This window comes from Bufo gargarizans, chromosome 5 (assembly GCF_014858855.1).
Source record: "Bufo gargarizans isolate SCDJY-AF-19 chromosome 5, ASM1485885v1, whole genome shotgun sequence".
Taxonomy (NCBI): domain Eukaryota; kingdom Metazoa; phylum Chordata; class Amphibia; order Anura; family Bufonidae; genus Bufo; species Bufo gargarizans.
The window spans coordinates 447,724,633-448,012,990 of NC_058084.1; the positions used below are offsets into that span (position 1 = coordinate 447,724,633).

General features: G+C 44.6%; 1 protein-coding gene across 1 annotated transcript; it reads left to right on the forward strand.

The window, feature by feature from the left end:
• Positions 1-63,894: 63,894 nt before the first annotated feature.
• On the forward strand, positions 63,895-213,184 carry LOC122939508 (highly reducing polyketide synthase PKS6-like). Its single transcript, XM_044295575.1, is given in 15 exon segments — positions 63,895-64,261; positions 64,594-64,742; positions 107,466-107,753; positions 107,937-108,123; positions 176,256-176,409; positions 177,916-178,076; positions 197,494-197,697; positions 203,839-204,020; positions 207,701-209,186; positions 209,189-209,293; positions 209,296-209,504; positions 209,507-209,968; positions 209,970-210,677; positions 210,778-210,816; positions 210,818-213,184. Coding segments are annotated over 15 exon segments (7,068 nt in total).
• The last annotated feature ends 75,174 nt before the right edge of the window (positions 213,185-288,358 follow it).

Genomic DNA, 288,358 nt, shown 5'->3' on the forward strand with positions numbered 1-288,358 from the left:
AACGCCAATCAGCGCAGAAGACGGTCACATCGTCCATGTACAGCGAGCACTTGACCTCATAGTGTCCTGGTCCTGGTGCGGTGATCCCTCTGATCTCTCTATTCTGCCGGAAAGGTACATCAGGTTAACAAACAAGCAGAACCTCCTGCCCAGACCTAGCTTGCGCAAAGCCCTGCCCATGAATTTATGAGACACTCGGTCAAAGGCCTTCTCCCGATCAAGGCTAACCAAGGCCGCGTGTACACGGCGGTCTTTGATGTATTGTATCGCGTCTCTCATGAGAGCGAGGCTGTCTGCGATCAGCGCCCAGGAATGCTGTAGGTCTGATCTGGGTGGACGATTCTGCCAATGACCACCTTCAGCCGGTTGGCTAGGACCTTGGCGAGGATCTTGTAGTCCACGTTCAGGAGAGAGATGGGACGCCAGTTTTTCAAGTCACATTTCTCCCCCTACCCCCCACTTCCTACTTCCCTGTTGCCATCCTTGTCTCGAAGTTCGTACAGGGGCATGTGGCTGGCGTGTAGTTTCCTGAAAAAGAACTAGTTACACTTCTCTAGGTTCTCTACTTTAGAGCGGAAGATGATTTGCTTGGATTTCTCCTCAAAGTGTCTTTTCAGGCTCCTTTTGGTCTCCTCCAGCTCCTCTCTAACGCTCCGGCCGCACCAGTGAAGGTCTTGCAGGGACCGCAGCTCATGCTGCAGCTCTCTGAAGGCCCTCTTCTTCTCACACGCCTGTTGTTGTTTGGCCTGAAAGAAACAACGAAACTAGAATTTAACATACTCCCACCAGTCACTAGTCCGTTAAAACAAGCATTTGTCATTCTGCGAAGCTACGTAGACCTCTCTAAGCCCCGCAAGCACATCCTCCCGATTCAACAGAGCGCAGTTCAGTTTCCAGGATCGAGAGCCGGGGGGAAACCCGTTCCCTAGGATGCACTGGATCTGAATGGCTCTGTGATCGGAGAAGAAGCAGGCGATCATAGAGTGCCCACACTGCCTGACTACCCAAGAGGTAAACACAAAGTTTATCCGAGAACAGTTAGCATTTGATTAGAAACAGGAGTGGGTCCAAAACAGAGATAAAATGTGATGGAAATATATTTAAATGTGATGGGAGTATGTTTTGGACCCACTCCTACTTTTGAATTTAAAATCATGATCAAATCCTGATGCAAAATACTGACTGTGTGATAGCGGCCTTATGACGTTCCAATGACAGGACAGATTTTTTGTTTTCTGTTCTTTTGACAGATCAGAAGAACAGAAAAATAAACAGTGATGTTAACACAATCAAACAGGGACACTAGTGGCCCTGTAAAATACTGCTGAGGGTGGCAACGGCATGTAGAGCAACAGCCTAAAGAGTCACAATAGTGCCCCATAACAGAGTGATGAGGGTGGCAATAGCCTAAAGAGTCACAATAGTGGCCCCAGAAAAGAGTGGTGAGGGTGTAAAAAGCATGAAGAGTCACAATAGTGGCCCCAGAACGGAGTGGGGAGAGGGGGGACAACAGCAGTGGCAGTAACAGCCCAAGATGGTGGCAAATCACAATAGGAGCAGATGGCTGTAGAGGCAACAAGCATGTGGCATTAGGCAGGGGGCAGCATCAGAATAGTGGCAGCCGCATGTGGGCAGAAGTAACGGGCCATTTGTCACAATGTTCCGGTGTGGCAGCACACTACAGTCAGATCATTACTGCCAAAATGATCCAGTTTGTTAATCCTGTGATAATAATTAATGAAGCAGCCGCCGGAAGTAGAAGCACTGTGCGCAGTGAGAGACTGCTGCTTCATGAATTATCACAGGGATCGCAGGTCAGTGAATGTAACAGAGCATTAGATTGCATAGAAATGGGGAATATAAATGTAATTTTAACTCCTAAGACTCCTGTGCCCAGCCTTCTGTCTCTCAGGGAAGCACGAGGCAGAAGCACAGCGTCTGCACAGCCCATCTCTCCTTTTCTAATCTGAGACGGACGGCCCTTTGCAACTCTCTTTTGAAGAGTGCTGCTAAGGGCCATTTCAGCCCCAGTTTTCTAACAAAAATAAACGTTTTGGCTAAATAAAGTCTATTGCAAAATTGTTACCTATCACTTGCCCTACACTTTAGCAAAAAATAAAAAGAAATATGACAGTTATCCTTTAGGTTTCTGTTGAAGGAGCTGGTGCTGCTCCTGTCCTTCCCCCCTTCAGCAGTCATGGCAGTGGAGAGTGAGCTCAGAGGGTCCTCTCGATAAGACCTTTGTGATGATGGGCAATGGCACATGTAGGCAGTGACCAACTGACTACAAAGGATGTCTTGACAGTAGATTAGTTTTCATCCCTCTCAGAAGGTGCAAAAAAGTCCAGATTTTGGACTGGTAGCGAGGGTCTAACTTTGTGGAGAGCCAGTAGTAACCCCTCTGCCAAATGGTAATAATGCGTCTGTCACTACGCAAGCAACTCAGCATGCATCTGCACAAGGGCCATTTGCACAAGGGACTCAGAGGAACTCCCTTTCTCCATCTCCACTGCATACTGCCACAGTCTGTTGGGGTCATCTGCGTCATCTTTGTTGTCGCCCTCTAGATCCTCTTGCTCCTCTCCTGTTGATTGGGCAGATAAGCCACCTAGTTCTGTACAGAATTCCTGGTTGTTTATGTCCTTAGCCTCCATAGGGCTTAGGTGGCTGTGAGATGTAGGAGCATTTGTCTTCTGTCCCCTCGCCAGTCAGATTTATCAGCATCCACTCCAGGATGTGAAGGAGTGTAATGACATCATTCATCCTGTAGTCCTGACAATTGACAAATAAAGTGGCCTCCTCAAAGGGCCTGAGCAAACAGCAGGTGTTACACATGAGCTGCCACTGACTAACACCGAAGTTACACCAGGGAGTAGTCCTGTCTGTCTGCATCATCAAGAAATTGGTCATGGGATTCCTGTACTTATACAGTCGGTTCAACATGTGGAGCGTGGAGTTCTAACGTGTGGAAATGTCACATATGAGGCAGAAGAATACCCTTGCAGATCAAGGAGGGTGTGTTTTGCATGATAAAAGTGGCTGAAGTCCATGCACAGTTTTCTGGACATCTTTAACAGCTCTCGTACTTCAGTGAAAGACTTAAGGAATTGGATGACAACAAGATTGAAAATGTGCGCTATGCAGGACGCATGGGTCAGCCCTCCCTGCAGCACAGACAGAATGTTCTTTCTGTTATCGGTGACCATAGTTCCTATCTCCAGTTGGCAAGGAGACAGCCAAGATTAAATTTCTTGATGACATGAAGCAGTTATTCCCTGGTGTGACTCAGTTTGCCCAGGCTGACCATCTGCAGAACCTCGTGACAACGTTGTGCTTTGCATTGGTGGTATGCAGGAGGACCACTCTGAACTGTGCCTACAGTGGAGGCTAAAGTCTAGGTATAGGATGAGGAGTAGTGATGAGCGAAGTATTGAAAAATTACTTCGTCACAAAGCCCATTTCTTTGTAAGTAGGGGGTGCAATGACAGGGAACTGTGATTGCGCCGCTCTCCGTCATTGTACCACTCAGATGCCACATTCATTGCTAATCATTTGACATTAATATTGAAGTGTAAAATAAAAAAATAATTAATTAAATCATACTTACTTCATCGATTTGATCGCGAAGAACCGGCCGCCGCCATCTTGATTGAAGATCCAGCGCAAAATCTCGTGTGGCCTGTGATGACATCGCCACGTTGGCTAGTGTGGTGATGTCATACGTTACCGAGCATGGGATTTTCCGTGGGATCTTCAAACGGATGAGGTAAGTATGATTTTTTTTTTTTTGCCGTCGCTTATGTCACCCTCACCAGTCTCATGGCCATGTCTCTGACCGCTTGCAACACATGATCCCACTCAACTGTCATCATCTGTTGTTGCACACCTAAAAGAGGAAGTAGCTACCACAACTCTTCTTCTGTTTCTACTTGTGCCGCTATAGCAGGCATGCTCAACCTGCGGCCCTCCATCTGTTGCAAAACTACAATTCCCAGCATTCCTGAACAGCCTACAGCTATCATCCTACAGCAGGGCATTGTGGGAGTTTTAGTTTTACAACAGCTGGAGGGCCGCAGGTTGAGCATGCCTACGCTACAGCAACATTTTTGCCACTACCCATTTCTTTTGAGGCCAACACAATTAAAAGTCTCTTATACGTTGCCTGTCACTTTTGCACTGCAGGTCCTAAAGTGAAGTGGGTAGGTTCGCACAGTCAGTCTTGGCGTTTATCGGACCGCGCTGCTTTAAATCCTCAGGAAGTGTTCCATTTTAGGTTAGGGCCATCTGCACCTTCAGGCATAGGAAAACATCGATATCCACACCAATCGATATCCACACCAATCGATATCCACACCTCCTTCTCAGTGAGCCACTCTGTGAATCATCAAAGAGGTTGCACCTATAGTGAAGTACCATCAACAAGGGTCAAATCGTAAAAATGTATTATACTCACAGATGTAATCAAATTTAAAAAAACTTATCATAAAGGGGTTCGCCCCTGACAAAGCGTGAGCGAAACCCAGGTTAGGCAGGAACACGAGGGTTATCCAGTGCTTTATGATATGTTTTAAATTTGATTACGTCTATGAGTGTAATAAATTTTTATGATTTGACCCTTGTTGATGGTACTTCACTATCAGTGCGACCTCTGATGATTCACAGAGTGGCTCACTGAGAAGGAGAGCGATTGGTGTGGATATCGATGTTTTCTTAGTCTGAAGGTGCAGATGGCCTTAAACTAAAAAGGAACACTTCCTGAGGATTTAAAGCAGCGCGGTCCGATAAACGCCAAGACATTCCTTTTGATGGCCCAGGCAACTGTCTGTTGGCCCCAGTTTACAGTAATTGAATCAGTAATGTAACTGTATAACCAAGTATGAATGGCGCAGCTGGTGAAATAGATAAACACACCAATATATTAAACTGCCTGTAGACGCTGAATCTGATGCACAGTAAGTCTATGTATAACAGAACAGATTAAGTTTAAATGGCGCAGCAGGTGAACTAGATAAACACACCTAGATAAAAAACATTACCCTGTCCTCCTTCTCCTTGACCTGTCCTCTGCCTTCGACACTGTTGACCAGTCCCTTCTGTTGCAAACCCTCTCATCTCTTGGCATCACTGACCTGGCCCTCTCCTGGATCACATCATACCTCACAGACCGGACATTTAGAGTCTCGCACCACCTCCTCGTCCATTCCCTCTCTGTTGGTGTCCCGCAAGGCTCCATCTTAGGACCTCTACACTTTTGGCCTGGGACATCTCATAGAGTCCCATGGCTTTTAGTATCACCCTTATGCTGATGATTAGAGTTGAGCGGACACCTGGATGTTCGGGTTCGACGGGTTTCGGTCGAACTTCACAAAAAAGTTCACGCCCGGGACCCGAACTTGACCCAAACTTGACCTCGAACCTCATTGAAGTCAATGGGGACCTGAACTTTTGAACACTAAAATGGCTCTAAAAATGTCATGGAAAGGGCTAGAGGGCTGCAAATGGCATCAAAATGTGGTTAAGAGCATGGCAAGTGCTCTGCAAACAAATGTGGATAGGGAAATGACTTTAAATAACATAAAATATATACAAATAAAAAATTATAATCTTGAGCTAGGAGGACGAGGTCCATATGGAGTAGGAGGTTGAGATTGCAGTGGGTGGGGCGGTGTAGGTTGAAGCAGCGGTGGAGGAGGTAGCCTACACTGCTTTTTGGTTTTACATTTATTTATATTTTTTTAAATTATGGTACACCCCAAAACATTGGGAAATATAACCTGTGATAACCCCCTCCAGTCGTGCTAAACACACGTTTAGACAATACACTGGCTGCAGGGCAGGCCAGCACCTCCAAGACGTAAAGGGCAAGCTCAGGGCATGTGCCCAATTTGGAGACCCAGAAGTTGCAGGGGGCAGACCTATCAGTCAGTTCGTATAGGCGTGTGCACACATACTGCCCCACCATATCGCACGTCCCCGTGATGCTCACGATCCAATTAGATATACGATATGCTCTATCAACTTTCAATGTTCTTTTCTGCGCCTACCATGTTGATCACGGTTAGCGGCGAATCAGGGTTGGAGAGGGAGCGTGAGAAAGGGATACTATATCCAAGGGAGGTCAATGGATGAAATTCAATGTGATCTAGCGGAAATGTGTGACAAAGTATTGAAGCAAAAGCTTCTAAGTTAAGGCGGGGGAGCGCGGCAATTACCCACTCCCGACTCGGGGAGGTAGTGACGATAAATAACAATACAGGACTCTTAAGATGCCCTGTTATTGGAATGATTAATAAAAAATTATAGGGAATATCACTGGGGCATTTTGGATTTAGAAACGTTAGACAGGAGAGGCCCTGCTGCCGCTTTGTTGACTCTAGATAACTTCTGCCTGATCACACGTCCCCGTGACGTCCACGATCCATTTGGATATGTTCTCTATCAACTTTTGATGTTCTTTTCTGAGCCTATCATGATGATCACGGTTATTGGAGAATCAGGGTTCCACGCCGGAGAGCGTGAGAAAGGGATACCACATCCAAGGGAGGTCAATGGCTGCAATGTGATCGAGGTGAAATGTGGGACAAGTTATTAAAGCAGAAGGATCGAATGAAAGGGCCAATTAAAGACAAATTTTGCAAATTTAATTCCCTGTCACCTATGCAGAGCAGGGATTTTTCATCGCCAGGAATGGGTTAATGTCACCCACCAATGGAACAGATGATTTTAAAAAATTTCGGTCCCTGTCACCTATGCAGAGCAGGGGTTTATTCATGGCAAAAATGGTAAAATCTCACCCTACTAGGTAGAGCAGGGGTATATCACAGCCCAAATTTGGTCAATTTCACCCAAATATTTAACAGACAAATTAATCATATTTTTTTACCTGTCTACTAGGTATAGCAGTGGTATATCACACTCGAAAATTGGTGAACTTCACCCGAAAATGTAACAGACAAATTAGTGAAATGTTTCCTGTCTACTAGGTACAGCTGGGGTATATCACACTAAAAATTGGTGAATTTCACCCGAATATGTAAAAGCCAAATTAATGATTTTTTTTACCTGTCTACTAGGTATAGCAGTGGTATATCACACCCACAAATTGGTGAATTACACCCGAATATGTAACAGACAAATTAATGATTTTTTTTTACTTGTCTACTAGCTATAACAGTGGTATATCACAGCCAAAAATTGGTGAATTTCACCCAAATATGTAACAGACAAATTAATGTTTTTTTTTTACCTGTCTACTAGGTACAGTCAGGGTATATCACACCCAAATAGTGGTGAATATCACCAGAAAATGTAACAGACAAATTAGTGAAATGACATAAAATTAAATATGTACAATTTAAAAAAAAATAAACTTGATTTATGAGGTGGAGGTTCATATGGAGTAAGAGTTTGAGGAGGTGGTGGACGTAGCGGTGTAGGTGTAAGCAGCGGTGGAGGAGGATGAGGTAGCCAACACTGGTTTTTGGTTTAATTTTTTTTTTTTCATTATGGTACACTCCAAAAGAGTGTGAAATATCCAAAATACAACAATGAGCAATTGCGCTGTAGTATAACATTGGATGGTTAAGGCCGGTATACATGTCTATTCTGCACAAGGTAGGGATCCATGCCTGGTTCATTTTAATAAACGTGAGCTTGTCCACATTGGCTGTGGATAGGCGGCTGCGCTTGTCTGTGATGACACCCCCTGCCGTGCTAAACACATATTAAGACAATACTCTGGCTGCAGGGCAAGCCAGCACCTCCAAGGCGTAAAGGGCAAGCTCAGGCCATGTGCCCAATTTGGATACCCAGAAGTTGAAGGGGGCAGACCCATCATTCAGTACGTGTAGGCGTGAGCACAGCGTGCTGCCTCCTGCTAAGACATTCCATATCAGCTGGTGGTGCTGGTTGTTGTGGCATGCTGACAAAGATTTTCCACATTGCGGCCATGCTAACCCTGCCTTCTGAGGTGCTGGTGGTGCTCCAGCTGCGTTGGCGACCTCTTCCTCATCCTCTGCCTTCGCCTTGTGCTTCCACTGTGACAGAATTAAGGATGGTACATTGTCCTTGTAACAGGGATCCAGCAGTGTGGCCACCCAGTAATCAGCACAAGTTAGAATGTGGGCAACTCGGCGGTCGTTGCGGAGACACTGCAGCATGTAATCGCTCATGTGTGCCAGGCTGCCCAGAGGCAACGAAAAGCTGTCCTCTATGAGAGGTGTATCATCTGTGTCCTCTGTATCCCCCCAGCCACGCACCGGTGATGGCCATGAGCTGGTTTGGGTGCCACCCTGCTGTGAACACGGTTCCTCCTCCTCCATCTCCTCATCCTCCACCTCGTCATCCTCCAGAACTGTGCCCTGGCTGGACAATTGTGTACCTGCCGCTTGTGGGTGCAGGAAACCACCCTCGGAGCCACTTGTGAATGACTGGCCGGAAACCCTATGAAATGATCCCTCTTCCTCCTCCTCCTCTTGTGCCACATCCTCTTCCATCATCGCCAGCAGCGTTTTTTCAAGGAGGCATAGAAGTGGAATAGTAACGCTGAGAACGGCTTTATCGGCACTGGCCATGTTGGTGGAGTACTCGAAACAGCGCAACAAGGAACACAGGTCTCGCATGGAGGCCCAGTCATTGGTGGTGAAGTGGTGCTGTTCTGCAGAGCGACTCACCCGTGCGTGCTGGAGCTGAAACTCCACTATCACCTGCTGCTGCTCGCACAATCTGGCCAGCATGTGCAAGGTGGAGTTCCACCTTGTGGGCACGTCGCATATGAGGCGGTGAGCGGGAAGACCGAAGTTACGCTGCAGTGCTGACAGGCGAGCAGCAGCAGGGTGAGAACGCCGAAAGCGCGGACAGACGACCCGCACTTTATGCAGCAGCTCTGACATATTGGGGCAGAGAAGGGATGGCATGCCTGGAAAAGTTGTGGCGGCTGGGCACAACATACTGTGGGACAGCCACCGCCATAAGTCTTTTAAAACTCTCTGTCTCCACCAGATGGAATGACAGCATTTCAAAGGACAGTAATTTTGAAATGCTGGCATTCAGGGCCAGGGATGGCGGGTGGGTAGGGGGGTACTTCCTCTTCCGCTCCAGTGTTTGGGAGATGGAGAGCTTAACACTTCCGTGGGACATTGTGGAGATGCTTTGTGACCCAGGTGGTGGTGTTGCTGGCAGATCCTCTGTTTGCAGGGTGGCAGGGGGCACTGACACTCCAAAGGTGGATGAAGAGGCCGAGACTGCAGCAGAAGAGGAAGCAGGAGGAGCCAAAGACCTTTCTTGGTTTTTGAGGTGTCTACTCCACTGCATTTCTTGCTTTGCACTTCGATGCCTGGTCATGCAGGTTGTGCTCAGGTTGAGAACGTTTATGCCTTGCTTCAGGCTCTGATTGCACAGCGTGCAAATAACTTGTGTCTTGTCATCAGCACATTGTCTGAAGAACTGCCACGCCAGGTAACTCAGGCGTACTGTCTAGGGGACGGCAGCTCCGCTTTTGCACCCTGCTCCCTCTTCTGCTGTGCTGGTGGCTCTGTGCGACCACCGCCTCCGAACTACACAGGTCACTCGCACGACCTTGATTCCATGTGGGGTCGAGGACCTCATTGTCCTCTACATTATCTTCCACCCAGTCTTCACCCCTGCCCTCCTTGTCGGTCTGCACACTTTCAAAAGCCTCAGCAGTTGGCACTTGTGTTTCGTCATCGTGTTTGGGCATCAGTGCACTTAATCTCTTCCACTTCTGGGGCAGGGCTAGGTGGATGGCCCTGGGAAACCCTGCTAGCAGAATCATCAAAAAGCAGAAGAGACTGCTGCATTACTTGGGGCTCAGACTGCTTGGCTGATCTGCAAGGGGGTGAGGTGAAAGACTGATGGACATCGGCTGCAGGTGCCAACTCTGATCTTTCAGCAGGAGACTGGGTGGGAGACAATGTAAAGGAACTGTAGGCACTGTCAGCAAACCAATCTACTATCGCCTGTACTTGTTCTGGCCTCACCATTCGTAGAGCCGCATTAGGCCCGACCGAATACCGCTGAAGGTTCTGTCGCCTACTCGCACCTGAGGATGGTGTTTCACTTGTGCGTGTAGCTGGCACAGATCGACCATGTCATCTCCCTGCACCAGGAGCTCCACCAGCAGCACCACGACTGGGGCCACGTCCCTTAATTGACGCTCTCCTCAAATTTCTCTAATTTAGATTTTTGCCCTAAATGGGTGTTTTTTTAATACCAGAATAGCACAGCAGTATCTATAGCGTGTATCTCACACGTACAGATGCAGCCAAGGCCGAAAATTAAGATTTTTGCCCAAAATGGGTGTTTTTTAATACCAGAATAGCACAGCAGTATCTAAAGAGTGTATCTCACACGTACAGATGCAGACAATCCCAGAAATTAAGTATTTTGCCCAAAATGAGTGTTTTTAAAACCCAGAAAATTATTGAAGTATTTTAAGCTTGTTTTAACAATAACAGATGCAGCAAATGCTGCAATATTAAGCACTTTGCCCAAAAACTGTGTTTTTTTAATAACAGAATTTGACAGCACTATATAACGCTTGAATTTCACAAGTACAGATGCAGACAAGGCCGAAAATTAAGTATTTTGCCCAAAATGGGTCGTTTTTTTAATACCAGAATATGACAGCAGTATATAACACTTGAATTTCACACGTACAGATGCAGACAAGGCTGCAAATTTAGTAGGGATGAGCGAACTCGAACTGTATAGTTCGGGTTCGTACCGAATTTTGGGGTGTCCGTGACACGGACCCGAACCCGGACATTTTCGTAAAAGTCCGGGTTCGGGTTCGGTGTTCGTCGCTTTCTTGGCGCTTTTGTGACGCTTTCTTGGCGCTTTTTGAAAGGCTGCAAAGCAGCCAATCAACAAGCGTCATACTACTTGCCCCAAGAGGCTGTCACAGCCATGCCTACTATTGGCATGGCTGTGATTGGCCAGAGCACCATGTGACCCAGCCTCTATTTAAGCTGGAGTCACATAGCGCCGCCCGTCACTCTGCTCTGATTAGCGTAGGGAGAGGTTGCGGCTGCGACAGTAGGGCGAGATTAGGCAGATTAACTCCTCCAAAGGACTTGATTAATCAATCAATCTGCAGCTGTGCATCATTGAGCTGCTGAAATTCAATTGCTCACTGTTTTTAGGCTGCCCAGACCGTTTGTCAGTCACTTTTTTCTGGGGTGATCGGCGGCCATTTTGTGTCTTGTGGTGCGCCAGCACAAGCTGCTAAAGCCTACATCAGGGTGAAGCTGTCACACCAAGTGCATTTAACCAGCAATAGTCTGTTTATTTTTTGGCCATATACTACATCAGGGGCAAGCTGCGCCTGTCACCAAGTGCATTTAACCCTCAATGGTGTGGTTGTTTTTTGGCTAAAGCCTACATCAGGGTGAAGCTGTCACACCAAGTGCATTTAACCAGCAATAGTCTGTTTATTTTTTGGAAATATACTACATCAGGGGCAAGCTGCGCCTGTCACCAAGTGCATTTAACCCTCAATGGTGTGGTTGTTTTTTGGCTAAAGCCTACATCAGGGTGAAGCTGTCACACCAAGTGCATTTAACCAGCAATAGTCTGTTCATTTTTTGGCCATATACTACATCAGGGGCAAGCTGCGCCTGTCACCAAGTGCATTTAACCCTCAGTAGTGTGGTTGGTCAAGCTGTCACACCAAGTGCATTTAACCAGCAATAGTGTGGTTATTTTTTGGCCATATCCCAGTCTAATTCTGTCAGTAAATCCATACCGGTCACCCAGCGCCTAAATACTAGGCCTCAAATTTATATCCCGCTACATCTGTCGTTACCGCTGTACTGTTCTGGCTGGGCAAGTTATTTAGTGTCCGTCAAAGCACATTTTTTGTTCTGGGTTGAAATACAATTCCCAATTTAGCAATTTCATAATTTAGTGGTTTCTGCTATATCAGAGCTATTTGAAATCTATCCCTAAAAGGGTATATAATATTCAAGGTGCACATAGGGTCATTCAGAATAACTTCACACACACGCTACTGTGCATTTCCAAGTTTAATTCTGTCAGTAAATCCATACCGGTCACCCAGCGCCTAAATACTAGGCCTCAAATTTATTTCCCGCTAAATCTGTCGTTACCGCTGTACTGTTCAGGCTGGGCAAGTTATTTAGTGTCCGTCAAAGCACATTTTTTGTTCTGGGTTGAAATACAATTCCCAATTTAGCAATTTCATAATTTAGTGGTTTCTGCTATATCAGAGCTATTTGAAATCTATCCCTAAAAGGGTATATAATATTCAAGGTGCACATAGGGTCATTCAGAATAACTTCACACACACGCTACTGTGCATTTCCAAGTTTAATTCTGTCAGTAAATCCATACCGGTCACCCAGCGCCTAAATACTAGGCCTCAAATTTATTTCCCGCTAAATCTGTCGTTACCGCTGTACTGTTCTGGCTGGGCAAGTTATTTAGTGTCCGTCAAAGCACATTTTTTGTTCTGGGTTGAAATACAATTCCCAATTTAGCAATTTCATAATTTAGTGGTTTCTGCTATATCAGAGCTATTTGAAATCTATCCCTAAAAGGGTATATAATATTCAAGGTGCACATAGGGTCATTCAGAATAACTTCACACACACGCTACTGTGCATTTCCAAGTTTAATTCTGTCAGTAAATCCATACCGGTCACCCAGCGCCTAAATACTAGGCCTCAAATTTATTTCCCGCTAAATCTGTCGTTACCGCTGTACTGTTCTGGCTGGGCAAGTTATTTAGTGTCCGTCAAAGCACATTTTTTGTTCTGGGTTGAAATACAATTCCCAATTTAGCAATTTCATAATTTAGTGGTTTCTGCTATATCAGAGCTATTTGAAATCTATCCCTAAAAGGGTATATAATATTCAAGGTGCACATAGGGTCATTCAGAATAACTTCACACACACGCTACTGTGCATTTCCAAGTTTAATTCTGTCAGTAAATCCATACCGGTCACCCAGCGCCTAAATACTAGGCCTCAAATTTATTTCCCGCTAAATCTGTCGTTACCGCTGTACTGTTCAGGCTGGGCAAGTTATTTAGTGTCCGTCAAAGCACATTTTTTGTTCTGGGTTGAAATACAATTCCCAATTTAGCAATTTCATAATTTAGTGGTTACTGCTATATCAGAGCTATTTGAAATCTATCCCTAAAAGGGTATATAATATTCAAGGTGCACATAGGGTCATTCAGAATAACTTCACACACACGCTACTGTGCATTTCCAAGTTTAATTCTGTCAGTAAATCCATACCGGTCACCCAGCGCCTAAATACTAGGCCTCAAATTTATTTCCCGCTAAATCTGTCGTTACCGCTGTACTGTTCTGGCTGGGCAAGTTATTTAGTGTCCGTCAAAGCACATTTTTTGTTCTGGGTTGAAATACAATTCCCAATTTAGCAATTTCATAATTTAGTGGTTTCTGCTATATCAGAGCTATTTGAAATCTATCCCTAAAAGGGTATATAATATTCAAGGTGCACATAGGGTCATTCAGAATAACTTCACACACACGCTTCTGTGCATTTCCAAGTTTAATTCTGTCAGTAAATCCATACCGGTCACCCAGCGCCTAAATACTAGGCCTCAAATTTATTCCCGCTAAATCTGTCGTTACCGCTGTACTGTTCTGGCTGGGCAAGTTATTTAGTGTCCGTCAAAGCACATTTTTTGTTCTGGGTTGAAATACAATTCCCAATTTAGCAATTTCATAATTTAGTGGTTTCTGCTATATCAGAGCTATTTGAAATCTATCCCTAAAAGGGTATATAATATTCAAGGTGCACATAGGGTCATTCAGAATAACTTCACACACACGCTACTGTGCATTTCCAAGTTTAATTCTGTCAGTAAATCCATACCGGTCACCCAGCGCCTAAATACTAGGCCTCAAATTTATTTCCCGCTAAATCTGTCGTTACCGCTGTACTGTTCTGGCTGGGCAAGTTATTTAGTGTCCGTCAAAGCACATTTTTTGTTCTGGGTTGAAATACAATTCCCAATTTAGCAATTTCATAATTTAGTGGTTTCTGCTATATCAGAGCTATTTGAAATCTATCCCTAAAAGGGTATATAATATTCAAGGTGCACATAGGGTCATTCAGAATAACTTCACACACACGCTACTGTGCATTTCCAAGTTTAATTCTGTCAGTAAATCCATACCGGTCACCCAGCGCCTAAATACTAGGCCTCAAATTTATATCCCGCTAAATCTGTCGTTACCGCTGTACTGTTCTGGCTGGGCAAGTTATTTAGTGTCCGTCAAAGCACATTTTTTGTTCTGGGTTGAAATACAATTCCCAATTTAGCAATTTCATAATTTAGTGGTTTCTGCTATATCAGAGCTATTTGAAATCTATCCCTAAAAGGGTATATAATATTCAAGGTGCACATAGGGTCATTCAGAATAACTTCACACACACGCTACTGTGCATTTCCAAGTCTAATTCTGTCAGTAAATCTATACCGGTCACCCAGCGCCTAAATACTAGGCCTCAAATTTATATTCAGCTGAATTTGAATACAATACATTGGGCCAAATAATATTTTTGTTGTTGTGGTGAACGATAACAATGAGGAAAACATCTAGTAAGGGACGCGGACGTGGACATGGTCGTGGTGGTGTTAGTGGACCCTCTGGTGCTGGGAGAGGACGTGGCCGTTCTGCCACATCCACACGTCCTAGTGTACCAACTACCTCAGGTCCCAGTAGCCGCCAGAATTTACAGCGATATATGGTGGGGCCCAATGCCGTTCTAAGGATGGTAAGGCCTGAGCAGGTACAGGCATTAGTCAATTGGGTGGCCGACAGTGGATCCAGCACGTTCACATTATCTCCCACCCAGTCTTCTGCAGAAAGCGCACAGATGGCGCCTGAAAACCAACCCCATCAGTCTGTCACATCACCCCCATGCATACCAGGGAAACTGTCTGAGCCTCAAGTTATGCAGCAGTCTCTTATGCTGTTTGAAGACTCCGCTGGCAGGGTTTCCCAAGGGCATCCACCTAGCCCTTCCCCAGCGGTGAAAGACATAGAATGCACTGACGCACAACCACTTATGTTTCCTGATGATGAGGACATGGGAATACCACCTCAGCATGTCTCTGATGATGACGAAACACAGGTGCCAACTGCTGCGTCTTTCTGCAGTGTGCAGACTGAACAGGAGGTCAGGGATCAAGACTGGGTGGAAGACGATGCAGGGGACGATGAGGTCCTAGACCCCACATGGAATGAAGGTCGTGCCACTGACTTTCACAGTTCGGAGGAAGAGGCAGTGGTGAGACCGAGCCAACAGCGTAGCAAAAGAGGGAGCAGTGGGCAAAAGCAGAACACCCGCCGCCAAGAGACTCCGCCTGCTACTGACCGCCGCCATCTGGGACCGAGCACCCCAAAGGCAGCTTCAAGGAGTTCCCTGGCATGGCACTTCTTCAAACAATGTGCTGACGACAAGACCCGAGTGGTTTGCACTCTGTGCCATCAGAGCCTGAAGCGAGGCATTAACGTTCTGAACCTGAGCACAACCTGCATGACCAGGCACCTGCATGCAAAGCATGAACTGCAGTGGAGTAAACACCTTAAAACCAAGGAAGTCACTCAGGCTCCCCCTGCTACCTCTTCTGCTGCTGCCGCCTCGGCCTCTTCTGCTGCTGCCGCCTCGGCCTCTTCCTCCGCCTCTGGAGGAACGTTGGCACCTGCCGCCCAGCAAACAGGGGATGTACCACCAACACCACCACCACCTCCGTCACCAAGCATCTCAACCATGTCACACGGCAGCGTTCAGCTCTCCATCTCACAAACATTTGAGAGAAAGCGTAAATTCCCACCTAGCCACCCTCGATCCCTGGCCCTGAATGCCAGCATTTCTAAACTACTGGCCTATGAAATGCTGTCATTTAGGCTGGTGGACACAGACAGCTTCAAACAGCTCATGTCGCTTGCTGTCCCACAGTATGTTGTTCCCAGCCGCCACTACTTCTCCAAGAGAGCCGTGCCTTCCCTGCACAACCAAGTATCCGATAAAATCAAGTGTGCACTGCGCAACGCCATCTGTGGCAAGGTCCACCTAACCACAGATACGTGGACCAGTAAGCACGGCCAGGGACGCTATATCTCCCTAACTGCACACTGGGTAAATGTAGTGGCAGCTGGGCCCCAGGCGGAGAGCTGTTTGGCGCACGTCCTTCCGCCGCCAAGGATCGCAGGGCAACATTCTTTGCCTCCTGTTGCCACCTCCTCCTACTCGACTTCCTCCTCCTCTTCTTCCACCTGCTCATCTAGTCAGCCACACACCTTCACCACCAACTTCAGCACAGCCCGGGGTAAACGTCAGCAGGCCATTCTGAAACTCATATGTTTGGGGGACAGGCCCCACACCGCACAGGAGTTGTGGCAGGGTATAGAACAACAGACCGACGAGTGGTTGCTGCCGGTGAGCCTCAAGCCCGGCCTGGTGGTGTGTGATAATGGGCGAAATCTCGTTGCAGCTCTGGGACTAGCCAGTTTGACGCACATCCCTTGCTTGGCGCATGTGCTGAATTTGGTGGTGCAGAAGTTCATTCACAACTACCCCGACATGTCAGAGCTGCTGCATAAAGTGCGGGCCGTCTGTTCGCGCTTCCGGCGTTCACATCCTGCTGCTGCTCGCCTGTCTGCGCTACAGCGTAACTTCGGCCTTCCCGCTCACCGCCTCATATGCGACGTGCCCACCAGGTGGAACTCCACCTTGCACATGCTGGACAGACTGTGCGAGCAGCAGCAGGCCATAGTGGAGTTTCAGCTGCAGCACGCACGGGTCAGTCGCACTACAGAACAGCACCACTTCACCACCAATGACTGGGCCTCCATGCGAGACCTGTGTGCCCTGTTGCGCTGTTTCGAGTACTCCACCAACATGGCCAGTGGCGATGACGCCGTTATCAGCGTTACAATACCACTTCTATGTCTCCTTGAGAAAACACTTAGGGCGATGATGGAAGAGGAGGTGGCCCAGGAGGAGGAGGAGGAGGAGGAAGAGGGGTCATTTTTAGCACTTTCAGGCCAGTCTCTTCGAAGTGACTCAGAGGGAGGTTTTTGGCAACAGCAGAGGCCAGGTACAAATGTGGCCAGCCAGGGCCCACTACTGGAGGACGAGGAGGACGAGGATGAGGAGGAGGTGGAGGAGGATGAGGATGAAGCATGGTCACAGCGGGGTGGCACCCAACGCAGCTCGGGTCCATCACTGGTGCGTGGCTGGGGGGAAAGGCAGGACGATGACGATACGCCTCCCACAGAGGACAGCTTGTCCTTACCCCTGGGCAGCCTGGCACACATGAGCGACTACATGCTGCAGTGCCTGCGCAACGACAGCAGAGTTGCCCACATTTTAACGTGTGCGGACTACTGGGTTGCCACCCTGCTGGATCCACGCTACAAAGACAATGTGCCCACCTTACTTCCTGCACTGGAGCGTGATAGGAAGATGCGCGAGTACAAGCGCACGTTGGTAGACGCGCTACTGAGAGCATTCCCAAATGTCACAGGGGAACAAGTGGAAGCCCAAGGCCAAGGCAGAGGAGGAGCAAGAGGTCGCCAAGGCAGCTGTGTCACGGCCAGCTCCTCTGAGGGCAGGGTTAGCATGGCAGAGATGTGGAAAAGTTTTGTCAACACGCCACAGCTAACTGCACCACCACCTGATACGCAACGTGTTAGCAGGAGGCAACATTTCACTAACATGGTGGAACAGTACGTGTGCACACCCCTCCACGTACTGACTGATGGTTCGGCCCCATTCAACTACTGGGTCTCTAAATTGTCCACGTGGCCAGAGCTAGCCTTTTATGCCTTGGAGGTGCTGGCCTGCCCGGCGGCCAGCGTTTTGTCTGAACGTGTATTCAGCACGGCAGGGGGTGTCATTACAGACAAACGCAGCCGCCTGTCTACAGCCAATGTGGACAAGCTGACGTTCATAAAAATGAACCAGGCATGGATCCCACAGGACCTGTCCGTCCCTTGTCCAGATTAGACATTAACTACCTCCCCTTAACCATATATTATTGTACTCCAGGGCACTTCCTCATTCAATCCTATTTTTATTTTCATTTTACCATTATATTGCGAGGCTACCCAAATTTGAATGAACCTCTCCTCTGTCTGGGTGCCGGGGCCTAAATATATGCCAATGGACTGTTCCAATGTTGGGTGACGTGAAGCCTGATTCTCTGCTATGATATGAAGACTGATTCTCTGCTGACATGAAGCCAGATTGTCTGTTACGGGACCTCTCTCCTCTGCCTGGGTGCTGGGCCTAAATTTATGAAAATGGACTCTTACAGTGGTGGGTGACGTGAAGCCTGATTCTCTGCTATGATATGAAGACTGATTCTCTGCTGACATGAAGCCAGATTGTCTGTTACGGGACCTCTCTCCTCTGCCTGGGTGCTTGGCCTAAATTTATGACAATGGACTGTTGCAGTGGTGGCTGACGTGAAGCCTGATTCTCTGCTATGACATGCAGACTGATTCTCTGCTGACATGAAGCCAGATTGTCTGTTACGGGACCTCTCTCCTTTGCCTGGGTTCTGGGCCTAAATTTATGACAATGGACTGTTGCATTGGTGGCTGACGTGAAGCCTGATTGTCTGTTACGGGACCTCTCTCCTCTGCCTGGGTGCTGGGCCTAAATATCTGACAATGGACTGTTGCATTGGTGGCTGACGTGAAGCCTGATTCTCTGCTATGATATGAAGACTGATTCTCTGCTGTCATAAAGCCAGATTGTCTGTTACGGGACCTCTCTCCTCTGCCTGGGTGCTGGGCCTAAATTTATGAAAATGGACTGTTGCAGTGGTGGCTGACGTGAAGCCTGATTCTCTGCTATGACATGCAGACTGATTCTCTGCTGACATGAAGCCAGATTGTCTGTTACGGGACCTCTCTCCTCTGCCTGGGTGCTGGGCCTAAATTTATGACAATGGACTGTTGCAGTGGTGGCTGACGTGAAGCCTGATTCTCTGCTATGACATGAAGACTGATTCTCTGCTGACATGAAGCCAGATTGTCTGTTACGGGACCTCTCTCCTCTGCTTGGGTGCTGGGCCTAAATTTATGAAAATGGACTCTTACAGTGGTGGGTGACGTGAAGCCTGATTCTCTGCTATGACATGCAGACTGATTCTCTGCTGACATGAAGCCAGATTCTCTGTTAAGGGACCTCTCTCCTCTGCCTGGGTGCTGGGCCTAAATATATGCCAATGGACTGTTGCACTGGTGGCTGACGTGAAGCCTGATTGTCTGTTACGGGACCTCTCTCCTCTGCCTGGGTGCTGGGCCTAAATATCTGACAATGGACTGTTGCATTGGTGGCTGACGTGAAGCCTGATTCTCTGCTATGATATGAAGACTGATTCTCTGCTGACATGAAGCCAGATTGTCTGTTACGGGACCTCTCTCCTCTGCCTGGGTGTTTGGCCTAAATTTATGACAATGGACTGTTGCATTGGTGGCTGACGTGAAGCCTGATTCTCTGCTATGACATGCAGACTGATTCTCTGCTGACATGAAGCCAGATTGTCTGTTACGGGACCTCTCTCCTCTGCCTGGGTGCTGGGCCTAAATATCTGACAATGGACTGTTGCATTGGTGGCTGACGTGAAGCCTGATTCTCTGCTATGATATGAAGACTGATTCTCTGCTGACATGAAGCCAGATTGTCTGTTACGGGACCTCTCTCCTCTGCCTGGGTGCTGGGCCTAAATTTATGACAATGGACTGTTGCAGTAGTGGCTGACGTGAAGCCTGATTCTCTGCTATGACATGAAGACTGATTCTCTGCTGACATGAAGCCAGATTCTCTGTTACGGGACCTCTCTCCTCTGCCTGGGTGCTGGGCCTAAATTTATGAAAATGGACTCTTACAGTGGTGGGTGACGTGAAGCCTGATTCTCTGCTATGATATGAAGACTGATTCCTTGCTAACATGAAGCCAGATTGTCTGTTACGGGACCTCTCTCCTCTGCCTGGGTGCTTGGCCTAAATTTATGAAAATGGACTGTTACAGTGGTGGGTGACGTGAAGCCTGATTCTCTGCTATGACATGAAGACTGATTCTCTGCTGACATGAAGCCAGATTGTCTGTTACGGGACCTCTCTCCTCTGCCTGGGTGCTGGGCCTAAATTTATGACAATGGACTGTTGCAGTAGTGGCTGACGTGAAGCCTGATTCTCTGCTATGACATGCAGACTGATTCTCTGCTGACATGAAGACAGATTCTCTGTTACGGGACCTCTCTACTCTGCCTGGGTGCCGGGGCCTAAATATCTGAGAATGGACTGTTCCAGTGGTGGGTGACGTGAAGCCAGATTCTCTGCTATGGGACCTCTCTCCAATTGATTTTGGTTAATTTTTATTTATTTAATTTTTATTTTAATTCATTTCCCTATCCACATTTGTTTGCAGGGGATTTACCTACATGTTGCTGCCTTTTGCAGCCCTCTAGCCCTTTCCTGGGCTGTTTTACAGCCTTTTTAGTACCGAAAAGTTTGGGTCCCCATTGACTTCAATGGGGTTCGGGTTCGGGAAGAAGTTCGGATCGGGTTCGGATCCCGAACCCGAACATTTCCGGGAAGTTCGGCCGAACTTCTCGAACCCGAACATCCAGGTGTTCGCTCAACTCTAAAATTTAGTATTTTGCCCAAAATGTTTTTTTTTTTTAAAACACAGAAAATCATAGCTGTATTTATAGCTTAAATTGCACACTAATGTGGCAAAGGCCCCAGATGGGGGGAATTGCAAAAAATTTGTGTTTTTTAAAACCCAGAAAATTATTGAAGTATTTCAAGCTTGTTTTAACAATAACAGATGCAGCAAAGGGAGAACCCCAGAAACCCCCTGCTCGGAAGACAATAGGGTGTCTGGTTCATAAAAAAAAGTTAGAAATTGATGGAAGCCCCATCAAAATGTAATATTCTAAAAAACAAATATATAGCAATATAGCGAAAATATGTCATAATTATGTAGTAAGTCAGTGATAATATCTGACACTGGTAATGCTGGGCAATAACTCAGTGTAGATCGTGAGTTATTACCCAGCTTTCTTAGTGTCAGATTTTATCACTGAGTTATTACCCAGCTTTCCCAGTGTTACATATCATCCTAATGTAGATCGCGAATATTGTAATCGTGAATTTTTATCGCAAATTTTCCATTCAAAAGGCTAAACTAATAAGCTCGTCATAAGACTCAGTCTACTATTCTTGTCAGAAGTCTATGAAACCAATAGATGGAGCTATTGAGTTATGAACAGCGCCCTCTATTGTTTTCACAGTCTTCTGACAAGAATATTAGTTTTGTCATAAGACTGTGAAACCAATAGAGGGCGCTGTTCATAACTCAATAGCGCCATCTATTGGTTTTCATAGTCTTATGAGAGCTGAAAAACAGGCAGATTCTGCTCATTTGCATGTGTTTCCCATATGCCCATGTTTATGCAAATTAGTTTTGACATGACAAAACTGTATAGAAAGGTTATTGAATATTATGTTAGAAGAATCTGAAAACTTTTTGTCGTCCTAATGATATTGATCTAGGTGTGCAGGTCCACCCAAGCCATCCAACAGATACAAAATAACTTTAAGGTTTACTGGTTCTCAGTCAGATGAGAGCTGGTTTGGAATATCTCATAGTGCACAAGGCTGCCATTGTAAGGTATGCTGGCTGTTATCTGTCTCCTGAATAGATTGATGGCTTGCACATAACTGGCTTTTGGCATATAGCCTTTGTGTGGTTGTCTATTGTATGTCGTACATAATATGAGTCTAAGAAGCATCCAGCCATCCTCTTAATGTTTCCAAACAATTTTGATGGGTTTTCCATCGATATCTAACCTTTTTTATGAACCAAACACCTTCTTCTCTTCCAAGCAGGGGGTGCCTGGAGTTCTCCCATTGACTTCCATTGTGCTTGGTAGAACATATGAGCATTAGTGATGAGCGGCAGGTGCCATATTCGATTTCGACGAAATTCGCGAATATTCGATAGAATATTCGTTTTATATTCGTCGAAATCGAATATTCGTCATTATTCTTGTTATCGCGATTAATATGCGATTTTAACTTAAAGGCTACTCTCCTATTGAAATAGCAATGCGATTAATTCAAGTTATAAAAATCGAATTTCGATTTTAACTTAGCACTGCTATATTCTATATTAGGCTAGAATTAACGAATATGGAATATAGCAGTGCTAAGTTAAAATCGAAATTCGATTATTATAACTTGAATTAATCGAATTGCGATTTCAACTTGGACCTGGTTTACTATGGTTGGCTTGGTAGAATTAGCGAATATGACGAATATATTCGTTATATTCCACAAAACGAATATAACGAATGTATTCGTCATATTCCACAAAACGAAGATAACGAATGTATTCTGCATCTTTGTTTTAGCTACCTATTCGTCAACTTCGCTAATTCTAGCAATCATATAGGAAAGTTTACTATAGAGACCAGCTAAGTTTAATTCGCTATGCGAATATATGACTGCTTTTTTTTAAATAAATAGTATAATTATAATAATTATCAGGTATTATAATTATTCTATTTATTTAAAAAAAAAGCTAAGTAATATAATCGCATAGCGAATTAAACTTAGCTGTCTCTATAGTCAACTTTCCTATATGATTGCTAAAATTAGCGAAGTTGACGAATAGGTAGCTAAAACGAAGATGCAGAATACTTTGTTATCTTCGTTTTGTGGAATATAACGAATATATTCGTCATATTCGCTAATTCTACCAAGCCATTGAAGCCAACCATATAGTAAACCAGGTCCAAGTTGAATTCGCCATGCGATTAATATAACTCGAAGTAATCGCATGGCGATTTTAACTTAGTAATGCTATATTCCATGCTCATGGAGCGTCCCCATCACCATGGGAACGACTCCATATACTAGAATGTACTGTCGGATTTGAGAATTACGTTGAAATCGCAATTCGATTATTTCAAGTTATAATAATCGAATTTCGATTTTAACTTAAAGGCTACTCTCCTATTGAAATAGCAATGCGATTAATTCAAGTTATAAAAATCGAATTTCGATTTTAACTTAGCACTGCTATATTCCATATTCGCTAATTCTAGCCTAATATAGAATATAGCAGTGCTAAGTTAAAATCAAAATTCGATTTTTATAACTTGAATTATTCGCATTGCTATTTCAATAGGAGAGTAGCCTTTAACCACTTCAACCCCGCTAGCTGAAACCCCCTTCATGACCAGAGCACTTTTTACACTTCTGCACTACACTACTTTAACCGTTTATCGCTCGGTTATGCAACTTACCACCCAAATGAATTTTACCTCCTTTTCTTCTCACTAATAGAGCTTTCATTTGGTGGTATTTCATTGCTGCTGGTATTTTTACTTTTTTTGTTATTAATAAAAATGTAACGATTTTTTTGCAAAACAATTAAATTTTTCATTTTCAGCTGTAAAATTTTGCAAAAAAAACGACATCCATATATAATTTTTTTGCCAAATTTATTGTTCTACATGTCTTTGATAAAAAAAAAATGTTTGGGCAAAAAAATAAAATGGTTTGGGTAAAAGTTATAGCGTTTACACACTATGGTACAAAAATTTGAATTTCCGCTTTTTAAAACAGCTCTGACTTTCTGAGCACCTGTCATGATTCCTGAGGTTCTACAATGCCCAAACAGTAGAAAAACCCCACAAATGACCCCATTTCGGAAAGTAGACACCCTAAGGTATTCGCTGATGGGCATAGTGAGTTCATAGAACTTTTTATTTTTTGTCACAAGTTAGCGGAAAATGATGATAATTTTTTATTTTATTTTTCTTACAAAGTCTCATATTCCACTAACTTGCAACAAAAAATAAAAAATTCTAGGAACTCACCAGAATACCTTGGGGTGTCTTCTTTCCAAAATGGGGTCACTTTTGGCGTAGTTATACTGCCCTGGCAATTTAGGGGCCCATATGTGTGAGAAGTACTTTGCAATCAAAATCTGTAAAAAATGACCGGTGAAATCCGAAAGGTGCACTTTGGAATGTGGGTCCCTTTGCCCACCTAGGCTGCAATAAAGTGTCACACATCTGGTATCGCCGTACTCAGGAGAAGTTGGGGATGTGTTTTGGGGTGTCATTTTACATATACCCATGCTGGGTGAGAGAAATATCTTGGCAAAAGACAACTTTTCCCATTTTTTTATACAAAAGTTGGCATTTGACCAAGATATTTTTCTCACCCAGCATGGGTATATGTAAAATGACACCCCAAAACACATTCCCCAACTTCTCCTGAGTACGGCGATACCAGATGTGTCACACTTTTTTGCTGCCAAGGTGGGCAAAGGGGCACATATTCCAAAGTGCACCTTTCGGATTTCACCGGTCATTTTTTACAGATTTTGATTGCAAAGTACTTCTCACACATATGGGCCCCTAAATTGCAAGGGCAGTATAACTACGCCACAAGTGACCCCATTTTGGAAAGAAGACACCCCAAGGTATTCCGTGAGGGGCACGGCGAGTTCCTAGAATTGTTTTTTTTTTTGTCACAAGTTAGCGGAATATTATGATTTTTTTTTTCTCTTTTTTCCTTACAAAGTCTCATATTCCACTAACTTGCGACAAAAAATAAAAAATTCTAGGAACTCGCCATGCCCCTCACGGAATACCTTGGGGTGTCTTCTTTCCAAAATGGGGTCACTTGTGGCGTAGTTATACTGCCCTGGCAATTTAGGGGCCCATATGTGTGAGTACTTTGCAATCAAAATCTGTAAAAAATGACCGGTGAAATCCGAAAGGTGCACTTTGGAATATGTGCCCCTTTGCCCACCTAGGCAGCAAAAAAGTGTCACACATCTGGTATCGCCGTACTCAGGAGAAGTTAGGGAATGTGTTTTGGGGTGTTATTTTACATATACCCATGCTGGGTGAGAGAAATATCCTGGCAAAAGACAACTTTTCCAATTTTTTTATACAAAGTTGGCATTTGTAAATCACAAAAGAAATGCACCAAACGGATATGCCACTGACTATACTGGCTAGTCATAAATGCAGATATTAAAAGCTGAGACTTTTGCCAATATATTCCTGTCAGGAAGATATCGGAGCCCACATGCACCACGTCACGGCTCTCAGCATGGCAAGGGGTCCTACCACTACGCTACCTATGGTGTGAACAAGGTCTGAAGGTGATGTAATCCAGCTCACAGCCAAGCTTCCACACAACCGCCTAGCAGGACAACTAGTGCAATGTGAACAAAGCCAGACTGTAAGCCACACCCATATCAGACCATGTGATGGAGGCTACCAGGTGCAAAGGAGAGTGTTTAAATGCCAGGTAAAGGCACATACACTCCATATAAAACAAGACACAGAAATATAGTGGCAAATCTGGGGGAGCTGCTCAACCCCTAACACTGTAGCGTGTTTTTCATTGGGGGAGCAGCCCCACCGCATGTGGACCGCAGCAAACGACTATCCCCAGCAAAAAATATTTTGCATACGGTGGAGGATGTCGGCGCGGTCCACATGCACCACAAAGGCATCCTACACAAAACGGAGCATTGTGCGGATGAAAATATAATCATAAATCACAAAAGAAATGCACCAAACAGATATGCCACTGACTATACTGGCTAGTCATAAATGCAGATATTAAAAGCTGAGACTTTTGCCAATATATTCCTGTCAGGAAGATATCGGAGCCCACATGCACCACGTCACGGCTCTCAGCATGGCAAGGGGTCCTACCACTACGCTACCTATGGTGTGAACAAGGTCTGAAGGTGATGTAATCCAGCTCACAGCCAAGCTTCCACACAACCGCCTAGCAGGACAACTAGTGCAATGTGAACAAAGCCAGACTGTAAGCCACACCCATATCAGACCATGTGATGGAGGCTACCAGGTGCAAAGGAGAGTGTTTAAATGCCAGGTAAAGGCACATACACTCCATATAAAACAAGACACAGAAATATAGTGGCAAATCTGGGGGAGCTGCTCAACCCCTAACACTGTAGCGTGTTTTTCATTGGGGGAGCAGCCCCACCGCATGTGGACCGCAGCAAACGACTATCCCCAGCAAAAAATATTTTGCATACGGTGGAGGATGTCGGCGCGGTCCACATGCACCACAAAGGCATCCTACACAAAACGGAGCATTTATGACTAGCCAGTATAGTCAGTGGCATATCCGTTTGGTTATCTGCATTTATGACTAGCCAGTATAGTCAGTGGCATATCCGTTTGGTGCATTTCTTTTGTGATTTATGATTATATTTTCATCCGCACAATGCTCCGTTTTGTGTAGGATGCCTTTGTGGTGCATGTGGACCGCGCCGACATCCTCCACCGTATGCAAAATATTTTTTGCTGGGGATAGTCGTTTGCTGCGGTCCACATGCGGTGGGGCTGCTCCCCCAATGAAAAACACGCTACAGTGTTAGGGGTTGAGCAGCTCCCCCAGATTTGCCACTATATTTCTGTGTCTTGTTTTATATGGAGTGTATGTGCCTTTACCTGGCATTTAAACACTCTCCTTTGCACCTGTTAGCCTCCATCACATGGTCTGATATGGGTGTGGCTTACAGTCTGGCTTTGTTCACATTGCACTAGTTGTCCTGCTAGGCGGTTGTGTGGAAGCTTGGCTGTGAGCTGGATTACATCACCTTCAGACCTTGTTCACACCATAGGTAGCGTAGTGGTAGGACCCCTTGCCATGCTGAGAGCCGTGACGTGGTGCATGTGGGCTCCGATATCTTCCTGACAGGAATATATTGGCAAAAGTCTCAGCTTTTAATATCTGCATTTATGACTAGCCAGTATAGTCAGTGGCATATCCGTTTGGTGCATTTCTTTTGTGATTTATGATTATATTTTCATCCGCACAATGCTCCGTTTTGTGTAGGATGCCTTTGTGGTGCATGTGGACCGCGCCGACATCCTCCACCGTATGCAAAATATTTTTTGCTGGGGATAGTCGTTTGCTGCGGTCCACATGCGGTGGGGCTGCTCCCCCAATGAAAAACACGCTACAGTGTTAGGGGTTGAGCAGCTCCCCCAGATTTGCCACTATATTTCTGTGTAAAGTTGGCATTTGACCAAGATATTTATCTCACCCAGCATGGGTATATGTAAAATGACACCCCAAAACACATTCCCCAACTTCTCCTGAGTATGGCGATACCAGATGTGTGACACTTTTTTGCAGCCTAGATGTGCAAAGGTGCCCAAATTCCTTTTAGGAGGGCATTTTTAGAGATTTGGATCCCAGACTTCTTCTCACGCTTTAGGGCCCCTAAAAAGCCAGGGCAGTATAAATACCCCACTTTGGAAAGAAGACACCCCAAGGTATCCAATGAGGGGCCTGGCAAGTTCATAGAATTTTTTTTTTCTCACAAAGTCTCACTTTCCGCTAACTTGGGACAAAAATGTAAATCTTTCATGGACTCAATATGCCCCTCAGCGAATACCTTGGGGTGTCTTCTTTCCGAAATGGGGTCAGTTGTGGGGTGTTTGTACTGCCCTGGCATTTGAGGGTCTCCGCAATCATTACATGTATGGCCAGCATTAGGAGTTTCTGCTATTCTCCTTATATTGAGCATACAGGTAATGAGATTCTTTTTTTCCGTTCAGCCTCTGGGCTGAAAGAAAAAAATGAACGGCACAGATTTCTTCATTCGCATCGATCAATGTGGATGAAAAAATCTCTGCCAAAAAAAAAAAAGGAGGGGAAAGGCGTCTGCCAGGACATAGGAGCTCCGCCCAACATCCATAACCACTTAGCTCATATGCCCTGGCAAACCAGATTTCTACATTCACATCAATCGATGAATAAATCATTGCCGGGATTTTTATTTATTTTTTTACATACAAAGTGTTTGCCAAAGCATAGGAACGCCGCCTCCTCCTCAGCTCGTATGCTTCGGCAAACGTATCTGTTACTGCAGAGTAGAAATCTCGTCTTGCAGCGCCGCATACACCGACTTGCGTGTAATCTGACAGCAGCGCAATGCTTCTGTCAGAATGCACATCGGTGCTGCAGCTAGTCGATCGGTTGGTCCACCTGGAAGGTAAAAAAAAAAAAAAAGAAAAAACCAGGCCGCAACGCAATAATTTTATTAACTTTGCAACAGAACATATAAACTTAAACTTTTTGAACTAAACATTAACCTTTTTGCTTACTGGTGTTTTTTTGTTTTTTTTTTACCTTTATAGAACAAACCTCTCCTTCCCCATGGGTCAATGTGCAAAGCGCAAATCGCCCAAAGATGTGGCGAAGTGCGTTATGCACTTTGTCCCAGGTGAAAGGAGACGTTTGCAGCAGCTGTGTGAGTGAATGGGCCCTAATAGCCCTGTGTGCCTGTCCTGGTGAGATGATCCCTATGCTAATAGTGTACCTGTGAGTGGTACTTCCGGAAACACTCCCCTAAGCATAGGGCAGGGTGGTCAGGACAGTCAGGACAGAAATAGCGGGTGTCACGCCTTATTCCACTCCTGCTACAGACACGACATCTTTTTCGGGGTGACTGTTGGGTTGAGGTACCAGGAACGACATTGGGGAAATGTCGCTCGTGTAGACGGCATACTACACTGGTGGATGGGGCCACGGAACCTCCTGGGTGCAGGAGGTTCTCGATGATCTCTTCCTGAAATTTGAGGAAGGATCCAGTTCTTCCAGCCTTACTGTAGAGAACAAAACTATTATACAGAGCCAATTGAATCAAATATACAGACACCTTATTATACCAGCGTCTGGTTCTGCGGGAAACTAAATACGGAGACAACATCTGGTCATTGAAGTCCACCCCTCCCATGAGCAAATTATAGTCGTGGACTGAGAGGGGCTTTTCAATGACACGGGTTGCTCGCTCAATTTGTATTGTCGTGTCTGCGTGAATGGAGGAGAGCATGTAAACGTCACGCTTGTCTCTCCATTTCACTGCGAGCAGTTCTTCGTTACACAGTGCGGCCCTCTGCCCCCTTGCAAGACGGGTGGTAACGAGCCGTTGGGGGAAGCCCGCGCGAACTAGTCAATCCGTTCTAGAAACAAATGCCTAAAGAGGGCCACACTTGTGTAAAAATTGTCCACATAAAGATGGTACCCCTTGCCGAATAAGGGTGACACCAAGTCCCAAACTGTCTTCCCAATGCTCCCCAGGTAGTCAGGGCAACCGACCGGCTCCAGGGTCTGATCTTTTCCCTCATAGATCCGAAATTTGTGGGTATAGCCTGTGGCCCTTTCACAGAGCTTATACAATTTGACCCCATACCGGGCGCGCTTGCTTGGGATGTATTGTTTGAAGCCAAGGCGCCCGGTAAAATGTATCAGGGACTCGTCTACGCAGATGTTTTGCTCTGGGGTATACAAATCTGCAAATTTCAGGTTGAAATGGTCTATGAGGGGCCGAATTTTGTGGAGCCGGTCAAAAGCAGGGTGGCCTCTGGGACGGGAGGCGGTGTTGTCACTAAAGTGCAGGAAACGCAGGATGGCCTCAAAACGTGCCCTGGACATAGCAGCAGAGAACATGGGCATGTGATGAATTGGGTTCGTGGACCAATATGACCGCAATTCATGCTTTTTAGTTAGACCCATGTTGAGGAGGAGGCCCAGAAAAGTTTTAATTTCGGAAACTTGGACTGGTTTCCACCGGAAAGGCTGGGTATAATAGCTTCCCGGGTTGGCGGTTATAAATTGAGTGGCATACCGATTTGTTTCTGCCACAACTAAGTCTAAGAGCTCCGCAGTCAAGAACAGCTCAAAAAATCCCAGGGCCGAACCGATCTGAGCTGTCTCAACCCGAACTCCAGACTAGGCGGTGAAAGGGAAAACTACAGGTGCGGCTGAAGTTGGGGACTGCCAATCAGGGTTTGCCAGCACCTCAGGGACTCTAGGGGCTCTACGGGCACGTCTTTGCGGTGGCTGCGACGGGGTCACTACTGCACGTGCCACCGTACCAGCTTCAACTGCCCTTCTGGTGCTCGCTACTTCACCATGTTCTACGGCAGTGCTGGTACTAGGTCCAGGGAGGGCTGGGCTGCTGGTGTATGCCTCACCACGTAATCCGACAGCACCAGCCCCACTCTGCTGCTCTTGAAGCGGATCCTGCGCAACCTGCGGTCTAGCGACACGGGGCCGGGTACGCCTGGTGGTATCAGGGACCTCAGCCTCCTCGTCCGAACTTTGGGTCAGAGAGCCACTGCTTTCTACAGGTTCGTATTCTGACCCGCTGGATTCATCAGATGAGGGTTCCCATTCCTCATCCGACTGGGTCAGAGGCCTGTAGGCCTCTTCAGAAGAATACCCCCTGTTTGACATTTTGGGCAACTAAATTTAGGGGTATTCCCTGAGACTACCCAAGAAAAAAAAGCAAGCCTGTCTTACAAAGGGGAGGCTAGCGAAGTACCGGAGGCCGCTGCGGTTGATAAAAAATATCAAAACTGTTTTTTTTTATCGCCGCAGTGCGTGTAAAGTGATTGTGCAGTGATCACGTGTGGGCGACCGATCAGGTCTGATCGGGCAAACACTGCGTTTTGGGTGGAGGGCGAACTAAAGTGACACTAATACAATTATAGATCTGACCGTGATCAGTTTTGATCACTTCCAGATACTATAAAAGTACAAATGCTGATTAGCGATACGCTAATCAGCGAATAACGGACTGCGGTGCGGTGGGCTGGGCGCTAACTGATCCCTAAACTACCTAACCAAGGGGCCTAAACTATACCTAAAACCTAACGGTCAATACCAGTGAAAAAAAAAAGTGACAGTTTGCACTGATCACTTTTTTCCTTTCACTTGTGATTGACAGGGGCGATCAAAGGGGTGATCAAAAGGTTAATTGGGGTGCAGGGGGGTGATCTGGGGCTAAAGTGTGATGTTTGGTGTACTCACTGTAAAGCCTGCTCCTCTGCTGGATCCAACCGACGAAAAGAACCAGCAGAGGAGCAGGCAGCCATATAACAGATCATATTTACAAATATGATCTGCTATCTGGCACTCTGATTGGATTTTTAAAAAATCAGCAACCTGCCAGCCGCGATCATTGGCTGGCAGGTTGCTGACGAAATACTTCTCGACAAAATGCCGGCCCGAACTGCGCATGCGCGGGCCGGCAAAGCGTGTCATCTCGCGTCTCGCGAGATGACGCGTATATGCGTGACTGTGCGCAGCGCTGCCGCCTCCGGACCGCACATCTGCGTTAGGCGGTCCGGAGGCGGTTAAGTTAAAATCGAAATTCGATTATTATAACTTGAAATAATCGAATTGCGATTTCAACGTAATTCTCAAATCCGACAGTACATTCTAGTATATGGAGTCATTCCCATGGTGATGGGGACGCTCCATGAGCATGGAATATAGCATTACTAAGTTAAAATCGCCATGCGATTACTTCGAGTTATATTAATCGCATGGCGATTTCAACTTGACCTGGTTTACTATATGGTTGGCTTCAATGGCTTGGTAGAATTAGCGAATATGACGAATATATTCGTTATATTCCACATAACGAAGATAACGAAGTATTCTGCATCTTCGTTTTAGCTACCTATTCGTCAACTTCGCTAATTCTAGCAATCATATAGGAAAGTTGACTATAGAGACAGCTAAGTTTAATTCGCTATGCGATTATATTACTTTGCTTTTTTAAAAAATAAATAGAATAATTATAATACCTGATAATTATTATAATTATACTATTTATAAAAAAAAAACAGTCATATATTCGCATAGCGAATAAAACTTAGCTGTCTCTATAGTAAACTTTCCTATATGATTGCTAGAATTAGCGAAGTTGACGAATAGGTAGCTAAAACGAAGATGCAGAATACATTCGTTATCTTCGTTTTGTGGAATATGACGAATACATTCGTTATATTCGTTTTGTGGAATATAACGAATATATTCGTCATATTCGCTAATTCTACCAAGCCAACCATAGTAAACCAGGTCCAAGTTGAAATCGCAATTCGATTAATTCAAGTTATAATAATCGAATTTCGATTGAAATGTGTTCAATGTGCTGCCCATTGTGTTGGATTGTCAATGCAACCCTCTTCTCCCACTCTTCACATACTGATGATGTGTTTCCCTCTTTATGCACTGAAGTTGGCACGTTCCCTGAGTTTTTCCAGCAAGATGGTGCACCACCACATTATGGGTGTCAGGTCCGAGCATTCCTAGATGAACAGTTTCCTGGAAAGTGGATTGGTCATCGTGGGCAAGTTGAATGGCCCCCAAGGTCTCCCGATCTGACCCCCTTAGACTTTTAACTTTGGGGTCATCTGAAGGCAATTGTCTATGCTGTGAAGATAAGAGATGTGCAGCACCTGAAACTACGGATACTGGAAGCCTGTGCTAGCATTTCTCCAGCGGTGTTGCTATCAGTGTGTGAAGAGCGGGAGAAGAGGGTTCCATTGACAATCCAACACAATGGGTAGCACATTGAACACATTTAATAAGTGGTAAGAAACTTGTAAATAACTGATGAAAGAATAACGTTAAAACCAAGCACACCGTTGTTTTTCTTGTGAAATTCCCAATAAGTTTGATGTGTCACATGACCCTCTTCCTATTGAAAAAACAAAAGTTGGATTCAAAATGGCCAACTTCAAAATGGCCACCATGGTCACCACCCATCTTGAAAAGTTTCCCTCCTCACATATACTAATGTGCCACAAACAGGAAGTTAATATCCCCAACCATTCCCATTTTAGTAAGGTGTATCCATATAAATGGCCCACCCTGTAGATCCGTACACTTCATGCAATATTTTCAAGGGTCACTGTAATAAATATTCAGTGGCTCCGGAATATCGTATGGAGCTGTTAAAATTGTGGTTACCGACACACCTTAACCAAAGGTATGAGGTAACGGGGAGGACGCAACCCACGAATGTCCAGTTTCATGATAAGGAGGAACGCCTCTGCATACTCACAAGACTGGCCACGGGTCATTGGGACGTCACTCCAGAGGTCCTGTCAAAGTTCAAGCCTACTATCCATGATGAACCTTTGTCATTGTGTAGTCGGTTTGAAGCGATATACAGAAGGGTTACTAAGGATCAGGGCGTTGAGATTCCACAAGGCATGGTGCGCATGTTTGTGGAAAAGTTCCCATACCTGGATACTGTAATCCGGCTGAGTGCAGCTAGGGAGTCATCCCTCACAGATGCGGCCATGACTATTGAGCAGTGTAGACAGGATATACTGTACAATAAAAAGTCTGTTAAAGTGAGGGAGTGTGCGCCTGTAAACGTTAGATCACAAGATGAACGGGTACAGCACATAAGGTCTGCATCAACCGTTCGCCCCACGGCCCCGCCATGGGAAAAGCCAGGAAGCATTTGTTGTTTCCTGTGTTTACAATACAGGCACATTAGAAGGAATTGGCCACAAAATAACTGGACAAACCCGGAAAAGACTGGCAATAATAATGGTTTTAGAATAAAACCTAATTTTGCCAAGTTAGTGGGGGAATACGTTGTTAAGAATCTGGGACATTCACCAGGCCAATCTCCAAAACGCTTGGCTGTCGTAAATGTCCCAGGGGGGATGGAATCAAAAGATTTCACACCAAATACTCAGGGTGAAAGGGCACAAGTGCCAGTATGTACCTCACAGGTACCTACTGGGAGTCTGGTGGACATCGACTGAGGGTTAGGGGTCCCTCAAGAATTGGCACCAATATGTCCCATCTTACTGGACTCTTCAGGGAGACCCCACATAAAAGCTACTATAAAAGAACAGGAAACGAAAATCATGCTTGACACAGGTGCGGAAATTTCCATCACTAATGTCAAGCACGATTTACACCCCAACAGCCCCCAATGTGTGGTGATCGGATTTGATCACCAATAGAGTTGAGCGAACACCTGTATGTTCGCGTTCGAGAAGTTCGGCCGAACTTCCCAGAAATGTTCGGGTTCGGGATGCGAACTCGACCCAAACTTTGCCCCGAACCCCATTGAAGTCAATGGTGACCCAAACTTTGCGGCACTAAAAAGGCTGTAAAACAGCACAGGAAAGGGCTAGAGGGTTGCAAAAGGAGCAAAATGTAGGTAAATTCCCTGCAAACAAATGTGGATAGGGAAATGAATAAAAATAAAAATAAAATAAATAAAAATTAACCAATATCAATTGGAGAGAGGTCCCATAGAAGAGAATCAGGCTTCATGTCACCCACCACTGGAACAGGCCATTGTCAGATATTTAGGCCCCGGCACCCAGACAGAGGAGAGCGGTCCCATTGCAGAGAATCAAGCTTCATGTCACCCACCACTGGAACAGGCCACTGTCAGATATTTAGGCCCCGGCACCCAGACAGAGGAGAGAGGTCCCATTGCAGAGAATCAGGCTTCATGTCACCCACCACTGGAACAGGCCACTGTCAGATATTTAGGCCCCGTCACCCAGACAGAGGAGAGAGGTCCCATAGCAGAGAATCAGGCTTCATGTCATAGCAGAGAATCAGGCTTCACGTCACCCACCACTGGAACAGGCCATTGTCAGGTATTTAGGCCCCGGCACCCAGACAGAGGAGAGAGGTCCCATAGCAGAGACTCAGGCTTCATGTCATAGCAGAGAATCAGGCATTTATGTCACCCACCACTGGAACAGGCCACTGTCAGATATTTAGGCCCCGGCACCCAGACAGAAGAGAGAGGTCCCATAGCAGAGAATCAGGCTTCATGTCATAGCAGAGAATCAGGCTTCATGTCATAGCAGAGAATCAGGCTTCATGTCATAGCAGAGAATCAGGCTTCACGTCACCCACCACTGGAACAGGCCATTGTCAGATATTTAGGCCCCGGCCCCCAGACAGAGGAGAGAGGTCCCATTGCAGAGAATCAGGCTTCATGTCACCCACCACTGGAACAGGCCACTGTCAGATATTTAGGCCCCGGCACCCAGACAGAGGAGAGAGGTCCCATAGCAGAGAATCAGGCTTCATGTCATAGCAGAGAATCAGGCTTCATGTCACCCACCACTGGAACAGGCCACTGTCAGATATTTAGGCCCCGGCACCCAGACAGAGGAGAGAGGTCCCATAGCAGAGATTCAGGCTTGGGTGTGTCTGGTGTCTGCAGCTGAGGTGGAAGGGTGTGTCTGCTGCAGCTCCTGAACCTCAACCTCGTTAAGGCCCCAGGGAGATTTTTCAACACCTTAATCCCCTGGGAGGGACCAGGCTTGTGGGGAGATATTCCACCTTTCTCCCCAGCCCAGGCCCTGCCTCTCCCTAGGGAGCTGGTAAGGGCCTGGGACATGTGCTCAGGCAAGGCCCAGGATCCTGCTTCCCGGGGTAGGCCAGCGGGGAGTAGGGGAGGTGAGTTACCGGCCTCTGCTACATCTCCCGCCCGGGGGTCAGAAGATCCAGCAGGGGTCATGTGGATGTGTCCCCTGTGGCCCCCAGGGGCGAAGCCTTGAAGATCGGCGGCAAGTCCAGGAGAATGGAGCCTCCAAAAGGTACGCGGGGTGCTCCTGGAGGTGGGTTGGGAGTGGTGGAGGCCGACTAGGGCTGCATGGGGCCCAGGGAGCCTGTCGCCATACAGTCATGTGAAAAAATTAGGACACCCTTTGAAAGCATGTGGTTTTTTGTAACATTTTTAATAAAAGGTTATTTCATCTCCGTTTCAACAATACAGAGAGATTAAAGTAATCCGACTAAACAAAGAAAACTGAAGAAAAGTCTTTTCAAGATCTTCTGTAAATGTCATTCTACAAAAATGCCTATTCTAACTGAGGAAAAAGATAGGACACCCTTGCCCCTAATAGCGAGTGTTACCTCCTTTGGCTGAAATAACTGCAGTGAGACGGTTCTTGTAGCCATCTACCAGTCTTCGACATCGGTCTGAGGAAATTTTACCCCACTCCTCAATGCAGAACTTTTTCAGCTGTGAGATGTTTGAGGGGTTTCTTGCACGTACAGCCCTTTTCAAGTCACCCCACAGCATCTCAATGGGATTCAAATCTGGACTTTGACTTGGCCATTCCAGGACTCTCCATTTCTTCTTTTTCAGCCAATCTTTGGTTGATTTACTAGTATGTTTTGGGTCATTGTCATGTTGCATGGTCCAGTTCCGCTTCAGCTTTAATTTTCTAACTGATGGTCTCACATGTTCTTCAAGCACCTTCTGATACACAGTAGAATTCATCGTGGATTCTATGATGGCGAGCTGACCAGGTCCTGCTGCAGCAAAGCAGCCCCAAACCATGACACTTCCACCTCCATGCTTCACAGTTGGTATGAGGTTCTTTTCTTGGAATGCTGTGTTTGGTTTACGCCAAACATGTCCTCTGCTGTTGTTTCCAAATAATTCAATTTTGGACTCATCTGTCCAAAGAACATTATTCCAGAAGTCCTGGTCTTTGTCAACTTTATCTCTGGCAAATGTCAGTCTGGCCTCGATGTTTCTCTTGGAAAGCAAAGGTTTCCTCCTTGCACACCTCCCATGCAAGTTAAACTTGTACAGTCTCTTTCTGATTGTAGAGGCATGTACTTCTACATCAACAGTAGCCAGAGCCTGCTGTAGTTCTCGAGATGACACTTTAGGGTTTTTGGAGACCTCTTTTAGCATCTTGCGGTCTGCTCTTGGGGTGAACTTGCTGGGGCGACCAGTCCTGGGCATGTTGGCAGTTGTTTTGAAAGCCCTCCACTTGTAGACTATCTTCCGGACAGTGGAATGGCTGATTTCAAAATCTTTTGAGATCTTTTTAAATCCCTTCCCAGACTCATAGGCTGCTACAATCTTTTTTCTGAAGTCCTCTGACAGCTCTTTTGCTCTCACCATGGTGCTCACTCTCACTTCAACAGTCAGGAGCACACCAAACTAAATGTCTGAGGTTTAAATAGGGCAAGCCTCATTCAACATGCAGAGTAACGATCTACTAATTATGTGCACCTGGTGTGATATACCTGTGTGAGATCTGAGCCAATTTAAGAGGGAATACATGTGAGGGTGTCCTATCTTTTTCCTCAGTTAGAATAGGCATTTTTGTAGAATGACATTTACAGAAGATCTTGAAAAGACTTTTTTTCAGTTTTCTTTGTTTAGTTGGATTACTTTAATCTCTCTGTATTGTTGAAACGGAGATGAAATAACCTTTTATTAAAAATGTTACAAAAAACCACATGCTTTCAAAGGGTGTCCTAATTTTTTCACATGACTGTATATAGCTCCCGTATAGCAGCCTACCTCCAGGAGTACGAGGAGGCTGGAAAAGTCTTAAAGAGGCTCAGAGGCGAGCTAAAGTATGAAAGGCGGAAAGCGGACAGAGCCTCTAAGGCGACGAGGCCAGAAATATCGGCTAAGATTAGAGCCCTAAAAGAGGAGATACGTATATTGGAGGACAAGAAGGCCGCTATCCTCAAGAATAGTGGTCCTTTTGAGGAAAAACTGAAAAACAAGAAAAGGTTTAAAGGAGAACTGGAGGAGGAGAAAGTATTGGACCCCTCAGATGATGAGGAAAGGTCTGTGGTGAGCCTGGGGGGCCAGTCTGCAGGACCTGCGGACTCAGGGATCCGGCCTGAGCAGGTCTGTCTCCCCCCCACGAGCTCAGAGGAGGAGGAGGATAGTGAGAGCAGTGGGGTAGGGGGGCAATTAATGGAGCAGATACGCCACCTAGAATCCCCCCGGGCTCACCTTGAAGACTTTGTTTTCCGGAATGAGCTCCTGGAGGACGAGCCTGCAGGAAAAAAGAAGAGGAAAAAGGCAAAGAGACAAGAACAGAACAAAGAAATGAAATTGGTTTATGTTTCTCACCCACTGCCCTCTGGACTGGTTGCAAAGTCAGTCCAGGGGACTAAAACCCCACTACCCCCCAGCCCGGTTTCTGAGGTGAGACCTGAGCGTGGGAGTGGGGAGAATATAACTATTAAAAAGATGGCGCAGGACGCCGCCCTTGTTTGTAGTAACAAGGGCGGTTTGATGTTTATGGGTGGAGCGGCTGAAAAGCTGAACAGTGAGGAGTCAATGGCGGGGGGGCGTGGCTACATCCGGTGTGGCTCCGCCCACCGTCACATCAGCTATAGCACTGGAAAAGTGCTTGGTTAAATTGCGGCGGTGTGGTGGGGTTACCTCCAGGAAATGTCTCTTTATGAGGATTAAGCCTTTCCTTTTTTCAAGCCGGCAGGTGGTTTTTGGTGGGGACTTTAATACTGTCACAAGGCCCCAAGACAGGGGAGGCACCAGAAACCGGCTGACTTATGATAGTATTTTTCTGAATAGAGTAGCTAGTGAGGCTCGTCTGGAGGATGTCCACATTAGGCATACCCCAGGCCACGGGGGGTTTCACTTTCTATAGAGGTAGTTAGGTCAGGTCTAGAATAGATAGGTTTTATTTGAAGGAGGAGGCTACCTTTTCGCCCTTAAGGGTTGTAGAGGTGGAATTCTCCGATCACTGTTTGATTATGTTTTCTCTGAATATTTCAGAATCCCCCCAAATGGGAAGAGGTTATTGGAAGCTGAATTCGGGTGTCTTGGAGGAAGCAGAGGTGAGACAATCCTTTGAGGACTTCCTTCAGAGTCAGGTACCTTTACTGGATCTCTGTGATACTAAGTCAGAGTGGTGGGAGATATTCAAAGATTGGGCTGCAAAGTTCTTCCGCCGGCTCTCGAGACTCAGGTCCCTGGATAGGTACCGCCTGTATCAGGGTCTGAGGAGGAAACTCGAGCATCTGGTCTCGACTGGTGGTAGCCGCGAGGATATCTCCAGGGTGAAATCTTTGCTCAAGAGGTGCCAGTATGATAGGCACACATCTTTAGTTTTTGAGAGGGACTTCGGGAGGTACCGCTCGCCCGACCCCTACAGAAATTGTAAGATGTCAGTGAAGAGTAAGTTAATAACAGGACTGGTCGATAGTACGGGGTCTCTGAACAGGTCCAGATCAGGGATCCTGGAAGTCGTTAGATCCTTTTACTCGTGCCTCTTGGGGAGGAGGGATCTGGATCGGGACATGATGTCGGCTTTCCTGGCTGGGGTCACCCCTGAGTCAGGAGCTCACCTCTCTTTTGACAGTTTGGTAGAAGAGATCAGGAAGGAGGAAGTTATCCTGGCGGTGGAAGGGTTAGCTCTGAAGAAGTCGCCAGGCCCAGATGGCTTAACATCCGAGTTTTATAAGACCTTTAAGGACTCTTTATTTCCCCTCTTGACTGAGGTATTCAATGAGTGTTTATCCTCAGGCACTCTGCCTCGGTCAATGAGGAGATCAGCTCTGATCCTTCTATCAAAGAGTAAAGATCCGAGCCGTATTGAGAACTGGCGTCCCATAGCACTTCTTAATACGGACAGAAAGATTCTGGCCAAGATACTTTTTAATAGGCTGGTAAAATTTTCACCCCAACTCCCTTCGGTGGCTCAGCATTGCTCGGTTCCAGGCCGCAGCACTTTTAGTGCTGTACTCGGTGTCCGAGAGGCAGTGGAGCAGAGTAGAGCAGGCTACTGGAGGGGGTACATGCTGTCCTTAGATCAAGCAAAGGCGTTTGTCCAGCATGTGCAAGGTGGAGTTCCGTGGCATATGAGGCGGTGAGCGGGAAGGCCGAAGGTACGCTGTAGTGCAGACAGGCAAGCAGCGGCAGGATGTGAACGCCGGAAGCGCGCACAGACGGCCCGCACTTTATGCAGCAGCTCTGACATGTCGAGGTAGTTGTGAATGAACTTCTACACCACCAAATTCAGCACATGCGCCAGGCAAGGGATGTGCGTCAAACCGGCTAGTCCTCCAGGCCGGGTTTGAGGCTCACCGGCAGAAACCACTCGTTGGTCTGTTGTTCAATACCCCGCCACAACTCCTGCGCGGTGTTGCCCTGCGATCCTTGGCGGCAGAAGGACAAACAGCTCTCCGTCTGGGGCCCAGCCGCCACTACATTTACCCAGTGTGCAGTTAGGGAGATATAGCGTCCCTGGCTGTGCTTACTGGTCCACGTATCTGTGGTTAGGTGGACCTTGCCACAGATGGCAATACGCAGTGCACACTTTTTTTTTTTTATCGGATACTTGGTTGTGCTGGGAAGGCACGGCTCTCTTGGAGAAGTAGTGGTGGCTGGGAACAACATACTGTGGGACAGCAAGCGACATGAGCTGTTTGAAGCTGTCTGTGTCCACCAGCCTGAATGACAGCATTTTATAGGCCAGTAGTTTAGAAATGCTGGCCTAAGGGCTAGGGATCGAGGGTGGCTAGGTGGAAATTTACGCTTTCTCTCAAAAGTTTGTGAGATGGAGAGCTGAACGCTGCCGTGTGACATGGTGGAGATGCTTGGTGACGGAGGTGGTGGTGTTGGTGGTACATCCTCTGTTTGCTGGGCGGCAGGTGCCAACATTCCTCCAGAGGTGGAGGAAGAGGTTGAGGCAGCAGCAGAAGAGGTAGCAGGGGGAGCCTGAGTGAGTTCCTTGCTTTTAAGGTGTTTACTCCACTGCAGTTTATGCTTTGCATGCAGGTGCCTGGTCATGCAGGTTGTGCTAAGGTTCAGAACGTTAATGCCTCGCTTCAGGCTCTGATGGCACAGCGTGCAAACCACTCGGGTCTTGTCGTCAGCACATTGTTTGAAGAACTGCCACGCCAGGGAACTCCTTGAAGCTGCCTTTGGGGTGCTCGGTCCCAGATGGAGGTGGCCAGTAGCAGGTGGAGTCTCTTGGCGGCGGGTGTTCTGCTTTTGCCCACTGCTCCCTCTTTTGCTACGCTGTTGGCTTGGTCTCACCACTGCCTCTTCCTCCGAACTCTGAAAGTCAGTGGCACGACCTTCATTCCATGTGGGGTCTAGGACCTCATCGTCCCCTGCATCGTCTTCCACCCAGTCTTACTCCCTGACCTCCTGTTCAGTCTGCACACTGCAGAAATACGCAGCAGTTGGCACCTGTGTTTCATCATCAGAGACGTGCTGAGGTGGTATTCTCATGTCCTCATCATCAGGAAACATAAGTGGTTGTGCGTCAGTGCAGTCTATGTCTTCCACCGCTGGGGAAGGGCTAGGTGGATGCCCTTGGGAAACCCTGCCAGCAGAGTCTTCAAACAGCATAAGAGACTGCTGCATAACTTGAGGCTCAGACAGTTTCCCTGATATGCATGGGGTTGATGTGACAGATTGATGGGCTTGGTTTTCAGGCGCCATCTGTGTGCTTTCTGCAGAAGACTGGGTGGGAGATAATGTGAACGTGCTGGATCAACTGTCGGCCACCCAATTGACTAATGCCTGTACCTGCTCAGGCCTTACCATCCTTAGAACTGCATTGGGCCCCACCAAATATCGCTGAAAATTCTGGCGTCTACTGGGACCTGAGGTAGTTGGTACACTAGGACGTGTGGCTGTGGCAGAACGGCCACGTCATCTCCCAGCACCAGAGGGTCCACTAACACCACCACGACCATGTCCGCGTCCGCGTCCCTTACTAGATGTTTTCCTCATTGTTACCATTCACCACAATAAGAAAAAAAATATTTGGCCCAATGTATTGAATTCAAATTCAGGCTTTTTTTACAGGCACCTAACACTATCTACTTAGGTACCGTATTACACTAATACAGGCACAGCAGTAACCACAGATTTAGTTGAATATAAATTGTAGGCCTAGTATTTAGGCGCTGGGTGACAGGTATACGTTTATGGACAGAATTAGACTTGGAAATGTACGGTAGTGTATGAAGTTATTGAGGATGACCCTATCAGCACCTTCAATCTAATATACCCTTTTATGGATAGATTTAAACTTGGCCTGCTACAGCAGAAACCACTGATTTAGGGAATTGCTAATTTGGGAATTGTATTTCAACCCAAAAAAAAAATATATCGTTTGCCAGACAGCAGACAGTATTACAATTGGCTAGCCACAGCTGAAACACCAGATTTAGGGTACTGCTATTTTGGCAATTGTATTTCACCGCTCAATAAAATAGCAAGCACAGCCAAGCCCCTGATGTAGGGTATAGCAAAATAAAAACACACTATTGATGGTTAAATGTACTTGGTGGCAGCTTGTGCTGGCGCACCACAAGACTCAAAATGGCCGCCGATCATCCCAGAAAAAAGTGACAGAAAAACGCTCTCGGCAGCCTAAAAACAGTGAGCAATTGAATAGCAGAGGTTGAATGATTCACAGCTGTAGATCGATCACTTCATTAAGTGTTTTTGAAGAGTAAATCACTGCCTAATCTGTCCCTAACAGCAGCAGCTGCATCCTATCCCTACACTGATCAGAGTAGAGTGACGTGCGGCGCTACGTGACTCCAGCTTAAATAGAGGCTGGGTCACATGCTGCACTGGCCAATCACAGCCATGCCAATAGTAGGCATGGCTGTGATGGCCTCTTGGGGCAAGTAGTATGACGTTTGTTGATTGGCTGCTTTGCAGCCTTTCAAAAAGTGCCAAGAAAGCGCTGAACCCGGACTTTTACGAATGTTCGGGTTCGGGTCCGTGTCACGAACACCCCAAAATTCGGTACGAACCCAAACTATACAGTTCGGGTTCGCTCATCCCTAATCACCAACAAGGGGGGTGAAGAGGTAATCGTCCAGATTACCGGGTGCACTACCCTCATGATGCCCATGTGGTATTACCCCGGTTCTGATATCATTATCGGAACCGATGTAATGACACAAAATGGGTGGATCCTGGATCTGGCAAATTGCATTGTGTGGAAGGGTCCCAGGCGAGCTAAGGTGTTTGTCATCAAACGCCAGTGTCTGGGACCACCTTTGCAAGCAGTAGAAAAATCTACTGACATGCTCGAACACAAGTGGCCTGAGGTCTCACACAATCTAGACATGGATCCTATTGTGTACGAGCATCCCGAACTGTGGGCCCAGAGCAAAAAAGACTGTGGCAGACTGATTGGTGTTCAGGTGGACATTCAGGGACCTGACCCTCCACCTCAACGCCAATACCGATTTCCACCAGAGGCCACCCATTCAATTATGGACACGGTCCAGGAATTGAAGACTAGGGGTGTGGTTATTGAGGGCAATTCAAAATGCAACAATGCCCTCTGGCCAGTCAAGAAAAAGGACACTAGTGCATGGAGGCTCACCATAGACCTCCGGATCCTCAATAAATACACCCCAATGGTGAGTGAAATTTGACCGGCACTCAAAACACCCAGAGAAATATGGATCCAAACTTATTTATTTAAGTACAATAAAATAAATCGAGTGTGCATATTGGCATCAAAAATACAATTTTATCGATAGAATATCGATTATAAAAAATCGACTACAATGAATCGATCCAATAAAATCGAATAGGTTAAAATACATACATAAAAATACAAATAAAATGCAATATCCTTAATCGATAGATACTCGATTTTTCTGGAGACCTAAGTTTTTTTCTCAGTTGAGTCCCAGTGGAAATAATCAAAGCTGTGTCCCAGTGGAAATAATCAAAGCTGTGTCCTCAGAGCTTTATATAAGGAACATGGTTTTGCCTTTTCAGGCCTGCATAGTTAATAAATGCAACCAGCTTTCACGATAAAACGTATATTTTTAGTTACTCACAACCTTTGGCACTGATTGAGAGGTTCTTTGTATGGGAATTATTTCAGGTGGCATCCCACCGTTCACATCCCAGTCCAGCAGTGTTAGTTTCCCTCTGCAGCAGCTCTCAGGATCTCGTCACAGAATATCAAAGGACTTGGTCCATCTGTAGGTTTTCGTGAGTCAAACAGAATCTTTTTCTTGTGCAGTTTGTTTCAGTACATGGCCATGTAGGAATAGAACTCGAGTTCACACACAGATACTCCGCCCAGACGCGTTTCGAGATAGCTTATCTCTTCCTCAGTGAGTAACCTGTGGTCTGAGAACCTCGACTTTTAAACTCTCCACATCATCCCTTAATTGTCCACACTGGATTTCAACAGGTGTTAGTGATTGGATTGGGTGGTTACAATACCTAGTTGTTTCAAAACAAGGGTCTCTGAATTTTCTGAAAAAATCTGATCTATTCTTATTGATTTTCTGTACAAACATTTTGCCAGAATTATCGAGTATAAAGAAGAATGTATCACATATAATAGAAAAGAAAAGCAAAGCAAGATACATTCATATATACAGGTCCTTCTAAAAAAATTAGCATATTGTGATAAAGTTCATTATTTTCTGTAATGTACTGATAAACATTGGACTTTCATATATTTTAAGATTCATTACACACAACTGAAGTAGTTCAAGCCTTTTATTGTTTTAATATTGATGATTTTGGCATACAGCTCATGAAAACACCAAATTCCTATCTAAAAAAATTAGCATATTTCATCCGACCAATAAAAGAAAAGAGTTTTTAATACAAAAAAAGTCAACCTTCAAATAATTATGTTCAGTTCTGCACTCAATTTTTGGTCGGGAATCCTTTTGCAGAAATTACTGCTTCAATGCGGCGTGTCATGGAGGCAATCAGCCTGTGGCACTGCTGAGGTGTTATGGAGGCCCAGGATGCTTCGATAGCGGCCTTAAGCTCATCCAGAGTGTTGGGTCTTGCATCTCTCAACTTTCTCTTCCCAATATCCCACAGATTCTCTATGGGGTTCAGGTCAGGAGAGTTGGCAGGCCAATTGAGCACAGTAATACCATGGTCAGTAAACCATTTACCAGTGGTTTTGGCACTGTGAGCAGGTGCCAGGTCGTGCTGAAAAATGACATCTTCATCTCCATAAAGCTTTTCAGCAGATGGAAGCATGAAGTGCTCCAAAATCTCCTGATAGCTAGCTGCATTGACCCTGCCCTTGATAAAACACAGTGGACCAACACCAGCATCTGACATGGCACCGCAGACCATCACTGACTGTGGGTACTTGACACTGGACTTCAGGCATTTTGGCATTTCCCTCTCCCCAGTCTCCCTCCAGACTCTGGCACCTTGATTTCCGAATGACATGCAAAATTTGCTTTCATCCGAAAAAAGTACTTTGGACCACTGAGCAACAGTCCAGTGCTGCTTCTCTGTAGCCCAGGTCAGGCGCTTCTGCCGCTGTTTCTGGTTCAAAAGTGGCTTGACCTGGGGAATGCGGCACCTGTAGCCCATTTCCTGCACACGCCTGTACACGGTGGCTCTGGATGTTTCTACTCCAGACTCAGTCCACTGCTTCCGCAGGTCCCCCAAGGTCTGGAATCGGTCCTTCTCCACAATCTTCCTCAGGGTCCGGTCACCTCTTCTCGTTGTGCAGCGTTTTCTGCCACACTTTTTCCTTCCCACAGACTTCCCACTGAGGTGCCTTGATACAGCACTCTGGGAACAGCCTATTCGTTCAGAAATTTCTTTCTGTGTCTTACCCTCTTGCTTGAGGGTGTCAATGATGGCCTTCTGGACAGCAGTCAGGTCGCCAGTCTTACCCATGATTGCGGTTTTGAGTAATGAACCAGGCTGGGAGTTTTTAAAAGCCTCAGGAATCTTTTGCAGGTGTTTAGAGTTAATTAGTTGATTCAGATGATTAGGTTAATAGCTCGTTTAGAGAACCTTTTCATGATATGCTAATTATTTTAGATAGGAATTTGGGGTTTTCATGAGCTGTATGCCAAAATCATCAATATTAAAACAATAAAAGGCTTGAACTACTTCAGTTGTGTGTAATGAATCTAAAATATATGAAAGTCTAATGTTTATCAGTACATTACAGAAAATAATGAACTTTATCCCAATATGCTAATTTTTTTTGAAGGACCTGTATATATATATATATATATATATATATATAAATCCAGAAAAACGAGCGGCACTCCAACGGATACAAATAAGTGAACCTTTATTCACCCAGGAGGTGCAACGTTTCGGTTCTACACTTGAGCCTTTTTCAAGCAAAGATTCAACTCAAATCACAGCATTATATACAGATGAATCAATTTGCATATCCAACATGTGATCACACTCCACCCAGTGGGTGTGTTACAGATCGTGACAATCATGTGTTAAAACAATGTAAACATGTCATATTAATAAGTAATAAAAGTGCAGATCAAATAAGAAAAACCCATGTATAATACATGTCATATATGATGTGACTGTAATGAAGGTGTCGGTTAGAACCGCCAAACTGATCGATCAGTGCGCTTTAATCTAGTATACCTTACAGGGGGAAGGAGCAGAGAGGAGGGGTGATCAAGTAGACATACCTAAAAAGCAAGGTGATTCGTATCATGACGCTACTTGGCTTTGTTTACTGTTCATTGCGCAGGCGTAGCGCAGCACCAGTCAGGGATGTGGATGAAGGAGGCGTCCGGTGTCGTCAGACCAAACCGGCGCTCAGACATAGCTTCAGCGTCATCTTACCGAGCCTAGATGTCTATCTCCAGGCGCATGCTCAGTAGATAGACGTCTAGGCTCGGTAAGATGATGCTGAAGCTATGTCTGAGCGCCGGTTTGGTCTGACGACACCGGACGCCTCCTTCATCCACATCCCTGACTGGTGCTGCGCTACGCCTGCGCAATGAACAGTAAACAACGCCAAGTATCACCTTGCTTTTTAGGTATGTCTGCTTGATTACCCCTCCTCTCTGCTCCTTCCCCCTGTAAGGTATACTAGATTAAAGCGCACTGATCGATCAGTTTGGCGGTTCTAACCGACACCTTCATTACAGTCACATCATATATGACATGTATTATACATGGGTTTTTCTTATTTGATCTGCACTTTTATTACTTATTAATATGGCATGTTTACATTTTTTTTAACACATGATTGTCACGATCTGTAACACACCCACTGGGTGGAGTGTGATCACATGTTGGATATGCAAATTGATTCACCTGTATATAATGCTGTGATTTGAGTTGTATCTTTGCTTGAAAAAGGCTCAAGTGTAGAGCCGAAACGTTGCACCACCTGGGTGAATCAAGGTTCACTTATTTTTATCCGTTGGAGTGCCGCTCGTTTTTCTGGATTTACACATTGGGGTAAGAAGCCTATTCCCCCAGGGACGTGCACCCTAATTTCGTTTTTGTTTGCACCAGTGCCGCCATTTTCCTTGAACTATATATACAGGGAGTGCAGAATTATTAGGCAAATTGTATTTTTGAGGATTAATGTTATTATTGAACAACAACCATGTTCTCAATGAACCCAAAAAACTCATTAATATCAAAGCTGAATATTTTTGGAAGTAGTTTTTAGTTTGTTTTTAGTTTTAGCTATTTTAGGGGGATTTCTGTGTGTGCAGGTGACTATTACTGTGCATAATTATTAGGCAACTTAACAAAAAACTAATATATACCCATTTCAATTATTTATTTTTACCAGTGAAACCAATATAACATCTCAACATTCACAAATATACATTTCTGACATTCAAAAACAAAACAAAAACAAATCAGTGACCAATATAGCCACCTTTCTTTGCAAGGACACTCAAAAGCCTGCCATCCATGGATTCTGTCAGTGTTTTGATCTGTTCACCATCAACATTGCGTGCAGCAGCAACCACAGCCTCCCAGACACTGTTCAGAGAGGTGTACTGTTTTCCCTCCTTGTAAATCTCACATTTGATGATGGACCACAGGTTCTCAATGGGGTTCAGATCAGGTGAACAAGGAGGCCATGTCATTAGTTTTTCTTCTTTTATACCCTTTCTTGCCAGCCACGCTGTGGAGTACTTGGACGCGTGTGATGGAGCATTGTCCTGCATGAAAATCATGTTTTCTTGAAGGATGCAGACTTCTTCCTGTACCACTGCTTGAAGAAGGTGTCTTCCAGAAACTGGCAGTAGGACTGGGAGTTGAGCTTGACTCCATCCTCAACCCGAAAAGGCCCCACAAGCTCATCTTTGATGATACCAGCCCAAACCAGTACTCCACCTCCACCTTGCTGGCGTCTGAGTCGGACTGGAGCTCTCTGCCCTTTACCAATCCAGCCACGGGCCCATCCATCTGGCCCATCAAGACTCACTCTCATTTCATCAGTCCATAAAACCTTTGAAAAATCAGTCTTGAGATATTTCTTGGCCCAGTCTTGACGTTTCAGCTTGTGTGTCTTGTTCAGTGGTGGTCGTCTTTCAGCCTTTCTTACCTTGCCCATGTCTCTGAGTATTGCACACCTTGTGCTTTTGGGCACTCCAGTGATGTTGCAGCTCTGAAATATGGCCAAACTGGTGGCAAGTGGCATCTTGGCAGCTGCACGCTTGACTTTTCTCAGTTCATGGGCAGTTATTTTGCGCCTTGGTTTTTCCACACGCTTCTTGCGACCCTGTTGACTATTTTGAATGAAACGCTTGATTGTTCAATGATCATGCTTCAGAAGCTTTGCAATTTTAAGAGTGCTGCATCCCTCTGCAAGATATCTCACTATTTTTGCCTTTTCTGAGCCTGTCAAGTCCTTCTTTTGACCCATTTTGCCAAAGGAAAGGAAGTTGCCTAATAATTATGCACACCTGATATAGGGTGTTGATGTCATTAGACCACACCCCTTCTCATTACAGAGATGCACATCACCTAATATGCTTAATTGGTAGTAGGCTTTCGAGCCTATACAGCTTGGAGTAAGACAACATGCATAAAGAGGATGATGTGGTCAAAATACTCATTTGCCTAATAATTCTGCACTCCCTGTATATATACAGTACAGACCAAAAGTTTGGACACACCTTCTCATTCAAAGAGTTTTCTTTATTTTCATGACTATGAAAATTGTAGATTCACACTGAAGGCATCAAAACTATGAATTAACACATATGGAATTATATACATAACAAAAAAGTGTGAAACAACTGAAAATATGTCATATTTTAGGTTCTTCAAAGTAGCCACCTTTTGCTTTGCTTTACTGCTTTGCACACTCTTGGCATTCTCTTGATGAGCTTCAAGAGGTAGTCACCTGAAATGGTCTTCCAACAGTCTTGAAGGAGTTCCCAGAGATACTTAGCACTTGTTGGCCCTATTGCCTTCACTCTGTGGTCCAGCTCACCCCAAACCATCTTGATTGGGTTCAGGTCCAGTGACTGTGGAGGCCAGGTCATCTGGCACAGCACCCCATCACTCTCCTTCATGGTAAAATAGCCCTTACACAGCCTGGAGGTGTGTTTGGGGTCATTGTCCTGTTGAAAAATAAATGATGGTCCAACTAAACGCAAAACGGATGGAATAGCATGCCGCTGCAAGATGCTGTGGTAGCCATGCTGGTTCAGTATGCCTTCAATTTTGAATAAATCCCCAACAGTGTCACCAGCAAAGCACCCCTACACCATCACACCTCCTCCTCCATGCTTCACGGTGGGAACCAGGCATGTAGAGTCCATGCGTTCACCTTTTCTGCATCGCACAAAGACACGGTGGTTGGAACCAAAGATCTCAAATTTGGACTCATCAGACCAAAGCACAGATTTCCACTGGTCTAATGTCCATTCCTTGTGTTCTTTAGCCCAAACAAGTCTCTTCTGCTTGTTGCCTGTCCTTAGCTGTGGTCTCCTAGCAGATATTCTACCATGAAGGCCTGATTCACACAGTCTCCTCTTAACAGTTGTTCTAGAGATGTGTCTGCTGCTAAAACTCTGTGTGGAATTGACCTGGTCTCTAATCTGAGCTGCTGTTAACCTGCGATTTCTGAGGCTGGTGACTCGGATGAACTTATCCTCCGCAGCAGAGGTGACTCTTGTGAGCCAGTTTCTTTGTAGCGCTTGATGGTTTTTGTGACTGCACTTGGGGACACTTTCAAAGTTTTCCCAATTTTTTGGACTAACTGACCTTCATTTCTTAAAGTAATGATGGCCACTCGTTTTTCTTTACTTAGCCGCTTTTTTCTTGCCATAATACAAATTCTAACAGTCTATTCAGTAGGACTATCAGCTGTCTATCCACCTGACTTCTCCACAACGCAACTGATGGTCCCAACCCCATTTATAAGGCAAGAAACACCTGTGAAGTGAAAACCATTTCAGGTGACTACCTCTTGAAGCTCATCAAGAGAATGCCAAGAGTGTGCAAAGCAGCAATCAAAGCAAAAGGTGGCTACTTTGAAGAACCTAGAATATGACACATTTTCAGTTGTTTCACACTTTTTTGTTATGTATATAATTCCACATGTGTTAATTCATAGTTTTGATGCCTTCAGTGTGAATCTACAATTTTCATAGTCTTGAAAATAAAGAAAATGAATGAGAAGGTGCGTCCAAACTTTTGGTCTGTACTGTGTATATATATATATATATATATATATATCTTGAGGATTATAATCACACATTGAATGCTACAGCATCAAGCTCTTCATTACAATATTCTCTATTTTATTTACAAATCAGTCCCTACTTGATCGATATTTCATTAATTCGAACCCGATTTTTTCATTTTCTGACTTATTTGATTTTTTCATTTTCTAACTCATAGTGTGTAGGTGCGTTTTTGGTGCGTTTTTTCGGATATATGTGCGTTTTTTATGCTATATGTGCAAAAACTTATGTTTGCTGTTCTATATGCGGGATTTTGTCAAAAAGGCTTTATAAGTACATTTATCCAGTTTTAAGCAAATAAAAATGTGCTCTTTTCAATTATAAATAAAAATGATTATTATTCTATGTGCTTAACAGTGTATCGTGGAATGCTGTGATTACCTTATCCCTATATTGTGAAAAAGTATGAGTATTTTCTAAAGTATGGGTCCAATTTTTAGTTTTACCCAAAAATCTCTAAGTCAGAGTTCAAGCCTGCTGGGAGGAGGCTGCCAAAGTCATAGATTCTCCTATACTCAGCCCGCGACATTTTCATGATATGATTACCTCCCCTCCAGTGTACGTCCACCTTCTCCAGCGCCACCTAGGAGATACCCCTGAAGTCGCTATTGTGTACAGTCTTAAAATGCTTTGATAGCGAATGGTTCTCAAAGCCCTTTTTTCATGTTGTTGAGATGCTCTGAAATCCTCACCTTCAGAACATAAGAGGGAGATACGCCATGGGACCACATGGCCAGGGAAGAGCTAGGCATCCTCTGAACAGGATACGTCTCCAGCTTGTGACACTTCGTCCGGGGCTCTACATAGGTAAGTGCCGGTGTCTATTTATGCACCTGAGCAAGTGCTTCCATGTCAGGAATTAATCCTATCATGTCCGGCAAACCACCTTATCAGGTCATTAACAAAGGCAATGATCCCATATTATTTCAAAGTATCCCACATAACAGTGAAGGTACATACATATATAAAACACATATAAAAAACATCTATATAAAAGTTCATAAATACATTCATAATAATACATCACTTCTATAAAAACCTTAGCATATAAAATTCCATATCCAACATAAAAAAGAGTAAAATATTCATGCAAAGACATTCTCATGGTAATCACAAACACAAAAAAATCAGAAGCACAAGAAAAAAACCGCCGCCGCAATCCCGCTATAATCGCCGTCATCACGGCTCCACTGCAAAAGTGCTCTCATGCAGGGGACGCAGAAAACATCCCGCGGCAAAGGGAAGACTAGATTGCTGACTACACCCGCTCCATTTTAGACAATACCGGAGATCTTCAGGTCTACGCGCCAATCCATCATGGCGGACCAGGCCGCGTTCCCGGCAAGCCCTGCTTCCTCCACTGATAGTGGACAACGACCAGCTCCAGAAGAGGTTCAGCCAGACCCGACTGACCTCTATAACAATATCGCAGCTCTTTTCCGAACCGAGTTGTCGCAAGCGGTGGCTGAATTTACACGGCAGATACAAGACCTGGGCAACAGGAGTCTAGAGCCGATGAATTGGCAGACGCCATTGGAGCAGACAGAGCGGACATCGATTCGCATACGGCCCAGCTGCAGGAACTCGAACTTAAAATTGAGGACCTAGAAAATAGGTCCAGAAGAGGTAACCTTAGAGTTCGAGGCCTACCTGAACTTTATCAAGATTTGCCTGCGACAATGGGGTCCCTGTTTGCGGAGTTATTGCCGGACACTGATTCAGACCAACTGAAGATGGACAGAGTCCATAGGTCCTTGGGGAAACCAAGAATACCAGACATGCCAAGGGACGTGGTTCTCCGTATGCACCACCCCGAGATGAGGGATAAAATTCTGAATGCCGCACAGAACCTGACCAACTTACCTGGTCTTCCCTCCTCGGTACATCTCTACGCGGATTTGGCTCCGTCCACGCTACGGAAACGTAGGGAGATGAGACCTGTGACACAGGCCCTTCAGCAAGCGCGGGTGAAGTATCGATGGGGATTCCCTTTTGCCCTCTCCTTTTAGCTGAACACACGCAGCCATACCATTCGCATGCCGGCTGAAGGGATTGAGCTTTTGCAGAAGGCCGGCAACGAATTAGACCGTCCAGAGGGCCCCTCCGTGCGCCGTAGGCCCCAACGCCCGGCGAGGGAATGGACAAAGGTCGTCTCGACTGCACCTTCAGGAACCAGATCATCGATGACCTGAACGTTACACCTTAGATAGGCGCTGATGCGCCGGATCAACAGAGACTAGTTGAATCTGGGTAACTCGCGACCTCTCCTCTTATTTTTGTTTTTGTTCCTCGCACTAATATTCCCCTTCATGGTACACACGTTTATTTGAAGGGACGTGGTGGATCGGACATGCTTGTTGCACGTCCTTATGGGACAATTGTTTATTGTGGAGTCAGGATTGTTTTTTATCCTCCTGATGACCACAATTCACCCATTTAGACTGTATTCTGTTGCACTTCATAGTGCATTAGTTCTTATAACCGTTATGACTTTTTTTATTTTTGTTGGAGATCCTACTTCGAGCCAAGTGAGATATATGATACTGCACACTATGACCTATCTTAACCATACCCTGTTTTATGTTAGGACATGTGCAAGGTTCTAACACACAATGTTCGGGGTTTTAACTCCCCGAGGAAACGTAAAACAGCTTTTTTGTCCTATTGTAGAAATAAACCTGATATTATTTGTCTTCAGGAGACCCATTTCACAGCAACCTCCCACCCTAAGTACTTCCATCCTCAGTACACTAGATTCTATTCTTCCACTTTTCAATCCAAATGCAGAGGGACCATGATCCTGCTTAAGAATAACTTCCCAGTACAGGTTACCCGTTCCATAGTGGATCAGGATGGGCGTTATGTCATACTACTGGGTGATTTTTGCGGTGAGGTGTGATGTCGTCTAGTCAATATGTATGCCCCTAATGTTGAGTCAATTATGTTCTTCTCTCATATGCGGCACAAACTTGAGTCTCTTACCTATGACAAAATAATTTGGTGCGGGGATTTTAACTTTGTGATGCACCCTGTATTGGACCATACTGCTCCACCCACTATATCACGTACGGCCTCATGTAAGGTTGCCATCAGGAAAGTTTTGGAGTCCCTTTCAGTGGCGAATTCGTGGAGGGAACATAATGGTAGGCAAAGGGGATATACTTATTATTCCCTGGCTCATGGTGTATACTCCCGTATTGACCTCATATTGCTGTCTATCTCTATGCTCCCCTTTCTGGCATATAGCAGGCATATTGTGTCCTCCTGGTCCGATCATGACATGGTACTGATTGAGATGACTCCAAACACACCTACAAACCGTTTATTCTCTTGGAGACTTAACAAGTCACTATTGACAAGACCAGCCGTTCGTGATAGGCTTCAGGAGGACATGAAGTGTTTTTTTGCAGAAAATGTACACCCGGATATAGATCCTATGCTAACATGGCTTACACACAAGGCTTACATGCGGGGTAGGCTGATTAAGGAAGCTTCTCAACTAAAGAGGGGAAGACAGGCGGCCCTCCTGGCGCTTGAATCTAAATTGAGTAGACTAGTACAGGCGCATAAGAGGTCACCCTCATTATACTTACTTAAGGCAGTCAAGGATACCAAAATGCAAATAAACTTAATATTGTCAAACTATATGGAAAAATCCCTACGATGGACTGCGTCGTATTTCTACAGATACGCTAATATACCTGATAAAATGTTAGCTCGTCAACTGAAGGCCAAACAGAAAATCAACAAGGTTTTCCAAATCCGCTCACGCTCAGGCCATATAACCTCTAACCCTAAAACCATCTACGATACGTTTCACGCTTTTTACCAACAGCTTTATAAAGGATCGGATGATGGACATGTCTCAGCTAGAGATGACTTTCTGTTGTCAATACCACTCCCCCAGGTGAGCTCCGAAGCATTACATGATCTGAGTAGAGCTGTCAGTTCCGAGTAGGTAGCCTATGCAATTAACTCATTGAAACTGGGGAAGGCTCCGGGCCCAGATGGGTTGTCAGCTATGTACTACAAAACTACTCCTCAATCTTAGTTCCACATACTGTACAGTTCTGCAACCATTTATTGTCTGTCCATACCCCCCATCCTGATTTCCTTTTTGCTAACATCACTGTACTGCCCAAACCTAAAAAAGACCCCTTATCTCCTACTAACTACAGACCGATATCCCTGTTAAATTTGGACACTAAACTATTCACATCTATATTAGCAAGACGCCTTAATATTCTTCTCCCTGGTCTTATACATAAAGACCAGGTGGGATTCATCCCCGACAGAGAAGCACCAGATAACATCAGAAAGGTGCTTAATGTGATTCAGGTAGCTAACACAAGAAAGATCCCCCTGGCCATTTTAGCACTGGATATAGAAAAGGCCTTTGACTCTGTTAACTGGGAATACTTGTATAAAGTGTTGCTCAATATGGGCATCAAAGGCCCTTTCCTGCAGGCGGTACAGGCTATATATTCAGCACCTGTCGCATACCTTAAACTCCCAACAACTCATCCCTCACCAATTCAAATTCTCAGAGGCACTCAACAAGGTTGTCCCCTTTCCCCCGCTTTATTCGCCCTGGCCATGGAACCCCTCGCTATCTCTATTAGGAACGATCCCAAGATAGGAAACACTGATTGTAAACTGAGTTTGTTTGCTGATGATCTCCTTTTATCCCTAACCAACCTTCTTATCTTGCTTCCAAACTTACTACAGCTGCTAAACACCTTTTCCTTAGCCTCAGGGCTCAAAATTAACCACAAGAAGTCTGAACTTATGTTGTGTAACTCCCCCCATCCCTTCAATCTTCACTTTCTCAAAATTTCCCCTTCCCCCAACTAACTACCCTTATTCAATATCTAGGAACTTCAATACCTGCGAGGTTGTCCTCAACTTACAAACTCAATTACCTCCCGCTTTACCGTAGGATTAGAGAAGACTACAAAACTTGGGGCACACTACCAATCTCATGGATAGGGAGAATACATATTGTTAGGATGGTGGTCCTGCCCCGCATCCTCTATTTATTTCGGACCCTTCCGGTTCAGGTCCCCATCAATGATCTCCGAAGTTTTCAGGCAGATACCATGAAATTTATATGGGCTGGCAAGCGGGCCAGGATCTCCAGGTCCACAATGTGTAGACACAAATCTCAGGGAGGTCTCTCTGTTCTAGATTTCATCAAGTATTACAAATCAGCAGGTTTGGCTCAATTATTCTGACCCACTTAAAACCCGAGGTCATCCCCTTGTGGGTGTCTCTGGAACAAACCCTTTGTGCACCCTGGACCTGGAGATCCTTGCTCTGGAATACCACTCCCTTGCCATCGGCCATACGAACAGCTTCACCATTGTCACATCATTCACTGATTCTATGGCGGTCTGTTAGATTTAAAGCAGGCTTACAATCCAAAAATACGCTGCTTTTTCACTTAATTGGTAACCCACTGTTCCCCCCTGGCCTCCAGGTAGGGACATTTCGGTGGTGGACTTCCAATAACTTTACCACTCTTTATAGGTTTTTGATTAGGGGGAAACTGATGCCCATAGCCGACTTTAAGAACAAATACGATCTACCAGATTGCGAGTCATTTAATGTCTTGCAAATCTTTTCATGCCTTCAATCCCTGAAGATTAGCAACATGAAACTGGATTTCACACCCTTTGAGAGATGTGTTACTTACTCATTGTATAAGCAGGGGTTGCTTTCTAGGATTTATGGTTTGTTAAATACCTTGCCGGAGGGACTTAAAGGGGTTATCCCATCATAATGATCACTGTTAAATCTGTTAATGATTTGACAGTGATCATTTTTGTAAATATACTTTATTAACAAATCCCCACCGATTAGGATAAAATTCATCCCCACTTACCTGATTGTTGTGACTCGGTCTCCCCTGGTTACGACCTCCGCTCTTCTCCAAAAGCCGGAAGGTCGCGCTTGCCCAGAAGACTCCTTCTTTTCTCCCGGCCGGTCCGCTCGCTGTTCTGAACGCGCACGCTGCCGCGCATGCGCGATGGTGACTTCTTCCCGGCCAGAATAGTACAGAGCTGCGAACGCGCACGCCGGCTCTGTAGGAATAAGTCACCATTGCGCATGCGCGGCGGCGTGCGCATTCAGTCCAGCTCACGGCACGGCCGGGTGAAGACTTCAATCAAGATGAAGCCCGCCCCCAGCCAGAATCCAGGAAGTGAACGCGCGGTGGCAGCAGGTAAGTAGAAAAACGCTAAGTGGGATAACCCCTTTAAGTTGCCATATATGTTAGAGTGGGAGGGGGACATCCATGAAGACCTTACTATAGCAAAATGGCATCAATCTTCGCAGACACTGACTAAGACCTCTTGGCAAATTACTCTAGCGGAAACCTCAATCAAGGTTCTTCATAGGACATACTTAGTCCCATATAGACTTCATCGCATCTATCCGGAAGTCTCTCCTTTGTGTTTCAGGGGATGCGGGGTGGACGGCACGGTCTACCACATTTGGTGGTCTTGTCCAGTTGTGCAGAGATTTTGGAGTAAGATCCGTGACCTGATCTCCTCTGTGCTGGATTGTGCCTTCCCTCTGTTACTCACCTTGTGCCCCCTTGGCGAAAAATCTTCAAGGATGTCGTTTTCCAAATTTAAATTGTCTCAGCACATGTTATTAGCAGCCAGGATTCATATTGCGTATAAATGGCGATCGGCGGATCTTAGCTTTCAAGCAGTAGTTGATAGAATTAACAAAATATTGCTCTATGAGAGACTAAACGCTATCCGCCAAGACACATATGAAGCCTTTGAGAAGCTATGAGAACCCTGGATGTCCTCCCCATATTCAATGGCTATACAACGTAACTTGACTTATTAATGATTGCGAATCTTAGGGCACATATCTTGACAGTACCTGTCTGAGGGTTATTGTGTGTCTTTAAATGTGTTTAGGCAATAAATTTGTCTACTTTGGCTTCCAGGTGTGATCTCCACATCTTACTGTTGCGTTTTTATTTTATTTATTTTATTTTTTGTTTTATTCATTATCTGTACTCTATCATACTCTGTATGGATATAATGGTATTTACTCTGCATATATGATCTGATTTCCGTGAAGCATATTATTTCCGTACCATTTTAGATGTTCACGATTTCTACCATTGTGAATAAATAAAATACTTTAAAACTAAAAAAGGAGCCCCAAAAAATCCCTGGAATACTATCATAGACACCAAAAAAAAAAAAAAAAAAAGCTACATCTCTGCCCTAATATCCCACTCTATATTAAGCCCCTTGGGCTGGAGACAATATATAAATATATCTCGATTCCAAGGCTTACATCCCTATGATAAAAGGCACTCTTTGTTTATGGAAGAGATATATCGATGATTGCCTGTGTATTTGGCAAGGGGATGAGTCATCTATAAAAGATTTTTTGTCTTATATAAATTATAACAGCTGGAACATTGTTTTCACGGAAAATATCAGTAAAGACAAAGTCCAGTTTTTAGATCTTGAGATTTCCCTGAATAAAGATAAGATCCACACTATCACATATTTTAAACCCACTGATAGAAACAGTTATATAGATAAAAGTAGCTGCCATTATGATCCATGGTTCAATAACATCCCTAAGGGTCAATTCCAACGGATTAGACGTAATTGCACTGATATAAAGGATTATGAAGAGCAAAGTAATATAATATTGAGTACATTTATAGAAAAAGGCTATATTCCTGAGGTATTAGAAAAACAGAGAGAAGAGGTTAAGGTTAATAAAAGTATCAAAGATGTCAGTAGGATAAAAAAATAAAACAGAGGTTAAGGAAGATAAATATAAATTTGCTTTCATGACCACTTATTCAATTTTTTGCCCACAAATAAAAAAAGTTATCCAAAAAAATTGGGATATATTAAAAAATGATCCCGTAATTGGTGATTCTGTACCTTGTCACCCCCCTTTCACTTTTAGAAAAGCACCTAGTTTGAGGAATAAAATGGTGCACAGCTATATTGGAAAACAGTCCAAACCCAGTGTTGCTACAGACCGGTTCACATGGTGCGGTTTTTGCAGTAGGTGTAAGAATAGAACTAGTGTGGATAAAAAGACCAGGAATGCCAATAAAGTTATAGTGGGGACAGATAAAAATGAGTTCAGAATTAAAGGGAATAAGTCCTGTGAAACAGCGGGGATCATATATGTTCTGGAGTGTCCCTGTGGCTTATATTATGTGGGGAGGACCCTGCGTAAATAAAAAATTAGGATTGGTGAACATATTAGAAATATTAAAAAAGGTTTAGAAACTCATAGTGTTTCTGCACATTTTAAAAATGTTCACCAAAAGAATCCGACAGGTCTAAAATTTTTAGGGGTGGAAAAAGTGACAAGATTCTGGAGAGGAGGCGATCCAGTCAAACAGATTAATTAAAAAGAGGCACAATGGATTTTTGACATTGATTGTCTCCAGCCCAAGGGGCTTAATATAGAGTGGGATATTAGGGCAGAGATGTAGCTTATTTTTTTTTTTTTTTGGTGTCTATGATAGTATTCCAGGGATTTTTTGTGGCTCCTTTTTTTAATGTATGCAATTGTTTATATATTAGATATCCAGTTTTTTTCTTGTGCTTGTGATTTTTTTTATGTTTGTGATTTTCCATGTTTGTGATTACCATGAGAATGTCTTTGCATGATTATTATACTCTTTTTTATGTTGGATATGGAATTTTATATGCTAAGGTTTTTATAGAAATGATGTATTATTATGAATGTATTTATGAACTTTTATATAGATGTTTTTTATATGTGTTTTATATATGTATGTACCTTCACTGTTATGTACCTTCACTATTATGCAGGACATGATAGGGTTAATTCCTGACATGGAAGCACTTGCTCAGGTGCATAAATAGACACCGGCACTTACCTATGTAGAGCCCCTGACGAAGCCTCTGGGCGAAACCCGGGTCGGGCATTGATATTTCAGATGATTTTATATGCTGATTTCTAGCGGTGCTGTTGTGAGTATAATAAAACCTTTAATCTTTGATATATTCACAGGTACTGCACTATGTTGCTGATCTTTTGAAGGTTCATCGCTGTCCTGTGGTACCTTTTCTGGGACTGGTTTCTCTGGGATGCCAGAGGAAGAGAGATTCTCTTCTGCCTTATCCTCCATCTGGAGGAGGATTCAAGGGAATTTGGAGAAGATGGGTGAGAGGTATAAACAAATGGCTGACAAGAGACGTGTGACTGCTCCGGACCTGTGGGGAAGTTTCAGCGTGGGATACGATTTAAACTGGGCTTTCCTTTAATAAGGCGTTTTCTAAACTATATCTCCTTTGAAGCGCGGACCTGGACTCTGGTTTATTGACGGGGACACATCATACCTACCACCAAGGTTTGCATGTGGGCTGAGCAGTGCAGGGAGAGAGGTCAGGGATTAGCTAGGAGGTGACCCTTCCCCTGCCTCTTGCCTAGAGCCTGGTTAGTGGTTTATCTGTGAGTCTGAGTGCACGTCTGCCGTGACATTATAATCTGCCCTAACTTTGACTGTCATTGCTCAGCGGTTTTGTGATGGCGTTAATTGAAGCGTTAGTTGACCGCATGCAGGGGCTATCCCTAGAGGTTGCGGAGCTACGTGGTTCGGTCACACGGTGTCAGAATGCTCTGGCATCTGGTGCAGGTCAAATTTGTGTGAAGCCTAAAGTGGCTCTTCCTGATCGATTTTCAGGGGGTACCGATGACTTTATCCGTTTTAGAGAGTCCTGCAAATTGTACTTTTGGCTGCGTCAATTGTGGTCAGAGGATAGGAATAATTATTTCTCTGCTTAAAGGGGACGCGCAATCCTGGGCCTTTTCTCTGCCACCTGGTTCTCGGGCCCTCCGGTCGGTGTAGGAATTTTTTAAGGCTCTGGGATTAATCTACGATGACCCAGATCGGGTCTCGATGGCAGAGTCGAGATTACGTAATTTGTTTCAGGGGGAACATACTGCAGAGGCTTACTGTGTTGAGTTTAGGAGATCGGCTACTGAATCAGAGTGGAATGATCCCGCGTTACGTAGTCAGTTTTGTCAGGGGTTATCTGAAAGATGAAGGATGCCCTTGCTTTTCATGAATACCCAGACTCTTTGGAGAACGCCATGTCTTTAGCAGTACGGCTAGATAGACATATCAGAGAGAGGTGTAGGGATCCCTTCTGTGAGTGGTTTCATCTCTACTGCGTCCCCTGGTAATGTTACAGGTAACTCTGGGGTAGCGGAGGAACCCATGCAGTTGGGTCAGGTTTCTTGCCATTCTGATAGTAGAGACTTTAGGAAATTGCGCAAACTATGTTACTATTGTGGAAAGAGTGGTCATTTAATTTTTGCTTGTCCTTATGTTAAACCGCAGGTGGAAGAGAAAAAGAAAAAAAAAAAAAACTTCCCTGACACTTGGTAGCATAAAATGGTGTGGTGGAGCAGGTAGGTATGCAAGCTCTCTGCAGCTCCCGTTTTCTCCTTCCAGCTATGGTGGCGCTAGAGTCAAGAATTTTTTGTTGTTGAAGTATTCCTTGATTGTGGTGCTGGGGTAAACCTAATTGACTTTATTTTCCTTCAAAATTTAGGACTAAGCACTTGCACTTTAGAGAATAAGATTCGTGTTTTTGCAATTAATTCTTCCCCTCTTTCTCAAAGGAACCTTACTCACATTGTTCATGGTATTCACTTAAGGGTGGGTGATTCACTTGTTGAAATTATTTATTGTTTTGTCATGAAGGATTTGCCAGCTCCTATAGTTTTGGGGTTGCCATGGTTTACTAAACATAACCCAATTATAGACTGGCAAGCAAGACAAATCATTGGTTGGAGTGAGTTTTGTTCGGATAATTGTCTTGGCACATCTATCTCTGGTGTGTCCATTACAACTTTACCTCAGTATCTCTCAGATTTTGCGGATGTCTTTTCGGAGGGTGGGGCTCAGGAATTGCCCCCTCATCGAGACTATGATTGTCCAGTTAATCTCAGTTGCCAAAGTCTCGGCTTTACAACCTCTCTCAACCCGAAAGAGAGGTCATGCGAAAGTATGTCGCCGAGAGTTTGGCAAAAGGTCATATTAGACCATCTAAGTCTCCAGTGGCAGTAGGTTTGTTTTATTTGTGAAGAAAAAGGATGGATCACTGAGACCGTGTTTGGATTTCTGGGAATTGAACCGTATTACAGTCCGGGATCCATATCCCCTGCCTTTGATCTCTGATCTTTTTGATCAGATTGTTGGAGCCAAGGTGTTCTCCAAGTTGGATTTGAGAGGGGCCTACAATCTGATCAGAATCAAGGAGGGGGATGAGTGGAAAACGGCCTTCAATACGCACAAGGGTCATTTTGAGAACCTGGATATGCCTTTTGGGTTGACGACCGCGCCAGCAGTATTTCAGCGATTCGTCAATGACATCTTTCATCATTTGGTGGGGAGGTTTGTACTAGTTTACCTGGATGACATTTTAATTTATTCTCCTGATCTGAAGACCCATCAGGATCATGTGAGACAGGTTTTGACGATCCTTCGGGAGAATAAATTATATGCCAAATTGGAGAAAGGTTTGTTTGCGGTGCAAGAGCTTCTGTTCTTGGGATACCTGCTTTCTGATTCTGGTTTTCGTATGGACCCCGAAAAGGTCCGGGTGGTTCTGGAATGGGACCGACTAGAGAATCTGAAAGCTTTGATGCGGTTCTTGGGGTTTACGAATCATTATAGAATTTTTTTTTTTAACTATTCTACCATAGTAAAACCTCTCACTGATATGACCAAGAAGGGCGCCGACGTCTCTGTCTGGTCGGATGAGGCATTGCAGGCCTTTTCGGCTATTAAGGAGCGTTTTGCGTCTGCTCCCATTCTGGTGCTGCCGGATGTGTCTCAGCCATTCGTAGTGGAGGTTGATGCATCAGAGGTGGGGGTTGTAGCGGTGCTGTCACAGGGTTCATCACCTGGTAAGTGGGTCCCGTGTGCCTTTTTCTCCAAGAAGCTCTCGGTCGCCGAGAGGAATTATGATGTTGGAGATAGAGAGTTGTTGGCTATCAAGTTGGCCTTTGAGAAATGGCGTCACTGGTTAGAGGGGGCGTCTCACCCCGTTACGGTATATACAGACCATAAGAATTTGGCTTACCTTACAATCTGCCAAGCGTCTGAACCCTAGGCAGGCCAGATGGTCACTGTTTTTTACTAGGTTCAATTTTGTGGTTACCTTTCACCCAGGGGTCAAGAACGTCAAGGCAGATGCCTTGTCTCGCAGCTTTCCTGGGGGAGGTGATTCAGAGGATCCTGCGCAGATTTTAGCGGATGGGGTGGTGGTCTCCGCTCTGTACCCTGAATTGGAGATGGAGGTGTTGGGAGCCCAGGAGGGGGCTCCTGGTTCTTGTCCCCCAGGGAGGTTGTTTGTTCCTGAGGGCCTGCGATACAAAGTGTTCAAGGAACATCACGATACTGTCCTTGCTGGACATCCTGGTGGTAAGTCCACCTGTGATCTGGTGCCCCAGAGGTTCTGGTGGCCAGGGTTACGTAAGAGCATTGAGAATTACGTGACAGCTTGTGAAACCTGCGCTCGGTCAAAGGTTGCTCATACTCGACCGGCTGGTTCACTTCTTCCATTGTCTATTCCGCAATCGTGCTTGGACGCACTTGTCTATGGACTTTATTACGGATCTGCCGAGTTCCTCCGGGAGAACAGTGATTTTGGTGGTAGTTGACCGTTTTAGTAAAATGGCTCACTTTATATCACTAACTAGTCTGCCTAATGCTAAGACTCTTGTGCAGATTTTTGTGGATAATATTGTGAAATTGCATGGTATTCCTTCGGATCTGGTCTTTGATAGGGGCACGCAGTTTGTCTCCAGGTTTTGGAGGGCGTTCTGCTCTCGGCTTGGCATTCAACTTTCATTCTCTTCGGCTTTTCATCCGCAGTCGAATGGTCAGACGGAGCGTACTAATCAAAACCTGGAGACCTACTTGAGGTGCTTTGTGGCTGAGAATCAGGAGGACTGGTCCTCATTCTTGTCCCTAGCAGAATTTGCGTTGAATAACCGTAGGCAGGAGTCCACGGGTAAGTCGCCATTTTTTGGCGCATACGGTTTTCATCCTCAGTTTGGTACCTTTTCTGGGACTGGTTCCTCTGGGATGCCAGAGGAAGAGAGATTCTCTTCTGCCTTATCCTCCATCTGGAGGAGGATTCAAAGGAATTTGGAGAAGATGGGTGAGAGGTATAAACGAATGGCTGACAAGAGACATGTGACTGCTCCGGACCTGTGTGTGAGTGATCTGGTGTGGTTGTCCACAAAAAATATCAAATTGAGAATGCCATCTTGGAAACTGGGTCCAAGATTTATTGGTCCATATAAAATTTCTGCGGTGATCAATCCTGTAGCGTTTTGGCTGGATCTTCCGCAGACTTGGAGGATCCATGATGTGTTCCACAGGTCTTTACTAAAAAAATATGTGAAACCGGTTGAACCATCGCCATTGCCTCCTCCTCCTGTTCTAGTCGAGGGAAACTTGGAGTTCGAGATCTCCAGGATTCTCGACTCTAGAATTCTTCGGGGTTCCCTTCAGTACCTGGTGCACTGGAGGGGATATGGCCCTGAGGAGAGGATGTGGGTTCTGGCGCTGGATGTCAACGCATGAGGGATTCCCAGATGATTATCACCAGGGAATCAAGTTATGTTCAGGGACATGTGTCCACTGATTACTTACGAACTAGTATAATGATGTTAAAGTTAAACTGCAGTGACTCTGGTCAGGCCATCTGGAACGATCAGAGTGGTCCGGTGAAACTAGAAGGTTTCTATCGAGCCACAGTTTTAAAGGTATGGACCGATGCCAAGGACCCTAGGTATGTTCAGTTAAAGGGATCTCCATCCATACAGTCTTTCATGATCACGATCATGAGAGACAACTGTGTTCCTGAGGTGACAGGGTACTATTTTGTCACCTATGCCAACTGGGAGCAAGAAACCCAGATGGTGATGTTGGACACTAATCCCTGGAGGTGGGATTTGGTGTGCAATGGGGTAGATACCCCTACGGTGGATATTTGGATGGATGGTACTCCTATGACTGAAGAATACCGGGGTAGGTATGTGTCTTCCGATTGGAAAGACCCCAGTGGAAAGACCCCAGCAGAGTGATTAACTTTGACATCAATATAGATGGTTCGTTTAAGTGGCCTTTTTGTGAAGCAGCAGACAAAGGATGCTGGACCTTTACTCAGTTGGTCTATCTGTCCCAAACCAAACCTGTAGGGAAGCTAGTGTTACAGGCTGGAGAAAACGATCAGTGGTATCCGTTCAAATGAAGGGGGCAGATCTGTGCAACAGTGGTGAGGGTCCCCTACGATACAGAAGATCTCCAACCGGTAAAACCACATTCAGACTCTTGCACTGCCCCTATCCATCAATTGGCAGATCCTGTAGCTCCTCAACTGTCATTCCCCTGTAAGATCATCACGGAAGCCAAATTCATCCTGTTTACCTGGAGAATTACCGCAGATGACTTCCGAGTTGACCATTGGGATCACAGATGTGAGGAGTTTGTTAGGAACCAAATTGACATGGTAAGAGGCTGGATAGAGGCGGGGCAAGAGGTAAGAAAAGACGACTCCTGACATAGGAAGAACAGGGGGAGAAGAGATCTAGTGGCTATGGGACTTGGCGGAGGTGCTTTGGGAGTGGGTGTGCCCTCAACACGATGGATATGAAAGTCCTGAGAAGTAAGCTTAGGGAGGTTGCGCGACACGCTGGGGAAGGATTCAAGACCCAGCTTGATGTAAACAACGTCTTAGAGGGTTTACAGCATTCGCACATAGATGCCACTACCTCTCTATCTTCTGCTATACGTGAGAAGTTTAGGAGGTTAGTTGTGGGTCTCTTGGAGGAGCAGGATCGGGCTCAGCGTGCTCTGGCGTGTACACAGGTCCAAAGCGAACTCTCGGACAATCTTAAAGTATAACTGTCATATTTTTTTGGGGGGGAGTATTGGATTGTGGTGATTAAAGAGGACCTTTCACCAGAAAAAAAGTATCTAAACTGACTATACAGACGTGTAGAGCGGCGCCCAGGGATCCCCCTGCACTTACTGTTATCCCCGGGCGCAGCTCCGTTCTCCCCTCCCCTCCTGTTGATTGACAGGGCCAGCAATGATCTCCTCCTCCGGCTGTCAGCATTTCAAAAATCGCGCGCCTGTGTTGATTCGGCGCAGGCACCGTGAGATAAGGAGGCTCGCCTCCTCAGCACTCCCTCAGTGCGCCTGCGCCGATGACGTCTTCTCTTTCGGTGACGTCATCAGTGCAGGCGCACTGAGGGAGTGCTGAGGAGGCGAGCCTCCTTATCTCAGAGCGCCTGCGCCGAATTAACACAGGCGTGCGATTTTTGAAATACTGACAGGGCCAGCCGGAGGAGGAGATCGCGGCTGGCCCTGTCAATCAACAGGAGGAGAGGGCGGTTTTCTGCGGCTGCTACCAGCAAGTAGATGCCCTACTTGCTGGTAGACAGGTAATTAGCATATCATATAAGTACGTTTTTTGGCATATCTACTGAATTAAAATTATTAATAACATAATGTATAGCAATATTGCAGGATAGGGATTATAATAAGTACACAAAAAAAGTGTAGTGGGGTGACAGAAGCCCTTTAAACATATTGTCTCAACGTTACACAACGGCCACTTCCCATTCAACCTCCGTCAGCAAATAAGTCCACTGATGTATCCATGCATGATAGAAGGAAGGGAGAAACCTCCCCTCCCTCTATTCTGCGCATTCTGGCAGCGCGATTACCATCACGCTGCTTTGAATGCAAAATGCTACAGGCGGGAGATCAAAGGCTTCTCCGGCCTGTTAGCAAATGGTGCGGCCCAGATGTGCTCGTTCTGGGACGCGCGGGCTGGCGCAGTGACGCCATCTCACTGCGCCGGCCCACGTGTCCCTGATGGTGGCACATACACGCGCCACTGTGTGGGCGGTATGGCAGTGCGGGCCGCCGGACATAAATATCCGGCAGCCCCTGCACTGGAGGAGAAGAAGCCCCCCACTGAAGAGGATCCCCCTGGACAACGAGCAGACCTGGAGGGCTGAGTACCGCTATCCCACCAATGATTAACCCTTTATTCTATCCCTACCAACCACCCCATACCACTATCCCACCAACGATTACCAACTACCCCCTACTACTATCCCACCAACGATTAACCCTTTATTCTATTCCTACCAACCACCCCATACCACTATCCCACCAACGATTAACCCTTTCTTTACCACTATCCCACCAACGATTCTATTCCTACCAACCACCCCCTACCACTATCCCACCAACGATTTACCCTGCCTTTAGCCTATTCCCTGATACCATATACCCCCACTATTCCCCTACCCATTACCTACCCACTACCTACCTATATTCACCCCCTCTCTGTACCCCTCACTTGCACTGTATTAACCCTTGCACTGCTGTATCCCAACCCTTACCACCTTCCCCCTGCCCATACCCCGCAGTAACATCCCTGCTCCATATTCACCCCTGTATTTACTCTCACCAATCACCCTCGTTGTTCCCTTAGGGCATGGATGTCAAACTCATGGCCCTCCAGATGTTGCAAAACTACAACTCCCAGCATTCTCTGATAGCTGTAGGATGCCCAGGCATGATGGGAGTTGTAGTTTTGCAACAGCAGGAGGGCCACGAGTTTGACATCCCTGCCTTAGGGATAGGACTATTACCAGGTGGGGTGGGCTGTTAATATATGTGTGTGTGTACTGTATTAGATAGCTTTGTGGGTGGAATTTGGGACCCGTGTAGTGTAGTTTAGCACTATATTTATAGTGCTGTATTGTTAGTGTATTGCGTGCGTAGTGTACTAGGTATTAATAAATATCTTGTTTTACTTGTAACTATCTGTGTAACGTGTGGTTATTAGCGATAGTTAGTTCAGTAAGGCGCATGCAGCTAGTTTAGTGATTAGTGTAAGGCAAAGTATAGTGAAAGTATTGTATTATTAATATAAAGGTATAAATAGGCGGAGCCATCGGTAGACGAATCCTCCTATTTATGAATATTAATTATTTATATTTGCATAAATATTGGTGATTAATATTCCCCCTTTACAGATAGGCTTAATGTTAATGTCCAGTATCTCAAGGACACGTACTTAGTTCTGCAGTTCTGCAATTTGCTATATATGGATATAAAAGTGTGCAGATTATGTTATCCTATTGCATACAAGCTTTATACTCATGTACGTAATGTACTTGTATAAAAAAAAGCAAGCATGTGATTATTTGGTAATTGCAAGACTGAAAAATGGGAAGTAGGGGAGAAGAGGGAGGGGAGACAGACAGGAGGGAGACAAGAGGGAGACAAATCAAGAATACATTCTGATTCTGTCACATCGATTCCATAATTCCATAACATTTTGGGGATCTGTGGATGACACACTGTTATGGAGGATCTGTGGATGACACACTGTTATGGGGGATCTGTGGATGACACTGTTATGGAGGAGCTGTGGATGACACTGTTATGGAGGATCTGTGGATGATACTGTTATGGAGATCTGTGGATGACACTGTTATGGGCATCAGTGGGTGACACTGTTATGGGTATCTGTGGATGACACTGTTATGGGCATCAGTGGATGACACTGTTATGGGGGATCTGTGGATGACACACTGTTATGGGCATCTGTGGATGACCCACTCTTATGGGGATCTGTGGATGACACACTGTTATGGGCATCTGTGGATGACACTGTTATGGGGATCTGTGGATGACACTGTTATGGGCATCTGTGGATGACACACTGTTATGGGGATTTGTGGATGACAAACTATTATGGTTATCTGAGGATGACACTGTTATGGGGATCTGTGGATGACATTGTTATGGGCATCAGTGGATGACACTGTTATGGTCATCTGTGTATGACACTTTTATGGGCATCTGTGTATGACACTGTTATGGGCATTTGTGGATGACACACTGTTATGGGCATCAGTGGATGACACACTGTTATAGAGGATCTGTGGATGACACTGTTATGGGCATTTGTGGATGACACGCTGTTATGGGCATTTGTGGATGACAAACTATTATGGGTATCTGAGGATGACACTGTATTGGGGATCTGTGGATGACATTGTTATGGGCATCAGTGGATGACACTGTTATGGTCATCTGTGTATGACACTTTTATGGGCATCTGTGTATGACACTGTTATGGGCATTTGTGGATGACACTGTTATGGTCATCTGTGTATGACACTTTTATGGGCATCTGTGTATGACACTGTTATGGGCATCAGTGGATGACACACTGTTATAGAGGATCACACTGTTATAGAGGATCTGTGGATGACACTGTTATGGGCATTTGTGGATGACACTGTTATGGGGATATGTGGATGACACTGTTATGGGCATTTGTGGATGACACTGTTATGCGCATCTGTGGATGACACTGTTATGGGCATCTGTGGATGACACTGTTATGGGTATCAGTGGATGACACTGTTATGGGGGATCTGTGGGTGACACTGTTATGGGCATCTGTGGATGACACTGTTATGGGCATCTGTGGATGACACTGTTATGGGGGATCTGTGGGTGACACACTGTTATGGGCATCTGTGGATGACACACTGTTATGGGGATCTGTGGATGACACACTGTTGTGTGTGTACTGTATTAGATAGCTTTGTGGGTGGAATTTGGGACCCGTGTAGTGTAGTTGAGTACTATATTTATAGTGCTGTATTGTTAGTGTATTGCGTGCGTAGTGTACTAGGTATTAATAAATATCTTGTTTTACTTGTAACTATCTGTGTAACGTGTGGTTATTAGCGATAGTTAGTTCAGTAAGGCGCATGCAGCTAGTTTAGTGATTAGCGTAAGGCAAAGTATAGTGAAAGTATTGTATTATTAATATAAAGGTATAAATAGGCGGAGTCATCGGTAGACGAATTCTCCTATTTATGAATATTAATTATTTATATTTGCATAAATATTGGTGATTAATATTCCCCCTTTACAGATAGGCTTAATGTTAATGTCCAGTATCTCAAGGACACGTACTTAGTTCTGCAGTTCTGCAATTTGCTATATATGGATATAAAAGTGCGCAGATTATATGTTATCCTATTGCATACAAGCTTTATACTCATGTACGTAATGTACTTGTATAAAAAAAAAGCAAGCATGTGATTATTTGGTAATTGCAAGACTGAAAAATGGGAAGTAGGGGAGAAGAGGGAGGGGAGACAGACAGGGGGGAGACAAGAGGGAGACAAATCAAGAATACATTCTGATTCTGTCACATCGATTCCATAATTCCATAACATTTTGGGGATCTGTGGATGACACACTGTTATGGAGGATCTGTGGATGACACACTGTTATGGGGGATCTGTGGATGACACTGTTATGGAGGATCTGTGGATGACACTGTTATGGAGGATCTGTGGATGATACTGTTATGGGGATCTGTGGATGACACTGTTATGGGCATCAGTGGATGACACTGTTATGGGTATCTGTGGATGACACGCTGTTATGAGCATTTGTGGATGACACTCTATTATGTGTATCTGTGGATGACACTGTTATGGGGATCTGTGGATGACACTGTTATGGGCATCTGTGTATGACACTGTTATGGGCATCTGTGTATGACACACTGTTATGGGCATCTGTGGATGACACACTGTTATGGGCATCTGTAGATGACACTGTTATGGGTATCAGTGGATGACACTGTTTTGGGGGATCTGCGGGTGACACACTGTTATGGGCATCTGTGGATGACACACTGTTATGGGGATCTGTGGATGACACACTGTTATGAGGGATCTGTGGATGACACACTGTTATGGGGGATCTGTGGATGACACACTGTTATGGGGGATCTGTGAATGACACTGTTATGGAGGATCTGTGGCTAACACTGTTATTGGGATCTGTGGATGACACTGTTATGGGCATCAGTGGATGACACTGTTATGGGGATCTGCGGATGATACTGTTATGGGCATCTGTGGATGACACACTGTTATGGGGTTCTGTTGATGATACGCTGTTATGGGCATTTGTGGATGACACACTATTATGTGTATCTGTGGATGACACTGTTGTGGGGATCTGTGGATGATACTGTTATGGGGATCTGTGGATGACACACTGTTATGGAGATCTGTGGATGACACGCTGTTATGAGCATTTGTGGATGACACTCTATTATGTGTATCTGTGGATGACACTGTTATGGGGATCTGTGTATGACACTGTTATGGGCATCTGTGTATGACACTGTTATGGGCATCTGTGTATGACACTGTTATGGGCATTTGTGGATGACACACTGTTATGGGCATCAGTGGATGACACACTGTTATGGAGGATCTGTGGATGACACTGTTATGGGCATCTGTGGATGACACACTGTTATGGGCATCTGTGGATGACACTGTTATGGGGATCTGTGGATGACACTGTTATGGGCATATGTGGCTGACACTGTTATGGGGGATCTGTGGATGACACTGTTATGGGGATCTGTGGATGACACTGCTATGGGCATCAGTGGATAACACTGTTATGGGTATATGTGGATGACACTATTATGGGCATCTGTGGATGACACTGTTATGGGCATCTGTGGATGACACTGTTATAGGGATCTGTGGATGACACTGTTATGGGGATCTGTGGATGACACTGTTATGGGCATCTGTGGCTGACACTGTTATGGGCATCTGTGGATGACACATTGTTATGGGCATCTGTGGATGACACACTGTTATGGGCATCTGTGGATGACATTCAACCACAGCCACACTCAAACCCAACTGGTCAAACTTGTTAAATGGCTCCCAAACACAATATGCACAATAACACCCCCCCTCCAAAACTCAAAATCCAGTTCCTTACCACAAAGCACAAGGAAATTCGGCTTTGCGGCGAATCATGTTTTTCCTAAACTTCAGATCGAATTCCGCTTTGCATGGCTCAATTCGCTCAACACTAATTATTATAATTGTCCATAATTTCAAAAAAATTAAATTGTCAGGAAAAAAATTTATCAGGAAAAAAAATGCCTTTCATTGTGGAAGAATCAATTTAATACCAAAAAACATATGCAATTTTTAAATAAACAAATAGCTTAAATAGCAGTCACAGTCTTATTAAATACCATGTCATGGGGCCCTCGCACATAGCAGCTATATTAAGACTTGTGATTATACAAATAAAATTTAGTGGCAAGTGATGGAATTCAGAATAAACTATCATTCAGACAGAATATTCTACATATACCTGGATATATCTGCCTCCTTATATTGAACACAGTCTAATAGTATCAGAAATGCTTGAAATAGTTCAACCTCTACAGATAAAATCTCATCCAGACAAGATATAGTTCATATTGGTAGATATATTCTGCTCCTTCTTGTATCAGGCATATTCTACAGAACTTAACGACCTATAGGAGCCTTATACTAAAGTAGATACTGTACTAAATTGGCATAGAAAACCGAAGACATCTTCTTAGGTTCCATTAGTTGTGAATCTGCATATGCATGCACAAGGAGGTGTCATTTAGAGGTCTAAATGTCCCTTATGGGAACTAATAATGTGTCTCCCACTCCACAATCTTCTTGGTGCACTACAGTTCTACGCTCTCCAGGTTAGTATGTATTGCTAGCCTAATGGGCATGCTTTGCTGATGTGATGTGGACAATGGCTGCACCGCTTGGCGTTGGTGCTCGGTTCCTTCACAATTATCCTGATGCGCTGTACCCTGTAGTTCAACAGTCCTCTGGTTAATACAGATGTAGTAGAGTTAACACACATGCTTTATGAGACGTGATATCTAAACTAAATGCGTTAAGCAAACACCTTCAATTGCTTTTCAATGGCTTTTGTTTCAAGATAACGCGATAAGTTAAGAAATTTCAGTTGAGAGTTTGTGTTTAAACCCTACTACATCTGTATGAACCAGTGGCTTTGCACAGGCGCACTTGGTGGTCTTGAATATTAGAAGCACTGCTTGAGGTGGATATTCTCCTGCCGATACTACAATGTAGCAAATCGGTCTAGAAACAAATTAGAGTCCTTTGATGGAAGATTCTGAAGAAAAATGCTGATACAACCAACCACCAATTAGTCACATGCCAAACGCTTTTTCGGAACTGTCTCAGTTCTTTTCTCAATGACTACACAACTATAGTTATGTAATCATATATTTGTATAGATACGGAGGGAGAAACTGAGACCGAAAAGCATTTGGCATGTGGCTAATTGGTGGTCGGTTATGGAAGCATTTTTGGGGTATTAACTTGATACTTGCACACTGAGAGCCAGTCCTTTTTTCTGCAATCATGGAGGCATAAGTCTCATATTTAAGAACCATTATCTGTATTCTCAATATTATAAATACAACATTAGTTCATAAATTATAATTAATTTATATACGGAATAAAATATGGCTGTGATGTTTCATGAGTAACCTACTTATTAATTCTTAAACAAATAGCATTCCAATATATATACATTATGACCATTCATATAAACCGTTCGATTTTACAAATGTCTACCAAGTTAATAACTGTGCAACTTACCCCAAATGCCATATAGTGAAGCTAAATAGCTGAACCCAAACATCGTAGGCCTAATTCAATCATATTCTGTAGTCCAACATTAAATATATCTTTGCCAAATTCAGACAATAAGATTGTATTTGTATCCTAAATTCCTATAACAAACCCCTTGAAATCTATTAAGGTCATTTATTAAGCTGGTGTAAAGTAGAACTGGCTTAGTTGCACATAGCAACCAATCAGATTCCATCTTTTATTTTTGACTGTTCCTTTGGAAAATAAAACGTGGCATCTGATTTGTTGCTTCGGGCAACCGAGACTCTGCTTTACACCAGTTTGATAAATAATCCCATATGTGTCTGTAAGAAAATCTGCTTGATGACTTCATGACTTTTTCCATGTGTCTGTTAACCCGTTTCTGTATTTTATCTAAAAGGACAATTCACGGGTATTCCAGAGCAGAAGTGTAGCTAGGCTTTCCAGCGCCTGGGGCAAGGATTCAGCATAGTGCCCATCTTCCCTTTTCCCCCACCACACTTGCCACTGAATTTTACATAAAGATAACATTTTTTCATACACTAAGCCACTCCTCTAACTCTGCCCAATGACCAGTCCCACTCACCTGATAAAATCTGTCATAGTCATATGGCGGTACCAATACACCTTGTGATAAGTGAAAGACCCAGAACAAGGTCACTAAATTAGGCTAATCCTCCAGAAGTGTAGAGGGGTAACAAAGATCAGCGTAAAAAGCCAGTATTCATAAGTGAGCCCCAATCCACAGGGACTGCAAAATAAACAACCAAATAAACCGGAGATGGTGACTGTCCCTGGTAAATCCCCAGCAGGGGGCGATGTGCTGGACCTGTTAGACCTAGCCATCCCAATGGTATAACAGGGTAATTTAGGGTATTGCTTTCCCCTTAGTGCTACCACACAGTACTAATGCCCACATTGTGCCCCCTCACAGTAGAAATGCCCACATTGTACCTCCTTAACAGTAGAAATGCCCACATTGTGCCCCCTTACAGTAGATATGCTCACATTGTACCTCCTTCACAGTAGTAATGCCTACATTGTGCCCTCTCTCAGTAGTAATGTCTACATTGTGGTCCCTCACAGTAGAAATTCCAACATTGTGCCCCCCTTAGAGTAGTTATGTCTACTGGCTCAGTTGCCCCTCACAGTAGTAATGCCTACATTGTGACCCTAGCAGTAGTAACTAAAGATCAGTAAAGTTAAAGATTCGGATGCTTCGTATATTTTTTCTAAAAACTTTGGTTCGATCCAAATTAATTTGTCACAAAGCGCATTATAAATTAGCTATTTCCCATCCTGCAAGGAAAGAGAGTGTATCTCAGTGTACATCACTGTGCATTGCAGAAACATGCATAGCTAGTCCGCTGTGGTAGAGAAACAGTTTCTGTGCATCAGTATGACAGGCAGATGACAAGCATCACTCTTGGGTGAAAAACTGACCAAATAACTGAAGTGTAAACTCAGTCTTACAGGTCAATGTTAGTGTCAGGTATAATGTACTTAACCATGCAGTGGCCCAAGATTCTACTATAAACGGTGATGTCAACAAGGCCAAACAGGGACACCGTTTGGCCTCGTTACAGAGTGGTGAGGGTGGCAATAGTGAGAGGAGTCAACATAGTGGCCCAGTCACAGAGTGGGGAGGTGGGAACAAACAGCAGTGGCAGTAATAGCACAAGATAGTGGCAGTAGGAAAAGATGGCAGCAGAGGCATCAGGTGGGTGGCATTAGATGGGTGGCAGTATCAGAATAGTGACTGAAGCACGTAGCCAGAAGTAACGGCCCATTTTTCATAATGTTTTGGTGTGGCTGCCAGAATGATCTAGTCTGATGCATCAGACACAGGCGTGTGGAAATCCTGGCTGATCCATGCCTGATTCATCTTTACAAAGTTTAGTCTCTCAACATTTTGTGTTGAAAAGTGAATTGTCTTCGGGGTAACTATCCCCCCTGCCACACTAAACGCCGCTCTGATGCCACACTACTGGCTGAGCAGGAAAGCTTGCCCAGGGCAAACTTGGCCAGTTGTGGTCACAAATAGAGTTGAGCGAACACCTGGATGTTCGGGTTCGAGAAGTTCGGCCGAACATCCCGGAAATGTTCGGGTTCGGGATCCGAACCCGATCCGAACTTCGTCCCGAACCCGAACCCCATTGAAGTCAATGGGGACCCGAACTTTTCGGCACTAAAAAGGCTGTAAAACAGCCCAGGAAAGAGCTAGAGGGCTGCAAAAGGCAGCAACATGTAGGTAAATTCCCTGCAAACAAATGTGGATAGGGAAATGAATTAAAATAAAAATTAAATAAATAAAAATTAACCAAAATCAATTGGAGAGAGGACCCATAGCAGAGAATCTGGCTTCACGTCACCCACCACTGTAAGAGTCCATTTTCATAAATTTAGGCCCAGCACCCAGGCAGAGGAGAGAGGTCCCGTAACAGAGAATCTGGCTTCATGTCAGCAGAGAATTAGTCTGCATGTCATAGCAGAGAATGAGGCTTCACGTCAGCCACCACTGCAACAGTCCATTGGCATATATTTAGGCCCAGCACACACACAGGCAGAGGAGGGAGGTCCCGTAACAGAGAATCTGTCTTCATGTCAGCAGAGAATCAGTCTGCATGTCATAGCAGAGAATGAGGCTTCACGTCAGCCACCACTGCAACAGTCCATTGGCATATATTTAGGCCCAGCACACACACAGGCAGAGGAGAGAGGTCCCGTAACAGAGAATCTGGCTTCATGTCAGCAGAGAATCAGTCTGCATGTCATAGCAGAGAATGAGGCTTCACGTCAGCCACCACTGCAACAGTCCATTGGCATATATTTAGGCCCAGCACACACACAGGCAGAGGAGAGAGGTCCCGTAACAGACAATCTGGCTTCATGTCAGCAGAGAATCAGTCTGCATGTCATAGCAGAGAATGAGGCTTCACGTCAGCCACCACTGCAACAGTCCATTGGCATATATTTAGGCCCAGCACCCAGGCAGAGGAGGGAGGTCCCGTAACAGAGAATCTGTCTTCATGTCAGCAGAGAATCAGTCTGCATGTCATAGCAGAGAATGAGGCTTCACGTCAGCCACCACTGCAACAGTCCATTGGCATATATTTAGGCCCAGCACCCAGGCAGAGGAGGGAGGTCCCGTAACAGAGAATCTGTCTTCATGTCAGCAGAGAATTAGTCTGCATGTCATAGCAGAGAATGAGGCTTCACGTCAGCCACCACTGCAACAGTCCATTGGCATATATTTAGGCCCAGCACACACACAGGCAGAGGAGAGAGGTCCCGTAACAGACAATCTGGCTTCATGTCAGCAGAGAATCAGTCTGCATGTCATAGCAGAGAATGAGGCTTCACGTCAGCCACCACTGCAACAGTCCATTGGCATATATTTAGGCCCAGCACACAGGCAGAGGAGAGAGGTCCCGTAACAGACAATATAATGGTAATATAATGGTAAAATGAAAATAAAAATAGGATTGAATGAGGAAGTGCCCTGGAGTCCAATAATATATGGTTAAGGGGAGGTAGTTAATGTCTAATCTGGACAAGGGACGGACAGATCCTGTGGGATCCATGCCTGGTTCATTTTTATGAACGTCAGCTTGTCCACATTGGCTGTAGACAGGCGGCTGCGTTTGTCTGTAATGACGCCCCCTGCCGTGCCGTTTCAACCCAGAACAAAAAATGTGCTTTGACGGACACTAAATAACTTTCCCAGCCACAACAGGACAGCGGTAACGAGAGATTTAGCAGGATATAAATTTGAGGCCTAGTATTTAGGCGCTGGGTGACAGGTATGGGTTTAGTGACAGAATTAGACTTGGAAATACACAGTAGCGGGTGTGTGTGAAGTTATTCTGAATGACCCAATGTGCACCTTGAATATTATATACCCTTTTAGGGATAGATTTCAAATAGCTCTGATATAGCAGAAACCACTAAATTATGAAATTGCTAAATTGGGAATTGTATTTCAACCCAGAACAAAAAATGTGCTTTGACGGACACTAAATAACTTTCCCAGCCACAACAGGACAGCGGTAACGAGAGATTTAGCAGGATATAAATTTGAGGCCTAGTATTTAGGCGCTGGGTGACAGGTATGGGTTTAGTGACAGAATTAGACTTGGAAATACACAGTAGCGGGTGTGTGTGAAGTTATTCTGAATGACCCAATGTGCACCTTGAATATTATATACCCTTTTAGGGATAGATTTCAAATAGCTCTGATATAGCAGGAACCACTAAATTATGAAATTGCTAAATTGGGAATTGTACTTCAACCCAGAACAAAAAATGTGCTTTGACGGACACTAAATAACTTTCCCAGCCACAACAGGACAGCGTTAACGAGAGATTTAGCAGGATATAAATTTGAGGCCTAGTATTTAGGCGCTGGGTGACAGGTATGGGTTTAGTGACAGAATTAGACTTGGAAATACACAGTAGCGGGTGTGTGTGAAGTTATTCTGAATGACCCAATGTGCACCTTGAATATTATATACCCTTTTAGGGATAGATTTCAAATAGCTCTGATATAGCAGGAACCACTAAATTATGAAATTGCTAAATTGGGAATTGTACTTCAACCCAGAACAAAAAATGTGCTTTGACGGACACTAAATAACTTTCCCAGCCACAACAGGACAGCGGTAACGAGAGATTTAGCGGGATATAAATTTGAGGCCTAGTATTTAGGCGCTGGGTGACCGGTATGGATTTAGTGACAGAATTAGACTGGGATATGGCCAAAAAATAACCACACTATTGCTGGTTAAATGCACTTGGTGACGGGCGCAGCTTGCCCCTGATGTAGTATATGGCCAAAAAATGAACAGACTATTGCTGGTTAAATGCACTTGGTGTCACAGCTTGACGAACCACACTACTGAGGGTTAAATGCACTTGGTGACGGGCGCAGCTTGCCCCTGATGTAGTATATGGCCAAAAAATGAACAGACTATTGCTGGTTAAATGCACTTGGTGACGGGCGCAGCTTGCCCCTGATTTAGTATATGGCCAAAAAATGAACAGACTATTGCTGGTTAAATGCACTTGGTGTCACAGCTTGACGAACCACACTACTGAGGGTTAAATGCACTTGGTGACGGGCGCAGCTTGCCCCTGATGTAGTATATGGCCAAAAAATAAACAGACTATTGCTGGTTAAATGCACTTGGTGTGACAGCTTCACCCTGATGTAGGCTTTAGCCAAAAACAACCACACCATTGAGGGTTAAATGCACTTGGTGACGGGCGCAGCTGGCCCCTGATTTAGTATATGGCCAAAAAATGAACAGACTATTGCTGGTTAAATGCACTTGGTGTGACAGCTTCACCCTGATGTAGGCTTTAGCCAAAAAACAACCACACCATTGAGGGTTAAATGCACTTGGTCGCAGCTTGGATGCACTTGGTCGCAGCACCGCACAAGACACAAAATGGCCGCCGATCACCCCAGAAAAAAGTGACTGACAAACGGTCTGGGCAGCCTAAAAACAGTGAGTGAGCATTTGAATTTCAGCAGCTCAATGATGCACAGCTGCAGATCGATCGATTAATGAAGTGAAGTCCTTTGGAGGAGTTAATCTGCCTAATCTCGCCCTACTGTCGCATCCGCAACCTCTCCCTACGCTAATCAGAGCAGAGTGACGGGCGGCGCTATGTGACTCCAGCTTAAATAGAGGCTGGGTCACATGGTGCTCTGGCCAATCACAGCCATGCCAATAGTAGGCATGGCTGTGACGGCCTCTTGGGGCAAGTAGTATGACGCTTGTTGATTGGCTGCTTTGCAGCCTTTCAAAAAGCGCCAAGAAAGCGTCACAAAAGCGCCAAGAAAGCGACGAACACCGAACCCGAACCCGGACTTTTACGAAAATGTCCGGGTTCGGGTCCGTGTCACGGACACCCCAAAATTCGGTACGAACCCGAACTATACAGTTCGAGTTCGCTCATCCCTAGTCACAAATCAGGGCAATTTTTAAGAATCCGTAGAATCTGCTCCAGTGAAGAGCAGTTTGAACAACAGGCATCAGCGATTCCTTGAAAGAGGATATTCACCTAACACGATCCAGCAAGGCTACGAGAGAGCCAAAAAAACAACAAGAGACTCCTTGCTGGTGAGTAGAATTAAAAATAAGGAAAATGGGGATTCTTTACTTTACGTATTGCAAAATGCCCCAGTAAGAATACCACAAAATATTTTTAAATTATTTGATAGATTAATGGGGGATTTTATGTGGAAGGGTGCGATTCCTCGGATAAAGAAGGAAGTCCTTCAGCTCCCAGTGAAAGAAGGAGGATTAGCGCTTCCTAATCTATTTTTCTATTATTTAATAACACAATACGGGAATATAAAGGATAGCTTAGATAGTCAGGTGGGTAGACAAGAAATAAATAGATGGGGATGGAAAGAAAAATTTAATCACTTAGAGGTGTTGGAGTCAGGTTTTTTTGGGAAAAAAAACACTAGTAATAGGATATTCAACCTGTTAGAATACGTATGGGGGGAAATTAAGAAATTATTGGAGATTAAAGGGTTTTTGAAATATACACCGATATGGAAAAATCTTAATTTAAAGGAATTGGAAACAATAAGGGATTATATAGATTGGGAAAAAAAAGGAGTGAAATACCTAGAACAGATTTTCGAGGGAGATAAGCTGAAGGACTTTAATATAATGGTGTCGGAATTTGGGATCCCCCACAGGGACTTGTATAAATATTTCCAGCTTAGGAATGCATTGCGGATAGCGGTACAGGGGGATAGGTACCGAAGGGAAACATCAGATATGTTGGACAACTTTATTGCAGCAGGGGAAAGAGGTGGAATAACTGCAAAGAGATATAAGATCTTGATGGAGGAAAAAAGAAAAATAATTACAATGCTTGCCGTGAAGAAATGGCAGAAAGACTTAGATTCCTTCACAGAGGAAAAATGGAGCGATGCCCTTAGAAATTATGCGACAATTTCGGATAGGGGTTCGCATAAGATCTCACAATTCTTTATAATACACAGACTACATCGTTCTCCATGGATGCTAAAAAGAATGGGAGTGAGACCAACAGATAAATGTTTAAAATGTTGGGAGGAGAGAGCTGATTTGATACACTGTTTTTGGAGGTGTCCCAAGCTTCATAGATACTGGACAGAAATTATGGAAACTGTGTTTTTGTTACTGAAGGTCCGAGTACCAAATGACCCAGTAATTTGTATTTTAGGGGCAACTGAACATTTGAAATTAAATAAAAATATACGATTGGTTTTGAATAAAGTATTATTCTTGGCCAGTTGTGGCCACAAATCAAATTTGGCTGCCCAGTAGTACAGGGAATGGTGGATCTAGGGTGGCCAGGTGCAGTCCAAGTACGTGACTACCTTCTGGTTAAGGTTCTGATCCATGTCCTGTTGCTGGAAGGTTTCTTCAGTAGGCATCTGTAGAAAGCTCATGAGAGACTCAAGACTTAAGTTGCTGCTGGTGGAGCTGGTGCTGCTCCTGCCCCCCCCCCCTTCCAGCAGTCATGGAAGTGGAGTGTGAGTGCAGAGGGCCCACCCCCCCATTCAGAGCTTCATGAGTCACCAACTGACTACATAGGATGTTTTGATAGTAGTTGAGTTTATCCTCCTTTTGAGCAGGTGGAAAAAAGGCTCCCATTTAGGAGCAGTAGCATGGGTCTAACATGGTGGAGAGTCAATAGTCACCCCTTTGCCGAATTGTGAAAATACAGCTGTCACTACGCAAGCAACTCAGGGAATCGGTGGGACTCCATTTCTCCATCTCCACTGCATACAGCAAAGGTCTGTCCGGGTAATCTGACTGGTCTTCCTCATCGCCCTCCAGCTCCTCCTGCTCCTCTCCTCTCACTTTTGTAGATAAACCACCCATTTCTGTATACATTGCTTATGCGTGAATGTCCTCCTCCTCTCCTCATCCTCCTCGTCCGCCAGTTCAGCCCCCACAGGGCTCAGGTGGCAGTGAGCTGTAGGCGCTACGTCTCTTGTCCCCAGGCCAGCCACATTTATCTGCATCTGCACCAGGGCATTAAGGAGTGGAATTACATCATTCTTCCAGTAGTCCCAGAGACCGACAAAGGGCCTAATCAAACAGCAGGTGTCATGCATGAGCTGCCACTGGTTAACGTCAAAGTTACATAGTTACATAGTTAATACGGTTGAAAAAAGACAAACGTCCATCAAGTTCAACCAAGGGATAGGTGGGGACACAGGTAAGTACTCCTGTCCACCTGTATCATTAAAGAAATCATTTACGGCCATTTTCTGCTCATATAGTCGGTCCAACGGGTGAAAATGTTGCATATAAGCTGATGTTGGGGAACGCTATTCTGCCTTTGCAGCTCAAGGAGGGCGTGTTTTGCAGAGTAAGAGTGGCTGAAGTGCATGCACAGTTTCCTGGCCATTTTCAAGATGTTTTGCAGTTTGGTGGAAGACTTCAGGAACCACTTTACAACCAGATTAAAGATGTTTGCCATGCAGGGTGCATGGTACAGCCCTCCTTGACGCAGCACCGACTCAATGTTCTTCCCGTTGTCGGTGACCATGGTTCCAACCTTTGGTTGGCAAGGAGATAGCCAGGATTCGATTTCTTGCTGAAGTACTTCCTGGTGTGACTCCCAGGCACAGAAAAGCATGACACCGCCGTGTATTGCATACGTGGTATGCTGGAGGACCACTCTGAACTGTGCCTACAGTGGAGGCTGAGGACAAAGTTGAGGATGAGGAGGCAAAGGAGGACATTAAAGCAGGAATCACAGCTTGAGAACACAGAGGTGGCATTGCCGTCACCTGGCCAAGTTGCTGGTGTGCCTGGGCAGGAACCACATTTACCCAGTGGGCCGTAAAGGACAGATATTTTCCTTGACCATAGTTACAGATTGTGAGATCGTGGATTGGATGGCTCAGTCCTCCTCTCAGTCGTGGCAGGATGATGTGGAGTTTACTTCGGAGTCTGACACCGTGCCATAGAACCAGGGTTCACATCATTTCTCTTGCTCCTTGCAGCCCCAGAGAAGGCTTTCAGTGGAGACCTCTTAGTCTTCACTGCCCCTTCCTAGTGGGGTGCCTTTATTTTTACTACAAAGTGGCAAGAAAACTCCTCCACGCCCTATGGCATCCCTGTTGATGATTTGTTTGAGAGGAGTCAGTATTTTTACTTCCCTGAGGAGGAGGTTAAGGAGGAGACTGCAGACCCCCAGACATTAGCCATGTTGGTGGGGGTAGTAGTGTCACCCGTAGCCGTGGTATTGGTGTTGGGGGCAGCAACAGTGGCAGACGAGGCAAATTTAGAGGAGGGGAGGGGGACCAAAGAACCCACCATGAAATCCCACAGTCTGATAGAAGTGGCAGGGAGGGTGAGGACTCCAATGATGATTATGTGCTGGACAGGATCTGGGAGCTGGATCAGGGTGCTGACAAGGCGCCAACATCAGCGAAGGGGGGTGGTGGCGGCAGCAGCAGCAATAAAGAGCATAGGCAACATACCTCCCAAAGAACAGCCACGCCCACGTCTGCTTTGGGATCTAGTGATGTCCTTGACACTGTCTATGGGTTTGGCCCAAAACGTGCCAGAGCTAAGCCGAGGTTAGCTGCTTCTAGCTCTGAGCGAGTATATCTTGCTTATTGAGAACTATACTGTAGTTAAAATAGTGGCCAGGCACCCAGTCAACGCCTATTACAAGAATCCTGCCCTTTGCTTTATCATGTGTCACAAGACGGTTTCAGTTCAGCTCAAGGAAGCAGCTTCAAAGAGACAGAAAGAAGCAGCTTCCCCTATCTGGAAGGGCAGAGGGGGAACTTCCTCTTGCACATAGATGTGACAGAAAATACAGAGTTTATAGCCAATAGAAAAGATATACGCCATCATACACCCCCCACTCCTTCTTGTCCTATATACTGTCTGTTCCGCAATAAACCAGAGATTCTGTTATGACCACCAGCTGTGTGTTGTCTCAGTATTGATCTCTCAGTATACGTATACTTAGAGATGTCGCAAACATAAAATTTTCTGTTCGTGAACGGCGAAGGTGAATTTCCACTAATGTTCGTGAACGGGCGAACCGGGCAAACCGCGATAGACTTCAATAGGCAGGCGAATTTTACAACCCACAGGGACTCTTTCTGGCCACAATAGTGATGGAAAAGTTGTTTCAAGGGGACTAACACCTGGACTGTGGCATGCCGGAGGGAGATCCATGGCAAAACTCCCATGGAAAATTGCGTAGTTGATGCAGAGTTGGGTTTTAATCCATAAAGGGCATAAATCACTAAACATGCCTAAATTGTTTGGAATAACGTGCTTTAAAACATCAGGTATGATGTTGTATCGATTAGGTAGTGTAAGGGTTATGCCCGCTTCACAATGACAGACCAAACTATGACAGACCAAACTCTCCGTTTAACGCACCGCAAACAACCGCAAACAGTCCATTTGCACAACCGCAAACTCTCCATTTGCACAAGGTTGCATACCAAGCTTGCCATGTCCCGTTCCTTGTCCTCACTGACGTCATTGAAGGTCTCTTCCTCCACCCAGCCACGTACAACACTAAGGGTCCCCGAAAGGTGACAACAAGCCCCCTGGGATGCCTGCTGTGGTTGGTATTCTACCTCCTCAAAGCCACCTTCCTCCTCTGACTCCTCTTCTTCAGACTCCTCTCTCTGCGTTGCCGCAGGTCCAGCAATCGACGACAACAACGCTGCTTCTGGTGGTGACCACAACTCTTCCTCTTCATGCTCATCTACGGCCTGATCCAGCACTCTTCACAGGGCACGCTCCAGAAAAAACGCATATCGGATGAGGTCGATGATGGATGAGGTCGATGATGTTGCCTTGGGTTTTACTGACCAGGTTTGTCACCTCCGCAAAAGGACGCATGAGCCTACAGCCATTGTGCATGAGCGTTCAATAACGCGGCCAAAAAATGCCCAGCTCTGCAGAGGCTGTCCTCTTTTTTTTTTTATAAAAAAAATCTGTTCTTACCAGTTTAATCTCAGTTTTGTCCCCTATCAGGGGCCGGTGTATGGAATAGATTTTAGGAACCGAGAGATGGAAAAAGATGGTTGGTCGGTCCTTTTACTTCCAATTTGGGGCACTGTGCGTGCTCTGTGCAATGTACTGTGCTACCCGATCTGAGTAGTATGTTAAGTTGTAGTATTCCTATCAGTTTAATCCCTGTTACGCCCCGTAACAGGGGCTGGTGAATGGAATAGATTTTAGGAACCGGGAGATGGAAAAAGATGCTTGGACGGTCCTCTTACTTCCAATTTGGGGCACTGCGCGTGCGCTGTGCAATGTACTGTGCTACCCGATCTGAGTGGTATGTTAAGTAGTACTATTCCTATCAGTTTAATCCCTGTTACGTCCCCTATCAGAGCCAGTCTATGGAATAGATTTTAGGAATCGGGAGATGGAAAAAGATGCTTGGTCGGTGCTCTTACTTCCAATTTGGGGCACTGCGCGTGTGCCGTGCAATGTACTGTGCTCCCCGATCTGAGTGGTATGTTAAGTAGTACTATTCCTATCAGTTTAATCCCTGTTACGTCCCCTATCAGAGCCAGTCTATGGAATAGATTTTAGGAATCGGGAGATGGAAAAAGATGCTTGGTTGGTCCTTCTACTTCCAATATGGGGCAATGCACGTGTGCCGTGCAATGTACTGTGCTACCCTATATGAGTGGTATGTAAAGTAGTACTTTTCCTATAAGTTTAATCCCTGTTACTGCCCCTATCAGGGGCCGGTCTATGGAATAGATTTTAGGAACCGTGAGATGGAAAAAGATGCTTGGTTGGTCCTCCTACTTCCAATCTGGGGCACTGCGCGAGCGCCGTGCAATGTACTGTGCCACCCTATATGAGTGGTGTGTTAAGTAGTACTATTCTTATCAGTTTAATCCCTGTTATGTCCCCTATCAGGGGATGTGTATCGAATAGATTTTAGACAACCGCAAAGAGTTGTCAATAGTTGACACACTCATGACATAAATTTTATTCCTCTATACGTCAATCTTGGTGTAGTGATGACTGTGCTCGTGCGCACGTTTGGGAGATCGCAGGAGATGGCGGTTTTTCAAAGCCTATGGTCGTGCTGAGGTGCTTCAGTGACAGTTAAGTAAAATTATCCAGCCGATCACTTTTGGTCTGTTCACAATGAAGCTACGACCTTATCATCTGGGGTGTGCCAACATTGCCATTGCCAACACACTCATAGAGGTGATCGCTTCATTGTGATACGCAAGCCCCTTCACCACAACAAGGTAACGATCACGAAGGGGAATTGACACATGTATGTGCCTTTTTTTTGTTTTGTTTCTGCAGCCACAGTGCAGCATCAGAGACCAGAAAAATTAGGCATGTACACATGCCTGAAAAATTAGGTATTGTTGCAGCCGCTGATGTTTTCCAGGCAGAAAGTGCACTAAAACATTGCGGCTTGAATCCTAGTTGGTGGCGGAGAAGTCACGCAAGTCATCCGGCATGCAGAGATTAAATACAGCAGCGTGTGGACCATTTTTAGCCCAAGGCATCTCATCTCATCAGGCCTTTTTTAGTCAAATGTCTCTCCCACTGTCAGTCCCTTTGGGATCGATGCCTCATTCATCTTAATAAAGGTGAGGCAATCTAGACTTTTCTGACCTAGGCGACTTCTCTTCTTAGTGTCAATACCTCCTGTTGCGCTGAAGGTCCTTTCTGACAGGACACTTGAAGCGGGGCAGGCCAGAAGTTCTATCACAAATTGGGATAGCTCAGGCCACAGGTCAAGCCAGTAGTCAAGGGGTTCATCGCTCCTCAAAGTGTCGATATCTGCAGTTAAGGCGAGGTAGTCTGCTACCTGTCGGTCGAGTCGTTCTCTGAGGGTGGACCCCGAAGGGCTGTGGCGATGCGTAGGACTTATAAAGCTCTGCCTGTCCTCCATCAACAACACGTCTGTAAGTAAAGCGTCCTGTCCTTGCCAGCATGGTCGTGGTAGGAGGAGGATTACTTTCACCTCTTCCCCTGTTAGATTCCCATTGTGCAGTGACATCACCCTTATACGCTGTGTAAAGCATACTTTTTAACTTGTTTTAGAACTGCTGCATCCTTTCGACTTCCAGTAATTCGGTAACATTTCAGCCACTTTCTGCTTATACTGGGGGTCTAGTAGCGTGGCCACCCACTACAGGTCGTTCTCCTTCAGCCTTTTTATATGAGGGTCCCTCAACAGGCATGACAGCATGAAAGTTCAAGGTTGGATGCCGAGCTACTCATGTCCCGTTCATTGTCCTTACTGATCTCACTGAAGGTCTGTTCTTCCCCCCAGCCACGTACAACACCACGGGTACCAAATAGGTGACAGCGAGCACCCTGGGATGCCTGCTGTGGTTGGTCTTCCTCCTTCTCAAAGCCACATTCCTCCTCTGATTCCTCTTCCTCAGACTTCTCTTCCAGAGTTGTCGCAGGTCCAGCAAGCGATGCTGATAAGGCTGTTTCTGGTGGTGATGGTGACCACAACTCTTTCTCTTCCTCTTCACGCTCATCTACGGCCTGATCTAGCACTCTTCGCAGGGCACGCTCCAGGAAGAAAACAAATGGGATGATGTCGCTAATGGTGCCTTCGGTGCGACTGACTAGGTTTGTCACCTCCTCAAAAGGACGCATGAGCCTACAGGCATTGCGCATGAGCGTCCAGTAATGTGGCAAAAAAATGCCCAGCTCTGCAGAGGCTGTCCTAGCACCCCGGTCATACAAATGCTCGTTGATGGCTTTTTCTTGTTGGAGCAGGCTTTTGAACATTAGCGGTGCTGAATTCCAACGTGTCGGGCTGTCGCAAATCAAGCGCCTCACTGGCATGTTGTTTCGCCGCTGAATATCTGAAAAGTGCGCCATGGCCGCGTAGGAACGCCTGAAATGGCCATACACCTTCCTGGCCTGCTTGAGGACGTCCTGTAAGCATGGGTATGATCAGATTCAACACATGTGCCATGCACGGCACATATGTCAACTTGCCCAAATTCAATGCCGCCAACAAATTGCTTCCGTTGTCACACACCACTTTGCTGATCTCCAGTTGGTGCGGAGTCAGCCACTGATACACCTGTGCGTTCAGGGCGGACAGGAGTGCTGGTCCGGTGTGACTCTCTGCTTTCAGGCAAGTAAACCCCAAGACGGCGTGACACTGTCATATCTGGGATGTGGAATAGCCCCTGGGGAGCTGGTGGGGTGCAGTTGATGTGGAGCAAGACACAGCAGCAGAAGAGGACTCAGCCGAGGAGGTTAGCGAAGATGATGGAGTAGGAGGAGTAGAGGAGGTGGCAGCAGGCCTGCCTGCAAGTCGTGGCGGTGTCACCAAGTCCTTGTCACGGAAGGTGTACAGGAAACAAGACAACACAAAATGAATATACGACTCACTGGATCCAAAACTAAGGAACAAAAAGGGAGACCCCTGCATCAGACCTGGCACTCTCCCTGACTGCTCAGCCTATGCGAAAATCCCAATGGTAGATGATCGCATATCCTCATACCTCGACTGTATAACACGTGAACACCCTATAATAGTGAGGGGACATGACCACCAGCTCCCTACACTAGATACGGAGGGAGTCAGGGTCACCTGGGATCCAGCAAACAGAAAATCACAAATGAGTGCACAACACTTATCTTGTAGAAGACTGGAAGTAGGATCAGCATGCACACACACTCCAGGAAGAACTATAAACCACACACTAATGCACTATGGGGAGGAATTTAAAGGGATGCAATCAGTACAACTACATGACAGCTGAGAGAGGCTAACGAGATGAGGAAATGAAAGCAAAACAAAGGAAGCTCAAGGAGGAGGTTCTGAAAGGCATCTGTCAGAGCTTCTCAGATGTCTGGTGGTGACAGTCCTCTGCAGAGCCACACATTCCATGCATGGCAGCCATCAGCAGGTTTACCCAATGCGCAGTGTAGGTGATATACAGTCATGTGAAAAAATTAGGACACCCTTTGAAAGCATGTGGTTTTTTGTAACATTTTTAATAAAAGGTTATTTCATCTCCGTTTCAACAATACAGAGAGATTAAAGTAATCCGACTAAACAAAGAAAACTGAAGAAAAGTCTTTTCAAGATCTTCTGTAAATGTCATTCTACAAAAATGCCTATTCTAACTGAGGAAAAAGATAGGACACCCTTGCCCCTAATAGCGAGTGTTACCTCCTTTGGCTGAAATAACTGCAGTGAGACGGTTCTTGTAGCCATCTACCAGTCTTCGACATCGGTCTGAGGAAATTTTACCCCACTCCTCAATGCAGAACTTTTTCAGCTGTGAGATGTTTGAGGGGTTTCTTGCACGTACAGCCCTTTTCAAGTCACCCCACAGCATCTCAATGGGATTCAAATCTGGACTTTGACTTGGCCATTCCAGGACTCTCCATTTCTTCTTTTTCAGCCAATCTTTGGTTGATTTACTAGTATGTTTTGGGTCATTGTCATGTTGCATGGTCCAGTTCCGCTTCAGCTTTAATTTTCTAACTGATGGTCTCACATGTTCTTCAAGCACCTTCTGATACACAGTAGAATTCATCGTGGATTCTATGATGGTGAGCTGACCAGGTCCTGCTGCAGCAAAGCAGCCCCAAACCATGACACTTCCACCTCCATGCTTCACAGTTGGTATGAGGTTCTTTTCTTGGAATGCTGTGTTTGGTTTACGCCAAACATGTCCTCTGCTGTTGTGTCCAAATAATTCAATTTTGGACTCATCTGTCCAAAGAACATTATTCCAGAAGTCCTGGTCTTTGTCAACTTTATCTTTGGCAAATGTCAGTCTGGCCTCGATGTTTCTCTTGGAAAGCAAAGGTTTCCTCCTTGCACACCTCCCATGCAAGTTAAACTTGTACAGTCTCTTTCTGATTGTAGAGGCATGTACTTCTACATCAACAGTAGCCAGAGCCTGCTGTAGTTCTCGAGATGACACTTTAGGGTTTTTGGAGACCTCTTTTAGCATCTTGCGGTCTGCTCTTGGGGTGAACTTGCTGGGGCGACCAGTCCTGGGCATGTTGGCAGTTGTTTTGAAAGCCCTCCACTTGTAGACTATCTTCCGGACAGTGGAATGGCTGATTTCAAAATCTTTTGAGATCTTTTTAAATCCCTTCCCAGACTCATAGGCTGCTACAATCTTTTTTCTGAAGTCCTCTGACAGCTCTTTTGCTCTCACCATGGTGCTCACTCTCACTTCAACAGTCAGGAGCACACCAAACTAAATGTCTGAGGTTTAAATAGGGCAAGCCTCATTCAACATGCAGAGTAACGATCTACTAATTATGTGCACCTGGTGTGATATACCTGTGTGAGATCTGAGCCAATTTAAGAGGGAATACATGTGAGGGTGTCCTATCTTTTTCCTCAGTTAGAATAGGCATTTTTGTAGAATGACATTTACAGAAGATCTGGAAAAGACTTTTCTTCAGTTTTCTTTGTTTAGTTGGATTACTTTAATCTCTCTGTATTGTTGAAACGGAGATGAAATAACCTTTTATTAAAAATGTTACAAAAAACCACATGCTTTCAAAGGGTGTCCTAATTTTTTCACATGACTGTACCTGCCCTGACCGTGCTTTGCAGACCAGGTATCAGTGGTCAGATGGACCCTTGCCCCAACACTGTGTGCCGGACATGCCATGACTTGCTTTTCCACAATAGAGTACAGGTTGGGGATTGCCTTTTGTGAAAAAAACATTTGTCTGGGTACCTTCCACTGCGGTGTCCCAATAGCTACAAATTTTTTGAAGGCTTCAGACTCCACCAGCTTGTATGGTAAAAGCTGGCGGGCTAAGAGTTCCGACAAGCCAGCTGTCAGACGCCGGGCAAGGGGGTGACTCTGTGACATTGGCTTCTCACGCTCAAACATTTCCTTGACAGACACCTGACTGTGGGTAGATGATCAGGAACTGCTCAAGGCGAGAGGCGGAGTGGTGGGTGGTTGAGAGGGGGCAAGGAGGACAGCAGTGGTTGACGTGGCTGAAGATGCTGGACTAGGAGGAGGATGGTGGCTTTGAGTTTGTGTGCTGCTTGTACTCGTCATCATGTGTTGATCCCATAGGCGTTTGTGATGTGAGATCATGTGCTTTCGCAAAGCAGTTGTACCTAGGTGGGTGTTGGACTTCCCACGACTCTGTTTCTTTTGGCACAGGTTGCAAATGGCATTGCTGTTATCAGAGGCAGACACACAAAAAAAATGCCACACTGCTGAGCTTTGCAATTATGGCATTCTGGTGGTGGCAACAGCATGCGTTGATTGGCGTGCTGTCTGACTGACCCCGGGTGCCGATACATGCTGTCTGACTGTGCCACTAGCTCCTTATGACGACCTCCCCCTGCTTCCAACTCATCTCCTCCTCCTCTCTGTCTCCCCATCTGAACTTTCCATCCACGGACACATCGTCATCATCAACCGCTTCACTTGTATCTGACAACTCAGCAAAGGAAGCAGCAGCGGGTACAACATCATCATCATCACACCGTACGTCCATGTGTGTAATGCTGCCTGACTGAGACATTTTTCTGTTATCTACATCCTCTGGCAATAATGGTTGCGCATCACTCATTTCTTCCAACTGATGTGTAAATAACTCCTCTGACAGATCAAGTGAAGCAGCTGTGGTGCTAGTGTTGGTGGTGATGGCAGGCGGGTGAGTGGTAACTTGAGAGGTGCCCGAAGCTGAGCTGGAGGAGGATGGTGCGTCAAGGTTCCGAGCGGAAGCTGTAGAAAATTGGGTGTCCTGTGTTAGCCAGTCAACTATGTCCTCAGAACTTTTCGAGTTCAGGGTACGTGGCCTCTGAACACTAAATTAGCTAAATTAGCAGATCATTCCACCACATTGCAGGACAGCTACGGGGATCAGTTGACCCCCACCTTTTCTCTTCTCAGAAATGATAGCTTCTGCTGTTCTAAGTTTAAGATCCTTTTTCTGATAAGAAACTCTCTCGCTTCTCTGTCTTTGTGGTTTTCGCTCAAATTATGTGACACCCACGGCTGCCGGATGTCTGACTATAAAATTCTGCACTGATTCATATGAGCAAGGGGATTCGCTGCAAACCATTTTGCACCTCATCCCCGATACTCTCTGGGCCAAAGGACCCCAGGATATCGGACTCCTCAATGCCCCACCAGTCACTGTGACCCTGAAGGACCCCAAAGTCCTACCATACAAAGAGACTGGACCCAGTAGCCAGGGCAGCCCCTTCCTGTGTCAGAGCTGTACATGCAGCCAGTGCACTGCTGGACACCACTTATGATATGGTACTTGGCCATCGCCTCCCTATTCTAGCACCACATGACATTTCTGCCATTCTCCAACAAACACAACCTAGGCATCTGACTAATCAACGTCACCTACGGTTGCAAGGTAGCCTGCTCCTACCTGATAATGTCACTATTCAAAAATATCATATCCTCAATCCTGCTGCTCTTTTCCCTCTTCCAAGGGGGGAGTAGTATACTGGAGAATCTGAAGATTTTATTGATCTACAGGCTGAAGAGGATCTCCAAGAATAAGAACTATGGGGTTCCTCTGACTCAATTTATGCTGATCCGGAACATGACTGCCTCACAATGATGGAGGCTGAAGTAGGAATGCCACCATCAATTCAGGACACTCCATTACTGAATCCACACTGGACTCTCTTTGTGAATGGCTCAAGGTACGCCGATGACAAGGGGAAGTTCCATACAGGCATGGCAGTCACTAGTGAGCATGAGGTGCTGTGTGAAAGACAAACGCGCCCAGACCAGTCAGCACAGGAGGCTGAACTCATTGCCCTCACTGAAGCCTGCCTCATGGCAAAATACTCAACTTCCAACATTTACACTGACTCTAGATAAGCCTTTGGAGTAGTTCATGACTTTGGAGTAATATGGAAGGCCCGAGATTACATCACGGCCACAGGAACCCCAATCAAGAATGCTTCAGGAGTAGCGGCTCTAATGGCAGCAGTACTCCTGCCCACCCAAGTGGCAGTGATTAAGCTAAAGGCTCATACTCAAGCTGACACCCCTGAAGCCAGAGGAAATGCCCTAGCCAAAGCAAACAGCAGTGAGGAAGAAGAAGAAGAACAGCCCTCACAAGTCTTGATGGCAACAGAGTCCACAACAAACCAAACACAGAAACCAAAAGAGGTCTCCTGGGACCTGCTAGTCCAGTTACAGAAGCAGGCCATGCCACAAGAAAAATTGCATTGGTAAAAGAGTCAGCCCAAGAAGAGAAAGAATCTGGACTGTGGACCCAAGAAAAGAGAGTATGTCTGCCCAAAGCTCTCTATCCTCTGATAGCTTCAATAGCTCATGGGCCCACCCACCAATCTAAGACTATCATGAAAGAACTAATTGACAAAATATGTGTGGCCCCAGGGATAACCCCTGTCCTGGTGAGGCATACTCAGTCTTGCCTCATCTGTGCGCAGTGCAACCCGGGAAGAACTGAGCCTACATCAACCAAATGTCTCCCCAAAGCCCAGTACCTGTTCCAACAGATTCAAATTGACCACATCCAGATGCCAATGTGCTAGTAGTGGTAGACTTGTTCTCTGGGTGGCCAGAAGCCTACCCCATCCAAAATCAGACAGCCACAACAACTGCTAAGAAACTAATGCAGGAAACTGTTTGTAGGTTCGGAGTACCTGAGGTCATTGAAAGTGATCAGGGCCCAGCATTCACTGCTAGCTTAACCCGAGAAGTCTGGAAGATGGTAGGGCCACACTTAGCCTATCACACGCCCTAGAGACCCCAAAGCAGTGACAAAGTCGAACAACTGAACAGGGTACTGAAGTCCAAGATGCTGAAAATAACTAGGGAGACAGGGCTCAGTTGGGTACAATGCCTGCCAATAGCACTATTTTCAGTTAGACACACCCCTAGGCCTCCACACAAACTGACTCTGTATGAAATTTTGTTTGGGACAGGGCCTAGGATAGGGCAGTACTTCCCACAGCAATTGCAAATGCATTATGAATCTGTTGCAAAATATGTGATTGCCCTGAGTAAACAGTTGTCTAACATACGTGCACAAGTTTTCTCTTCCATTCCAGATCCTGACTTCCTAGAGGTAAGCCACACTCTCAAACCTGGAGAGTGGGTGGTGGTCAAGAACCACGATACGAGGGGCCGTACCAGGTGTTACTGACTACCCCGACGTCTGTGAAACTCGAAGGGAGACCTACCTGGATCCACGCCTCACATTGTAAAAGAGTAAAGGCTTTCCCGACGACCCTGGAACAATAAGCCATCAGGGTCCACCTACTTATCATGACTTTGACTGTAGGCATATCAGCAGTGTTCATGCCACTGGGTGATAATTGGGACAATTCACTGATACGGCACCATGAAATTCTAGTCTAGTGGTTGAATGAGACTGAGACTCTGAGAGATTGTTGGATCTGTACCCACAGTCCCATGAGCTCAGCCAATATGCCTAATTTTGCAATACCCCTGGACCTTTCTGAACTGATTGACCTTTCTAACTCTTCTATATTTCTCACTAGAATATATGAGTTAAATCCAGAAAAGATAAGGACAGGGAAGTGTTCTTACCTGTCGCAGGGTGGGCAGATGCCCCATGGCTCATGGTAAACAGATCAGGACCCTCGGTAGATTATAGCTCTACTCCCTAGTAGGAGGGATACTGGGCTAATGTCACATGTTTTCCTAGCTGGACACACTGTTATTGTCTCCAAGTACAAACCAAAGGTATGACATTTAGTCCACACATACACTCAGGTTGCAATGACTCAAAAACAGACAGCCACGTGCAGTGTATTAGTGTAGAGGTCGTGAACGGAAAAGACTTACCCTGTAACAACCATACTGTACAGGACCTTATCACAGGTATATTAGCTAACAACACCGAAGGTCAGTTAAAAGGATATGAGCTGGCAAAAGGGATAAAATTAGCCAAATTAATTACCCAATTACACATTAGTTCTAGACTATGTTACAGCTAAAGATGGAGTTATGTGCCAGGTTGTGGGACCCGCTTTCTGCCATTACATAGACCCACAGGGTAATTTGCAAGTTAAGGTGGGTCTAGAGAAAATGGCGGATCTAAGGGATATGTGGCTGGACGCACATAAAGCTGATAAATATACATGGTGGTCTGATACCTTCTCCTTCCTTAACCCTGCCAACTGGTTTAAAGGTATTGGGGGTTGGCTCATGGGAATTGTCCAAGGAATATTTCAGGTAGCCCTAATACTATTGGTAATATATATATATATATATATATATATATACTAATTAAGCTTGTTCTTACTTATGTGACCCACCTTTTAAAAAAGAATGAAGAAAACTGATGAGCAACTCATCATGCTCATGTTTGGTGATGAGGAAGAACAGAAGGAAACATCGCTCAACACAGCTCCCCCTCCTCACTATGATGCCTGGCTGAGATAGGGTGAGATGAATCCTAGGGTATTACCACAAGTCTGAGCAGCCTACCTAGAAGGGGTAGGTTGTCGACACTGCGGGTGAAAGAGGATATGAATGGTATGCCCAGGGGATTCGCTAGGCAAGGGAAAGTCTACAATCAAGTATCCAAAGTGGGGACTGTTATGGACTATTGATACAAAATGGATACTTGCTTGTTGAGAACTATACTGTAGTTAAAATGGTGGCCAGGCACCCAGCCAATGCCTATTACAAGAATCCTGCTCTTTGCTTTATCATGTGTCACAAGACGGTTTCCGTTCAGCTCAAACAAGCAGCTTCAAAGAGACAGAAAGAAGCAGCTTCCTCTATCTGGAAGGGGGAGGGGGGACTTCCTCTTGCACATAGATGTGACAGAAAATACTGAATTTATAGCCAATAGAAAAGATATACGCCACCTTACACCCCCCCCCCACTCCTTCCTGTCCTATATACTGTCTGCTGTTCCGTAATAAACCATGGATCCTGTTATGACCCCCAGCTGTGTGTTGTCTCAGTGTTGATCTCTCAGTATACGTATACTTAACATTAATTAACTTGGAGCAGTACATCAACCGAACTGGCAGCTTGACCAGAACCAGAACACACTCAGCCTCGATGGAACATACTTAGCCGGAATTATTTCTCCCAAAAAGCCATCCGTGCCTTGTACTCTCACATGGTGGACAATTTGGGCCTCTCCCTGTGATTCTCACTATGCAGCATGGTTCATGCCATGGTGGACACCCGGAGAAGCTTCTCTGGCTGAGACGGTTGAATAGATCTGGCATTGCTGGCAATGCCCCATCTTGGCACTGTTGCTGTCTGCCTGCTTTCATCATGCCATCGCTGTTATCATGCCACTGCTGTGGCCTGCCAACCATCAAATTGTATGGATGCCCTATGGATGCTGCTGCCTCCATCATGCCACTGCAGCAGCCTGAGCTGCTGCTGTTCTTCGCTTCTAAACTCTACTGCCACCACTATTAATGTAAAGCATCTGCCACTACTAACTCTACTATTGATGAACAAAGTTTTAAAAAATTCAATTTGGTTGTTTCGCTGAACTGCATTCCATTGTATGTAGTGTGTGCAATGATGAGGAATGGCAATCATGCCGCCCCTCGTAATTGAACCCCTCAGATGCCACGTTCAATGCTGATCACAGCATCTGATACTCACATTGAGGCCTTTTAGGGGTTAATCAAAATACATACTCACCTCATCCATGTGATTGCAGCTATCTTGATTGAAGAAAACGCGCTAGCATGATGATGTGGTGACATCACATGTCAGCGTGCACGAGATTTGGTGCATTTTTTTCAATCAAGATGGCCGCGGTCAAATGGATGAGGTATGTTTTATTTTAGAACCAAACTTGAAACACCTTCCCACTAATATAAAATATAACTTTTATAAATTTTCTTTAAAAATAAGCTCAGATCAAGCTCAGACCCAGTGGTTCATATATACAGATACATATGGCACACTAATTATCTCAGAACCATATACCCATTTGTTTATCTGAGATTACTCCCAGTTTGTTTATATAGCCCAGCATGATAGTTGCTTGAAATTTGCAGAGAGGGTCTCTATAGGCAGATACTTCGGGATATAAATGCCTATAGAGACCCTCTCTATAAATTTCAAGCAACTATCATGCTGGGCTATATCAACAAACCAGGAGTAATCTCAGATAAACAAATGGGTATATGGTTCTGAGATAATTAGTTTGCCATATGTATCTGTACATAGGACCCAAGGGGTATAAGCTTGATCTGAGCTTATTTTTAAAGAAAATTAATAAAGTTATATTTTATATTAGTGGGAAAGTGTTTCAAGTTTGGTTCTAATATATACTCCCCCTTATGTTTATACACCACCGAGGCGGCTTGATGTTGTTGAATTTATGTTTTATTTACCACCATTTCAAGAAAAAAAAATGTATTACCATGAAGCACCAGGAAATTCAGATTTTTCCTGAAATTCGTATTGAATTCCATTTAGTTAACTTCGATTCGCTCAACATTAACCTCCACCACCACTACTACTACTATTACTACTACTACTACTACCCATAGACAGCTGACCTACTGCCTTGTATGTTCTATGCTCTGCTGCTTCTGCTGCCGCTACTATTATGGCCACATGCCACTAAATCTGTAACCTTTCTACATGCACACTGCACTGCTGCTGCTCCCAATTAAAAGGGAGCTACTTTTTCTTCTGATAATCAACAGTTGTCCATGTGGTATGGGAAAGCATTCTAACCCTTTCAAATCATAATTTTTGGACACTTGGTCCCCCCCCAGCCACTTTTAAAAAGATTTTTTATCGCATAACACTATGTGTGTTTAACCCCTTCCCGACCAGCGCCGTAATAGTGACTTCCCGACCAGTACTACGGCAAGCCGATTGGGCGGATGCAGGAGCTGTTCCAGTTAGCCGGACCCCTGCACTTAAAACACGAATGCCAGTGCATTAACCTTTACTATGCTGCGGTTTTGCATAATAATAAAAATGTAAGTTTCAAGTGAAAAATAAAAAGCGTAATAAGAAAATTGTAAAAAATAAATAAAAATAAAAGTAGACATATTAGGTATCACAACATCCGTATCAACCGGCTCTATAAAAATAGGTGAACGCTGTAAAAAAACAGTGCCAAAACACCTTCTCTCACAAAAAGTGTAATACCAAGCGATCAAAAAGTCACATATACCCCAAAATGGTACAAATCAAACTGTCATCTCATCCCGCAAAAAATGAGACCCTAAATAAGACAATCGATAAAAAAAAAAATATGACTCTCCAAAAAAGGCAACACAAAAACATGATATTTTTATTTAAAAAATGCTTTTAAAACTTAACAAAAATAAAAAAAATTGACATATTAGGTATCACCGCATTCGTAACAACCTGCTATATAAATATATCACATAATCTACCCCCTAACGTAAATGTTGTAAAAAAATAAAATAAAAAACAGTGCCAAAACACCTTCTCTCACAAAAAGTGTAATACCAAGTGATCAAAAAGTCATATGTCTCCCAAAATGGTACCAATCAAACCGTCATCTGATCCTGCAAAAAATTAGACCCTAAATAAGACAATCGCTAAAAAAAAAATATGACTCTCCAAAAAAGGCAACACAAAAACATGATATTTTTATTTAAAAAATGCTTTTAAAACTTAACAAAAATAAAAAAAATTGACATATTAGGTATCACCGCATCCGTAACAACCTGCTATATAAATATATCACATGATCTACCCCCTAACGTAAATGTTGTAAAAAAATAAAATTAAAAACTGTGCCAAAACACCATGCCTCACAAAAAGTGTAATACCAAGTGATCAAAAAGTCATATGTCTCCCAAAATGGTACCAATCAAACCGTCATCTGATTCCGCAAAAAATGAGACCCTTCCTAAGACAGTCACTCAAAATTATAAAAAATATGGCTATCAGAAAATGGCAACACAAAAGCTTAGTTTTATTCTTTTCAAAAATGATTTTACTGTGTAAAACTTAATTGAAAATAAAAATAATAGGCATATTAGGTATCGCCGCATCCGAAACAACCTGCCGTATAAAAATATAACATGACCTACCCGGTCAGATGAACGCTGTAAAAATAAATAAATGATAATCGTGCCAGAACAGTAATTTTTTGTCACCTCGGCTTACAAAATAGATAATATCGAGTGATCAAAAAGTCACATGTACTTCAAAAATGCTTCCAATTAAAACATCATCTAATTTCGCAATAAATGAAGCCTGACATAAGACAATCACTCAAAAAATAAACCAATGGCGCCCGTAAACCAATCTATTAAATTCTGCATTACAAAAGCCATGTGGCGCTCCTTCCACTCCAGTCCTGCCATTTGCCCCCACTGCAGTTTACCACTACATATGGGGTGTTGCCGTATTCAGGAGAAAATGGGTAACAAAGTATTGGGTGCTTTTCTCCTGTTGCTCCTTGTGAAAATGAAAAATTTAGGACTAAAGGAACATTTTATTGAAAGAAATGAAACTTTTTATTTTCACAGCCAAGTATTTCCAAATTCCATAAAACGCTTATGGGGTCAAAGTGCTCAGTATACCCCTTAATAAATTCTTAGAGGGGTGTACTTTCCAAAATGGGGTCACTTTTTGAGGGTTTCCACTCTAGGGGTACGTCAGGGCTTCTTCAAATACAAAATGGTGTCTAAAAACCATTCTAGCAAAATCTGCCTCCAAAATCCATATGGCGTTCTTTTGCTTCTGACCACTGCCACATGCCAATAGAGCAGTTAACCACCACATATTGGGTATTTCTGCAAACTTCAGAATCAGAGTAATGTATATTGAAGTTTATTTTGCTGTTAGCAAATAGTGGCCAATAGGATGGAAAAAGGCGCTCATATTGTGAGTAAGTTCAGCAAATCAAATTTCTACTAAAAGAAAATGGTTTGCTCACTATTGGGGTTGCATCAATTGGACGCAACCGCAATGAAGATCAAATATGGATGAGTAACGGTTGGTGCAGCCTAGATTCGTCCGATCGCATTGGGCAGGGGCCATCCTGCCACTCGGGTAACGGTATGAAAACAAGAGACACTAAACTTAGGTCCTATGAATAAATTAAACACTGCCGTAACCGAAAACTTTGCCCACGACCGGTTGTTTTTGTGCGCCCTTTGTGGTCCATGCGCTCTACGTAAAGTTCAGCGTCACTTTATTTTGCTGTTAATCCTTGCTGTGTTGCAAGAAAAAATTGATTCTAAAATGGGGTCATTTATGGGTGGTTTCTATTATGTAAGCCCCTCAAAATCACTATATATCTGAACTGGTGCTTAAAAAAAATGGTTTTGAAAATTTTCTAGAAAATTTGAAAAATGTCTTCTAAACTTCTAACGTCCTATAAAAATAAAATGACATTTACAAAATGATGCCAACATAAAGTATACATATGGGGAATGATGACTGATAACTATTTTATGAGGCATCACTATCTGTCTTAAAATTAGAGAAATTAAAATGTAGAAAATTTAGAATTTTTCCAAAATTTTTGTATATTTTAGATTTTTTTATATATAAAGGAAAAATATATTGATTCAACTTTACTACTGTCATGAAGTACAATGTGTCACGAGAAAATAGTTATTTCCACATAAAGTGACACATGCAAGATTTTCAGTTTTCACATGGGCAGGAAGGTGAAAACTGGCCCGGGGTAGAAAGGGTTAAACATCATCCTCCCCCGATAAATGACAATTTTTGGACACTTTGTTACGTGAAAAAGCATTCTTGAGTGATTCGCTCTACAAAGTAGTAGGGTATCATGCAACAAAGCACTGTCTATGATATAAAAGCTACTCAGCATTACCATAGACTTGGGATTGTGTACTCTTGATCCACTGCAAGGTGCATGGACATTTACAGCAGTTTGTATTCTGTAAATGTGTTATATACTCCATCTGTAGCCCCAGCTGTAATCTATAACCACACAAACATACTGTATTCTATTTACCACACTGTGCACTTTCAAATACCAGGGTTGAATTTAACTCCCAGTTTGGCCCTGATGCCAAGGGCACTGTGCCAAGGGAGTTTCTCTTTTCCCAGTAAAAGATAGGGTAAGATATGATATTACCATGTAAGCCATTAAATTAACTCATGCGTCAAAGATGGTAGATAGAATAGGGAAATGACTGCATATTGTGTGTCATAGAGTTGCAATTCATTCAAAGGAAATCTGTTTGCAAATCAGACCTTCTTCCAAAAGGAAAAGAAAGCATGTAAGACTTGTTATGCCTACATGGTGCTCTATAGAAGGAGAAACAGAAGCCCCCCCAGATCAAAGGAAATTTTTATGGTCACTAGATCCACCTATGTTCTGCCACTGGTACATATTGGTACCTGGTGTACTGGTAGTGGAAACTGGTGGAAAAACTATATATTTTCCACATATGGTTGTTTGTTAATTTGTGTTTGAATGCAAGGAATTTTTTGGTTGTCCATGACAAAATCCGCAGATAAGGTGAAGGAGGTAACATGGACACATTTCAAGTCAGATAAATATCTGAAATCATACAGATACTTTAGTAGAAATGAGCTTTGGACATCACAGTGACTTAATAGTGCGATGCAGCCAAGGGTAATCTCTAAATGGAGTTTGTTCTCCCAGCATTGGTGTGGGTTCCCTCTCTCACTCTAAAAACATACAAATAGGTAAATTTGGAACTCAGCTTATGAGTACCAATGGGGACACGTAGTGAGGAAAATATACAGTTCTGCAGAATATGTTGGCTCATTATAAATTAATACTACAGGGTGGGCCATTTATATGGATACACCTTAATAAAATGGGAATGGTTGGTGATATCAACTTCCTGTTTGTGGCACATTAGTATATGTGAGGGGGAAACTTTTCAAGATGGGTGGTGACCATGGCGGCCATTTTGAAGTCGTCCATTTTGAATCAAACTTTAGTTTTTTCAATAGGAAGAGGGTCATGTGACACAACAAACTTATTGGGAATTTCACAAGAAAAACAATGGTCTGCTTGGTTTTAACGTAACTTTATTCTTTCATGAGTTATTTACAAGTTTCTGACCACTTATAAAATGTGTTCAATGTGCTGCCCATTGTGTTGGATTGTCAATGCAACCCTCTTCTCCCACTCTTCACACACTGATAGCAACACCGCAGGAGAAATGCTAGCACAGGCTTCCAGTATTTCGTAGTTTCAGGTGCTGCACATCTCGTATCTTCACACATGCTGTGAAGATACGAGATGTGCAGCACCTGAAACTACGGATACTGGAAGCCTGTGCAAGCATTTCTCCTGCAGTGTTACTATCAGTGTGTAAAGAGGGGAGGCGCAGTAACGGACACCGGGACTGCAGCCCGTAAAAAAAGGTAGGAAAATTGTTATCCTACTTGTATTGTGTCCCCTGGTTTAGCCTCTCAGAATCATTCTGAGGGAGGGATGCAGCAGCAGTTTGGGGCACGTGAGTAAGAACCCCACAGTTAAATAGTGTATACTTTGGAAGATCTTTGTGACAGTTGCTATTGTGTTGCCTTGTTGAACGTGGTGTGAAGGAGACGGGATAACTACTGAGCCTGTCAAAGATTGCCTCATGTGCCTGAACCTGACAGACAGTCAGAGAGCATCTGTCTATCACTGAAGAGGTCTCAAAAGAGGAGGAATTGGTTTAATCTGCTGGCCAGTGATTTGCCTCGGAATTAGACTCAAAACAGGCTTCAGGCACGTATCCGTCTGGTCCTTCCCCTGGTCGGCTCCAGTAGGCTCAAAGACGACCGCAGAGTGAGTTGAGATGGGAAACTCTAAGAGTTTGACTAAGGACTCTTTTGTACCTACCCGGTATGTTAAAGACAGGAAAGGAAAGAAATTCTTAAAGGGATTCAGTAGGTTAGAAAACAACTTTGGTATACCAAAGGGTGGAACCTTGTGTAGTGAAACATGGGACAACTTGTTGAAGGAACAACGAGGAAAACTAGAAGATCTAAAGTTAACTCCACTAGTCAGAGCATGGCGGGATTGTAGTAAGAAATTTGAGGAGATGGGAGGATGCCAGTAATATGATGAAAAGTTAAAAATGTTTGTTTGTACCATGAAGAAATTAGGAAGTGCTGACCGGCCACCGCCCTATAAAAATGGCGTCAAGTTAACTGATGATGCATGGGTTTGTAATGTATGTGGACAACAGAATCCAATCTTTAGAGAGAATTGTCTAGCTTGTGGGACACCAGGCTCACATCATGTGTCCATGTTTCCTGTGAGTACCCTCCCAGTCCCAGCCACTGCCCCATCTTGTCCACAACCACCGCCCCATACTGGACCAGGGATACCTCTCTGTCCAAAACCTCCCGTCTTAAAGGCTACTCCATTATATCCCATAGTCTATCCATATGGGACAGTTAAACCCCCACCTCAGGTACCTATGAACATCATGGTTGCCGGAAAGGATGAAAAAGGTGAGGCAGAAGGGACAACTGGTAATATGGCACAAGAGTCAGCAGACCAATACCTTGCAGACAGTACTGGTACCCCTGTAGGTGAACAGCCAGTTAGCTCCAATCTTAATACAAGATCTTTTGCACAGTCACCGGGGGGGGGGGGGGGGGGACCCGGTGGGCAATATGAAGGCACCCCAGATGAGACTCCAGAAGGATACCCTACGTGATCAGATAAAGGATACAGAACTCAAAACTTATGAAACTATGGTTAACACTTTTGGCCAGATAAGACCACCCACCGGGCCTCCCAAATATGTTTCTTTCACACCACAACAGCTGTTCACCATAGTGAATATGCTGCCTGACCCAGAAACACATCCCATGCCATTCTACAGGAAAATACTGCAGGTATATCAAACATATGGCTGCACATGGTCTGATTTAAAGAGTATACAGTAAAACAAAACAGGAGATTATTCCTCTATAGTGCTAGACCACATAAAAGAGCCCACTTTGAACGGGGCCAATTTTGACCCCCGTGATGAGGATTCTGGAATACACTTCATACATGGACTGCAAGCGTGGGCAAAGGAGAAGTTAGCAGAACAGTCCTCTACACTCCAAGATATTACACAAGTTAAGTCAGAATCTATAGAGAAGTTTGCACTGAGGGTTAAACAAACTTATCAGGACATGGGATTTTATCTGAAAGAACCAGTCCACATGTGCCTTCTATCCCGTACCCTAGTGGACGGTCTGCGCCCAGAAATAAACAAACTGTTAATTTCAGTCCGTCCTGAATGGAAGTCCTTGCCCTTTGACCAGTTAGAACAGATAGCAAAAGGGTTGGAAGCAAATGCCCCAAGGAGAACTCGAGCCATAATGGCTGTAATGAGTGCAGACAATGAGTCCTTGCCCCGAGTCTGTTTTGGGTGTGACAGGCTAGGTCATATCAAACACCATTGTCGAAGTCGCCATCTGTGGCAAGCTTACCAAGAAAGGGGAAGTCAACAACAGTCAGACTTTCCTCCTCCTTCAGTCTAGGAGGCAGGTAAACCATTGTCAGGAGGTTTCTCACAGTATATGGCAGTCACCGCCCCTCCTGCCGGCCCCTCCCCAGTATAACTCTGGAGGTGACCGGAAAATACATTTCTAATTGACACTGGTGCAGCCCGCAGTGTACTCTCTGAGACTGTCGCCCTTCCACACTGGCTAACTGACATAACCCTTTCATGCTATGGACTTGAAGGTGTTGTCCAACATAATCCCACCACCAAATCCTTAGAGGTATCAAGTTGCAGTCCTCAGCTACACTTGCCTCCGGGAACTTTATCCCAATTTGTTGTAAGTAGCACCTGCCCCCTCAATTTACTTGGAGCTGATTTCTTGCAAAAGATACAGGCCAATATACAGTTCCACGAAGACGGCACTGTTACTCTCTCCACCGGCCTAAATCCTGAATGAACTTGTGCACTTATGGCTCTGCAGACAGTACAGGCAGAGGTTAAGGACAGCTCAGGAGCTGAAGGCCCTGAGCTTGATCAATTACCACCTAGTTTATGGGCAAAAGGATCTGCAGATATTGGTAGGCTTCCAGTGCCTCCGGTAGTGGTAACTCTAAAAAATCCTAATGTGTTGCCCTATAAAGCTCAATACCCACTGTCTAGTGCCCAACAAGATGCTATCTCACATCAGGTCGAAGACTTATTGGAAAATGGAGCAGTTAAGCTAACATCCTCTCCCTGTGATTCTCCATTGTACCCCATTAAGAAAAAGAGAATAAAAGGTCAACTCCCTGTGTATAGGATGGTCCATGACCTACAGGTGGTCAATGAGTGCACCATCCTAGACACCCCTGTGGTGCCCAATCCACACACGCTACTCTCAGGCATTCCATGACATTCTGCTGTGTGCCCCTTCACAGGAAGTGGCCCTGAAAATGTCCATTTTCCTTCTCCATTTCTTATCCACAGTAGGCTGCAAAGTTTCTAGGAGTAAGCTTCAGTTTTGCCTCCCGAAGGTTGTATTTCTTGGACACTGCATTTCCAAAGGTTGCAAACATCTGACTGAGGCCAGACTTAAAACTATCACGAACATTCAAATTCCCGAGTGTCATGCCCCACTCTGACCATGTGCGGAGGTCAGTCAGGATAGCAGCACGAGTTTAGTGATTGCTTTGGTGCCGTGCTGGATCCGCCTCTCTCAGGTGCACTGGGTGGGGTCTTTAGGTTAAATAGCACACCAGCCCAGTGCCCTGAGCGGATTATACTGTTCATTCTGTCTGGGAAGTTTGGAGGGAAGGTTGGCTGTTTGTTCCTGCTCTCAGAGATAAGTGTCATTGCTTGTTCGGTTGTTTGTGTCTTCTTGTCCATCCAGGTTCTGTGCGAGCAGACTGCTCCTATCTCCCCACTTCACCATCTTAGGGAGTTTAGGGTTTTTGTTAGCCCAGGCTGGAGGACACTAGTACACCTACCTTCAAGGTCTACTGTGGGCTGAGCAGTCCAGGGAAAGAGGTCAGGGATAAGCTAGGAGGTGACCCTTCCCCTGTCTCTTGTACAGATCCTGGTTGGTGTGTTGTCTTTGATACTGGGTGTACGTCCGCCGTGACACCGAGACTACCAACCAACTGCAGACTTTCCTAGGTCTCGTGTCATATTGCAGACCTTGGATCCAAGATGCTAGCATCCTCATGCAGCCATTATATGACTGTATTCCGCGTGATGCTTCTAAACCCTTTACTCTCACACCTGCAGCACACCAGTCATTTTGTGAACTAAAAAAGTCATATCAGCTGCTCCTGCACTTGGCATTCCTAATTACAGCCTGCCCTTTAAATTGTACATTATGGAGAAGAAAGGCCATGCCATGGGAGTCCTCACCCAAGCACATGGTGGCCAAAATCGCCCAATAAGATACTATTCCAAAAGATTAGACCCTGTGGCTCGAGCTGCTCCTTCTTGTGTCAAGGCTGTCCATGCAGCTAGCCTGCATCTTGACACTACATTTGATATTGTGTTATTGTCATCCACTTACAATCCTGGCTCCACATGATATATCTGCCATATTGCAACAAACACATCCAAAACATCTTACAACTCAGAGTCACCTTAAACTCCAGTGCAGCCTCCCTCTCCCTCTTGTCTCCCTCCTGTCTGTCTCCCCCTCCCTCTTCTGCCCTACTTTTCAGTCTTGCAATTACCAAATAATCACATGCTTGCTTTTTTTATACATGTACATTACGTACATGAGTATAAAGCTTGTATGCAATAGGATAACATATAATCTGCACACTTTTATATCCATATATAGCAAATTGCAGAACTGCAGAACTAAGTACGTGTCCTTGAGATACTGGACATTAACATTAAGCCTATCATAAATATGCTTATTAGATGCTTATTAGATAACGCCCTGATAAGGGTTTATAAGAATGTAAGTTCCTCAATAAAGCAGAGTATTGTCTCATAACTTGTTGTGGTGAGTTAGTTCCTCTCTCCACGCACGGATTTGCAATATTACCTAAAAATAAGATATTCCCCCATAACAGTGTCATCCATTGATGCCCATAACAGTGTCAACCACAGATGCCCATAACAGTGTCATCCACAGATGCCCATAACAGTGTCATCCACAGATGCCCATAACAGTGTGTCATCCACAGATGCCCATAACAGTGTCATCCACAGATGCCCATAACAGTGTCATCCACAGATGCCCATAACAGTGTCATACACAGATGCCCATAACAGTGTCATCCACTGATGCCCATAACAGTGTCATCCACAGATCCCCATAACAGCATGTCATCCACATATCCCCATAACAGTGTGTCATCCACAGATGCTCATAACAGTGTCATCCACAGATGCCCATAACAGTGTCATCCACTGATGCCCATAACAGTGTCATCCACTGATGCCCATAACAGTGTCCTCCACAGATCCCCCCATAATAGTGTGTGGAAGCCAGGACTAGGATAAACCAGAGTAAACATAGAGGGGCCCAGCACGGCAGTTGCGCAGAGATAATCAAAGTTGAGGATTGGAGATTATATGATATATCATATAATCATACAATTTATATGACAGCCTGATTGCAGCTTGCAGGATGCCTGGTGGCGTGCAGAGAGTGGTAGAGTGAAATTAACATTGTGAAGGGGGGAGGAGGGGTGCTATTAATTGCCTTATGTCTTGTCTGGCAGGGCTGGGGGGGGGGGGGGATACAGTTAGGAGATCGCTTTGCACCTGTCACAACAGGTGCTTGCCTAGTAAACACAGGGCTATCCTCCATCACTTATTAACCCCTACCTTGCCAGCCCACCCTGCCCCATTTTGCTGTGTGTTCTGCTTTGAACTTTTTTAGTCCATAACAGTGTCATCCACAGATGCCCATAACAGTGTCATCCACAGATGCCCATAACAGTGTTCTCCACAGATGCCCATAACAGTGTTCTCCACAGATTCCCATAACAGTGTGTCATTCACTGATGCCCATAACAGTGTCATCCACAGATGCCCCATAACAGCCTGCACACTGAGGAGAGCCAGAAAGAAGGGAAAAGAATCTGCGGAAGCAAGCAGAGGACGGCACAGCAGACGACTGAATAGCTTCTTTTGTAAGTAAATTGCTTTATAATAAATGTAGTTTAATGTCTGTTTTTGTCTTTTATTATATTCTGGCTTTTGCTTAAAGGGACAGTAAAAAATGCATTTGTTTTTTTTAGTTATGTATGATGCTTTTTGTTAATAAATAAATGTAAATGTAGTGGTGCTATAATGTGGACCCCAGGCCTCTCTGATGTCCTGCAGGCTGGGCTGGCGCTGTGGCAGCATACGGTTGGCCAGGCAGCAGAAAGGCTCTGTGCTCTGGAACTTTCCCTTTCACTGCCACTGCTATCTCTTTATCAGTGCACGGGATGAGCAGGCAGCACCTACTGAGGACACAGAATAGGCAAGCAGGACCCCTGACCAGCGCAGCGCCCCCTTCGTTACATGCACCCCTGACCAGTGCCAACACCATACTCTGCGTTCCAGGTATGCACTATTGCACATAAAAGATACCGCAATAAAAATTACCAGGGTGCCACAGGTGACCCAGGCACGCAGTATTGCACATAAAGGATGCCATCGGTCACCAGCGGCATAGAAAAGGGAGGCAACCCTAAGGTAATTTTCTTTTGTATTTTAGAACCTGCAAAAGGTGAACATAACAGATGGATATACGATCTTAATCTGTTACTAAAAATCAGCCATCAGATTCTGCTGCAAAGGAGCAGCAACAGGATGAAAGTGAGCATTCTAAGTATCCAGATTTAGAGATTGAATATGTGGAGATTGATTCCCCAGGAAGTGAGTTTTATGTTGCTGAAGAAGATGGACCCTATTACCACAGTTTAATGAATCAAGTTTGCCATCAACAAGCTCACAACAATACAGTGTTCATGGCAATTCCTCCCAATCCTGTGATTATGACCAGTCTTTGGTACATAGAACCACTGGTGGCATTAAGAGCAAGCCACCAAGGCCCTTTAACATCAGTCAGTGTGCTACTGAAGGGCCAAAACAACCCATGCTAAAAAAAAAAATATCCACAGACAAAATTTGGAGCAAGTTTTCGTTCTTTACGACCTCAATGGTTCCATTAATTTAACTGGCTGGAATACTCAATTTCACAGGATGCAGCATACTGTTTTTCATGTAGATTTTTTTCTGTCTCCAAGTATACTCATGGAGAAATTAAAAAAGTGCCATTTATTAATGTTGGTTTCTCCAACTGGAAAAATGCAATGGAAAATGAAAAGGGGATGTCACAACATGAAAAATCTACTTCCCACAAAGAATCCTGTGTAAGCTGGCAGGATTTCAAAAGAAACAAAGAAAATGATATATCCATTATGAAAGGCCTAAGTAAAGCGCATGCCAGAGAGGTAGAAGAAAACCGCCATTATATTAAGACCATTGCTGAAGTTCTTCTTTTAACAGCAAAATACAAAATTGCACAAAGAGAGCATTTTTACAACTATGAAGACCTACACTCACCTAAAGAATTATTAGGAACACCATACTAATACCGTGTTGGACCCCCTTTTGCCTTCAGAACTGCCTTAATTCTACGTGGCATTGATTCAACAAGGTGCTGATAGCATTCTTTAGAAATGTTGGCCCATATTGATAGGATTGCATCTTGCAGTTGATGGAGATTTGAGGGATGCACATCCAGGGCACGAAGCTCCCGTTCCACCACATCCCAAAGATGCTCTATTGGGTTGAGATCTGGTGACTGTGGGGGCCATTTTAGTACAGTGAACTTATTGTCATGTTCAAGAAACCAATTTGAAATGATTCGAGCTTTGTGACATGGTGCATTATCCTGCTGGAAGTAGCCATCAGAGGATGGATACATGGTGGTCATGAAAGGATGGACATGGTCAGAAACAATGCTCAGGTAGCCCGTGGCATTTAAACGATGGCCAATTGGCACTAAGGGGCCTAAAGTGTGCCCAGAAAACATCCCCCACACCATTACACCACCACCACCAGCCTGCAGAGTGGTAACAAGGCATGATAGATGCATGCTCTCATTCTGCTTACGCCAAATTCGGACTCTACCATACCATTTGAATGTCTCAACAGAAATCGAGAATCATCAGACCAGGCAACATTTTTCCAGTCTTCAACAGTCCAATTTTGGTGAGCTCGTGCCAATTGTAGCCTCTTTTTCCTATTTGTAGTGGAGATAAGTGGTACCCGGTGGGGTCTTCTGCTGCTGTAACCCACCTTTTCTTTCCCATTCTGACATTCAGTTTGGAGTTCAGGAGATTGTCTTGACCAGGACCACAACCCTACATGCATTGAAGCAACTGCCATGTGATTGGTTGACTAGATAATCGCATTAATGAGAAATAGAACAGGTGTTCCTAATAATTTTTTATGTGAGTGTATATCATGGAAACGTTAGAGAGATCTTGTACTTAAAAGGGTTGTCCAGGTTCAGAGCTGAACCTGGACATCCCTCCATTTTCACCCCGGCAGCCCCCCTGACATGAGCATCGGAGCAGTTCATGCTCCGATGCTCTCCTTTGCCCTGCGCTAAATCGCGCAGGGCAAAGGCATTTTTCTGAGTTCCGGTGACATACCGGGCTCTCTATGGGGCTGACAGGCAGCCCGGTGACGTCACCGGCACTGATGGGCGGGATTTGGCTCTGCCCTAGCCAGTAAAACGGCTAGGGCAGAGCTAAAGCCCGCCCCTCAGAGCCGGTGACGTCACCGAACACACTGCTGGGCGGAAGTTACCGCCCGGCAGTGTGTTATTGAAAACACAAGAGCCTGTGCCCTGCGTGATCTAGCGCAGGGCACTGGAGCGCATCGGAGCATGAGATGCTCCGATGCCAGGCTCAGGAGGGCTGCCGGGGTGAAAATAAGGGTATGTCCGGGTTCAGCTCTGAACCCGGACAACCCCTTTAATTGCTAAAAAAGATTGCATTGTAGAAAAGAAACTTCATGGTCCAAAAAATGCTCTGTATTTACATCCATCCATTCAAAACAAACTTTTAGCTGTTATGGCTTCATTAGTTAGAGAAGAAATAGCAGAGAGCCTAAAAGACAGTCCTTTTTCTATCCTGGCAGATGAGACAAAAGATCGTAGCAAAACTGAACAGCTGTCTGTTGTGGTAAGATATTTTTTGGATCAAGCTGTCCATGAGAGGTTTTTGACATTTTACAAATCAGAGAGCCTTGATGCTGCATCATTGACAGATTATATATTCAATGTTCTCTCTTTACTAGAAATTGATAAAAATGGGTGTGTCGGTCAAGCTTATGATGGAGCAGCAGTAATGAGTGGTAGGGTAAATAGCTTTCAAGCAAGGATTCAAAAAGAGATGCCTACTGCTCTATATGTTCATTGCATGAATCACTGTCGGAATTTAGCTGTCGACTCTGTTAAAAATGTAGCAGAAGCATCTGAATTTTTTGCAAAGTTGGAGAAGCTTTACATTTTTTTTCCAGTACATCTGTGGTTCACTCAGTGTTTGAAAGTGTTCAGAAAGAAATGTAAAATAAAACTCATTAAACTAAAACAATTAATATGGACCCTTACATATGCTGCATGTAAGGGTCCATTCACACGTCCGTTGTTTCTTTCCTGATCTGTTCCGTATTTTGCGGAACAGATCTGGACCAGATCTGTACCCATTCATTTTCAATGGGTCCTGAAAAAAATCAGACAGCACAATGTCAGATTTTTTTTCAGGACCCATTGAAAATGAATGGGTCCAGATCTGGTCCAGATCTGTTCTGCAAAAAACTGAACAGATCAGGAAAGAAACAACGGACGTGTGAATGGACCTTAAAGCTGTACTTTAGACACTTGAGTCTCTCTTGGAAACCCTTAAGTTATTAGCTGATGGGAAAAATACAGAAAGAAGAATTGAAGCTAATTCCATCCTTATGTTCATTGACTTCAATTTCATTCTATGACTTGTGCTTTTTGAAAGCATATTTAAAAGGACACAGATGTTATCCAATATGCTACAAGCAAAAGATCTTGATTTGGCATCAGCAGTCCTTCTCGTCCAAACTTTCATTGAAGAACTTGACGAAGTATGAAATGAAGAAGGCGACCCTACAGAATCCGCACAATCTTCCGTAATAGGAAAGGTTTGGGTGGATGCAATGGACTTGTGCATTAACCACTTCAGCCCCGCTAGCTGAAACCCCCTTAATGACCAGGCCACTTTTTACACTTCTGCACTACACTACTTTCACCGTTTATTGCTCGGTCATGCAACTTACCACCCAAATGAATTTTACCTCCTTTTCTTCTCACTAATAGAGCTTTCATTTGGTGGTATTTCATTGCTGCTGATATTTTTCCTTTTTTTGTTATTAATCGAAATTTAACGATTTGTTTGCAAAAAAATGACATTTTTCACTTTCAGTTGTAAAATTTAGCAAAAAAAATGACATCCATATATAAATTTTTCACTAAATTTATTGTTCTACATGTCTTTGATAAAAAAAAATGTTTGGGTCAAAAAAAAAAAATGGTTTGGGTAAAAGTTATAGCGTTTACAAACTATGGTACAAAAATGTGAATTTCCGCTTTTTGAAGCAGCTCTGACTTTCTGAGCACCTGTCATGTTTCCTGAGGTTCTGCAATGCCCAGACAGTAGAAAACCCCCACAAATGACCCCATTTCGGAAAGTAGACACCCTAAGGTATTCACTGATGGGCATAGTGAGTTCATAGAACTTTTTATTTTTTGTCACAAGTTAGCGGAAAACTTGTGACAAAAAATAAAAACTTCCATGAACTCACTATGCCCATCACAAAATACCTTGGGGTGTCTTCTTTCCAAAATGGGGTAACTTGTGGGGTAGTTATACTGCCCTGGCATTCTAGGGGCCCTAATGTGTGGTAAGTAGTTTGAAATCAAAATGTGTAAAAAATTACTGTAAAATCCTAAAGGTGCTCTTTGGAATGTGTGCCCCTTTGCCCACCTAGGCGGCAAAAAAGTGTCACACATGTGGTATCGCCGTACTCAGGAGAAGTTGAGGAATGTGTTTTGGGGTGTCATTTTACATATACCCATGCTGGGTGAGAGAAATATCTTGGCAAAAGACAACTTTTCCCATTTTTTTATACAAAGTTGGCATTTGACCAAGATATTTATCTCACCCAGCATGGGTATATGTAAAATGACACCCCAAAACACATTCCCCAACTTCTTCTGAGTACGGCGATACCACATGTGTGACACTTTTTTGCAGCCTAGATGCGCAAAGGGGCCCAAATTCCTTTTAGGAGGGCATTTTTAGACATTTGGATCCCAGACTTCTTCTCACGCTTTAGGGCCACTAAAAAGCCAGGGCAGTATAAATACCCCTCATGTGACCCCATTTTGGAAAGAAGATACCCCAAGGTATACAATGAGGGGCATGGCGATTTCATCGAAAAAATTTTTTGGGGCACAAGTTAGCGGAAATTGATTTTCTTTTTGTTTTTTCTCACAAAGTCTCACTTTCCGCTAACTTGGGACAAAAATTTTAATCTTTCATGGACTCAATATGCCCCTCACGGAATACCTTGGGGTGTCTTCTTTCCGAAATGGGGTCACATGTGGGGTATTTATACTGCCCTGGCATTTTAGGGGCCCTAAAGCGTGAGAAGAAGTCTGGAATATAAATGTCCAAAAATTTTTACGCATTTGGATTCCGTGAGGGGTATGGTGAGTTCATGTGAGATTTTATTTTTTGACACAAGTTAGTGGAATATGATACTTTGTAAGAAAAAATAATAATAATATTTCCGCTAACTTGGGCCAAAAAAATGTCTGAATGGAGCCTTACAGGGGGGGGGGGGGGGGGTGATCAATGACAGGGGGGTGATCACCCATATAGACTCCCTGATCACCCCCCTGTCATTGATCACCCCCCTGTCATTGATCACCCCCCTGTAAGGCTCCACTCAGACGTCCGTATGATTTTTACGGATCCACGGATACATGGATCGGATCCGCAAAACACATACGGACGTCTGAATGGAGCCTTACAGGGGGGTGATCAATGACAGAGGGGTGATTACCCATATAGACTCCCTGATCACCCCCGTCATTGATCACCCCCCTGTAAGGATCCATTCAGACGTCCGTATGATTTTTACGGATCCACGGATACATGGATCGGATCCGCAAAACACATACGGGCGTCTGAATGGAGCCTTTGACACAAGTTAGTGGAATATGAGACTTTGTAAGAAAAAAAAAAAAAACTATTTCCGCTAACTTGGGCCAAAAAAACGTCTGAATGGAGCCTTACAGGGGGGGGGGGGGTGATCAATGACAGGGGGGTGATCACCCATATAGACTCCCTGATCACCCCCCTGTCATTGATCACCCCCCTGTCATTGATCACCCCCCTGTAAGGCTCCATTCAGACATCCGTATGATTTTTACGGATCCACGGATACATGGATCGGATCCGCAAAACACAGGGAGTCTATATGGGTGATCAGGGAGTCTATATGGGTGATCACCCCTCTGTCATTGATCACCCCCCTGTAAGGCTCCATTCAGACGTCCGTATGCGTTTTGCGGATCCGATCCATGTATCCGTGGATCTGTAAAAATCATAAGGACCTCTGAATGGAGCCTTACAGGGGGGTGATCAATGACAGGGGGGTGATCAATGACAGGGGGGTAATCAGGGAGTCTATATGGGGTGATCAGTGGTGATCAGTGGTTCAAAAAGGGTTAATAAGTGACAGGGGGGGGTGTAGTGTAGTGTAGTGGTGTTTGGTGCTACTTTACTGAGCTGCCTGTGTCCTCTGGTGGTCGATCCAAACAAAAGGGACCACCAGAGGACCAGGTAGCAAATATATTAGACGCTGTTAGGGGTTAAAAAAATCACATCTCCAGCCTGCCAGCGAACGATCCCCGCTGGCAGTTTGGAGATTCACTCGCTTACCTTCCGTTCCTGTGAGCGCTCGTTCACAGGAAATCTCGGCTATCGCGAGATGACGCACGGATGCGTCCAGGAGGAGTAAATCAACCACCTTCCGGACGCATCCGTGCGTTAGGCGGTCCGGAGGTGGTTAAATGTGGAATATAAACTGCTGACTCTGAAGAAGATGAACCACCTTGCAAACGAAGAGATTGCAGACCACCTTTGAAGTTAAGGGATAGCATTATAATGGAAACAGTGGGTCAACAAACACAACTGAGCAAAAAAGGATGATTTTGTCTATGTTGTTCTTGACAAAATAATATCAGAATTAAAATCACGTTTTTCAAGGGATTCCTTGCTGGTAATGGAAGGCATTCAGGCACTTAACCCCAAAGCGGATTGTTTTTTGCCTTTACAAAAGTTGACCTCAAAGGCAAAATTCTATGGCTGTAATTTGGAGTATTTAGAAACGGAACTCAAGCAGGCTCTTGTGACTTTGAAGAGAAAAGAAGAATCAGATGGCATAAAAGTTAACACTGTCCTGGAGTTCACAAACTTTCTGCAACCTAATGCTGTTCCCTTCTTTGAACTGTACAGACTGTGTAAAATTGCACGCATTTTGACAGTTAGCAATGCATCTTGTGAGAGAAGTTTTTCAGCACTGAAACTGATCAAATCCTATTTGCGAACCACAATGACAGAGGAACACCTGTCAAATCTTGCCACACTAGCAATTGAGTTTTGGCTTGCAGACAAGATAAACATGGATCAAGTCGTTGACAGATTTGCATCAATGCATAAAAGTTCACGTATAAATCTAAGTTATATGCTCTTCTCAATTCAGGGGGCTCCTGCTTGCTTCAGTGGGCTATTAACAGAGCCGAAGATAAGAAATTATAGATTAAACAGACTTTGTAATAAAGAAACCTAAAAAATCGAGGTTCTATTTACCATAAAGTGTTTAGAATGCTGTGCAAGTCACATACAACAGGGCTATATAAACAAAGGGATTAAACTCCTAAATATCAGAGAATTGAGCAGTGAGTCTGCAAGGGCATGATCTGTACCCCAAGACTACTTCATTAAGCTAAAGTTCTTTTGGTGCGTATAGTATCTCTTTAATGCTGACTACAGGAACTGAAACTTTGCCGGTCTTTAGTTTTATCAGTTTAAAATAGTAAAATGTTTTGTTGTTGCCATTCTCATTCATAAAAGATCCCTCATAAACATTCAGGTCTATTCAGTAAAAGGTAAAATGCTGGAGAATTTCAAAATCTAGACCAACAAAGACGATTTGGAAAGAATCAGAGAATTTTCTGGTTTGGCTATTTTGACCTAGATTATTCAATTCTCCTACCAGTTTTCCTAGCTGAATTGCAGGTGAATTAGTAGCAGAAATACATTTACATATGTTATGATATATACAAGGGATATATGAATGAGTCTAATTATCAAAGTAATTCGTCCACAGAAATATATGTAAGACCCTTAAAACTATAATTTTTTATATTCCAAAATACAAAGGAAAATGTCTCTAATTATCTTACGGTAAATCCTCAGCGCTGCAAGCCGCAAATAGTGACGTGGGTTGGTGTCACTTAACCAAAGTTTCCTTCCTCTTTTCGTCTGCAAACTTCTCTCCTCAGATTTAAAGGGAAAGACTGGGTTTTCACCAGGTTCACAAGATGTAAAAAAATCCTCCTCAGATCTACAAGTGCCTGCAGGGTGCAAACAGAAACTCCATATGGTGAAGTACTGCCACTGTGTTTTAAAACCACAAGGAAGAGATAAACTCACAAGATTCCATTCACAGTGTGCATATTTATCACCACTTGTGTCCCCACATCTCCATAGGCTTCAGCAAACACCTTCTTTGGTATTCCTTGATCTTCTCATGGATCCCTGTTTCCTCATAAACCAGAGAAACGCAGAGGATAGTGCTTCACTATCCTCTGGGTTTCTCTGGTTTATGAGGAAACAGGGATCCATGTGGTTTTAAAACACAGTGGCAGTACTTCACCATATGGAGTTTCTGTTTGCACCCTGCAGGCACTTGTAGATCTGAGGAGGATTTTTTTTACATCTTGTGAACCTGGTGAAAACCCAGTCTTTCCCTTTAAATCTGAGGAGAGAAGTTTGCAGAAGAAAAGAGGAAGAAAAAAGAAAGAAAAAAATAAATAAAAATTATATTCTTTTGTGTCTCTTTTTTTTTTATTATAATTTTTTATATGTCAATCTAAAACCTATTGCCCAAACTATGATTGGAAAACGATGCCAATCAATGACCCTGGTACTTCAAAAATTACAAAAATTAATAATGAAACAAATGTACAAAGAGGAGCAGGCTGGGGTCCCGGGGGAAGGTAATACACTGACCCTGGATGACCCTGTTGTACCCCCCAGCCCAGAGAAGAATTCCAATGGTGGAGACACCCTATCCTAGTTCCTCAGCTAGATAACCCTAAATTATCCTAAAGGTGTTTTGGGGGTGAGAACCCCCAAGACCCCGACGCGTTTCCCCCAGCAAAGTGGGTTCCTCCGGGGGTCAGGATATTGGGTATAATTATAAACACATAGATATATTACAATAAAGTAAATAATATAATTAATACAGCGAGGTGGCAAAAATAGACAGACAGAGTGATAGATTATACTATCTGTCTCACTGTTTAGAAGTCAACCGGAGTAATATTGACAGCCTGATACTTGACCTCTAAACTTCAGACGTGTGCCACCCCCTGTAGATGCCTGATACTGTGGGCATGACTACAGAAACTGAAACTTTTCCGGTCTTTAGTTTTATCAGTTTAAAATAGTGAAATTTTTTGTTGTTGCCATTCTCATTCATAAAAGATCCCTCAAAAACATTCAGGTCTATTCAGTAAAAGGTAAATTGCTGGAGAATTAAAAAATCTAGACCAATAAAGACGATTTGGAAAGTGAGCTAAATGGTTCGGGTTCGTACTGAACTATTGGATTTTTAGACCCCGGACCCGAACATTTCCATAAAAGTTCGGGTTCGGTGTTCGGCGCTTTCTTGGCTCTTTTTGAAAGGCTGCAGAGCAGCCAATCAACAAGCGATTAACTGTCTGACCTTAGAAGCCATCACAGCCATGCCTACTAATGGTATGGCTGTGATTGGCCAGAGCAGCATGTGACTCAGGCTCTATATAAGCTTGAGTCACATAGCGCTGCACGTCACTCTGCTGTTACAAGTGTAGGGAGAGGATGCTTGTGATTTCAGGGAGATAATAGGAGAGAATCTCAGCTATCTCAGCTATCAGCTATCTCAGCTATCAGCTATCTACAGAGATTTTCCTGATCTGCAAGTGTTAAATTCAAGTTTAATATATACAGCTTTCATATTCTGTTACAAAAAAAAACACTTTTTTGGCAATCTACAACATCTTGATTAGTCAGTGTGCAATTTCAGCTAGAAATACACCCATCATTTTCTGGGGTTTGAAAAACACACTTATTTTTTTTTTAAAAACTGTATTTTCCTGATCTGCAAGTGTTAAATTCAAGTTTAACATATACAGCTTTCATATTCTGTTACCAAAAAACACTTTTTTGGCAATCTACAACATCTTGATTAGTCAGTGTGCAATTTCAGCTAGAAATACACCCATCATTTTCTGGGGTTTGAAAAACACACTTATTTTTTTTTTTAAATGGTATTTTCCTGATCTGCAAATGTTAAATTCAAGTTTAATATATACAGCTTTCATATTCTGTTACAAAAAAAACACTTTTTTGGCAATCTACAACATCTGGATTAGTCAGCTAGAAATACACCCATCATTTTCTGGGGTTTTAAAAACAAAAACAAAAAAAACTATTTTCAGGCCTTGCAACATCAGCACGTGTGAAATTACAAGCTTATATACTGCTGTCAAATTCAGTTGTTAAACAAACACTCGTTTGGGCACCAAAAATTTAGTTGGCAGTCTTTGATGCCATTGTGAGATAATGCATTTGGGTTACATTCAGAGATTTTAAATACCGCCATTTGGTGCAACAATATTGAATTCAGGCCTACACTGGTTCAAGCCCTGTGAGATACCCCCTCTACATACAGGGGTTTGATTCAGGCATTTGAAATAGAGCCATTTGAAATACAGCCATTTTGGGCAAATAAATATTTAATTTAGGCCTACACTGGTTCAGGCCCTGTGAGATACTCCCTCTATATACAGGGATTTGATTCAGGCATTTGAAATACAGCCATTTGAAATACATCCATTTTGTGCAAATAAATATTTAATTTAGGCCTACACTGGTTCAGGCCCTGTAAAATACACCCTCTACATACAGGGGTTTGATTCAGGCATTTGAAATACAGCCTTGTTGGGCAAAGAAATATTTAATTCAGGCCTACACTGGTTCAGGCCCTGTGAGATACCCCCTCTACATACAGGGGTTTGAATTAGGCATTTAAAATGCAGCCATTTGAAAAACAGCCATTTTGGGCAAATAAATATTTAATTTAGGCCTACACTGGTTTATGCCCTGTGAGATACACCCTCTACATACAGGGGTTTGATTCAGGCATTTGAAATACAGCCAATTGAAATACATCAATTTTGTGCAAATAAATATTTAATTTAGGCCTACACTGGTTCATGCCCCGTGAGATACCCCCTCTACATACAGGGGTTTGATTCAGGCATTTGAAATACAGCCATTTGAAATACAGCCATTTTGTGCAAAGACATATTTAATTTAGGCCTACACTGGTTCAGGCCCTGTGAGATACTCCCTCTATATACAGGGGTTTGATTCAGGCATTTAAAATACAGCCATTTGAAATACATCCATTTTGTGCAAAGAAATATTTAATTTAGGCCTTACACTGGTTCATGCCCTGTGAGATACTCCCTCTATATACAGGGATTTGATTCAGGCATTTGAAATACAGCCATTTGAAATACATCCATTTTGTGCAAAGAAATATTTAATTTAGGCCTACACTGGTTCAAGCCCTGTAAAATACACCCTCTACATACAGGGGTTTGATTCAGGCATTTGAGATACAGCCATTTGAAATACAACCTTGTTGGGCAAAGAAATATTTAATTCAGGCCTACACTGGTTCATGCCCTGTGAGATACCCCCTCTACATACAGGGGTTTGATTCAGGCATTTGAAATGACTCTGTTTGCAGGGTTTCCCAGGGCCATCCACCTAGCCCTGCTCCAGAAGTGGAAGAGATTGAGTGCACCGATGCCCAACCACTTATTTTTCAAGATGAGTACATGGGAGGACCATCGCAGCACGTCTCGGATGATGATAAAACACAGGTGCCAACTGCTGGGGCTTTTGAAAGTGTGCAGACCGACAAGGAAGGCAGAGGTTAAGACTGGGTGAAACATGATGTGGAGGACGATTAGGTCCTCAACCCCATATGGAATCATGGAATCAATCATGCGAGTGACCTACATAGTTCGGAGGAAGAGGCGGTGGTCGCACAGAGCCACTAGCACAGCAGAGGAGGGAGCAGGGTGCAAAAGCGGAGCGTCCGTCCTCTAGACAGTACGCCTCCTACTGTCCACCGCAGCAAGGGACCAGGCACACCAAAGCCAGCTCCAAGGAGTTCCCTGGCGTGGCAATTCTTCAGACAATGTGCTGATGACAATACACGAGTGGTTTGCACGCTGTGCAATCAGAGCCTGAAGCGAGGCATAAATGTTCTTAACCTGAGCACAACCTGCATGACCAGGCATTTAAGTGCAAAGCACGAGCGGCAGTGGAGTAGACACCTCAAAAACCAAGAAAGGTCTCTGGCTCCTCCTGCTTCCTCTTCTGCTGCAGTCTCGGCCTCTTCATCCAACTCTGGAGTGACAGTGCCACCTGCCACCCCGCAAACAGAGGATCTGCCAGCAACACCAACACCTGGGTCACCAAGCATCTCCACAATGTCTCACGGAAGCGTTCAGCTCTCCATCTCCCAAATGCTGGAGAGGAAGTACCCCCTACCCACCTGCGATCCATAGCCCTAAATGCCAGCATTTCTAAATTACTGGCCTTTGAAATACTGTCATTCCGTCTGGTGGAGATGGATAGTTTCAAAGGCCTTATGGCGGTGGCTGCCCCACAGTACGTTGTGCCCAGCCACCACTTCTTTTCAAGGCGAGCCATCCCTTTCCTGCACAACCAGGTAGGGGACAAAATCAGGTGTGCACTGCGCAACGCCAATTCTGGCAAGGTGCACCTGACTACGGATACTTGAACCAGTAAGCACGGTCAGGGCTGTTATATCTCCATAACAGCACACTGGGTAAATGCAGTGGCTGCTGGTCCTGAGGCGGATAGCAGTTTGGCACATGTCCTTCCACCACCGAGGATTGCAGGGCGCTTCAGTTTGCCTCCTGTTGCTTCCTCCTCCTTCTCCGCTTCCTCATCCACTACCAGCTCCTTATGTGGTCAGCGTAACACCTTCACCACCAACTTCAGCACAGCCAGGGGTAAACGACAGCAGGCAGTTTTAAAACGTATCTGTTTGTGGGACAAACCCCACACTGCGCAGGAGCTTTGGACGGGCCTTGAACAACAGACCAATTAGTGGTTTGTGCCAGTCAGCCTCAAGCCCAGCCTAGTGGTGTGCGATAATGGGCGAAATCTCGTAGCAGCTCTGGGACTCGCCGGTTTGATGCACATCCCTTGCCTGGCGCATGTGCTGAATTTGGTGGTGCAGAGATTCCTTAAAAATTACCCTATGTCAGAGCTGCTGCATAAAGTGCCGGACGTCTGTGCGCGCTTTCGGCATTTTCACCCTGGTGCTGCTCGCCTGTCAGCGCTGCAGCGTAACTTCGGCCTTCCCGCTCACCGCTTCATATCCGACGTGCCCACAAGGTGGAACTCGACCTTGCACATGCTGGCCAGACTGTGCGAGCAGCAGCAGGCGATAGTGGAAATTCAGCTGCAGCACGCACGGGTGAGTCGCTCGGCGGAACAGCACCACTTCACCACCAATGACTGGGCCTCCATGCGAGACATGTGTTCCTTCTTGTGCTGTTTCAAGTACTCAACCAACATGGCCAGTGCCGGTAACGCCGTTCTCAGCATTACTATCCCACTTCTATGCCTCCTTGAAAAAACGATCCTGGCGATGATGGAAGAAAATGTGGCACAGGAGAAGGAGGAGGAGGAGGAGGAAGAGGGATCATTTCGTAGGGTTTCCGGTCAGTCATTCTCAAGTGGCTCCGAGGGTGGGCTCCTGCACCCACAAACCCAAGGTACACAATTGTCCAGCCAGGCCACAGTTCTAGAGGATGAGGAGGTGGAGGATGAGGAGGAGGAGATGGAGGAGAAGGAACCATGTTCACAGCAGCGTGGCACCCAGACCAGCTCATGGTTATCACTGGTGCGTGTATGGGGGGATACAGAGGACACAGGTGATACACCTCCCACAGAGGACAGCTTTTCGTTGCCTCTGGGCAGCCTAGCACACATAAGCGATTACATGCTGCAGTGTCTCCGCAACGACCGCCGAGTTGCCCACATTCTAACTTGTGCTGATTACTGGGTGGCCACGCTGCTGGATCCCCGTTACAAGGACAAGAAACCGTCCTTAATAAGAGCGTGATCGTAAGATGCACGAGTACAAGCGCACGCTGGTAGACGCGCTGCTGGTGGCATTCCCACATGACAGCGGGGGCATACTGGAAGCACAAGGCGAAGGCAGAGGACGAGGTATAGGTCGCCAACGCAGCTGGGGCACTGCCAGCACCTCAGAAGGCAGGGTTAGCATGGCCGAAATGTGGAAAAGCTTTGTCAGCACGCCACAACAACCAGCACCACCAGCTGATATGGAACATCTTAGCAGGAGACAACATTTCACCAACATGGTGGAGCAGTATGTGTGCAAACGCCTACATGTACTGAATGACGGGTCTGCTCCCTTCAACTTCTGGGTCTCCAAATTGGGCACATGGCCTGAGCTTGCCCTTAAGCCTTGGAGGTGCTGGCCTGCCCTGCAGCCAGTGTATTATCTGAACGTGTGTTTAGCACGGCAGGGGACGTCATCACAGACAAGCACAGCCAATGTGGACAAGCTCACGTTCATTAAAATGAACCAGGCATGGATCCCTCAGAACTTGTCCGCACCTTGTCCAGAATAGACATGTATAGCGGCACTAAGCAGCCATTGTTATACTGCAGCGCAATTGCTCATGTTTGTATTTTGGATATTTCACACTCTTTTGGAGTGTACCTTAATTTAAAAAATTTACATTAAAACCAAAAACCTGTGTTGGCTATCTTGTCCTCCTCCACCGCCACTTCCACCTACTCCGCTACGTCCACCGCCTCCTCAAACTCCTACTCCATATGGAACTCCACCTCATAAATCAAATTTTTTTGTACATGTTTTATTTTATATCATTTCACTTATTTGTCATTTACATTTTCGGGTGAAATTCACCAATTTTTGGGTGTACAGTACCACTGCTATACCTAGTAGGCCGGTTAAAAAATAAAATAAATTATCATTAACATTTTCGTGTGATATTCACCAATTTTTGGGTGTATAGTACCACTGCTATATCTAGTAGGCCGGTTAAAAATAAAAATAAATTATCATTAACATTTTCTAGTGAAATTCACAAATTTTTCGGTGTATAGTACCACTGCTATACCTATTAGACCGGTAAAATAAATAAATTAAATTATCTGTTGCATTTTCTTGTGAAATTAACAAATTTTTGGGTGTATAGTACCACTGCTATACCTATTAGACCGGTAAAAAAAAAAATAACATTTGTTATTTTTGGTCAAATTCACCAATTTTTGGGTGTAATATACCCCTCCTCTACCTAGTTGACAGCTTAATAAATTTCAATAATTTTTATTTTACATTTTCGGGTGACAATAAACAATTGTTTTCTGTCATAGACCCCTGCTCTACCAAGTAGACAGGTTAATTAATTTCTGTAATTTTTCTGTTACATTCTTGGGTTGACATTATACAATTTAATACGTGAATAAACCCCTGCTCTGCATAGGTGACAGGGAATAAAATTTCTGAAATGCTTCTTTAATTGATGCGCGCCACCTCCTTTGATTCAATGCTTAAACTTAAACAAGTTGTACCACATTTAAGCTACAATACTTTGTCCCACATTTCCTCTATACTCTTTTGGACTCTTTTGGACAACATTTGCACCTCAATAGCTTTTCCCACAATTCCGCATTTGGGCTTCTGTAATTTGTCCCACATTTGCGCCTCAATAGCTTTTCCCACATTTCTGTTCGATCCCAATTTTTTTTTATACATTTATCTCGCTTAAATTTGGTCTCTTTTTCTCACGCTCCCTCTCCGGCCTGGAACCCTGATTCCCCGCCACCCGTGATCATCATGGTAGGCGCATAAAAGAACATCGAAAGTTGATAGAGCAGATATCAAATTGGATTTTTACAGCCATTTTAGTGCTCACAAGTTCGGGTCTCCATTGACTTCAATGGGGTTCGGGTTCTGGGTCAAGTTCGGGTCCCGAACTCGAACTTTTTCCGAAGTTCAGCTGAACACGTCGAATCAGAACATCCAGGTGTCCGCTCAACTCTAGTTATAAAGGAAAATAACGGAATCCATAAAACGGAGGACGTATCCGTTCTGCAGCCCATAGACTTGTGTTATGACGGAATGCAAAACGGAAGCCTTTAAAAGGCATTCAGTTTGCTTTCCGTCATAATAGAAGTTTATGGGAATCAAAACGGATCAGTCTGGTTCCCTTTATGCAAGACGGAAAACAAAGTCCTGTTCACAGGACTTTGTTTTCCGTCTTGCATAACGTGACCCAGACACATCCATTATGCTTTCTCATAGACTTCTATTAGGACAGAACAAAACAGAATACCTCTTAAAGGCTTACGTTTTGCATTCCATCTGGCCATTCCATTATATTCCGTTTGAAACTGAACCTATAACGGAATAGCCTAACGCAGATGTGAACCCACCCTTAGGAATAGATTGTTTCTGAATACTCAAGTGTACCGAGGAAGAAAGGAAAACCCTTGAAAGCTTGTCTTTTAAGTATTAGGTTAGTACAATAAAAAGGTATCCCTGCATACCACAATACTCTCGTATTTTGTTATCTTATTTATACATACTTATTTAGTTTTTTCAGTAATATGATTAAGTGGTGAAAATTATTAGTGCCCCTGCATTTTTGACTGTGGTATCTTATGTGCCCCTATATATTTTTCCTAGAGTCGCCACTGCCTGCTAGTGAAAGTGACCCAATCTAAGTGTGTACCATTAATAACCACCCTCTGTTTTCAATAATTGAGTTACTTACCTACATACAGACATTTCCCCCCAGTCCAAGCATTCTCATTTAATATACTAACCTTTTATGTGGTACAGTGTCTAATGCTTTGGAGAAGTCCAGATATACGACATCCAGTGATTCGCCGCAGTCAAGTCTAGAACTTACCTCATAGAAACTGATTAAATTAGTTTGACATGGCCGATCCCTCATGAATAGGGATGAGCGAACTCGAACTGTATAGTTCGGGTTCGTACCGAATTTTGGGGTGTCCGTCACACGGACCCGAACCCGGACATTTTCGTAAAAGTCCGGGTTCAGGTTCGGTGTTCGTCGCTTTCTTGGCGCTTTTGTGACGCTTTCTTGGCGCTTTTTGAAAGGCTGCAAAGCAGCCAATCAACAAGCGTCATACTACTTGCCCCAAGAGGCCATCACAGCCATGCCTACTATTGGCATGGCTGTGATTGGCCAGAGCACCATGTGACCCAGCCTCTATTTAAGCTAGAGTCACATAGCGCCGCCCGTCACTCTGCTCTGATTAGCGTAGGGAGAGGTTGCGGCTGCGACAGTAGGGCGAGATTAGGCAGATTAACTCCTCCAAAGGACTTGATTAATCGATCGATCTGCAGCTGTGCATCATTGAGCTGCTGAAATTCAAATGCTCACTGTTTTTAGGCTGCCCAGACCGTTTGTCAGTCACTTTTTTCTGGGGTGATCAGCGGCCATTTTGTGTCTTGTGCGGTGCTGCGACCAAGTGCATCCAAGCTGCGACCAAGTGCATTTAACCCTCAATAGTGTGGTTGTTTTTTGGCTAAAGCCTACATCAGGGTGAAGCTGTCACACCAAGTGCATTTAAGTCCAGCAATAGTCTGTTTATTTTTTGGCCATATACTACATCAGGGGCAAGCTGCGCCCGTCACCAAGTGCATTTAACCCTCAGTAGTGTGGTTGTTTTTTGGCTAAAGCCTACATCAGGGTGAAGCTGTCACACCAAGTGCATTTAACCAGCAATAGTCTGTTAATTTTTTGGCCATATACTAAATCAGGGGCAAGCTGCGCCCGTCACCAAGTGCATTTAACCAGCAATAGTCTGTTCATTTTTTGGCCATATACTACATCAGGGGCAAGCTGCGCCCGTCACCAAGTGCATTTAACCCTCAGTAGTGTGGTTGGTCAAGCTGTCACACCAAGTGCATTTAACCAGCAATAGTCTGTTCATTTTTTGGCCATATACTACATCAGGGGCAAGCTGCGCCCGTCACCAAGTGCATTTAACCCTCAGTAGTGTGGTTGGTCAAGCTGTCACACCAAGTGCATTTAACCAGCAATAGTCTGTTCATTTTTTGGCCATATACTACATCAGGGGCAAGCTGCGCCTGTCACCAAGTGCATTTAACCCTCAATGGTGTGGTTGTTTTTTGGCTAAAGCCTACATCAGGGTGAAGCTGTCACACCAAGTGCATTTAACCAGCAATAGTCTGTTCATTTTTTGGCCATATACTACATCAGGGGCAAGCTGCGCCCGTCACCAAGTGCATTTAACCCTCAGTAGTGTGGTTGGTCAAGCTGTCACACCAAGTGCATTTAACCAGCAATAGTCTGTTCATTTTTTGGCCATATACTACATCAGGGGCAAGCTGCGCCTGTCACCAAGTGCATTTAACCCTCAATGGTGTGGTTGTTTTTGGCTAAAGCCTACATCAGGGTGAAGCTGTCACACCAAGTGCATTTAACCAGCAATAGACTGTTCATTTTTTGGCCATATACTACATCAGGGGCAAGCTGCGCCCGTCACCAAGTGCATTTAACCCTCAGTAGTGTGGTTGGTCAAGCTGTCACACCAAGTGCATTTAACCAGCAATAGTGTGGTTATTTTTTGGCCATATCCCAGTCTAATTCTGTCACTAAATCCATACCGGTCACCCAGCGCCTAAATACTAGGCCTCAAATTTATATCCCGCTAAATCTGTCGTTACCGCTGTACTGTTTTGGCTGGGCAAGTTATTTAGTGTCCGTCAAAGCACATTTTTTGTTCAGGGTTGAAATACAATTCCCAATTTAGCAATTTCATAATTTAGTGGTTTCTGCTTTATCAGAGCTATTTGAAATCTATCCCTAAAAGGGTATATAATATTCAAGGTGCACATAGGGTCATTCAGAATAACTTCACACACACGCTACTGTGCATTTCCAAGTCTAATTCTGTCACTAAATCCATACCGGTCACCCAGCGCCTAAATAGTAGGCCTCAAATTTATATCCCGCTAAATCTGTCGTTACCGCTGTCCTGTTGTGGATGGGCAAGTTATTTAGTGTCCGCCAAAGCACATTTTTTGTTCTGGGTTGAAATACAATTCCCAATTTAGCAATTTCATAATTTAGTGGTTTCTGCTATATCAGAGCTATTTGAAATCTATCCCTAAAAGGGTATATAATATTCAAGGTGCACATAGGGTCATTCAGAATAACTTCAAACACACGCTACTGTGCATTTCCAAGTCTAATTCTGTCAGTAAATCCATACCGGTCACCCAGCGCCTAAATACTAGGCCTCAAATTTATATCCCGCTACATCTGTCGTTACCGCTGTACTGTTGTGGCTGGGCAAGTTATTTAGTGTCCGTTAAAGCACATTTTTTGTTCTGGGTTGAAATACAATTCCCAATTTAGCAATTTCATAATTTAGTGGTTTCTGCTATATCAGAGCTATTTGAAATCTATCCCTAAAAGGGTATATAATATTCAAGGTGCACATAGGGTCATTCAGAATAACTTCACACACACGCTACTGTGCATTTCCAAGTCTAATTCTGTCAGTAAATCCATACCGGTCACCCAGCGCCTAAATACTAGGCCTCAAATTTATATCCCGCTACATCTGTCGTTACCGCTGTACTGTTGTGGCTGGGCAAGTTATTTAGTGTCCGTCAAAGCTCATTTTTTGTTCTGGGTTGGAATACAATTCCCAATTTAGCAATTTCATAATTTAGTGGTTTCTGCTATATCAGAGCTATTTGAAATCTATCCCTAAAAGGGTATATAATATTCAAGGTGCACATAGGGTCATTCAGAATAACTTCACACACACGCTACTGTGCATTTCCAAGTCTAATTCTGTCACTAAATCCATACCGGTCACCCAGCGCCTAAATACTAGGCCTCAAATTTATATCCCGCTAAATCTGTCGTTACCGCTGTCCTGTTGTGGATGGGGAAGTTATTTAGTGTCCGCCAAAGCACATTTTTTGTTCTGGGTTGAAATACAATTCCCAATTTAGCAATTTCATAATTTAGTGGTTTCTGCTATATCAGAGCTATTTGAAATCTATCCCTAAAAGGGTATATAATATTCAAGGTGCACATAGGGTCATTCAGAATAACTTCACACACACGCTACTGTGCATTTCCAAGTCTAATTCTGTTAGTAAATCCATACCGGTCACCCAGCGCCTAAATACTAGGCCTCAAATTTATATCCCGCTACATCTGTCGTTACCGCTGTCCTGTTGTGGATGGGCAAGTTATTTAGTGTCCGTCAAAGCACATTTTTTGTTCTGGGTTGAAATACAATTCCCAATTTAGCAATTTCATAATTTAGTGGTTTCTGCTATATCAGAGCTATTTGAAATCTATCCCTAAAAGGGTATATAATATTCAAGGTGCACATAGGGTCATTCAGAATAACTTGACACACACGCTTCTGTGCATTTCCAAGTCTAATTCTGTCACTAAATCCATACCGGTCACCCAGCGCCTAAATACTAGGCCTCAAATTTATATCCCGCTAAATCTGTCGTTACCGCTGTCCTGTTGTGGATGGGCAAGTTATTTAGTGTCCGCCAAAGCACATTTTTTGTTCTGGGTTGAAATACAATTCCCAATTTAGCAATTTCATAATTTAGTGGTTTCTGCTATATCAGAGCTATTTGAAATCTATCCCTAAAAGGGTATATAATATTCAAGGTGCACATAGGGTCATTCAGAATAACTTGACACACACGCTACTGTGCATTTCCAAGTCTAATTCTGTCACTAAATCCATACCGGTCACCCAGCGCCTAAATACTAGGCCTCAAATTTATATCCCGCTAAATCTGTCGTTACCGCTGTCCTGTTGTGGATGGGCAAGTTATTTAGTGTCCGCCAAAGCACATTTTTTGTTCTGGGTTGAAGTACAATTCCCAATTTAGCAATTTCATAATTTAGTGGTTTCTGCTATATCAGAGCTATTTGAAATCTATCCCTAAAAGGGTATATAATATTCAAGGTGCACATAGGGTCATTCACAATAACTTCACACACACGCTTCTGTGCATTTCCAAGTCTAATTCTGTCACTAAATCCATACCGGTCACCCAGCGCCTAAATACTAGGCCTCAAATTTATATCCCGCTAAATCTGTCGTTACCGCTGTCCTGTTGTGGATGGGGAAGTTATTTAGTGTCCGCCAAAGCACATTTTTTGTTCTGGGTTGAAATACAATTCCCAATTTAGCAATTTCATAATTTAGTGGTTTCTGCTATATCAGAGCTATTTGAAATCTATCCCTAAAAGGGTATATAATATTCAAGGTGCACATAGGGTCATTCAGAATAACTTCACACACACGCTACTGTGCATTTCCAAGTCTAATTCTGTCACTAAATCCATACCGGTCACCCAGCGCCTAAATACTAGGCCTCAAATTTATATCCCGCTGAATTTGAATACAATACATTGGGCCAAATAATATTTTTGTTGTTGTGGTGAACCATAACAATGAGGAAAACATCTAGTAAGGGACGCGGACGTGGACATGGTCGTGGTGGTGTTAGTGGACCCTCTGGTGCTGGGAGAGGACGTGGCCGTTCTGCCACATCCACACGTCCTAGTGTACCAACTACCTCAGGTCCCAGTAGCCGCCAGAATTTACAGCGATATATGGTGGGGCCCAATGCCGTTCTAAGGATGGTAAGGCCTGAGCAGGTACAGGCATTAGTCAATTGGGTGGCCGACTGTGGATCCAGCACGTTCATATTATCTCCCACCCAGTCTTCTGCAGAAAGCGCACAGATGGCGCCTGAAAACCAACCCCATCAGTCTGTCACATCACCCCCATGCATACCAGGGAAACTGTCTCAGCCTCAAGTTATGCAGCAGTCTCTTATGCTGTTTGAAGACTCCGCTGGCAGGGTTTCCCAAGGGCATCCACCTAGCCCTTCCCCAGCGGTGAAAGACATAGAATGCACTGACGCACAACCACTTATGTTTCCTGATGATGAGGACATGGGAATACCACCTCAGCATGTCTCTGATGATGAAGAAACACAGGTGCCAACTGCTGCGTCTTTCTGCAGTGTGCAGACTGAACAGGAGGTCAGGGATCAAGACTGGGTGGAAGACGATGCAGGGGACGATGAGGTCCTAGACCCCACATGTAATGAAGGTCGTGCCACTGACTTTCACAGTTCGGAGGAAGAGGCAGTGGTGAGACCGAGCCAACAGCGTAGCAAAAGAGGGAGCAGTGAACAAAAGCAGAACACCCGCCGCCAAGAGACTCCGCCTGCTACTGACCGCCGCCATCTGGGACCGAGCACCCCAAAGGCAGCTTCAAGGAGTTCCCTGGCATTGCACTTCTTCAAACAATGTGCTGACGACAAGACCCGAGTGGTTTGCACGCTGTGCCATCAGAGCCTGAAGCGAGGCATTAACGTTCTGAACCTGAGCACAACCTGCATGACCAGGCACCTGCATGCAAAGCATGAACTGCAGTGGAGTAAACACCTTAAAACCAAGGAAGTCACTCAGGCTCCCCCTGCTACCTCTTCTGCTGCTGCCGCCTCGGCCTCTTCCTCTGCCTCTGGAGGAACGTTGGCACCTGCCGCCCAGCAAACAGGGGATGTACCACCAACACCACCACCACCTCCGTCACCAAGCGTCTCAACCATGTCACACGGCAGCGTTCAGCTCTCCATCTCACAAACATTTGAGAGAAAGCGTAAATTCCCACCTAGCCACCCTCGATCCCTGGCCCTGAATGCCAGCATTTTCAAACTACTGGCCTATGAAATGCTGTCATTTAGGCTGGTGGACACAGACAGCTTCAAACAGCTCATGTCGCTTGCTGTCCCACAGTATGTTGTTCCCAGCCGCCACTACTTCTCCAAGAGAGCCGTGCCTTCCCTGCACAACCAAGTATCCGATAAAATTAAGTGTGCACTGCGCAACGCCATCTGTAGCAAGGTCCACCTAACCACAGATACGTGGACCAGTAAGCACGGCCAGGGACGCTATATCTCCCTAACTGCACACTGGGTAAATGTAGTGGCAGCTGGGCCCCAGGCGGAGAGCTGTTTAGCGCACGTCCTTCCGCCGCCAAGGATCGCAGGGCAACATTCTTTGCCTCCTGTTGCCACATCCTCCTTCTCGGCTTCCTCCTCCTCTTCTTCCACCTGCTCATCCAGTCAGCCACACACCTTCACCACCAACTTCAGCACAGCCCGGGGTAAACGTCAGCAGGCCATTCTGAAACTCATATGTTTGGGGGACAGGCCCCACACCGCACAGGAGTTGTGGCGTGGTATAGAACAACAGACCGACGAGTGGTTGCTGCCGGTGAGCTTCAAGCCCGGCCTGGTGGTGTGTGATAATGGGCGAAATCTCGTTGCAGCTCTGGGACTAGCCAATTTGACGCACATCCCTTGCTTGGTGCATGTGCTGAATTTGGTGGTGCAGAAGTTCATTCACAACTACCCCGACATGTCAGAGCTGCTGCATAAAGTGCGGGCCGTCTGTTCGCGCTTCCGGCGTTCACATCCTGCTGCTGCTCGCCTGTCTGCGCTACAGCGTAACTTCGGCCTTCCCGCTCACCGCCTCATATGCGACGTGCCCACCAGGTGGAACTCCACCTTGCACATGCTGGACAGACTGTGCGAGCAGCAGCAGGCCATAGTGGAGTTTCAGCTGCAGCACGCACGGGTCAGTCGCACTACAGAACAGCACCACTTCACCACCAATGACTGGGCCTCCATGCGAGACCTGTGTGCCCTGTTGCGCTGTTTCGAGTACTCCACCAACATGGCCAGTGGCGATGACGCCATTATCAGCATTACAATACCACTTCTATGTCTCCTTGAGAAAACACTTAGGGCGATGATGGAAGAGGAGGTGGCCCAGGAGGAGGAGGAGGAGGAAGAGGGGTCATTTTTAGCACTTTCAGGCCAGTCTCTTCGAAGTGACTCAGAGGGAGGTTTTTGGCAACAGCAGAGGCCAGGTACAAATGTGGCCAGCCAGGGCCCACTACTGGAGGACGAGGAGGACGAGGATGAGGAGGAGGTGGAGGAGGATGAGGATGAAGCATGGTCACAGCGGGGTGGCACCCAACGCAGCTCGGGTCCATCACTGGTGCGTGGCTGGGGGGAAAGGCAGGACAATGACGATACGCCTCCCACAGAGGACAGCTTGTCCTTACCCCTGGGCAGCCTGGCACACATGAGCGACTACATGCTGCAGTGCCTGCGCAACGACAGCAGAGTTGCCTACATTTTAACCTGTGCGGACTACTGGGTTGCCACCCTGCTGGATCCACGCTACAAAGACAATGTGCCCACCTTACTTCCTGCACTGGAGCGTGATAGGAAGATGCGCGAGTACAAGCACACGTTGGTAGACGCGCTACTGAGAGCATTCCCAAATGTCACAGGGGAACAAGTGGAAGCCCAAGGCCAAGGCAGAGGAGGAGCAAGAGGTCGCCAAGGCAGCTGTGTCACGGCCAGCTCCCCTGAGGGCAGGGTTAGCATGGCAGAGATGTGGAAAACTTTTGTCAACACGCCACAGCTAACTGCACCACCACCTGATACGCAACGTGTTAGCAGGAGGCAACATTTCACTAACATGGTGGAACAGTACGTGTGCACACCCCTCCACGTACTGACTGATGGTTCGGCCCCATTCAACTTCTGGGTCTCTAAATTGTCCACGTGGCCAGAGCTAGCCTTTTATGCCTTGGAGGTGCTGGCCTGCCCGGCGGCCAGCGTTTTGTCTGAACGTGTATTCAGCACGGCAGGGGGCGTCATTACAGACAAACGCAGCCGCCTGTCTACAGCCAATGTGGACAAGCTGACGCTCATAAAAATGAACCAGGCATGGATCCCACAGGACCTGTCCATCCCTTGTCCAGATTAGACATTAACTACCTCCCCTTAACCATATATTATTGGACTCCAGGGCACTTCCTCATTCAATTCTATTTTTATTTTCATTTTACCATTATATTGCGAGGCTACCCAAAGTTGAATGAACCTCTCCTCTGTCTGGGTGCCGGGGCCTAAATATATGCCAATGGACTGTTCCAATGTTGGGTGACGTGAAGCCTGATTCTCTGCTATGACATGCAGACTAATTCTCTGCTGATATGAAGACAGATCCTCTGTTACGGGACCTCTCTCCTCTGCCTGGGTGCTGGGCCTAAATATCTGACAATGGACTGTTGCAGTGGTGGCTGACGTGAAGCCTGATTTTCTGCTATGACATGCAGACTGATTCTCTGCTGACATGAAGCCAGATCCTCTGTTACGGGACCTCTCTCCTCTGCCTGTGTGCTGGGCCTAAATATATGTCAATGGACTGTTGCAGTGGTGGCTGACGTGAAGCCTCATTCTCTGCTATGACATGCAGACTAATTCTCTGCTGACATGAAGCCAGATTGTCTGTTACGGGACCTCTCTCCTCTGCCTGGGTGCTGGGCCTAAATTTATGAAAATGGACTCTTACAGTGGTGGGTGACGTGAAGCCTGATTCTCTGCTATGATATGAAGACTGATTCTCTGCTGACCTGAAGCCAGATTGTCTGTTAAGGGACCTCTCTCCTCTGCCTGGGTGCTGGGCCTAAATTTATGAAAATGGACTCTTACAGTGGTAGCTGACGTGAAGCCTGATTTTCTGCTATGACATGCAGACTGATTCTCTGCTGACATGAAGCCAGATCCTCTGTTACGGGACCTCTCTCCTCTGCCTGTGTGCTGGGCCTAAATATATGCCAATGGACTGTTGCAGTGGTGGCTGACGTGAAGCCTCATTCTCTGCTATGACATGCAGACTAATTCTCTGCTGACATGAAGCCAGATTGTCTGTTACTGGACCTCTCTCTCTCTGCCTGTGTGCTGGGCCTAAATATATGCCAATGGACTGTTGCAGTGGTGGCTGACGTGAAGCCTCATTCTCTGCTATGACATGCAGACTAATTCTCTGCTGACATGAAGCCAGATTGTCTGTTACGGGACCTCTCTCCTCTGCCTGGGTGCTGGGCCTAAATTTATGAAAATGGACTGTTGCAGTGGTGGGTGACGTGAAGCCTGATTCTCTGCTATGACATGAAGACTGATTCTCTGCTGACTTGAAGCCAGATTGTCTGTTACGGGACCTCTCTCCTCTGCCTGGGTGCCGGGGCCTAAATATCTGAGAATGGACTGTTCCAGTGGTGGGTGACGGGAAGCCAGATTCTCTGCTATGGGACCTCTCTCCAATTGATTTTGGTTAATTTTTATTTATTTAATTTTTATTTTAATTCATTTCCCTATCCACATTTGTTTGCAGGGGATTTACCTACATGTTGCTGCCTTTTGCAGCCCTCTAGCCCTTTCCTGGGCTGTTTTACAGCCGTTTTAGTGCCGAAAAGTTCGGGTCCCCATTGACTTCAATGGGGTTCGGGTTCGGGACGAAGTTCGGATCGGGTTCGGATCCCGAACCCGAACATTTTCGGGAAGTTCGGCCGAACTTCTCGAACCCGAACATCCAGGTGTTCGCTCAACTCTACTCATGAAGCCATGCTTATATGGCATTATTTGCTTATTTTCATTGAAGTAATCCAAGATAGCATCTCTAATAAAACCTTCAAACCGTTTACCCACGACAGATGTTAAACTTACCGGCCTATAGTTTCCAGGATCTATTTTTGGAGCCATTTTGAATATTGGCACCACAATTGCTATGTGCCAATCCCGTGGAACACTCCCTGTCAGTATTGAGTAGAGATGTCGCAAACATAAAATTTTCTGTTCGCGAACGGCAAACGCAAACCGGGCGAACCGCCATAGACTTCAATAGGCAGGCGAATTTTAAAACCCACAGGGACTCTTTCTGGCCACAATAGTGATGGAAAAGTTGTTTCAAGGGGACTAACACCTGGACTGTGGCATGCCGGAGGGGGATCCATGGCAAAACTCCCATGGAAAATTACGTAGTTGACGCAGAGTCGGGTTTTAATCCATAAAGGGCATAAATCACCTAACATTCCTAAATTGTTTGGAATAACATGCTTTAAAACATCCAGTGTGTGTATACGATCAGGTATGATGTTGTATTGATCAGGTAGTGTAAGGGTTACGCCCGCTTCACAGTGACAGACCAAACTCTGACAGACCAAACTCCCCGTTCAACGCACCACAAACAACCGCAAACAGTCCATTTGCACAACCGCAAACTCCCCATTTGCACAAGGTTGGATACCAAGCTAGCCATGTCCCGTTCCTTGTCCTCACTGACGTCATTAAAGGTCTCTTCCTCCACCCAGCCACGTACAACACCAAGGGTCCCCGAAAGGTGACAACAAGCCCCCTGGGACGCCTGCTGTGGTTGGTCTTCCACCTCCTCAAAGCCACCTTCTTCCTCTGACTCCTCTTCTTCAGACTCCTCTCTCTGCATTGCCGCAGGTCCAGCAATCGACGACGACAAGGCTGCTTCTGGTGGTGATGGTGACCACAACTCTTCCTCTTCATGCTCATCTACGGCCTGATCCAGGGTACGCTTCATAAAAAACGCATATCGGATGAGGTCGATGATGTTGCCTTGGGTTTGACTGACCAGGTTTGTCACCTCTGCAATAGGACGCATGAGCCTACAGTCATTGTGCATGAGCGTTCAGTAACGCGGCCAAAAAATACCCAGCTCCGCAGAGGCTGTCCTCTTTTTTTTAAATAAAAAAAATCTGTTCTTACCAGTTTAATCTCTGTTTTGTCCCCTATCAGGGCCTGTGTATGGAATAGATTTTAGGAACCGGGAGATGGAAAAAGATGCTTGGTCGGTCCTCTTACTTCCAATTTGGGGCACTGCGCATGTGCCGTGCAATGTACTGTGCTACCCTATATGAGTGGTATGTTAAGTAGTACTATTCCTATCAGTTTAATCCCTGTTACGTCCCCTATCAGGGGCCGGTGTATGGAATAGATTTTAGGAACCGGGAGATGGAAAAAGATGGTTGGTAGGTCCTCTTACTTCCAATTTGGGGCACTGCGCGTGCGCCGTGCAATGTACTGTGCCACCCTATATAAGTGGTGTGTTAAGTAGTACTATTCTTATCAGTTTAATCCCTGTTACGTCCCCTATCAGGGGACGTGTATCAAATAGATTTTAGACAACCGCAAAGAGTTGTCAATAGTTGACACACTCATGACATAAATTTTATTCCTCTATGCTTCAATCTTGGTGTAGTGATGACTGTGCTCGTGCACACGTTTGGAGATTGCAGGCGATGGCGGTTTTTCAAAGCCTGTGGTCGTGCTCAAGTAGTTCAGTGACAGTTAAGTGACCCAGAAAATAATGATTCTGCACTGTGGGCCTATTGTTGGCCTAGTAGGCATTAATGAATGTTTTTTCTATGCAAAATTCAGCCGATCGCTTTTGGTCTGTTCACAATGAAGCAACGACCTTATCATCTGCGGTGTGCAAACATTGCCAACACACTCATAGAGGTGATCGCTTCATTGTGATACGCAAGCCCCTTCACCACTACAAGGTAAGATAGGAGTGGTGGGCAGTGGGCACAGTACAGTCTGTGGGCCTGACACACACTGGCAGGCAACTGCAATTATATTACAGAGAAAAAAATGGTATTACTGTTTTTATCTGCAAGGTACTGTGCCACCCGATATGAGTAGTGGGCAGTGGGCACAGTACAGTCTGTGGGCCTGACACACACTGGCAGGCAACTGCAATTATATTACAGAGAAAAAAATGCATTACTTTTTTTATCTGCAAGGTACTGTGCCACCAGATATGAGTGGTGGGCAGTGGGCACAGTACAGTCTGTGAGCCTGACACACACTGGCAGGCAACTGCAATTATATAACAGAGAAAAAATTGTATAACTTTTTTATCTGCAAGGTACTGTGCCACCAGATATGAGTGGTGGGCAGTGGGCACAGTACAGTCTGTGGGCCTGCCACACACTGGCAGGCAACTGCAATTATATTACAGAGAAAACATAGTATTACTTTTCTATCTACAAGGTACTGTGCCACCAGATATGAGTGGTGGGCAGTGGGAACAGTACAGTCTGTGGGCCTGACTCACACTGGCAGGCAACTGCAATTATATTACAGAGAAAAAATTGTATTACTGTTTTTATCTGCAAGGTACTGTGCCACCAGATATGAGTGGTGGGCAGTGGGCACAGTACAGTCTGTGAGCCTGACACACACTGGCTGGCAACTGTAATTAAATTACAGAGAAAAAATTGTATAACTTTTTTATCTGCAAGGTACTGTGCCACCAGATATGAGTGGTGGGCAGTGGGCACAGTACAGTCTGTGAGCCTGCCACACACTGGCAGGCAACTGCAATTATATTACAGAGAAAACATAGTATTACTTTTTTATCTACAAGGTACTGTGCCGCCAGATATGAGTGGTGGGCAGTGGGAACAGTACAGTCTGTGAGCCTGACACACACTGGCAGGCAACTGCAATTATATAACAGAGAAAAAATTGTATTACTTTTTTATCTGCAAGGTACTGTGCCACCAGATATGAGTGGTGGGCAGTAGGCACAGTGCAGTCTGTGGGCCTGACACACACTGGCAGGCAACTGCAATTATATAACAGTGAAAAAATGGTATTACTTTTTTTTCTGCAAGGTACTGTGCCACCCGATATGAGTGGTGGGCAGTGGGCATAGTACAGTCTGTGGGCCTGACACACACTGGCAGGCAACTGCAATTATATTACAGAGAAAGAAATGTAATTACTTATTTTATCTGCAAGGTACTGTGCCACCCGATATGAGAGGTGGGCACTGGCAGTGGGCACAGTACAGTCAGTGGGCCTGACACACACGGGCAGGCAACTGAAATATATATACAGTACAGACCAAAAGTTTGGACACACCTTCTCATTCAAAGAGTTTTCTTTATTTTCATGACTATGAAAATTGTAGATTCACACTGAAGGCATCAAAACTATGAATTAACACATGTGGAATTATATACATAACAAAAAAGTGTGAAACAACTGAAAATATGTCATATTCTAGGTTCTTCAAAGTAGCCACCTTTTGCTTTGATTACTGCTTTGCACACTCTTGGCATTCTCTTGATAAGCTTCAAGAGGTAGTCACCTGAAATTGTCTTCCAACAGTCTTGAAGGAGTTCCCAGAGATGCTTAGCACTTGTTTAATGTTTGTTTAATCCCTGTTACGTCCCCTATCAGGGGACGTGTATCGAATAGATTTGTCAATAGTTGACACACTCATGACATAAATTTTATTCCTCTATGCTTCAATCTTGGTGTAGTGATGACTGTGCTCGTGCACACGTTTGGGAGATTGCAGGCGATGGGGTTTTTTCAAAGCCTGTGGTCGTGCTCAAGTAGTTCAGTGACAGTTAAGTGACCCAGAAAATAATGATTCTGCAGTGTGGGCCTATTGTTGGCCTAGTAGGCATTAATGATCACCTTAGATGATCACAAAGAAAATCAATGTTTTTTCTATGCAAAATTCAGCCGATCGCTTTTGATCTATTCACAATGAAGCAACGACCTTATCATCTGCGGTGTGCCAACATTGCCAACACACTCATAGAGGTGATCGCTTCATTGTGATACGCAAGCCCCTTCACCACTACAAGGTAATATATGAGTGGTGGGCAGTGGGCACAGTACTTTGTCCCAGTTAGTTAGGCCTATGGCCTCTCTTAGTTGGCTAAATTTAGCTTTTTTGAAGTTTGTTATTTTTGTTCCTCCCTGAAGAAACATTATTTTGAATGACAATTGGAGGGTTATTACTTTATGGTCACTATTCCCCAGGTGTCCCCCCAACCTGCACATTTGTTGTTCTGTCAGGTCTATTGGTTAATACTAAGTCCAGTATGGCTGTCCCCCTAGTCGGGTCCTAAACCAGTTGGGAAAGATAATTGTCTTTGGTTATTGCCAAGAACCTGTTTCCTTTATGAGATATATCTGGGTAGTTGAAGTCCCCCATAATAACGACCTCATTATGATCTTCCGCCTCGTCTATTTCGTTTTGTAGCAGATTTTCTGTGGGTATATTAGGTGGTTTATAATAAACTCCTATTAGTATTTTATTATTGTTTTTGCCTCCATGTATTTTTACCTACAGTGACTCCACCTGTTCATGTCCCTCACGTACAGTTGCAAGAAAAAGTATGTGAACCCCATTGGAATGATATGGATTTCTGCACAAATTGGTCATAAAATGTGATCTGATCTTCATCTAAGTCACAACAATAGACAATCACAGTCTGCTTAAACTAATAATACACAAAGAATTAAATGTTACCATGTTTTTATTGAACACACCATGTAAACATTCACAGTGCGGGTGGAAAAAGTATGTGAACCCTTGGATTTAATAACTGGCTGAACCTCCTTTGGCAGCAATAACTTTAACCAAACGTTTCCTGTAGTTGCAGATCAGACGTGCAAAACAGTCAGGAGTAATTCTTGACCATTCCTCTTTACAGAACTGTTTCAGTTCAGCAATATTCTTGGAATGTCTGGTGTGAATCGCTTTCTTGAGGTCATGCAACAGCATCTCAATCGGTTTGAGGTCAGGACTCTGACTGGGCCACTCCAGAAGGCGTATTTTCTTCTGTTTAAGCCATACTGTTGATGATTTACTTCTATGCTCTGGGTCGTTATCCTGTTGCAACACCCATCTTCTGTTGAGCTTCAGCTGGTGGACAGATGGCCTTAAGTTCTCCTGCAAAATGTCTTGATAAACTTGGGAATTCATTTTTCCTTCAATGATAGCAATCCGTCCAGGCCCTGACACAGCAAAGCAGCCCCAAACCATGATGCCCCCACCACCATACTTCACAGTTGGGATGAGGTTTTGATGTTGGTGTGCTGTGCCTCTTTCTCCACCCATAGTGTTGTGTGTTTCTTCCAAACAACTCAACTTTGGTTTCATCTGTCCACAGAATATTTTGCCAGTACTGCTGTGGAACATCCAGGTGCTTATGTGCAAACTGTAAACGTGCAGCAATGTTTTATTTGGACAGCAGTGGCTTCCTCTGTGGTATCCTCCCATGAAACCCATTCTTGTTTAGTGTTTTACGTATCGTAGATTCACTAACAGGGATGTTAGCATATGCCAGAGACTTTTGTAAGTCTTTAGCTGGCACTCTAGGATTCTTCTTCACCTCATTGAGCAGTCTGCGCTGTGCTCTTGCAGTCATCTTTACAGGAAGGCCACTCCTAGGGAGAGTAGCAACAGTGCTGAACTTTCTCCATTTATAGACAATTTGTCTTACTGTGGACTGATGAACAGCAAGGCTTTTGGAGATACTTTTATAACCCTTTCCAGCTTTATGCAAGTCAACAATTCTTAATCGTAGGTCTTCTGAGAGCTCTTTTGTGCGAGGCATCATTCACATCAGGCAATGCTTCTTGTGAAAAGTAAACCCTGAACTGGTGTGTGTTTTTTATAGGGCAGGGCAGCTGTAACCAACACCTCCAATCTCATCTCATTGATTGGACTCCAGTTGGCTGACACCTCACTCCAATTAGCTCTTGGAGATGTAATTAGTCTAGGGGTTCACATACTTTTTCCACCTGCACTGTGAATGTTTACATGGTGTATTCAATAAAAACATGGTAACATTGAATTCTTTGTAACATAGTAACATAGTAACATAGTACATAAGGCCGAAAAAAGACATTTGTCCATCCAGTTCGGCCTGTCATCCTGCAAGTTGATCCAGAGGAAGGCAAAAAAACCCTGTGAGGTAGAAGCCAATTTTCCTCACTTTAGGGGAATAAAAATTCCTTCCCGACTCCAATCAGGCAATCAGAATAAATCCCTGGATCAACGATATCTCTCTAGTAGCTATAGTCTGTAATATTATTACCCTCCATAAATACGTCCAGGCCCCTCTTGAATTCCTTTATTGTACTCACCATCACCACCTCCTCAGGCAGAGAGTTCCATAGTCTCACTGCTCTTACCGTAAAGAATCCTTTTCTATGTTTGTGTACAAACCTTCTTTCCTCCAGACGCATAGGATGTCCCCTCGTCACAGTCACCGTCCTGGGAATAAATAGATGACGGGATAGATCTCTGTACTGACCCCTGATATAGTTATACATATTAATTAGATCTCCTCTCAGTCGTCTTTTTTCTAAAGTGAATAACCCTAATTTTGATAATCTTTCAGGGTACTGTAGTTGCCCCATTCCAGTTATTACTTTAGTTGCCCTCCTCTGGGCCCTCTCCAGCTCTGCTATGTCTGCTTTGTTCACTGGAGCCCAGAACTGTACACAGTACTCCATGTGTGGTCTGACTAATGATTTGTAAAGTGGTAGGACTATGTTCTCATCACGGGCATCTATGCCCCTTTTGATGCAACCCATTATCTTATTTGCCTTGGCAGCAGCTGCCTGACACTGTTTTTTGCAGCTTAGTTTGCTGTTTATTAAAATTCCTAGATCTTTTTCCATGTCAGTGTTACCGAGTGTTTTAACACTGACATGGAAAAAGATCTAGGAATTTTAATAAACAGCAAACTAAGCTGCAAAAAACTGTGTGTTATTAGTTTAAGCAGACTGTGATTGTCTATTGTTGTGACTTAGATGAAGATCAGATCACATTTCATGACCAATTTGTGCAGAAATCCATATCATTCCAAAGGGTTCACATACTTTTCTTGCAACTGCATATCTTCTCGGACTGTGGGCTTTAGACAGGACTTTACATAAAGGCAGACCCCTCCCCCTCTCCGGTTTTGACGATCCTTTCTAAACAGACTGTAACCCTGTACATTAACCGCCCAGTCATAGCTATCATCCAGCCATGTCTCAGTTATTCCCACTATGTCATAGTCCTCCTCACACATCATTAATTCCAGTTCACCAGTTTTATTAGTCAGGCTTCTGGCATTAGTATACATACAATTAAAAGGTTTATGTATATTTTTTACCCTACACCTTCTGAACTGTTCTAGTCCCTCCTTCCATTCCTCCCCAGTCCCCTTATCTTGCCCCCGGTCTCTATCTGCACTATCTTCCCATCCTATAACGTAATTACCCTCCCCTCTTGTCCCTAGTTTAAACACTCCTCTAACCTTCTAGCCATCTTCTCCCCCAACACAGCTGCCCGTTCCCCATTGAGGTGCAGCCCATCCCCAACCTTCTGACGAAGCTGAGGCGAAACGCGCGTCGGGGTTCCAGCCTGCCCTGTGTCCGGTGTCTCAGCCCTCCATCATGTCTGTGGGTATGTTCACATTCCCAGTGGGTATTTTTGTGTGAGAGTCTGTTTTTTTGCAGCCTGCTATTCATGACCTGATGTATATCCATCTGAATATATTAGAAGGACGCTGTGTGATTATTTGCTCTAGAGTATTATAATTTAGGGCTCCATTATTATATACTGACTCTCCACTGGGCTGTGCAATGAGGTGAATATCACAGTCACTTGTAGCTGGTATATACCGGATACTTTCTTCTAGTGAATCACCTCACTGCATATTGCACATACATGTATTCCATCTGTTTGGCGGGTTTTTGAGGCACCGGCGGGGGGGACTACGGCATCCAGGTTGTTTTGCTGACTGTTCTCCAAAGAAATTCGGTGAAAATGTCTTATGAATTTTTGATCAATTGATGACATAATAAAGTATTTATATTTTTATTGGGCATTCTATGGTTGTTTTTCTAGCAACACTTTTAGGTTTACATGATTGGTTCTCTGTTTGCCCTCATTTATGGTATTATAGTGAGGCCCCTTTTTTCTTTTTTCGGTTCTACATCCCTATGATAGAGCCTGTAGCCGACAGAGAAGTTGGCCCAGTGCTCCAGGAACCCAAACCCCTCCTTCCTACACCAGTTCTTCAGCCACTTGTTAACCTCCCTAATCTCCCGCTGACTTTCTTGTATGGCTCTTGGTACCGGTAGTATTTCGGAAAACACTACATTTGAGGTCCTTGCCCTAAGCTAGTGACCTAAATCACTAAAATCATTTTTAAGGATGCTTCACCTACCTCTAACTTTGTCATTGGTTTCGATATGAACCATGACTGCTGGATCTTCTCCAGCCCCTCCCAGTAATCTGTCAACCAGATCCGTGATGTGTCGAACTCGAGTGCCAGGAAGACAACACACCGTTCGACGATCCCGGCCTTTGTGACAGATCGCCCTATCTGTACCCCTAATAATTGAGTCTCCCACTACCAGCACATGTCTGGCCTGTCTGGAGCTGACATTCCCCTGACTGGCAGAGGAAGGGTCCGGCTGCAGTAGTGCTCTCCCTGAACAGACATCCCCCTTATCTGCCAACCTTGTAAACTTGTTAGGGGGTGTCAGATCAGGGCTAGCCTCCCTGGCACTCTTCCCTCTACCCTGTGTACTAATAGGATGATGGCCATTTTATCTTTTTTAATGCTTGCTCCCAGACAAAACGAGCCATTAGAACTAATGAGAGGTATTTGGGAATATATTGATAATAAAGTAATATTTAAGTATTTTCATTTTCTTAATTCCCAGAGAACCTCTTTAAAAACTATCTTCAATGTAAAGAGGACCTGGAAGCGATGATACGGCCTCCACATAACCCTGATCTCAACATCATCCAGTCTGTTTGGGATTACATAATGAGAAAGACAAATTTGAGCAAGCCTACATCCACAAAAGATCTGTGGTTAGCTTTCCAAGATGTTTCGAACAAACCCCCTGCCAAGTTCTTTCACAAACTCTGTACAAGTGTACCTAGCAGACTTGCTTCTGTTTTGAAGGTGAAGGTTGTTGACAGAAAATACTATATTGATTGGATATACACTCACCTAAAGAATTATTAGGAACACCTGTTCTATTTCTCATTAATGCGGTTATCTAGTCAACCAATCACATGGCAGTTGCTTCAATGCATGTAGGGTTGTGGTCCTGGTCAAGACAATCTCCTGAACTCCAAACTGAATGTCAGAATGGGAAAGAAAGGTGGGCTACAACAGCAGAAGACCCCACCGGGTACCACTCATCTCCACTACAAATAGGAAAAGAGGCTACAATTTGCACAAGCTCACCAAAATTGGACTGGAAAAATGTTGCCTGGTCTGATGAGTCTCGATTTCTGTTGAGACATTCAAATGGTAGAGTCCGAATTTGGCGTAAACAGAATGAGAACATGTATCCATCATGCCTTGTTACCACTGTGCAGTCTGGTGGTGGTGGTGTAATGGTGTGGGGGATGTTTTCTGGGCACACTTTAGGCCCCTTAGTGCCAATTGGCCATCGTTTAAATGCCATGGGCTACCTGAGCATTGTTTCTGACCATGTCCATCCCTTCATGACCACCATGTACCCATCCTCTGATGGCTACTTCCAGCAGGATAATGCACCATGTCACAAAGCTCAAATCATTTCAAATTGGTTTCTTGAACATGACAATGAGTTCACTGTACTAAAATGGCCCCCACAGTCATCAGATCTCAACCCAATAGAGCATCTTTGGGATGTGGTGGAACGGGGGCTTCGTGCCCTGGATGTGCATCCCTCAAATATCCATCAACTGCAAGATGCTATCCTATCAATATGGGCCAACATTTCTAAAGAATGCTATCAGCACCTTGTTGAATCAATGCCACGTAGAATTAAGGCAGTTCTGAAGGCAAAAGGGGGTCCAACACCGTATTAGTATAGTGTTCCTAATAATTCTTTAGGTGAGTGTAGATTTCTCTTTTGTTAATTTGCTTTCCATTTTGTTAATTGCTAAAAAGAAGTTAATGCTTCTATTTTTGAAAGCATTCTTACTTTGCAGCATTTTTCTCACACCTGAATAAAATTTGTGAACAGTACCGTATAAGAAGCTACAAAGTCACTAAAATCCTGTCAAAATAAGTTTCTCATACTAAAATGAAATATATGAACCTATATTACAACACTCTCACATTATAGCTGTGATGCTTTCAGTAAGGCTGTTTCACTAATCCTAAAATAAAATATATGAACCTACCTTCGTCACTAAACCTATGATCCCATCATTGATATGAGCAATGGGCACTGTATTTGGAAGACTGGTGTCACTGAGGAGGAACAGTGACAATGTAGGTGTGGGGCACTGAGGCTGTAAAGCGATAATTTTATAATGCAGTAACTACCTTAATCACACCAAGGATAAAACTTAATTCACCAGCTGTGATACAGCTCAGGAGACCAGAGCCAGTGACCAGAGTTTTATCGTCAGGCAGTGTTGAACTAGGATACCTAGGGCCCACCAGTGTAATTTATTCTGGGGACCCAGTGTACAGCTACATTCAAATATTACACTACAGATCACTGTTTGGCATACCTCTGTACCCAGAAGTCACCTCAGCCAACTGACACTTCCTTAATAATAAACTGGATATTCCACTACAACTTAAAAAATAAAAAGTTATAAAAATTATAAACACCCATCAGACTCACCGCCCTGACACAATATACTACACTGCGATGAAAGACTGGCACACTTAACACATGGAACAATGTGGGCGAAGTCTGAATCACAGTAACATTTAATAACAAACAATATATGTTTATATATATATATATATATAAAAAAGGTATGGCTAAAATATTGACTAAAAACAAATTGCGCACAAATGCAATATAAAATAGGCAAGTATAGTAGCTCATAATAAGGTGACTATCATAATTCTTGAATCAGTTAGTTATACATCCCGAAGCATGGCAAAAATATGTCTACTGCTTTAATTGCAGTGTGAGTCTGGAAGGTCGATCAGATGTCCTTTATTGCAACAATATAGTCCAAAGTGTCTTATTAGAGTGGTGAAAAAAATGAAACCGGTATGTAGCAAATATGGCAAATCCATTTGAATCAAATTGGATATATTGTATCTATGATAGAAATAATCGCAAGTCTAGACGCCAGGTTAGCGAAGTCCTTCTAAGCTGATACTGATAACCCACGTATGTGGGCTTACCTTTATTTATCCCGGACTGCTCGTAGGTTCCCGTAGCACCTCCTAAGGCCGACTATAGACCGGGATCCCGCGTTTGGTCGGAAGTCAGTTCACCACGTGGGTGGTACTCACAGATCTGGCGTTCAAGCAGGCAGGAAGGGATCTTCCGGTGTGTCTCGATCAAGTCCTCGGTTATGATAGACTATGATAATTTTCTTGCGGAAATTACAGTGCACTTTTTTAAATCGCAACAAAGTTCATCCTTTCGGGGTGAAACATATGTTTAAATCATAGTCTTTTACCATACACGTTTCAGGGATAACTTTCCCCTTCTTCAGTGGCAACACCCCTCTTGCATGGATTGTGGGCTTTTATACCTTGGATAGTTACATTTAAAAACCGGTATGGATGGTTCCGGATGTAGTTTTCTGATATTTGCAGATTTTCTGTATGTATTTCGGATTTGTTTATATCGGGACATATTTCATTTGCTATTATTGCTGGTTGTCATTTCCATTCATTTGATTTGATACATATTTTTTACCTATTTTTCAGACTTGCAATTTTGATATGATTGCCAGGCGTTTTTTACCATGATGATTAGTTTTTTTTCATATTTTTTGCATTTTATTGCGCTATACATGCTGCATAAAATATATTTTTTTAAATTCATTTTAATCATTAGTTATAAACATAACTCGTTCAGACTTTCCTTTGATGTTCCCAATTGCTGATTGGTTGTTTTTTCTATCGAGATACACATGTATATTCCTGTTGGCTTGTTCCTAGGTGACCCTGACTCCCTCCGTATTAAGTGTAGCGAGCCGGTGGTCATGTCCCCTCACTATTATAGGGTGTTCAGGTGTCATACTGTCGAGGCACGAGGGCATGCAATTATCTATCATAGAGATTTTTGCATGGGCTGAGCAGTAAGGGAGAGTGCTAGGGCTGTTACAGGGCTTACCCTTATGTTCCTTAGTTTTGGTTCAAGTCAGTCGGATCTTCATTTGTGTCTTCTAGTTTTCTGCAACACCATCCGTGACATTATAAACCGCCAAAACCGTCTTAAGCATGGATCCGGTTTTAGCCTTGACGGACCGCATGCGGGGTCTTTCACTGGAGGTCGCAGAGCTCCATAAAACTGTATCTCAGTTTCAGGTGACCGGGTCTGCTTGCGTTCATGGAGTTTGTTCTGAGCCTAATATCTCGCTTCCGGGTGCCTTCTCTGGGGGTAGTGAGAATTTTGTTTGGTTTAGAGAGGCTTGCAAACTCTATTTTCACCTACTTCCCCATTCCTCTGGTGATGAGGAGCAGAGGGTGGGGATCATCATCTCACTGCTCAGGGATAACGCTCAGTCTTGGGCCTTTTCGCTGCCGGTGGGGGCACGGGCCCTCCGATCAGTGGATGATTTTTTTTAGCCCTGGGTCAGATATATGATGATCCGGATCGTATTGTTCTTGTCATGGTCTTACCTTCTTACTGTTCTCCTTCGTTTGACATGTGCTGGCGGCCATCTTGGTTTCTGGGTTTCTTGTAGCCTCCCACCCTGCGGCTTCTCCTTCCCACTGGGAGGAGCTGGATGCCTAGCTCATATATATAGGAGGTCTGTGGCTTCAGTTCCTTGCTTGGTCCTCCTGTGTTCACATGCTTCTAAGACTGCTGCTGCTTCCTGATCCTGGCCTCGTCTGACTACCCCGTTGGTTCCTGATCCTGGCTTCGTCTGACTACCCTGCTGGTTCCTGATCCAGGCTTCGTCTGACTACCCCGTTGGTTCCTGATCCTGGCTTCGTCTGACTACCCTGCTGGTTCCTGATCCAGGCTTCGTCCGACTACCCTTCTGGTTCCTGACCTCTGTCTACGTAGACCCTGCTTCGGTTTAGCCATCCGTTTGGACTTTTGCTTACAGCTTGCTTTTCAATAAAGCCTTCTTATTTCCACTTATCTCTTGTTGTACGTCTGGTTCATGGTTCCATGACATTAGGACCAAGCCATGAATTTTGACGGTACAGGGCCATCCTCGCTACCTACGCTGGTTGCCAGACTTGATCAGCAGGATCACCTGTTGGGTCGGTTCGCTGTGGCGTTGCAAACCCTGCTTGAACGCACGGCTCATTTCGCTTCCGTTGCCGATGGGTCGGTTGTCGCTCCTGGGCCCGCTCCTACTGCCGCTCCGGTTGTTGCGCCAGAGTCTACCCCGACACCTGTTGCTGCGCCTGCGGTGTCTCGGGGTATGACCGGTTCTGCCCCCCTTCCACAGCGCTTTGGGGGAGAGCCAACTCAGTGCCGAGGTTTCCTTAACCAGGTGGGCATTTATTTAGAGTTGCTGCCACATGCCTTTCCTACTGAGAGATCAAAGGTGGGCTTCTTGATCTCGCTGCTCTCGGACAAGGCCTTGGCCTGGGCCAGCCCTTTATGGGAGAACAACAATCCGGTGGTTGCCGAGTTTTCCGGTTTTGTTGCTTCTCTTCGGAAGGTATTCGATGTGCCGGCTCGTGCTGCCTCTGCTGCGAAGCTCCTTATGTCCATCAGACAGGGTTCACGATCCGTAGCTGAATACGCCATTGAGTTTTGTACCCTGGCAGCAGAGGTGGGCTGGAATAATGAGGCTCTGGTCGCTGCTTTCTCTCATGGTCTCTCGGATGCCTTGAAGGATGAGGTTGCAGCTAAGGACCTACCGGTGGAGCTCGAGTCTCTTATTTCTTTCCTGATTTTGATTGACACCAGACTCAGGGAGAGACCTTCCTTTAAGGAGAGCCTGCGGAGGTCTTCTAACAGATTGGCGCCTACGTTTGCTGTCCCACCCGTGCCTCCCTCTCCTCCCACGCCTCCTGGGGATGACTTGTCTGGGGGTGAACCCATGCAGCTGGGGTTTGCTCGCCTGTCCGAGGGGGAGAGGGTACTCCGGAGACGCGAGGGCCGATGCATGTACTGTGGTCTCGGTGGGCATTTTCGGTTGGCATGTCCGAACCGTCCGGGAAAACGCTCGCACCTGAGATCCTGTCGGGGGCAGATCTTGGGTGGAGTCTCCTCGTCCCCGGTTTCCCGTGTTGACAAACCACTGATCACTGTTGTCCTCTCCTGGGTTGGGGGCTCGGTGACGACCCAGGCGTTGGTGGACTCTGGTGCTGGTGGTTTGTTCATTGATAGTGTGTCTTTGTGAAAAAGAAGGGCGGTGAGTTGAGGCCTTGTATCGATTACAGGGGTCTCAATCGCATCACGATCAAGAATGCTTACCCGATACCCTTGATTTCCGAGCTGTTCGATCGCCTCAAAGGGGCCACGGTCTTTACCAAACTCGACCTGAGGGCGGCATATAACCTGGTAAGGATCAAGGCGGGCGATGAGTGGAAGACTGCGTTTAACACCAGGACCGGTCATTATGAATCCTTGGTTATGCCCTTTGGGTTGTGCAATGCGCCCGCAGTCTTCCAGGAATTCATCAACGATGTTTTCCGTGACCTGTTGCAGCAGTGTGTGGTGGTCTATTTGGATGACATCTTGGTATATTCTGAATCCATGGAGGCCCACATTATGGATGTCAGACGAGTGTTGCAACGGTTACGAGAGAGCAGGCTGTTCGGTAAGCTTGAGAAATGCAAATTTCACCGATCCCAGGTAACCTTCTTAGGTTACATCATTTCCGCTGAGGGGTTCTCCATGGATCCTGAGAAGGTTTCGGCTGTCTTACAGTGGCCCCAGCCCAGTGGTCTCCGTGCCCTGCAGCGCTTTTTGGGCTTCGCCAATTATTATCGGAAGTTCATCAGGGACTTTTCTATGCTAGCCAAGCCTCTCACGGATCTGACCAGGAAGGGCAGTAATTTCCAGGTCTGGCCGCTCGAGGCCATCCGAGCTTTTGAGGCTCTAAAGTCCGCCTTTGTGTTGGCTCCGATTCTGTCGCATCCCAACCCTGGGTTGCCCTTTGTCCTCGAGGTGGACGCGTCTGAGACGGGAGTAGGCGCCCTTCTGTCTCAGCGTAGAACACCCGAGGGTCCTCTGCTTCCTTGTGGGTTTTACTCCCGGAAACTGTCTTCCGCGGAGTGCAACTATCAGATTGGTGACAGGGAGTTATTGGCCATCGTGCAGGCCCTTAAAGAATGGAGGCACTTGCTCAAGGGTTCGGTGGTTCCGGTTCTCATCCTGACGGACCACAAGAATCTGACCTACCTTTCTGAGGCCAAGAGATTGACACCACGTCAGGCCAGATGGGCTCTGTTCTTGTCACGTTTTAATTACGTGGTCTCCTACCTACCCGGTTCCAAGAACATCAGAGCGGATGCCTTATCACGGCAGTACTCCGAGCTGTCCGGGGAGGAGTCGATTCCGACTTCGGTCATACCTCCGAATCAGATCCTGGCCGCCATTCGCACCAGCCTGACCTCTCCCCTGGGTGAGCAGATTTTGGCGGCTCAATCTGGTGCTCCCTCTGGGAGACCCAACGGCAGGTGTTTTGTGCCTGAGGAGTTGCGCACTCGGTTGTTGCGAACCTACCATAACTCCAAGGCCGCGGGGCATCCTGGAAAGAATCAGCTGTCCTGGGCTGTTTCACGTCTGTTCTGGTGGCCTTCTCTACGTTCCGACATCGCCGCATATGTAGCGGCATGCTCCGTTTGTGCCCAGAGTAAGTCCCCTCGGCACCTTCCGTTGGGCCTTTTGCAACCCATAGCCACCGGGGAGCGCCCATGGTCATACCTGGGGATGGATTTCATTGTGGACCTCCCTGCATCCCGAGGCCATACGGTCATTCTCATGATTGTGGATCGGTTTTCCAAAATGTGCCACTGTGTTCCTCTCAAGAAGTTACCCTCTGCACAAGAGTTGGCCACGATTTTCGCCAGGGAGGTCTTCCGGTTGCACGGTTTGCCCAAGGACATTGTGTCGGATCGGGGGAGTCAGTTTGTGTCCAGGTTCTGGCGCGCCTTTTGCTCCCAGTTGGGGATTCATCTCTCTTTCTCCTCGGCCTGCCACCCTCAGTCCAATGGGGCCGCAGAACGATCCAATCAGGCCTTGGAGCAATTCCTTCGTTGCTATGTCTCCGATCACCAAGACAATTGAGTTGACCTCCTGCCTTGGGCTGAGTTTGCCAGGAACACGGCGGTGAACTCTTCCTCTGGGACGTCTCCCTTCATGGCCAATTATGGGTTCCAACCTGCCGTGTTACCGGAGGTATTCTCTCCCCAGGATATTCCGGCTGTGGAGGATCACCTTTCCGTCCTACGTGCTTCTTGGGTACAGATCCAGAGGTCCCTTGAGGTCTCTGCGCAGCGCCAGAGACTCCAGGCTGATCGCAGACGAGCGCCCGCTCCTTCCTACCAGGTCGGAGACCGTGTATGGTTGTCCACCCGCAACCTCAACCTTCGAGTGCCCACTCCCAAGCTGGCGCCTCGCTTTGTTGGTCCCTTCCGAGTGCTTCGCAGGGTAAACCCGGTAGCCTATGCCCTTGCGCTTCCTCCTGGCATGCGGATCTCCAACGTGTTTCATGTCTCCCTGTTGAAGCCATTGGTGTGTAATCGTTTCACTTCCTCGGTTCCTCGGCCCCGTCCGGTCCAAGTGGGCAATCGTGAGGAATATGAGGTGAGCAATATCCTGGACTCACGCCTGGTCCGCGGCCGGTTGCAGTTTTTGGTCCATTGGCGTGGTTATGGTCCAGAGGAGCGTTCCTGGGTTCCCTCCGCAGATGTCCATGCTCCTGCTTTGCTCCGAGCCTTCCACGCACGCTTCCCTCAGAAACCATTCCTTACTCCGCGGAGGAGGGGCCCTTGAGGGGGAGGTACTGTCATGGTCTTACCTTCTTACTGTTCTCCTTCGTTTGACATGTGCTGGCGGCCATCTTGGTTTCTGGGTTTCTTGTAGCCTCCCACCCTGCGGCTTCTCCTTCCCACTGGGAGGAGCTGGATGCCTAGCTCATATATATAGGAGGTCTGTGGCTTCAGTTCCTTGCTTGGTCCTCCTGTGTTCACATGCTTCTAAGACTGCTGCTGCTTCTGGTTCCTGATCCTGGCCTCGTCTGACTACCCCGTTGGTTCCTGATCCTGGCTTCGTCTGACTACCCTGCTGGTTCCTGATCCAGGCTTCGTCTGACTACCCCGTTGGTTCCTGATCCTGGCTTCGTCTGACTACCCTGCTGGTTCCTGATCCAGGCTTCGTCTGACTACCCTTCTGGTTCCTGACCTCTGTCTACGTAGACCCTGCTTCGGTTTAGCCATCCGTTTGGACTTTTGCTTACAGCTTGCTTTTCAATAAAGCCTTCTTATTTCCACTTATCTCTTGTTGTACGTCTGGTTCATGGTTCCATGACAGTTCTGGCTGAATCTAAACTGCGTCTTTTATGCCAGGTTAAACAGTCTGCAGAGATATACTGTTCAGAATTTTGGAGATGGGCAGCTGATACTGGTTGAAATTATGCTGCACTCCGAAGTCAATTTTGCCATGGTCTTTCAGAGGGATTGAAAGATGCATTTGCCTTTCATGAGAGACCTACCTCCTTGGAGTCTGCCATGTCTTGGGCTGTTCGTATTGACAGGCGTCTTAGAGAGAGAGAAGAGATCACTCCTTCCTGTCATACTCAGTCCAAGGACAGTGCGGTGGTCTCATTCAGTGCGCAGGGGTCTCGGTCTCTCTCAATCCCCTCTGAGCAGGAGCTCATGCAGCTGGGTTTGCTTGCCTCTGACAATAGAGGATTCAGCTCTCAGAGGAGGGTTTGTTTCTGTTGTGGAGGTATAAATCATTTGGCAAATGTTTGTCCCTCTAGGAGATTCAGGCAGTTTTTTGAGAGTAATAAAGAAACAAAAAGAAAAAAATCCTCTAAAAACATTCCATCTGTTACTATTGGCAAGGTTGATGCGGAAATTGAAGGTTTTCCGTTTGCTTGTCGTTCCCGTTTTGTCCTACCTGCCAGGGTGGCACTAGAGAGCAAGAACATTCTTTGTGAGATTTTTGTAGATAGTGGAGCAGCTGTCAATCTCATTGATAATCAATTTGCTATAACACATGGTTTCCAGGTTTGCACTTTGGGAAAGGATATACCTGTTTTTGCTATTGATTCTGCTCCACTTTCTGATTTCTGCTCCACTTTCGTTAAAGGGCATAGTTCACAATATCCGTTTGATTGTGAGTGATACTCATGTTGAGGATGTGTCATGTTTTGCCCTAAGCGGGTTGCCTACCCCTCTAGTGTTGGGGCTACCCTGGCTCACTAAACATAACCCCACCATTGATTGGCAAGCGAGGCAAATAAATGGTTGGAGTGACTTTTGCAGAGAGAATTGCCTCTCGACATCTGTTTCAGAGGTTTCTACTAAGACTGTCCATCTTTTCTCTCTGAATTTTCGGATGTGTTTTCTGAGAGTGGTGTTCAGGAGCTGCCCCCTCACAGGGAGTACGATTGCCCTATTAATCTCATCCCAGGCTCCAAGCTGCCTAAATCTCGTTTATACAATCTCTCCCAACCTGAAAGGGTCGCTATGCGTGCTTATATCACTGAGAGCCTGAGAAAGGGACACATACGACCCTCGAAGTCACCTGTTGCCGCAGTTTTTTTCTTTGTTAAGAAAAAAGATGGTTCTTTAAGACCATGTCTGGATTTCAGGGAGCTGAACAGTATCACAATTCGTGACCCTTATCCGCTTCCTCTGATCCCAGACCTGTTTAACCAGATTGTTGGGGCTAAAGTTTTTTCCAAGTTGTATTTAAGAGGGGCATACAACCTGGTCAGGGTCAGAGAAGGAGACGAATGGAAGACAGCCTTCAATACCCCTGAGGGCCATTTTGAGAATTTGGTTATGCCTTTTGGTTTGATGAATGCTCCAGCCGTCTTTCAGCATTTTGTGAACAGCATTTTTTATCATTTAATGGGGAAATTTGTACTAGTGTATCTAGATGACATTTTGATTTTTTTTCCTGATTTCAAAACTCATAAGGACCACCTACGTCTGGTCTTGCTCATTCTGCGGGAGAATAAATTGTACGCTAAACTGGAAAAATGTGTGTTTGCGGTTCCAGAAATTCAATTTCTGGAGTTTCTTCTTTCCGCTTCTGATTTTCGCATGGACCCCGAGAAGGTCCGCGCTGTGCTTGAGTGGGAGCTTCCTGAGAATCAGAAGGCGCTGATGCGCTTTTTGGGTTTTGCCAATTATTACAGGAAGTTCATTTTGAATTATTCCTCTGTTGTTAAACCACTCACTGATATGACTAGAAAGGGGGTAGATTTTTCCTCCTGGTCGATAGAGGCGTGTAAGGCCTTTTCTAGAATCAAGGAGAGTTTTGCTTCCGCTCACATCTTGGTACAACCTGATATTTCTCTGCCTTTCATAGTTGAGGTGGACGCTTCTGAGGTGGGTGTGGGTGCGGTCTTGTCTCAGGGTGCCTCGTCTGCCAAATGGCGACCGTGTGCCTTTTTCTCGAAGAAACTCTCCTCCGCAGAAAGAAATTACGATGTGGGAGATAGGGAGTTGTTGGTCATCAAGTTAGCTTTTGAGGAATGGCGCCATTGGCTAGAGGGAGCCAGACACCCTATTACCGTGTTTACCGACCATAAGAATCTGGCCTACTTGGAGTCAGCCAAGCGTCTGAACCCGAGACAGGCCAGATCGTCTTTGTTCTTTTCAAGGTTTAATTTTGTTGTCACGTTCCGCCCTGGGTTTAAGAATGTGAAGGCGGATGACCTGTCACGTTGTTTTCCAGGAGGGGGTAACTTTTTGGCTGATGGGGTGGTTGTGTCTGCTCTTTATCCTGTATTGGAGGCAGAGGTTCAGGCAGCCCAGGCAGAGGCTCCTGATCTTTGTCCTCCTGGGAGGTTGTTTGTTCCTCTCACGTTACAACACAAGGTTTTTAAGGAGCACCACGATACTGTCCTTGCTGGGCACCCGGGGGGTAGAGCCACAGTGGATCTCATTGCTCGGAGATTCTGGTGGCAGGCGATTCGTAAGTCGGTTGAGGGTTTTGTGGCAGCCTGCGCGACCTGCGCTTGTGCCAAAGTCCCTCATTCACGGCCATCGGGTCCTCTCCTTCCGTTACCCATTCCTTCCCGTCCTTGGACACATCTGTCCATGGATTGCATTACGAACCTGCCTCGTTCCTCGTTGAAGACTGTGATTCTGGTGGTGGTGGACCGTTTTAGCAAAATGCTGGCGCAGGCATTTAATGATCACATTGTCAAACTGCATGGTATCCCTTCAGACATATTCTCTGATAGGGGCACGCAGTTTGTTTCCAGATTCTGGAAGGCCTTCTGTTCTCGCTTGGGGGTTCGGTTGTCATTCTCTTCTGCTTTCCACCCGCAGTCGAATGGCCAGACAGAGCGCGTCAATCAGAATCTGGAGACATATCTGCGCTGTTTTGTGGCGGAGAATAAGGAGGATTGGTGTTCTTTTCTCTCCCTTGCTGAGTTTGCTTTAAATAACCGTCGTCAGGAGTCCTCTGATAAGTCAAAAATTTTTGGTGCATATGGGTTTCATCCGCAGTTTTGGACATTCTCTGGAGAAAGGGCTTCTGGTTTACCTGATGAGGAGAGATTCTCCTTGTCTTTGTCATCTATTTGACAAAAGATTCAGGATATTTTAAAGAGCATGAGTGAGAGATATAAGCGTATGGCGGATAAGAGACGTGTGCCTGGTCCGGACCTGAATGTCGGTGATCTGCTGTGGTTGTCTACTAAGAATATCAAATTGAAGGTTCCCTACTGGAAGTTGGGTCCTAAGTTTATCGGGCCTTACAAAATCTTGTCCGTCATCAATCCCTTTGCCTACCGTCTTGATCTTCCTCAGACTTGGAAGATCCATAATGTTTTTCACAAGTCCCTATAAAACCTTATGTCCAACCCATTGTACCCTCCTCTTTGCCTCCTCCTCTGATTGTGGTTGATAGTAACCTTGAATTTCAGGTCTCTAGGATTGTGGACTCTCGTATTGTCCGTGGTTCTCTTCAGTACCTCATTCATTGGGAGGGTTATGGTCCGGAGGAGAGGATGTGGTTTCCAGTGGCAGACATTAAGGCCACTCGTCTTCTCAGGGAATTCCATAGGACCCATCCTGAGAAGGTGGGCTCTGAATGTCTGGAGTCCACTCGTAGAGGGAGGGGTACTATCACTGCCAGATCTGTGAGAAGTTCTGATAGACGTTCTTCAGTACCTCCTGCATGATCTTCTTTTGTTTTGCTTTCGCTTTGACATCTCTCCTCCCTCTCCCAGCTGTCATCTATTAGCAGTGATTGCCTCCTTATATATCTCCTCCCATACTTCCTCCTTTTGCGGTTTATACAACTTCCTGGATTGTGCTCATGCTAGAAGCTGATACTGCTGCATCCACAGATAAGTCTGTTCCTTTGTTTGTGTATTCCTGTTGGCTTGTTCCTAGGTGACCCTGACTCCCTCCGTATTAAGTGTAGGGAGCCGGTGGTCGTGTCCCCTCACTATTATAGGGTGTTCAGGTGTCATACTGTCGAGGCACGAGGGCATGCAATTATCTATCATAGAGATTTTTGCATGGGCTGAGCAGTAAGGGAGAGTGCTAGGGCTGTTACAGGGCTCACCCTTATGTTCCTTAGTTTTGGTTCAAGTCAGTCGGATCTTCATTTGTGTCTTCTAGTTTTCTGCAACACCACGTGACATTCTATCCATGTCTTACACTTGGGGATATATGTTTACTACCTCAGTTTTTCGTACATAATAATTCCATTGTATTGTTATGTATGATAACAATACAATGGAATAAATATGTACGAAAAATTGAGGTAGTAAACATATATCCCCAAATGTAATAGATGGATAACAATTGTTAGATACACATGTATGGACTTTGCAACTATCCTACATACATAAAATAACAAATACATTTCCAATAATGTGAATCTCATGGGATATCAGTATCAAAATATCAGATAGAGAAATCATAAAAATAAAAATGTGGCAAATATACATGTGTATCTCGATAGAAAAAACAACCAATCAGCAATTGGGAACATCAAAGGAAAGTCTGAACAAATTATGTTTATAACTAATGATTAAAATAAATAATAAAAATATATTTTATGCAGCATGTATAGCGCAAGAAAATGCAAAAGATATGAAAAAAACGCATCATCATGGTAAAAAACGCATGGCAATCGCATCAAAATCGCAAGTCTGAAAAATATTAAAAAAATATGTATCAAATCAAATGAATAGAAATGACAACCAGCAATAATAGCAAATGAAATATATCCCGATTTAAACAAATCCGAAATACATACAGAAAATCTGCAAATATCGGAAAACTAAATCCGGAACAATCCATACCGGTTTTTGAATGTAACTATCCAAGGTATAAAAGCCCACAATCCATGCAAGAGGGGTGTTACCACAGAAGAAGGGGAAAGTTATCACCGAAACGCGTCTGGTAATAAACTATGATTTAAACCAGGCATCCTCAAACCGTGGCCCTCCAGCTGTTGTAAAACTACAACTCCCACAATGCCCTGCTGTAGGCTGATACCTGTAGGCTGTTCGGGGATGCTGGGAGTTGTAGTTTTGCAACAGCTGGAGGGCCGCAGTTTGAGGATGCCTGGTTTAAACATATGTTTCACCCCAAAAGAATGAACTATTTTAAACAGTGCACTGTTTCCGCAAGCAAACGATCATAGTCTATTATAACCGAGGACTTGATCGAGACACACCGGAAGATCCCTTCCTGCCTGCTTGAACGCCAGCTCCGTGAGTACCACCCACGTGGTGAACTGACTTCCGACCAAACGCTGAACGCCGACGAAGAATCAGCCGGGACGCCGGTCTATAGTCGGCCTTAGGAGGTCCACAGGAACCTACGAGCAGTCCGGGATAAATAAAGGTAAGCCCACATACGTGGGTTATCAGTATCAGCTTAGAAGGACTTCGCTAACCTGGCGTCTAGACTTGCGATCATATCTATCATAGATACAATATATCCAATTTGATTCAAACGGATTTGCCATATTTGCTACATACCGGTTTAATTTTTTTCACCACTCTAATAAGACACTTTGGACTATATTGTTTCAATAACGGACATCTGATCAACCTTCCAGACTCACACTGCAATTAAAGCAGTAGACATATTTTTGTCATGCTTCGGGATGTATAACTAACTGATTCAAGAATTATGAGCTACTATACTTGCCTATTTTATATTGTATTTGTGCGCAATTTGTTTTTAGTCAATATTTTAGCCATACCTTTTTTATATATATCTAAATAAACATATATTGTTTGATATTAAATGTTACTTCGTTCCATGTGTTAAGTGTGCCAGTCTTCCTTCGCAATCTACTTAATTTGAAGGGTGAATCAATTCAGATCTCAGCACCTGACCGTGGTTGTGAGGAGGTGAGCTAGTTCCATAGAGGTTTTATAGAAACAATATACTACACCTCTATTTTAGATTTGTTGCAGAAATGTAATTAATCTGAATAAGGTGTTTAGAAAGCCATTCACATGCAAGCCATGTATTTGTTTAGATTTCTGCAAAAATCTGCTAAATGTGCACAGCCGCATAATAGCTGCAAATTCTCAGCCCTCCTGACCTGGGATACAATGATGGCCTGGAGATATATCATTATCTATCTATCTATCTATCTATCTAATATCTATCATTGTATCTATCTTTTATACTAACATATGCTGGTTGAGGTGCTGTATGCTACCTAGCTACATATAGGTTATTTATTCTACTGTGTCATGTTCCACTTGTGCAGAAGGTGGGGGACTAGTGGCCCACCGGGGATTCACCTGTTCCCCTGTTGGTCAGGCCGAGCCTGTCGGCAGGGGACAGACCAGATTGGTTTCCTACCTGACAGCAGATGGTCAGCCATTGAGGACCGCCTCCATCACTGTTCTGTCACTGTTCAATGAGACAAAATGGCAGTTTGTCTCTGCACCATAATAACACAGCAATAGTAAGCAACGGATGTACTACAAAGAACTATAAATTATTTTATTATGATTATTATTAATTAATTTAAGTGGTTCAATATACAGAGGCAACAACTGTCACTCTACCTAGAAACTAGAAGAGAGGCAGTTACTAAATAAAACTTCACTTTTAATATATTGAAGTAAAAAGGCCCCTACACACAAACAAACAAATAAATAAATAAGTGATAGTAGTCTAGGAGCTCAACTGGTCATGGATATAAGACCGTCAAGAGCGCCATGTGTAGCCATCAAGATGGCTGAGTAGATGCCCACACCTACTCAGCCATCTTGATGGCTACACATGGCGCTCTTGATGGTCTTATATCCATGACCAGTTGAGCTGATAGACTACCATCACTTGTTTGTTTGTGTGTAGGGGCCGTTTTACCTCAATATATTAAAAGTGAAGTTTTATTTAGTAACTGCTTCTCTTCTAGTTTCTATTTCTCAGCCTTGGAGCAGTATCCAGGATAGGCTTTACCTGTCTACCCTGATTGACCTACTTACATGTTTTTGTCACTCTACCTACCCATTACCTTGAAAAAGTTAATGCATATTAAATTTGATTAATAATTTTGATATCCATTTTCATTTCCTTGAGCCTTGCCTAGCCTAATGGGTTGCAGCTTCTATTAAGGTGTGCTTGGTGCTGACATTGGTTCTGCCTATTGGTGTTCTTTTTTATTGTATCTCCATTTTAATGTATTTGTAGTAAATCCCTCCCTCACTTACTGTAAATTTTGTCCAGTACAAGAATGTAGAATGTAAAATGGTAGATGTGCACCTAAAATAAATACTAGGCATACAGCTAGATACAAAAGAAAGATAGCTATGTAATACTATTTTCTTGGAAAGACAGTAAGTGTTTGATTCACTAAACAACAATAACACTATGTAGCAACCAATAAACTGAGTAATGAATAACTTAAAGTAAATTAAGGGCTATCACTTATAGTTTTACAATACTATTAAGATATGTTATAAAGATTGTCTTATTTGATAAATAATTACCCTTTGTACCACTATAAACCATTGCACAAAATATTTGAAAAGCTGATTGGTTCCCATCCCAAGACAATTCAATGGGTAGAATATAAAAAGGATTCTTGGATTTGATCAACTTTTTATTTTTTTCCTGACTCGATATAGGTGGACAAAAGGTAAAAGCAACCAACTTGAATTGATTAAATTCTTTCTGTTTAATATATTTATTTTCTCAATTAACTTTGCTAAATATATACCTGTTCCTATGATTAAGTTTGCCAGACAATTTCTGAAACTGCTATATGAACGGTAATTTTTATTCAGTTTAATGCATCTATAAAATTACTGTATATATAGTAATATTTATAAAATCTGGTGTGCCAGTGTTTCAGCGTCAAAATGTGGGATGTGATGTCGCAACCTGTACCTCGTGCATAGTTTTGCAACATTTTCACCTCTGCTACACTTTCTATTACAAGAGTACAAAAGTTGCGTTGTTTTAGTGTACATCACTTTTAAGCTACATTTACTATCTGAAAATGTTAAAACCCTTTAATGACCAGGCCTGAAAAAACCTTAAAGTGTAACTGCCATTCTTTTTTATTACTGAAATCGTACATTTCTATTAGAAAAATAGCTGTAAACTGACCAATTTTGAACCTTAACAACGCTCCTCTGTCTTCTGTTTACATAACACAGTCAATGTTGAGCAAGTCTCCACAGTTATGTAAACAGAAAATAGAGGAGCGTTGCCAAGGTCCAAACGATTTCAGTCATAAAAGTACAGTATATTACAAAAACAGTCGGTATCACTGCCCCTACACATTACACAAATAAAAAAAGAATGGCAGTTACACTTTAACCACTTCAACCCCCCTAGCTGAAACACCCTTAATGACCAGGCCACTTTTTACACTTCTGCACTACACTACTTTCACCGTTTATTGCTCGGTCATGCAACTTACCACCCAAATGAATTTTACCTCCTTTTCTTCTCACTAATAGAGCTTTCATTTGGTGGTATTTCTTTGCTGCTGACATTTTTACTTTTTTTGTTATTCATCGAAATTTAAAGATTTTTTGCAAAAAAATGAAATTTTTCACTTTCAGTTGTAAAATTTTGCACAAAAAAACGACATCCATATATAAATTTTTCGCTAAATTTATTCTACATGTCTTTGATAAAAAAATAAAATGTTTGGGTAAAAAAAAAATGGTTTGGGTAAAAGTTATAGCGTTTACAAACTATGGTACAAAAATGTGAATTTCCGCTTTTTGAAGCAGCTCTGACTTTCTGAGCACCTGTCATGTTTCCTGAGGTTCTACAATGCCCAGACAGTACAAACACCCCACAAATGACCCCATTTCGGATAGTAGACACCCTAAGGTATTCACTGATGGGCATAGTGAGTTCATAGAACTTTTTATTTTTTGTCACAAGTTAGCGGAAAATGATAAAAAAAAAATTCTTACAAAGTCTCATATTCCACTAACTTGTGACAAAAAATAAAAACTTCCATGAACTCACTATGCCCATCACAAAATACCTTGGGGTGTCTTCTTTCCAAAATGGGGTCACTTGTGGGGTAGTTATACTGCCCTGGCCTTTTAGGGGCCCAGATGCGTGAGAAGTAGTTTGAAATCAAAATCTGTAAAAAATGACCGGTGAAATCCGAAAGGTGCTCTTTGGAATGTGGGCCCCTTTGCCCACCTAGGCTGCAAAAAAGTGTCACACATCTGGTATCGCCGTACTCAGGAGAAGTTGGGGAATGTGTTTTGTGGTGTCATTTTACATATACCCATGCTGGGTGAGAGAAATATCTTGGCAAATGACAACTTTTCCAATTTTTTTATACAAAGTTGGCATTTGACCAAGATATTTATCTCACCCAGCATGGGTAGCAAGGTAATTTACATATTATAAAAATATCCCAAAAAAACTCCCAAAAATTTACCCAATTTTAGAAACTACACCCTCAAGGTATTCAAAACTAATTTTACAAACTTTGTTAACCCTTTAGTATTTCCACAAGAATTAGTGGAAAATAGAGATGACATTTCAGAATTTCACTTTTTTGACAGATTTTCTATTTTAATCAATTTTTTCCACTAATAAATCAAGTGTTAACAGCCAAACAAAACTCAATATTTATTGCCCTAATTCTGTAGTTTACAGAAACACCCCATTAGTGGTCATTAACTGCTGTACGAGCACATGGCAGGGCGCAGAAGGAAAGGAACGCCATATGGTTTTTGGAAAGCAGACTTCGCTGGGATAGTTTTAAGCTGCCATGTCACATTTGAAGACCCCCTGATGCACCCCTAGAGTAGAAACTCCAAAAAAGAATACATTTTGGAAACTATGGGATAAGGTGGTAGTTTTGTTGGTGCTATTTTAGAGTACATATTTTTGGATGCTCTATATTACACTTTTTGTGAGGCAAGATAACAAAAAATAGCTGTTTTTGCACAGTTTTTATTTTTTGTTATTTACAATGTTCATCTGACAGGATAGATCATGTGGTATTTTTATAGAGCAGGTTCTTACAGATGCGTTGATAGCTAATATGTCTACTTTTATTATTTATTTATGTTTTACACAATAACAGCATTTATAAATTTTTTTTAAATCATGTCTCAGTGTCTCTATATTCTGAGAGCCCTAGTTTTTTTTTATTCTTTAGGCAATTGTCTTAGCTAGTGTCTCATTTTTTGCGAGATGAGATGACGGTTTGATTGGTTGACATGTTTTAGTGTCTCCATAGTCTGAGAGCCATAGTTTTTTCAGTTTTTGGGCGATTGTCTTAGGTAGGGTATCATTTTTTCGGGAAGAGGTATTACACTTTTTGTGATGTAAGATGACAAAAACATAGCTTTTTTTACACCGTTTATTTATTTTTTTTTTTGCGGTGTTCACCCGAGGGGTTAGGTGATGTGGTATTTTTATAGAGCAGGTCCTTAGGAATGCAGCGATATTCAATATGTATACTTTCTTTTTTACCTTTAACACAATTAAAAGCATTTTTGAAACAAATAAATCATGTTTTAGTGTCTCCATAGTGTGAGAGACATAGTTTTTTTTATTTATTGGGCGATTGTCTTAGGTAAGGGCTCATGTTTTTGCAGGATGAGGTGACAGTTAGATTGGAACTATTTTGGGGGCATATGCTTTTTTGGTCCCTTAGTGATGTAAGGTGACATGAGGTCCCCATCACAGCGCAGCGACCCCATGGACACCGGCACCTGTGAGGATTCCACACGTGCAGCGGTCAGCACTGACTGCAGCTGTGCAAGGGTTAATGCACTGGCATTGGTGATTTCACCGATGCCGGTGCATAAAGCAGGGGTCCAGCTATCAGTGACATCCGGACCCCTGCCGCTGATCGAGCGAGCGCAGCTCCTCCACCCTTCCGATCAGTGCGCCATAGCTATACTGCACTGATATTTTGTACCTAGTTCGCAGCGCTGTACAGCTATGGCACTGGTAGCAAACAGGTTAATAATTCAGTGCACATGATGGTCCTAATTTTTTTATTTGTTGGACTATCAAAATCATTTTTGCAACATTTTTACATGACCCTTTTTTTTATTAATTCTTTTTTTATTTTGGGAAAATTGCGCAAAATTTAAAAAACTTATTTTGTTTTCAAACTATCGCTGTTTTTTAAAAAAATATGCAAACTGATGCCAAAATAAATAATTAAAAAGGGTTTTCTATTTTGTATCATTTTTAAAAATATATAATATGCATAGTTCCATGTGCATGCAGCCAATATGGAGATGTTTTTTGTTAGTATAGCTGTTTTTCTTTTTTTTTAGCTTTGTTTTATTTGAGATATATATATATATATATATATATATATACTATATTGAAGTATATATATTTTTTTATATATTTTTGGTACTGGGCACAAAATATGCCCCTCCAGAGGACATTAAAAGACCACTTTTCCACTGAAACTGGTGCATCCAAAGGAGCCCTAGTTACAGGGAAAACAGTCAACCTGTGTAGGCATTGTACAGAGACAGATCAGGGCCTGATAAGACTCTGCAGCTCCTCTCTGCCTGAGACACTCTGTGATCACGTGATCGCAAGGTCTAATAGAAGAAGCTGTGCCGCTCTGTACACTGAGGAAAGGAAAAAGGCAGAAGGGCTCTGGATGAAAGCCCAGCACCAAGTACACTACTTGGAGTTAAAGGGGTTGTCTCATCTCGCTGTTACTAAGGGCAGGTTCACATCAGCTAGGACTTATAGTTCTACACATACAACATGCTGCTGAGTCTCTCAGCAGGCAGACATGTCACTCAGGGCAGTACTTGTATTCAGTCCCTTAGCAGTGCAGGGGGAGGGGCAGAGATTGTTTTTATTGCAAGTAAACAAAGGGCCAGAAGAGAACCAGGGAAATTAGGAAATAGATATTTTTTTGCCAAAAACTTGCTTAGCTTAGTTATATATCGCTGACCATCAGATTTACAGTGCTATATCTTTTTTTTCCATAACTCGGACAACCCCTTTAAGCTAGGAACAGATCATTAATGGAGGACACCTACATATTTTTAAACTCAAAAATTGCATAAACAAACCTAACATTCAAAACTAGCCTTAGGCCTCATGCACATGACCGTTGTTTGGGTCCGCATCGGAGCCACCGTTTTGGTGGCTCGGATGCGGATCCATTCACTTCAATGGGGCCGCAAAAGATGCGGACAGCACTCCGTGTGCTGTTCGCATCCATGGCTCCGTTCCGCGACCCAGCTAAAAAATATTACATGTCCTATTCTTGTCCGCGCTTTACGCCTGTTCCGTTACGCAAATTGCGGAAGGCAACACGGGCGGCTTCTTCGATTTTTGCGGATCCGCGGTTTGATCGTGTGCATGAGGACTTATAGTGGGTTACTGTGTATTATTCTATTTATTGTACCAGCTTCCTTGTATTTCTGATATTATTTTTACTACTTCCAGAAAAAGTTTAAAAATAAAAAAAACTGATCAGTGTGATCGTATCTATGTAAAATCAAACCTGTGACATGATTATTGTTTATTTTTCTAATGAGTCAGGTTGTCATTAAAGACTTTAGCCTTATCACTGTTGCTTCTGTTTGCAATTATTTATAATTGTATTGCAGGTCTACAGAAAAATCTGTACAATGTGTGAACCAGTAGATCAAATAGCAGTAGTTGGAATAGGATGTAATTTCCCAGGGGGTAAGTATTTTATTTCATAGTGTTTGATGCAATGCAATAAATGTGAGCCGAAAGGGATTATCCTGTAAATTAACAAAACAGCTAAAAATATGTGGAGTAATGCAAAACATTTTTACTATATGAATGCAGTGTAACTTCAGTGTAACTTCACCCTTGCTTACCTCTTTGCAGCTCTTTTCTCTTCACTTTCTATGGGTGTCCAGCAGCTTGTCAAATGTGTCCATCAAGCACTGCATCTCTCAAGAGTGTACTGCCATCAGTTCTTGCTAACCCTGGCTTGCATAAAAATATTCCCTCCCACACAGCCTCAACAATTCCACAAAAATAGGACTGTAGTATGCAATGCACCCAATATCCTTCTCCACTGTCTAGAGAGATATAGCTATATATTTCTATGAGTTTAGAAGTAGGAAAGATTAAGGAAAGGTGTGTGGACCACTTCACCTGCTACACCATGAGATCCCTATCTTGGCACTGAAAAGAGGAAGGGAGGAGGAAAGCTACTAAGCATGCCAGTCCACAGGGATGGACTGGAAACTTAAAGTGGCCGTGGAAAAAAACCTAAAAGTGGACCCATGTTGTAGGGGTGTCCAAATTGACAGAAGGCAGGGAAACACAAATAGGCAGGGCCAGCAATTTCGTAGCGCAAAATACTGTCCCAGCAGAAACATATACTACAGAGCAGAACAATATATTGCCCCAAAAGCTGTCCTTCTGCTGTGGCCAGGGCCAGCTCTATAATAAGGCAGACCAAGCGGCTTCCTGAAGGCGCCAGGGCGGAACATATATATATATTTTATTTATATATATATTTTTAAATACATAACTTGAGGACTTGCCCCGGCCGCCCGCCCACCCCAGCCTGCAGGTGTGCCGTGCGGCCCCCCGGCCCTCACCTCCTCACAGAGCAGCAAGCAGGCTCAGCAGCAGCACAGCATCAGCAACACAGACAGTCACAGGGTCAGGGGAGTGTGACTGCCGAGTGGCGCTGTGGCGCAGGCGGGAGGAAGGCAGCAGCAACTGGTGTAGACTGCGGAGCAGAGGTCTGGAGACTGGAGACGGAGCTGTTGGTGGTGAGTAACTGAGTGGACAAATGTCTCTGAGTAGTCTGTGCGGCCCGCAGGGAGAAATGTATGTGGCATGAGGGGGTGAAATGGACATAATGGAGGGGGGAGAACTGTGACAACATGGATGGAGGGGGAGAAATGTGACAACATGGATGGAGGGGGAGAAATGTGACAATATGGATGGACGGGGAGAAATGTGAAAACATGGATGGAGAGGGAGAAATATGGCAACATGGATGGAGGGGGGATAAATGTGACAACATGGATGGAGGGGGAGAAATATGGCAACATGGATGGAGAGGGAGAAATGTGACAACATGGATGGAGGGAGAGAATTATGGCAACATGGATGGAGGGGGATAAATGTAACAATATGGATGGAGAGGGGAGAGAAATGTGACAACATGGATGAAGGGGGAGAAATGTGACAACATAGATGGAGGGGGGAGAAATGTGGCAACATGGATGGAAGGGGGAGAAATGTGACAACATGGATGGAGTGGGGAGAAATGGGACAACATGGATGGAGGGGGAGAAATGGGACAACATGGGTGAAGGGGGAGAAAGCTGATGTGACATAGGTGATTTGACATGGAGGGGGAGAAATGTGACATGGAGGGGTGAGAAATATGACATAGAGGGGTGAGAAATGTGACATTGAGGGGGTGAAATTTGACATGGAGGCCTTGAGGGGGAGAAATGTGACATGGGGGGCTGATGGCTGACATGGGGGCATGATGGCTGACATGGGGGGCTGATGCCTGACATGGGGGTCTGATCTGAGGCATTGGGGGTCTGATCTTAGGTCTGATTAATATTGGGGTCTGATTGCTGGTCTGACCTGAGGTGTAATGGAAAATATTTTTTTCTTATTATCCTCCTCTAAAACCTAGGTGCGTCTTATGGGCCGGTGCGTCTTATAGGGCGATAAATACAGTCCTCAAACCAGCGATTGTCTGAAGCAGAGCGAAGAATATGAAGGATGATTTAGAAGAAGTAAAAGATGAGGATGGTCATCATTAAAACCTGGTCCCTCTTAGTGTTGAGCGCGAATATACGAATTGCGAATATTAATTGCGAATATCGCCACTTTGAGAATTCATGAATATTTAGAATATAGTGCTATATATTCGTATTCGCGAATAGTGTTGAATATTCTAATCGCAAATTAATCTCAACTTTATCGCGAATATATTACATTGACGATTTTCGCAATCAAGTAAACAATTACTGGAGATCACGAATTCTTGAATTTGCTAATTTATGGCGAATATTCGGCAAAAAATTTGCAAAATATTGCAAATTCGAATATTGCCTATGCCGCTCATCACTAGTCCCTCTAAGGGGTGCAGACTGGATGGTATTGGTTATCATTAGAGATGAGCGAATCGAAGTTGACAAGGTGGTATTCGATCCGAATTTCAGGAAAAATTCAATTTTCACAGAATACCAATTTCCTCACACTTCGTGGCAATGAATCACATTTTTCTAAAATCTAGAATCTAGCTGCTGCATGTGTGAGGACATGGAGCAAGGAACTCTGGGAAGGCGGGAGCACCCATAATGCCATGAGTGCAGCCAATCAGCAGCCAGCCAGCCCTGTGATGTCACAGCCCTATAAATAGCCTCAGCCATTTTGGATTCTGCCTTTTTCCAGTGTGCTTAGTGCAGGGAGAGACGTCAGCAGGCGCTAGGGACAGTGCTAGGAAAGACTTAATTGTGCTGAAAAAATTATTTACAAGAACTGGGAAAGATTAGTTAAAGTATGAGAGTATATACTGTAAGTATGAGAAGTGTGTATTAATTCCTCCCTATCCTTTCCCTATAGGGAGGAATTAATACACAGTATTGAAGCAAAACAGGGTCCAATAGGGGTGTTTACAGCGTGGGTAATAGGAACAATCCTATTACACCTTGCTACACTGACTGCGTATCCAAATTGCCATTTTACAGCTCTGCAATTCCAGCAAACTGTACTTGTTATTGGGTTGCAAGCGCTGTTTGATACAGCCATTAACAGGGTTTATTACAAGGTAATGTTTATACGTCTTATTTGCCCTTGTGCGGTGCAGTTATATGTTCTAAAGCATTTTTTGGCATGTATTAGTGAAAAAAAAAGGCTTATTAGCCGTTGTGTTGAAGCGCAGAAATTACAGGACTTTTTGGCGTGTATTAGTGGCAAAAATATATATTATTTGCCGTTCAGTGGTGCAGTTATTTGCTCTGAAGCCCTTTTTGGCATGTATTAGTGGCAAAAGATAGTATATTTGATTGATTTCCTTTAGTTTTATGAGATTACTGCAGCTTTAACGTAACGTTTCGGCCTTGTGGCTTTCTTTAGAGTGCAGTAAAAATAATTAAAAAAATTATCATGTATCATCTTTTAACTAAATTTACCACCTATACCTCTTTTCTCTAACTTTTCTGTTGACCTGTACCACCTCAATTCTGTCCACTCACATTGCACATGCGTCTGTGCGCAATTGCGCTTCACCTTTTACCCTACTTCCGGTCGGTGAAATGTAGAGTCAGGTGACACTGCGTTCCACCACCCGCCGCCGTGTTCTGGATATGACTCACACGCCACAGAGACGCGTTACACATAAAAAAAGGCATCATACACACCCTTTAAAAATTATGATTGATGGCCTGCTGGTGACCCTCAAAAACATTATGAGCAAGTGCCTGCTGATCTGACCATCTGAAACATTATGGGCGGTGACCTGCTGCCGCTTTGGTGACTCTAGTTAACCTGGGGCCGACGGCACGTCCCCGTGACGGCGACGATCCATTCGGATGTCTGGCCTATCAACTTTTGATGTAATTGTCAGCTCAAAACCATTGTAACTGCGGGTAACGGGGAATCAGTGTTTCATTCCGGAGAAGGAGCCTGAGAAACGGCTATGCCTATCACATCCAAGCAAGGCAGCATGCGCGCAAATTACCTATTAGGTATGATTAGCTGAGGGCCTGCAGGTCAGCTGACCCTGTAAAAGATTTGAGTTGCGGCCCTGCAAGTGAGCTGACCCTGTAAAAGATTTGAGTTGCGGGCCTGCAGGGGAGCTGACCCTGTAAAAGATTTGATTTGCGGGCCTGCAGGTGATCTGACCCTGTAAAAGATTTGAGTTGCGGGCCTGCAGGTGATCTGACCCTGTAAAAGATTTGAGTTGCAGGCCTGCAGGTGAGCTGACCCTGTCAAAGATTTGAGTTACGGGTCTGCAGGTGAGCTGACCCTGTAAAAGATTTTAGGTTTTGGCCCGCAGATGAGCTGACCCTGTGAAAGATTTGAGTTGCGGGCCTGCAGGTGAGCTGACCCTGTAAAAGATTTTAGGTTTGGGCCTGCAGGTCAGCTGACCCTTTAAAAGATTTGATTTGTGGGTCTGCAGGTGAATGGACCCTGTAAAAAATGATATGTCTGGGCCTGCTGGTGAGCGGACCCTGTAAAAAATTATATGTGAGGGCCTGCTGGTGAGCGGACCCTGTAAAAAATTATATGCGAGGAGCTGCTGGTGAGCGGACCCTCTAAAAAATTATATGTGAGGGCCTGCTGGTGAGCGGACCCTCTAAAAAATTATATTTGAAGGCCATATATGCGAAGGCATTACATGTGACAAATAAGCAATGCATGTTGATATGACGGAAGAAGAGGAGGAGGAGGAGAAAAGGAAGATTCAACCATATACCCTTGTTTGTGGTTGAAGGGGTGCATGGGAATACAGTCTATTAACTACATTAAAAACAACACATGTAAGGTGCTTTTATGTTCATCAGCATTCCTCTGCTGGAGTCGAGAAGTCATGGTCAATCCAGGCCTTGTTAATTTTTATAGGAGTCAACCTGTCAGCATTTTCAGTTGACAGACGGATACACTTATCTGTTATAATGCCACCAGCAGCACTAAATACACGCTCAGGCAAAATGCTGGCGGCAGGGCAGGCCAGAACCTCCAAAGTGTAGAGCGCCAGTTCGCGCCATGTTTCCAGCTTGGACACCCAGTAGTTGTAAGGCACTGAGGGATCATTGAGGAAGCTGACACAGTCTGTTATGTACTCCTTCACCACCTTCCAAAATGTTTCTGTCCTTGTGGCAGTAGGCCGCACATCAGGGTGAGGGTGCTGGGGGGTGTCATGAAACTGTCCCAGGCTTTGTAGAGTGTTGCCCTGCCTCTGTTGGAACTGCTGTGTGTCCAACTTGTCTCCCCTCCTTGGTTGGCCAAGGAAGTACGGACTCTGCCGCCAGCGTTGTCAGATAGAAAATTTTGGAGCAATTTTTCAACAAGGATCTTCTGGTATTGCACCATTTTGCTTGTCCTCTCCACCAGAGGAATAAGAGATAAGTTCTCTTTGTAGCGGGGGTAGAGAAGGGTGAACAACCAATAATCTGTGTTGTTTAAAATGCTTATAACGCATGGGTTGCGGGAAAGGCAGCCTAAAATGAAATCAGACATGTGTGCCAACAGGCGAGACTTCGTTCTCATCATCAGGAGGATCATTCCCAATCTCCTCATCCTCTTCCTCCTTTTCTGCCCACCCACACAGAACAAATGGAATTAAACTTCCATGGGTACTACCCTCTGTAGCTGAGGCAACCGTCTCCCGCTCCTCCTCCTCTTTAGTCTCCAACTTGCGCTGAGAAGATGAACTGAGCGTGGTCTTGCTATCATTAACCTGTGTAATGTCTTCCCCCATTTCCACCTCTTCCACATGCAAAGCTTCGTCCTTAATTGTGAGCGGAGAGCGTTTGAGAAGAAACAGAAGTGGGATGGTGATGCTGATAATAGCGTTATCACCGCTCACCATCTGTGTTAATTCCTCAAAGTTGGATAAAACCTCACACAGGTCCGACATCCATGCCCACTACCCGCTTGTGAATAGCAGAAGCTGACTTGAAAGGCGACGACCATGTTGCAGCTGGTATTCCACAACTGCCCTCTGCTGCTCACAAAGCCTGGCCAACATGTGGAACGTGGAGTTGCAGCACGTCGCACAACAGTCGGTGAGCTAGAAATTTCAAGCGCTGCTGCAGCGTTGACAGACCGGCTAAAGCTGTCGGTGACTTGTGGAAATGTGCACACACGAGGCACACCTTCACCAGTAGCTCAGGCAAATTGGGGTATGTTTTTAGAAACTGCTGAAACACAAGGTTGAATACGTGGGCAAGGCATGGGATGTGTCTAAGGTTGTAAAGCTCCAAAGCAGCCACCAAGTTACGGCCATTATCAGACACAACCATGCCTGGTTCAAGGTTGAGTGGCGAGAGCCACAGCCAAGTCTGATCTCTTATCTCCTGGCACAGCTCTGCGGTGGTGTGCTGTTTGTCACCTAGGCAGATCAGCTTCAGCACGGCCTGTTGCCGCTTCCCCACTGCAGTGCTACACTGCTTTCAGCTACCGACTGATGACTGACTGGTGCTGCACGCGGATAATTCAGAGGTGGAAGTGGAGGAGGAGGCGGAGAAGTGGGGGTTGGAGCCTCTAACCTACAGTAGGTGGTGGCGGAAACCCTGAGGGAATTGGGGCCCGGAATCCTTGGCATCGGTAGCACCTGTGCCATCCCAGGGTATGAGTCGCTCACAGCCTCCATAACATTCACCCAGTGTGCCGTCAGGGAAATGTAGCGTCCCTGGCGGAAAGCACTTGTCCATGTGTCTGTGGTTAAGTGGATCCTCCCAGTAACTGCGTTGGTCAGGGCACGTGTGATGTTAAGGGACACATGTTGGTGCAAGGCGGGCACGGCACACCGTGAAAAATGGTGGCGGCTAGGGACTGCATAATGAGGGACGGCCACTGAAATCAGGGTGCGGAAGGCCTCAGTGTCCACAAGCCAGTAATTTGGAAAGCTGCGCATTTAGTGCTATGACCTGTGGGTGGGTAGCTGCACTTGCTATGACCTGGGGTAATGACATTTGGATGCGGACAGGGAAGTGGATGTGGTAGCTGATGGTGTGTCATGTCCTGCTCTGACTATGTACGGAGGTCAGCCAGAATAGCAGCACGTGTTTAGTGTTCTGTTTTGAAGCCGTGCTGGATCCGCCTCCCATCAGGTGCACTGGGTGGGGTCATTAGTTTAAATAGCACTCTATCCCAGTGCTCTGAGCGGGTTATAGAAATCATTCTGGCCTTGGAAGCAAGGAGGGAAGGTTGTCTGTTCCAGCTCAGAAAAGATAAGCGTTGTTTCAGTTTTTGTTGTTTTCTATCTTGGTTGTGTTGGTGTCATCTCTCCCATACAGGTTCTGTGTGAGCAGGCTGCTCCTATTCCCCTTTTCACCATCTCAGGGAATCTAAGGTGTTTTAGCCAAGGCACGAGGATGCTTCATTCCTTCCCATCAAGGTTTGAATGTGGGCTGAGCAGAGCAGGGAGAGAAGTCAGGGATTTGCTAGGAGGTGACCCTTCCTCTGCTTCTCGCCTGGAGCCTGGTTTGCTGGTTTATCTGTATGTCTGAGATCCCGTCCAGCGTGACATTATAACCCGCCATACGTTGACTGTCATTGCTCAGCGGTTTTTGTGATGGCGTCAATTGATACGTTAGTTAACCGCATGCAGGGGCTATCCCTAGAGGTTGCGGAGCTACGTGGTTCAGTCACACAGTGTCAGAATGCTCTGGCATCAGGAGGAGGTCAAATTTATGTGGAGCCTAAGGTTGCTCTTCCTGATCGATTTGCAGGGGGTACGGATGATTTTATCCATTTTAGAGAGTCTTGCAAATTATATTTTCGGCTGCGTCCATCGTCTTCTGGTGATGAAAGTCAGAGGATAGGTATAGTCATTTCTCTGCTTAAGGGGGACGCGCAATCCTGGGCCTTTTCTCTGCCGTCCGGTTCTCTGGCCCTCCGGTCGGTGGAGGAATTTTTTAAGGTCCTGGGATAGATCTACGATGACCCAGACCAGGTCTCGATAGAGGAATTTATTTCAGGGTGAACACTCTGCAGAGGCTTACTGTGTTGAGTTTAGGAGATGGGCGACCGAATCAAAGTGGAATGATCCCACGTTACGTAGTCAGTTTGTCAGGGGTTATCTGAGAGATTGAAAGATGCCCTTGCTTTTTATGAGTATCCAGATTCTTTGGAGAATGCTATGTCTTTAGCAGTACGGTTAGATAGACGTATCAGAGAAAGGAGTAAGGCTCCCTCCGCGCAAGGGATCCCTTCTGTGAGTAGTTTCGTCTCGACGGCCTCCACGGGTGATGTTACAGATAACTCTGGGGTAGTGGAGGAACCCATGGAGCTGGGTCAGGTTTCTTGTCGTTCTGATAGTAGAAACTTTAGGAGATTGCACAAACTGTGTTACTACTGTGGGAAAAGTGGTCATTTTGTTTTGGCTTGTCATTTTGTTAAACCGCAGGTGGAAGAGAAAAAGAAAAAAAAAAACTTTCCTGACTCTAGGTGGTGTGAATAATGTGGTAGAGCAGGCAGGTATGCAAGCTCCCTGCAATTCCCGTTTTCTCCTTCCAGCTAGGGTGGCGCTAGAGTCAAGAGAAATTTTTGTTGAAGTATTCCTTGACTGTAGTGCTGGGGTAAACCTAATTGACTTCCTTTTTCTTCAAATTTTGGGTCTAAGTACTTGCACTTTAGAGAAAGAGATTCGGGTTTTTCCCCTCTTCTTCCCCTCTTTCTCAAAGGAGTCTCACTCACATTGGTCATGGTATTCACTTAAGGGTTGGTGATTCACATGTTCAGATTATGTCTTGTTTTGTCATGAAGGATTTGCCAGCTCCTATAGTTTTGGGGTTACCATGGTTGACTAATCATAACCCAATTATTGATTGGCAAGCAAGACAGATCATTGGTTGGAGTAAGTTTTGTTCGGCTAATTGTCTGGGCACATCTATCTCTGGTGTGTCCACTACGGCTTTACCTCAGTACCTCTCAGATTTTTTGGATGTCTTTTCGGAGGGTGGGGCTCAGGAATTGCCCCCTCATCGTGACTATTGTCCAGTTAATCTCATTCTTGGGGCTAAGTTGCCAAAGTCTCGGCTTTACAACCTCTCTCAACCCGAAAGAGAGGTCATGAGTAAATATATCGCCGAGAGTTTGGCAAAAGGTCCTATTAGGCCATCTAAGTCTCCGGTAGCAGTAGGTTTGTTCTTTGGGAAAAAAAAAAGGATGGATCGCTGAGACCGTGTTTGGATTTCCAGGAATTGAACCATATAGCGGTCCGGGATCCATATCCCCTGCCTTTGATCTCTGACCTTTTTGATCAGATTGTTGGAGCCAAGGTGTTCTCCAAGTTGGATTTGAGAGGGGCCTACAATCTGATCAGAATCAAGGAGGGGGATGAGTGGAAAACGGCCTTCAATACGCACAAGGGTCATTTTGAGAACCTGGTTATGCCTTTTGGGTTGACGACCGCGCCAGCAGTATTTCAGCGATTCGTCAATGACATTTTTCATCATTTGGTGGGGAGGTTCGTAGTAGTTTACTTGGATGACATTTTAATTTACTCTCCTGACCTGAAGACCCATCAGGATCATGTGAGACAGGTTTTGACGATCCTTCGGTAGAATAAATTATATGGATTGGAGAAATGTTTGTTTGCGGTGCAAGAGCTTCCGTTCTTGGGATATCTGCTTTCTGATTCTGGTTTTCGTATGGACCCCGAAAAGGTCCGGGTGGTTCTGGAATTGGACCGACCAGAGAATCAGAAAGCTTTGATGCGGTTCTTGGGGTTTACGAATTATTATAGAAAATTTATTTTGAACTATTCTACCATAGTAAAACCTCTCACGGATATGACTAAGAAGGTCTCTGTCTGGTTGGATGAGGCATTGCAGGTCTTTTCGGCTATTAAGGAGCGTTTATCGTCTGCTCCCATTCTGGTGCAGCCGGATGTGTCACAGCCATTCGTAATGGAGGCTGATGCATCAGAAGTGGGGGTTGGAGCGGTGCTGTCACAGGGTTCATCCCCTGGCAAATGGGTCCCGTGTGCTTTTTTTGTCCAAGAAGCTCTTGGTCGCCAAGAGGAATTATGATGTTGGAGATAGAGAGTTGTTGGCTATCAAGTTGGCCTTTGAGGAATTGCGTCACTGGTTGGAGGGGGCGTCTAACCCCGTTACGGTATATACAGACCATAAGAATTTGGCTTACCTGCAATCTGCCAAGCGTCTGAACCCTAGACAGGCCAGATGGTCACTGTTTTTTACCAGGTTCAATTTTGTGGTAACCTTTCGCCCAGAGGTTAAGAACGTCAAGGGAGATGCCCTGTCTCGCTCGCAGTTTTCCTGGGAGAGGTGATTCAGAAGATCCTGCGCCGATTTTAGCGGATGGGGTAGTGGTCTCCGCTCTGTACCCTGAATTGAAGATGGAGGTGTTGGGAGCCCAGGAGGGGCCCCCTGGTTCTTGTTCCCCAGGGAGGTTGTTTGTTCCTGAGGGCCTGCGAGACAAGGTGTTCAAGGAACATCACGATACTGTCCTTGCTGGCCATCCTGGTGGTAAGTCCACCTCTGATCTGGTGTCCCGGAGGTTCTAGTGGCCAGCGTTACGTAAGAGCATTGAGGATTACGTGACAGCTTGTCATACTGATTTCACTACGTATTTCACTACCACAGCAGACTCCCTATGCATGTTACTGCAAGGCAGTGTTCTACACCACTATAAAGGCTCTCTGCAGGCAGGAACTAGCCGTTTTGAATGCGATTCACCGCAAATAAATTTGTATCTAAAAAAAAATTTTCAAAAAATTAGGCGAACCAGCTGAATCAAATTTAAATAAAGGGTTCCATCTTCTTGGTATTGAATTACATATCTTAGTTTACGGCTGATGTAAGAATAAATAAATGTAGGAATAAATAAAACTGATGTAGAATAAGTCTCCCTACACTCACCTCCAATATTCTTCTATTAATTGTTTTCAGTAATACTGTCCCTAGTGCATAAGCGCTTGTCATGTCTCTCCCTATGAGCAACTCACAGGACAATGGCGGAGACTGCACAAGATGAGGATTTTATAGGGCTGTGACATCACAGGGGGTGGCTATCTGCGGATCGCCTGGCTGCATGGCATTATGGGTGATCATACATTTTTGGACTTGTTTCCTCTACACTTAGTTTTGCTTTAACTGCCATTTTAGGAAAACCTGATTCGTTACCACAAAGTCAGAGAAAAAATGGATTTGTTGCAAATCAAAGTTTTCCTAAACTTTGGACCAAATTCTGCTTTGAATGCTTCACGCAACACTAGTGTATATATACATCTAATAATAATTTTTGTTCTCTGGGGGGAAAGCACAGTCCATCACTTCTTGTATAAGGTATTATTCTACTGACCAATAAGTTCAATCTATTGCAGCTGCCATATAGCACACACTGTGCTGCTTTTTCTCAACAGACAGTATATAAAATAGCTACAACATATAAATAAATAAGCACTTAAAGGGGTTCTCTGGGCTTTCCTATATTGGTGACCTATCAGGTGTTGGACCCCTGTCAATCAGCTATATGAGAAGCCATCTCCCTTCTCTCTTCGTGCTCTTCGCTGCTGTCTATGGCAAAGTAGCAGTGAACAGGAAGAGAGGCGGGAGATGGCACGTCCACACTGCTCATGTGAATAGGTCATCAATATAGGAGAGCCCGGAGAACATCTTTAAAGAGCTTGTCTGTTTTTGAAAAAAAAAAAAAAAAGACAAAGGATTGCTAACAAAAAATTTAATAAAATATTCACTAGTTCCCTTCCACTCCTGTTTTCCAATGCTTTCCAGGTCCCAGAGTGATGTTTACTTCTTGTTCAATCTAAAGAAGGAAATGTGACTTCTAAGCCTATCATTGGCTGAGGTAGTTCATTGCTGTGGCCAGTGATTGGCTGTACAGTCACATTTCCTATGTTGACATGGACTGCTAAGTAGAGACTAAATGCAATGGTGAGGTATTGCTTTTTTAAACCATTCAGCTCTTTTTTAAGACCCTCTAACTATTTTTATGTACAGTATATAATATAATAAATGTATAAATCTTTTATAATGCATGTTTAACAACTGTCATATTTCTACTGAACAGGCGAAGGAATTGACAATTTTTGGAAAGTTCTTATTGAGGGAAAAAACTGTACCATAGAGATTCCAGAAGAAAGATTTAATACCAAACATTGGTATGATCCCGATTATGATAAGCCAGGAAAAATATGTACCAGTCGAGCTGCCCTTGTGGAAGGGTAATTATACTACTTATTTCTACTCACTTATATAGCACTGACGTATTCTGCAGAACTTTGCAGATGTTATCATTGCTTGCTGTCTCCAATCAGCTCAAAATCTAAGTTCCCTATCAGTATGCCTTTGGAGTGTGGGAAGAAACCAGAGAATCTGGAGAAAACATACAAACTCAATGCGGATGTTTTCCTTGGTCAGATTCAAACCCAGGTCTATGCCAGTGCTAACTACTGAGCCACTGTGCTGCTCCTCTATATCAGCTCATTGAGGCTAACTTTATTAAACAGCAAAATTTTACTTTTAATTTTGCGGACTGCAATATACACAAATAGCACATGTATTGCATGAATGTTGTAGGGTCTCATCCTGTAACTTAAAGGGGTTGTCCGGGTTCACCCAGGCAGCCCCCCTGATGTTAGCATCGGAGCATTTCATGCAAGGGCTCTTTTATTTACTATAACACACTGCTGGGCAGAGGCCTCCGCCCAGCAGTGTATTCGGTGACATCACAGGCTCTTTTACATTTACAGGCTAGGGCAGCACTAAAGTCCACCCATCAGTGCTGGTGACGTCACCGGGCTCACTGCTGGGCGGAAGCCTCCGCCTGGCAGCCCTAAGGAGAGCCTGGTACATCACCGGAACTCCAGAAAATGCAAAACTGCTCCGATGCTCAAGTCAGGGGGGCTGCCTGGGTAAAAATGGGGATATGTCTGGGTTCAGAGCTGAACCCCTTTAATACATGATAAGTGGTGTCTAAATTAGGTAATCCGCCAGTAAACCAAAAGGGAAGTGGAAGGTCATGCTAGACAAGTTGTTTTCTTTCCTTGATCTTAATGGTATCAAGTACAAACTAATTAATAAGTTTCCTGCACAATTTTTATTTGCTCTGTCTACTGATCTTTAAATTGTTAGTCTGCTAGATATTTTGTTAATAATGCAAGCTTGGAGGTATGGAAATATGTCTACTACATCTTTCTTTTTATCACCAACTCATATTTAGCTACATTTCTTGATATCTTTTGTTTAATTCTATCCCTTGCCTCTATGTAGCAGATTTTTTTTTTTTTTTATCTTTTTACTCTGTATAGTACTATATTATACTATTGTTTTACATGGTCGACTTGTGAGTTACTGCATCTAGTGAAGAAGATTTTGACTTTCTTTTATGGTTTTTAATCCACCCTGCGTTAATAATATTTTCTAAGCTTTTTTCTGAATGAACTTTTTATGTACATAACGTTGCAGTCTGCATAGTATAATAGTGACTATTATTTTACCAACATATGATTTAAAGATTAGATTTTTAGTTACTTGATAGATTGTAATTAGGTCTATTTAAATTTTTTGCCATATCACTGAGATATAAAGTGACATCCTCCAAAATATTATGCAATAAACACTTTCCCAGTTGTAACTGGGTCGGCACTATTTTTTTAATTAAAGTTTAAAGCTTAATTATGTTTTAATATCCGATGGCTCACATTTTCATGCAAACCCCTTTTTCATAGCATTAATGAATTTGATCATAAACCTTTCGGAATCTACAAGTCAGAAACTGAGATTATGGATCCACAGCAAAAACTTCTGCTTGAGTGCACATACAGGGCTCTGGAAGATGGAGGCTACCCAACAGAAAGCATCAGTGGAAGTCAAACTGGAGTGTTTATAGGTAAGGCAAGAAAGACGCTAACATGTAATTTAGTATGATTACAAATTAAACATATTTATTTTTGCTTTTCATTTTTTATTTTTGTACATTATTTATTTATGAATTTAAGAATTACAAAAAAGGGAAATGATAATAAAGGAGAAAGAATAGACGAAGGAAAGAGAATTGCCAGGTATCAAAGTTATCAAATACAAAAGGAAACATTTCTGCTGAATACCCATCTTAACATATAGGAAATCAAAGAATGGAAATCATTCTTCATCTACATGTTAGTAAGGGTCCCAGTTGTCATCCAACTTCCCCAGATCTTTTAAATATATATATCCCACGCATACCGTATATATGGAAGCTGGAGACCATCTGTTTTTTTAAGGCAATAATAGTGCAGTCCAGTAATGATGGAACCTGTGTATCTTTCCAAAGTCTAAGGGTACATTTACATGACCGTATTTACGGGTCCACATCCCTATTCATTTCAATAGGGCCGCAAAAGATGCAGACAGCACCCTAACCCGTACTTCCATTCCATGGCCCCGCAAAAAAAATTTACTATAGAGATTCCAGAAGTAAGATTTAATATCAAACATTGGTATGATCCCGATTATGATAAGCCAGGAAAAATATGCACCAGTCCAGCTGCCCTTGTGGAGTGGTAATTATACTACTTATTTCTACTCATTTATATAGCACTGAAGTATTCTGCAGAACTTTACAGATGGACCCTAAACCATACAAAACAGTAAATCAACAGGTTCTGATCCTTATGCCCAAGTCACAAGGACTCTCTTTGGGTCTGGTGGTGCGTCTTAAAGAAATAAAGGTTCGGTAGCAAGTTGAGACTGTTCATAGTAAATGACGAGGATGGTAATTCGGATTTTGGGTTCGATACCCAGTTTCACTGTAGCCTTGTCAAGAAAAATAAATGGTCATCAGGGAGGGGAGGCCTCATAAAAGAGAAACTCACCCTATTGTCATGGCCACTAGGGACTTTCAACCGCTGCAACAACAGCAAAGAAGACTTCCAGTCCCTCCAATAGGGAGCAGCAGGCCATCTGCCAGGTGAACGTTACCACCGTTGCCCATGACTACTGGAGTAGCAGTGCCAGAAAAGAGCCAGTCTGTGGCCATTATCACTGCCACTACAGAAATCTCTGTGCCTACTACTAATGCTGCTGTACAGCCTGAGCTTACTAAACAGGAGTAATGCCCTGAGGTGTGCGATGATAAAGAGGAATCCATTGAGACTGCTCCATGCACTCCGGAACGACCACCGAATTCAGAGCTTCTTGCTATGAAAGACCAAGGGTTTATCCTTTATTGCTGTCTGGAGAATCTGTCACCTACCAGGAAAAAGCCAAGGCTTGCAGAGGATCCTCCAGAAGAGGGTGTTCTGGCAATTAATAGTTCTGCCACAGAAGGTCACCAGGAGATCCCAGATGAAGTTTCTGCCGGAGTTACAGCTGCAGAGAGCACCAGAGCTAGCAGTGACAGCGATGATGATGTCACCCAGCTTAAAGAAGGACTTTTGCGCCTTCAAATATGGGACCCAGGAGGAAGACTTCCAGCGCTTCCTGTAAGAGACCTTGTGCTGTGAGGAAAACCCATCCATTGGACGATAGGAGCCAAGCCATGGACACATTTTGACTGGTAAAAAACATTGCCTACCATTTATTGTTTACATTTTGGCCCTTTTCATCTATCCTTTTTGTGCCTGGACTTCATGGACTTCATCTATCAGCCAAGCCATACCTCATGGGGATTACAACTATACCTCATGTTGGATTACAATTGATTTTTTATTTTAGTTTTTTATTTTGCTATGTGTTACAGTTCTGCAACATTACAAGCCAGCACCCAAAGAAAAGACTATAACATATACCTGAGCTCTTTGTGACTTATACTGTTCTACTTTTGCACTCATTTTGCTTCAGTGTTTATAGGTTATGCAACGTTCAAGCACTTAAGCCCATTGCGTGTATTCTTTTCCAGGTGCCGCAATGTGAATCTATAATGAATATATATCTCCCACATATAATATATACCCCTTATATACCTCTCATACCCCTAGGGGATAGCTGGGGATCATTAGGTCACATGACACACACAAGGGCATTGTGATTGGTGGTAATTAGTTAGGGACTGCCCTACCTGGGGGTTTAAATAACTTTGGGATCAGTGCACAAATTGGAGCTGCATTTTAGTGCCCCCTGGAGCACCCAATGCTGCAGACTGCTGCTCAGAACGGATGTGTTTTAACAGATGAGTATCAATTTAGCTTTCTCACTCTGCACTTGTTGTAATCCACATATTTGCATTACAGTTGTGAATTTTCTGACAGCTGAGCACTGCCTTGAGGGTGCTCCAGTAATTTAGTTTGGTGTACTTTTGGTTTGATTCTGCTAAGCCGTTGGTGTGTGGTCACTGAATATTGGTAGTGGCTTACCGGATTGTCCATTTTTTTTCTTTTTTCTCCTGACAAACCTGCCATTGAAGGGGAAACGCGCCGAGACTGGGACTGTAATTTAATAACCAACAGTATTTTATCTATTGCATTGAATGACCCAGGCATCCATATGGGCCAATTTTTTGTTGTAGGCCCTTTAGGGCGCTTTAAGGACAGGTAGTTTTAGGCACGGGGACAGAGTGCTTCTACCATCTGGGGGCATCTCTGGGCAGAGATTAGACTAGGGACACACTAGGGACCCATATGGTATCGCCCTCCGTCCATCGTTGGTAATGTTACACCTATACCTGATCCTTAACGGTTTCTTACTGTTTGTTTTGTTGTATGTACGTCAGTCCCCATGTGAGGGACCCCTTAATTTTATCATATTGGTAATAAAAGCTATGTTTTAGGTAGCAGACCTTTGGTGCACTGATTATACCGAGAGGGCAACCGTTAAAAAGACACCCTATTCATTCGGGCATGAACCTTAGGGTAGCCGTTATGTGTTTGTCTTTGTATGTCTTTATATGTACTACATGCAGCACTTTGTATTTAATCGGGTACCCCAGAACTTTATTCCTCTTATCCTAAGCACAAGCCGAGGATGGATTGACTTAATGTAAGGGGGAATGTAACACCCCAGAGTTGTGTTACTACATGCCTCTACTCCGCTACTATCTTCTAAGAGCCTTTATACGGTCATCAGATGTGATTTTGCTTAGTTCCTCCAGAAATGTGCATAAAACTATGTTAAATGTAATGGTTCATGTAATTATCCTGGTTACCAGTGAGTGGCAACATCATTGGCAGAGATAGTCTTAATGTTATGGCAGTTCAGAGTGGAACAATCCTGTTTTATTCTGCCCCCCCCCTTGCGCCCCCCCCCCCCTTGCGCCCCCCCCCCCCCCTAACTTGTAGAAATGCCCCTTTTTACACAGACAAAACTGATTAGGGTCTTCTAAGACCCAGCAGCTCTGCTCACCTGGTGATCACCAGGATCTCCAGGTCCACTAGAGAAAGCAGTGTAGCTGCTTCCTCTGTTCTCTGCATAGCGCTCACTGGGGGTAATTTAGTAAGTGCGCTACATCTGTTTTAGGTGTAAAAAAAAGTCACAAATAAAAGCAATTTCTTTACCGCCTGTGCGACAATATTTTGTCATAAAGGCGTTTTTGTGCTGTCCTCGCCAATTGGGAGTGGAAGACAAGACATGGAGTCGGCTGGTTTGGGGTCTGGACATCGGGCCTGACACATTTACCATCTTTTACGCCTGGAAACAGGTGTAAAATAGGAGTAAAAACTACTTCTGTCAGGAGCTTTACTCTGGTGCCCTACATGTAAAGAACTCAAGATTAAAGACCAGCACCAAGTACAGTACATGTACAGCATTTGGTCATTATGGAGTTAATAAGGGTGATTATTACTGTGAGGGCCTAATTGGAGTCTGCACACCAGGCACATGGGAATATTACTAGTACTACTCTGAGACTGCTATGCAGGCCACTTAAAGGGGTTGGCCAGTTTATATTACTAGCTGAACATGTGCTGGTAAAAGCGCATGTGCAGCTAGCAATAGGCATTTTTAAACTATTGGCACTGAAGACTGATTAATATGAGTAATTCATGTTTACACTCAGGTCCCTTGATGCTGTGCTGGGAACATGGCCGCTGATGGAGGGTTCTGTCCATAAGCGGTATACATTCACCTATATTAGGGATGGACTGCACATGTTCTAGTTCCCCTATTCATTCCAAACTCCCACAGATCCCAGATTAGTACAGACCTCAGCGGCAGGGAGGTGGCAAATATGGGTTGTTGCCTCAAAGGAGTTAACATATTATGCTGTGTAACCACAGCATAAGTACCATACAACTGATGCAGCACTCAGCAGTCTGACATGATAACATTACAGTACCTTGTCACAGTCCGTAAAATCTGCGTCTGGCTGCAGATACTGGCTCACTGGTTTGGTCCCAGCCATTCAAACATGGTGGTCTCCCTCCTGTGGCTGCAGTGTGAAAGAACCCCGCCTCCTCTTCATCCCCCTCCTCTCCTCCCCTCTTCACAGGGCTTATACAGGTCACAATACAGAAATACAAGAGGGGTCGAGCCATGACGTGCGCCCTGCGTCCTGATGCTGAGGCAGCCTGCGCACAGTGTGCCTCGTAAGTCTTAGTGAATGCCTTTCACTCTGTCTCAAGCAGTGAACTGCGTGCATCCCACCATTGCCATTCAGTGAATGATTCAAAGAATGGCAATTGTGGGATGTGCACATTGCACTGGCTGCCACGTAGTGAATGGTTTTATCTGTCAAAAGTGCTCAGCAACCGCCCCTCTGGCCTGCCCCCACGCTACGCCCCTGGGCATTCCTAATCCGGGACATGCGTTATAACACCTTGGAAGGGCCCTTTGTTAATACCCTGCACATGCTGCAATTGGTGTCACGACAAATTCAGTATATTATCCACCCGTACCTGGCCACTGCACAGTGTACTTTTTCCGTAGACGGTGTCCGCTGCGCACAGTGACATTACCTGGGGTGCATCTCCTGTGTAACGTTTCCACATCCAAAATACCTGTGACATTCCCTGTAATTTTATATTAGCCGCTGCTGACATCAGCGACATTATCTGCAGTATTTCTCCTGTGTAACGTGTGCTCAGCCCAAATACCTTTTTGTATTTTTTTGCGCATACACTTACATCCTACGCTACTGTGCAAGTGACATACTTTCGAGCATATATAACATTTAATATGAAGAAAGTGAGCAGTAAGGTGCACGCAGATGCCATGGCCCTGGGCGCGTTGAAACTGTGCCTGCTGCCAGAGCACAAGAAAAACAATCGTCCACGATACCTATGGGCGTGAACACTAGCAACCTCACCACCACCAGCTTGATCCGCCACATGGCATCAAAGCACCATTATAGGTGGCCCGAACGCCTGGGTCCACAATCTGTGTCTGCGGGTCACACCACTGCCTCCTCTTCCCCTGTGTTACGTGCTGGCCAATCCACTGTCGAAAGCATAGGCCTGGATGCCTCCTGCCCTGCACCTGGACCTTCGCAAGCACCATCAGCAACCACATCCACTTCCTTGTCCCAGCGCAGCGTACAAATATTCTTACCCCAGGTATTTGAACGCAAGTGCAAATACCCAGCCACCCACCCACAGGCCATAGCACTAAATGCGCAACTTTCCAAATTACTGGCCCTGGAAATGTTGCCATTTAGGCTTGTGGACACTGGGGCCTTCTGCAGCCTGATGTCAGCGGCCGTCCCTTGTTACGCAGTCCCCAGCAGCCACTATTTTTCACTGTGCCCACCTTACAACAGCATGTGTTCCGTAACATTAACCGTGCCCTGACCAACGCAGTTACTGGGAAGGTCCACTTAACCACTGACGCATGGATAAGTACTTGTTGCCAAGGATGCTACATTTACCTGTTGGCATCTGTGCCTATTTCTTCAAGTCATCGACAGCTTCCTCTAGTCTGTGATCACTGCAGCAGCGCTTACAATTGCCATCTAACCGACTGTTGTGCGACGTGAGCACGCGCTGTAACTTGATATTCCACATGTTGGCCGTGCGACGTGAGCAGCAGAGGGCAGTAGTGGAATACCAGCGGCAACATGGTCGCCGCCTTTCCAGTCAGCTTCCGCTCTTCATAAGCGACAAGTGGGCATGGATGTCTGACCTCTGTGAGGTTTTAAAAAACTTTGAGGAATCAACACAGATAGTGAGCGGGGATAACGCTATTATCAGCGTCACCATCCCACTTCTGTGTCTACTCAAACGCTCGCTGCTCACAATTAAGGCCGACGCTTTGCATGTGGTAATGGGGAAAGACATTACACAGGGTGATAGCCAGACCACCCTCAGTTTGTCTTCTCAGCGCAAATTGGATGATGATGAGGAGGAGGAGCAGGAGACGGTTGCCTCCGCTACAAAGGGTAGTACCCATGGAAGTTTAATTCCATCTGTTGAGCCTGGATTGGCAGAAGAGAAGGAAACATAGAAACATAGAATGTGTCGGCAGATAAGAACCATTTGGCCCATCTACTCTGCCCAATATACTAAATACTATGGATAGCCCCTGGCCATATCTTATATGAAGGATGGCCTTATGCCTATCCCATGCATGCTTAAACTCCTTCACTGTATTTGCAGCTACCACTTCTGCAGGAAGGCTATTCCAGTAAAGTAATACTTCCTGATATTACTTTTAAACCTTTGCCCCTCTAATTTAAAACTATGTCCTCTTGTAGCAGTTTTTCTTCTTTTAAATATTCTCTCCTCTTTTACCTTGTTGATCTCCTTTATGTATTTAAAAGTTTCTTATCATATCCCCTCTGTCTTGTCTTTCTTCCAAGCTATACATGTTAAGGTCCTTTAATCTTTCCTGGTAAGTTTGCAATCCATGTACTAGTTTAGTAGCTCTTCTCTGAACTCTCTCCTAAGTATTAATATCCTTCTGGAGATATGGTCTCCAGTACTGCACACAATACTCCAAATGAGGTCTCACTAGTGCTCTGTAGAGCGGCATGAGCACCTTCCTCTTTCTACTGGTAATTCCTCTCCTTATACACCCAAGCATTCTGCTAGCATTTCCTGCTGCTCTATGACATTGTCTGCCTACCTTTAAGGCTTCTGAAATAATGACACCTAAATCCCTTTCCTCAGATACTGAGGTTAGGACTGTATCACTGATTTTATATTCTGCTCTTGGGTTTTTACGCCCCAGGTGCATTATCTTGCACTTATCAACATTACATTTTAGTTGCCAGATTTTTTACCAGTCCTCTAGTTTTCCTAAATCCTTTTCCATTTGGTGTATCCTTCCAGGAACATCAACCCTGTTACAAATATTTGTGTCATCAGCAAAAAGACACACCTTACCATTGAGGCCTTCTGCAATTTCACTGATAAAGATATTAAACAATATGGGTCCCGGAACAGATCCCTGAAGCACCCCACTGGTAACAAGACCATGGTCTGAATATACTCCATGGACTCCAATATACTCCATTGACTACAACCCTCTGTTGTCCCTCAGCCACTGCCTAATCCATTCAACAATATGGGAGTCCAAGCCCAAAGACTGCAATTTATTGATGAGCCGTCTATGTGGGACAGTATCAAAAGCCTTACTAAAGTCTAGATAAGCGATGTCTACTGCACCTCCGCCATCTATTATTTTAGTCACCCAATCAAAAAAAATCAATAAGATTAGTTTGACATGATCTCCCTGAAGTAAACCCATGCTGTTTTTCATCTTTCAATCCATTGGATTTTAGATGTTCCACAATCCTCTCCTTAAGTATGGTTTCCATTAATTTCCCCACTATTGATGTCAGGCTTACTGGGCTATAGTTGACCGATTCCTCCCTACTACCTTTCTTGTGAATGGGCACAATATTTGCTAATTTCCAATCTTCTGGGATGACTCCCGTTGTCAGTGATTGGTTAAATAAATCTGTTAATCGTTTTGCTAGTTCATCGCTGAGCTCTTTTAATAGATTTGGGTGTATCCCATCAGGCCCCTGTGACTTATTTGTATTAATTTTAGACAGCTGACTTAGAACCTCTTCCTCTGTAAAGACACATGCATCAAAATATTCATTAGTCTTCTTTCCTAACTGAGGTCCTTTTCCAGAAGTATTTATTGAGGCAGTCAGCTAGTTCTTTATTTATCTTATTCCATATACCTACCTTCTTTTTTTTTTTATTTTGTAATTCTTTGCTTTATTTTCCTTTTTTCATTTATGTATCTGAAGAATGCCTTATCACCTTTTTTCCCTGACTGAGCTAATTTCTCTTCTGCCTGTAGTTAAGAAGCTCTTATAACTTGTTTGGCCTCTCTCTGCTCTTCCAGTAGGGAATTTAGAATATCTGTACTCCTGGTAGAACTAGTTAGTTTGGTTTTCCAGTTTACATCAGGAAGATTGAAGTCCCCCATAATGATAACTTCCCCCTTCAATGTCACTTTAGCTATTTCCTCAACTAGTAGATCATCTCATTCTTTGACTTGGCTAGGTGGTCTATATATCACACCTACACGAGTTACCTTATGATTATCAAGCTGCAAGGTTACCCAAACTGACTCTAAATTGTTCTCGCTAACTTGTATCAAATTAGATTTTATGCTATCTTTCACATACAGGGCCACCCCTCTCCCTTCTTGCCTTCTCTGTCTTTCCTGTATAGAGAGAACCCTGGTATTGTTATATCCCAGTCATTACTCCCATTGAACCACATCTCAGTAACAGATGCCATTATAGCCTCAAGTTCATTGATCTTATTCCCTAAACTGTGAGCATTTGTAGACAAGAATCTGAGCTTGTCATTTCTTAACCTTTGTGCTACTGGCATCTTCTGGCATTGTTCCAGGGGGCAGTTGGACTGCTGGATTATCATTTTTTTGCCCCCTTTCCTAGTTTATATGCTCCTTAGCAAATACTTGGAACTGTTCACCGAGGACATTCGTTTCCATGAGAGAAAGATGCAAACCATCTTTCTTGTACAGTTCTTTTCCATTCCAACAAGAGCTAACATGAGACACAAAGCCAAACCCTTGGTTCAGACACCATTCACCAAGCTATACATTGAATTCCTTAATGTGCACCTTCCTGTCATGCTGAAGGTTATGCACAGGCAAAACTGCAGAGAATGAAACAGTTGATGCAACCTCCCGTATATCCTTTCCAAGTGTGTGAAAAGTTTCTTTCACCTTTGAAACCTCATTGCAAGCCACATCATTTGTTCCGAGATGGACAATAACATCCACCTCCCTTTCCTGCTTTGCTTGCCTAACAATATTAAGGATCCGTCGTCTATCCCTGCTAGCGGTAGCACCAGGGAGACATCTTACAACACCATTCTCCTCAAACTTCACACCTCCTATGATGGAATCGCCCACCAACATCTGCTTATTATCAGTCCTCACCTTCTCCTTTTTGTCTTTGGCTGCAGTCTTGCATACTTTAGGCATGGGAGATGATTGTTCCTCACCCACTGTGCTTGAGCCATCCTCCATGTTGCTCTTGCTCTCTGAAAGGACATGTCTTCTATCCACAACTCTCAGTCTACCAGAACCTGCAGTAACCCATCTTCCATTTCTAGGGGGCCTCTGTGGCAGTGGCATTGCAACGTTCTCAGCCTGAGTTTGTTTAATGGTTAATTTACAAATCTCATATTTCAAAAAGGCAATTTCCTGCTGCATTATGGAGAGCTGTCTACAAATCAGACAGTATCCAAACCTCCAAAAAGTGGAACCTGAAATAAAAGCACAACAATTCCTGCACAGAACCAGGTCTGCCATTGTAAAGAGGGGAAAGATTTTACCTGTTTTGAACCAAAGTGTCTGAGTATCCACCAGAAACACCACTGAAGTTCTGCTACAGTGGAAAAGCTCTGAGTTAGACAAAGTTAGTCTTCTGAATATCTCCAATGCACTTATAAAATTCAGCACTTATAAAATTCAGCAACCTAGAAGATGTGGAGATTGAGAGTCATCCTCCTGATGACGACAACAAAGTCTTACCTGTTGGGACTCTGGCACACATGGCTGACTTTATGTTAGGCTGCCTTTCCCGTGACCCATGCATTTTAAGCATTTTGGACAACACCGATTACTGGTTGCTCACCTTTCTCGACCCCCGCTACAAAGAGAACTTCTTATCTATAATTTCTGTGGTGGAGAGGACGAGTAAAATGGTGCAATATCAGAAGGTCCTTGTGGAAAATTTTCTCCAAAAATTTCCAGCTGACAACGCTTTTAGCAGAGTACTTAGTTCTTTGGGCAACCGAGGAGGGGAGACAAGGGGAACACACAGCAGTTCCAACAGAGGCAAGGCAACACTCTCCAAGGCCAGGGACACCCCGCCAACACCCTCAACCTGATGAGCGGCCTAGTGTCACAAGGAGAAAAAAGTTTTGGAAGATTGTGAATTAGTACTTAGCAGACCTTGTCAGCGTCCTCAATGATTCCTCTGTGCCTTACAACTACTGGGTGTCCAAGCTGGGCTGTGGCACGAACTGGCACTCTACGCCTTGGAGGTGCTGGCCTGCCTTGCCGAGCAGGTATTTAGTGCTCACAACACCTAGGTCATAAGATATAGAATGTTTTAATTTTAAGGATAGGACCTACACGGTCAAAAGGGTAAAACAATTACACACCATTCACAATATAAAATACATTCAAAATAAAATAGAATAAAATATTGCAAATCGGTACCAATATCTATTATAAACTGATGTCGGGGTAGAATCCTAGTGCCACAATCTTTGTGGGTGTTAATATTCAAAAAGAGCTCTTTGATAAGAAAAACTCCCTTTGGCAATTTGTATGTAGCAGTGTCCGGTCACTGCCACTGCCTCCTATACCACACACCTCACATCAATAGAGACGTCCCGAAAGTTCCTCAGATAAGTCGCTTGTAATAAATCGCTTATCTCCGGTGCAAACAGTCACTGTACTGAACAATCCCTCCAAGAGTGCTTAGTTCTTTATTAACCACCCAACCAAGTTAGTAATGGCGTGGTCCGTGTCCAGAAAAACAGTTTGGCAGGTTTTTGGCAGATCTTTTTTGAACCTAAAAGGTTTTTTCAAATGCGGGAGATGTATGGGGTGCAGGATGAGCCTAAAAGAAAGAAAAACAACCACAGTACACTCAGCACACCATTTTTTGTCTGGGAAATTAATAATTGTCTCACTTGTAACTCATCTGGAGTTATTTATTTGATACAGTGTCCATGCAAACGCCAATACATTGGTAGAACGAAAAGACTAAAAACCAGAATTAGTGAACACGTGTCAAATATTAAAAAAGGCTACTTAAAACATTCACTCTCAAAACATTATGACAAAGTGCATAATAGGGATCCATCCAGATTGTTTTTTGTGGATTTAGAAAAAATTGATAAGCATTGGAGAGGGGGTGATTATATTAGGAGGATGTCCAAAGCCGAATTGAAACACATCTATGAATTTGGCTGCTTATTACCAGCAGGCCTAAATTCGGACCTGAGATCTTTGGTTTTCTGTAGGGTGCTGGTCCCTTCTCTGATGGGGGGTACCATAGTTAGCCGTCTATCGGCTCTGGAACCCCCCCTCGGAGTGGGGATCAGCACCCCTAACCTCTGAACCCTACTTTCTACATTTATTTCATTGGCAGAACCTCCATTTTTTACTATTTTTCATCATGATGTCTTTTATCTTTTGAACTCCCCCCCATTTATATGAATAGTGCCCCCCGCAAAATTTCAGCCGATGTTTATTAATGGGATTATAGAAAGGGTTAGTATGACAGATATGTATGTTATATTTATTTATTTTAAAATATATCTAATAATATATGTTTTTTTCATATTAAATGTACTAAAATATTTTTATATGTATTAAATTATCATTTTTAACCTCAAGCACTGAGTCGGGTAGAATCTTGCAATGCGTTAGATGTAATTTCAGTAAAAACGCAATGGAGCTAAAGAAACCGCAACCATATCGCACCAAAACTGCACTGGAGGAATCATATTCAAATCATTCAGATTCCGGATTTTCTGGATTACCAAAAAGACTATAAAAGGTGGAGAACAATTATTGGCGCTTTGACCACTGAGGAAGGGGTGTAGACGCCCCGAAACGCGTCTGGTGAAAGAAAGGAAAAAGCGCCCACCTAATCTACTGGACCCTTTTACAAATTGCATGGCCATGCGATAATAGATCTCCAGTGAAAAACCACAGAACTAGTTTGGAACAGCGGATACCGCCGATTAGGTATTATCCTTGCCTGTTGAATCCCGCGATATTATGACGTCATCGACCTGAGACGTGCGACGCAAGACGCCTGATCAGCCGGCATCGCTCATCTCGTGGAAGGATCGTAGGACGCCACACAGCGGGACATACTACCAGGAACCAGGTAGGAACTGCCAAACAGTTTTTCTGGACACGGACCACGCCATTACTAACTTGGTTGGGTGGTTAATAAAGAACTAAGCACTCTTGGAGGGATTGTTCAGTACAGTGACTGTTTGCACCGGAGATAAGCGATTTATTACAAGCGACTTATCTGAGGAACTTTCGGGACGTCTCTGTTGATGTGCGGTGTGTGGTATAGGAGGCAGTGGCAGTGACCGGACACTGCTACATACAAATTGCCAAAGGAAGTTTTCCTTATCAAAGAGCTCTTTTTGAATACTAACACCCGCACAGATTGTGGCACTAGGATTCTACCCCGACATCAGTTTATAATAGATATTGGTACCTATTTGCAATATTTTATTCTATTTTATTTCGAATGTATTTTATATTGTGAATGGTGTGTAATTGTTTTACCCTTTTGACCGTGTAGGTCCTATCCTTAAAATTAAAACATTCTATATCTTATGACCTAGTGCTCACTCTCTCTGTTGTTTTACATTTTCAAATCACTTTGGGTCAGGGCACCCAATTCTGAGTTAGAAGCACCCATCATAGCCACTAGGTGAGAGCCACCCACTTATATATTTAGGTATTTAGTGCTGCTGGGGGCATAATAACTGATAAGCGCATCCGCCTGTCAACTGAAAATGCTGACAGGAGGCCTCTTGAGCAAGGCCTGGATTGCCCCTGACTTCTCTACTCCACCAGAGGAAAGCGGCTGAACATAAAGGCACTTTAAATGTTTTTTTTTTTTATAATGTACTGAATACAATGTATTCCCATGCACCCCTTCCACCACAAAAAAGGGTATATGGTTCAATCTTCCTTTTATCGTCCTCCTGCTCTTCCATCATATAAACATGCTTATTACTCTGCCCTCGCTCCTAATGTTGTAGATCGTCAGCTCACCTGCAGGCCCTCGCATTTAATGTCTTAGAGGGTCAGCTCACCAGCTGTCACAGCCTTTGCTGTGTGCGCTGTGACACTTGTGCCATGCTTGCGGTTGCCGGTGGCAACATGTTGCTGTTATGGCATGTGGCGGCAGTGTCTTCGCTTTGGTTGTGTGCGCCCTGACATGGTTGCCACGCATGCTGTTGCCGGTGGCAACGTGGTGGCTGATGTGTGCACTTCCCCTTTAAGATGTAGCCTTCCCCTGTCTGGTGCTGTAAGGGTTAACCCCCTTATTGGGTGTGGTCACTAGATGCTTCTTATACCTGTGGCCTTTGGCCAGGAGTCAGTTGTACTCCAGCCTTGGTGTGTGCTGGAGTTATGCTTCTTGTCTGGATGTTCCATCTTCCTGTGTGAGGGCCACCTAGTGGGACATCGATGTCTCCAGCGATGTCTTCCTTATGTCTCACTCCAGCAACAGCTCACAAACGTTACATTTGGTTTACCCCTCCAGGAAACCATGAGACCCCCTTCTGGAGGCCACGACAGACAAACAGGGGAACATCTAGCATCCATGCCGGACAGAATAATACACCAAACACTGACCAGACACAGAACAACAACTAGACGAACAACCACTTCAGAACATATAGGCTGGTTTCACACGGGCGTTGCGGATTGAGGCCGTATGCGTTCAGGGTGCGTTCAGTGAAACTCGCACTATTTTGCAAGCAAGTTCAGTCAGTTTTGTCTGCGATTGCGTTTAGTTGTTCAGTTTTTTCCGCGCGGGTGCAATGCGTTTTGATGCGTTTTTCACGCGCGTGATAAAAAACTGAATGTTTACAAACATCATCTTTTAGCAACCATCAGTGAAAAACGCATCGCACCCGCACTTGCTTGCAGATGCAATGCGTTATTCACGCAGCCCCATTCACTTCTATGGAGCCAGGGCTGCGTGAAAAACGAAGAATATAGAACATGCTGCGATTTTCACGCAACGCAGAACTGATGCGTGAAAAACAATGCTCATGTACACAGCCCCATTAAAATGAATGGGTCAGGATTCAGTGCGGGTGCAATGCGTTCACGTCACGCATTGCACCCGCGCGGAAATCACGCTCGTGTGAAAGGCACCATACCCACACCAAACATAACCACAGGTAAGGTAGGGAAAATGAAGTAAACATAAGGAAGACATCGCTGGAGACATCGATGTCCCATTAGGTGGCCCTCACACAGGAAGATGGAACATCCAGACATGGAGCATAACTTCAGCACACACCAAGGCTGGAGTACAACTGACTCTTGGCCAAAGGCCACAGCTATAAGAAGCACCTAGTGACCACACCCAATCAGGAGGTTAACCCTTACAGCACCAGACAGGGGAAGGTTACACCTTAAAGGGGAAGTGCACACACCAGCCACCACGTTGCCACCGGCAACAGCATGCGTGGCAACCATGTCACGCCGCACACAGCCAAAGCCAAGACACTGCCACCAAATGCCATAACAGCAACACGTTGCCAACGGCAACCGCAAGCATGGCACAAGTGTCACGACGCACACAGCAAAGGCCATGACACCAGCAGGCCCTCACCTACAATCTTTTAGAGGGTCAGCTCACCTGCAGGCCCTCACAAATAATGTTTTAGAGGGTCAGCTCACCAGAAGGCCCTCGCATATAATGTTTTAGAGGGTCAGCTCACCAGCAGGCCCTTGCATATAATGTTTTAGAGGGTCAGCTCGCCAGCATGCCCTCACCTACAATCTTTTAGAGGGTCAGCTCACCTGCAAGCCCTCGCATAAAATGTTTTAGAAGGTCAGCTCACCAGCAGGCTCTCACCTACAATCTTTTAGAGGGTCGGCTCACCTGCATGCCCTTGCATATAATGTTTTAGAGGGTCAGCTCACCAGCAGGCCCTCACGTACTACCTTTTAGAAGGTCAGCTCACCTGCATTCCCTCCCATGTAATGTTTTAGAGGGTCATCTCACCAGCATGCCCTCACCTACAATCTTTTAGAGGGTCATCTCACCTGCAGGCCCTAGCATATAATGATTTAGAGGGTCAGCTCACCTGCAGGCCCCCGCATGTAATGTTTTAGAGGGTCAGCTCACCAGCAGGCCCTTACCTACAATCTTTTAGAGGGTCAGCTCACCTGCAGGCCCTAACACATAATGTTTTAAAGGGTCAGCTCACCTGCAGGCCCTCGCATGTAATGTTTTAGAGGGTCAGTTCACCAGCAGGCCCTTAACCATAATGTTTTACAGGTTCAGCTCACCAGCAGGCCCTCGCCTTTAATCTTTTAGAGGGTCAGCTCACCTGTAGGCCCTCACATATAATGTTTTAGAGGGTTAGCTTACCAGCAGGCCCTCGCATATAATGTTTTAAATGGTTAGCTCACCAGCAGGCCCTCGCATATAATGTTTTAGAGGGTCAGCTCCCCTGCAGGCCCTCGCATATAATGTTTTAGAGGGTCAGCTCATCATCAGGCTCTCACCTACAATCTTTTAGAGGGTCAGCTCAACTGTAGGACCTCGTATGTAATGTTTTAGAGGGTCAGCTCACCAGCAGGCCCTCACCTACTATCTTTTTGAGGGTCAGCTCACCTGCAGGCCCTCGTATATAATGTTTTAGAGTGTCAGATCACCTGCAGGCCCTCGCATCTAATGTTTTAGAGAGTCATCTCACCAGCAGGCCCTTAACCATAATGTTTTACAGGGTCAGCTCACCAGCAGGCCCTCGTCATAATTTTTTCGATTCTCAGATAAGAAGCAGGCACTCGCCCCTAATGTTTTAGAGAGTCAGCTCTGCAGCAGACCCTCACCCCTAATGTTTTAGATGGTCAGCTTAGCAGCAGGCCCTCGCCCGTAATGTTTTAGATGGCCACCAGCAGGCCCTTGCTCGTAATGTTTTTTAGGGTCACCAGCAGGCCATCAATCATAATTTTTCAAGGGTGCATGATGTCCTCCTTTATGTGTAATATTGGAGTGCCGGTTCCTTGTAATTTTCGGAAGCCCTTTCACTTAGTGCATAGGCTTTATGAGTGTAGGAGTCCCACTACCTGAACAATTGTACCACAATGTAAATGAGGCCTTCCATTATGTGATATACAGGTTGTATCGGAGTGCCTCTTCCTTGTCATTTTTGGCAGCACTTGCACTTTATATACAAGTAAATATACAGGAAAGAATGTTTCCTAACAATTTTTCCTCTAAAATCAATTATATCTTCGGTTTTGTGAGTATTAGTGTCAGTCTGTAAAAGTGGCATACTACTCAGACAACATCGTTCCCAGCAGCAACCTAGGAGTCCAATATGCATCCAGACATCCTCCCCATGCTGTTCCTGAACCATTTCGGTGGTGTTTCCATCAATTTCTGTCCTTTTCCTATGAACCAGACACCCTCCCCTCTTCAGAACAGGCGGTTCCTGGTTTAATGCTCGGGTTCTCCCATTGAATTCCATTGTGCTTGGGTGCTCGGTAGAGCACCCAAGCATCCCAAGGGGTTCGACCCGAGCACCCGAGCACTTTGGTGCTCGATCAACACTAGTGGTGACATTGATAGGTACACAAAAAAACACAAATCCAAAGCTGCTACACAAAAAAATGACAACTCCACCTAAAGAGTCACTGCCACACAAATGGAATCTGGAGAAGATACTGATAGCGACATGGATCTTTTTTCCCACCAAGACTCTCTCCTATTTCATGCTCCTTTCTGCAGAAAGCACTTGCCGAAGCTTTGGACCCACTGTCTAAAGACTTGCAGAATATCAAACAAGAAATTAAACAAATTGGGTCTAGAGTCGAGCTTTTGTAAACTACACGGTCAGTACTATGCAGTTATACCACAGTGAGCCTAACGTTTTGTCAACATTACCTTAACATTGCTTTTGAGGCCTCAGAAGACCAAGAGAATAGGTGCCACAGAAACAACCTTCGAATTAGAGGCTTTCCAGAATCTGTTTCTGCTGTTTCTCTGATGGGAAGAGGCATTGTACAGCCGCAATACGAAGAACAAGAAAAAGGTGGGTAAACTGACACCAAAATGCATTATCCTGGACAAGATTTGATTCCAGGATGGTATTCTTTGCAGAAATTATATTTGTTTTACTTCCTAATGTCATCATCATGACATCTTTTTCAGGGTTGCTGCTGGTTGGAGATGAATGCTCTATAATTAGTAGTAGTAGTTTAATCTTAACTCTAGTATCACATGTTGGGTCGCTGAAGGCATGCAAAAATGGCATCTTCATTTGATCTGTTCGCCATGATTATTATTAGTGTTGAGCGAATCAAAGTTAAACAAATTGACTTTAATCCAAATTTCAGAAAAAAAAATTGCTTTGACATGAATCCAAATTTCCAGGCGTTATATGGTAACAATTTTACTAAAATGGCAGTAAAAAAAAAATACTCATTTGAGCCCGGAGGCCATTGTGCCCATCTTGATAGAAGAAAACATGTCAATTCTTGCGTTCGTTGACATGTGACATCACCACATCATCACACTAGGTGGGTGCAGTGATCCCAATAAGTGTGTTTTCTTCAATCAAGATGGCTGCGATGACTGCAATACTATCAAATGGATGAGGTGAGGGTGTATATATATAAATACATATATATATATTTTTTTTTTTTGGGCCCCGGATAAAGCCCCTGAGCACCTGAATGTGAGTCTCAGATGCCGCAATCAGTGTTACAAACAGCATTGCACTCGCTCTGTACAATGGAATGCAATTTGTGGCGAAGTAATTCGTAATGAATTTAATTTCTTGGCGAAGTTTGACATAGCAGCCGGATCAAATTTTTTGAAACGTCGTTCATCACTACTTATTATTTTACATGTTACTTGTTCTTGGCTACCCGTTATTATTATTACTACTTATATATAGCTGATTTCTTATTGGATTATTTATTTCCCATTGTTATAAGCCCCTCCTCCCTTTCCTTTTCCCATTTACAAACTATACCTATTGGTTTGGTTATCTTAGCAATGCTTTACTCAAACATAGGAAATGATGACTCGACTTAAAGCCCCAGATCAAGTTGGGATTGTTCCCAATAGGAAAGGCAAAGACAATACATACAGAGTCCTTCAATTGATATGCCATGCTGAAACCTCTTCTGTTCCTCTAATCCTTCTTGGCACTGATGCCAAGAAGGCATTTGATCAAGTTGACTGCCACTTCTTTAGCTTCTTTAGCAGAAGTCTTTGTCAATGATGTCTTGTAGCCTCCTTTTTTCTATCTCTAATAGACCCGTCAAAGTTGTCCATTATCACCATTATTGTTTGTTTTAACTATGGAAACACTCTTACAAAAAATTTGACTTAATGCCCATATACGAGGGATTGAATGTGGTGGTGGGGAGCGTAAGGCTGCAGCATATACAGAAGATCTGCTATCCAGTTGATTTTCTTCCTAGTATAGAACTATTTTTAAAGTATCTTTTATTTGAGTAAACATGGGGAAATTATAGATTCTTAATATATCTCTCCCTCTACATATCTTTCCAGTAATTCCCCATTCGATTGGTCACAAACAACCCATTATTAAATTTCTAGGCATTAATATCTCCTCAGACTTTTCACATTTCTCTAAAAATAATTTCCATCTTTACTGACCAATGTAAAACAGATCTTATCCTCTAGGTCTAAGGCACTCACAAGAAGAGATACTACCCCTCAAATCCTGACTAAGGGTACTTTCACACTAGCGTTAGTGTAATCCGGCAGGCAGTTTCGTCGTTGGCGCTGCCTGCCGGATCTGCCGATCATTGTGACAACTGACAGCATTTTTGCATGAGACAATGTGTAAATGTAACTTATTGCATATTTTGTTTGGCAAAAACGTCAATAAAAAGAACTTTGAAAATAAAAATTGTGGTTAATGGAGCTTTTTTTTATGAACTTCACTTGTGGGATAAACTGTTAAAATAATTTTGCTATGTTTCTGATATGGCTATCGCTCTACTCGAGGAAGCTCAGACAATGTTCAGGTTAGCATTCCTCATGCTGAGGCCACTTCTTTTGAGTAGGTGATTATAATGTTAAATTTTTAGTCAAGGGACACAACATGAAATACAGGTATAAAACATTTTATCTATAGGAACTAATAATACTGTATACATGTATATAAAATATCTATTTTTTACAGGTCTCATGAACAGAGATTCAGAAAGCATCTACAATCAATGTCCTGATAATATTGGACATTTTAATGGAACTGGCACATCAACATCCATAGCTGCCAATCGGATATCATATTGTTTAAATTTGACTGGACCATCGTTGTCAATTGACACTGCTTGTTCTTCTTCTCTTGTGGCTTTACATTATGCCTGCCAGTCCATCAGACAAGGTATATAAGTCACTAATATAAAATAATAAGATAATATATTGCATATGATTAGATTCTAGTCATTTTGTTGAAGAATAATAATTATGTACAACAAGGAAAGGCCAGGAAAGATTTCAGCCACGGAGTCAGGAGTGAGGAGCTGAGGCTGCAGCTGCTGCATCACCTCAAAAGCAGCTACCTGCAATAACAATTCTTTTTTCCCCTATTTGAAAAGAAACACAGTTTATTTTTTATTTATTTTTACGTGTCGGGGGAATGCGCTTAATACAACTGTAAAACACATGTTTTACAGAGGGTAGCATTTTAAATCTTAGTGAAAACACCTGAAATAGTAGTCTGAAATCTGGGGCAGGGCATCTCCAGACAATTCGTGTTTTTTTTTTGTGTGCAAAAAATAGCAATACACGTCTATAACGTGTGTTTTACAATTCAGAGTGTATCTTTTTAAATCTCATTAAAAACACCATAAATAGTAGTCAGAAATCTGGGACAGGGCATCTTCACACAGCTCCAGTGGGTTTTTCTTTTTCAAAAGTAGAAATATAAGTGTACAACGCATATTTTTCAATCCAAAGTGTAGTATCTTAAATCTGTGAAAACACTATAAACAGCAGACTGAAATTTTCAGGGCACCTCCTTTCAGTTCTAGTGCTATTTTTTGTGTAAAAAATAGCAATATATGTGTACAATGCATGTTTTTGAATCCAGAGGGTAGTCTTTTAAATCTCAGTGGAAACACCGTGAATAGTGGCCCGAATTCTGGGACAGGGCAGCTCCACACAGTTCCAGTGTTTTGTTTTTGTTTCTGAAAAAATAGCAATAGAAGTATAACTTGTGATTTTCAATCCAGAGGGTAGCAATTTAAATCTCTAAGTGAAAACACTGTAAACAGTAGGCCTAAATTTTACAGGGCACCTCCATACAGTTCAAGTGTACAGTTCAATGCATGTTTTTCAATCCAGACTGTAGTGTTTTAAATCTCCAGGAATAATAGTTAAAAATTTGGGACAGGGCATCTCTGGACAGTTCAGGTGTTCTTTTGTTTTGCAAAAATAGCAATACAAGTGTGCTTTTCAATCCACGGGGTAGCGTATTAAACCTCAGTGAAAACACCAAAATACTAGTCTGAAATCTGGGATAGGGCATCCTCACACATTTCCAGGGTTTTGTTGTTGCAAAAATAGCAATACAAGTGTGCAACACATGTTTTACAATATATAGGGTGACGTTTTAAATCTCTAAATGAAAATAGCGTAAATAATAGGCCAAACTATTTTACAGGTCTTCTCCAGACAGTACAACAAGGATTTTTTTTGTTTAACAAAAATACCAATACAAATGTGCAGGTAGCGTTTTAAATCTCTGAGTGAAAACATCCTAAATAGTAGGCTAAACTATTTTACAGGGCATCTCCAGACAGTTCAAGTGTTTTTTTTTTTTTTGCAAAAATAGCAATACAAGTGTGCAGTATGTGTTTTACAATCCACTTTGGTCTGAACTGAATTGATTCGGGTCTGAACCATGATTATTCAAAAATTTGGCTAATTGGAGCTGAAACGAATCTCAAAAGGTTTGCTCATCTTCCATATGTACATGTATCCTGATTTTTTATATGCAGTACAACTTATAAGTAAATTCATATTTCAGTTTTTGCATCATTGGATTTGCTGACATCATGGCTGTACATATGTATTCTGTTTTCTGTGGTACTATTTTTTAAGGCACATGTTCAATGTCATTTTTTTTTTTTTTTTTTGTGGGGGGCTCATTTTAGTAACAGTGATTGATACCAGTGACACGTGATAGTTGTGTTTTTTTTCCTATTAAACTTTTTTGTGCCAAAGGAGAAAATAACCTGACTCGATGACTTATTTTATGACACATGAGCCACTTCATATTGCCCCAGCAGCACCAAATACCTCCACATAAGCTGCCCATTTGTGGTGGCCAGCTCCAGTTACCACGTTTTGTTCCCCTTTTCCTCCAGTTGTAATTTAGATTAATTTAGATTCAGCAGGGCCGGACTATCCATCTTGCAATTCTGTGAAATGCCAGGTGGGCCGGTGCTGTGGTGAGCCTGAAAGTAGCTACCGCCGCAGTTGCAGCTGAGTATTGCGGCAAGGCATGGAAACCAATGGCTCCCCACCCTGTCATTCACTCTTATAGCCACAGGCCACCAGGCCTGAAGCCTATAGGGCAACATAAGTGGTCATGATGACATAATCATGACCAACTGTGCGGGTCTTAGGCGGTCATAAAGATGTCATCATGTCATGATCAAGGCGGCACAATGTCTCTATAGCAGCTGCCTGTGTCGGAACACAGGAAAGTTGGAACTTAGACAGCAGGCCAGAAGAGACTTCTATCCTCCTTCGCATATTGAAGCTTTTAGGAATACTATAGCTACTGGGGGCAATATAGAGGGGCGTATAATAACTATTAAGATTACTATAGAGGGTCCTATAATAACTACAATGTAAAGGCCTATAGTAAGTACTGGGGAACTATAGAGCGGCCTATAACAACTACTAGGGCACTATAGGCTGGCCTATAATAACTGCTAGAATTACTATAGAGGGTCCTATAATAACTACTAGGGCACTATAGAAAGGTCTAAAAAAACTACTGGGACACTATAGAGGGGACTATAAAAACGACTTTGGGCATTATAGAGGGGCCTATAATAACTACTAGGGCACTATAGAGGGGTCTGTATATTAACTATGAGGCACTATAGAGGGGTCTATAATAACTACTGAGGGACTATATATGGGTATATGATCACTACTGAGTGCACTATAGAGGGGATATGGTAAAAACTAGGGGCTGTATAGGAGGTTCTATATAAACTAATGGATGCACTATAGAAGGGCCTATTATAACTACTGGAGTACTATGGAATGAGATATGGTTACTACTGGGGGCACTATAGAGGGGGATATGATAACTACTGGGGGAACTACAGACGGGCCTATAATAACTACTAGGGGTGCAATAGAGGGGCATATGCTAACTACTTGGGTACTATAGAGGGGGATATGATAAATACTGGAGGCACTAAAGAGGTAGGATATGATAACTACTGGGGGCACTATAGGTGGTCTATATTAAGTACTGGGGCACTATAGAGGAGCCTATGATAACTACTGGTGACACTACAGAGAAACTTTTGATAACTATTGGGGCACTATATAGTGGCCTTATTACTACTTGGGGCAATTTAGGGGGCATTATTACTGCATTACTACACACCAAATATGTGGCAATGCCCTCTTTAGTTAGGACCAGTTTACTAATGAAAGATACTATTGCTGCTTGGAAAGGGCCCCATAAAATATTCAACCTACCTTTCATGCTCTCAAAGTACATGAGCATTTGGGGCCATCCGGAATTCCCGGCAGGCTTAGAATTTAAACATTTTGTGCTATGGCGGGCAGTGGGCATTAAATATGTAAAGGATGTTTGGAATATCCAAGAAAAATTTGACTATTCATTTACTGAATTTAGGGAGCTACATCAGCTAGGGAATGAACACTTGCTACCTTACCTTTAACTTATGGGGTTCCTCAGAACTAGAGTTCTAAATATTTCTAAGGAGTACATTTCCAATAACTTTGACCTCCTAGTAGGTCAGGGACAAAGGAAAAAATCACTGACAGAATTATATCAGGGACTTAGGGACATAACAAGGAGAAGAATATTGAAAAACAGCTCTTCTACCAATGGAGGATAGATTTCCCCTCCATTGACACTAAGAAAGTGATTCTACAAGGATGGGATAAGGTAAAGAAGGTAGTTATTAACGAGGGGTGGAGGGAAACACAGAATGATCCATAAAGCCATATACGGCTTTCAGTTTACTTCCCGAACTCCATCCCAGTCCAGATTGACTAATTCCACCTCAGGGGCTCTGATTTATGTCATGGAGTATGGTCTTGCCCAGAATCGATAAAATTTTGGAGGCTGATCCGGTCCCAAATTAAACGCCATCTGGGGATATCGATTTCCCCAGCACCCGAAATGTAGTAAAGTTGTTATGTTTGGTCATTTGCGCTGGGCTGAATACTCAGCCTCAATGAGGGCTATATTTAAATACTGGCTGTATTTGCTAGCTGTCAGAAGGACAGATTCGGAACTCCCTCAGCACATATAATCTGTACTGAAAAGATGCCAAAGAAACACGGTCTTGTGTAGATGACCTATTGTACTTGTTTTCACATATTTTGTAACATGTAAAATGTAAAATAATTTGTAACAATGTAAAAAACTTTAAGAAAGATTATATTACAAAAAATATATATACCATTAGCACTGGGACCAGAAATGGGGGAGGGGGATGGAAACAAACATATTTAACATTGTCCACACAACAAGTGGTCCTGTCTTTTTATAAAATGCCAAGGCTCAATTTCAGTCACAGTCCAGTCCTGACCTTAAGTATTCTGCCTGGTCTATCAGTGCTACCAAACATTAAGAAGAATGTAGCACTACATACATATTACATCTAGCTAAATCTTTCCAGATGTAAATGTCCCCTTTCTTTATCTTCTCCATTCAGTCCCGACCACCATGACAACTTTTTTTAGCCACATCTCACCTCTCCAGAGTTTTTCACACATACACCCTAGGTTCCTCAGGTTTCTATCCTCCTCCTATCTACTCAACACAAACTCCCTATCCTGGTGCCCCAACAGTGTCATCCTATTTCCACTCCTATTAATGTGACTGCTGGTCCTCAATGCACCCAAATACCATACTGCCAAAAAATGGGGCTTCTGGTAGTAATAATAGCCCCTATAGTGCACCTAATAATAATAATGCCCCCTATAATTCTACTAGGACTAATAAATACCTCTTAAGTGCTCTTTTATGTCCTCTATAGTGCCCTATAGTGCCTGAAATTTTACCACTGCATCTGAGAGCTAAAAAAAAGGGAACATGCGCTCCCTTGCTGAAATTGTGGAAGGTGTTCCTTAGTAGTTATAGGCCTAAGCCTGTACAAAGCTTTTATGCCTATTACTGGCATGTTCCAATGCAGACCTGCAGGTAGCAGCACTGCATTATAATATACTGAATTTTCTATTCAGTAATAGGAGTTCTGTCACTGAATAGAAATATAAAAATTCTAATCAAAATGAAAATAAAGATAGACAATAAAAAATAAACATCATAGACATTGCTGCATCCAAAAACGCCCATACTATTACAATATAAAAATATTTATACCATACGGCTAACAGTGTAATGGAAAAAGATTTTTTTTTTTCATCAAATCCCAAAACATTTTTTATAAAAGGTGATCAAAAAGTCATATTCACCCCAAAATGGTATCAATGAAAACTTGATCGTCTCACAAAAAATGAGCCCTCACACCTCTCCATAGATGTAAATAAAAAATAAATAAAATAAAAAATAAAAAGGTTATGGTGGTCAGAATATGGCGATAAATAGAGTTCATGTCCCAATGATTGCTCCATAGTAGTTTATTCCTTTCTTCAAAGCTCTGTCTTTTCTGCACTTGGTTTAGCAAGACAGTCTGCACCCTAGAAAGGTTACAGTTATATCTAGTCTAGGCAATCCTAGCAAAAGGCAGTTAGACATAAATAGGGATATGCTGGGTTTCATTTGGGTTCCCCACCAAAGTCTGCCTCACCAAAGGATACTGGTAGATACATATCTGCTGTTAAAGTGATGGAGAAGAGGGGAGCAATGGGCTCATAATATAGGACTCAAAGGAGTCCACAGTATTTTTTTCTATCAGCTACTAGCTATGTAGCTGAATTTTATTGTTGCCATTTGGTGTCTTCTTCCTTTGCTCTTGGCTTGAGATATCTGAGATGACTCATGTGAGATAAGCAGCTTTGAAAGAAAATTCTTTTACGTTGCTCTGTTGGGCATTGTGAGTAAACCTGTTTTTAAAGGGTGGATACGGTTTATCTCCCTATATGTCGAGCAAAGGGAAAAAGTAAGCTAATGGATTCTATCATTAACCTACAGTATATCGATCTTTAAAAAAGCATGTTCTCATGAGAGATCCACTCCAATATTAAAAACTTTTATGGTAAGGATAAGGTGAAATACATTATTTCTGAAATAAATGTAAACACACATGTTACCAAGGCTAATACCTTTCTTAAATAGGTGACTGTTGTATTGCGATCTGCGGAGGAGTCAGTTGTATAATTGAACCTCGCATCTATGTTGCTCTTAGTAAAGCAAAGATGATTTCTCCGGAAGGGACAAGTAAACCATTTTCCAACAAAGCTGATGGATACGGAAGAGGAGAAGGGTGTGGTGTTGTTATCTTAAAACCTTTGAAAGAGGTATGAATATTTTACATTTTAATAAATCACAATAGTAATTGTATTGACAGTTTAATCTTGTGGTAACTACAGAAAAGATATTCCTTAGAATAAACTCAGTGTTCTGTGGAGCAAATTTGACACCCAATAGTGCACCCTGTGTGAAGGCAAATAGTAGTTATGCCGCAACTTCTGGAGGCATAGCACAAAGTAAACCAAACAGCTTTTGATTTTATCACTTGGCCCTTCCTGTGTTGGATAACCGGTATAGCTAAAAGTAACAGCATGACAGATACTTTAATTTTAAATACATACCCAAAAGAGTACTATTGAATTTGACACAGGGAAAGATGCAAAATTATCTAACCAGTGTCAGCACTAAAGCCAGCTATTGTCTGACATAACTAAATTAGAACTCATAGATATAATGAAAATCATAAAATGATTTTTCACCTAAAGTTAAAGGATAAGTGCACCTTTCTCATGGTTTTTATACATATATCTATTTTCTTGGATAATTTCTGCCTTGATTATGTCGTTGATATGTCTGCTTTTAGAGCTTTAAGTTCAGAGCTCAGTGGGTGTTTCCAAGAAAGTAGCTCTGCCTTCTTTACCTCCCTTCGTCCCAAAAAAATGTAAGGAGGGACAACAGTGGCGTGTAGTGCTCTGAAAATAGCAATACATTTAATCCCAACCAATTTCCCTAGGGCTCCAACACAATAAGAGTGTACCCTGAGTGCCACGTCACAATATTGATCCCCTTTAGAGCCCCTCAGACAGTATGATGCCCCTCACAGAGTATATTGTCCAATAGTGCCTCCACTCACAAAATGAATGCCTCCATAGTACCTCCTCACACAATTTGATGCCTTCTTAGTACTTCCCTTTACAGTATGATGCCCCCTTTAGTATCTTCTCTCACAGTATGATGCCCTTTTAGTGCCGCCCCTCACAGTATGATGCCCCTTTAGTACCTTCTCTTACAATATGATGGCCCCTTTAAGTGCCTCCTCTCACAGTATGATGCCTTCTTTAGTGTCTCCTCTCACAGTATGATACCTCCTTAATGCCTCCTCCACACTATGATGCCCCTCCTGAGGACACAGATACAGTTGAGAGGAGGGGTCTGGACAGTTGGCTACCACGGTCCACCAGTTGAGTAACCCTGCTCTAGTCTGTGTTTCCTCATGTAAAAATGCAAATCAGAAGACTCCACAGGGTATATAACGCACTGTGCAAATAACACTGTCCTGTACTGAATATCAAGACCTCTACAGTGCTAAGATGTCAGTAAACAAGACCAAAAGTGCAGATGAAGGAGGCATTGCATGAGGTGGTGGTAGACTGTTATACGTTTAATTTGAAGACTAAGGAAACATTTGCACAGATTTTTTTTTGTTTGAATGCAAACATAAAGGCTATGGACACCTTTGTAAAAAAAAACAAAAAACAAAAAAAACTTTTACACTAATTTATTTTGTGGAAAAAAATCATTTCTCCAATTGGTTGTTTATTTTTCTTTTTTAAATTTTGTTCTACAGCTGCATGTGCTTCCTACGCACAGCAGGATGCTCTCTGTGAATTTACAGAGAATCCATCATCTGACGAATTGTCTGTAACTCTCTCCCTCCCCCACCGTTCAGGATGGCCAGCGGTCCTAACTCCCACCCTCCACCCTCTCCCCCTCAACAGGATGGCTGAGCAATGCAGAGTGTCAGCTGTAACATGAAGATGACACTTTAATTTAAACGGTCGCCATAACCCGTTCCATGCCATGGCCCTTAGGGACCACTGTATGGAAGGGGCAAACTATTGGGCCGCTTCTCTGCTGTGGCAGCAGCCCGATGCTTGAAGAGTTACCAGAGGGAGGGAGCTCCCTCTCCCATTGGCCGCTGTGCTGCTGTGGCAGAATCCCGATGGGGACACTTTGCACCGCTCGGACATTCTGTTGAGGGGGAGAGTGTGGAGGGCAGGAGGGAGGACCGCTGGACATCCTGAATGGGGGGAGGGAGAGAGAGACAGTGTGCTGTATGGAAGGGGCTAACCATCGGGCCATGCTCTTTTGAGGCAGGGGCCTGATGTTTAAAGGGTTACCAGAGGGAGGGAGCTCCCTTCCGCCCTCCCTCCATCCTCACGATAGCACTGATGTTGACCGTTTAACCCCTTCCATGCCACAGTCCTTAGGGACCGTTTTATGGAAAGGGGCTAACCATCGGGCCGCTTCTCTGACATGGCAGCGGCCCAATGCTTGAAGGGTTAGTAGAGGGAGGGAGCTTCCTCCCCATTTGGGACAAAGTGCTGCTGTGGCAGCGTCCTGATGGTTACCATGGCAACCGGATGCCATAGTATATCTGACTATACATTGTACTGCAGTGTATTGTAGAGCCATCAGACCCACTAGATCTTCAAGAACCAAGTGGGTCTGGGTAAAAAAAATTGTGAAAAAGGTAAAAAAGAAAATCAAACTTTTTCCTATATCCACAAATATAATTGGTTAAAAATAAAAAAAACACTAAACATGTTTGGTATCGCCACGTCCATAACGACTTGATCCATAAAAAGTGAACGCCCAAAAAATGAAAAAAATAAATAAATACTATAATAGAATTGCAATTTTGCCCACCTCACTCAAAATTATATAAAAAGTGATCATAAAATTCATATGTACCAAAAATTAGTACCAATCAAAACATAACCTCATCCAACAAAAAAATGAGCCCCTATATAAGACAATCACCCCCCAAAAAAATATGGCTTTCAGAAAATGGAGACAAAAATTTTTTTTTGTCAAAAATTCTTTTATTGTGTAAAACAGAAATAAAATAAAAAAAATTGACATATTAGGTGTCGCCGTGTCTGTAACAATCTACTCTATAAAAATATCATGTGATAAAACCCGTCTGGTGAACACTGTAAAGAAAAAAAATGAAAACTGTGTAAAAAGGCCATTTTTATCACCTTACATCACAAAAAGTGTAATACTAAGCGAGTATTATGTGCCTTAATATGGTACTAATAGAACTGTCATCTCATCCTGTGAAAAAAATGAGGCCCTACCTAAGACAATCGTCCAAAACAATAAAAAAAATATGACTTTGAGAAAATGAAGACACAAAAACATGATTTTTTTTTTCAAAAATGCTTTTATTGTGTTAAACCAAAATAAAATAAATACAATAGACATATTAGGTGTCGCCGTGTCTGTAACAACCTACTCTATAAATATATCACATGATCTAGCCTGTCAAGAAAAAATTGTAAAAAACAAAAAATAAAAACTGTGCCAGAACAGCCATTTTTTGGTTACCTTGCCTCACAAACATATATATACATGTGTGACAACAGTGATTTCCACAATAACCCACCCCCTTAACAGTGAACTCTACAGAGCTCTGTTCCCTTAAAATGTGACCTCCACAACACCCTGCCCCCTTAACAGTGACTTCTACAGCACCCTGCCCCTTAACACTGACCTCCGTAGCAGACCGTCCCCTAACTGTGACCTTCACTGTTCCCTGCCCCCTTAACAGAGACGTTCACAGCGCCCTCCCCTTTAACAGTGACCTCCACAGCATCCCGCCCCCTTAACAGTGACCTCCACAGCAGTCTGCCCCTTTAACAGTGACCTATCGTTATACAGTACATAAGATATACCTGCCGGTATCTACTTTTTATTTAATTTTTTTTCCTATATTTTATAGGCTATCGAAGATTCCAACAAAATCTGGGGTATAATATATAAAACTGCAATTAACCAAGATGGACGGTCGGTGTCACCAATCACCAAACCATCTCAATACCAACAAGAGAAATTAATGGAGCAAATTTATAAAACAATAGATCCATGTTCTGTGCAGTATGTTGAAGCTCATGGGACTGGAACACCAATTGGCGATCCAACAGAAGCGGCCAGCTTAGGAAACATCTTTGGGAAAATACGTCCTATTGGAAAGAAGCCTCTGAAGATTGGATCAGTTAAAGGGAACATTGGCCACACTGAATCTGCTGCTGGGGTTGCTGGGTTGATAAAAGTTCTTCTCATGATGCATCATGAAATTATTCCTCCATCTCTACATTATTCTAAAGAAAATGGCATAAAAATCATAGAGGAGTCGAATCTAGAGATTCCAACCAGGCCTGAAAAATGGCAAGAGGACATTAAATTTGGAAGAATGGCAGGAATAAATTGTTTTGGATTTGGAGGAACCAATGCACACGTTGTTGTTAAACAATATAAACAAAAAGATTCTCAATATCATTCAAAAAGACCAGTTGAACTTTTTATTTTGTCTGCAGCTTCCAGCGAATCACTTCACCTCTGTATTGAAGATACAAAACAAATGTTAAGCAAGTCAACATCCTTAACTCTGGAGAACTTGGTCTACACAGCATCTTGCAGAAGAAGTCATCTAAATTACAAATACAGAATAGGATTTCTGGCCTCTTCCTTAACTCAATTACAACAACAGCTTCAAATTATGAAAAAAGACACTGCCCAAGCTATATCCAGTCCCAATATTGTATTTGTGTTTTGTGGGAATGGACTGATTTATAAAGGGATGTGTAAGATGTTACTACAACTTGAGCCAGTGTTCAGAAAGAAATGTATAGAGATAGATGAGATCATCAGAGTATACACTCATCTTTCTGTGGTACAGTTGTTGGAACAAGAGTTTGATGAGTTCTTAAGGCCAGATGTGGCACAGTTGATGCTCTTTACAGTTCAAGTGTCTTTAGTGACTCTCCTGAAACATTGGGGGGTGAGGCCAGATGGTGTTCTAGGACACTCGGTTGGAGAAGTTGCGGCAGCACATTGTTCTGGACTTCTTTCGCTAGAAGATGCTGTCAAAGTAATTTATTACAGGAGCTCACTGCAATGCAAAGCTGTTGGAGGGAAAATGTTGGTTATTGGAAATATAACAGTCACTGAAATATCAAAATTAATTATGCCCCACAAGGGAAACATTTGCATTGCTGCTTATAACAGTCCTACCTCATGCACAGTTTCTGGAGATGGTGAGACAATAGACCAACTCAATAAAAAACTGTCAAAAGATTACAGTTCAAATAATATATTTCTACATGTACTTGATGTCCCTGCTGCATACCACAGCCACATGATGGATCCTATATTAAATGAGATAAAAGAGATGCTAAGGGATTTACAGGAACATGATCTTGAAGTTGATCTTTTTCAACAGTGACAGGAAAGCCTGCATCCAAAGGAGATTTCACCACTGGTGATTACTGGGGTAAAAATATTCGTGAGCCAGTTGCCTTTCAACAAGCCATAAAGCTTCAGCAAAAGATAAAGAACACACTCTTTTCATTGAAATAGGTCCTCGGAGAGCACTACAAAGAAACATAATTGAAACCTTAGGACCCAAAACAATAGTAGTACCTGCCTTACAGCCCAATAAAGAGTATGCTACTATCTTTTCCATGCTGATTGCACTTTTTACACAAGGATACAATCCTGACTGGTGTAATGTATTTGAAGCATACTCAAGTCTTCTCCCTCAACAATTCCAAGATATCAATTTGATCACATCAAGCAAGATATTAAATTTGAAAAAATTAGACAGGGGAACCAAACAGCATCTAGTCCCAACCACCCATTAATTCGTAGCTTGAGTGAAGATTTCACTGACTTCCAATGTATAGTGTCTAAAACCATTACACCCTATGTCTATCAACATACAAACTGGGGTTCTGCCCTCATTCCAGGTGCATTCTATGTAGAACTTGGATTGGCAGCTGCAGCTATCAGTTTAAAACCTAAACTACCTTTAAGCTCTTTAGAAATCAGTGTAACATTTTCCAACCCTTGTGTTCTTCACCAAGACTCTGTTGACCTGAAAATCAAGTTACATAAAGAAGGCAAAGTAACTAATTTTGAAGTTCTAACATCACATGTTTTTGCAAGTGGGCAAATCCAAAAACATAACTCTATAGTAAATTTCAGTCAAAAGAATCTCAGCTGAACAGATATTCAATAGATGTACCTCTGTTTTTAAAATTGAAAGGATCTATGAGCAGCTCTCCATATTTGGATTTGAATATGGGAAAGCTTACAAACATCTGGGTGATGTTCATTATGGAAATGATCTCAAAGAAGGGATTGCCAGAATGAAAGTAAGTGAAGAAGTCAGAGAAACAATGTATGAGTACCACATCCATCCAGCCATTTTAGACTGCTTTCTTCAAATGGGAGTTTGTGTGGGATCAAGAACAAAAGACTCAGCTATTTTCCCATCATCCATAGAAAGTTTAACGATTCTACAGCCTCTTCAAGAAGAAATGATGATCTACATGAAAACAATAAAAACAACAGAGAAGTACATTGAGTTCTGTGGATGTTTTGTGGATAAAACTGGTTCCATTTTAGTAGAAATAAAAAGTGCTAAGTTGTCATTATTAAAACAAACAGAGAACAAACAAGTGAAAACTTTTTACCAAGTTGAATGGACACAATGTTCACAACCCAGTCATATACCAGAACACGAGCCAAAAATGTTGATTTTTTCTGACACTCTTGGAATAGGTGAAAAATTATCAACGTACATGCGGAATGAACCTAGCTATGTTATGTTCAACAGCTGGGATTCAGATTTTCAGGCACAAAAGCTTCTCAATAGTGACTGCACTGATGTTGTGTTTATGTGGGGAATCCAAAGAGTATCTGAAGACATTCCAAACAACCTTACACAATATCTAGCAAAATGCTGTGACAGTCTATAGACAGATGATTTTAGCAGTGAGTAAAAAATCCCCTAAGCCTTCTATCCGTACAGTGACATTCAGAACAGTAGACAGCTACAGTAGATAATATTAACCCTGGATTTGCTTTTGTCGGAATGACAAGAGCTTGTCTCTTTGAAATACCTGACCTATTATTTCAGCTGATTGACATTAGCTCCACAAGTCCCCAAGATGTTAAGGCACTAGCCCAGGTTATTCTTAATCATAACCCAAAGGACCATCCTGAGATCTGGATTAATGATGGTTCTATTTATACCAATGAAATAATTTTCACTGACACTGAAAGGAAAACAAGGCAAATAGATTCTTTACAGAAATCTGATAATTTCACCCTTTACACTTCAGAGCCTTATACGGTAACTAACATTTCTGCTGAACAGTCTAATCACAAATTATCTGAGCGTCAAAGCAAAGACTTGAAGATTTGTGTTGATCAAATTTGCATCCACACAGATGATTATTTTCCTATTAGCCTTTCAAGCTGGAAATATGGGAATGCTTTGTACTGGAACTCTTTGACCAGTGATAAGCATAAGATTGTTGCTCTGGATTTTGCCGGTGTTGTGACTGAAATTGGCAAAGGTGTTAAGAAAATCCAAGTTGGTGATCGAGTTGCCACATGTTATCCAATAACAGCAACCTCTAATGTCACTCTTCCAGAAAATGTTTGCTACTTAGTCAAAAAAGCTCTAGTGATAAAAAACGCTCCTTGCATCTCATTCTTTGTCTTAGCCTGGGAAATTCTGCACAATCAACTACCAAGTGCAAAAAATAAGCCTAAACTTGCCATTCTAACATCTGATATAAAGTCAGTCTTATGCAGAGTTTTGTCCAAGACAGCAAAACAGAGTGGATGGGAAACTGTAATATCTGTTGGGAGTAGGGTGTTTGATAAGCAGTGCACTTCAATGGTTGTTCTTCCTACAGTAGGAGATGTCTCTAGAGAGGTTCTTGATGCATTACCACTCCTCAAAGATGTGGTTTTTCTATCTGATCATAAAAATGTTAAAAACTGGCAAATTCTTAATCTTAGCAGCAACCAAAAGATTCATGTCCATTTGCTTGCTATTTCTGACATTTTCCAGAAGGCATATTTACAACAGCATGCAAAATATCTGCATAAGTGGCTTTATTCCATTACTTCAGAAAACGCCATTATTATTCCAAAACAGTTGATACAACCATCATGTAGTGAATCTGACTTTTACAGTGGAGAAACCAGCTACTTTACTACCCAGTCCTTACCTGTAATTGAGCTAGACAACAGTACTGTCTCATTGATACCAATGTCAGCACCCAATCCAATGCTCTTCAAAAATAACGCTGTTTACATTGTCACAGGTGGTCTGACTGGTCTTGGATTTGAAACTGTGAAATTTATTGGGAATAATGGTGGTGGCCACATAGTAATTCTATCTAGAAGAAAACCAGCACCTGAAATAGAACAACAGTTAACTAAAGTTCAGAATCATAAGCAAAGAACCAAGATAATCAGTGTACCATGTGATATTTCCTGTTACCAAAGCATAAAAAAAGCCATTGATTTCATAAAAACAATATTTCCAAATATCCCGGTGAGAGGTGTCTTCCACAGTGCTGTTGTTTATAATGATAAGATTCTGCAGAATCTAAACTTGTCCCTATTTGAGAAAGTTCTTAGCCCAAAAGTCGATGGAGTTGTGAATCTTCACCTTGCAACATTAAACATGAAACTGGACTATTTTGTTTGCTACTCCTCTACTAGTTCATTTGTTGGAAATTCTGGACAAGCAAATTATGCTGCTGCCAACTCCTTTCTTGATATATTCTGCCAATATAGAAGGAATATGGGCCTCTGTGGCCAATCGATCAGTTGGGGTGGCCTCAATCTTGGAGTATTAATCAATCAGCCTTATGTGCATAAAATCTTAGAATCAAAAGGAATACTTCTCTTGAGTACTGTTGAAATTCACGAGCATCTTAAGACATGTCTTCAACTAAATAATTCAAGTCAAGCAATTGTCAAATTTAACTTTAAAACCATGTATGAAACCCAGATGTCACAAATTCCAGCACTGAAAAAGCGGTTCTACAGTGTGGTACTAGAAGAGATGAATAGTTGGGACCAAATATCCAAAGAAAACCAATCTTCCAATAGTAACAATGAAACATGTGAAGATTACATTTTGTTAGTAGTTACTGAACTCACAGGAGTCAGCCCAAACGACATCACTATGAGTACTCTTCTCAGTTCTCTGGGGATTGACTCAATGTTGGCTATGACATTACAAAGTCGTATCCTTAAAGAGAAGAACATGAGGATACCCCTGCTAAAACTACTGGATCCCAACACAACAATCTCAATGATGGTATCAGAGGTTAAAGAAACCACTGGTGATAAAAAAGAGATTGGTAGCGAGATTATAGAGGAAACTCTACTGTAAGAGGGAAACAATTTGGCAACAATGAGCAAAATGAATTGAATCACTTTTGCTTACAGCATTCATTACGCATTTATTGATATATAACAATACATCGTGATGTGATTTTTGGAATAAATAATTTTATCATGGCAAATTTCCTTTATAGTGTATGTCCTTGATTTTAAATCTGTACATACAGACTCAAAATTGAAAAACAGACTGCTCAATGTACTTGTCTTCCTTATTCCAGTCCCTTGGGGCTCCATAATTACATCTGGGGTCACATTCTGTCTATAGAGATGTTACTTTTATTCCTGCAAATGTCAGCTGATGTCATACTAGCTGACATCTTTTTTTTGAAAGATAGATCCTTTTCACAAGCTCTTCCCATTCCTTTCCTCATCCCTTCTGCCCCCTCTCCTCCACCATCTCCTAATATTATATTATTTTAGCTCTTTAACTCTTTGCCGCCTTTGTGTTTTTGTGTGCATGACATTTGCAGTACCCCAGACCTGGGGTATCTGCAATTTTAAATAATCCCAGAAAATTCACGGCAATTCCTTAACTAAAAACATGTAGTTTATTCACCAATAGCAATGTTTCAGTTCATACACTGGAACCTTTTTCAAGCAGTGATTGAAATTTTAAATAGTTATGTATTGTATAATGTTAAGTATTTTATTGCTTTGGCCATGATTACCAGTAAGAAAAAGTATGATTAGCAAAGGTTGGCAGGAACAGGGCTAACCACCTTGTTCCTCCCCTCTTGGTAGGAGTTGGATGGTTCCACTTCCTGCCAGGAGAGGGAGTTTATACGCATCAACTGAGAGGAGAAGAAGCACATGCCAGAGCTCCTGCTCTTGGAACCCAATACCATTCTCCTATGAGACCAGCAATACAGAGAGACCAGCAACATTCAGCTTCAAGAAAGTATCTATATAATAAGGCAGCAGAGTGATCAGCTAAGTGCAGCTTTACAGAAACAGCTGCAAGGTGAGGAACTACAGCACAGACAAGTACTACCACTAGGCCAGACAAAGCTCGTCAGAATCTTACAGTGGACACCTATATCCACAAGTCCCTGCAATTACAAATCTTTTGCCATCCAATCTGCCACTATACCTGCTCAATTGGTGTTAAATACTGCACTTTGAATTTGCTGCTGCTGGATATACCACAAGTTTTATTTTGCACTTTGTAAAAATTGACTTTTATATGTTTAATTCTGGCCTTATTCTTCAATACCATATTTCTACTGAACTGATCTCCAGGCAGCAATGGCCTGAGGGAGTATACAGTGACACAACATCTCATCAGTAGGGATGAGCGAACTCGAACTGTATAGTTCGGGTTCGTACCGAATTTTGGGGTGTCCGTGACACGGACCCGAACCCGGACATTTTCGTAAAAGTCCGGGTTCGGGTTCGGTGTTCGTCGCTTTCTTCGCGCTTTTGTGACGCTTTCTTGGCGCTTTTTGAAAGGCTGCAAAGCAGCCAATCAACAAGCGTCATACTACTTGCCCCAAGAGGCCATCACAGCCATGCCTACTATTGGCATGGCTGTGATTGGCCAGAGCACCATGTGACCCAGCCTCTATTTAAGCTGGAGTCACATAGCGCCGCCCGTCACTCTGCTCTGATTAGCGTAGGGAGAGGTTGCGGCTGCGACAGTAGGGCGAGATTAGGCAGATTAACTCCTCCAAAGGACTTGATTAACTGATCGATCTGCAGCTGTGGATCATTGAGCTGCTGATCCTCAATTGCTCACTGTTTTTAGGCTGCCCAGACCGTTTGTCAGTCACATTTTTCTGGGGTGATCGGCGGCCATTTTGTGTCTTGTGGTGCGCCAGCACAAGCTGCGACCAAGTGCATTTAACCCTCAATGGTGTGGTTGTTTTTTGGCTAAAGGCTACATCAGGGTGAAGCTGTCACACCAAGTGCATTTAACCAGCAATAGTCTGTTCATTTTTTGGCCATATACAAAATCAGGGGCAAGCTGCGCCTGTCACCAAGTGCATTTAACCCTCAATGGTGTGGTTGTTTTTTGGCTAAAGCCTACATCAGGGTGAAGCTGTCACACCAAGTGCATTTAACCAGCAATAGTCTGTTTATTTTTTGGCCATATACTACATCAGGGGCAAGCTGCGCCCGTCACCAAGTGCATTTAACCCTCAGTAGTGTGGTTGGTCAAGCTGTGACACCAAGTGCATTTAACCAGCAATAGTCTGTTCATTTTTTGGCCATATACTACATCAGGGGCAAGCTGCGCCCGTCACCAAGTGCATTTAACCAGCAATAGTGTGGTTATTTTTTGGCCATATCCCAGTCTAATTCTGTCACTAAACCCATACCTGTCACCCAGCGCCTAAATACTAGGCCTCAAATTTATATCCTGCTAAATCTCTCGTTACCGCTGTCCTGTTGTGGCTGGGAAAGTTATTTAGTGTCCGTCAAAGCACATTTTCTGTTCTGGGTTGAAATACAATTCCCAATTTAGCAATTTCATAATTTAGTGGTTTCTGCTATATCAGAGCTATTTGAAATCTATCCCTAAAAGGGTATATAATATTCAAGGTGCACATTGGGTCATTCAGAATAACTTCACACACACCCGCTACTGTGTATTTCCAAGTCTAATTCTGTCACTAAACCCATACCTGTCACCCAGCGCCTAAATACTAGGCCTCAAATTTATATCCTGCTAAATCTCTCGTTACCGCTGTCCTGTTGTGGCTGGGAAAGTTATTTAGTGTCCGTCAAAGCACATTTTCTGTTCTGGGTTGAAATACAATTCCCAATTTAGCAATTTCATAATTTAGTGGTTTCTGCTATATCAGAGCTATTTGAAATCTATCCCTAAAAGGGTATATAATATTCAAGGTGCACATTGGGTCATTCAGAATAACTTCACACACCCCCGCTACTGTGTATTTCCAAGTCTAATTCTGTCACTAAACCCATACCTGTCACCCAGCGCCTAAATACTAGGCCTCAAATTTATATCCTGCTAAATCTCTCGTTACCGCTGTCCTGTTGTGGCTGGGAAAGTTATTTAGTGTCCGTCAAAGCACATTTTTTGTTCTGGGTTGAAATACAATTCCCAATTTAGCAATTTCATAATTTAGTGGTTTCTGCTATATCAGAGCTATTTGAAATCTATCCCTAAAAGGGTAGATCATATTGAAGGTGCACATAGGGTCATTCAGAATAACTTCACACACCCGCTACTGTGCATTTCCAAGTCTAATTCTGTCACTAAACCCATACCTGTCACCCAGCGCCTAAATACTAGGCCTCAAATTTATATCCCGCTAAATCTCTCGTTACCGCTGTCCTGTTGTGGCTGGGAAAGTTATTTAGTGTCCGTCAAAGCACATTTTTTGTTCTGGGTTGAAATACAATTCCCAATTTAGCAATTTCATAATTTAGTGGTTTCTGCTATATCAGAGCTATTTGAAATCTATCCCTAAAAGGGTATATAATATTCAAGGTGCACATAGGGTCATTCAGAATAACTTCACACACACACGCTACTGTGCATATCCCAGTCTAATTCTGTCACTAAATCCATACCGGTCACCCAGCGCCTAAATACTAGGCCTCAAATTTATATCCCGCTAAATCTCTCGTTACCGCTGTCCTATTGTGGCTGGGAAAGTTATTTAGTGTCCGTCAAAGCACATTTTTTGTTCTGGGTTGAAATACAATTCCCAATTTAGCAATTTAAAAATTTAGTGGTTTCTGCTGTATCAGAGCTATTTGAAATCTATCCCTAAAAGGGTAGATCATATTGAAGGTGCACATAGGGTCATTCAGAATAACTTCACACACCCGCTACTGTGCATTTCCAAATCTAATTCTGTCACTAAACCCATACCTGTCACCCAGCGCCTAAATACTAGGCCTCAAATTTATATCCCGCTAAATCTCTCGTTACCGCTGTCCTGTTGTGGCTGGGAAAGTTATTTAGTGTCCGTCAAAGCACATTTTTTGTTCTGGGTTGAAATACAATTCCCAATTTAGCAATTTCATAATTTAGTGGTTTCTGCTATATCAGAGCTATTTGAAATCTATCCCTAAAAGGGTATATAATATTCAAGGTGCACATAGGGTCATTCAGAATAACTTCACACACACGCTTCTGTGCATTTCCAAGTCTAATTCTGTCACTAAATCCATACCGGTCACCCAGCGCCTAAATACTAGGCCTCAAATTTATATCCCGCGGGGTGGCACCCAACGCAGCTCGGGTCCATCACTGGTGCGTGGCTGGGGGGAAAGGCAGGACGATGACGATACGCCTCCCACAGAGGACAGCTTGTCCTTACCCCTGGGCAGCCTGGCACACATGAGCGACTACATGCTGCAGTGCCTGCGCAACGACAGCAGAGTTGCCCACATTTTAACCTGTGCGGACTACTGGGTTGCCACCCTGCTGGATCCACGCTACAAAGACAATGTGCCCACCTTACTTCCTGCACTGGAGCGTGATAGGAAGATGCGCGAGTACAAGCGCACGTTGGTAGACGCGCTACTGAGAGCATTCCCAAATGTCACAGGGGAACAAGTGGAAGCCCAAGGCCAAGGCAGAGGAGGAGCAAGAGGTCGCCAAGGCAGCTGTGTCACGGCCAGCTCCTCTGAGGGCAGGGTTAGCATGGCAGAGATGTGGAAAACTTTTGTCAACACGCCACAGCTAACTGCACCACCACCTGATACGCAACGTGTTAGCAGGAGGCAACATTTCACTAACATGGTGGAACAGTACGTGTGCACACCCCTCCACGTACTGACTGATGGTTCGGCCCCATTCAACTTCTGGGTCTCTAAATTGTCCACGTGGCCAGAGCTAGCCTTTTATGCCTTGGAGGTGCTGGCCTGCCCGGCAGCCAGCGTTTTGTCTGAACGTGTATTCAGCACGGCAGGGGGCGTCATTACAGACAAACGCAGCCGCCTGTCTACAGCCAATGTGGACAAGCTGACGTTCATAAAAATGAACCAGGCATGGATCCCACAGGACCTGTCCGTCCCTTGTCCAGATTAGACATTAACTACCTCCCCATAACCATATATTATTGGACTCCAGGGCACTTCCTCATTCAATCCTATTTTTATTTTCATTTTACCATTATATTGCGAGGCTACCCAAAGTTGAATGAACCTCTCCTCTGCCTGTGTGCTAGGCCTAAATATATGCCAATGGACTGTTGCAGTGGTGGCTGACATGAAGCCTGATTCTCTGCTATGACATGCAGACTAATTCTCTGCTGACATGAAGCCAGATTGTCTGTTACGGGACCTCTCTCCTCTGCCTGGGTGCTGGGCCTAAATTTATGACAATGGACTGTTGCAGTGGTGGCTGACGTGAAGCCTGATTCTCTGCTGACATGAAGCCAGATCCTCTGTTACGGGACCTCTCTCCTCTGCCTGGGTGCTGGGCCTAAATTTATGAAAATGGACTGTTGCAGTGGTGGCTGACGTGAAGCCTCATTCTCTGCTATGACATGCAGACTGATTCTCTGCTGACATGAAGCCAGATTCTCTGTTACGGGACCTCCCTCCTCTGCCTGGGTGCTGGGCCTAAATATATGCCAATGGACTGTTGCAGTGGTGGCTGACGTGAAGCCTCATTCTCTGCTATGACATGCAGACTAATTCTCTGCTGACATGAAGACAGATTCTCTGTTACGGGACCTCTCTCCTCTGCCTGTGTGTGTGCTGGGCCTAAATATATGCCAATGGACTGTTGCAGTGGTGGCTGACGTGAAGCCTCATTCTCTGCTATGACATGCAGACTAATTCTCTGCTGACATGAAGACAGATTCTCTGTTACGGGACCTCTCTCCTCTGCCTGTGTGTGTGCTGGGCCTAAATATATGCCAATGGACTGTTGCAGTGGTGGCTGACGTGAAGCCTCATTCTCTGCTATGACATGCAGACTAATTCTCTGCTGACATGAAGCCAGATTCTCTGTTACGGGACCTCCCTCCTCTGCCTGGGTGCTGGGCCTAAATATATGCCAATGGACTGTTGCAGTGGTGGCTGACGTGAAGCCTGATTCTCTACTATGACATGCAGACTGATTCTCTGCTGACATGAAGCCAGATTCTGTGTTATGGGACCCCTCTCCTCTGCCTGGGTGCCAGGACCTAAATTTATGACAATGGACTGTTAGGCTACATGCACACGTTCAGGATTCATGTGCGGAGAATCCGCACTGAAACCGCAGGTGTTCACAGTCAAATCCGTGCGGTCAATCCGCATTAATTGGTGCGGATTTGCATGCAGATTTTTTCAACATCTCTCTAGAACAAAAATACACCCTTTTTTAACATCATTTCCTGTGACAACATTTGAGAATCGGATTTGAGAATTACTGTACGTTGAAATCGTGATGCGATTAATTTAACACGAAATAATCGCATGGCGATTTCAACTTAGTACTGCTATATTCCATATTCGCCGAATATGGAATATAGCAGTACTAATGGAGCGTCCCCATCACCATGGGAACGTCTCCATATACTAGAGTGTACTGTCGGATTTGAGAATTACGTTGAAATCTCAATTCGATTAATTCAAGTTATAATAATCGAATTGCGATTTCAACTTAAGCACTGTTATGTTCCATATTCGTTAATTCTAGCCTACTATGGAATATAGCAGTGCTAAGTTGAAATCGCCATGCGATTATTTCGTGTTAAATTAATCGCATCGCGATTTCAACGTACAGTAATTCTCAAATCCGACAGTACATTCTAGTATATGGAGACGTATATTGCATCTCCATATACTATATGTAGTATATTGCTTCCTTCTCTTGCTGCAATGAACAGACACAAAATGGTGGCTGATTTTCCTCCCCTTATTACATTATTCTCTGCTATGGGACCTCTCTCCAATTGATATTGGTTAATTTTTATTTATTTTATTTTTATTTTTATTCATTTCCCTATCCACATTTGTTTGCAGGGGATTTACCTACATGTTGCTGCCTTTTGCAGCCCTCTAGCTCTTTCCTGGGCTGTTTTACAGCCTTTTTAGTGCCGAAAAGTTCGGGTCCCCATTGACTTCAATGGGGTTCGGGTTCGGGACGAAGTTCGGATCGGGTTCGGATCCCGAACCCGAACATTTCCGGGATGTTCGGCCGAACTTTTTCGAACCCGAACATCCAGGTGTTCGCTCAACTCTACTCATCAGGGCCATTACCACTCCAATCCTCTCCATCGGCTCCTCAGGAACTCACTGCACATATATACATATATAATATACTTTATACTGTAGGTTTTGCAATAGGTCTTTTTATTATGTGGTTTTATTGCATATTATGAGCACATATTGGTCTCACACATATTACTATACTCTGTGGATAATATCTTGTCACTTTCTTTACAACACTGTACACCTTTTCTATTCTATTTGCTCATTATTGGGACTAGTTTTATATGAAGATGTTAATTCATTGTTTTCTTGATTATACTTCAATAAAAAGAATTTTGAAAAGTATCCAACCCCTAATATTTTCTAATTGTATTATTTAATAACAATATCATTCTCTAATAATCCTCTTTAACCCCATAACTGATTATCCCATACTGTGCTTGGACAATGCAAAAGGACAGTACTGCTTCGTGACTGCAAAAGGAGAGGCTACTTAAGGCATTACCTCAGGCTAGATCAAAGTTAAAGCTGATATAGCCCAATTTAAAGCAGCTTAAAGTGGGAGCTCCTTATTCTTGCCACTCTTACTTCAGCTTGTGTGAAAAGAAGAGGCCACCAGGATATGTGCAGTCAGCATGCAGGAATCCTCCTCCTGTCCTGTATGGTTTCATATCATCCCAGGGGAAATAGAAACATGGACCTTTGTTAATGTTATCGCTCACCTAATCAAGCAGAATCCATACTTGCTCTCTGCCATATGAGGGCACAGAATGCATACTTTCTCTCAGATGTTTTCATAGTGATCATCTAATCGCTCCTGTGCACCTAATGAGGTTATTTATTTACTCCACAACTCAACAATTTTACAATTCAAATGCTGCAGTCAATGCTGATGGCAGCACTTGTCATTTTCCAGAGGCAGGGGCACCCTATATAAACCCATCAGGGCATCCATGATGCAATCACAGGGTGCCAATGGGTTTCCATGACAGCTATGGGCCTAGCAATCGCCCTATGTCTACAATCTACCAGGGCCTATTAGGCTGTGCATAACGCATAAGACCTATTAGGCTATCATGAGTATTTCATTGTATTATTGTAGAAATAAAAAAATCATAGGGTATTCACTAAGGAAAATAAACTGTCAGATGAAATGTAGAATGTAGAAGTAAATTCTCCATTAAAACTGCCCTGTCTGACCCAGTAAGAAGTACAGGGGCATATTAAAAAGATTAAAATAGACAAATTGCCAGGACCAGATGGCATACACCCCCATATCCTAAAATAATTAAGTAATTTCATAGCCACACCCTTATTTCTGATATTTAAGGATTCTATACTGACAGGAAGTGTTCCACAGGATTGGTACATAGCAAATGCGGTGCCAAAAATTTAAAAAGGGTCCAGAAACAGCCCGGAAACTATAGGCCGGTAAGTTTAACATCTGTCGTGGGTAAACTGTTTAAAGGCTTTCTAAGAGATGCTATCCTGGAGTACCTAAATGAAAATAAGCAAATAATGCCATATCAGCATGGCTTCATAAGGGATCTGTCATGTCAAACTAATTTTTGCAGAAGTTTGCTTCGCTTCGAATTTATTTGCGGAAAATCGCCACGTTGCAGAGAGCCTTTATAGTGGTGTAGGACACTGTGCCTTGCAGTAACACGCATAGGGAGTCTGCTGTGGTAGTGAAACAATACTGTGAGTCAGTATGACAAGCACATGACAGGTGTCGCTCTTAGAAACACTGCATACTTCACTTATTTGGGCAGTCAAGGGGCCAAAACCGACAAAATAACTGAAGTATTCCTTACAGGTAGCTGATAGCTTCAATAAGAAACGCACTCCTTTTACACATTTGTCAGCTGATTCCACATAGATGTCTACAGAATCTGTTCTATTAAACGCTTAGAAGAGTCCCCCCTGACAGAGTGGAGAGGGTGTCAGCAGTAAGTTTGTGTTGATGTCACTGATTATTTTGCACTTCCTCTGATCTGTCAGAACAATAACCCCTTAAAAAACAAAAAGGATTCTGTCTGTTGAGCATTTGCATTCACTCGGTCAGCGTTTGGTCAGTAATCCGCCAGTATTGCTAATGCCAAAAAAAAACAGGAGTGGATCTAAAACAGAGATAACAAGTGAACCGAATATTTGCATGTCTTCTGAGTTTTCTACCCACTCCTGCATTTGTCAAATAAATGATGATGTCAGCCAGGCCGAAAGTATGGAGGTGGTAGCAGCATGAGTAGGCCACAGAGTGGCACAATGACTGAGTCTGGAGGTGGCAGCAGCATGAGTAGGCCACAGAGTGGCACAATGACTGAGTCTGGAGGTGGCAGCAGCATGAGTAGGCCACAGAGTGGCACAACGACAGAGTCTGGAGGTAGCAGCAGCATGAGTAGGCCACAGAGTGGCACAATGACCGAGTCTGGAGGTGGCAGCAGCATGTCGAAGCCACGACACTCAGATCATATTGATTAACAAGACATATATGGCTGATAATTTAAAATCACGCTAGTTCTAAGTTAGTAATTTTAAGGACAAACATTAACCCCTTAGGGACCCATGACGTACCGGTACGGCATGTTTCCCGAGTCCTTAAGGACCCATGACGTACCGGTACGTCATGAGTTTAAATTGAGATTGTGGCGCCCCAGGGGTTAATCCGCACAGGATGCCGGCTGAAATCATTCAGCCGGCATCCTGTCACAACGCCTGGGGGGGTCATATGACCCCCCCGTATCGGCGATCGCAGCAAACCGCAGGTCAATTCAGACCTGCGGTTAGTTGCTATTTCTGCTGTTTCTGATCGCCGCGGTCCCTGACCGCGGCGATCAGAAACTTTAGTGTGGCACAAATCTATAGTGATCACCCCCCCTGCACCCCTGCATGATTTTAGCCTGGTGGGAGGTGTTGCGGGCGGTGTGGGCGGTGCGGGAGGCGGGCGGTGCGGCAGGCGGGATCGCGATCCCCCGCCCGCCTCCCGCCGAATAATCGTTGGCTTCTAGTGGGTATACCAGGGTGCCAGCACATTGCCGGCACCCTGGTATAAACGGCTGACATCTGTGAATGGATGTCAGCCGTTTAACCCTTTCCATACAGCGGTCCGTACGGACCGCTGTATGGAAAGAGTTAACAGTAAGATGCGGCTCCCTCCCTCTCCCATCGGGGGGCTGCTGTGCCTTTGCAGCCCCCCGATGGGAGAGGGAGAGAGCCCCCAGACAGCCCCCCGAAGCACCAGTCCTTACCCTTCCCCGTCTGCGAAGTTGTGGCAGACGGGGAAGGTTCCCATGGCAACAGGACGCCTGCTCAGGCGTCCTGCTGTCCATGGTGCTGAACAGATCTGTGCTGAAAGCATAGATCTGTTCAGTGTAAGTAAAATACAGTGCAGAACCCTATATAGGTTCTGTACTGTATTATGCAGACACCAGACCCACTGGATCTTCAAGAACCAAGTGGGTCTGGGTCAAAAAAAAAGTAAGAAAAAGTGAAAAGAAAGTGAAAATCAAAAAACACATTTATCACTAATTCAAAATGAAAAAAATAAAATTTCCTACACATGTTTGGTATCGCCGCGTCCGTAACGACCTGATCTATAAAACGGTCATGTTACTTTCCCCGCACGGTGAACGCCAGAAAAATAAAAAAATAAAAACTATGAGAAAATTTAAATTTTGCCCACCTTACTTCCCAAAAAAGGTAATAAAAGTGATCAAAAAATTCGCATGTACGCCAAAATAGTGCCAATCAAACCGGCATCTCATCCCGCAAAAAATGAGACCCTACCCAAGATTATCGCCCAAAAACTGAAAAAACTATAGCTCTTAGACTATGGAAACACTAAAACATCATTTTTTTTGTTTCAAAAATTAAATCATTGTGTAAAACTTACATAAATAAAAAAAAGTATACATATTAGGTATCGCCGTGTCCGTATCGACCGGCTCTATAAAAATATCTCATGAGTTAACCCCTCAGGTGACCACCGTAAAAAAATAAAAATAAAAACGGTTTAAAAAAAGCAATTTTTTGTCATCTTACGTCACAAAAAGTGCAATAGCAAGCGATCAAAAAGTCATATGCACCCCAAAATAGTGCCAATAAAACAGCCATCTCATCCCGCAAAAAATGAGACCCTACATAAGCTAATCGCCCACAAACTGAAAAAACTATGGCTCTTAGACTATGGAGAAACTAAAACTTTTTTTGTTTTAACAATGAAATCATTGTGTAAAACTTACATAAATAAAAAAAAAGTATACATATTAGGTATCGCTGCGTCTGTGACAACCTGCTCTATAAAATTACCACATGATCTAACCTTTCAGATGAATGTTGTAAATAACAAAAAAAAAACGGTGCCAAAAAAGCTATTTCTTGTTACCTTGCCGCACAAAAAGTGTAATATAGAGCAACCAAAAATCATATGTACCCTAAACTAGTACCAAGAAAACTGCCACCTTATCCCGTAATTTCTAAAATGGGGTAACTTTTTTGGAGTTTCTACTCTAGGGGTGCATCAGGGGGGCTTCAAATGGGACATGGTGTAAAAAAACCAGTCCAGCAAAATCTGCCTTCCAAAAACCGTATGGCATTCCTTTCCTTCTGCGCCCTGCCGTGTGCCCGTACAGCAGTTTACGACCACATATGGGGTGTTTATGTAAACTACAGAATTAGGGCCATAAATAATGAGTTTTGTTTGGCTGTTAACCCTTGCTTTGTTACTTGAAAAAATATATTAAAATGGAAAATCTGCCAAAAAAGTGAAATTTTGAAATTGTATCTCTATTTTCCATTATATCTTGTGCAACACCTAAAGGGTTAACAAAGTTTTTAAAATCAGTTTTGAATACCTTGAGGGGTGTAGTTTCTTAGATGGGGTCACTTTTAGGGAGTTTCTACTCTAGGGGTGCATCAGGGGGCTTCAAATGGGACATGGTGTCAAAAAACCAGTCCAGCAAAATCTGGCTTCCAAAAACCAAACGGCGCACCTTTCACTCTACGCCCCGCTGTGTGGCCGTACAGTAGTTTATGGCCACATATGGGGTGTTTCTGTAAACGGCAGAGTCAGGGCAATAAAGATACAGTCTTGTTTGGCTGTTAACCCTTGCTTTGTTAGTGGAAAAAATTGGTTAAAATGGAAGATTAGGCAAAAAAATGAAATTCTCAAATTTCATCCCCATTTGCCAATAACTCTTGTGCAACACCTAAAGGGTTAACAAAGTTTGTAAAATCAGTTTTGAATACCTTGAGGGGTGTAGTTTATAGAATGGGGTCATTTTTGGGTGGTTTCTATTATGTAAGCCTCGCAAAGTGACTTCAGAGCTGTAGTGGTCCCTAAAAATTGGGTTTTTGTAAATTTCTGAAAAATTTCAATATTTGCTTCTAAAGTTCTAAACCTTGTAACATCCCCAAAAAATAAATTATCATTCCCAAAATAATTCCAACCTGAAGTAGACATATGGGGAATGTAAAGTCATCACAATTTTTGGGGGTATTACTATGTATTACAGAAGTAGAGAAACTGAAACTTTGAAATTTGCTAATTTTTCCAAATTTTTTGTAAATTAGGTATTTTTTTATGCAAAAAAAAATAATTTTTTTGACTTCATTTTACCAGTGTCATGAAGTACAATATGTGACGAAAAAACAATCTCAGAATGGCCTGGATAAGTCAAAGTGTTTTAAAGTTATGAGCACTTAAAGGGACACTGGTCAGATTTGCAAAAAATGGCCAAGTCCTTAAGGTGAAATAGGGCTGAGTCCTTAAGGGGTTAAACGTTACATTTTAGCATTTAATAATACGTGTTAACCCAGAGACAATTATTGGTCTCACTGACCAATTGTAAATAAACACATTAATATGTCTCAACACGTGTTAGTGGGTCAAATGTAAATAGAGTAAGTGAAGCCACAGAATGGCACAACGACAGAGTCTGGAGGTGGCAGCAGCATGAGTAGGCCACAGAGTGGCACAATGACCGAGTCTGGAGGTGGCAGCAGCATGAGTAGGCCACAGAGTGGCACAATGACCGAGTCTGGAGGTGGCGCAGCATGTCGAAGCCTGTCGCGTATATAAAGCAGATGCTTTATATAAATGAAAAAAAATTAACGGATCAAAAGAAAAATAGTTCAAACGATATTGACCCGTGAGATGGACATAAACATCTCAAAAAGAGTTCAATCGAGAACCTGATTATTTTGTGCAATCAGTAATGCAGGGTACAAGTGTCTATGCCAAAATATAAATGGTTTATTATGCAATAGTTTAAAATACAATCAAAAATGTATCAACATAAATTTCAATAATATACAATGATATGCAGTACCCAGAATTCCCTACTATATGATACCAACAAAACACTACTCAACCAACACAAGAATATTATGCAAAACAGCTTTACATTTGTGAGAGATATGCAATCAATGGATTATGCGGAAAACTCAATCAAGAAGATGACAGATACGAGCCCTTACTCCGCCCAAAATTGATGACCAAACTCAGATAATGGTAGTATTGCAACAGAACTTATAAATAGAGTTGAGCGAACACCTGGATGTTCGGGTTCGAGAAGTTCGGCCGAACTTCCCGGAAATGTTCGGGTTCGGGATCCGAACCCGATCCGAACTTCGTCCCGAACCCCATTGAAGTCAATGGGGACCCAAACTTTTCGGTACTAAAAAGGCTGTAAAACAGACCAGGAAAGGGCTAGAGGGCTGCAAAGGGCAGCAACATGTAGGTAAATCCCCTGCAAACAAATGTGGATAGGGAAATGAATTAAAATAAAAATTAAATAAATAAAAATTAACCAAAATCAATTGGAGAGAGGTCCCATAGCAGAGAATCTGGCTTCACGTCACCCACCACTGGAACAGTCTATTCTCAGATATTTAGGCCCCGGCACCCAGGCAGAGGAGAGAGGTCCCGTAACAGAGAATCTGTCTTCATGTCAGCAGAGAATCAGTCTGCATGTCATAGCAGAGAATCAGGCTTCACGTCAGCCACCACTGCAACAGTCCATTGTCATATATTTAGGCCCAGCACCCAGGCAGAGGAGAGAGGTCCCTTAACAGAGAATCTGGCTTCATGTCAGCAGAGAATCAGTCTGCATGTCATAGCAGAGAATCAGGCTTCACGTCACCCACCACTGTAACAGTCCATTTTCATAAATTTAGGCCCAGCACCCAGGCAGAGGAGAGAGGTTCCGTAACACAGAATCTGGCTTCATGTCACCAGAGAATCAGTCTTTATGTCATAGCAGAGAATCAGGCTTCATGTCAGCCACCACTGCAACAGTCCATTTTCATAAATTTAGGCCCAGCACCCAGGCAGAGGAGAGAGGTTCCGTAACACAGAATCTGGCTTCATGTCACCAGAGAATCAGTCTTCATGTCATAGCAGAGAATCAGGCTTCACGTCAGCCACCACTGCAACAGTCCATTTTCATAAATTTAGGCCCAGCACCCAGGCAGAGGAGAGCGGTCCCGTAACAGAGAATCTGGCTTCATGTCAGCAGAGAATTAGTCTGCATGTCATAGCAGAGAATCAGGCTTCACGTCAGCCACCAATGCAACAGTCCATTGTCAGATATTTAGGCCCAGCACCCAGGCAGAGGAGAGAGGTCCCGTAACAGAGGATCTGGCTTCATGTCAGCAGAGAATCAGTCTGCATGTCATAGCAGAGAATCAGGCTTCACGTCAGCCACCACTGCAACAGTCCTGTCACGGACGGTGAACAGGAAACAAGGCAAAGCAACATGTATAAACGACTCGCTGGATCCAAAAACTAAGGAACCAAGGGAGACCCCTGCAGAAGACCTGGCACTTTCCCTGGTTGCTCAGCCTATGCAAAGATCCGAATGGTGGAGGTTTGCATATCCACGAACCTTGACTATAAAGCCCTGAGCACCCTACAATAGTGAGGGGACACGACCACCGGCTCCCTACACAAGATACGGAGGGAGTCAGGGTCACCTGGGATCCAGAAAACAGATAATAACAGATAAAGGTACAACACTTAGCTTTGAAGCAAACAGGAGGACAGAGTCAGCGTGCACACACACTCCAGGAAGTAGTATAAGCCGCCCAGAAAAGCCTTCTGGGGAAGAATTTAAAGGGAAGCAATTAGTCCAACACATGACAGCTGAGAGAGGCTGACGAGAGGAGGAGCTGAATACCACAACACAGAAACTCAAGGAGGAGGTTCTGAAAGGCCTCTGTCAGAGCTTCTCAGCTGTCTGGTTGTGACAGTACCCCTCCCTCTACGAGTGGACTCCGGACACTCAGAACCCACCTTCTCAGGATGGGACCTATGGAAAGCCCTGATGAGACGAGAGGCCTTAATGTCCGTCACTGGGACCCACATCCTCTCCTCAGGACCATACCCCTCCCACTGAACAAGGTACTGAAGAGAACCGCGGACAAGACGAGAATCCACAATCCTAGAGACCTGAAATTCAAGATTCCCATCAACCATAATCGGAGGAGGAGGCAAAGGCGAGGGTACAATGGGTTGAACATAAGGTTTCAATAAGGACTTATGAAAAACATTATGGATCTTCCAAGTCTGAGGAAGATCAAGACGGTATGCAACAGGATTGATGACAGACAAGATTTTGTAAGGCCCAATAAACCTAGGACCCAACTTCCAGGAGGGAACCTTCAATTTGATATTCTTGGTAGACAACCACACCAGATCACCAACATTCAGGTCCGGACCAAGCACACGTCTCTTATCAGCCACACGCTTATATCTCTCACTCATGCTCTTTAGATTATCTTGAATCTTTTGCCAAATAGATGACAAAGACGAGGAGAATCTGTCCTCATCAGGTAAACCAGAAGACCCCTCTCCCGAGAAAGTCCCAAACTGTGGATGAAACCCATATGCACCAAAAAATGGTGACTTATCAGAGGACTCCTGACGACGGTTATTTAAAGCAAACTCAGCAAGGGACAAAAAAGAACACCAATCCTCTTGATTCTCCGCCACAAAACAACGCAGATATGTCTCCAGATTCTGATTGACGCGCTCTGTCTGGCCATTCGACTGCGGGTGGAAAGCAGAAGAGAATGACAACCGAACCCCCAAGCGAGAACAGAAAGCCTTCCAAAATCTGGAAACAAACTGCGTGCCCCTATCAGAGACTATGTCTGAAGGAATACCGTGCAATTTGACAATGTGATCAACAAATGCCTGCGCCAGCGTCTTAGCATTGGGCAAACCAGGAAAAGGGATGAAATGCACCATTTTGCTAAAACGGTCCACCACCACCAGAATCACAGTCTTCCCCGAGGAACGAGGCAGGTCCGTTATGAAGTCCATGGACAGATGTGTCCAAGGACGGGAAGGAATGGGTAAGGGAAGGAGAGGACCTGATGGCCATGAATGAGGGACTTTGGCACGAGCGCAAGTCTCGCAGGCTGCCACAAAACCCTCAACCGACTTACGAAGCGCAGGCCACCAGAATCTCCGAGCGATGAGATCCAGTGTGGCTCTTACCCCCGGCTGCCCAGCAAGGACCGTATCGTGGTGTTCTTTAAAAATCTTGTGTCTTAAAGCGAGAGGCACAAACAACCTCCCAGGAGGACAAAGATCAGGAGCCTCTGACTGGGCTGCCTGCACCTCTGCCTCCAATTCAGGAAAAAGAGCAGAGACCACCACACCTTCAGCCAAAATGGGACCCGGGTCTTCAAAATTCCCGCCTCCCGGAAAACAACATGACAGGGCATCTGCCTTCACATTCTTAACTCCAGGGCGGAACGTGACAACAAAATTAAACCTAGAAAAGAACAACGACCATCTGGCCTGTCACGGGTTCAGACGCTTGGCTGACTCCAAGTAGGCCAGATTTTTATGGTCAGTAAATACGGTAATAGGGTGTCTGGCTCCCTCTAGCCAATGGCGCCATTCCTCAAAAGCCAACTTGATGGCCAACAATTCCCTATCTCCCACATCGTAATTTCTCTCTGCGGAGGAGAGTTTTCTTGAGAAAAAGGCACACGGTCGCCATTTGGCAGGAGAGGAACCCTGAGACAAGACCGCCCCCACACCCACCTCAGAAGCATCAACCTCAACTATGAAGGGTAAAGAAACATCAGGTTGCACCAAGATGGGAGCGGAAGCAAAACTCTCCTTGATATCAGAAAAAGCCTTACGCGCCTCTACTGACCAAGAAGAAAAATCTACCCCCTTTCTGGTCATATCAGTGAGTGGTTTAACAATAGAAGAATAATTCAAAATGAACTTCCTGTAATAATTGGCAAAGCCCAAAAAACGCATCAGTGCCTTTTGATTCTCAGGAAGCTCCCACTCAAGCACAGCGCGGACCTTCTCGGGGTCCATGCGAAAACCAGAAGCGGAGAGAAGAAACCCCAGAAATTGAATTTCTGGAACCGCAAACACACATTTTTCCAGTTTCGCATATAATTTATTCTCCCGCAGGATGAGCAAGACCTGACGTAAATGTTCCTTATGAGTTTTGAAATCGGGAGAAAAAATCAAAATGTCATCCAAATACACCAATACAAATTTTCCCATCAAATGATAAAAAATGCTGTTCACGAAATGCTGAAAAACGGCTGGGGCATTCATCAAACCAAAAGGCATAACCAAATTTTCAAAATGGCCCTCAGGGGTATTGAAGGCCGTCTTCCATTCGTCCCCTTCTCTGACCCTGACCAGGTTGTATGCCCCTCTTAAATCTAATTTGGAAAAGACTTTAGCCCCAACAACCTGGTTAAATAGGTCCGGGATCAGAGGAAGCGGATAAGGGTCACGAATTGTGATATTGTTCAGCTCCCTGAAATCCAGACAAGGTCTTAAAGAACCATCTTTTTTCTTAACAAAGAAAAAACCAGCGGCAACAGGTGACTTCGAGGGTCGTATGTGTCCTTTTCTCAGACTCTCAGAGATATAAGCACGCATAGCGATCCTCTCAGGTTGGGAAAGATTGTATAAACGAGATTTAGGCAGCTTGGCGTCTGGGATGAGATTAATAGGGCAATCGTACTCCCTGTGCGGGGGAAAATCCTGAACTCCACTCTCAGAGAAGACATCCGAAAATTCAGAGAGAAAAGATGGTACAGTCTTAGTAGCAACCTCAGAAACAGATGTCATGAGGCAATTCTCTCTGCAAAAGTCACTCCAACCATTTATTTGCCTCGCTTGCCAATCAATGGTGGGGTTATGCTTAGTGAGCCAGGGCAGCCCCAACACCAGAGGGGTGGGTAAACCGCTAAGGACGAAACATGACACATCCTCAACATGAGCATCACTCACAATTAAACGGATATTGTGAACTATGCCCTTTAATGATTTTTGAGAAAGTGGAGCGGAATCGATAGCAAAAACAGGAATATCCTTTCCCAAAGTGCGCACCTGGAAACCATGAGTTATCGCAAATTGATTATCAATGAGATTAACCGCTGCTCCACTATCCACAAAAATCTCACAAAAAATGTTCTTGCTCTCTAGCGCCACCCTAGCCGGCAGGACAAAACGGGAACTACAAGCAAATGGAAAACCTTCAATTTCCGCCTCAACCCTGCCAATAGTAACAGACGGAACATTTTTAAAAGATTTTTTCCTGTTTGTTTCTTTATTACTCCCAGAAAACTGCCTGAATCTCCTAGAGGGACAAATATTTGCCAAATGATTTATACCTCCACAACAAAAACAAACCCTCCCATGCGAGCTGAATCTTCTATTGTCAGAAGCAATCAACCCCAGCTGCATGGGCTCCTGCTCTGAAGGGGCTGACGGCGACTGAGACCCCTGTGCACAGAGCGGGACCGCTGCACTGTCCTGGGACTGCGTATGACAGGAAGGAGACATCTCTCCTCTCTCTCTAAGACGCCTGTCAATACGAACGGCCTGAGACATAGCAGAGTCCAAAGAAATAGGCCTCTCATGAAAGGCAAATGCATCTTTCAATCCCTCTGAAAGACCATGGCAAAATTGACTTCGGAGCGCAGCATCATTCCAACCAGTATCAACTGCCCATCTCCGAAATTCTGAGCAGTATATTTCTGCGGATTGTTTACCCTGGCATAATAGACGTAGTTTAGACTCAGCCAGAGCAATACGATCCGGATCATCATATATCTGACCCAGGGCTAAAAAGAATTCATCCACTGAACGGGGAGGCCGTGCCCCCTCCGGCAGCGAAAAGGCCCAGGACTGAGCGTTACCTCTGAGCAGCGATATAATGATCCCCACCCTCCGTTCCTCATCACCAGAGGAGTGGGGAAGAAGGCGAAAATGGAGTTTGCAAGCCTCTCTAAAACGCACAAAATTCTCACTACCCCCGGAGAACGTATCCGGGAGCGAGATCTTAGGCTCAGAACAAACTCCATGAACGCAAGCTGAACCGGTCACTTGAAGCTGAGAAAAAGTCTTACGGAGATCAGCTACCTCCAATGAAAGACCCTGGAAGCGTTCAGCCAAAAGTGAAACCAGATCCATGCTTGAGACGGTTATGGCGGCTTATAATGTCATGGACGGTGTACAGGAAACAAGGCAAAGCAACATGTATAAACGACTCGCTGGATCCAAAAACTAAGGAACCAAGGGAGACCCCTGCAGAAGACCTGGCACTTTCCCTGGTTGCTCAGCCTATGCAAAGATCCGAATGGTGGAGGTTTGCATATCCACGAACCTTGACTATAAAGCCCTGAGCACCCTACAATAGTGAGGGGACACGACCACCGGCTCCCTACACAAGATAAGGAGGGAGTCAGGGTCACCTGGGATCCAGAAAACAGATAATAACAGATAAAGGTACAACACTTAGCTTTGAAGCAAACAGGAGGACAAAGTCAGCGTGCACACACACTCCAGGAAGTAGTATAAGCCGCCCAGAAAAGCCTTCTGGGGAAGAATTTAAAGGGAAGCAATTAGTCCAACACATGACAGCTGAGAGAGGCTGATGAGAGGAGGAGCTGAATACCACAACACAGAAACTCAAGGAGGAGGTTCTGAAAGGCCTCTGTCAGAGCTTCTCAGCTGTCTGGTTGTGACAAGTCCATTGTCATATATTTAGGCCCAGCACCCAGGCAGAGGAGAGAGGTCCCTTAACAGAGAATCTGGCTTCATGTCAGCAGAGAATCAGTCTGCATGTCATAGCAGAGAATCAGGCTTCACGTCACCCAACATTGGAACAGTCCATTGGCATATATTTAGGCCCCGGCACCCAGACAGAGGAGAGGTTCATTCAACTTTGGGTAGCCTCGCAATATAATGGTAAAATGAAAATAAAAATAGGATTGAATGAGGAAGTGCCCTGGAGTACAATAATATATGGTTAAGGGGAGGTAGTTAATGTCTAATCTGGACAAGGGACGGACAGGTCCTGTGGGATCCATGCCTGGTTCATTTTTATGAACGTCAGCTTGTCCACATTGGCTGTAGACAGGCGGCTGCGTTTGTCTGTAATGACGCCCCCTGCCGTGCTGAATACACGTTCAGACAAAACGCTGGCCGCCGGGCAGGCCAGCACCTCCAAGGCATAAAAGGCTAGCTCTGGCCACGTGGACAATTTAGAGACCCAGAAGTTGAATGGGGCCGAACCATCAGTCAGTACGTGGAGGGGTGTGCACAAGTACTGTTCCACCATGTTAGTGAAATGTTGCCTCCTGCTAACACGTTGCGTATCAGGTGGTGGTGCAGTTAGCTGTGGCGTGTTGACAAAAGTTTTCCACATCTCTGCCATGCTAACCCTGCCCTCAGAGGAGCTGGCCGTGACACAGCTGCCTTGGCGACCTCTTGCTCCTCCTCTGCCTTGGCCTTGGGCTTCCACTTGTTCCCCTGTGACATTTGGGAATGCTCTCAGTAGCGCGTCTACCAACGTGCGCTTGTACTCGCGCATCTTCCTATCACGCTCCAGTGCAGGAAGTAAGGTGGGCACATTGTCTTTGTAGCGTGGATCCAGCAGGGTGGCAACCCAGTAGTCCGCACACGTTAAAATGTGGGCAACTCTGCTGTCGTTGCGCAGGCACTGCAGCATGTAGTCGCTCATGTGTGCCAGGCTGCCCAGGGGTAAGGACAAGCTGTCCTCTGTGGGAGGCGTATCGTCATCGTCCTACCTTTCCCCCCAGCCACGCACCAGTGATGGGCCCGAGCTGCGTTGGGTGCCACCCCGCTGTGACCATGCTTCATCCTCATCCTCCTCCACCTCCTCCTCATCCTCGTCCTCCTCGTCCTCCAGTAGTGGGCCCTGGCTGGCCACATTTGTACCTGGCCTCTGCTGTTGCAAAAAACCTCCCTCTGAGTCACTTCGAAGAGACTGGCCTGAAAGTGCTAAAAATGACCCCTCTTCCTCATCCTCCTCCTGGACCACCTCCTCTTCCATCATCGCCCTAAGTGTTTTCTCAAGGAGACATAGAAGTGGTATTGTAACACTGATAACGGCGTCATCGCCACTGGCCATGTTGGTGGAGTACTCGAAACAGCGCAACAGGGCACACAGGTCTCGCATGGAGGCCCAGTCATTAGTGGTGAAGTGGTGCTGTTCCGCAGTGCGACTGACCCGTGCGTGCTGCAGCTGAAACTCCACTATGGCCTGCTGCTGCTCGCACAGTCTGTCCAGCATGTGCAAGGTGGAGTTCCACCTGGTGGGCACGTCGCATATGAGGCGGTGAGCAGGAAGGTCGAAGTTACGCTGTAGCGCAGACAGGCGAGCAGCGGCAGGATGTGAACGCCGGAAGCGCGAACAGACGACCCGCACTTTATGCAGCAGCTCTGACATGTCGGGGTAGTTGTGAATGAACTTCTGCACCACCAAATTCAGCACATGCGCCAGGCAAGGGATGTGCGTCAAACTGGCTAGTCCCAGAGCTGCAACGAGATTCCGCCCATTATCGCACACCACCAGGCCGGGCTTGAGTCTCACCGGCAGCAACCACTCGTCGGTCTGTTGTTCTATACCCCGCCACAACTCCTGTGCGGTGTGGGGCCTGTCCCCCAAACATATGAGTTTCAGAATGGCCTGCTGACGTTTACCCCGGGCTGTGCTGAAGTTGGTGGTGAAGGTGTGTGGCTGACTGGATGAGCAGGTGGAAGAAGAGGAGGAGGAAGCCGAGAAGGACGAGGTGGCAACAGGAGGCAAAGAATGTTGCCCTGCGATCCTTGGCGGCGGAAGGACGTGCGCCAAACAGCTCTCCGCCTGGGGCCCAGCTGCCACTACATTTACCCAGTGTGCAGTTAGGGAGATATAGCGTCCCTGGCCGTGCTTACTGGTCCACGTATCTGTGGTTAGGTGGACCTTGCTACAGATGGCGTTGCGCAGTGCACACTTGATTTTATCGGATACTTGGTTGTGCAGGGAAGGCACGGCTCTCTTGGAGAAGTAGTGGCGGCTGGGAACAACATACTGTGGGACAGCAAGCGACATGAGCTGTTTGAAGCTGTCTGTGTCCACCAGCCTAAATGACAGCATTTCATGGGCCAGTAGTTTAGAAATGCTGGCATTCAGGGCCAGGGATCGAGGGTGGCTAGGTGGGAATTTACGCTTTCTCTCAAATGTTTGTGAGATGGAGAGCTGAACGCTGCCGTGTGACATGGTTGAGACGCTTGGTGACGGAGGTGGTGGTGGTGTTGGTGGTACATCCCCTGTTTGCTCGGCGGCAGGTGCCAACGTTCCTCCAGAGGCGGAGGAAGAGGCCGAGGCGGCAGCAGCAGAAGAGGCCGAGGCGGCAGCAGCAGAAGAGGTAGCAGGGGGAGCCTGAGTGACTTCCTTGTTTTTAAGGTGTTTACTCCACTGCAGTTCATGCTTTGCATGCAGGTGCCTGGTCATGCAGGTTGTGCTCAGGTTCAGAACGTTAATGCCTCGCTTCAGGCTCTGATGGCACAGCGTGCAAACCACTCGGGTCTTGTCGTCAGCACATTGTTTGAAGAAGTGCCATGCCAGGGAACTCCTTGAAGCTGCCTTTGGGGTGCTCGGTCCCAGATGGCGGCGGTCAGAAGCAGGCGGAGTCTCTTGGCGGCGGGTGTTCTGCTTTTGCCCACTGCTCCCTCTTTTGCTACGCTGTTGGCTCGGTCTCACCACTGCCTCTTCCTCCGAACTGTGAAAGTCAGTGGCACGACCTTCATTCCATGTGGGGTCTAGGACCTCATCGTCCCCTGCATCGTCTTCCACCCAGTCTTGATCCCTGACCTCCTGTTCAGTCTGCACACTGCAGAAAGACGCAGCAGTTGGCACCTGTGTTTCGTCATCATCAGAGACATGCTGAGGTGGTATTCCCATGTCCTCATCATCAGGAAACATAAGTGGTTGTGCGTCAGTGCAGTCTATGTCTTCCACCGCTGGGGAAGGGCTAGGTGGAGTCTTCAAACAGCATAAGAGACTGCTGCATAACTTGAGGCTCAGACAGTTTCCCTGATATGCATGGGGGTGATGTGACAGACTGATGGGGTTGGTTTTCAGGCGCCATCTGTGCGCTTTCTGCAGAAGACTGGGTGGGAGATAATGTGAACGTGCTGGATCCACTGTCGGCCACCCAATTGACTAATGCCTGTACCTGCTCAGGCCTTACCATCCTTAGAACGGCATTGGGCCCCACCATATATCGCTGTAAATTCTGGCGGCTACTGGGACCTGAGGTAGTTGGTACACTAGGACGTGTGGATGTGGCAGAATGGCCACGTCCTCTCCCAGCACCAGAGGGTCCACTAACACCACCACGACCATGTCCACGTCCGCGTCCCTTACTAGATGTTTTCCTCATTGTTATCGTTCACCACAACAACAAAAATATTATTTGGCCCAATGTATTGTATTCAAATTCAGCTGAATATAAATTTGAGGCCTAGTATTTAGGCGCTGGGTGACCGGTATGGATTTACTGACAGAATTAGACTTGGAAATGCACAGTAGCGTGTGTGTGAAGTTATTCTGAATGACCCTATGTGCACCTTGAATATTATATACCCTTTTAGGGATGGATTTAACATAGCTCTGATATAGCAGAAACCACTAAATTATGAAATTGCTAAATTGGGAATTGTATTTCAACCCAGAACAAAAAATGTGCTTTGAAGGACACTAAATAACTTGCCCAGCCACAACAGTACAGCGGTAACGACAGATTTAGCGGAATATAAATTTGAGGCCTAGTATTTAGGCGCTGGGTGACCGGTATGTATTTACTGACAGAATTAGACTTGGAAATGCACAGTAGCGTGTGTGTGAAGTTATTCTGAATGACCCTATGTGCACCTTGAATATTATATACCCTTTAGGGATAGATTTCAAATAGCTCTGATATAGCAGAAACCACTAAATTATGAAATTGCTAAATTGGGAATTGTATTTCAACCCAGAACAAAAAATGTGCTTTGACAGACACTAAATAATTTGCCCAGCCACAACAGTACAGCGGTAACGACAGATTTAGCGGGATATAAATTTGAGGCCTAGTATTTAGGCGCTGGGTGACCGGTATGGATTTACTGACAGAATTAGACTTGGAAATGCACAGTAGCGTGTGTGTGTGAAGTTATTCTGAATGACCCTATGTGCACCTTGAATATTATATACCCTTTTAGGGATAGATTTCAAATAGCTCTGATATAGCAGGAACCACTAAATTATGAAATTGCTAAATTGGGAATTGTATTTCAACCCAGAACAAAAAATGTGCTTTGACGGACACTAAATAACTTGCCCAGCCACAACAGTACAGCGGTAACGACAGATTTAGCGGGATATAAATTTGAGGCCTAGTATTTAGGCGCTGGGTGACCGGTATGGATTTACTGACAGAATTAGACTTGGAAATGCACAGTAGCGTGTGTGTGAAGTTATTCTGAATGACCCTATGTGCACCTTGAATATTATATACCCTTTTAGGGATGGATTTAACATAGCTCTGATATAGCAGAAACCACTAAATTATGAAATTGCTAAATTGGGAATTGTATTTCAACCCAGAACAAAAAATGTGCTTTGAAGGACACTAAATAACTTGCCCAGCCACAACAGTACAGCGGTAACGACAGATTTAGCGGAATATAAATTTGAGGCCTAGTATTTAGGCGCTGGGTGACCGGTATGTATTTACTGACAGAATTAGACTTGGAAATGCACAGTAGCGTGTGTGTGAAGTTATTCTGAATGACCCTATGTGCACCTTGAATATTATATACCCTTTAGGGATAGATTTCAAATAGCTCTGATATAGCAGAAACCACTAAATTATGAAATTGCTAAATTGGGAATTGTATTTCAACCCAGAACAAAAAATGTGCTTTGACAGACACTAAATAATTTGCCCAGCCACAACAGTACAGCGGTAACGACAGATTTAGCGGGATATAAATTTGAGGCCTAGTATTTAGGCGCTGGGTGACCGGTATGGATTTACTGACAGAATTAGACTTGGAAATGCACAGTAGCGTGTGTGTGTGAAGTTATTCTGAATGACCCTATGTGCACCTTGAATATTATATACCCTTTTAGGGATAGATTTCAAATAGCTCTGATATAGCAGGAACCACTAAATTATGAAATTGCTAAATTGGGAATTGTATTTCAACCCAGAACAAAAAATGTGCTTTGACGGACACTAAATAACTTGCCCAGCCACAACAGTACAGCGGTAACGACAGATTTAGCGGGATATAAATTTGAGGCCTAGTATTTAGGCGCTGGGTGACCGGTATGGATTTACTGACAGAATTAGACTGGGATATGGCCAAAAAATAACCACACTATTGCTGGTTAAATGCACTTGGTGTGACAGCTTGACCAACCACACTACTGAGGGTTAAATGCACTTGGTGACAGGCGCAGCTTGCCCATGATGTAGTATATGGCCAAAAAATGAACAGACTATTGCTGGTTAAATGCACTTGGTGTGACAGCTTGACCAACCACACTACTGAGGGTTAAATGCACTTGGTGACGGGCGCAGCTTGCCCCTGATGTAGTATATGGCCAAAAAATGAACAGACTATTGCTGGTTAAATGCACTTGGTGTGACAGCTTGACCAACCACACTACTGAGGGTTAAATGCACTTGGTGACGGGCGCAGCTTGCCCCTGATGTAGTATATGGCCAAAAAATAAACAGACTATTGCTGGTTAAATGCACTTGGTGTGACAGCTTCACCCTGATGTAGGCTTTAGCCAAAAAACAACCACACCATTGAGGGTTAAATGCACTTGGTGACAGGCGCAGCTTGCCCCTGATGTAGTATATGGCCAAAAAATAAACAGACTATTGCTGGTTAAATGCACTTGGTGTGACAGCTTCACCCTGATGTAGGCTTTAGCCAAAAAACAACCACACCATTGAGGGTTAAATGCACTTGGTGACAGGCGCAGCTTGCCCCTGATGTAGTATATGGCCAAAAAATAAACAGACTATTGCTGGTTAAATGCACTTGGTGTGACAGCTTCACCCTGATGTAGGCTTTAGCCAAAAAAACAACCACACCATTGAGGGTTAAATGCACTTGGTCGCAGCTTGTGCTGGCGCACCACAAGACACAAAATGGCCGCCGATCACCCCAGAAAAAAGTGACTGACAAACGGTCTGGGCAGCCTAAAAACAGTGAGCAATTGAATTTCAGCAGCTCAATGATGCACAGCTGCAGATCGATCGATTAATCAAGTCCTTTGGAGGAGTTAATCTGCCTAATCTCGCCCTACTGTCGCAGCCGCAACCTCTCCCTACGCTAATCAGAGCAGAGTGACGGGCGGCGCTATGTGACTCCAGCTTAAATAGAGGCTGGGTCACATGGTGCTCTGGCCAATCACAGCCATGCCAATAGTAGGCATGGCTGTGACGGCCTCTTGGGGCAAGTAGTATGACGCTTGTTGATTGGCTGCTTTGCAGCCTTTCAAAAAGCGCCAAGAAAGCGTCACAAAAGCGCCAAGAAAGCGACGAACACCGAACCTGAACCCGGACTTTTACGAAAATGTCCGGGTTCGGGTCCGTGTCACGGACACCCCAAAATTCGGTACGAACCCGAACTATACAGTTCGGGTTCGCTCATCCCTACTTATAAATTATTGGCTTGATATCAAACTAGGGAATATAAAGATTCCCAACAGAGTTTTTCCAATATTGTCCCCTTTATTCAGTTATATGCATTGTAACTGAAATCAGAGAAAATACTGATGTAGCAACTAACGTTACACGTCCGCAAATGAGCGGCTATCTGGCTAAGTATCAAATCAATTAATTTAGATCAGTACTACATAAAACAAAAATATACATTACCCATGGGTCAAGTGATGTGCAGAGTCTTGGGGGGGCCAGCTCTCAAGAGTTTTTCCCCCTAATCCAAATGATTCTCCAGAGATCTATAATCCAAATAGTTTTTTTCTTTCTCTTTTTCCTTCCTCCTTTTTTTTTTTCTCTTCTGGTATCTGGTTTCTTAACCCAAAACTTATCAGATGAACACGCCCTCCGAGTTTGGAACTTTCCAATCAGTAGTATTAACTGCTCATATCTAGGTGGCACTGTTGTATAACCAATAAGCATCATACCATTAAGGGTTAACTCATACATGCCTGATATTTTCAATACTTCACACCTCTGACATCTGGAGGCCTTGTCTCAGGGCCGAGGGACAAACTTTGATACATGAATGTATACTTTGAGGAACATCTAGACAATTCTCACACTGTGGAATTCATGTTCAGATAGGAAAAACAATGAATCCTCAGAATCTGCAGGTGTGGTGTATCATCTAACTTTCTAAACGTATAATATATTGTTACAATAACACTAGCTTTTGAACAGCACAGTAATCTTCTCATGGACTTACTTTGGCCTACATGAAAATCCATACAAAACTGTGAATATAAATCAACATTGCTCTTAAAGGCAATGAATACCCAGTATAACTAAAATAAGTAGATATAACTGTTTAAACGTATGAAAAAGCACAACAAATCCCCCTTCATTGCAATGCAATCCAATAGAGAAGTTGGACTACATTGGAATGTCACAAAGGGCTTTTCATTCGGATTCTTCAGAGACATTAGTTCTTGTTTAAACTGTTCGTGACTCTCATGAAGATTTATTGGATGAGTCAATAATTTTGAGTGTAAGTCGGCGGTAACAACAGTATCCTCTACAATGGAATATAAGTCCGATAAATGTTTTTTCTGATTCTCCATCTCTGCATGAATACTCATTAGATTCCTTTTCAGTGAACCGATCTCAAGTTCCAATGTCTTAATAGAGATGGAATTAACAGCTGATACACCGGTGGCAATGACAGTGCCCACTACGGCAAAGATTATGGCGGCTGTAATTGCAGAAATGAACCGCTTAGGTCGTCGACTTGTTGAAAACTGTTTTCTGGTCATGGTTTTCCTTGTCTGTTCCAGGATCTGTGTAATCCTTTCTTGGGAATAGCTGATGTGCATTTGATACCAAATCTTTATCTCCGGAGACGAAATCTCAGAAATGTTGAACTGTCTCTTGACTAAGACACGTTGCTCCACACTTTCGTAGATCTTTTGGGATAGAATCCTCTTATTCGTCAAGATGAATCCCGTGGTATCCTGTAGCATGATCCCAGATGAAGGGTCTGGTACAGCAATCAGCTCGGCCTGGAACTCCTTCCCCAAGATCAGGACGATGTAGATAACGGCAACAACACTTGATGCCATCCTGCGCTTGAAATATATTGTATGACAAATATAAGTACATACATCTTCCACTTTTTATCACTCCTGCAAGAAAAAATAATAATACTACCATACATCTTTGATTTGGCATTGTTTCTTTTCTTGGACAGAGCAAGTTCTCAATACAAAAGTGAGTCAAGAGATAATTAGTTACAGAGGAAAAGACATGAGGATAGGTTAGTACATTTGTATGTTCATACTATACCAATCCTGGGCTTCCATCTTTAGCTGGAACCTTGATATCTCTTTACTCTTCATCATCCGGCAATCCTTCCATTTGGCGAAGTTGTGACCTAGGATGACAAACACGTAATTGATTAATATGCACGCATTTCTCTATAAATTCACCCCCCTTAGGAATTTTGATCTTGTAGACCACAGGTGACAATTTGTCAATGACGACATAGGGTCTCTTCCAGAAAGGCAGGAACTTCTTTTCCTTCACCTGATCCCGGGCAAAGTTATAGAGATAAACCTGATCGGAAATTTGGTACTCCTTTTGAGTAGTCTTGAGATAATAGTAGGTTTTGGCACTTACGGCTGCTTTCTCCAGGTTCTTCTGGGCAAATGCAAAAGCATGTTGAAGGTGCTTACGTAGCTTCTCTATGTATTGATGGGCTGTTGAAGCATTTATCAAATTTGGTCTGTTGTCCGGTAGAGTAAATGCTGGGGTAACACCATCTTCCTTCCTGTGATCATTTCGAAGGGATAAAGTTTGGTTGCTGTGCTTGGAGTGGCCCTGATGGCCATGAGAACCAGAGGCGACTTTACATCCCAGTCCTTACCGGATTCAATAACAAATTTCTTTAGAATGTTGACAATTGTTTGGTTGTAGCGTTCCACTCCACCACTAGAGGCTGGCCGGTAAGCTATATGTAGCTTCCTTTTTACTCCCAGTATCTCCCACGTTTTTGTCATCACTTCACTAGTGAAATGACTTCCGCGATCGGACTCGATGCGTTGGGGAAGACCGAACCTGGAAAACACGTGGTTAAGGAGAAGAGACGCACACACTTGAACTGCAAGTCTTACAAGGCAAACATTCTACCCATTTTGTGAATAGACAAGTCACAGTTAACATCTATCTGTTGCCTTTTGATGAAGTTGTTACTGGTCCAATAAAGTCAATCTGGATGTCTGACCATGGCATGGACATCTCCCTTTTCAGCAGCGGTGCCCGATGAGTGGGTGCTTGCGGCTGGAATTGAGGGCATATTAAACATCCTTGACAATATGTGCGAACGTCGTGCAACATATGAGGCCAATAAGCGTAATCCCGTAATAACTTATACGTTAACTTCTCACCTCGATGACCAGCCGTTGGGGTGTCATGGGCATGTTGTAACATCAAACCTCGGTATGCTGTGGTTACCACCCATTGTGAGATAGCATTCTTCGAGGTTCTTACCAACAATCCATCCTGTAACGAGAATTGGGACTTACCCTTCATCAAAATTCGTAACTCTTCTTTGCCTGCACAGTCTTCCATAGTTGCGGGACAATTCTGCGGATCTTCAATGTCTTTGTAAAACATACCAATGACTGGATCCCCATTTTAAATCGTGATGAGATCCTCACTAGGGAAATCTTGGCTCCATTGTGCCACATTGGCTTCGGTTTCCTTTTGGGTCTGTCTTCTTGTCATTGCATCCACTTGGATAGTTCCCATGAGGTCATCCACGTCCAAGACTTCTCCATTCATGGCTGCTTGTTTAGCGAGGGAATCTACCAAATCATTCCCCTCCTTATCCACACCTGGAGATTTTGAGTGACCTCTTACCTTTTTCCAGTAAATGGTGAGACCTTGGGTGGTAACCATCTCGTCGATCTTACAAAACATTTTACCATGCTTGACAGGCTTATTGTTACTTCTTGCCATATTAGACCTTTTCCATCCAGGGAATTACTCCACAAAGCTACTGCGAACATAATTAGAGTCTGTGATTATAACAAACTCTTTAAGACCAGAATCAATAGCCATTTGTACAGCTTTATACACAGCGGTGAGCTCCGCGAACTGGCTACTTTTGGAACCAATTTTGTATCCGACGGACATGTCTGGGAATGTGTTATTCCATACGATTCCGATACCTGCAACCAATGTGGGTTCAGTTCCTATATCGGTATGGAAAGAACAGCCATCAACATATACACATTTGCAGGATTTGCAGTATTCTTCTTCATAAGATTTGTATGGAGATGCAGATTGTTCTTCCAGGAAATCATTTTGTGGTGATTCACCTTTATGTCCTGAATTGGAACAATCATACAATTCGGCTAATCCTTGAGCAACTGGATTCTTATTATTTTGTTTGTACCTGATTTCCAATGGCCATCCCATTAAGGACATCGTCCAGGCGGTTATCCTGCTGTTTGATAAATTCCCATCCTTGATTCTATCACTCTGCAAATATTGCAGGGGTTGGTGTGCAGTTTCCACAATGATCTTTTCACCCTGGATAAAACTCCTGAAATATTGCAAAGCCCACACAGTTGACAGTAATGCTTTTTCACAGTCATTGAACTTTACCTCAACCGGTGACAAGGACTTGCTGGCATAGGCAATGATCTTGTTTAGGTTTTCTTGTTTTTGGAAAAGAACTGCACTCATGCTTTTGTCGGTAAAGCCTGTTTCAATGTAAAAGGGTTTTACACCTTCTGGATAGGCAAGGCATGGGGCATGGGGCCTGGATAAATCTGGTCTTGAGCTCATTCACAGCTTGCTCATGACGCTCACTCCATTCCCATTTTACTCCTTTCTTCAGCAACTGCAAAAGAGGTTTTGCAATCTCGGCATAGTTATCTATGAACTTACGTGAATAGTTCATCATGCCCAGGAAGGATCTCAACTCTGGTATTTGTAGGGGACTTTGTGTTGATCACTGCTTCAACTTTCTTCTTCTGTGGGTTAATTCCATCGGCAGTGATTTCGTGACCTAGAAAATTGACTTTGGTACGACACCATTGAGCCTTCTGTAAAGAAAGTTTTACACCAGCTTTTCTTAGTTGGGTTAGTACATGCCTCAGTTCCATAATATGCTTCTCAAAAGTTGTGCTTTTGATTAGGATGTCATCCACATAGGATAAGGTACCTCGTTCAGTGGCATCACGCATTGCCTTATGCATGAACACAGCAAACTCATGACCCGCATTTATGTACCCAAAAGGTAATCGGGTCCATGCATATTGTTGCTTTCCAAATGTTAAGGCGAGTTTGTATTGATCCCTCTCGTCCACTTTAATTGTCCAATATCTTTGCGCACAATCCAGAGCAGTGAAAATTTTGGATCCCTGTATTTGCGCCAAACTCTGGTCAATATACGGCACGGGCCATCCGGACATGTATACACGTTTGTTTAACTGCCTTAGGTCCGAACAGAGACGGAATTGACAATTGGGTTTGAGGATCCCAAGCACAGGATGGTTTAACAAGCTGTGCACTGGACAGATGATACCCTGCTTCTCCAAGTTTTGACGATTTCCGATAGCGACTCATATTCCGCCAGCGGAAGTCGGTACTGTTTAACATATTCAGTGGGTGCATTGGGATCCGTTTGGATTCTTGCAACATGTAGGTTAGTTTCCCCACAGTCGTAAGAATCCTTAGCAAACATGTCCTGGAATTCGGCGAAGAGCCCCTTTAGCTGTTGATGCTCTGACTCCTCGGAACATGCGTCAGCTATAGAGATTTGCTTTTCCACCCGTTCCTGAAATTCTGGAAAGATTTCAGGTTGACTTAACTCATAAGCTTCTTCAAGCTCACTAGTTAAATCGTTTTGAGTATGCATACCATATCCTTTTCTGGTTGGCATGACTCGTACTCCTTCTCATCGATCTCATGGTTGAAAATCAATGATGATTCTTCAATGTGGCATGTACCTTCTTCAGAGCTGAAAGGATAAACAGAGTGGATATTAAATAACCCCTCAGGTGTTGAGGAAAAATGTTGCTCCACTACCTGTTATTCTGTCAAGTATTCATCAGGAATAAGTCCAATGACATCATTTTGGAAACCAAAAGTGTAATACTACAAATCCATAGCCAGACCAATTATAGTGTCTTTTTGTAGAGATATACTATAGCCATGTTATAAATTACCATATGCAATGGATCCTGATGGATGTTTATCATAGGAGTTGGCTTTACCTTCAGGCCGAGTTGCTGCATCCGGTTGGACAAACAGATCAAAGCATCTGCATTCTTCAGTCATTGCCCCTTCTTTATTTGAATCGGAAAAATAAATGGTTAACAGCCTTCAGGGATTTTAACCTTATCTACAACCATGATACTCACGGGCATAGGGCATCTGTTGTCCCCATCTCAAGGCTTGCTCTTCATCCTGGAATCCCTCCGGGTTCCCAGGTAATCTGGACCATAGAGTATTGTTGACCAGATCAATCTGCACGGCAAATCAGTGTAGAATGTCATTGCCCATGTACAGCTGGTACCGTGGTTCATTCAACACAATGAATAAATGTTCTGTGGTTTTATCTCCTGTGGAAATAGTCAAAAGACATCTTGCAATCACATTATGACTCTGAGAATCTCCATCCAGATCGTGAATAGGGATGAGCGAACCCGAACTGTAGTTCGGGTTCGTACCGAATTTTGGGGTGTCCGTGACACGGACCCGAACCCGGACTTTTACGAAAATGTCCGGGTTCGGGTTCATTTTCGTAAAAGTCCGGGTTCGGGTTCGGTGTTCGTCGCTTTCTTGGCGCTTTTTGAAAGGCTGCAAAGCAGCCAATCAACAAGCGTCATACTACTTGCCCCAAGAGGCCATCACAGCCATGCCTACTATTGGCATGGCTGTGATTGGCCAGAGCACCATGTGACCCAGCCTCTATTTAAGCTGGAGTCACATAGCGCCGCCCGTCACTCTGCTCTGATTAGCGTAGGGAGAGGTTGCGGCGGCGACAGTAGGGCGAGATTAGGCAGATTAACTCCTCCAAAGGACTTATTTAATTGATCGATCTGCAGCTGTGGATCATTGAGCTGCTGATACTCAATTGCTCACTATTTTTAGGCTGCCCAGACCGTTTGTCAGTCACTTTTTTCTGGGGTGATCGGCGGCCATTTTGTGTCTTGTGGTGTGCCAGCACAAGCTGCGACCAAGTGCATTTAACCCTTAATGGTGTGGTTGTTTTTTGGCTAATTCCTACATCAGTGTGAAGCTGTCACACCAAGTGCATTTAACCAACAATAGTCTGGTTATTTTTTGGCCATATACTACATCAAGGGCAAGCTGCGCCTGTCACCAAGTGCATTTAACCCTCAATGGTGTGGTTGTTTTTTGGCTAAATCCTACATCAGGGTGAAGCTGTCACACCAAGTGCATTTAACCAGCAATAGTCTGTTTATTTTTTGGCCATATACTACATCAGGGGCAAGCTGTCACAAGTGCATTTAACCCTCAATGGTGTGGTTGTTTTTTGGATAAATCCTACATCAGGCAGGGTGAAGCTGTCACACCAAGTGCATTTAACCAGCAATAGTCTGTTTATTTTTTGGCCATATACTACATCAGGGGCAAGCTGCGCCAGTCACCAAGTGCATTTAACCCTCAGTAGTGTGGTTGGTCAAGCTGTCACACCAAGTGCATTTAACCATCAATAGTGTGGTTATTTTTTGGCCATATCCCAGTCTAATTCTGTCAGTAAACGTATATACCTGTCACCCAGCGCCTAAATACTAGGCCTCAAGTTTATATCCAGCTAAATCTGTCGTTACTGGTGTGGCTGGTCAAGTTATTTAGTGTCCGTCAAAGCAAATTTTTTGTTCTGGGTTGATATACAATTCCCAATTTAGCAATTTCATAATTTAGTGGTTTCTGCTGTATCAGAGCTATTTGAAATCTATCCCTAAAAGGGTATATCATATTCAAGGTGCACATAGGGTCATTCAGAATAACTTCACACACCCGCTACTGTGCATTTCCAAGTCAAATTCTGTCAGTAAACCTATACCTGTCACCCAACGCCTAAATACTAGGCCTCAAATTTATATCCAGCTAAATCTGTCGTTACTACTGTAGCTGGGCAAGTTATTTAGTGTCCGTCAAAGCACAGTTTTTGTTCTGGGTTGAAATACAATCCCAATTTAGCAATTTCATAATTTAGTGGTTTCTGCTGTATCAGAGCTATTTGAAATCTATCCCTAAAAGGGTATATCATATTCAAGGTGCACATAGGGTCATTCTGAATAACTTCACACACCCGCTACTGTGCATTTCCAAGTCTAATTCTGTCAGTAAACCTATCCCTGTCACCCAGCACCTAAATACTAGGCCTCAAATTTATATTCAGCTGAATTTCAATACAATACATTGGGCCAAATAATATTTTTGTTGTTGTGGTGAACGATAACAATGAGGAAAACATCTAGTAAGGGACGCGGACGTGGACATGGTCGTGGTGGTGTTAGTGGACACTCTGGTGCTGGGAGAGGACGTGGCCGTTCTGCCACATCCACACATCCTAGTGTACCAACTACACGTCCTAGTGTACCAACTACCTCAGGTCCCAGTAGCCGCCAGAATTTACAGCGATATATGGTGGGGCCCAATGCCGTTCTAAGGATGGTAAGGCCTGAGCAGGTACAGGCATTAGTCAATTGGGTGGCCGACAGTGGATCCAGCACGTTCACATTATCTCCCACCCAGTCTTCTGCAGAAAGCGCACAGATGGCGCCTGAAAACCAACCCCATCAGTCTGTCACATCACCCCCATGCATATCAGGGAAACTGTCTGAGCCTCAAGTTATGCAGCAGTCTCTTATGCTGTTTGAAGACTCTGCTGGCAGGGTTTCCCATGGGCATCCACCTAGCCCTTCCCCGGTGGAAGACATAGAATGCACTGACGCACAACCACTTATGTTTCCTGATGATGAGGACATGGGAATACCACCTCAGCAAGTCTCTGATGATGACGAAACACAGGTGCCAACTGCTGCGTCTTTCTGCAGTGTGCAGACTGAACAGGAGGTCAGGGATCAAGACTGGGTGGAAGACGATGCAGGGGACGATGAGGTCCTAGACCCCACATGGAATGAAGGTCGTGCCACTGACTTTCACAGTTCGGAGGAAGAGGCAGTGGTGAGACCGAGCCAACAGCGTAGCAAAAGAGGGAGCAGTGGGCAAAAGCAGAACACCCGCCGCCAAGAGACTCCGCCTGCTACTAACCGCCGCCATCTGGGACCGAGCACCCCAAAGGCAGCTTCAAGGAGTTCCCTGGCATGGCACTTCTTCAAACAATGTGCTGACGACAAGACCCGAGTGGTTTGCACGCTGTGCCATCAGAGCCTGAAGCGAGGCATTAACGTTCTGAACCTTAGCACAACCTACATGACCAGGCACCTGCATGCAAAGCATGAACTGCAGTGGAGTAAACACCTTAAAAACAAGGAAGTCACTCAGGCTCCCCCTGCTACCTCTTCTGCTGCTGCCGCCTCGGCCTCTTCTGCTGCTGCCGCCTCAGCCTCTTCTGCTGCTGCCGCCTCAGCCTCTTCTGCTGCTGCCGCCTCAGCCTCTTCCTCCGCCTCTGGAGGAACGTTGGCACCTGCCGCACCAGCAAACAGGGGATGTACCACCAACACCACCACCACCTCCGTCACCAAGCATCTCAACCATGTCACACGGCAGCGTTCAGCTCTCCATCTCACAAACATTTGAGAGAAAGCGTAAATTCCCACCTAGCCACCCTCGATCCCTGGCCCTGAATGCCAGCATTTCTAAACTACTGGCCTATGAAATGCTGTCATTTAGGCTGGTGGACACAGACAGCTTCAAACAGCTCATGTCGCTTGCTGTCCCACAGTATGTTGTTCCCAGCCGCCACTACTTCTCCAAGAGAGCCGTGCCTTCCCTGCACAACCAAGTATCCGATAAAATCAAGTGTGCACTGCTCAACGCCATCTGTAGCAAGGTCCACCTAACCACAGATACGTAGACCAGTAAGCACGGCCAGGGACGCTATATCTCCCTAACTGCACACTGGGTAAATGTAGTGGCAGCTGGGCCCCAGGCGGAGAGCTGTTTGGTGCACTTCCTTCCGCCGCCAAGGATCGCAGGGCAACATTCTTTGCCTCCTGTTGCCACCTCCTCCTTCTCGGCTTCCTCCTCCTCTTCTTCCACCTGCTCATCCAGTCAGCCACACACCTTCACCACCAACTTCAGCACAGCCCGGGGTAAACGTCAGCAGGCCATTCTGAAACTCATATGTTTGGGGGACAGGCCCCACACCGCACAGGAGTTGTGGCGTGGTATAGAACAACAGACCGACGAGTGGTTGCTGCCGGTGAGCCTCAAGCCCGGCCTGGTGGTGTGCGATAATAAGGGGCGAAATCTCGTTGCAGCTCTGGGACTAGCCGGTTTGACGCACATCCCTTGCCTGGCGCATGTGCTGAATTTGGTGGTGCAGAAGTTCATTCACAACTACCCCGACATGTCAGAGCTGCTGCATAAAGTGCGGGCCGTCTGTTCGCGCTTCTGGCGTTCACATCCTGCTGCTGCTCGCCTGTCTGCGCTACAGCGTAACTTCGGCCTTCCCGCTCACCGCCTCATATGCGACGTGCCCACCAGGTGGAACTCCACCTTGCACATGCTGGACAGACTGTGCGAGCAGCAGCAGGCCATAGTGGAGTTTCAGCTGCAGCACGCACGGGTCAGTCGCACTGCGGAACAGCACCACTTCACCACCAATGACTGGGCCTCCATGCGAGACCTGTGTGCCCTGTTGCGCTGTTTCGAGTACTCCACCAACATGGCCAGTGGCGATGACGCCGTTATCAGCGTTACAATACCACAGAGGACAGCTTGTCCTTACCCCTGGGCAGCCTGGCACACATGAGCGACTACATGCTGCAGTGCCTGCGCAACGACAGCAGAGTTGCCCACATTTTAATGTGTGCGGACTACTGGGTTGCCACCCTGCTGCATCCACGCTACAAAGACAATGTGCCCACCTTACTTCCTGCACTGGAGCGTGATAGGAAGATGTGCGAGTACAAGCGCACGTTGGTAGACGCGCTACTTAGAGCATTCCCAAATGTCACAGGGGAACAAGTGGAAGCCCAAGGCCAAGGCAGAGGAGGAGCAAGAGGTCGCCAAGGCAGCTGTGTCACGGCCAGATCCTCTGAGGGCAGGGTTAGCATGGCAGAGATGTGGAAAAGTTTTGTCAACACGCCACAGCTAACTGCACCACCACCTGATACGCAACGTGTTAGCAGGAGGCAACATTTCACTAACATGGTGGAACAGTACGTGTGCACACCCCTCCACGTACTGACTGATGGTTCGACCCCATTGAACTTCTGGGTCTCTAAATTGTCCACGTGGCCAGAGCTAGCCTTTTATGCCTTGGAGGTGCTGGCCTGCCCGGCGGCCAGCGTTTTGTCTGAACGTGTATTCAGCACGGCAGGGGGCGTCATTACAGACAAACGCAGCCGCCTGTCTACAGCCAATGTGGACAAGCTGACGTTCATAAAAATGAACCAGGCATGGATCCCACAGGACCTGTCCATCCCTTCTGCAGATTAGACATTAACTACCTCCCCTTAACCATATATTATTGTACTCCAGGACACTTCCTCTTTCAATCCTATTTTTATTTTCATTTTACCATTATATTGCGAGGCTACCCAAAGTTGAATGAACCTCTCCTCTGTCTGGGTGCCGGGGCCTAAATATATGCCAATGGACTGTTCCAATGTTGGGTGACGTGAAGCCTGATTCTCTGCTATGACATGCAGACTAATTCTCTGCTGACATGAAGCCAGATTCTCTGTTACGGGACCTCTCTCCTCTGCCTGGGTGCTGGGCCTAAATATATGACAATGGACTGTTGCAGTGGTGGCTGACGTGAAGCCTGATTCTCTGCTATGACATGCAGACTAATTCTCTGCTGACATGAAGACAGATTCTCTGTTACGGAACCTCTCTCCTCTGGCTGGGTGCCTGGGCCTAAATATATGACAATGGACTGTTACAGTGGTGGCTGACGTGAAGCCTGATTCTCTGCTATGACATGCAGACTGATTCTCTGCTGACTTGAAGCCAGATCCTCTGTTACGGGACCTCTCTCCTCTGCCTGGGTGCTGGGCCTAAATATATCCCAATGGACTGTTGCAGTGGTGGCTGACGTGAAGCCTGATTCTCTGCTATGATATGCAGACTGATTCTCTGCTGACATGAAGACAGATTCTCTGTTACGGGACCTCTCTCCTCTGGCTGGGTGCCTGGGCCTAAATATATGACAATGGACTGTTACAGTGGTGACTGACGTGAAGCCTGATTCTCTGCTATGACATGCAGACTGATTCTCTGCTGACATGAAGCCAGATTCTCTGTTACGGGACCTCTCTCCTTTGCCTGTGTGCTGGGCCTAAATATATGACAATGGACTGTTGCAGTGGTGGCTGACGTGAAGCCTGATTCTCTGCTATGACATGCAGACTGATTCTCTGCTGACATGAAGCCAGATTCTCTGTTACGGGACCTCTCTCCTCTGCCTGGGTGCCGGGGCCTAAATATCTGAGAATGGACTGTTCCAGTGGTGGGTGACGTGAAGCCAGATTCTCTGCTATGGGACCTCTCTCCAATTGATATTGGTTAATTTTTATTTATTTTATTTTTATTTTAATTCATTTCCCTATCCACATTTGTTTGCATGGGATTTACCTACATGTTGCTGCCTTTTGCAGCCCTCTAGCCCTTTCCTGGGCTGTTTTACAGCCTTTTTAGTGCCGAAAAGTTCGGGTCCCCATTGACTTCAATGGGGTTCGGGACGAAGTTCGGATCGGGTTCGGATCCCGAACCCGAACATTTCCGGGAAGTTCGGCTGAACTTCTCGAACCCGAACATCCAGGTTTCCGCTCAACTCTAGTCATAAACTATTTCTTGATGATACAGGCAGACAGAGGTACTCCCCTGTGTAACTTTAATGTTAGCCAGTGGCAGCTCATGCGTGATACCTGCTGCTCAAGCCCTTTGAGGAGGCCACTTTATTTGTCAGTCGCCAGGACTATGGGATGAGCAACGTCATTCCACTGATTCATGTCCTGGAGCACATGCTGCTAAATCTGATTGGCCAGTGAACAGGAGACGTGGCGACTACATCTAATGGCCACATGAGCCCTGTGGGGGCTGAACTAGAGGAGGAAGAGGAGGACATTGGAGCACAAGCAATGTGTAGAGAAATGTGTGGTTTTTCCACACAGGTGACAGGAGAGGAGGAGCAGGAGGAGCAGGACCAGCCATAGAAGCTACAGGGCGATGAAGAAAACGAGGCAGAGGACCCAGACAGATGGTGACAGTATGCAGTGGAGATGGAGGCATGGAGTCCCTCCGAGTCACTTGCACAAATGGCCCGATGCATGCTCACTTGCTTGCTTAGTGACTGCCAAATTGTCACCATTCTGATGAGGTATGACCACTGGCTCTCCACCATGGTAGACCCTCGCTACAGGTACAAATCGGGGGCCTTTTTTACACCTGCTGAAAGGGAGGACAAACGGAACTACTATGGAGACATCCTATGTAGTCAGTTGGCCGCTGCCTATGTGCGCCATCGCCCATCCTCACGCAGGTCTGACCAGGGGGACCCTCTGCGCTCACATTCCACTGCCTTGGCTGCTGGGTGGGTGGGTAGGGGGGCAGGAGCAGTACCATCTCCATCAGCATCAACTTAAGTCTAGAGTCACTAATGATCAGTTTTCTTCACCCATCTACTGAAGAAACTACACACCACCAGCAGCAGCTAGATATAGGGCAGAACCTAAACCAGCAGGTTGTAGCATACTTGGAGTGCACCCTGCCATCCCACATCGAATATCCCCTGGACTACTGGGCAGCTGAACTTGATTTGTGGCCGCAAACTGGCTGAGTTTTCCCTGGACAAGCTTTCCTGCCCGGCCAGCAGTGTGGCATCAGAGCGGGTGTTTAGTGCGGCGGGGGCCATAGTTACCCCAGGGAGAACTCGCTTGTCTACCCAAAATATGAAGAATCTGACCTTTGTGAAGATGAATCAGGCGTGGATCAGCCAGGATTTTCATATACCAGTGCCTGATGCATCAGACTAGATCATCCATGGTGCCACACCAACACTTTGACAAAAGAGACATGTTTTTTTCTGGCTACCTGCTTCAGCTGCTATTCTGATGCTGCCCACCCTCCTGATGCCACACCTTCTGCCAGGTGCTCCTACTGCCAGCCACCATCTTCAGCTGGTACTGGTATTGCCTCCCACCTCCCCACTCTGTAACTGGGCCACTCTGTGGTCTCCTCATGCTACTGCTACCTCAACACTATGTCACCGGGCCACTCTGTGGTCTGCTTATTCTGCTGTCACTTCAGCACTATGTCACTGGACCACTTTGTGGTCTGTTCATGCTGCTGACACTTCACCACTCTGTCATCTCCTCATGCTGCTGCCACATCACTACTCTGTGGATTCCTCATGCTGCTGCCACATTACCACTCTGTGGTCTGCTCATGCTGCTGCCACATCACCACTCTGTGGTCTCTTAATGCTGCAGCCACATCACCACTGTGTGCTCTTCTCATGCTAATGCCACCTCCCCACTATGTCACTGGGCCACTCTGTGGTCTCCTCATGCTGCTGCCACATCACTACTCTGTGGTCTCCTCATGCTGATGCTACCTCAACACTATGTCATTGGGCCACTTTGTGGTCTCCTCATGCTTCTGCCACTTCACCACTCTGTGGTCTCCTCGTGCTGCTGCCACATCACTACTCTGTGGTTTCCTCATGCTGCTGCCACCTCAACACTATGTCACTGGGCCACTTTGCGTCTCCTCATGCTGCTGCCACATCACTACTCTGGGGTATACTCATGTTGCTGCCACATCACTACTCTGTGGTCTCCTCATGCTGCTGGTACCTCAACACTATGTCTATCACTCTGTGGTCTCCTCATGCTGCTGCCACATCACTACTTTGTGGTCTCCTCATGCTGCTGCTACCTCACCACTATGTCATTGGGCCACTTTGTGGTCTCCTCATGCTTCTGCCACTTCACCACTCTGTGGTCTCCTCGTGCTGCTGCCACATCACTACTCTGTGGTCTCCTTATGCTGCTACCACCTCAACACTATGTCACTGGGCCAATCTGTGGTCTCTTCATGCTGCTGCCACTTCACCACTTTGTGATAGCCTCATGCTGCTGCCACATCACTGCTCTGTGGTCTCCAGAGGCTCCTGCCACCTCAACACCATGTCATTAGGCCATTTTTTTTATCAGATCTTTTTTATTGTTATTTTTATTTTCATATACATAAATTGTATAAATATATGCCTTAGTAAATCAGATGTACACACACCCGGTTCGGTTAACGCATAATACACAGAAATACAAAATAATTGTACATTTACATACAGATGTAATGCAGTAATTATACCTTTTAACAGTCTCTTATCTTACTGTACCAGTGGTTATAACAAAAACAGTGTATGTCCTCTTTTGTAACCATTTTATGTTTCACCCCCCTTTCCTCTGAACTCCTTATTTTAGACTGTTACTTCTCTCACTCATAAGCAAAAGATGCCCAGATGGTATCCCTGGTGCTGATAACCACTGCCCCCAAATAGATTCAAATTTCTTAAAAGCATTTCTCTTGGTATATATTCCTCTCTCCAATTCTATTAGCGTGTTCATACAGGCAATAAACTACACCTTGTTAGTTACTTCAGTACTAATCTAATACTTTGCAATCAGTTTTCTGGCATTGTATAATAATCTATCAATACCAATAGCTACTCCCTCCACTGCTTCATCTTGTAGGAGGCCCAGGATGCAAATTAAAGGACTAGCCTGGAGTCTGATATTATATACTTTAAGGATGATGTCTAAGACATCCGCCAAAAGGGGCCCAGAGCCGTACACTCCCAGAACATATGTATAATATGTGCATCATGAGTACCACATTTAGGACACTGAGAAGTGTCTCGCAGTCCCACCTTCTAAAGAAACATGGGTGTCCTATATACTCTATGGACCAAATAGAGCTGTGATAATCTCTGAGGTTCGCAGAGTGATAACCTAGGGACGTTCTACAGTACTTCCGCCCATTGTACGTCAGTTAAGGGTCCCACATCTGCACCCCATGCATCCTTAACTTTTAGAGGGAAGCGGTCCTGATAAAATGAGAGTAACACTTTATAAAAAGTGGAAATGGCCCCTTTAGTATTCCCTCCCATTCTGATCTGTTCCACTATGAGAGAAACTTTTATGGTAATATCAGTAACCTTCCCATGCACAGCCAGCGCATGTCACCGTTGGAGATATTGATAAAAACTGGAGTTCTCAATTTTAAACTCCTCCTTGTGATGCTCAAAGCTCTTAAGGGTGCTATTGGCATATAATTGCGATAGTCACATCACCCCTTTATCCCACCACTTCCCAAAGCCATTATGATTTCATAGCGGGGTGAGCGCATTGCAACCTGAGATTTTTGTGATATCTTAAAATTTTTGCCAAACTTTACAGAATAATAAAATACTCGGGAGACTGTCTGGTGGACGGGTATCTGAGCTGAGCTCCTAAATATAATTTGGTGGCTTACCCCCCCATTAAGTGTGAGACTAAAATACCCACTGAATTAAAAGCACCGTCTTTACCCCTTTTGTAGCGTTTCTAACCTAATTCTTGGAGAGTTTTTATTCCAAATTAAATACCTAAATAATCCCTGTATTTTATAAAAATAATTCATCGGTATCCAAATTGGACTGTTAGGACGTACATACAGGAACTGTGGCATGAGCACCATTTTCACCAAATTGGCCCTACCTATGATTGAGAGAGGCAGTTTACACCAGCTATTTATTTTTTGTGCACCTTTATCTATTAACGGGTTCAGGTTTAACACAATATATTCTTGTGGCCTGTAAGAAATATTTATCCCCAGGTATTTAAAGGACGTATCCACTCGCAGGGGCAGTATTTTATGATATAGGGTCTATGGGCAACATAACAGATTTATCCCAATTTATAGAAAGTCCCGAATACAATCCAAAACTCTCTATCAACCTCATCACATAAGGTACTGAAATTAAAATGTTATCAAGAAACATCAACATATCGTCGGCATACAGTGACATTTTTTTTCTCTCTATATTTTTGTACCTAAGACCTGTCACCTGGGGGTCTCTACATACCATTTGGGCCAAAGGTTCAATAGCCAATGCAAAAAGCAGCGGCGACAACGGGCAGCCCTGACGTGTGCCCCTTCCCATGGCAAATGGTTCTGACAGTAACCCATTGCAAATAAAAAGGTAGAATCCAGCTTCCAAACAACGTGTTAAACTTAAATAAATAAGTGCGTTAAAATCCAACATGTACATCCAAGTCTACGCATTTCAGATCATTCCATACAGCTCCTTACTCATGACAAAAAAGGAATGTATAACTCTGACCTTAAATAAAGGGCAGGTCAAACATGTCAGGTGGAAATAGTTAGCAACAGCTCCACCTCTGAGACACTAAAACATGTATTAAGAACCAAAAACAATGCATCAGGATCAGTAATGCAATATAAGATCGTGTCTACGATTTAAACCCATTGGTACACAAGTGCTCATAGAAAAAATCCAATAGGATTCTCTATTTAAAAGAGCCCTCCTTAGGGACTTTCACGGAACGGCTTTCTGCATGGGTTGACAGTTTATTACAACCATTGCTTCAGACTATTCCTGGTTTCGTTTTAGATACAAGAACAGTTTTGCAGTCTTTTTATAATTTTACATGGAAATCGGAATATGCCTGGATCACTGCGGATGTGACATCTTTATATACTGTCATTCCCCATGATTTAGCCATTTCTTCTTTGCAATGGTTTTTTTAAAATGTATGCAGATTATAGTATTGAATTCCAGGATTTCATCTGTGATGTTGTTTATTTTTTGTTGAAGCACAATGTGTTTATGTTCAACCACCGCTTTTTTCTACAACGCATTCGAAATTCTCGCCCTCCATGGCAAACATCTATATGGCATGGTGGGAACATCGATATCTGCTCTCTGAAGACAATGTATGGACAGCTTTCCTACAGTGGTACGGTCGTTATATCGACGATTTATTTTTTATTTGGTCTGATGACCATGCTGCCGCGCCACCGTTTGGGAAGTATTTGAATGATAACTCTCTAAAGTTGAAATTTACAAGTAATTTTGATTGTACATCTATTTCATTTTTAGATCTCACCTTAGAGGGTGATGTCATTGAATCCACCATTATTACCCATACTTACCGCAAAGAAACTGCTGGGAACAGCATGCTTTTTTCTTCATCATGTCATCCTGCTCATGTTCGCAATATTCCTAGAGGTGAATTCATACGCCTCAGAAGAAATTGTTCTAGCAAAGTTGGTTTTCAGGAAGAGTTGAGTCTGGCCATGGACCGTTTAGCTGTCCGTGGCTATAGTGACAACCTTCTGAAACAAGCCAGGGCACTCGTATCAACTAAATAGTTTTTTCCTAATAGTACAATTAGAGGTACTTTTAAAAATACCAGTAGGGCCTCTCGGAATAAGGCCCCAGTTTTTGTTACTAATTACAGTCTTGAACATAAGAAGATTTGCCAAATAGTTAAAAAAAAACATCTGTCATTGTTGCGTGCTGACGAACAATGGATGAATACAGTACATTTGGGTGTCAAATGCATTGCCCGTCGAGCGCCCACACTGGCTCAGTGAGTCAGCCCTAGTTTGTTTCTTGATGATCCTCAGAAACAACTGAGCTGGCTACGCTTTAAGGGTAATTTTAAATGCGGGCATCGAGTCTGTATTTGTTGCAGCTATATTTAAATTGGCCAAACACTTGTTTCTTTGGCCAATCAAAAGACCTTTTGACTCAAACAATATGTTAACTGCAACACAAATTTTGTGGTTTACTGTATCACCTGCACGATATGTCGGTTGCAATTTGTAGGTTGCACTACTAACAGCCTCGAAACCAGAATCCACAGACATATCTCTGATATTCCCCATGTGCTAACAAGAAATGTGTCTGCGGTCAGTTCACATTATGCGGCTTGACATGCAGGAGATACTAGAGGTCTAATTGTGCAGGGGGTGGAAAGAGTTAATTATCCTAAATGTGGAGGAGACCATAGGAGGGTTCTTTTAAACAGAGAATCCTATTGGATTTTTTCTATGAACACTTGTGTACCAGGGGGTTTTAACTCATAGACACGATCTTATATTGTATTACTGATCCTGATACATTGTTTTTGATTCTTAATACACGTTTTAGTGTCTCAGAGGTGGAGCTGTTGCTAATTATTTCCACCTGTTTGACCTGCCCTTTATTTAAGGTCAGAGTTAGGGATGAGCGAACTCGAACTGTATAGTTCGGGTTCGTACCGAATTTTGGGGTGTCCGTGACACGGACCCGAACATTTTCGTAAAAGTCCGGGTTCGGGTTCGGTGTTCGTCGCTTTCTTCGCGCTTTTGTGACGCTTTCTTGGCGCTTTTTGAAAGGCTGCAAAGCAGCCAATCAACAAGCGTCATACTACTTGCCCCAAGAGGCCGTCACAGCCATGCCTACTATTGGCATGGCTGTGATTGGCCAGAGCACCATGTGACCCAGCCTCTATTTAAGCTGGAGTCACATAGCGCCGCCCGTCACTCTGCTCTGATTAGCGTAGGGAGAGGTTGCGGATGCGACAGTAGGGCGAGATTAGGCTGATTAACTCCTCCAAAGCACTTCACTTGATTAATCGATCGATCTGCAGCTGTGCATCATTGAGCTGCTGATACTCAAATGCTCACTCACTGTTTTTAGGCTGCCCAGACCGTTTGTCAGTCACTTTTTTATGGGGTGATCGGCGGCCATTTTGTGTCTTGTGCGGTGCTGCGACCAAGTGCATCCAAGCTGCGACCAAGTGCATTTAACCCTCAATGGTGTGGTTGTTTTTTGGCTGAAGCCTACATCAGGGTGAAGCTGTCACACCAAGTGCATTTAACCAGCAATAGTCTGTTCATTTTTTGGCCATATACTAAATCAGGGGCAAGCTGCGCCTGTCACCAAGTGCATTTAACCCTCAATGGTGTGGTTGTTTTTTGGCTAAAGCCTACATCAGGGTGAAGCTGTCACATCAAGTGCATTTAACCAGCAATAGTCTGTTCATTTTTTGGCCATATACTAAATCAGGGGCAAGCTGCGCCTGTCACCAAGTGCATTTAACCCTCAATGGTGTGGTTGTTTTTTGGCTGAAGCCTACATCAGGGTGAAGCTGTCACACCAAGTGCATTTAACCAGCAATAGTCTGTTCATTTTTTGGCCATATACTAAATCAGGGGCAAGCTGCGCCCGTCACCAAGTGCATTTAACCCTCAATGGTGTGGTTGTTTTTTGGCTAAAGCCTACATCAGGGTGAAGCTGTCACACCAAGTGCATTTAACCAGCAATAGTCTGTTCATTTTTTGGCCATATACTAAATCAGGGGCAAGCTGCGCCTGTCACCAAGTGCATTTAACCCTCAATGGTGTGGTTGTTTTTTGGCTAAAGCCTACATCAGGGTGAAGCTGTCACACCAAGTGCATTTAACCAGCAATAGTCTGTTCATTTTTTGGCCATATCCCAGTCTAATTCTGTCACTAAATCCATACCTGTCACCCAGCGCCTAAATACTAGGCCTCAAATTTATATCCCGCTAAATCTGTCCCTAGTGCTGTAGCTGGGCGAGTTATTTAGTGTCCGTTCAAGCACATTTCTTGTTCTGGGTTGAAATACAATTCCCAATTTAGCAATTTCATAATTTAGTGGTTTCTGCTATATCAGAGCTATTTGAAATCTATCCCTAAAAGGGTATATAATATTCAAGGTGCACATTGGGTCATTCAGAATAACTTCACACACACCCGCTACTGTGTATTTCCAAGTCTAATTCTGTCACTAAACCCATACCTGTCACCCAGCGCCTAAATACTAGGCCTCAAATTTATATCCCGCTAAATCTGTCCTTAGTGCTGTAGCTGGGCGAGTTATTTAGTGTCCGTTCAAGCACATTTCTTGTTCTGGGTTGAAATACAATTCCCAATTTAGCAATTTCATAATTTAGTGGTTTCTGCTATATCAGAGCTATTTGAAATCTATCCCTAAAAGGGTATATAATATTCAAGGTGCACATTGGGTCATTCAGAATAACTTCACACACACCCGCTACTGTGTATTTCCAAGTCTAATTCTGTCACTAAACCCATACCTGTCACCCAGCGCCTAAATACTAGGCCTCAAATTTATATCCTGCTAAATCTCTCGTTACCGCTGTCCTGTTGTGGCTGGGAAAGTTATTTAGTGTCCGTCAAAGCACATTTTCTGTTCTGGGTTGAAATACAATTCCCAATTTAGCAATTTCATAATTTAGTGGTTTCTGCTATATCAGAGCTATTTGAAATCTATCCCTAAAAGGGTATATAATATTCAAGGTGCACATTGGGTCATTCAGAATAACTTCACACACACCCGCTACTGTGTATTTCCAAGTCTAATTCTGTCACTAAACCCATACCTGTCACCCAGCGCCTAAATACTAGGCCTCAAATTTATATCCTGCTAAATCTCTCGTTACCGCTGTCCTGTTGTGGCTGGGAAAGTTATTTAGTGTCCGTCAAAGCACATTTTCTGTTCTGGGTTGAAATACAATTCCCAATTTAGCAATTTCATAATTTAGTGGTTTCTGCTATATCAGAGCTATTTGAAATCTATCCCTAAAAGGGTATATAATATTCAAGGTGCACATTGGGTCATTCAGAATAACTTCACACACACCCGCTACTGTGTATTTCCAAGTCTAATTCTGTCACTAAACCCATACCTGTCACCCAGCGCCTAAATACTAGGCCTCAAATTTATATCCTGCTAAATCTCTCGTTACCGCTGTCCTGTTGTGGCTGGGAAAGTTATTTAGTGTCCGTCAAAGCACATTTTCTGTTCTGGGTTGAAATACAATTCCCAATTTAGCAATTTCATAATTTAGTGGTTTCTGCTATATCAGAGCTATTTGAAATCTATCCCTAAAAGGGTATATAATATTCAAGGTGCACATTGGGTCATTCAGAATAACTTCACACACACCAGCTACTGTGTATTTCCAAGTCTAATTCTGTCACTAAATCCATACCGGTCACCAAGCGCCTAAATACTAGGCCTCAAATTTATATCCCGCTAAATCTCTCGTTACCGTTGTCCTGTTGTGGCTGGGAAAGTTATTTAGTGTCCGTCAAAGCACATTTTTTGTTCTGGGTTGAAATACAATTCCCAATTTAGCAATTTCATTATTTAGTGGTTTCTGCTATATCAGAGCTATTTGAAATCTATCCCTAAAAGGGTATATAATATTCAAGGTGCACATAGGGTCATTCAGAATAACTTCACACACACGCTTCTGTGCATTTCCAAGTCTAATTCTGTCACTAAATCCATACCGGTCACCCAGCGCCTAAATACTAGGCCTCAAATTTATATCCCGCTGAATTTGAATACAATACATTGGGCCAAATAATATATTTGTTGTTGTGGTGAACCATAACAATGAGAAAAACATCTAGTAAGGGACGCGGACGTGGACATGGTCGTGGTGGTGTTAGTGGACCCTCTGGTGCTGGGAGAGGACGTGGCCGTTCTGCCACATCCACACGTCCTAGTGTACCAACTACCTCAGGTCCCAGTAGCCGCCAGAATTTACAGCGATATATGGTGGGGCCCAATGCCGTTCTAAGGATGGTAAGGCCTGAGCAGGTACAGGCATTAGTCAATTGGGTGGCCGACAGTGGATCCAGCACGTTCACATTATCTCCCACCCAGTCTTCTGCAGAAAGCGCACAGATGGCGCCTGAAAACCAACCCCATCAGTCTGTCACATCACCCCCATGCATACCAGGGAAACTGTCTCAGCCTCAAGTTATGCAGCAGTCTCTTATGCTGTTTGAAGACTCCGCTGGCAGGGTTTCCCAAGGGCATCCACCTAGCCCTTCCCCAGCGGTGAAAGACATAGAATGCACTGACGCACAACCACTTATGTTTCCTGATGATGAGGACATGGGAATACCACCTCAGCATGTCTCTGATGATGACGAAACACAGGTGCCAACTGCTGCGTCTTTCTGCAGTGTGCAGACTGAACAGGAGGTCAGGGATCAAGACTGGGTGGAAGACGATGCAGGGGACGATGAGGTCCTAGACCCCACATGGAATGAAGGTCGTGCCACTGACTTTCACAGTTCGGAGGAAGAGGCAGTGGTGAGACCGAGCCAACAGCGTAGCAAAAGAGGGAGCAGTGGGCAAAAGCAGAACACCCGCCGCCAAGAGACTCCGCCTGCTACTGACCGCCGCCATCTGGGACCGAGCACCCCAAAGGCAGCTTCAAGGAGTTCCCTGGCATGGCACTTCTTCAAACAATGTGCTGACGACAAGACCCGAGTGGTTTGCACGCTGTGCCATCAGAGCCTGAAGCGAGGCATTAACGTTCTGAACCTGAGCACAACCTGCATGACCAGGCACCTGCATGCAAAGCATGAACTGCAGTGGAGTAAACACCTTAAAACCAAGGAAGTCACTCAGGCTCCCCCTGCTACCTCTTCTGCTGCTGCCGCCTCGGCCTCTTCTGCTGCTGCCGCCTCGGCCTCTTCCTCCGCCTCTGGAGGAACGTTGGCACCTGCCGCCCAGCAAACAGGGGATGTACCACCAACACCACCACCACCACCTCCGTCACCAAGCGTCTCAACCATGTCACACGCCAGCGTTCAGCTCTCCATCTCACAAACATTTGATAGAAAGCGTAAATTCCCACCTAGCCACCCTCGATCCCTGGCCCTGAATGCCAGCATTTCTAAACTACTGGCCTATGAAATGCTGTCATTTAGGCTGGTGGACACAGACAGCTTCAAACAGCTCATGTCGCTTGCTGTCCCACAGTATGTTGTTCCCAGCCGGCACTACTTCTCCAAGAGAGCCGTGCCTTCCCTGCACAACCAAGTATCCGATAAAATCAAGTGTGCACTGCGCAACGCCATCTGTAGCAAGGTCCACCTAACCACAGATACGTGGACCAGTAAGCACGGCCAGGGACGCTATATCTCCCTAACTGCACACTGGGTAAATGTAGTGGCAGCTGGGCCCCAGGCGGAGAGCTGTTTGGCGCACGTCCTTCCGCCGCCAAGGATCGCAGGGCAACATTCTTTGCCTCCTGTTGCCACCTCCTCCTTCTCGGCTTCCTCCTCCTCTTCTTCCACCTGCTCATCCAGTCAGCCACACACCTTCACCACCAACTTCAGCACAGCCCGGGGTAAACGTCAGCAGGCCATTCTGAAACTCATATGTTTGGGGGACAGGCCCCACACCGCACAGGAGTTGTGGCGGGGTATTGAACAACAGACCGACGAGTGGTTGCTGCCGGTGAGCCTCAAGCCCGGCCTGGTGGTGTGTGATAATGGGCGAAATCTCGTTGCAGCTCTGGGACTAGCCAATTTGACGCACATCCCTTGCTTGGCGCATGTGCTGAATTTGGTGGTGCAGAAGTTCATTCACAACTACCCCGACATGTCAGAGCTGCTGCATAAAGTGCGGGCCGTCTGTTCGCGCTTCCGGCGTTCACATCCTGCTGCTGCTCGCCTGTCTGCGCTACAGCGTAACTTCGGCCTTCCCGCTCACCGCCTCATATGCGACGTGCCCACCAGGTGGAACTCCACCTTGCACATGCTGGACAGACTGTGCGAGCAGCAGCAGGCCATAGTGGAGTTTCAGCTGCAGCACGCACGGGTCAGTCGCACTACAGAACAGCACCACTTCACCACCAATGACTGGGCCTCCATGCGAGACCTGTGTGCCCTGTTGCGCTGTTTTGAGTACTCCACCAACATGGCCAGTGGCGATGACACCGTTATCAGCGTTACAATACCACTTCTATGTCTCCTTGAGAAAACACTTAGGGCGATGATGGAAGAGGAGGTGGCCCAGGAGGAGGAGGAGGAGGAGGAAGAGGGGTCATTTTTAGCACTTTCAGGCCAGTCTCTTCGAAGTGACTCAGAGGGAGGTTTTTTGCAACAGCAGAGGCCAGGTACAAATGTGGCCAGCCAGGGCCCACTACTGGAGGACGAGGAGGACGAGGATGAGGAGGAGGTGGAGGAGGATGAGGATGAAGCATGGTCACAGCGGGGTGGCACCCAACGCAGCTCGGGTCCATCACTGGTGCGTGGCTGGGGGGAAAGGCAGGACGATGACGATACGCCTCCCACAGAGGACAGCTTGTCCTTACCCCTGGGCAGCCTGGCACACATGAGCGACTACATGCTGCAGTGCCTGCGCAACGACAGCAGAGTTGCCCACATTTTAACCTGTGCGGACTACTGGGTTGCCACCCTGCTGGATCCACGCTACAAAGACAATGTGCCCACCTTACTTCCTGCACTGGAGCGTGATAGGAAGATGCGCGAGTACAAGCGCACGTTGGTAGACGCGCTACTGAGAGCATTCCCAAATGTCACAGGGGAACAAGTGGAAGCCCAAGGCCAAGGCAGAGGAGGAGCAAGAGGTCGCCAAGGCAGCTGTGTCACGGCCAGCTCCTCTGAGGGCAGGGTTAGCATGGCAGAGATGTGGAAAACTTTTGTCAACACGCCACAGCTAACTGCACCACCACCTGATACGCAACGTGTTAGCAGGAGGCAACATTTCACTAACATGGTGGAACAGTACGTGTGCACACCCCTCCACGTACTGACTGATGGTTCGGCCCCATTCAACTTCTGGGTCTCTAAATTGTCCACGTGGCCAGAGCTAGCCTTTTATGCCTTGGAGGTGCTGGCCTGCCCGGCAGCCAGCGTTTTGTCTGAACGTGTATTCAGCACGGCAGGGGGCGTCATTACAGACAAACGCAGCCGCCTGTCTACAGCCAATGTGGACAAGCTGACGTTCATAAAAATGAACCAGGCATGGATCCCACAGGACCTGTCCGTCCCTTGTCCAGATTAGACATTAACTACCTCCCCATAACCATATATTATTGGACTCCAGGGCACTTCCTCATTCAATCCTATTTTTATTTTCATTTTACCATTATATTGCAAGGCTACCCAAAGTTGAATGAACCTCTCCTCTGTCTGGGTGCCAGGGCCTAAATATATGCCAATGGACTGTTCCAATGTTGGGTGACGTGAAGCCTGATTCTCTGCTATGACATGCAGACTGATTCTCTGCTGACATGAAGCCAGATTGTCTGTTACGGGACCTCTCTCCTCTGCCTGTGTGCTAGGCCTAAATATATGCCAATGGATTGTTGCAGTGGTGGCTGACGTGAAGCCTGATTCTCTGCTATGACATGCAGACTAATTCTCTGCTGACATGAAGCCAGATTGTCTGTTACGGGACCTCTCTCCTCTGCCTGGGTGCTGGGCCTAAATTTATGACAATGGACTGTTGCAGTGGTGGCTGACGTGAAGCCTCATTCTCTGCTATGACATGCAGACTGATTCTCTGCTGACATGAAGCCAGATCCTCTGTTACGGGACCTCTCTCCTCTGCCTGGGTGCTGGGCCTAAATTTATGAAAATGGACTGTTGCAGTGGTGGGTGACGTGAAGCCTCATTCTCTGCTATGACATGCAGACTGATTCTCTGCTGACATGAAGCCAGATTGTCTGTTACGGGACCTCTCTCCTCTGCCTGGGTGCTGGGCCTGAATTTATGCCAATGGACTGTTGCAGTGGTGGCTGACGTGAAGCCTCATTCTCTGCTATGACATGCAGACTGATTCTCTGCTGACATGAAGCCAGATTGTCTGTTACGGGACCTCTCTCCTCTGCCTGTGTGCTAGGCCTAAATATATGCCAATGGATTGTTGCAGTGGTGGCTGACGTGAAGCCTGATTCTCTGCTATGACATGCAGACTAATTCTCTGCTGACATGAAGCCAGATTGTCTGTTACGGGACCTCTCTCCTCTGCCTGGGTGCTGGGCCTAAATTTATGACAATGGACTGTTGCAGTGGTGGCTGACGTGAAGCCTCATTCTCTGCTATGACATGCAGACTGATTCTCTGCTGACATGAAGCCAGATCCTCTGTTACGGGACCTCTCTCCTCTGCCTGGGTGCTGGGCCTAAATTTATGAAAATGGACTGTTGCAGTGGTGGGTGACGTGAAGCCTCATTCTCTGCTATGACATGCAGACTGATTCTCTGCTGACATGAAGCCAGATTGTCTGTTACGGGACCTCTCTCCTCTGACTGGGTGCTGGGCCTGAATTTATGACAATGGACTGTTGCAGTGGTGGCTGACGTGAAGCCTGATTCTCTGCTATGACATGCAGACTGATTCTCTGCTGACATGAAGCCAGATCCTCTGTTACGGGACCTCTCTCCTCTGCCTGGGTGCTGGGCCTAAATATATGCCAATGGACTGTTGCAGTGGTGGCTAACGTGAAGCCTCATTCTCTGCTATGACATGCAGACTAATTCTCTGCTGACATGAAGACAGATTCTCTGTTACGGGACCTCTCTCCTCTGCCTGTGTGTGTGCTGGGCCTAAATATATGCCAATGGACTGTTGCAGTGGTGGCTGACGTGAAGCCTCATTCTCTGCTATGACATGCAGACTGATTCTCTGCTGACATGAAGACAGATTCTCTGTTACGAGACCTCCCTCCTCTGCCTGGGTGCTGGGCCTAAATATATGCCAATGGACTGTTGCAGTGGTGGCTGACGTGAAGCCTCATTCTCTGCTATGGGACCTCTCTCCAATTGATTTTGGTTAATTTTTATTTATTTAATTTTTATTTTAATTAATTTCCCTATCCACATTTGTTTGCAGGGGATTTACCTACATGTTGCTGCCTTTTGCAGCCCTCTAGCTCTTTCCTGGGCTGTTTTACAGCCTTTTTAGTGCCGAAAAGTTCGGGTCCCCATTGACTTCAATGGGGTTCGGGTTCGGGACGAAGTTCGGATCGGGTTCGGATCCCGAACCCGAACATTTCCGGGATGTTCGGCCGAACTTCTCGAACCCGAACATCCAGGTGTTCGCTCAACTCTAGTCAGAGTCTTACATTCCTTTTTTGTCATGAGTAAGGATCTGTATGGAATGATCTGAAATGCGTAGACTTGGATGTACATGTTGGATTTTAAAGCACTTATTTATTAAAGTTTAACACGTTGTTTGGAAGCTGGATTCTACCTTTTTATTTGCATTTGCTCATCGCCCAGTTCCTGGCGTATGTCCGGATCTTCCTTCAACACAGACCAGGTGAGTCTCAACCCCCCTCTTCTATGAACTTATCTCTGACAGTAACCCATTAGTACGTACCCGTGCCCTCGGTTAGTTGTATAGGAGTTGGACCCACTTCGTATATCGAGGCCCAAATCCCATAGCCTCTATTACTTCCCATAGAAACCTCCCCTCAACGCTGTTGAAAGCCTTTGCCGCGTCGATTGAGAGGATCGCCCTATGTCCAATCGTGTCTCTAGACATCTACAGGTTAAGCTGCGGGCGTCTAATATTAATAGCTGTTGACTTACCAGGCATAAAATCAGTTTGGTCGCCATGAATCAAGTTGACGATAACAGTAGACAATCTGTTGGCCAAAACTTTAGCCAGCAGCTTGACATCTGTACGTAAAAGCGATATGGGTGTATATGAGATCGGATCCAAGGGATCTTTACCTGGTTTAGGCAGTACAATTATAATGGCTTCTCCCATAGATTTTTGTAAGGTGCCGTGTAATTCCACCTGTTCGAACACCGTGAGAACCTGTGGCAAAATAAAATCTCCATATTTTTTCAAGAATCCCCCAGGAATCCCATCCGCCCTGGGTGCCTTTTTGTTAGGAAGCCCTTTTACCGCTTCTTCTAGTTCATCCAGACTCAAAGGTGCCTCCAAACTATCCCTTTGCTCCGCAGTTAAAATCGGTTATTGCAGGGGTTCTAAAAACGTTTTGTTCTCGTCTCCAATACGCTGTGGTCTGGTGGTATACAGCTGTTGGTAATATTCGCTGAATACTCCCAGAATACTTTGACTACTAATAGGTGTCTCAATGAATCCCCATATAATTATGTACCTTTAACTGTACAGAGGGAACAACAACACAGGGGGTATTGTTGTTTATTCAAGGAAACACTCAGAAGCAAACCAAGTTTAGGTGAGCCAAATGGTGCTTCAGATAATCCCTGTATAGTTGTAAATATCTGAACACTTAGAGATTGTGTTATTATATATTAGATCAGTATATGAATCATATGTGAATTACAACGTACAGGTACGATCAATACTATTCATCAATGTGATAATACAACCGAGTAAAAACTATCCACAATGGGACCACAAAGATTTTTAAATGTGAGAAAAAGTGATCAAGTGAATCCACACAAAAAAAGGTAAAAAAGGAAAAGAAAAAGGAAAAAATCCATATAGTGAGTTCACAATTAAGAATATATATATATGCCGTGAATGCACCTTTACGGATTGACCGTGAATACACCTTTGAAAACTAGATGAATAGGGTGAATCCACCTGTAAGAAACACATATATATATATTTGATTATGAAATGTTTCCACTTCTATATGGAGAGTTTCACCTGTAGAATGAAGGGAGAGGGAGGTTCCACCTCTATATACTGAGAAGTTATGTGTATGGATCCTTTGTCCACAGCAGAGTCACACTGATAAAAATGTATAAAAAAGTTACACTAAAAGGTTAATCCACTAAAAGGAACATCAGTAGCTATTGCAATAAGTGGCTTCAGGTAGTTCCAATCGTGCAACAAAGTGTCACCACAGTATTAATGTAGATGCCTTTATCTGGGATACATCGATAGTTGTTGCAATTTTCAGCAGTTCCTGTAATTGCAAGTGATCAAACTGGATGGCAATGTCCGTACTTACAGTTTGATGTTTTTGACCGGAACACAGCCTGGCAGTATCGTACTGCAGCCAAGGATAGCCGCTGTGCTACGTGTCTGCCGCTGATGATATTTGTAATCCTGGTATTCAGAGCAGTAGATTTATGTTGTTTGTACCTGTGGCCGCGGCGTCCCACGTGCCTACAGCGCTGACGATGTACTGACTTCCCGGCGTCTCCTTCTGGTCTGGAGTGATTACCGGAGTTACAGGGTCCTAGTGCTCATAGTGTTGGATACTGCTTAGATAGTATAGTTAGAGCGCTCTAACAGGAAACTTCAAAAATGATGAATAGCGTCTGGGGGTCCTCACCATACGCGTTTCAGAGATCTCTGTCTCCTTCCTCAGTGGCTAGGAAACCCCCAAGTGTAACGGACCTTATATAGTCATTGTTCAATTGATGTTTTCAGTTGGATGGAAAAACTGACATGGAATCGATATCCCATCAATCTTCATTAGTATTAGTGTGGTGCAATCACTTAGCATTTTTCATGCGTCTTTTCCAAATGATATATAGTGCTACAGATCTTTTGAAGTGATTATGATTATTTGGAATAGTCACTGAAACGGCATTTTGCAAATACTAGGCGGCATTCTATATAATGATCATAGTATACAATGATATTATTGGTAAGGTTGATATAGAGATACATTATGTCTATATATATTTATAGTTATACCAGATTAGTTAGTATGCAGGGTAATCTAACCATTTCGTTTTTATGCGTTTTTTTTTTTTATTGTGAAATAACATTTTATATATATATATATATATATATATATATATATATATATATATATATCCTGTATTTCTGCTATACAATATCTTCTAATATGCAATATGGGTTTGATAGAAGTTTTGGATGTGGGCGCTAGATGTAGAGGGGAGATAGCAGTGCTGATATAAAACAGCCTGACTGCTATTTCGCATCGACAAAGAGCGCACCGCATCATAATTAGTCTTATATGAAACCGAAAATTTCAAGATCAGCGTTCAATCCCTTGGGGAGGAGGGTACCAAACTCATATATTCTTTTGGATTCTAATCTGGACATCCTAAGAATATGGTTACTTCCTCTCCAATGTATAGGAACTTTTTCCAGTGCAGCAAATACAGACCCTGTGGGATCTTGGTTGTGGGCCGTTTTATAATGTTTTGATAGAGTGTGATTGTCGTATCGCTTTTTGATGTTGTTCATATGTTCGGCTATACGCTTCTTGAGAGGCCTCTTGGTCCTTCCCACGTACTGCATTTTACATGGACATTGGAACATATATATCACACTACTTTTGTCGCATGTTATGAAGTCTCTAATTTTATGTGTATGACCATTGGTAGAGGACATAACAGAATGGGTGGTTTTTGAAAATTTAGTCAGGCGACATCCCATATATCTCCCACACCGGTGGAAACCCGAGAGGCCCATCCAGCCACTTAGGGTTGGTGTCTTTTTATCTATAATGCTTTTCATTTTGACTGTTGGAGCTACCAGTAAGTTTAGATTATGGGCTTTGGTAAATGCAATGCAACCCTAACTAAAATTTCTATGTCTAAAAATACTACTGATGTTTGACTAGTAGTAGCAGAAAATTTTAGGTTAAAGGTAGTATTTGCAAAATGCCGTTTCAGTGACTATTCCAAATAATCATAAATCACTTCAAAAGATCTGTAGTACTATATATCATTTGGAAAAGACGCATGAAAAACGCAAAGTGATTGCACCACACTAATACTAATGAAGATTGGTGGGATATCGATTCCATGTCAGTTTTTCCATCAAACTGAAAACATCAATTGAACAATGATTATATAAGGTCCGTTACACTTGGGGGTCTCCTAACCACTGAGGAAGGAGACAGAGATCTCTGAAACGCGTATGGTGAGGACCCCCAGACGCTATTCATCATTTTTGAAGTTTCCTGTTAGAGCGCTCTAACTATACTATCTAAGCAGTATCCAACACTATGAGCACTAGGACCCTGTAATTCCGGTAATCACTCCAGACCAGAAGGAGACGCCGGGAAGTCAGTACATCGCCAGCGCTGTAGGCACGTGGGACGCCGCGGCCATAGGTACAAACAACATAAATCTACTGCTCTGAATACCAGGATTACAAATATCAACAGCGGCAGACACGTAGCACAGCGGCTATCCTTGGCTGCACTACGATACTGCCAGGCCGTGTTCCGGTCAAAAACATCAAACTGTAAGTACGGACATCGCCATCCAGTTTGATCACTTGCAATTACAGGAACTGCTGAAAATTGCAACAACTATCGATGTATCCCAGATAAAGACATCTACTTTAATACTGTGGTGACACTTTGTTGCACGATTGGAACTACCTGAAGCCACTTATTGCAATAGCTACTGATGTTCCTTTTAGTGGATTAACCTTTTAGTGTAACTTTTTTATACATTTTTATCAGTGTGACTCTGCTGTGGACAAAGGATCCATACACATAACTTCTCAGTATATAGAGGTGGAACCTCCCTCTCCCTTCATTCTACAGGTGGAACTCTCCATATAGAAGTGGAAACATTCCATAATCAAATGTGGATATATGTGTTTCTTACAGGTGGATTCACCCTATTCATCTAGTTTTCAAAGGTGCATTCACGGTCAATCCGTAAAGGTGCATTCACGGCATATATATATATTCTTAATTGTGAACTCACTATATGGATTTTTTTCCTTTTTCTTTTCCTTTTTTTTTTGTGGATTCACTATATGAATTGATCCCTTTTTTTCACATTTAAAAATCTTTGTGGTCCCATTGTGAATAGTTTTTACTTGGTTGCAATATCACATTGATGAATAATATCGATCGTACCTGTACGTTGTAATTCACATATGATTCATATACTGATCTAATATATAATAACACAATCTCTAAGTGTTCAGATATTTACAACTATATGGGGATTATCTGAAGCACCAATTGGCTCACCTAAACTTGTTTCCTTGAATAAACAACAATACCCCCTGTGTTGTTGTTCCCTCTGTACAGTTAGCAGTACATAATTATATGGGGATTCATTGACACACCTATTAGCATACCTGACTTTGGTTCGCCTCTGAATGTTCTTAAGACTACACACATTGTCATATAACTATTGGATTACATTTTAATCAATATATCCTATATGTGTAAGCTGCATTATTCCAGATGAGGTGTGCACAACTATATTATATTCCACATAGGAAGGACCCTGCTGGGCTTTAATAATCGTGGCCAACATGTGTCCCGCACTCTCGCCCTCTTCAAAATATTTTTGTTTCCAGAAAAATCGCTTATGATTTGCAACTTCAAGTTGGTGATCCCTATACGTCCGTTGCGCTTCTGTCCACCTGGCCCTGTTCACCCCTGTGGGAGTTTCCACGTATGTATTTTCAGTGTTTATCACTCTAGACCGCAATTCCTGTAAAAATTCTCTATTTTGGGATTTATGTCGTTGGATACGTTTGATGTATGCCCCCCTGACAAAGGCTTTAAAGGCATCCCAGACTACAGCAGTGGAGGCCGATCCAGTATTAAACTACATAAATTCCTGAATCTCCTTAATCATTCCTGCATCATCCTGCAGTAGGGTAATCCAGAAAGGATTAAGTCTCCACTGACCTCTGTTTCCAATAGGGGTAGGGTCTAGGCATAGTTCCAACATAATGGGGGAATGATCAGAGATGCTTCTAGGCAAGTATTCCACCTGTTGCACAAACTCCAACATCTTCCTAACGCTAAATCAATGCGGGAAAGTTATGGTAACTTGAGTAACATGAAAATTGTTTAGTATCAGGATTGTGTATTCTCCACACGTTGCTCAGGTTGGACTCTATGAGGATCTTGGCCATATTAGTTGGGGATGGATTTCCGGGAGTAGGGATTTCCCTATGTCTGTCCAAATTATGATCTAACACCATATTAAAGGCTCCCATTATAAGCGCGGGAGTGTTTGGTGACGCCTCCAAAAATGTCAAAACATGTTTTAACACTTCGCTCGAGTACGTCGGGGGAACATATGGTGCTACTATTAGCACCGTCACCTGGATTATTGTACATTTCAAGCAGACATATCTGCCATACTGATCTATATTGGAATCAGAGCAACTAAACGGAATCTGCTTGTGTGACTGGAGTACACTGAGTGGTATGCCTGGCCTATCCATGCTCTTTTTATAACTGCCATGGACTCTTTGGTCAAGTAAGTCTCCGAAAGACAAAAAATGGCCGGTTGAAATTGTTTCAGAGAGTCAAATATTGCATACCTTTTAGAGGCGTCACCAAGACCCCTTACATTCCATGCTATCACATTAACCCCCATCACTAAAACCCCCAAATTGTATGCAGAGGGCTACTTTATCAAACCATCTGGTCCCAAAGAGATATGTATAATGGTTTTGGTGCGGTTCCCCCTGACAAGTAAAACATTCCAACACAAACTCATACCACTAACAACACGGGGATTAAAACAGTGAGGTTAAAATAATACCCAGCTACCGTGGGCAACGTGAGTTGATACTGCCATAAAATAATTGATCCATAAACACGTAGATTAACAGTTCTATCTTCCAGCCTATTGCTCTCCCAGGCTATTCTAGCATCTCAATCAGACATGCATCCCTGCTATTTAAAACTTAATGCAATAACAGTGTAATAAACATAGATTGTATGTTTCCCTAAAAGATGTAGAACCCTGAGTTACAGGAAGCTAACTTTAGAGTCTCAGATGTCCCTATCCCACTTCCCCTTCCTCCATCCCCAAACTAGGGGTAGATGTCTGAAAAATACTTATTGTCCCCTGACATTCCATGCTTGACGGACGAGGAGCAATTATGAATGTTCTCTACCGCATGAATTCAACCAGTGGATGTTGCAGGATCCGCTGACAGATGTGAAGAGTCCAGCAATTGGGCCGCTGCACCCGGATATGTACTTTTCCTTCCGCCACTACCCTCAATTTAGATGGATACAGCATGGAATATATTATTTGCTTCTCTTGCAGTCAGCGTTTCACCTAGGTAAATTTTGCTCTCTTTTTTTGCACCTCCGTGGAAAAATCCGGGAAAATATGCACTCTCTTGCCATCTATCAGAAGGTCCTCATGGGTTCTCGCTTTCCTCAGGATGGTGTCTCTATCCTTGAAATGTAGTAGTTTAAGTAGAAGCGGTCTTGGAGGGCCACCTGATGGAGGAGCTCTGAATGGCACCCTGTGAGCATGCTCTATAGCAAACATGGAAGACAAAGAATCTGATCCAAATTTAGCAGTTAGCCAATTCTCTAGTAATAACACAGCATTTGTACCCTCAGTTTTCTCCGGTACACCTATGAGCCTCAGGTTGTTCTGTCTGAGACTATTTTCTAGATTGTCCGCTTTAGCCAACAAATATGAGACTTCTTAAGTGATTGTCCCCAGTTCTTTCTTTAAAGGAGATACAGTGTCCTCTAAACAGCTAACATGGTCTCCCACCACTTTAATTCTTTCAGACATTTTCTTCGTCATGTCTGAGGAAGGACACATTTTCACTCAGATTCCCCATTTGCATAGTATGGAAAGTTAGCGTGGAGCTGCAGTTATTAACTGCCTTCAGTACATCTGAGATGGTGGGCTCTGGTAGTGCCTTTTGGGGCTCAGTGCTCATTGCCTCTGTGGCACACCGTGCAGAAGCTTCTGCCATAATGGTGTCTTCTCCCCCCTCCTGGACAGTTGGGTCTTGTGAGCTTTCCGTGATGGGGAAGTACACCCAGTGTACAGTGCCTTCACCCTGTGCCTGCTCCGCAGCAGTTGCTGCTCCAACCGCGCCGCCACCTCTGCAGCTCTCATTCCTGCTCCCCCCGCCATCTTGCTTCCCACGTGTCGCGGGCCCGCTCTCTTTTACCTCCTTCTACTTCTTCCTGTGTCGGGTCATTTCCGGACTGCTGGGGATCGCTGAGGTCCAGGTACTGTGGGGAGCATTTCAGGGAGCTTTTGATAGTATTAGGCAGGGATATCAGGATTATTAGCTGGATTCCTGTACGGGAGAGCTCTCTGCTGCGTCCTCTCACATGCCGTGCTAGGCCCCGCCCCATTGGGCCACTTTATGGTCTCCTCATGCTGCCGCCACTTCTCCACTCTGTGGTATCCTCATGCTGCTGCCACATCACTACTCTGTGGTCTCCTCATCCTGCTGACCCCTCAACACTATGTCACTGGGCCACTTTGTGGTCTCCTCATGCTGCTGTCACTTCACCTCTTTGTGGTCTCCTCATGCTGCTGCCACATCACTACTCTGTGGTCTCCTCATGCTGCTGCCACATCACTACTCTGTGGTCTCCTTATGCTGCTGCTACCTCAACACTATGTCACTAGATCTCCTCATGCTGTTGCCGCTACACTTCTCTGTGGTCTCTTCATGCTGCTGCCACATCACTACTCTGTGGTCTCCTCATGCTGCTGCTACCTCACCACTATGTCACTGGGCCACTTTCTGGTCTCCTCATGCTGCTGCCACTTCACTACTCTGTGGTCTCCTTATGTTGCTGCCACCTCCCCACTATGTCACTGGGCAACTCTATGGTCTCCTCATGCTGCTGCCACATCACTACTCTGTGGTCTATTCATGCTGCTGCTACCTCAGCACTATGTCATTGGGCCACTTTGTGGTCTCCACCTTATGCTGCCACTTCACCACTCTGTGGTATCCTCATGCTACTGCCACATCACTGCTCTGTGGTCTCCTCATGCTGCTGCCACCTCAACACTATTTCACAGGGCCACTCTGTGGTCTCCTCGTGGTGCTGTCACTTCACCACACTGTAGTCTCCTCATGCTGCTGCCACATCACTACTCTGTGGTCTCCTCATGCTGCTGCCACCTCAACACTATGTCACTGGGCCACTTTGTGGTCTCCTTATGCTGCTGTCAGTTCACCACTTTGTGGTTTCCTCATGCTGCTACCACAGCACTACTCTGTGGTCTCCTCATGCTGCTGCTACCTCAACACTATGTCACTAGGCCACTCTGTGGTCTCCTCCTGCTGCTGCCACTTCACCACTCTGTGGTATCCTCATGCTGCTGCCACACCACTACTCTGTGGTCTCCTCATCCTGCTGACCCCTCAACACTATTTCACTGGGCCACTTTGTGGTCTCCTCATGCTGCTGTCACTTCACCTCTTGCCGGTCTCCTCATACTGCTGACACATCACTACTCTGTGGTATCCTCATGCTGCAGCCACATCACTACTCTGTTGTCTCCTCATGATGCTGCTACCTCAACACTATGTCACTAGGTCTCCTCATGCTGTTGCCACTACACTTCTCTGTGGTCTCCTCATGCTGCTGCCACATCACTACTCTGTGGTCTCCTCATGCTGCTGCTACCTCACCACTATGTCACTGGGCCAGTTTCTAGTCTCCTCATGCCGCTGCCACTTCACTACTCTGTGGTCTCCTTATGTTGCTGCCACCTCCCCACTATGTCACTGGGCAACTCTGTGGTCTCCTCATGCTGCTCCCACATCAATACTTTGTGGTCTCCTCATGCTGCTGCTACCTCAGCACTATGTCATTGGGCCACTTTGTGGTCTCCTCCTGCTGCCACCACTTCACCATACTTTGTGATATCCTCATGCTGCTGCCATATCACTGCTCTGTGGTCTCCTCATGCTCCTGCCACCTCAACACTATGTCACTGGGCCACTTTGTGGTCTCATGCTGCTGTCACTGCATTACTTTGTGGTCGCCTCACGCTGCTGCCACATCACTACTCTGTGGTATCCTCATCCTGCTGCTACCTCAACACTATGTCACTAAGTCACTCTGTGGTCTCCACATGCTGCTGCCATGTCACCACTCTGGTCTCCTCATGCTGCTGCCACTTCACTACTCTGTGGTCTCCTCATGCTGCTGCTACTTCAATACTATGTTAATAGGCCACTCTGTGGTCTCCACATGCTGCTGCCACTTCACCACTCTGTGATATCCTCATGCTGCCACATAACTGCTCTGTGGTCTCCTCATGCTCCTGCCACCTCAACACTATGTCACTGGGTCACTTTGTGGTCTCAAGCTGCTGTCACTTCACCACTTTGTGGTCTCCTCATGCTGCCGCCACTTCACCACTCTGTGGTATACTCATTCTGCTGCCATATTACTGCTGTGTGGTCTCCTCATGCTGCTGCTACCTCAACACTGTCACTAGGCCACTCTGTGGTCTCCTCATGCTGCTGCCACTTCACTACTCGGTGGTCTCCTTATCCTGCTGCCACCTCAACACTATGTTACTGGGCCACTTTGTGGTCTCTTCATGCTGCTGTCACTTGACCACTTTGTGGTCTTTTCGTGCTGCTGCCACATTACTATTCTGTGGTCTCCTCATGCTGCTGCTACCTCAACACTATGTCACTGGGCCACTTTGTGGTCTCCTCATGCTGCTGCCACTTCACCACTCTGTGGTCTCCTCATGTTGCTGCCACCTCAACACTATGTCACTGGGCCACTCTGTGGTCTCCTCATGCTGCTGCCACTTCACTACTCTATGGATCCTTATGCTGCTCCCACCTCAACACTATGTCACTGGGCCACTCTGTGGTCTCTTCATGCTGCTGCCACCTCACCACTCTGTCATTCGAACCCTCTGTGAACTTCTTATGCTGTTCCCACCCTCCTGACTCCATAACTGGGCCACTATTTTGCCTTTTTGGCCTGGTTGACATCATCATTTATGTGACCCTTCTTCTGATCTGTCAGAAGGTAGAAAAAATGAGACGCACAACGGATCCTGTCTATGTAGCAGGCCTGTATGACATGGTCCCTATTTTGCAGCAGAATTGGCTTATGACTTGGTAGCCAAAAGCAAGAGTGAGTACAAAACACAGAAGACATGCAAATATTCCATTCACGCGTCATCTCTGTTTTGGATCCACTCCTGTTTTTTTTGGGCTTTAGTAATACTGATGGATTACTGACCAAATGCTGACCAAGTGAAGACGGATGCTCAACAGACAGGATCTGTTTTTTAGGGGTTATTGTTCTGATGGATGAGAGGAAGGGCAACATAATCAGTGATGTCAACACAAACACTGCTGACACCCTCTACATTCTGCCAGGGGGCTCTACTTGTTTAAGTGTTTAATAGAACAGGTTCTGTAGACATCTATGTGAAATCAGCTGATGACGGTGTAAAAGAATTGCGCTTTTTCTTGACGCTAACATCGACCTGTAAAGCTGAGTTCATAAATGAGTTATTTGGTCAGTTTTGGCCCCATAACTGCCCAAATAAGTGAAGTGTGCAGTGATTCTAAGAGAGACGCCTGTCATCTGCGTGTCATACTGACTCACAGTATTGTTTCACTACCACAGCAGACTCACTATGCTTGTTACTGCAAGGAACAGTGTTCTACACCACTATACAGTCTCTCTGCAGCCAGGAAATAGCTGTTTTTTAACGCATTTCGCCACAGATAAATTCAGATCAAAACAAATCTTTTCAGAAAATTTGTCGAACCGACCGAATCAAACTTTTGAAAAATTTGCTTATCTCTACTAGCAACATAGCCAGGTCTTTTTGACACCCACACCCATGATTACATTGGAATGTCTCCCACAGCAGGCAAATATCCACCTCCTCCTCAATGGATACGTGCCTTTTTTTAACAGTAGCAGGGCACATTGTCACTCCCACTCCCCCTACTTCTTATCACATGTGTCGAGTAAGGCATTGCCATGTCGTGTTGGAGATGATCACTCTGGGAGAGAGTAGCCACATAGGCGAGCTGTTGCCAAAGTACATCAAGCAGCAAACATCCTGATAGCTGTCACCCCACAGACTCCAACTAGGCAACATGGTCGGCGACAGTGGCCGCAACATCATGGCTGTCACGAACTATGGATCCGATCGCTCCAGATCCCACAGCTCTGACGTAGTGGTCTGTGACGGAGTCTGCGCACACACAGAGACCTCACGTGACCGGGGTATTACCATCCGGCTAACACCCCCCACTATACTTCGGTAACTGCCACCACGTGGGTTCCCGGTCCACGAGCCGACTATCCGGGTCATTCACTATCACACAGATCAGTGGATGAACCGGATATCACTTACTGACCAACCGCAGTCAATCACCCCCAGCTACAATTCCTAAATGCAATTTAACTAACTACCTGGTAACGTCTCTTCAAAGGCAAGGTACGTTGTTCAGCAGCTTAGAATATGGAAGACTTGGCCACTTAGATTTTATAATCTTAATAAGCGGTAAAAAGCAGTGCATACAAGTCTAATGAAAATGACTATAAATCTACAGAATAATAATAACAATATAAATAATCACGACAGTTCAAATGAAAGGGAAAAAGATGAAAGAATACTTAGTTTCTCTGGAGGGTTTCAGATGGTCGTTCATATGTCCTTTTTGAATCCTTGCAAACCCCTTTTCAGTATGTATCAGGGGAGACCCTCAAAGTTCTTCTGATATCGGGATATGCCGTCAATGTCCAATTAAGTGTCTGGTGATGTTCCATGGGTCTCTCTCCTCTGTCCTTGTGCATGGATTTTTATGAACTCTCCCATGGGCAGGAGACTTACTCCTGTCAGCCAATGGCAGCAGAGGGACTGTGAAGCTTAGGGATTGGCCCCCAAGTGTTTTATGACCCCATCAAAGTTCAGTTCCTACAATGAGGATTTTACTTAAGCTCGTATCTTCTTGATACATCGGCATATTTTTATACAGAATACATATTTGCGATCCTTATTTATTTACCTACAGAATGAGACCACACACGGTAATGCTGGGACCTGTAGTTCTTCTACCACCCATAGGTCAGCTAAGGAATCACATCCTCTAGTCATATTTGATACCCTAATTAACCACAATACTCTGTAGAGCCTGGATCTGGTGTCAGAAAGGGCATAAGTTGATTCATAAATGAAATATGAAAGTGGACTGGTTTTATGCCCAGAGCTAATTAAGGGCTATTAGCTCTCCTCAAACCAGACCTGGAAATTAATGACGTCACGCTCCAGCCAGGCTTGACAGCGAGCTGATCTTATCTTACCGGACAGGATGAGCTGGGCCTGGTATAGCTTTTATGACCTTTTATTGCTGGCCTTACAGAGTAGTGGTAATAAAAGTGTCCATCTATATCATAGGCGACCCAGGCTTCAGAAAGATAAGAGTTCACAGTTTTTTACATAGGCCAGAAGCATATAAGATGGCTACCCAGAGGAATTATGTATGTATGCCGGCACACCTCCCTCTTTTAAAAGGTTGCCTGGGGAAATGGCCACAAGCCTATTCCACAGCAACCCAGCCATCTCCGGCCGATTCTCCCTGCCGCGACAACCCGTCGGCATTTCCATGTAAACTACCTTTTCTGTGCTGCACGGTGAAGTTGTACTGCTGCAAAATCAGGCTCCATCTCAGCAGTTTCGCATTGTCTCCTGCGAGACGTGCCAACCAGCTGAGGGGATTGTGATCAGTGATCACTGTGAAATTGCGTCCATACAGGTAGTGTTGTAGCTTTTGCAGGGACCACACAATAGCTAAACACTCCTTCTCTATTGTGGAGTAGCTGGTCTCCCTGGCCAGTAACTTACGGCTCAGGTATAGTACAGGATGCTCCTCCCCGGCCTGGTTCACCTGACTCAGGACTGCACCCAGACCAAAGGCGGAAGCATCCGTGTGGACCACAAACTTCCGAGTGAAATCTGGGGCCTGAAGCACAGCAGCACTGGCTAGTGCATCCTTCAGGGCCTGGTAGCCTTGCTCGCATTCCGGCGTCCATGACACCATCCTGGGCAGCTTCTTCTTGGTCAAGTCTGTCAGAGGCTTGGCCAGGGCGCTATAGTTCGGGATGAACTTCCTATAGTACCCGGCCGTTCCCAAGAAAGACATGACCTGCTTCTTGGTGAGAGGTGTTGGCCATCTTGTAATGGCTTTCACCTTCTCTATTTCAGGCCTCAGTGTGCCTCCTCCTACTCTGTGGCCTAAGTAAGTGACCTCATTCATGCCCAGCTGGCACTTGCTAGGCTTAACAGTTAGTCCAGCCGCAGCAAGTTTGTCCAGTACTTGCGACAGGTGCACCAGATGCTCCTTCCACGTGGGGCTATACACGGCAATGTCGTCTAAATAGGCGACAGCACATTCTTCTAGTCCTTCCAGCAAGTCATTCACAAGCCTTTGAAAGGTGGCTGGCGCATTCTTCATCCCAAACGGCATTACAGTAAATTCGTATAAGCCGAAAGGGGTGATGAAGGCCGACTTCTCCTGAGCCTCCGAGGTCAGGGGAATCTGCCAATACCCCCTGCTCAGGTCCATGATTGTCAGGTAGCTGGCTCCTGCCAACTTATCTAACAGTTCATCAATCCTGGGCATGGGGTAAGCATCCGAGGTTGTGATGGCATTCAGTTTCCGATAATCCACACAGAACCTGGTTGTCTGATCTTTCTTCGGGACCAGAACCACCGGTGAGGCCCAAGCGCTGTGGGATTTCTGAATGACCCCGAGCTGCTTCATCTCCTCGATCTCCCTCCTGAGGTCTGCCTGGACCTCCAGTGAGACACGGTAGGCGGACTGCTTTGTGGGAGCATGTGTACCTGTGTCCACATGATGGACTGCAAGGTGAGTTCTCCCGGGTTTCCCTGTAAAAGTGTCACGGTGAGCCATCAACACTTCTAAGAGCTGAGATCTCTGCTGGGACGAGAGTTGAGGGTTGAGGGTTAAGTCCACCTCCAACTCTCGAGTGTCAGCTAGCAGATCTAGTAGGGGGTCGGCCTCCTCCCTTTCGGGCAGGCTGCAAACCGGCATAACATGTGGCGTTCTCTCGTGATGCTCCTTGAGCATGTTGACATGAAACGTCTTCTGTCTCCTACCTCCCTCTCCACCACATAATTTACCTTACTCAGACATTTGACAATGGGGTACGGCCCTTCCCATGCAGCTTGCAGTTTGTTTTGCCGCATTGGCAGCAGGACATAGACCTTCTGCCCCTCCTGGTAGATTCTCTCTCGGGCAGTGCGGTTATACCACTGCTTCTGTTTGCTTTGGGCCTGCACCATATTCTCCTGTACCAGACCTACCAGCGACTCCATTTTGTCTCGGAACCTGAGGACATAGTCTACTACAGAGACTTCAGTTCCGGCAACCTTGCCTTCCCAAGACTCTCTGATTAGGTCTAGGGGACCTCTTACTCGTCGACCATACAGGAGTTCGAAGGGCGAAAACCCGGTTGACTCCTGGGGAACCTCTCTGTAGGCAAATAGCAGGTGAGGTAGATATCGTTCCCAGTCCTTCCCTTGCGCCTCCACAAACGTCTTCAGCATCTGCTTCAACGTCCCGTTGAAGCGCTCACAGAGGCCGTTTGTTTGTGGGTGGTAAGGGCTGGCTACGATATGGTTCACCTGTATTTTCCTACAGAGCCCCTGCATTAGTTCAGACATGAACTGAGGTCCTTGGTCGCTGAGAAGCTCAGCTGGGAACCCCACTCTCGTGAAGATCCCCAGCAGGGCGTCTGCAACCTTGTCCGCCATAATGGAGGATAACGCCACTGCTTCCGGGTATCGCGTCGCGTAATCCACCAGGGTTAATATGAACCGTTTACCCGAACTGCTGGGGATGGCCAGGGGACCAATGATGTCCACGGCCACCCTCCTGAAGGGTTCATCAATTATTGGTAAGGGATTCAATGGAGCTCGGTGACGGTCTCCTGCTTTGCCAACTCGCTGACAGGTGTCGCAGGACCTGCAGTACTTGGCGACATCTGCCCCGAGGCCAGGCCAGAAAAAATTCTGCATCACCCGGGACTTTGTTTTGGTTATTCCCAGGTGACCAGCTAAGGGGATCTCATGAGCCACTTGCAGTAATTGTTCCCTGAACTGCACAGGTACAATGAGCTGCCTCTTGAGTGGCCCCACCCTACTGTCACTGTGGGAGATGTCCTCCTTATACAGTTTCCCATTGTCCCAACACACTCTGTATTTGTCTCCCTCAGTGGGAGGGCTGGCAGCTAACCCTCTTAGCTGCTCCAAGGTAGGGTCATCTCGCAGGGCCTGCTCAAAGGCGGCACTACAAGTCCCAGCCAGCTGTCCTGTGGCGAACAGGGACAGTGGCTGAGGCTCTGACGCGGTTAAGTCCACGGGGTCCGAACCGGTGGAAGGGGACACTTCCACTTGCTCTTCCCCAATGGAGCGTTCCCTGCGAGTGACGGGCAACACAGGCACAATAATGTCATCACATTTAACATTTGCACAACTTGAATCAGTTAAACACATGTTTGCTACCTGTGTACATACACCCGCCATCCCCTCTACATCTCCTGTCATAGGAGAACTGCTCCCACACACCCCACCTCCCACCTCCCGCGGTCCATCCCCAAGGTTATCTGATGTTACGCAAACATCCTTGCACAGTACCTCGGGATGTCCAGGGACCTCCATAGGGACGGGTGAGTCCTGTGTGCTTCCAGGGGGCACGTAGCACGAGACCAATCGTCCTAGGTCAGTGCCTAATAAAACATTTGTGGGGATCTCCGCAGAGACTCCCACCTCCCTTACTCCACTCCCAGCCCCCCAATCAAGGAAAACACGAGCTAGGGGAACATTAGGGCTCACCCCCCCAACTCCCGTGATGGTGAGGCTTTTGCCGGGAATAAGGTCTGTGTCATCCACTAGTTCAGGCCGAACTAGTGTGACTTCGGCTCCTGTATCGCGGAAGCCTGTGGTGCACCGGTTGCCCACAGTAACCGACTGTAGGTTGTCTGCGGTGTGTCTTGCAGCTCCATTCACTAACAGCACAGATGATGGGTTGCGGGCAAGCTTGCCAGGGGGTGTTGTCTTCTTCTCCGGGCACGAGTGGCTGAGGTGTCCTGGCTTGCCGCACGCATAGCACTTGCGCACGTCTGTCGGTGCTGGCTTGACTCCTTCCGGTCTTTGTGCAGGCCTGTGAAAGGGTCGCTGGACAGGAACCGACAAAGCTGGCCGGGAGGAAGAAGCAGATGAAGAGGTTCCTCCCAGACGGGACAGAGTGTCTTTGAATGCCCGAGTGCTGGGCATGGCGACCTATTCATCGGCTAGCTCGGCCGCCTCTCGCGCACTCTTCGGCTTGTGCTCACATACGTATTTTTGCACATCTGTGGGGCAATTGGAGACAAACTGTTCTCGGACCATCAGATCCGCCAGGGACTGCTTGGTGTCCTCTGTGAGGGGATCAGAACACTGTTGGAATGTGGTCTGCAACTTGCCCAGATGGTCCATAAAAGTATCTCCGGGCCCTCTCCGCAGGGACCGGAACCGTAAACGGTAAGTCTCTGGAGTCAGCTGGTACTTGACCAGAATAGCCTTTTTGATGACCGCGTAACTGGTACGCTCTGCTAATGGTAGTCCGACCAGGGCCTCCATAGCTTTGCCCTTCAGTGCGGACATTAGATGTCCCGCCCACTGTGGCTCTGGTACCTGGTACTGCTGGCATGAGGTTTCAAAAGCATGCAGGAAAAGATCAATGTCACAGTTCTCAGACTCCATCACAGGCAGTTTTGGCTTGACCATCAGGGATGGACCTGTGGATGTGGCATGCCGGTCGGACCCCTGAAGCTGTACTCGGGCCATGTCCAGTTCATGCCTGCGGACAGCTTCCCGTTCTGCAGCCTCGCGCTCAGCCTGGCGCTCTGCCCGACGTGCCTCCAGCAGCCGAAAATATAAGTCCGGGTTACTAAGCATTAGTTGGTCCAGACCATTTTGGGATGGCATAGAGACAGAGTTATGTCCAGCTAGAGGACTGCAAGCCCCAGCAGGCTGTCCTCCTCCCAGTTCATCATCCTCATTCTGGAAGGGGTCACCTGGCTCAGGGGCCCCAGAGTCTCCTCCATTCTCTGAATCCTGCAGGGATGACTCTTGACTCCTCCGTGCACATAACTCCTGGATAAGGACAGTCTTATTTTTCCCATATACTTGGATGCCTTTGTGTTCACACAGAGCTGTGATATCAGCCACGCTCAGGACGTCATAATTCACGGATTCGGACATTATTGCCAAATAAAAGATAGGACAGAAAACAAGAGAGAGGGGAGGGTACTGTCGTGAATTATTATTCTATCAAAACTAATGCACTGTGCTTCGTCTTCCAGAATTTTTCAATCCTTTAGTACAGAGTTATGGACATAACTTCATGCACTAATATTCTAAGCATACAGAATCCCGTAAGCTGCCACCAGAAAATGTCACGAACTATGGATCTGACCGCTCCGGATCCCACAGCTGTGACGTAGTGGTCTGTACCGGAGTCTGCGCACACACAGAGACCTCACGTGACCGGGGTATTACCATCCGGCTAACACCCCCCACTATACTTCGGTAACTGCCACCACGTGGGTTCCCGGTCCACGAGCCGACTATCCGGGTCATTCACTATCACACAGATCAGTGGATGAACCGGATATCACTTACTGACCAACCGCAGTCAATCACCCCCAGCTACAATTCCTAAATGCAATTTAACTAACTACCTGGTAACGTCTCTTCAAAGGCAAGGTACGTTGTTCAGCAGCTTATAATATGGAAGACTTGGCCACTTAGATTTTATAATCTTAAATAAGTGGTAAAAAGCAGTGCATACAAGTCTAATGAAAATAATAATAACAATATAAATAATCACGACCGTTCAAATGAAAGGGAAAAAGATGAAAGAATACTTAGTTTCTCTGGAGGGTTTCAGATGGTCGTTCATACAGTCATGTGAAAAAATTAGGACACCCTTTGAAAGCATGTGGTTTTTTGTAACATTTTTAATAAAAGGTTATTTCATCTCCGTTTCAACAATACAGAGATATTAAAGTAATCCAACTAAACAAAGAAAACTGAAGAAAAGTCTTTTCAAGATCTTCTGTAAATGTCATTCTACAAAAATGCCTATTCTAACTGAGGAAAAAGATAGGACACCCTCACATGTATTCCCTCTTAAATTGGCTCAGATCTCACACAGGTATATCACACCAGGTGCACATAATTAGTAGATCGTTACTCTGCATGTTGAATGAGGCTTGCCCTATTTAAACCTCAGACATTTAGTTTGGTGTGCTCCTGACTGTTGAAGTGAGAGTGAGCACCATGGTGAGAGCAAAAGAGCTGTCAGAGGACTTCAGAAAAAAGATTGTAGCAGCCTATGAGTCTGGGAAGGGATTTAAAAAGATCTCAAAAGATTTTGAAATCAGCCATTCCACTGTCCGGAAGATAGTCTACAAGTGGAGGGCTTTCAAAACAACTGCCAACATGCCCAGGACTGGTCGCCCCAGCAAGTTCACCCCAAGAGCAGACCGCAAGATGCTAAAAGAGGTCTCCAAAAACCCTAAAGTGTCATCTCGAGAACTACAGCAGGCTCTGGCTACTGTTGATGTAGAAGTACATGCCTCTACAATCAGAAAGAGACTGTACAAGTTTAACTTGCATGGGAGGTGTGCAAGGAGGAAACCTTTGCTTTCCAAGAGAAACATCGAGGCCAGACTGACATTTGCCAGAGATAAAGTTGACAAAGACCAGGACTTCTGGAATAATGTTCTTTGGACAGATGAGTCCAAAATTGAATTATTTGGACACAACAGCAGAGGACATGTTTGGCGTAAACCAAACACAGCATTCCAAGAAAAGAACCTCATACCAACTGTGAAGCATGGAGGTGGAAGTGTCATGGTTTGGGGCTGCTTTGCTGCAGCAGGACCTGGTCAGCTCACCATCATAGAATCCACGATGAATTCTACTGTGTATCAGAAGGTGCTTGAAGAACATGTGAGACCATCAGTTAGAAAATTAAAGCTGAAGCGGAACTGGACCATGCAACATGACAATGACCCAAAACATACTAGTAAATCAACCAAAGATTGGCTGAAAAAGAAGAAATGGAGAGTCCTGGAATGGCCAAGTCAAAGTCCAGATTTGAATCCCATTGAGATGCTGTGGGGTGACTTGAAAAGGGCTGTACGTGCAAGAAACCCCTCAAACATCTCACAGCTGAAAAAGTTCTGCATTGAGGAGTGGGGTAAAATTTCCTCAGACCGATGTCGAAGACTGGTAGATGGCTACAAGAACCGTCTCACTGCAGTTATTTCAGCCAAAGGAGGTAACACTCGCTATTAGGGGCAAGGGTGTCCTATCTTTTTCCTCAGTTAGAATAGGCATTTTTGTAGAATGACATTTACAGAAGATCTTGAAAAGACTTTTCTTCAGTTTTCTTTGTTTAGTTGGATTACTTTAATCTCTCTGTATTGTTGAAACGGAGATGAAATAACCTTTTATTAAAAATGTTACAAAAAACCACATGCTTTCAAAGGGTGTCCTAATTTTTTCACATGACTGTATGTCCTTTTTGAATCCTTGCAAACCCCTTTTCAGTATGTATCAGGGGAGACCCTCAAAGTTCTTCTGATACAGGGATATGCCGTCAATGTCCAATTCAGTGTCTGGTGATGTTCCATGGGTCTCTCTCCTCTGTCCTTGTGCATGGATTTTTATGAACTCTCCCATGGGCAGGAGAC